Consider the following 288,358-nt stretch of genomic DNA (forward strand, 5'->3'; position numbering starts at 1 on the left):
ATGATGATGATGATGATATTCCATTTCCAGTGTAAGATAACCAATGTAAAGAATATCATAGAAACCAGTAGGATCCACTTGGATGACTAACTGGGGCTCATTTACATTACTTATAGCAGTTACCTATAGCAACCAATCAGTGATTATCTTATTAAAGCAAGATACAAGTTGAACAGTGAATGCAACAATTTGATTGGTTGCCATGGGTTAATGGTCATGGGCAAATTTGCCCAGTGTTGATAAATCACCCCACTGAGTCTTACAGTCTAATGGTGGTGCTTAGTCACTGTAGGGAATAAGTGACTTGTCTTGGATCACATGGAGGCAGAATAGAGGTTACACAGAGCTTCCCTGCCTCACTGAGTTAACCAGCTGCGTCAATCCCTCTGATTCAATGGGAAAAATCTAATCAAAAGAAACCAGATTAATATAACCCAATAACCCATACCCCATCATATATTCGACAATGTGCAATTTAACATTCTCACCTTCGAATTTTAATTTCATATAATCCCAAGCATCTATAAAATCCAATTTTTTCCACTATCCTCTTACAACAAAAAAAATATATATATTTTTTCGCTGAATGATTGATTTGCTGTGCTATGGTCTTTTTTTTCCCCAGCTGATCCTATTTGTTTCAACACAAATTTATATATCACACAGACAACTCAAACTGGGATTATTTTCTCCAGAGTCAACAGCATTCTATCAAAGGAGGAGACAATTACATTTCTAAAATCCACGCATTTGTATAAACTGCACCCAATCCCTCCTGTGGAAATGATTACAATAGATTGCTTCTGGCTTTTATAATCTTTCCAGATGTACAAAGAGTCCGTTTAGGCTTCTTAGATAAGCAACTCTGGACCTCCGTGGTATTAAATACTAAATGTACTGTATGTCTGATGTGTGTCTGTGTCTATATAGTGTGTGTGTGTGTGTAGTTATATAACACACATATATATATATATATATAATACACAAAAGCCATGAATATCCTGTAAATTATATCCTTATAAACGGTGAGTTCTGATGTCATCAGTTATAAACGGTGAGTTCTGATGTCATTTCTGTCACATGACTCACTAAAACTTGTGTATTATAATAAATAAAGTACCCCCAGTTGTAAAATATGAGGATATTAGAAGTTACCTCGGAGTTCCATGACCTGTATAAAAACACTCGGCCTTCGGCCTCGTGTTTTTATATGGTCATGAAACTCCTCGGTAACTTATAATATCCTTATATTTTACAAGAGGGGGTACTTTATTCACTATATAAACATATTAATATAAATGTATAAAAAATGTAAAAAAAATATCACTGGTACAAATGATGTTTCTGTCTTTGCTGAGACCCTTTATCTTTATACAGAGTTTGTTTATATTAAACAAGTTCTGTAATGTAATGTATACTCTTTTGTTATGTTTTGCATATTACTGTATATCCGAGCACCCAGGTTGTTTTCCATTTTGTAGTGCAAAACTGGATTATAAATTAAGAATATCCCTACAATGTAAGAGGGTTTTTAAAAGGATTTTGCATTGGAATCAATTAGGTAAATATATATATATATATATATATATATATATATATATATATATATATACTGGATTCCTGAGCAAAATCATTTAAAACCCCCATAACAGTAAGGGTAGATGATTTGTTTGGTACAGGTATGGGACCTGTTATCTTTCTGTAATTTGAATCTTCATATCTTAAGTCTACTAGAAAATCATGTAAACATTAATTAAAATCAATGAGCTGGTTTTGCTTCCAATAAGGATTGATTATATCTTAGTCGGGATCAAGTACAGGTATGGGATCTATTGAAACCCGTTATCCAGAAAAATTACGGAATGGCTGTCTCCCATAGACTCCATTATGATAAAATAATCCAAATATTTAAAAATGATTTCCCTTTTCTCTGTAATAATAAAACAGTCGCTTGTATTTGATCCCAACTAAGATATAATTAATCCTTATTGGAAGCAAAACCAGCCTATTGGGTTTATTTAATGTTTAAATGAATTTCTAGTAGATTTAAGACATGAAGACTCAAATTACAGAAAGATCCATTATCCGGAATACCCCAGGTCCCGAGCATTCTGGATAACAGGTCCCATACCTGTACAAGGAACTTTTTTATTACTACAGAGAAAAAGAAAATCTTCTTTAAAATTCGGATTATTTGGATAAAATGGAGTCTATGGGAGACGGCCATTCCATATTTTGGAGCTTTCTGGATAACGGGTTTCTGAATAAAGGATCACATAGCTGTGTGTATATATATTGGCAGAAGGGTAGGAAAAGAGAAAGGAAATCAGACTCATATATAAATATATCATACAGACATATTTATGCAGATTTAAACACGTCCCCATCTTTCCAGCTGAAAATTTCAGTTATTTCCAATTTATCTTCATCCTGCCTCTTGCTCTCAAATACACGGAGCCAAGAGGAGACGCTCTCTCAACAAAGCGGCCAATCACTGAGCAGCTGCTAAAGAATGAAGGGAACAAGCGCTATTCCCAGTTGTAACGCTAGGTGGCGCTGTAAGACAACACGGCATCACTGACACGTCGAGGCTGCCACACTGGGAAAAGGGACAAAAAGCGACTCACTAGGAGACTGAGTTCTGGGCTGGAGGAATGGAGAGAGTCTACAATAAGATGTTCCTTCAGCCTTAGCAATGGAAGTGACAGTTACGCTGGTGATACGGGGAAAAGCAACGTGAGAGTTAAATCGCACATTTCCCCAGACTCGCATCGCGCCCGGCCCCGTGTAACGTCACGTGACACAAGTTCCGGCGCCTCCCGCACTCAGCCTGATATTTGTAATCTAAAGTTAATTAAGTTGCGCGCATTAAGGCAAGTGAAGTAGAAACAGCGGCAGCGAGGTCTGAATACACAATGTCCCCGGGAGAGCCCAGCTTTGTGCTCCTCTCTGTCCCTTCCCCAGTGAGGAGAGGCAACAATCCAGCCTCAAATAATATATATCATAGATATCATCATACCTGCGCCTCAAACTGACTCTCACTCTTTCTTTAAACAAGATGAAGGGAAGGACAAAAGGGAGGGTGGCAGAGAAAGGCAAGGAAAGAACGAAAAACAGGAAGGGAGGGAGGGATGGAGCAAATAAAGCAGTGCCATCAATTCATACTATATATATATTATAGTGCAGGTATTTATATTTCTGGGATGGAGAGAATAGGAAGGAAGGAAAGGAAAATAAAAGAAAAAAGGGAGGGAGGGAGAGAGAGAGAGAGAAAGGCAAGGTAGGAAGAAAAAGAAAGGAAAAGAAAAGAAAAAAGGGAGGGAGAGAAAGAGACAAGGAAGGAATTAAAGGAAAAGTATAAGGGAGGAAGAGAATAGGAAGGAAGGAAAGGAAAATACAAGAAAAAGGAGGGAGGGAGAGAGAGAGAGAAAGGCAAGGAAGAAAGAAAGAAAGAAAGAAAGAGAAAGAAAGAAAGAAAGTAGAGGAGGGAGGGAGAGAGAAAATATGAAACACAGAAAAGAAAGAAAGATTTAGAGAGTTATATGAGAAACAGGCAGATCTATAATGTATTGTAGCACCTATTTGAGCTGACCAAAATTACTAAAAGTGTCCAGCTAACGGTAAAGCATGGGCCACACTGCGACTTACACACAGGGTCAAGGCCTTCGCTAAGTGGAAACGCTCCCTTTATGGTCTAGTAAATCTACAACCCACCAGGCTACTGTACACAAAAAGAGAAACTTGGGCGCCAGGAGGTTCTTATGGTGCAAACAAAGAAACTGTTTATTAGTCAGAGACAATGTCCCCAGGTTTACTCACATCACAGTGGTTAGAGGAAAAAGGCACAGGCACATCACTTGCAGCTTTACACAGGCTGGCACTCCCTTAGGACAGACTTGGCAGGAATCCCACTTCACCTCTGCGATATATTCCAGTAGTGGTCTCTGGATTAACCTCAGGGCAATCATTTTCTCCTGATCCCCTCTCCGCTGGGATCCCTATACTACAAGCAATATGGCCTGGGAGAGATACCTCCAATCTATCACTCCTATGTTGGAGCTCAGAGCTGCTCTTATCTAGCTCAACCCTGACTATCTTACACTCCTAGAGCGTACTAGTACTGGGAGCTCACCTGCCACTTTCTATTCCTCATTCACGGGGTTGCCTGGTCCCCGACTTGGACACATGCCTTTCTGGGCCTTGCTGTACCCAGGCTCCCCTGGGCACACCCAGCTGGATCAGCATCCAGAGGTCAAAGAGGAAGAGGCCACTCCTTACACACAGTAAAGTGCAGTGTGGCAGGAAGTTGTCATATCCCCTCTTGGCCAATAACACTGAGCTACACAGGATTTTGCCTGGTAACTGAGAAAAGGGTGTGCCTAAAAAGCCATAGGGGCAGATTAACCCCTATGGGCCCCTACAGTATAATAACTTTAAAAATAGCTGGTGGGTCTTAGAAAAGCAGCACGTCAAACTGAGCGTCACTCTTCCTTTAAACAAGAGTATCGCTTCCTATACAGTGCACTCTTGCCCTAATATTCTGCTTGATGGGGCTGAGCATTGATGTAAACGTGCCAGTATTTTTATCATATGGGAGTCCGGCTTCCAGGACCCACATCCAGTCCAAATGGCAAGTGAAACTATTTATTCTGCTCTTGTTCTCAGGGGGCACTTAGTATTTTATGGTACAGTAGATGTCAAATCTACAGATGAATAAAGTGCTTAGTTTATCAGTGCTGAACTGGTGGGACTCACGCACTCCCCCTAGTGGCTAATTGCGCTCGGTGCAGCTTGAGAGCCTCCCACGTTCCCTTTGTGCACAAAATGCCATAGGTACAATCATTCATATCCTGCAGCAGCTTCCAGCCACCTCTGTTATATCTCCCCTCTTCTACTGGAAGCCAATTGCCTCTCTATTTCGCTCTGCTTTCCTGTTGTGCCATTTCAGCAGTAAATTTGACATTTACTAATGACTTTTCTTTTCCTGTTTAGTGATGTGATTTTTACTGGAATTAAGGGGCTGTAGTTATAATTCAATATAAATAAGATCTCAAGGCATCTGTGTATGAGCAGATCTGTACTAGGGCTGATCACATCTCCTGCATGGTGGGGTGGGGGGGACATAACTCTATAACAAGACAGACATCATTCAGCCCCACTGCTTGTGGTGGAACATCAGAGTGATGAATAGAAACAGGAGCAAATAAAACATTGCCATGAATTTATATTATCCTACTGTCCAAGTTATAGTTGCGCTAAAATAAAAACACAAGGTCTGTGTGTATAACTGTTATGGGAATAGAGTATAACCTGACAATGGCAGGGATTACAGTGAGATATGACACAGGAGTGTGGAGTTTAGCTCAGAGCAGGGTCTCAGCAGAACACAGGCTGCCCATTGGATACACACGATCCCTTTCCCCATTAAGAAGAACACTAGTCTTATTGTCTTACACTTCCTGCCGCAATTAATGACTTCAATTAAAATTCCCACCACCAAGGACTGAGCACAGTGCATGTAAAATAAGAAACTGGCTACAACATATTGCAGGGGGGTTAGCAGAAAAACCACTGCAGATAAATACAAGCCTACTGTGGATATTAAAGGCCAAGTAACACCAATAAAATGCAGACAATCTTTATCTGACTTACACTTGCCCTAGTAAACCATTATATTTAATGTTTAATATATTTAATATTAATAATAATAATAATATAATAATATATAATATAATAATAATATAAATAATACATTTAATGTTAATATATTTTATATTTAGTTTATTTAAATATACATACATATCTAATGTTCCACTGAACACAATAGATGGGGGTTGTGATTTATCCAATGGACAACTAGATGCCTGACAGCAAACACAATGCAAGGGAATCTAGGGTTAGAGTTCAGCTCCAAAGAAGCAAATCACTCTACAGCTGCTGTTAGAACTACAACTCACACCATTCTCTGATAGATTCTAAAAGTCGCAATTCAGTAATATCTAAATGGCTTAAACGCTGGGTGTTCTCCATGAACAAACGCTAAAGTACTTGGGGTTTGTTTGTAATGTCCTGAATGAGAGGAGACTTGAAACAACCTGCCCAAGATGCACTTTGTTGATTCGTTGTAATAAAACTAACAGATATGGTTAAAGGCAGGACACTGTCTATGAGTCCCTGAAAGAGGCCTAGGCTGTGACTGAGGGGGGTGACAGAGCTGGGGGGGGGTTTTCGGATGAGCAAAGGCAAAGCCTTGTCTGACAGTATCAGCGGAGGAAAGGTCGAAAAGTCCTCTCCACATGTTGGCAGTTGGAAGTGGCAGTGCTCTTGGATGAAGCAGCCAGCTTTCCACTGAGTTCATCTGAGCTAGAGAGTTGCATTCTCTTTATGACTGACCCTCTCCATCAGGAAATCATCCATTAGCTCCACTAAGCTGGCACAGAGCCTCATTGCTCACTCCCACTGATGGCATTTAGCAGCACGGTGCAATCCCAGTAATCAAATTGCTCTGTGCCTGCGCTACCTAATTCAACATGCAAAGCCTTTTTTCTGAAAACGAATGTAAATGGAGAATTACCCCACTTGGTTTATTACATTTATGTTCCTTGCCGTGTGCAACAGCACCTCTAGTGGCAGGGTTAAGAATAACAAGCGCCTTTTTACTTTTCTTCTCTCTTGGTTCTTTTTTTGTATCAGTAATAAAAACCATTTCAAAAGCTGGGAGGGGGTGGGAAATAATCTGGTGGTCTCTCCAGACAATTCCTAGTCACACGCCTCCCTTTATCACAAATGGGAACAGAAGGCTTAAAGTGCAATTAAACGCTTGCAGCAAATGATGATCGATCATGGGAGATCCTGCAGCCAAAATACTTGCAACGAACAGTCCCTTCCAGCCTCATATGGATGAACTTTCTAATTGGAGAGAAGAGGCAGGCGAGTCTATTTTTTTTCAGAGAGTCAGCAAAGCAATAGCATTGGCAGTAACCTTTTCCAGTGTGTATTTGTTATAAGCCAGACCTGTCCTGGGAACTCGTTGGGCTCTTCGAGAAGGTCCCTGAAGGCTCTACAAGTTAACTGGGTGACATTTATTCCACCTCCTGGTGAAAGAGCTACTGGAGAGTGTAACAGATCTGTATACCTGAGCCTGCCTGTTACCAACTAAACCTGACAACTGGGACTCCTCGGGTGCAGTATGTGTGCAGCAATTGGGTGCATGGCCAGATGTAAATAGAGGCAAGTGACTTGGACTTTCTTTGACTGTGGTTAGTATTTCATTGAGCTGGGTGGGGATGAGGGGTGTGTTTGGGGGGGGAGGGGGTTACAATCTTTTCTGCATTTCACCCTGTACCCTTAATTCATTTTATAGTTTTGTTATATACAGAAAAACTGACCTTCAGCTAAAGTGAAGGTCAAGGCGTGTTAGTCCCGTGCCCTTGATGCCTGGCACCCTGTGCTTGGCTCTACCTCTGCTGCAGATTGTGCTTGGGCTCAGCTTCCTTGCAGGCTTTAGCCTCAGAGACAAGAGAACAGTTCGACAGAGCAAGGCAGTCAGTAAAAGCTGTGAGTTCCAGCAAGCAGGGGCTGCCTATTCATACTCAGCAACCTATTGCATTCTGCCTTCAACCCCCCCCACCCTCAAAACACGCACACTTGGATTGATCGCAAGTGATCTATCTGCAGAATAATCCTGCTGCCATCCAACCACTGTGCGATCGCTTCTCCGCTGGATTAACTTCCTCGCAAAGCTTTTTTTTTTTTATTAGTTCCCCTTCCTCCTGTAACCCTTTGCAGCTGCCTGCTCCTCTCTCTATCCTGTCTCAGAGTGTAACCTTGTCTTGTGGTCATGGAGTGTATAATTTCCTTTCTATCTAGGCTGGAGGGAGCTGTCCAGGTGCTGTAAAAGTGGATGTCAGGCTTGGATTTATGTTCTTGAAGGAATAGAACAGAGCAAGCAGGACCCGAGTAAGTTTGATCAGGGAGGATGCAGCCTGTGTATTGGCTCTCCGTGCTCCTGCTCCAAGCCACCCTCCAGCTGGTAAGTGCCATGCTTCTTTTTTCCTAATAAGTATAAAGTAGTTGTGCAGAAATCACAGTGTGCTGCTCGACCTGTGTTGCATCTGCTTTGAATAGAGCTCATCTGGCAGGTAGGGATACTGATCAGGGAGCTGAAGTGGAGCTGTGAGGGCACCAAAATCTAAATCGTTCTCCTTGTGAGATATGCGAGAGTGCAACTTTGTGCAACCTGTGGCCCTTCAACTGAGGAAGAAGAACACGCAGCAGGAGGGCTGCAGGTTACCTACCACTTGCTAGATTCACAGTGGGTGCAAAGAAAGAACACGCTAACATTTATGCTAAAGAAAGTTACAGGAAAGTTAGTGCAGCGCCTGCGACTGAATGCAGAGACAGAGCCAGGGTAGAACTTCTGTACTAAATCGATACAAGCTGTGACTTTAGGATCCCATTATACAAGCACTGACTGATGCAAGGGGCTCAGGCTATTGATTCCATTGATCCCTATTCAACGGGGTGAACGGCATCACAATTACTTCTGAAAACTTCTTTTCTGTTGTCCTGGTCCCCTGTGTGCACTGCTCTATGGGTGTCCAGCCATCGTTAATTTTAGCTGTGACAATATGGGTCGTGGCTTTGAGCTCCTTGGTTAACCCCTGCATCCCCCGGAGGGGGGCTTGCGAAGCAATTCCAAGTCAGCAAGGGGAACCCAACATATAAAAAGGAGGGGGTGATTCGATTTATTGTAAATGGCAATAACTTTAAGGAGCTTCCCATTGAGACAATCACTGAGTTAACCTTTTCTTTTGCTAAAAGGCTCCCCTGCTGTAGCTTGTGCTTGGGGGTCCTTGGCTCATCTTTGCCACACGAGGGCGCTGCATGTCACTTCCAATGGCACTTGCCACCTTCAGGCTGCCAGGTGAAGACTGAAGCGTCAGACACAGCTGCTTGCACTTCAAGTGCGACCACAGTTTTTGTTGATTAAGATTCATCAAGAGCAAATACTCCAGGAATCGCTTCATTGTGCAGTGATTCAATGAAATCCGGTGCCTGAGCAGCAAAGGCTCTTTTTTTCTCCCTTTTATCCATAAAGAGCTGAATGGACACAGGGAACAATCTTACATTATCAGCAGCACAAAGCTGATCCCCGACTTGCAGAACCTCTTTCCTCCCTGCGTTTCCCCCTAACTTCCATCTCCAACTTCCAGCACAATATGTTGCCATAACTCGCAAATAATTGACGAAAATTGGAATTAAATCAATATGCTACCTTCTATATGAAGTGTGTTTGTTGGCTCTAAAATGTTTTTTTTCTCTCATTATAACAACTGTGTTGGATTTATTCTAATGCAGCGCAGTCTGAACAACAAGCGCATTAATTCTACTTTAATTGTAAACTGGGAGCATTTGAAAACCATTCAGTGTGCAAATGATGCTGATTCAATTACCGTTTAGTTACAGACTTCATTACCTGAATGCATTTTCACAGGGGGTTGGCAATTGTGGAATAGGATACAATTTTCCAATTTCACTCAAGGCAACACATATCCCAAGCAATAAAGCAAGAAAAGCAAGATCCTTAAATTAAAAAAAAGAAAAAAAAAATATATATAAATAAACATTCTTATTTTCAGGGTTTCTGTAAACTGAAATAATTTCGGTTTTGCTGTGAAATAGCACACTGCCCTGTTCCATTCGAGAATGTTGGGAAATATAATGGGGCTGAAAAGTGTGTTTTTTATACATAGGGGAAGGGAAAGAGAGACACTTTCATAATCTACTTCCAGAGCTAAAAAAAATGTATCATAGTTATTGCAAGATATATATTAACAGGTATACCTTATAAATAAATCCTAGAATTCTGCTATATCTAGGAAACAACTACTTTTATAACTGATTCCTAGAATACTGACCTGTGTGCCAAGCAAATATACATTTGTGGATAGGACTTCAATTTTTATATCAACACTTTAGATTTCATCCCTTATATGATTTCACCCCCCAGGTCCAGACAAAGTTTAATAGGATCCGATGGAGCAAGACTTTGATCTATATTCTGTGCATCCCATGACATGACCTCTCCAAATTTCGTTGGGGGTAGTTAGAGTTTTGCTGGTCCCCAGATATCCCATGGAAAGCTCATGTTACAAATCAGCACAGGTTAGATAGATAGTATGGAGAGATGGGAGGAACACGCTGTTGGAGGAAGAACTGCAGACGGAAATCCCTGAATAACATACATTTGTTTCCTTTACATTGGGGCTCCATCTAGTCTCCCAAAATTCCAACAAAGCCTGCCCCTTCATGTCCTTGAGTCATGAGCTACTCCTCCTTTTCAGTCTCCCCCTTCCCAGCCCTGATTAAGTCCAGAGAATTTTAGGGAGGAATCATCTCACAGATCACTTTTGTCAGACATCAATGGTCCCTACACAATCGCCAGCTCATTATTTTGTGTTCATCAGAATTGTACCAGGACCGGTTTTCAAGCAAATGAAAAATAGAAATATAAAACAATAGGCCCAGAAAGTTGTGGACATGGGGTTTCATGACCCTGAATCATTTTCCTCTGTTGGCCATTCAGTAAGATGTATAAATAATATTTGATTCATGGGAGAATGGGAATTTGTACCCATGGGGTATGCCTTTCTAATCACTCACTCTTCCTACAATGACCCCCTAATATGTCTCTATTCTTAGGTCTGAATTAACCATTTATATTCCTCTTTTTTAAGACTCCCACCTTCTGCTCTTTGATATCGCAACAACTTTTTAACAATTTTAGGGTGACTTTGTAGCTTGGCTCTATCAAGGCAGCTCAAATGAGTAGTTTTTTTCTCTCTTCCTTTTTCAGTAATTCTGATAACACAAAAAACAGGCTAGGATTAACCAGACAAAAATATATATTTTAAAGATTTTTTATATTTTAAGTTTTTCCTTCGATTTTTAGTCTGTATTTAAAAAGCACCTGGAATGTAACAGCTACATGTAATTGTATTTCACCCAGTATTTCTACATATCTTACTATGTGCTGTTGCTTTGCACTTATTGCTAATGTGTAGAGAGAAAGATAGACTCTGATTGCCCTACTTCGTCCTTGTCTTTCGTTATACACTGTGAGATGTCAGTGCCAGACTAAAGGTATTATTTTAATTTGTTGATATTGTAGTATAATGAAAATAGAGTTTAAGAATTTTGGAGTCTTGTTTTCCCATCGGAATAACAGTGTTGTTATAATGATTTCTTCTACAGTCTATGAAGTTGAATTCAGGTGAACTGAACGAGGGATTTCGCTCAGGGCATGTTGGTGCTTATGTATAGTATATGGATACAATACATTCTATTCTGTATAACCTCATGCCTTTTTGCCTCTATATCTAGTAATGGATAGGGCTCAGAATTTGGCCATATCTAATACTCCGGAATCCTGGGGTCGTTCTATCAGTGCTGGGGGGGCCCTTGAATCCCATTCGAGCTGTATAATGGCAATCAGCCTTCCCTGTTTTGTTAGCTGATTCCTTAGGTCACAATAAGGTTTTCCCCTTACTGTCACTTAGGTCACACTGTAATAAAGAAATCACATTTAGTCCTTGCTTGGTGGCGGTAAATTACCTATTGGGCGAAGTAAATCGTTTGCTGTTTATGCTTTATAGCCCCATTCTGACAAGGGAAAACCCAATGCACATCAAGTAACCTTTTGGTGACAGCAATAGTTTAACCCTGTACTTCCCTCGCAACCCAATAGGCATTGTATTTCTGACAAGTCCCGGAATCATTTGACCAACTGATGATTTTTTTCCTTAATAAAAAATTGGAATCGACTGAGATTTAATATTAATCTGCCTATCGCCTCGCTTTAACCCTTTCTCTGTCAGGGGATAGTGGGTATTGTCGTACAGCATCGACTGCAGCGACGGAGATTAACCATCTCTTGAAAGGGGATTTATACTGGGATGTCTTGCTCCATCCCTTTTACTATCCCCCAGGTATGAGGCTGATCAAGACCAGTCTATATCCTACTGGCATTTATATTTTGTCGCCAATGTTGTCTACTGCGCTTGTATTGTATGCGATTCTGCGCCTTAGTGCAAATCATACAGAAAAGAGGGCTCTTTCGATTTGGCGAGACAGGGATGTGATTTATCATTCAGTTTAGCTCACAACTAACTCATCGTGTAAAGCCAGTTTCTACCCAGCCTCTTGGGTGATTGGGAGACAAGGCTTTAGCGATTGTAAGGAGCAGATTGACATGTTGACGACTCTGCTTGAAGGAATGCGACAATAAAAGGGGGAAATACCCAAGGCCTGGCAAGCACTTCATCAAGGATAAAAAGCCTCTGCAGTCAGCTTGTCACTCAATTTATTGTCAATGTCCAATGAATGAGGTTTAATGAAAGTGGCCCCCAGATGAATATTACCAGCAATTTCCTGAGTTGGCTCTGTCAGACTGATATGAGCAATGCCTGCCCCCAGCTAAACTGCTCCCGCTCCCAATTACTATGCAAAGCTTTATTGGAATCACACACATATATATAGATATATATATATAAAATTAATAAAAAATATATATATATATATCTATATATATATCTATATATATATATATATATATATATATATATATATATATATATATATATATATATATATACAGCACTTTCCCCTTGCTCTTTCTGCAGCTAATCCCAACCAGACCAAAGTCTTAATATATTTTTATCGGACAACATTTAACTGGCAATTATATAAATATAATATTGTTTTCTTTTTAAACGATTCGGGTTGGAAGACAAAGAAAAACAAGAGGAAATAATGAAAGGAAGTTAAAGAACAAACAATTAGTATATGAAAAAGGAAGAGAGTTAAAAAGAGGAAAGAAGGTAAAAATGAAAATGGCGAAATAATGAAAGAAAGAGAAAAAAGAGAAGATATATTCAACATACTCTATCTCTTTCTTGCTTACTCTCCTTACTTTCACCCCACTCACACACGCACATTTTCTCTCTCTCTCTCTCTCTCTCTCTCTCTCTCTCTCTCTCTCTCACACACACACACACACAAGAGTTAACAAAAGGAAAGTGACAAAGAAACGAGAAACAATATTAGAGACAGAGTCTGAAAAGAAAAAGGCGCGAAACAAAAAACCTAAAAAATGGATAGGCAGACAGCACAAGGTATAGACAAAGACACATACTTGAGAGACACAGAGAGAGAGAGAAATATAAGGCAAAAATTATATATATGTATATATATATATATATATATATATATATATATATATATATATATATATATATATATATATATATATATAGTAAAAAGAGAGAACTAGTAGGAGAAGAGTAGATATAGGGACATATTAAAGAGAGAGCGAGAGAGAAGGAGAGAGGGAGTGAAAAACAAGTTAATCCGCCAAAAGAATTGACCATGTTATGGGCTGTCTTGGTCTATTTATTTTACTCACAATAACATAAATTGCTCCTTTGGAAAAAAATGGTGTTTCCTTAGAAACCATCTGTGCTTTGGGGTTTGGAATCTGTGTAATTCCCCGCGCTAGTGAGGCAGGGAAAGGCTACCAGTGATGGGTAACAGATAAATGATCTGAAACCCACGGAATGAGAACAAAAATGACTAAATGGATTAGGGTCACTTGAATCTACATAAGTGAAATGAATGCCTTGCCATATGCTCAGCCGGAGTCCTTTATTTCCGAGGCTGCTCGCTTTCCACTTTGGGCGGGGGCCCACATTTTAGTGTCCTGAAATCTTCTGGAAATAACCCTTATGGTGAGGGGTTAAACTGATTCTTTTGTATTGTGCCAGCCGGATAAAGCTGCCTGTTAGTCGCTGTAACTGACATAGGAGGGAGAGTCCTACCTACAGCTTTATTACAAGCAATTTGCACAGCGCTATAGTTCATAGTGTTAAGATTACTTTTATCACCATTGTCCATAGATATACTAGCAAACTGACAGTTGCCTTATTATCCGGCCCCTTTGTCTGTCTGTCTATGTCATCCTTGTCACCAATCCCTATATTCTGTTTATTCTTGTATATCCGGCAGATTTAATACAGTCCTCTTAGCAATGGCCTTTAAGAGGAGAGTCTGTAATTTGCAAATATGACTTGTCTTGGTATCCAGAGCTGTTTAAACCTTACAATTTCAAAGGGCTATTTCTTTATAATAGTTCTTAAGCTAGAATTATTGAAGCTATTGTTCATCGATCCATTTTCTGGTGAGAAGGCCAAGGATTCACAAAGGCCATAATGGGGAAGAATATAATTGTCGCTTTTTCCAGACTGGAAATCAGACCCATGGTTACCTGTGTAACACACTGGGCTGTCAATCCGCTCTTGCTTTCCCAGTTCAGGACCATGGAGAGAGTGCACACACATGTTCAAATGTGATTGAAAGATCAGAGCACTCTCAGTTGCAGCGATTCACACGCAGGCAGTATTGATTTATTAGATACAATAAAGCTGAAAAGGTCCCCGCTGAGCTTTCTATGTATTAGAAAAAAAGGCCATATTCCTTGGGGGGCAGTAAACACTTTTCCCTTGAATGATAAAATGACTATAGTGGAAAGCGAAATACAATATTGCTCCAATGAAAATCCAGAGGTGGGTGTATAAATTTATTTATGTTACAATGGAACTGTTATCTAATTAGAGCCGGATGTGAAATTGTTTTTTTTTATTTTTATTAATACTTAAAAAATACTGTAAATGCCAGGGTTGTGAGTCAAAATATGTAGCACCATTTAGAGTCAGAAAATAGTCACAGTAGACCTAAACGTCAGCAAATGTGTGCACATTGTATGTGACAGAATGTACTTGTGTGTGTGTATATATATATATATATACAGGTATGGGACCCGTTATCCAGAAACCCATTATCCAGAAAGATCCGAATTATAAAAAGGCCATCTCCCATAGACTCCATTTTATCCAAATAATCCAGATTTTTAAAAAACGATTACCTTTTCTCTGTAATAATAAAACAGGACCTTGTACTTGATCCAAACTAATATACAATTAATCCTTATTGGAAGCAGAACCAGCCTACTGGGTTTATTTAATGTTTACATGATTTCCTAGTATACAGTACATAAAGCATGAAGATCCAAATTGCAGAAAGATCCGTTATCCAGAAAACCCCAAGTCCAGAGCATTCTAGATAATAGGTCCCATACCTGTATATATATATATATATATATATGTATATGTTTGGATATATATATAAATGCATATGTGTGTTTACACACACTTAAGCAGGGACACAAACACACAGTGGTTTTCAGGCTTCTGATTCCTACCTCTTAGTTTGTCCGTTACAATACTCAAGTCATAAGAATTGAACGAGGTCCATTTAATTTTGATAAATGTGCTCAGATGCTCGGTATTGATTGGCCGCTCAGACAAGGCTTGAAGAAAACCGCGGCTTAGAATAGTTTCCTAGTCATTAATACTGACACTTCACCCTCTTGTGACTGACTTCTAACAACCTTCTGTTATTTAGTGAAAGCATTTTATGGGCACAGCAAATTTGATTTAACAAGCAGCCAAAATCGTTTACTATCAAGCAAGAAGATATAAAGTTCTATGAAAGCTCGGAGACATTAAGTGGAGCAGATTTTTATTCAATAAAAAGGTTGTTAGACTTTTCATTCCCCAGCACTTTAAATAAGTGGTAATCATCTTCCATATCCTGTGATTACATAAATTCCTGCTATTATTGACAGAGCTGCTCCCTTGTGTTCTTGCAAAAGGCAACCGGGGCAGTGTCTAAACTAGTTAAGTATTAGTATGTTCTTAGGACAAATAGCTTTTGGATTGTTTAGTTGACTCTGTTTTAACTGAACTTTTCTCTAAGGGCTTGTTCGATCTGGAGATTTTCCCTGCAACTAATTATGCAAATTCCTCATGGTTGCATTAGTCTCTAAGGGAAGGTTCACCGCCAACAGCGTCTGCAGCTGCTGTTGCACAATACATCTGCTTGAAGTTTGAAGGGGTGGCTCACCTTTAAGTTACCTTTTACTATGTTATAGACTGACCAATTCTAAGCAACTTTTTAATTGGTCTTCATTATTTATTTTTTATAGTTTTTTTAATTATTTGCCTTCTTCTGACTCTTTCCAGCTTTCAAATGGCTGTGTGTGGGGGCTCACCATCTAAAAACAAACGCTCTGTAATGTATTGTTATTGTTCATTTGTATTACTCATCTTTCTATTCAGTCCCTCCCCTAGTCTATTATTTAAATCAGTGCATGGTTCAGGTTGCTAGGGTAATTTGTACCTAGAAACCAGATTGCTGAAATTGTAAACTGGAGAGCTGCTGAATAAAAAGCTAAATAACTAAAAAACCACAAATAATACAATAAGAAAGCCAGTTGCAAATTGTCTCAGAATATCACTCTCTATGTCATACTAAAAGTTTATTTAAAAGTGAACAACCCCTTTAAGCATTATATTCAGACCTCCATGTGCATAGTGGTCAAAGAATGCAAATTCTGTGTACACGTGAGAGCACTTTCATGCAATTTCCAACTGAAACAAGGTCTCAGTGAGGCCTTAATTCAGGGAAACTAGTTGCTGCAACATTACTATGAACTTTAAGCATGTTGAAATAGCACATTGCTAATTAGGCCCCATGCACCGTAGTTGATTCAAGAGGACAATTGAGGACCGTGCGTCAGCTTAGTTGAATTACCATATGCTGCTGCTTAGGTGTATAGCATGTGATAACAGTTTAAGTAAAGGTGGAGCTAAATACAATTGTTCCTTTAATCTAATCCCGCCAGCTAGATGAAAAAAAATAAGGTTCTTAAAGTGGACCCGTCACCCAGACATAAAAATCTGTATAATAAAAGTCCTTTTCAAATTAAATATGAAATCCAATTTCTTTTTTTTTATTAAAGCGTTCATAGCTGTTGTAAACTCATTTAAAAATATCAGCTGTCAATCAAATATTGCCTGCCCCTCCTCTATGCCTAGGCATAGAGGCGGGGCAAGCAATTACTTTCACTTTCCATTCAGCACTTCCTAGGTGTCACTGCTCTCCCTACATTCCCCCAGTTCTCTTAACCATTTAATTGTGTAACCAGGGCATGGGGATGGACATCAGGTCCCACATTCTGGTGCTCAAACAAGATTCTGAGATGATGCAAGGCTTGTCTTAATAACAGTGTCCACAAAATGGCTCCTGCCTGCTTGCTATAATTATGAGTCCCAGACTGATGGAAACAAGATTCAAATAATTTATACAGTGTAATTAAAGTTCATTTTGCTTGACTAACATGATAAAATAGGATTTGAAATAATTTTTTTGGGTGATGGGTCCCCTTTAATATTTGACTGTTATGTCTGCAGGCCTTAAATTTAGAAATAAATAGGATTGCACCCTGCGCTTTCAAAAGGGATCGGATACACAACAAAAAACAGGGTTCCAACCCCAAAAGACAAAAATGTTAAATGAGATCCTGTGCGCTTCCTACAATATAGTTTTACCAAAATGTTTTTGAGTCTCTCCCACTCCACCGGATTATGTGTCTCTTATCAGTTCAGATGTATCTTTTGTTTTGTAGTGTTTCCCAGTATTGGTCTCAAAACTCCACCGTCCACACCTCTCCAAAACAAAATCAAATAAAGAGACAATTGTGCAAAACCATGACCTGTATGGTTAGTACTTACAGTATCCTTCTGGTCACAGTCGCGAGTATATTATTTGCTGCCCGCCCAGTCCTACTCGTGGTTCTGCTGTTACTTCCTGGTTCACTTCCTTCATCTACGGATACCCAAAATGGGTCAAATTGGCGAAGTTCACACGCTGCAAGTGTAAGACTAAGAGATGCCTCAAAAGTTTTGTTTAGCTTTATTGCACATAGACAAAATATACACTTACATTAAAAATTGGGAATTCCGGCCTAACGCATTTCGTGATACACTCACTTCATCAGAGGCTCTAAAGCAACTTCATTGGTTGCTCTTAACTACATGTCATCATTAACTCGCTTGTCACTTCCTGCTTTACTTGCCAAAGTATACATTTTGTATGAAAAGTAATAACATGAGACAGAGGTTTCAGCTCCTGTATTGCCTACCAAAGTACAACACTGAAATTCCAATCCACATGTCTAGCACCATAAGCCAATGGATATACGACTTTGGATTTTACATCCTTACCATATTTGCAGCAAAGTAATATTTGCTTCTTTTGAACTAACATTTTATGCCCAGGATCGGGAAGGGAGGAGACTGGAGTATAGGGATTTTCCTAAAGCAATATAAAAGGTGGCAATATCACGTTCCACAGGCTGACCAAATAAATACTAAACAGCCAACACATAACAATTGTATTAATTTATTATGGCTACCACCATAGCCTATTGCATATTCACCTCTGATACTCCAAGAACCATTTGTAGATGGAACCTCTCTGTTTATTCTTTTTAACCCTATGATATAGAATACAAGTAGCATCAAACAAAATCTGACAGATACAATGTAGGCACGAAAAAAGGAATAAAAACGTACTGGAAGAAGATGAAAATCATGTTCAAAAGGAAAACTCTTTTAATGTTGCTCAGATTCATTTTTCAGTCCAAGAAACTTTGACTTGCTAAATTGCTTGTGAAAACAAAGCCTTGAATGTAATTTATTGGGTATTTTAAGATTCCCTTGGACATTCTCCAGAAATCAGACAGGACCGCTCATGACTGATTCTTCTTCTATTTCAAGACAATGAACCAAGTGAGCATGGAAAAAGGGGTCGAGAACCTTGGGATGAAATGAAATCTTTTTTTCTGTAGCTCCAGACCCAGGTATATTTCTGTGTATAAAGACTGGAGGCGCCCAAGGATCACAAGTACATCCACATTAACTAGAACCAGCAGCGAACACAAACAAAGATTCAAAGTCCTTTCTACCTTATTGTATACTGTTATTGTACACTGTTATTGTACACTGTTATTGTATACTGTTATTGTATACTGTTATTTTACACTGTTATTGTACACTGTTATTGTACACTGTTATTGTTCATTGCTGGGTTTCAATATCCCTTTTATAGTGTATATCATGTATATACTAGACTCTGAAAACATTATATTCAGGGACTAACATATGCTCAAATGCAACAAGTTAAAACTGTTATATTATTGTAGCAACCTTTATTTTGGACCATCTGCCTTTATTCCTGATTCTTCTTTACATGTCATTTAATAAGTAAATGACAGAAAGATAAAAGCTTTTCCAGGCTGTTGTGTCAAGATTTCTTTTTAACGTTGACTTTAATGAATACATGGAATGGCTGTGGGTTATATTGCTTTTCCGTGCACCAATTGTATTCGATTTCGGAACTTTAAAGCTGTGTTAAATCTGGATAACAAGCCATGGCTAAATATCTGAGATATGTATAAACAGTAAAGCCACAGAAAAACAGTTCTTTTACAGAAATCGTAAATCAGGTTCTCAGCTTTTCTTTAGAATAGACAAATACAGTTATGTTTCTGAGGCGCTTAATAAAATATCTTTCAGACCCATATGTGCCATGTTAAAAAGGCAGGGAAAAAAGTATAAAGAGGTTGTGGCTAGGCTTTATTTGAGCACTGTTATATGCAGGGCCAGATTTCTATTTGGGCCAGAGGGTCACCAGCCCGCTACTCTCCCCTCACAAGTATGCCCCCTCCCCTCGCGAACACGCACACGCATGTTCAGGCTACCTCTGGAGCACTGGGGATTAGGTGCACAGCAGCGTGTCCCCAGTGCTTCTGACAAAATTGTTATACGGCTGGGTGACGCATTCCCCAATGAAAATCTTCCTGCCCTAGGCCCAGGCTTTTGTTGCCTTGCCACAAAGAATGGTTGTATGTATTCTATACATACCATATAATGAAGAGGTTAGTATTAATGATAAAAAACATGTATTAGTTTGACTTTATGGATGTTTGTTTGCAGCAATAATTTTCTATGAAGCCCTTTCTTTGCTGTGTACCCCAGTGTGTTGGACACCATCTCCCCTTGTGCATAATGAAATCTGGTTTTGAATTTAAATAAAGAAAAAATGGGTTAAAATGCAGCAATCAAGTATTACAATAAATACATTTAAAGAAACAACACAGGCAACATCAACATGGAGGGACAATTACAGGGGTCCATAAAATGATATAAAAAAACAAACTTAAACATACTATGAAGCGAGGGAGTGCCAATGAGAGGGAGGAAACAGCAGTTGGCTGATCAATAGGGATGGAGAGTGGGAGACTACTGGCAGTATGGAGTGTGTATCAGAGCTGGCGTGTGAAAGGGAAGAAGCAAGAAAGCTGTAAAACAGGGAACAATGAAACATAATATGAGAGTAATGGGAACTGGATAGTGTGTTGTGTGCAAATGACAATTATAAAGATTTATCAAGGGTCGAAGTTCGAGGTGGTGGGAGTTTTTTTCACCAAATAACTCCAAGTAGGTTCTAGGAGGTCCCCCATAGGCTAAAACAGCAATTTGGCAGGTTTTAAATGGCAAATAGTTGAAGTCGAATTTTTAAAGAGACAGTAAATAATACATTTGATATTCTATATTTCAAATTCGAATCGAATTTGGACTATTCCCTAGTCGAATTACACTAAAATTACCTTCAACCCTTGATAAATCTGCCCCTAAATTATGGTGGCCCTTAAAAAAGGACATTCACCTTCAATGATGTGGGACAGGAACCTGGAATCGAGTTTTGTTTCTATTGGAATATGTACAGAGGGCTATGTCTGAAGCTGCAGGGGCAGATGCTTAAAGTTATTCTTAATTCCAGTTCTAGTTCAACTGCTGTCCTAAATGATGGCCCAGCGTAGAAATAACACCTACTGACACATATAGAATCAAATTTTGGAAATGTCCTTAGTAATTGCAGAATGAACAGTGGGTTCCTCCAATCAGTGATTTAAGGGATGGTTCACATTTAAGGTAACTTTTAGTATGTTATAGATGGCCAATTCTAAGCAATTTTTTAATTTGGTTTTCATTATTTTTTATTTTTATAGTTTTATAGTTATTTACCTTTTTCTTCTGACTTTTTGCAGCTTTCAAATGGGCATCGCTGACCCCTTCTAAAAAAACCAAATGCTCTGTAAGGGTACAAATGTATTGGTATTGATACTTTTTATTACTCATCTTTCTACTGAGGCCTCTCCTATTCATATTCCAGTCTCTTATTCAAATCAATGCATGGTTGCTAGGGTAATTTGAACCCTAGTTACCAGATTGCTTAAGATGTAAATTGAAGAGCTGCTGAATAAAAAGCAAAATAACTCAAAAAACACAAATAATAAAAAATGAAAACCAATTGCAAATTGTCAGAATATCATTCTCTACATCATACTAAAAGTTGAACAACCCCTTTAAGCTGAGTGAGTACCTGCCCAGTCCCTCTGATAGACATAAAGTTTTAAGTATGAAGCTTGATAATCCATGTGCAGACAGTGACATTTTATATTTCTACTGATGGTGCAATTCAAACTGGGGGGCAAAAATTGCTAAATACAGTATAGAGGCAGTAGGCACTCCATTAAGAATCAAGACCAGGCAGAGGCTCTGAGTAAGTAATAGACCTTGAAATCCATCAGGCTGTTTATAGGCAATAAAGTAATAGATATTGATCAAGGGTTTTTTTATGGAGCACCTATTTTATGCCATACCCCCAAGGCACATGAAGGTACCTGAGCTTTGTGTCACCTTGTGCATGACAAGCCTTTTTATAACTCATGCTTTGTCAGATGTCTAAATCAGATGGTTTGATGTATCACTCATTTCTCGCTGATGGCAATCGTAAAATAAAAAAAAACACAACAGATCTGTCTAGGACCTCCTTAGTAATTCCCTGTTCTATAGAAGGACTTTATTTTATCTACAGAAGTCTATAAATATCGTGAAATGCTGTGAACTGAAAACCATGCTATTGAGAAGGAAAAACATGATTGCAATAATTTATACAGGTATCAGACCTATTATTCAGAATACCCAGGACCCGGGACGAGGTTTTCCACATAATGGATCTTTCCATAATTTGAATCTTCATACCTTAAGTTGACTAGAAAATCATGTAAACATTAAATAAACCCAATAGGCTGGTTTTGCCTCCAATAAGGATTAATTATATCTTAGTTCAAGAACCAAGTACAAGGCACATTTTTATTATTACAGTGAAAAAGTAATTCATTTTTTTTAAAAAATTGGCTTGTTGGGATAAAATGGAGTCTATGGGAGATGGCCATCCCATAATTTGGAGCTTTCTGGGTAATGAGTTTCCGGATAACAGATCCCATACCTGTACATTTGTAGTCTTTATCCCATTTGATTCTTTAACTACCACCGTTTTGCACAATTTGCCATTTTTAACGCATATTTATTTTAAGCTCTCTTAAAAAAATCCAGTGCCCCTCTCTGATCAGTCAGCGATATTAGTTGGTATGTTGTGATTAATTATCATATGTTAGTCGTTGTCTCATCTGTTGGGTATTTTGATTTTTTTCAAATGGAAAAAAAAGCAAATTCTAATTTCTCCTGCCGGCTTTGCTGCTCTCATCGAAATCCGCTGTAGTTGTATTTTTGCCTTTGTTTGGGTGGCTGAACAGTAGAGTGATGCATCGGTGCTCTTTTATCATGATTCATCCTTATGAATCCTTAGTTCAAAGCTTTTGATGGATAAAAGCTCTAGAGAGAAGAGATTTGTTGCAATTATTTTGCGCACGGTACCAGTTCGCAGGTGGTCTCCGTTCATTTTATCCCCTGTTTTAAATACCAGCACAATTCTAAACACAGAATGCATGCAGCAGCTTATGTGTGTCCGTAATTATTATGATTATGCTATTTGCTCCTTGTGACCAACAATTCACTATTAATATACCTAGAAATTGGCCCAACTCACTTCAGAATTCTAGGTACAATTTAGAATAACAGTGGTTTCCTGTGGTTATTTCCCAAAGAAATTCATTCCTTTCTTTAGCCCTATTCAGCGAGGGATGTTGGTGAGCAGTTTGCGTTCATCGATTTCGTCATAAATGGGAGTATTGGATATAAGGAATGGTTTTTAAATAGCTCACCGGACTAAATAAGTATATAATTTTTTGGTATATAATTTCTAAGTATTCACATCATTTACATCAATTTATTTTCAGGTTATTTTTCGGTTTAAGCACCCTGTGTGCTCTATCATTTATTTGTCACCCCAAGCTTATAACATAGTGTTAACATGGTCACCTTGCTATAATTCATGGCATATTCAAACCAGCAAATATGCATTCAACCACCACTGGGACCTCAACTGTGAAGGCAGCCCCATAGTTTGGAAAAAAAGTGCTTTAAAGGGACAGTGCGTTACATTAACCTGTATTGGATTTTCTGAGCAATAAATGTCTTATGTGTTTTTTTATGAGCATGTTAATACATTCACAAACACAGTACTAGAACAAGCCTGGTGGCAGACTCAACTTGAACTGGAGGTGTCAAAACACTGTTTCCTGTCGGAAATATGCAGCTACTAGTAAACACATTTGAGAATGCTTATTTTCTGTTCTTGGGTCATCCCCACCTGAAAGTGCCAATATCTACCTTAGGCAGCACTTTAACCATTCAATTGGGAAGCAGCAGACGGGCAAGTCAAAGCAAAGTTTTCCATGAGTTTTAATGACACAAATATACAGAGAAATATGGTTCTCAGAAGAGAACAACCCTATATTTAAACCCTAATTTTATAAAGATTATAGCCTTTTATAGAAGGTATGAAATATAGTGTTTGTCAGCTTAGTGGTATAAGAAATAGTCATAGGGGCAGATTTACTAAAGGATAAAAAAGGTTTAAATTAGGCCCGCTTAAAAAAAGGAAAAGTCGCCAGCGTTTTTACAACTTTAATGCATTTTCGGCAGACAGAATATGATGTAAGTGACATAAGATTGAGGAAGATGTAGCTTCATTTTAGCAGGTTAATCTGGTCCGAGATGGCGAAGTCAACTCTGGCGAAAGAGGTAACGTTCAGTAAAATAGTGAATTTGCAGGGCAACGACCATTCGCCTGGCCGAAAAGTCACCTGGCGATAGAGTGTGAATGAATGCTTTCGCTAGCAAATTGTCGTCTGCGCCTGTTAGTGAATTGCCGATGTCCCTGCGGATTGGATTTCTGTCTAATTTTTGCTATCAACGGCCACTTTGCCCTTTAGTAAATCTGCCCCATAGTTCCTTCTTCCTATTTTTAATGTTAACAGAGTTTTTTGTGTGCCCTGTGAGTTCTTTTTATGATAAATTAGTAGAGAGCCATGCTTCTCTACTTCAAAGTCAGAGTCGGACTGGGCTGGCGTGACACTGGGAAAAAGCCTGGTGGGCCCCACTGGCCCAGACATGCTCCACGAGCAGCAACCTGACCGTCCCTCTTGATTGCCTTGTGTCTTGAAGGATAAATGGTACACGCAGGGCGGGGGCCATTGGAGGGGGGCTGTGACATGGCAACATGGTGGGCTCTGGACCCCTCAGTCTGACGCTGTTCAAAGTCCTTTTATTAAGAAGTTTGTGGCATATTCATATATTATGGTCATTGCTTTTGATCGATACAAGTTATGAGCAAACATAAGGACAATGGCACACAGGGTGATTCTGTGCATTTTTCTCACACTACAAGAGAACAATGGCAACAAATAAGAAAGGTTAGTGCCACATTGCAATGAGCAGTAGAGGGCTGGGTTGCCCAACATTTCAGTACAGTCTTGTTTTGGCAGAAGATAAAAGATAGAAGTTATGAAAAAAACCCCTGTCCTTGACTTTGTACAGTATTAAATTCTTGTGCTACATTCTGCCTGGTAATGCAGTTGGGCTCGACATTCTGCATCTTATTAATGTACCATATTCATGGATATGAGCTCTTTGCAATATACAGTGTCTTGTGAGTAAAGACTAAAATGCTAATAAGGATCTTTACCTGTGATAAAACTGTCAGCTTCCTACACTTAAAAATAGGTATCATAAACGATAATGATACAGAATCTAACCTCGGGGTCTTAGTCCAGTTAATAGACAAATGAAATATGGTACAAAATATAATGGCTATAAAAAAGGAATATCATCTGTATTGATGGTAATGATATTTAATGAGGTACATGAGTACTTGAAACACTAAGCAATGTTCCGGAGGAACGTGATGGATTAAAATTCATAGATAATGAGAATTAACAACTAACATGATTAGAACAAATAGGATCTGGCAAATGCTGAACTTGCTGAACCTGTGCCCTGCTATGTACCTCACAATTTATCTCGATTGGCAAGTGAAGATATACTGAATATTTGTCAATTAGCAATGTTACATATTTTGTCCTGCTGTGCAGCTATGCCTTTGGGAATTTTTAAGCCAAGCACTAGCACCCTATATTCAGCCTGCTCAGCTTTTGTGGTGAGTACAACATTCATTAATGCAGAGAGAATCAACATGCAGCAATCCAATTGTTGTCAAACCCGATTCAAAGCATGAATTGCTTTAATGAAAAGGAAACTTCTATCACAAATACATTTCAATTTCACACGTAGTCTGGGTTACCTTACAGATCTTGCAAACAGTTCAAGAACCGCTGAAGGGCAAATTCATATTTGTATTGTCTCCAACACCATTTACAACTTTGTGCATCTTACATTCTCTAACGATAATGACTTTTGTGGATCAAGGTGGCCTCCCCTTTAATGGCAATGGGAAGATACCCTGATTATAATAGCATGCGTCTAAAAGATAAAGGTAGGTGGAATGATTACTCATCTCACCCACCTTTATTCCACCCACCATTTACAATTACTATTGCTCATAGTAGGAATAAATGTTATTACTTACTGCAGTTGGTGGAATTCCAAAGGCAAAATGGGCCATGTCCTGGTCCGGACTGAGAATTAAAATAGGCCCCGGCATTTCAGGTACACAGAGGCCCAATCAGCCCACACAGATGCCCAATCAGCCCACACAGAGGCCCACCCAGCCCCCAGGAGCCCACTAAATACTGACTTTCTATGGCAGCCCCTCTGGCATTTGCCAGAACCCACAGATTGCCAGTCCAGGACTGGCCATGTCTGTAGAACAGTGGTTTTCAGAGTTTTTCAGATAAAACCCCCTTGGAGGTTCTGCCTTTGGTCATGACCACCTTAACTCATAGCTAAATTAAAGATATAGGAGTAGCAATGTATCAGCCATATTTGCACGAATAGGGAAGCAAACAGATTTTCACCCCAAATCTCACCCAAATTGACCTTAAATCTGATTCTCTGCATGTTCTATGGAGAATCAGACAATAGAAGAAAAAAATGTATATATTCCAGAACTTGCTGGAAAGCTGTTCATAGCTTATTCTTGTTGTGTTATTGTACATTGACTCTTGTGTACTGGAAAGTTGAACATTACAAAGTTGACCATATATTCATGATTTAAATAATGGATTTATGAATATTATACACTATGAAATTTGGTAGGAGTACTTTATAGCAGCCTGTGTCTAGATTATAGTCATGAAAACTATAAGATGATTTAGTTGATCTTATTTAACAGTAGAAATATCTGAAAAGTATATTTGAGCTCATGAAGGCAGAATCATTAGCTCACAAGTCATCTAATGATGGTGGTGTTTGTGGCCCTGTTCTAAACCCTCATATTTATACCTATTAATTGCCCTTCAAGTGTCCTGGTATCCATTATGTACGTAACAAACCCATCCTTCATTTTGCTTAGCTGCACTTTAAATTAGAGTTACATTCTCTGTTAAATCCATTATTATTATTATTATTATTATGACACTTTGCATTGGAATTTTCTGCAATTTTGTTGATAGGCCCATAGGCCAGCTAACTGGTTCAGTCCAATGTGACCATGCACGCCAGCATCCAGATCATGTGGGAAGCCTGAATATGTTCTGAATTTGCAGCTTGGCTACCTCCCCAAAGAGCATCCTTAAAGCATAGAATCCTACCATTTATATTCAATTTAAATAGTTTTTTAATTGACCTTGATTTCGCAGTCTTGCCTCGCTGAGCAGATATCTGAGATTGAGTTGATCGGCTGTTCTAAACAGATATTCAGTGCCACCAAGTAACACTGGCTGGTGGTAAATTTAGAGTCTTGAATTTCACATTAAGGACAGTTGGAAAGCTATTAAAGGGATACCAGCTAATAGTGCTGTTCCAGCAGAATTCTGCACTAAAATCCTTTTTTTAAAGGAGCCAACAGATTTTTTTAGATTTAATTTTGAAATTTGGCATAGGGCTAGACATATTGTTAGTTTCCCAGGAGCACCCAGGCCATGTGACTTGTGCTCTGATAAACTTCAGTCACTCTTCACTGCTACACTGCAAGTTGGAGTGATATCACCCCCTCTTTCCCCCCCCCCCAGCAGCCCATCAGCAGCCTATCAACAGAACAATGGGCAGCTAACCAGATAGCAACTATCTGACACCTAAGCTGAAGAATTTGTTTGCATTACTTAAATAGCTTACTAGCCCCACATAGTGGTAGACATGAGAATAGCACCACAGCAGATAACCCCTACTTTTTTCTTGCTTGGGTGCTATTCTCATCTTTACCACTAGGTGGAGGGAGCTATTTAAAGGACCAGTAACATAGATTTTTTTAAAAAATATTTGTTTCTTTTTAACGAAAAAAAACCCCACCAGCACAGTTTAAACTTTTAATTCGCAAAGCTTTTATTAAGAAATTACTTACCGATTCTCTGCATGTGCTCCTCTTCAGAAACGGCAACAGGGCAAGGATCCATAGAGCGGTGCTCGATTTCTCCTCCCTGCCTTCTATAGGAGATAGCCAGTGGGGAAAAATCAAGCGCTGCACGATGGATCGACGACCTGTTGCCGTTTCTGAAGAGGAGCGCATGCAGAAAATCGGTAAGTAATTTCTTAATAAAAGCTTTGCGAATTAAAAGTTTAAACTGTGTTGGTGGTTTTTTTTTCATTAAAAAGAAACAACATTTTTAAAACATTTTTTCATGTTAATGGTCTTTTAAGCAAGTCATGGTATACTACAATGGGAAGGGAAGAAACAATAGCTGTCTCAAAGCAGTTCCATCCTGTAGTGTTGGCTACTTCTCAAAACTCAGGATCAGGCACAATTCACTGAGATGGCTGCCGCCACACCAATATTACAGCTAAAAAAGAAAATACACTTGTTGGTTCAAAAATAAAATTTTAAATAGTAGAGTGAATTATTTGCAATGTAAATAGTCTAATTTATAAATAAAAAGCAATCCATAAAAATCATGACAGAACCCCTTTAACTTACTGAAAAGGCTCCCATCAAATGTATTAGTACAGATATGGAACCTGTTATCCACAATGCTTGGGACCTGGGGTTTTCCGAATAAATGGATCTTTGTGCTATCTGGATCATCATACCTTAAGTCTACTAGAAAATCATGTAAACATTAAATAAACCCAATAGGCTGGTTTTACTTCCAATAAGGATTAATAATATTTTAGTTGGGATCAAGTACACTGTACTGTTTTATTATTACAGAAAAAAAGGAATCATTTTAAAAATTTGGATTATTTGGAGTCTACGGGAGATGGGCCTTTCGTAATTTGGAGCTTTCTGGATAATGCATTCCATACCTGTACTGTGACATGTAACATAGTTTGCTGGTACGATATACACGGTCAAATGTGTGTGTTTATGCCTTTCTTTGTATTACTAATGCTGAAGAAAGTGGTTTTACATTTTTATATGACATCCTTTGCTTTTGTTTTTTATTCAGCAAAGACCCCTTTATTTTTTTACAATACACTGTACTGACTTTCACTGCTTCTTTCTCATATTACCTATGAAAAAAAACCAAAACATTTGTATAATGATCTTCTGAAATTAGAATTATACAGTAATATTATCTGGCAGTGATATTTTTTATAATCTCTTTATTTAACATTTCAAACATTGGCAGCGATATACAGTATTACTTGACATGTAGCTTTGTTATCTGCCTCTCAGAGTAATATATTTCAGTAGGTTATTGCCCCGGTGTGATTGCTGTTGAGGTATGTGTTTTTGGGGGGGTCAAGTGTGTGGTGGAGAACCAGTGAAACAAACAAATCATAACTGACACAGAGATTTGGAATTTGTAGTCAGTCAGGCATTAAATGATGGGTGTCAGACATATTGGTTGATAAATGTCTTATGTACAGCACACATGTCACATTTATGGCCTTTAAATTGCTGTAAACTATAACTCCCAGCATCCTTTCTAATGACCCTGTGAACTGGACGGCCAAAATTTAACCTCCCTGGTGCAAGGTCACAAATTTGACCAATAAATCAAATCACACATTTACACGCATCTGAATCAATGTCCCAGCCAAATGGCCCACTCACACTCCCCAAGGAATGGATTACCAGTCTACTTGTAATTGCATTTTTGTTTTATTTCTCTGGATTTTTTATTTTGTCTCAAAAACATTACACATTTTTTGAGTGATTGTTAGACTCTTTTTTTTTGTTACAACTTGTATAATTGTTATAATATTGCAACTTGATCAATGAAAACCTACACAAATGATCAAAATCAAGCAATAGTCAACACTCATGCTTGAGTCTTAAAATACATAATAAATTATACAATATAACATAGTTACATAGTTAAATTGGGTTGAAAAAAGACAAAGTCCATCAAGTTCAAACCCTCCAAATGAAAACCCAGCATCCATACACACACCCCTCCCTACTTTTAATTAAATTCTATATACCCATACCTATACTAACTATAGAGCTTAGTATCACAATAGCCTTTGATATTATGTCTGTCCAAAAAATCATCCAAGCCATTCTTAAAGGCATTAATTGAATCAGCATCACAACATCACCCGGCAGTGCATTCCACAACCTCACTGTCCTGATTGTGAAGAACCCCCTACGTTGATTCAAATGAAAGTTCTTTTCTTCTAGTCTAAAGGGGTGGCCTCTGGTACGGTGATCCACTTTATGGGTAAAAAGGCCCCCTGCTATTTGTCTATAATGTCCTCTAATGTACTTGTAAAGTGTAATCAGAGAAAACAACCTTGACAGTCTACCCTCATATTTAAGTCTTCCATCCCTCCAACCAATTTAGTTGCACATCTCTGCACTCTCTCCAGCTCATGTATATCCCTCTTAAGGACTGGAGTCCAAAACTGCACTGCATACTCCAGATGAGGCCTTACCAGGGACCTATAAAGAGGCAGAATTATGTTTTCATCCCTTGAGTTAATGCCCTTTTTATGCAAGACAGAACTTTATTTGCTTTAGTAGCCACAGAATGACACTGCCCAGAACTAGACAACTTGTTATCTACAAAAACCCCAAGATCCTTCTCATTTAAGGAAACTCCCAACACACTGCCATTTAGTGTATAACTTGCATTTATATTATTTTTGCCAAATATATCTATATAATTTAGTAGTATTTTTTATCACAGACACACTTTTAAAGCACATCAGTTTTATTATTTTTTTTGCTCTATTTCTCCAGTTTTCTATGAAGGTATACCTGATTCATGGCAAACATGTGATTTCAGCCATGCCTATAGCTATTTCTGGCAATGTAAATGACCCTTACTTTGAAGTGACCTATAATTTTGATATTTAATCACAAGGAGCTCCAAGCAGGCCATGGACAAAGATGGTGTCATTGGACCCTGGGCAGAATTTTTTGTAATAGCCTGAATGGAGAGATACTATAAATCAATTCCCCTGCAGGTAAATATGAGGATATAGTAGTTATAGCCTATACCAATAAATATTACTTGGGGTGTGAATCAAGTTGCCTTTGATTCATTGATAGCTATTATACGGGGCAAGCAGCTGAAGCCAGTAGGTGAAAACTATCTATAGTACTTATAATTCCATGAAACAAAAGTACACTTCAGTCTTGGGTTATTTACTAAACTCTGAATGCCAAAAACTCAAATTTTTCAGGATTTATTATGCCCCAAGGATGGAAAAAGTCTGAATCCGAAAATCCAGCATCTCAGACCTGCCGAGGTTGCATATAAGTCAATGGGAGAAGTCCCAAAGATTTTTTGATCTGCACTAGGTTTGTGCAAGATTTCTGGGTTTTTGGGCAAAAATTTGAAAAAATCGGAGTTTTCGGGGTGGACCAATTCAAATTTTTCACGATTTCTTCGGGTTTTTTCCAGCAAACAAAATTTTCGGGAGAGTATATTAATAAATAAGGCGGAAAAGATCAGAGTTTTTCAGAAAATATTGAGATCGATTCAGACTTTGTTAAATAACCAAGTGTTGGTGATGGTGAATAATTTCAAGATGGCTGTGCCATGACTTCTGCATCTGGCACACTGTCTGCATTTCCCACTAAAGTAAACAGTATGCTGTGTTAGTGTATGTGCCATATGCACAAATAATGGAGGTTCAATCTGTACATTTAGATTTATTCAAAGAACATTCTTTGCTATGGGCCAAATGCAAAGTCATCACATAAGAACAACTTCCTTGTTGCAATGGCATTACTTTCAGCACACAATGTTTTTAGTTTTCCATTTGCTTGACACAAGTCACCTGTAGCTATTGAATCAACCCACTAAAGGAGCGTTGCAAAAAAATATAGGCATTAGGTACACAAAGGATCCATAGATAGGCCAGCAGAATGTAAAACAAACATAAAAAAAATATTTTTGTTTTGGTGAAATTTCAATTTTGATTTGTGCTTTGGTGCAATTTTGTTGCATAGTAACCCACTAAAGGAATACAGGTATAGTATCTGTAATCCGGAAGTTCACCTCCCATAGACTCCATTATCATCAAGTTATTCAAATTTTTAAAAACAATTTCCTATTTAATTGTAATAATAAAACAGCACTTGATCCCAACTAAGATAAAATTGATCCTTATTGTAGGTAAACCGAGCCTATTGGGTTTATTTAATATTTAAATGATTTTTTAGTAGACAAGGTTTGGTTATCCAAATTACAGGAAAGATCCCTAATCCAGCAAATCCCCAGGTCCCGAGCTTTCTGGATAACAGGCCCATACTGGGATTACTACCAGGTTGGCTGTAGTTCCAGGGTTCTCTTGCATTAATGTGTGCCCTTTGCGTAATTCAGTAAAGCAAAGGGCACATTGGCTCCAATCCAAATTCTGCATTAATATTTGCACTTTCATTTGTGTTAGTAAATGAGTGGTAGGATCTCTTAGTGCACAGTATTTGACAGTATTTGGCATATTTAGGACAACATTGCATGTTGGGAAAATGGTCAATGCAAGAGATGGAGCAAATGAAGAATGTTGATGCACAAATCGTGTACCTGTTTTAAGCACAACAAATAGGAGCAACAGTTTTTTCCATTAAATGCATTTATTACATTTCCTGAAAAGTAGCTGTAAAAATAAAGTGGCTACCCTTAATGGTATCACAAGTCAGTTTTCTTTTATAGAAGCAGTTACAATCATTTTTATTTGGGGCAGTCAATTTCCTCTATTAAATCATGAACAATTCAAAGTTGAAAAAAGAAAAACAACGTTAAAGAAAATACAAGGACTAGTACTACAAGTTTATGTAAAAACACTTTGCTGGGACATTTACTGGGAATGTTCTAAACTCATGGGATGCATTATCTAAAACAATGACTTCTATGCCCTTTCCCATATGTGCTAAAAATGCAAAAGTATACAAAGTGCAGTGAACAGAGAAAAGGGAACAAAAGACTACATAAAGGAGAAAAAACAGAGAAATGCAGTGAAAAAAAAGAGAAGAAATGATCCAATTCAAAATTATTGCTTTGAATTCCATGACTAAGACTAACATTTTTCACCCTTGAGAATGTTTTACGAAATCTTCTTTGGATAATATGTATCCTAATAGCAAGAATAACTAGAGAGCCATATAAATATTGAAAAAATAAATAAAGGCTAGATTCTTGGAAAGAATGCAGTGTAAAGTCATTGTAAGGTTACAAAGCATCGCTGCTGGTAATTATGACTGATTATTCCTGTTTTGCTCAACAGTTGTACCTTTTAATCGCAGATGGAAGGGGGGTATTGAAGCGTGTTGCCTTTATTTATTATAATAAATGAGCGTAGTGGTTTGGAGCCTTGTTTTTGGTAATTTAATATACTCATACATACTGTACCTTTCATATTTGCCCTGTGTAATTAATGTATTGTTTTAGCACAGTGCCACGTGATCCAGCATCATGTTATATTTTAGTCTTGCATTGTGGCTATCTTCTATGCAATTCTTCTGGGTCCTTTTGGTTTTTTGGAACCTCTAACAACAGACACTTTCAAACTCAAAGAAGCAAATCATTGATGGTTCATTAGCTTCATGGGTAATTCTGCCAAATCAACTTCTGTTTCCCTGTGATGAAACTGGGAAAGAGTTTTCAAAAACGATTGACCTAGTCCTGATTACTCATTGTTTCAAGTAGGCTCATCATTTTTCTACCTTCTTACTAGTTGTGTTAGGCAATGTGTGAAACACTTGAGAGCAACATGCTAAATCTGAACAAACCATTATGGCTTGTGTTATCAGTCAATCTTCACTGAAAAGCTGTCTAGCGCTTTCAAGAACTCTTCATCACGCTGAATCAATTTCACTCCCTCTATACTGTACACATTTCATAACCTCACTCTGCACAATTCTGTGTTGTGGCTTTGCAACCAATGTCTTAAAACTTCAATGGATAGTATATATTGACCCGACCCCAAATTTAACCAAGCACAATTTTAGGTTAAACCTTGACTGCAATTCATATCCATGCTTGACTTTATTAGGCATTATTAGGATAATTTACGCCATATATTGATTGAAGCATATCATAAAAAAAACAAGTTGTTTGTGGTCTGTACTTGTGGATGTTATAAAACTTTTCAAAGTTTAATATATGTTACTTGCCTACTTTTACACTGTTACTTGCTCAACAAGTAAACTGGGTTGTTTGAATAGATAAATGTAACATATGTTGGAAACAAGAGTCACTGAGCAATCAAGTACTATGTAACTGGAAGTGGGAGTGTTGCCAGTTATTTACTTTATATTTATTATATAATGTATAGTTTACCCTAGAACAAGCTACAGACTTTGTGTAATTTCACAGTATCATTGAGACGTGGGTGGTTCCCCAGGCATCGACCCCCACAGACAATTTGGACCATGGTTCCCTCTCTTATACCAATTAGTTAGGGATGCACCAAATACATCATTTTGAGATTCAATCAAATCCTGAATCTTTTATGAAAGATTTGTTTGAATACCGAACATATATAAATTACTGCAAGGAAGGGACAAAGAGAACAGTAATTTTTTTTCATTGTTTGTTTGACGAAGTCAAGTGATTCTGTATATCTCTACAATTATCATGAACTACAATCATTCCATTGAAACTGGGCACTCATGCATGCACACACATTATAACACCAGTGCACACAGGAAATTGTTGAGTATACAGAAACTTTTGTATACACATGCATAGATTGCTGGGAAATTGGGGTTTATTTATTAAGCTGGGGTCTATTTATTAAGCTGGATACTGGACACCCTGTCCCACCAATCATACACAAGGCACACTGGTGGTCATTTATAAACCCTGGGCAAATTTGCACCTGAGCAGTAACCCATGGCAACCAATCAGATGATTGTTTTCAGTGCTCAACATCTGGCTGAAAAAAGATAATCACTGATTGGTTGCTATGGTTTACTGCTCAAGTGCAATTTTCTCCCAGTGTTTATAAATGACCCCCACTATCTCTTCATCTACCGGCATCTGGGAAAAATGTATTGGTTTGTGGACTCATCGTCGGACTGGGGCTGCTCCCTCAAACACAACCCCCCGAGCCCTCTACCCCAGCCACAAAGCCCTTCCAGCCCTGCTGAGACACAACCCCCCTCTGCCCCTCATGCCTACCTTCTTCCACTTGTAGACATGCCAGGGACCAGACACAGAGATCACAGCAAAAAGACGAAAAGACGGCCCAGTCCGATCTTTGGGGACTGGCAGCCATTGTAAAGTTGATTTATTCAGAACATGTATTTGGTACTGGCCACCCAAGGTATAATACAATTTAATATTAAGATTAAGGGGCAGATGCATCAAGGGTCGAATATCGAGGGTTAATTAACCCTCAATATTCGACTGGGAATGAAAATCCTTTGACTTCGAATATCGAAGTCGAAGGATTTTGCGCAAAAACTGTGATCGAACGATCAAAGGAATAATCCTTTGATCAAACGATTAAATCCTTCGAATCGAACGATTCTAGCAATTTTAATCCATCAATCAAAGGATTATTCTTCGACCAAAAAAACTTAGCCAAGCCTATGAGGACCTTCCCCATAGGCTATCATTGGGTTCGGTAGCTTTTAGGTGGCGAACTAGGGGGTCGAAGTTTTTTCTTAAAGAGACAGTACTTGGACTATCGAATGGTCGAATAGTCAAACGATTTTTAGTTCGAATCCTTCGATTCGAAGTCGAAGTCGTAGTCGAAGGTCGAAGTAGCCCATTCAATTGTCGAAGCAGCCCATTCGATGGTCGAAGTAGCCCAAAAAACACTTTGAAATTCAAAGTTTTTTTACTTTGAACCCTTTACTCAAAGTTAATGAATTGGCCCCCAAATGTAGACAGACATATTTCATTACAAGTAAAGGATCTGTTATCCAGAAACCTGTAATTCAGAAAGCTACAAATTATGGAAAAGCCAACTCCCATAGACTCCATTGTAAACAAATAATTAAAATATTTTAAAATGATTCCCTTTTTATCTGTAGTAATGAAACAGTACCTTATACTTAATGCCAACTAAGATATCATAAATCCAAATTCCCAATCCTATTAGGTTTAATTAATGTTTAAATGATTTTTCAGTAAACGTAAGGTATGGAGATCCAAGTTACGAAAAGATCTGTTTTCAGGAAAACCCCAGGTCCCAAACATTCTGGATAACAGGTCCCATGCCTGTATAATCAATTTGGGCTTGTAACCTACTAGACAAATACATCCTTTACCTAAGGATCCCTTCCACCCTTATGCACAAAATCCTACCAGTCTTCCAGGTTACACCATGAGCAACAATGACAATCTGCAACTCTGCCACTACACTTGTCACATGGTCTACTCTCACTTTTTTCCTATTGCATTGGCTGCTTCTGTAGTATAACTCTCTTTATGGACATTATTTATAGAGGCGTTTTAATTCCTATGGTCAAAATAATATCCAGTTCATATTGAACTGGTTTTTGAGCTCTGCATATTTCTACCTGCTATCTATGTTCTCCTTTGTTTTCAAAAGCAACACACATTTGATTGAGTGACTAGCATATGGGAATCTCAGTTACTGCTATTTAAAATGCATATACCTCTGCACAACGGCAAGGGAGAGAGCTTTGTATTTAATTGGGAATGACTTCTGCATGCGATCATTATTATGATTCTAGGTGCTGCCAAGCCTAGACAAAAAAAAGAATGATCAAAAATTCCTCTTATTTTAAGTGACAAAAACCAATGTTGCACACATTTAGTCTCAGTCTTTTCCATATGAAATAACTCAACAGCATTTCAATCCATCATAGATCATTAGGTTATTTTTAGATGTGTACTATAGTAATAATGAAGCACGAACAGCGCAAACATACTAAATTGGCTTTGTTCTGTTGACACTTGTATAATAACATTGCTGAACCATTGTCAACCTTTGGCTGCATTCTGAACTGCCTGTCAATTAAGAACCAATAGTGCTGCTGTCACTTGTTTATTTACACAAGCCTAGAAAGCCGACTAGATGGTATATTAGGCAAATAATAAGGCTTAAATGTTGTGAAGTGGTAATAAAAATTATAATGTGCAGCAATAGGTGTTTTACTGGACAGTAGTATATTTATTCCTCTTTTCTTTGTGATTTAGCTAATCAGTTTATATCCCGAGCAGATACAATTGCTCTGCAGGAGACAGAGCAATGATAATAATGCAGGGAAATATACTGCCATCCTTAAAAAAGAAACAGGTATTTTAATTTTAGTCATGTACTGTACATGACCTTGGAAGAATCTTGTTACAGCGATGTCATAAATACAAGTTCCATTTAGCTGCGGAGAAATATTTCACCCTTATGAGGACCTAAAATGTAAATAAAATTGCTTCCTGAAAATGTTATGTATGAAGGTCATCCTCTTCTATGGTATTCAAAATGTCATTTGACCTATCACTCCTTCAAAAGATAATGCCTTCAATAGGACTGCGGTAGGTTGCCTTTCAAGCATTTTATGGGCTCCTATTTTTGTTGATATGTGATATTAATCTTCAAGTGCTTCACGTTATTAATGATAGGATGTTCCATCATGGGTCTCAGTCTTCTAAGCTTCCAAAAACGGTGTATCGGCCTTGCACTCTTTGCTGATCAGACGCAATATTAAAGATTAGCCAAATAAGCAGAAAAAAAGGAAAGGCTTGTGAAAGATGTTTGTGCTATTCCCTGTACATAAATCATAGAAAGTGCTGGGAATGTTGGAATATATGCCTGCAGACACTGTAATGAAATACAGTTACCTACCCGGGCGGCTTTGTACAGCTTTCTTGAAGGACAACCTATTCTTTTGCAAACAAGCAAGGAAACATTCACACAGCACAAAATATAGATTCTCCCTAATGGGGGACAATTAATAGTGTGATCATTCCAGTGTTGGCAAGAACGGCAAAGCTTTCTAGGGACTGAAACAGTGTGGGGCTTTACGGCTGTAAAAATATAATGATTTCTTTTTCATTAATGATTTTTCACCAGAAACGGTTTTGCTCTTATCTCATCACTTTTATTGTAATTAAAGTACTTTTTGCACACCGTGATTTTTCCTATTCCAACCAATTTTAAATGACAGCAGTTTTTAACTGTTACGTGTTTTATTAGCAAAGTATTATAGGAAAGCATCGTTAAAGGCATTTATTTCTTTATTTCACGTCAAAGGGCGGCATTTTAATAATGGTGGTAAGTACTGATTTACATAAAGCAGTTATTTTGCAAATTAAACATGGAACCCAAATTCTTTTTTTCATTTTTTTCATTAAAACATCCATACCTGTTATAAAGGTGTTTAAATATCTGAGCTGTCAATCATATATTTCCTGTCCCACCTCTATGCCTAAGACATAGAGACAGGGCAGACAATTACTTTCACTTTCCATTCAGCACTTCCTAAGGGTAAGTCCACACTGGGCGTTTTGGGAAGATTTGTTCGCCTCGTTTTTGCGGGACCAATCTCCCCAAACGCCTTCCCTGACTCTGCACCGACTTAAAATGAAAAAGCGCCGGTGCTAATCACACGCGGCGGATCATTTTCCAAAGTCGCCCGAAGTTGCCTCACGGGGAAACTTCGGGCGACTTCAGAAAACGAATCGCCGCGTGTGATAAGCGCCGGTGTTTTTTAATTTTAGCCGGCGCAGAGTGAGGGAAGGCGTTTGGGGAGATTGGTCACTGCAAAAACGAGGCGATTAGTTGCCATGCGACCAAATCTCCCAAAAACACCCAGTGTGGCCTGACCCTGAATGTCACTGCTCTCCACACATCCCCCCTTTAAATAATAAATATAGTGTAACTAAAGTTTATTTTGCTCAACTAACATGATAGAAAAGGATTTGGAATTATTTCTTAGGTTGACAAGTCCCTTTTAAAATAGACAGAACAAATTAGAATACAACTTAATATAAAACAATATTAATGAAATAGGACTAAATAAAAGTTCATGCCAAATGATTGGCCTGGCCTTTAAGAGTGACAGCATTTCTTTATTAAGTAATATTGTATCTTCCCTGCTGCCTCTTTTGCCTCAGGGTCCATGGTAATATAATATTATAATTGTCAAATAGTTCAGTAGTGTGGACATCTGTTTTAGATTCTTCTAGTGAGTACAGGAGACAGTGCAACTGACTTGACGTGTGCTTCCATGACATAAAATGTGGCAGTTTTGGAAAGCCTCACCAGTAATGCAGCGCAAATATTGCAAGGCTCAAACACGCCTAATTTGACAAAGTGGAGGTCTCACCTTAGCCTGGGTTTGGTCCAATTAAAAATGCCGTGTCAGTGACAGGAAGCTGAGGGTGATTTATCAGTATAAAAGAAGGAGAGTGATCTCATGGCCTAATGGAAAGTGGCTGTAGGGTCAACAGCCCAGGGGTGCCTACTTATACAGTGAGCTAGAGTGTTAGATAAGAAAAGAAATCCTCTAAACTGCAAGAACCTAGTGTAAGTGATTGTAACCTATGTTCAATTCACATTGAAAAAACTTCGGGAGTTTAAGCGAGCTTCTATTTTTTTCTTGTTTAAATACTAGGGAAGGGGAGGGGATATATCCCACAGGAAAGCAGGGCTGTCTGTGAGATGTGTGCGATTGTCTTCTTCCATTTTATTTTGATCAACAATTTTTTGCATTGGAGAATGACTATGGTATAACAAACTGAAGCAATTTACCAAATGTGTTATTAATATTTAATATAGGGTTAAAAAAAATTTTTTACACGCAAGTTTCTCCAAGGATAAAGGGTACAGGGCTACAGGTCAAGTGCTTTTGAACAAGTCACAGATACCCAGGGTCAATTCTCTTATTCTTGTCCTTTACAGTTCAGAAAAGAATTTTCCTTATAATGCATATATTTCACACAAAAAATAATACATTGAGAACACATTTTAAAGGATTTGTAAAATCAATTTAATTAGGGAATAAGATGTCAAGAATTATATATAAAATATATAAATTATTTGGCAGTGTTGCTTGCCCAATCCAGCTCTCTTGACTGGTTTGCCATCTTACTGGCCAATGTATGGTGTTAAAATGACATGCTCACTGACAGATATTTATTTGGACTTTAGCAGGTTATCAATTGACCTGGAAAATCCTAATGACCTAACTTGATGCATGTTGAAGCTCATCTTCCAATCAGATGCTATGTGGGCCTATAGTTTTGTGTAGCAACTGGACAAAATGCAAACCAGTCATCCATCTGTAAGAAACAAACCTCATACTTTAGACATAGCATTCTAAGGGCAGAGACACAGGCGAAAATTCGGGGAGATTTAGTCGCCCGGCGACAAATCGCCTCTTCTTCGGATGGCACTTGGAGCACTTCGTTTTCGGAAGTCACCCGAAGCTGCCTCACAAGGAAACTTTGTAGTTTATCTCTTTTTATTGATCATTAACAACAGATTACATTACACTAAGTTATTTTTCAGTACCAATACAATAGAACAATTAAGCTATGTAGTTAAGTAAACAAGGTGATGTCATAATATGTGAGATGTGAGACAAACCATTGTCTAAATAAAAACAATCTTAATTACAACACAGTAAATGCAAATAAAATCAAGGTATACCAAACCTGAAATAAGATTAAAGTTTAAAGTTTGAATAGAATTAGAACTTATAAGGAAACTTTGGGCGACTTCGGAAGACGTATCGCTCCGAGTGCCATCCCGCCGGAGATTTAGATTCTAGCCGGCGGGAAGGCTTTTCGGGGAGTTTAGTCGCCAGGCGACCCCGAATCTTTGTGTGTGTGTCTCTGCCCTAATAATTCACTTCTAACCCTATAAGCTATTATGCATTCAGTGGGTTTATAAGTACAGCTAAGGCATTTCATACAGAAACCTCTGACTCCTACGCTAGACCATGTGCAATTCTCAACCCAATTAAATAAATGAAACAGTCCCTTTTCCTCCACTTCTATCCTTTTGTTAACCTCCTGATTTACCGAAAGATATACCTCTGGTGGTAAATAAACCTATTTCAGTTAATGATTTTATGAAATCATGCTAAAGTGAAGCTGTGTTATGACAATCAGTAGCTCTTAAATAGCAATTTAAAGACCCATTGTGTATTTGCAGGCAATTGCTATTCCATGCAGGTAGTATGGATGAATAATATAAACCTCTTGCCGACTTTATTGGTTCTTCTTAGGGAGTAATTTAACAGCATATTGTTTATAAATTTTAATGAGCAAACACAAACATAAAACAATACAAAAAGGGAAAAGATAGAAAACACTAATTACCAGCAAGGGTGTAGTCACTTCAACACAACTCTGTTTTTTCTCTTTAAAGTATCCGGGAACAGCTTACATGTAACCAAAGGTCATTCATATTTTTTAGTTTATATTTATATCTGTGACTTTGTTTGTGCTGCTTTAAAGTCTCTGTCTGCTAATAGGATAATGACACATGGCAGATTTTGGACACTTTGTAAGTTAGGTCTCTCAGCAGTTGCAATATTGCTCCCTGCCACCTGCCATTGATTTGCCTGAGGTGCTTTTCAGCCTGAAAACGCACAACAGTACTGCTGCATGTCATGTATTTCCAATTCAACTCAATGGGAGGCAGCAGGTGGATGATTTTGGTTGGACATGACTGGATTGGTGTGGTTTTTGTTTTTACAAGAAGATTACATTTTATTTTTGTCCCACATTCATTTATAATTACCATACAGGTATGGGATCCATTATCCAGAAAGCCGTTATCCAGAATGCTCTGAGTTACGGAAAGGCTCTCTCGCATAGACTCTATTTTATCCAAATAATTCTAATTTTTTTTTTAAATAATCCAAATTGAGCCAAAAGAATATAATTAATCCATATTGAAGCCAAAACCAGCTTATTGGGTTTATTTAATGTTTACATTATTTTCTAGTAGACTTAAAATATGAATTGAAATTAAAAAAAAATCAATTATTCGGAAAACCCCAGGTCCCAAGCATTCTGGACCACATGTCCCAAACCTGTGTACAATAAACACAGCTATAAAAAAATATATGATTATATGTGCTGATCATCTAAGACTTTTCATTTTAAATTGTATGTAAGAGTATTTAATTAAATACATTTTTTATTATATCATTCATGATTTTGACAGTATTTTACTCATGTGAGGTCTACTTTTAGTCACGTTGTCCCATTATTATTTACATCCATAAAAGCATTGCTAGTATTCTGTTCCATGGAAAATATTACTTAAATGTTGATTTATGAGAAAATGTATATTGCTATATTTAACAAACAACTATTTCTTATGTAAACTTAATAATAATAAATATCTGAATGAAAAGCATGAAACAAGAGGGTGATTTAGACAAGCTGTTCGTTGATAGTGTCTTGAGATCTTCTGCTCACCAGCTAAAGGTCTACTGGTAGATCGCGATCAAACTTTTGGGCACCCCTGCCATAAATAATTTCAAAAGATGCACAATGCCTCTGTGTGTAAGTAATTTGTATGGTTGCATTTATAATATATATGTTCTAAGGAAAAATTATATGAATTTTAGGGTTTTCCTAATCTTGACTTGCCAGTTAAAATATGTGGATTTGCCAGATCATCTGAAAATTTTCTTTTCAATGAAAAATGTACACCGTTTAAATGTCTTGCAATACTTGGGGACTGATTTAGCAACGTTTGTATCTTTTTTCCTCCGTGAATTAAACTTTTTTAATCTAAAAATTGTGCATTTAAATAATGATGTTAAAAACATGTAGATGTCAATGGGAAATGTTCTCAGCACATTGTAAGATGTTTGTTTTTAAATTGTAGTTTTAGAGTTTTTCATATTTTGTAGCACTCACACTCACAAACTCACAAAAAAGCTGAGTAAACTTCGAATTCAATGCATTTAAAGTTTGTTCACAATTTATGCACTAGTGTCGTTTATATTTTTAAATAAATAAGGAAACGTTCATGCTTTTTAAAATAGCATGATAGAAAAGACTTTAAAAAATACGACTTTTGATAACCACCTTAATGTATGAATAGGAGTAGTTATCATATTTATTTTTATTGAGCTGTCAAATTATATAGGGTTGGGTGGGATATATGTCTTGTGGGCTGGTAAAAGGAAGGGAAGAGGAGAGAAAGTAGGGGCATAAATAATCCTTCTTTGCCATGATACAAGAATGTGTGGCTGGGAAATATACTGGATAGGATAGTCTATCACTTACATTACTAGTTATAGGCCCCTATTGAGTGACTTTGTGTTCATTTTAATATTAGATTCTGACACATTCAGGGGCAAATTTACTTATGGTCGAATATCGAGGGTTAATTAACCCTCGATATTCGACTGCCGAATTGAAATCCTTCGACTTCGAATATCGAAGTCAAAGGATTTAGCGCTATTCCTACGATCGACCTTCCCCATAGGCTAACATTGGCCTCGGTTTAAGGTGGTAAACTAGGGGGTCGAAGTATTTTTTAAAGAGACAGTACTTCGACTATCGAATGGTCGAATAGTTGAACGATTTTTAGTTCGAATCGAAGGTCGAAGTCGAAGATATAAGTAGCCCATTCGGTGGTCGAAGTAGCCAAAAAACATTCGAAATTCGAAGTTTTTTTCCTCTATTCCTGAACTCGAGCTAAGTAAATGGGTCCCCTCAGTGTTAAAAGAGCAGTATAACCCCCTTGTTCAACATGAATTTCATTGATTAGGGCTTGTGTTGAACATGGGGTTTGTCTATTGCTTTAATCATGAAAAATATATGGTTTTTGTTATTTAAAAAAAAACAAAAAACCTGAATCTGGATCAAAAAATATTGATTACATTAAAGTTAAATGTGTTACATTTATTATTTGTCATTGTCATAAATACACTGATATGTGGTTAATTATCACTTTTTGTAAAAAAACATTGTTTTAGGTTTACAACATATAAAGAAAAACATCAAAAAAGGTGGCAGTACTGTAAATATAATATGCCTGTATCACACCAGCCTACATTTTATCCCGTGTTTCTTTCATTATGGGTAATAAATAAGTTTTAACTTTGAATTGGATTAAACTGAGCCACAATATAATATGAATATAGGCTGCAGTGTTTATGCTGCTGTATTAGCATGATAGCATTCTGTTTCAGATGGCTTGCTTGGGCCTCTGTGATTGTGTTTTCACATAATAACTTTTCTGTCTTTGATAGCTTGTCTAATCTTCAGACTTGATTCATTAGATGGTGTAATTAATCAGTGTCTCTAAATGTCATTTCCATGGTTACTGCTAATGAACTGTAATAGGCCTATCAATGATGGCAGAAACACATAGAAAGCGCCGTTGATCAAAGTAATATAATACAAAAAGGGTATTGTATTTACTGGAAAATAATTAACCATTCTGAAATACAAAAAACGTTGCCAACAGAAAATAAATGATTAACAGCCTCTTATATATGCCAGCCTAAATTCTTCATAACTTAAGTTGTTGAATAGCTACACCTTACATCTTTGAAATGAAACACAATCACACATTCATCAGTTACATTTTTTTTATATTTGCAGTATGATGGGCAGTTTAACTTGGAAATCTCCTTACTAGCTTATCTTATTCTCACTTTGTGTCTCCTCTGTGTAATATTACCCTGCATTTTGGCAGTGCATGCAAACCTTCCTGAACATTTTTTATACAACTCTCTCTAATTACCTTTTTATTTTTTTGTAATTGCAGAGAAGAATATTATAATACGTATTTTTAACACAGTTTCTCCTAGAATGTTCTGCTCCAGTCTCTGTTAAGTCATGATTATGTCTTGATTCTATAATTGTCCTAAGCTCTTCCCATAGCCACTCATCAGGCTTATATGCCTTTTACAAAAAACAGACATGGGTGATTGGCTGATCTGCACTGGGATTCAATAGCCAAATAGTCTCCCATATTCCCAATAAATAGTGACTGTCTATGGCATCTTACAGCAGCCCCTCTCCAGAATCCACACATTTCCTAGTGATTAGACTTGGGGGCATGTTTGCTAACATTGGAAATACATATCTGGAGAGATTTCTTGAGATGTTGCCAATGGCAACCAATAAGCAATTAGATTTAAACAGCCACCTATAAAGGTGGCCATACATGGGCCGATAAAAGCTGCCGACACGGTCTGTCCGTATATGGGGCCCCCCCGACGGGCTTCACCGATCGAGATCTGGCCGAAAGTCCCTGCGGCTGCAGGGGGGTCCAGGAGGTATAGGGGCTCCATAAAGGCTCTAATTAATGAGTAATTTTAATATATATTGGTAAAACAGGACAACCTCTAATTTGGGGGCCCTCAAATTATTTTGCTGTGGGGCCCAGTAACATCTAGTTATGCCACTGGGGGCAAGCAATATATGATTGGCAGTTGAGATTTTTAAATAAATATATCAGGTATGTATGTGTTAATAAAAAAATCCTTTGGGGTTTATGTTTAATTTGAAAAGGAATTTAATTATACAGCTTCTTATGTCTGGTTGACGGGTCCCCTTAAAGGCATGGAGATCCAAATTAAGGAAATATCCCTTATCGGGGAAAACCCCAGGTTCCATGCATTCTAATTCTATTTGATTATTAGAATAGAATTAGAATGCATGGAACCTGGGGTTTTCCCTAATAATTGTAGTTGCTCAATAATTTATGGAAAGAATAACAGGGAGAGAGAGAGATCTCCCAATCCATTTTAAGCAAATTAATATATTTTTTTCAAATTAATTTCTTTTTGTCTGTCATAATAAAACAGCAACTAAGCTGCATAAATCCATAATGGTGAAAAAACAATCCTGTTGGGTTTATTTAATGTTAAATTATTTAGTAGATCCAAAACGACGGAAAGATTCCTTATCTGGAAAACCCCAGGTCCGAAGCATTCTGAATAATAGATGCATTTTATATACTGGGGTACCAGTAACCCTAAATAATGCTAAATCATAGTATTGCTAAATACATGTATAGATGATTCAACAAAGCACTGTCTTTCTTAAGTACTTACACTGCTAATTGTTCAATATATATACAACGTGTTTTTTGTTCTGTTCTGTGTTTTGCTGCTTGGCTTCTCTCCAGTTATTAAAGACAGGTTATTAAATGAAATTAAGCATATATTTACATATGATTATTTTAAGTTTCAGGAATTGGTAAAGTGATTTATGAAGATTAAGATTAAGCAGTTTAATTGCAAATGTTAATTCAGAGATGCTTAAATACCATTGTTTGAGCAAATGTAACATCCTATGCAAATTTAATGCTTAGCATGAAAATAATTTTACATTAAATAGACCCCCTCTTTATTTCATATTTACCTACAAGTGAAAACTTCATTTTATATCCCTTGATTTGAAGTGTTCCCACAATTTACAGTGTTTTTTTCCTACCAATTTATAACACACAATTTTTTTCTGGTCCCCTGAAAAACATTAAACGGGGGCAGTCCCGTTTGTATTAAAAGAGCCCATAAGAAGTGTTCGATTCTATCACTTTATGCAAGATTACATTGTTGTGAGGCATAAAATGAAAAGGCACGTGGAATTAGGACTTACTTATGTTAATAAAACATTCCAAACTAGGATTTCCAGGTTGGATATAGAGATGGAATAATGGCCAAGGTCGGACGTCCCTGCATTTATCTTTAAATAAATATATTTTTTTCCAATTTATACTGGAATTCAGTCCTTTTCTTGATACAAACCAACCTTTTCATGAGGAAATAACTACTATACAAATCAATTTCTCACTGAATTAATAAGTACACATCAAACCAGCCCAGATTTAAGCCTGAATAACAATGTATAGCAGAATCACCTTCCTATTATAACTAGATCCAAAAAGCCTTTTGTTTTGCTGTGTGCAATGTGTTATCATATTACATTAGCCATGTCAACTGGAAATGCTGCTGGAAAACAACACCCCTTAATAATACCTGTTCCCATCCTGTCTGCTCTATCTTTCTGTTTTCTCTTCTCAGTTGCTATTATTTGTTTCCCTATTGCCATATAAATAAAGTGCACAAGGTGCCAGGTTGCCATGTTGAGCTAAAGATGGGGGTTAATTTAACTACAATTTAATATACAAATGTGCAGGGAGTACCATTTATTAATTAATCTCATCAATGGCGAGAACTAATACTTACTCCCACTAAGCAATCTATCTCAATATATACCATACATTAAGGGGCACATTTACTTAACTCGAGTGAAGAATTAGAATAAAAAATAATCGAATTTCAAAGTATTTTTTTGGCTACTTCGACCATCGAATTGGCTACTTCGATCTTCGACTACGACTTCGACTTCGAATCGAACGATTCAAACTAAAAATCATCAAGAGTACTGTCTCTTCAAAAAAACTTCGACCACCTACTTCGCCACCTAAAACCTACCAAGCACCAATGTTAGCCTAATGGGAAGGTCCCCATAGGCTTTCTAGGCAATTTGGGATTGAAGGAAAATCGTTTGATCGATGGAGTAAAATCCTTCGAATCGAAGGATTAAATCGTTCAATCAAACGATTATTCCTTCGATCGTTTGATCGAACGAATTGCTCTAAATCATTCGATTTCCATATTCGAAGTCGAAGGATTTAACTTCGAGGATTAATTAACCCTCGATATTCGACCAATAGTAAATGTGCCCCTTAGGGGCTGATTTACTAAAATCCAAATAAATCTAATTTTTTTATGAAAACAAAGTCGATCTAACTCCCTTCCACGAATTGAATGCATTTATCAATATTTTTTCTCGAAAAAAATCAGAGCTACCAAAGGTCACAACAATATCAAGCTTTAAATCATATTGAACGATTGATGCTCCAAAAACTCAGTTTTATCTGATTATTGGACAAATCACAGCACAGATTACAATGTCAAGAAACAACTTCAGGGACATCTGCCATTGACTTCTACATGACCTCGACAGATTTGAGATTGCATACTTCGGATTTGGAGTTTCTTTAGACTTATTGGTAATAGATATTGTATAACAAAAAAACATGGGGCTCATTAATTAACATTGGGCAAAGTTGCTCCTGGCCAGTAACCCGTGGCAATAAATTAAATGTTTGCTTTTATTGTTGTACATGCAGCTGCCTATAAAATGCTAATCACTGATTGGTTGCTATGAGTTGCTGCCCTAGTGTAAATTCCCAATGTTGATAAATGGCCTCCAATTTTGACTTTAAGGATTTGTTTTAAGTATTTTTTATAATTTATGGGTTTCTTTTATCTCGTAGCCATATTCTATTTGATATCCAAAATGTTTCTTGGTTTTTTAAAATTCCAAGACAAAGAGCTGTATAACAGCAACAAAAAAGTAATTAAAACCCACATAAAAATAAAAACTAAAGACTGGATATAGTTTGCAGAGTATTCCTGTATACATCATGATCAAAAAATAATTCTAAAGTGAACTACCTCTTAACACATTTAAACCCGAAATTGTTTCAAATTCAGATTGCAAATATTGCAAACATTTTTCAGTTGTGTCTGTTCTAGCAATTTAAGTACAAATTAGTGGTATTCGAACGATCGTACATCTTACGATTTTTCGGCCAACATCTGTCGGGAAATTGATCGGCCAGGTCAAAAAATCTTTGTGGGTCCCAGTGCAATCTATCTATGTTTGCAGGGCCAAGCAGGCAGCTCCTCCTTGTTTTCCTGGTAAATTGGTCTTTTTAGTTGATGGTAAATTCGTACAATCGTACGATCGTTCTGAGAAGATCGTGGTCTCACGATCAGGATCTGATCTTTTAAAAATCTCAACATCTATGGCCAGCTTAAAACTCGATTTCGAATCGAATTCGACTAAAGTCTATTTGAGTTTTTTCTCCGAAAAAATCAGAATGTCAGGAAGGCAACTAACATGTCCCAATTGGTCCCTGGACGTCTCCCATTGACTTATACATGACCTCAGCAGGTTATATGTGCCGATTAGTTGAAATTGGGGTCCAGAGTATGATAAATCTCAAAATTCTAATTAAAATCAAATCAAATTTGAGAGTTCTGACCATGAAAAAAAAAATGAAAATTCAAATTAGACTTTTCAATTAGACCCTTATCAAATCTGCCCCTTAAAATATGAAGATCGAAATTACAGAAAGACAACTTATCCAGAAAACTCCGTTCCCAAGCATTCTGGATAACAGGTCCCATACCTTACTTAAGCAATAATTACAAACAGGTCCTGGTATGTTATAGCACTTATACACCTAACTCTAAGGGGCCTATTTACCAACATTCAGATTTCCTTTTTTTTTTTTCACTAAGGGGCCAATTCATTAACTTCGAGTGAAGGTCCCCATAGGCTTGGCTAAGTTTTTTTGGTCGAAGGATAATCCTTCGATCGTTGGATTAAAATCCTTCGAATCGTTAGATTCGAAGGATTTGATTGTTCGATCGAACGATTGTTCCTTCGATCGAAGTATTTGCGCAAAATCCTTCGACCGATATTCGAAGTCGAAGGATTTTCATTCCCAGTCGAATATCGAGGGTTAATTAACCCTCAATATTCGACCCTTGATGCATCTGTCCCTTAATGTATTTTTACTCTAAAAATTCCTATTAATTTTTTTAAAAAAGCAGGCAGGCATGAAAAGTACTTTTGTCCACAAAACTATTTTTTTTTGCGTTTTAGAGATATTTGAGTTGCTCAGTGTTTTTTTTTCATTCATACTTTTTATATTTTGATCTTTTAATAACTTTCATGGTATTTGTGGTTTTAGAAAAATAGAGTTTAATCGTGATTTCAAAAAGCTATAATGCCACTAAAATTTGACTGTTAATACATGGAAAATTTTGAAAATTTTGCTGCTGGCTGTGGGCATGCTGATACTGGAATTATAGGAATATGGCAAAGTGCTCACATTATTTGCACTTTACATATAGCCCTTGTTAGTAAATTAGCCCCATAATATCATGTTCAGGCTTCCTTATTTGGATCAATCATTGCTATAATTAGTGAGCAAAACTGTCCACAATTTGTACCTTACAATTATCTTCTTTTATTGATAGGCAAAGGTGTGAACAGATCCATAGCACATGCTGCTATTCTAGGAATCAGGTACTGAGAATAAATACAGAAAAAAGAATATTATGTACCATTTGTTAAAATGTTTACTGTTATATAGCTCTATACTGTATTAAATCATTCTTATACATGAGTTAAGGCGGGCAGTAGTGATGGGCGAATTTATTTGTCAGGCGCAAATTAGAGGGGAATTTCTGCATTTCATTGCTGGCAAATAAATTTGCTAAACTGACGCAAAAATTAGGCGCCGCCATGTCGAAAAAATTTGGGCACATGTCAGAAGTTGCACGCATAAACATTGTCCCGCATCAAAATTATTCAGACGCCCGTTGACCTTAATGAATTTGGCCAAAATAGGCGTGCAAATAATAATTGTCGCGGGTGTCAAAATAATTTTGACGCCCATTGACTTCAATGCGTTTCACGTATTTTGCAGGAAATTTGAGAATTTCAGTAGAGCCCATCAGTAGAGCCCAGTTAACTTACGTCATTCTGTGTTCACAAAAACATTACAGTCCACTATCATCTATGAAGAAAGAAAAGGAAGCACAGGAAGAAACTGGTACCCTAAAATTTACGCATTTGGCATGAAAAAAAATTTCTGGGGATATTTTGGACAAAGAGAATGTTAAAGCCACATCTGAATTAAATATTTTTATTAAAATTCCAGTTCCAGAAATTCCAAGTGATGCTTTAAAAAATAGGTGCCTCTATTTTTATTTCAAGTGTGTTTGTAATCTCACTTTATTACATAAGAATAAATATTGTACCTTTGTCTAATCCTGCTCACAGAGAGTCTTATGAGAGCATTGTCATAACTGTTCTCTGTGGACTTTTTAATCATAGTGCTGGAATAATTTCTTTCTGTCTCAGTGTTGGCTTTCTTATTAATCATTTATTTCCATGGTACTAAAACTTCCAGAGAAGTTACCTCCTTAAACCCCATATAAATATATTACCGAAGTCATTGAAGTTGGCAGATCTGAGGGTTCAGTTAAGCAATAAAATATTTAATTGTAAAAATTCTATTTAAAAGAAGACAAATTGTTCAGACTATATTATTTCAAATTAATTGAAAAGAACATAATAGCTGCCCAGTCTAAAAATTGTTATTCCCTAAAATGGAAAGTACATGTATAACTTTACTTTTATGCAATACCTACATGCTGCTGGTTACTGTTGACAACCCCGCATTAGCCGCACAGCCTTTTTAGCAACATCAAAGTTATGAAATACCGAATTTTGACAGACTGTAGTCAGAATATAATGGAAGAGAAAAGAACACATTTTTAAGCTTATGTTTGCCGGATTCTTTGTAAATTGCATTAAAAGTGGCCATGGGGGTACCAAAGAGAAAGGCTTAGTTATGTCTAAGAAAAATTTGTTTTTGGGGAGGCAGCTACAAGCAGGAAAGTCATTTCTTCACCTTCACTAATAGCTCAATTTTATGAAATATTTTTTTATTTACTCAAAAACATTGTTCTGTGCAGAAGGCTAACTAAACATCACAAATCTGTTCAAACTTGTTCTTTGAATTCCTTTAAAGGAGAACTAAACTCCCTACCCTCCATAGTCCCCCCTCCCTGCTCCCCCCCCACACTGGAGTTAACACAAGTAAATACCCCTAAGCCAGTAATTTTCAGCACTTTTGGTGCATGCGCAGTTGTAGCGGACTGGGAAAATGCTTCAACTGCGCATGCACCGATATGGAGCTTCCTTACTGAGATTACCGAAGCGGCTAAAGATGGCCCCCTTGAGCTCTGCTGCTCTGACTCTGCAACAAGGGGTATTTACTTGTGTTAACTCCTGTGTGTGTGTGTGTGGGGGGGTGGTTCAGGGAGGACTATGGAGGGTAGGGGGTAGGGTTTTTTTTTATAAGAAATGGGGTTTAGTTCTCCTTTAAAGGGATATTACCAGAATGGTTTCTACTTGCCTTTTGCTTTACAGGTTTAGGATGTATTATCCAGAATGCTCAGGACCTGGGGTTTTCCAGATAAGGGATCTTTCAGTAATTTGGATCGCCAAACCTCAAGTCTGCTAAAAACTATTTAAATACGAAATAAACCCAATAGAATAGTTGTGCCACCGATATGGATTCATGCAGCTTAGTTAACATCAAGTACATGGTACTGTTTTATTATTTCAGAGACTCCATGGGTTTCCATATAAGGGATCCCATACCTGTATCTATTGCTCGTTTATTGATCTAAAGAATGGTTGACCAGATACCATCACGATAAATAATGAGGAGTACATTCTCCAAAATGTTTCTAAATATATTTCTAATATTTATTGTTGCATAATTTTGTCAATTTGTGATTTTTTTGCTTTCTCCCTTTGATGAACAATTTTTGGATTCATTTTTCTAATAGGGAGCATTTTTCCCACATAGGGGCATATTTGTTAAAGTCTGCCATGTTTCAGACTGAAAAGGATTATTTTTTTTTTTATTTAATTTCTTCCAAATGAAAAACCGAGGCAGCTAAACAAAGGGATAGTAAGTCGAAAATCTGTTTTTTGGTACCAGCAATCTATAAGGAAACCCCACATCATATTTTTCATGCTGAACTACTGCTGTAAATTGTTGTCCCTTTACCCAAACTGGCCTTTTATATGAAGAAAAACGTAGGAAGCATAGTTTCCTTAAGGGATGGGAAATCTTAGATTGGCCCTTACAGACAACAATACTGAGTGTAATGTTGATTGGTTGGGAGAGAAATATATATATAGACAATCCATGACCCGATACACTTCCTACACAATATTGTACACCACTACATCATACCTTTCAGTTTCAGTGTGACTGTGTTGTATCAATAAATATTCTATGCTATAGGAAAGCCTCATCAGTGTGTCCCACCCTTAAAGGAGAAGTAAACCTAGTCGGCGCAAAAACCCTCCCCCCCTCCCGTGTTTTGCCCACCCTCCCTCCTCCCCCCTGGCCTACCCGTCCCGCTGGGCAAATGCCCCCTAACTTGTTACTTACCCTTCTGCGCAGGTCCTTCTCCTTTAATGTAGACTACATGCTGCTGCATGTACTAGGAAAGTAAGATGATTCCTATTGCTCAGGAGTTTATCAAAATGGAAATCTACAGCTATGTTTTTCAGTAGCAGAAAAGAAGTTCTTAAATCTGACATAAAACTTAATTTCTTATGGGGGTACTACACTGGGGGGGGGAATCTGGGGTATTTGCTAAGGGACTCTGACCAATTGTCAGTTAAGGTAAGACTTTAGGAAAATACCAATTTGCCTCTCCTAGAAGTCCATCTTAAAGGTCAGTAGATGTTATATTTGAGGTGAATACTGATGATATGATATGGCTATAATAGATATTCTTATATAAATGGATAATATTCTATCTATATATCTGTAACAATTTTATCAGAAACCAACTTAATGGTGGAACACAAAGGGGAACAAGAACAAAAAAGAAGCTAAAAACACCCTGCTCTAAAGGTACACACTGTATCTTAAACTTAAATAGCATTCTGTGAGTTTTATCCTTACATATTGTCAATGCCATCTGTTAGAGTGTTTCGCAGAGGAGAAAGCATTGTCAAGACTGTATGCCTTTGACATAAATACAAAAATATTACAGCTAATTGTTTTAGAATTTATACTTATATTAGTTTCTTAACAGAAAATAATGTTCATCTCTATCTATCTATCTATCTATCTATCTATCTATCTATCTATCTATCTGTCTGTCTGTCTGTCTGTCTGTCTGTCTGTCTGTCTGTCTGTCTGTCTGTCTGTCTGTCTGTCTGTCTATCTATTATCTATCTATCTATCTATTATCTATCATCTATCTATCTAGTTGTGCACTAACATTACATATGTCACTGAATGCATGATTATCTTTTTAAGCCTTAATAATTTATTCCCCCCCTCTCAAAAAACGGATAATTTTTGCATTATTGGAAGTAAAAACGATAAAAACTATTTCATTTGAGGATGTGTCTCAGTGTGTCCTTATCAGGGACCGTCTTGGCAAGGAGAGCTAATCTATTCATTCAATGGCCAAAGCATCCTTAAAATATGGGATTGCCTTCATTGTACTTAATCAATAACTACGGTCAGGGCAGTTTGAATACTGTAGTAACTATTAGTACAGGTATGGATCTGTTATCCAGATTGCTGGGGACCTTGGCTTTTCCAGATAATGGATATTTTCATAATTTGGATCTCCATACATTAAGAGGCCCATTTACTAACAACTGAATTTCATTCAAATTTTTTTAAATACAAAACTTTGCCAGGTAAAAGTTATCGAGGTCCTATAGATGTCTGTGGGAGCTGTGCTGATCCCAATGGACCGCTCTAAATCAATTCAAAAGTTTAAAAAAAAAATTCACAAGGAATTGTCCGAAAACCGAAAAAGGTTTTAAACGTTTTCATAATGTTTTCCAGATCGTTCAGCGTTATTTTTGGTTTGTACTTTTTTTATTCATTTAATAAATGTCAGGACATTCGTGGTTTTAGAGAAAGAGAGTTTAGTCATGGTTTAACACACTACCCTCTTTCACCAGGATGGGCTTTCACTAAATGGAAAGACCATGTGTTGAACTACAACTCAATACTGCTAAATATGTAAAAGAATAGAGTTGGATGCCAGGGTCCATTGCAAAAAAGTAGAACAGGCTTTATTCAGGCATAAAGCACCACAGGGTTATTATACTCACACGTGAAGTAGTCAAAGTACATTCATCAAGTACATTCACAGGTGTAGCAGACACAGCATATAAAGACACCACATTGGGAATAGCCAGGGGAGTTGAGAGGATCACCTTCCACGGTTTCAGTACCTTATGTGGCCCGGATCCCCTACAGCAGACATGGAACAGGGATAGAACATAAGCTGATTCCTCAGTACTGTGGTCCCTTCACTACAGGCAAAGCAGAGTCTGGGGGAGAGCTACTCCCTTCTATCTTCCTAGTTGGAGCTTAAGATGCTCTTTCTTACTAAGCATCACTGTCTCACTCTCTCTATAGAGTGCTATTACAGGAGTTACACTACATACTTGCTTCACCTCGTTCATGGGGTCCCTGTATCCCGACATCACTAAAGTGGTTGTCCCTTTAGGGCCTAAAGGTGGCCATAGACGTAACAATTGCGATCTTTCTTGGAAAAGATCTTTCCAAGAAAGATCGTTCGTTTCAATACACACGTGTAGAGCTGAATCGTCAGATATACAGGTAGATATACGGGAAGAAACAATAGAATTCTACCTGTATCTGACGATTCAGCACTAACAATGGCCGATGTTTGGGTCCCTTCAAAGGCACCCGATCAAAATTTTCCGTCCAGCCCGATCGACGAGCCGACCGATATCCAAGTCTTCTGCCGATATCGGTCGACTCTTTTTCCACCATACACGCAACGAATATCGGACGAAAATTTGTTTCGTACGATATTATCTGTGCGTCTATGGCCACCTTAACACTTCTGGGGCCTTGTTCACTCCAGGCTCAATGTACACCTCCACCCAGATCAACTGCTGCAGGCCAAAGTGGATGGACCTCCGCCTGCAAAGCACTTTGTTACAGTGATGCAGGATATGGTCATCAACCTAGGGCCAATGAAATGGCTATGCAAATAAAGTACCAAAAGTTACATGGGTTTTAACCCAGCAACAGGGAACTAAGGCACTGTTAGGGAATTAAACCATGAGGGACATAGAACTCCAAGAGTTATAAATAAGAGTGCATATGATTACAACTACCCCTCTCTATCGCTTTCAGATATTTGATTAACCTCTATAGATCCTCCCCCTTTCAACATTTGTGCATCAGCCCCTCTTCCTTCACTATGACAACCTCTTTCAGCTCCTATAGTATGAATTGGATATTTTCTTTTGGGAAATATAATCATATATATATATATATATATATATATATATATATATATATATATATATATATATATTTATAGTAGTCATATTACCACAAATGTTTAATAAAACAGTTTTGCTCTTTTAATTTGATTTAAAAATAATCTAGATAAAGTTTTCCTCTTCAGTCCATTGTCTTTTAATTCTAAGAGAATATGGTATGTAGAATGACAAAAGTGATGCACAGACACAGGTTTGTCTTTTCGTAGATATTCTACCAGATCACTAGTGTTACTATATGAGTAGGTGAAATTGACACCAGACATTCCAAGCTGTTATTAGTGGGAAAGAAAAATGTCAGGTGCAATTAAATGAAAATATGTTTTAGATAGGAATCTGATGAGTGCCACTTGCTGCACTTGTTCTGTACCAATGACAGGAGGATAACAGAAATGACATATCTGAGGTCTGACTGAAAAGCAAAGAATGAAAAAATAGAAATATAACACTGAAATAGACCGTGCCATCCCTACAGGAGAGCTCCTTCCACTGTACCATATGATTGCAGCACACTCATGACTCTTTGATTCTCTAACAGTCGTTAGAGAACGACTGTTGCCATTATATTCAACTACATAGAATGTACCTGTTATTTCTACAAGATCAGAGCTCATGCAGTTTTCGACAAGCCTTTCTCAGTTTATTTAAATTTTAGCTGTCTTTAAACCCTTTCTGCAGTGAGCAGTGATAAGCCCCATATTGGCAGAAATAGCTTCAGGTTATGCCTAAACCAAGAAATAATATATTGCAAGAGAATGTCTATATATAAGTAGATTAAATCCTCATGGTGTGTTACAGTTATCCTGACTGAGCCTTGTAGCTTTTGGAAACAGCCAATATCAGTTTATTATAAATTCTGCTGGCATATACTGATGCCAAATACATTCTAATTCTAGGGTAGACAAACCAGTAATGAATACAATATTGTCATGCATCACTTAATAATAACTGATCTGCTTCAAAGAGAAGTACACCAAAGTATTATTTTGTTCTGCATTTGCAACAGTATGGCACTGGGGTTTTCAAACTGAACAGTGCAACCTCGCCTTCTGCTGAAGTTGAAGTCTCAACTATCTCTAGGACTACAGTCTGTTTCAGGGGTCCCCAACCTTTTTCCTGTGAGCCACATTATATAAAACTAATAACAATATAAAAAGAGTTAGGGAGCAATACAAGCATGAAAAAAGTCCTTGGGGTGCCAAGTAAGTACCATGATTGGCTATTTGAAGGCCCCTATGTGGACTGGCAGTCTACAGGAGGTTTTGTTTGGCAGGACAACTAGCTTTTATGCAACCAAAACTTGCCTCCAAACAAGGAATTAATAAATAAGTGCCTGCTTGAGACCACTGGGAGAAACATCCAATGGGTTGGTGAGCAACATGTTGCTCTTGAGCCACTGGTTGGGGATCGCTGGTCTATTTTCTTGTAATATACAGGATCATGTGAATTTGGTTTCACTCTAGGAGAAGCCTCTAATTTTGTAAGTGTGAATTATACGTCAGGGCAGGAGCCAAACCAGCAATAAAGTGTGGGACACGGAGTTGTCTTGAACTTGTCATACACATAAAAAATGTAGTTTTTGTTATGTGTATAGTGGCCCAACAATCTCAATGATCCTGACCAATATATAATGAACTGTGGGTTTCATTCAATTTGTTGTTAAGGCAGGTTTAATAATATCATCTGTTGGTGAACCATGCCAGCCAGTCCATGGTGTATTGGTAGATGTGGAAATGAAAAGGAGTCGAATGAACAGAACAATAGAAAGTTAGCCATACTTTGGGGCAAATTCACTAAGGGCCGAAGCGCCGAACGCTAGCGTTAATTCGCTAGCGTTTGGCATTTCGTTACTGCGCAAATTCACTAACGAACGCTGGCGTAGTTTCGCTAGTGTTACTTCGCACCCTTACGCCTGGCGAATTTTCGCTAGCGACGTAACTACGCAAATTCACTAACTTGCGCAGTGTACTGAACGCTACCTTTTACGCTAGACTTCCTTCGCCACCTCAGACCTGGCGAAGCGCAATAGAGTAGATAGGGATTGTTTAAAAAAAAGTCAAAATTTTTTACAAGTCCCAAAAAACGCTGGCGTGTTTTCTACATTATGGGTGATAGGCTGAAAAAGATCGAAAATTTTTTTGGGGCTCCGCTCCTTCCCCCCTACATTTCCTGACTCATGGCAACTTACCTAGACAGTGGGCACATGTGTAGGGCAAAATAAAATTTATATTTGATGATTTGAAGGTTTTCTAGGCATTTGTAGTGCTGATACGTATTCCTCCATTGAAATTTGAATTTCGTGCCATATGCAAATTAGCCTTCGCTAGCGTAACTTCGCTTTACATAGCGAATCAACGCTAGTGCAACTTCGCAACCTTACGCTACCCCTGTGCGCAACTTCGGATTTTAGTGAATTTGCGGAGCGCTGGCGAAACTACGCCTGGCGAAGTGCAGCGAAGTTGCGCCTGGCGCAACTTCGCATCTTAGTGAATTTGCCCCTTTGTATGATACCTTCAATGGTATCCATCAGTTTGGCTCATAGGCCAGTCTATCAGATATGGAATGGGATGGGTCTGTGTATGGTCACCTTTAAGCTGGATAAACCAAAGAGAAACATGTCTAGAAATATGGATAGGAAATGACATATAAAAAAGTCATAATTTTAAGGGAAAATACCACCAAATTTTACCCATTGTTCTGTGGCACCAAGCATCCCCATGCTCCATATCAACACCATATGGTAGTACAAGTACATAAAGGTGTTTTGTGTTATATTAGTGCCCGAAGGAGGTTTGTCTGGCTGTGCAGTGATGGTCCTGCATCTTCAGCTGCTCTTCCTCTACCCTGTTCTGTCTGAGGTTGGGTGTAGTATATCCTGCTGAAGAGCATACAGCAGTTTTTTTTAGTTAAAGGGATGCTGTCATGATTTGTATGATGTTGTTTTCTAACTAAATTACACACAATTTCATTCCTAAACCAGCAAGTGTATTTATTTTTAGTTGTAATATTGGTGTATTTCATTGTTGTATTTCATATAAAGCAAGAGAAAACTGGGTTATAACGCTATAGGAAATGAAAATAACAGCATGGAAAAATTCTTCTGCGATTGTATGAAAAAATTGTTTCTCTTTTATCCCACAATGGTTTATCGGCATGTACAATATAGGTATTAATCATTGCAGCTGTATGCATAGGGTAATAGTCAAATAATGCTCTGTTATCATAAAACAACTTCATTTGTTGACTTTAATGAGCTGAAAAATACAATTAAATTTTGTTTTCAGATTGAATGCAATTTATTCCGTTTAAAGAGGTCCCCTTGTAATATTTGTTATAGCAAACTGGGACAGTTCATTTACTAGCATATGCTCTGAAACGACATTATATTTACTGGCAGAATTCCTTATTGAGATATCACAGTTTGCATTGATTAATACATATTAATTATCTTGTTTTGATACAACGCAATGGCGACGCGCCCACAATCAATAGTTTATGGTATTTTGCTGAGATAAATGCTCATTAGTTAATTTCCAGTCTTTTTTGCTTTGTGATTGATTTAATATAAATTCTAAACAATTCAATATTATTCTACTGCTCTTCCTTTATAAAGATGACTTGTGTTCAATTACTTGTGTTCTTAAAATGGCATGTGGAAGTGATACATGTAATTCATGTGTTAGACAAAATGCTTAGATTTATGGCAGTTTATTACAGAGATTAATGGGAATATTTATAAATACAGGTATGGGACCTGTTATCCAGAATGCTCAGGACCTAGGGTTTTCCAGATAACAGATCTTTCTGTAATTTGAATCGTCATACCTTGTCTACTAGAAAATCATTTAAACATTAAATAACCCCAATAGGCTGGTTTTGCTTCCAATAAGAATTAATTATATCTTAGTTGGGATCAAGTACACGCTACTGTTTTATTATTACGGAGAAAAAGGAAATCATTTTTAAAAATGTGGATTATTTGGATAAAATGCAGTCTATGGGAGATGACTTTTCCGTAATTTGGAGCTTTCTTGATAATGGGTTTCCAGATAATAACCCTACCCCCCCTACCCTACATAGACCACCCTTCCTCCTCTCCCCCAGCAAATGCCCCTAACTCTTTACCCCTCAGTGCAGATTTTGTCCAGCGGAGTTCACAGTAGCCACCTTATTCTCATTGGTAATCTTCAGAATGAGACCGGCGCTTCAGCAATTTTCATCAGTTTCGGCACATGCACAGTTGTCGCGAAACAGAAAATTGCTCAAACTGTTATGCCGTTATGCAGGTCTCATTTCGAAGATTACTGAAGAGAAGAAGACGGTGCTCGTGACCGCCGCTGGACAGAATCTGCATGCTCCCCTCCCCTGCAGGGGGAGGGGAGCAGCTAGGCTGGGGGGAAGCAGGCGGTCTATGTAGGGTTAGGTAGGGGAGTAGGGTTTTTTTTTTATTAAGGGTTTGTTTCTCCTTCAAAATGCATTTAAGCCTTGAATCACCAATGTGCTCATTAAGACACTATGGGGCACATTTACTAAGCTTGAGTGAAGAATTCGAATATAAAAAAATTCCAATTTCGACGTTTTTTTTTGGGTACTTCGACCATCGAATAGGCTACTTCGACCTTCGACTACGACTTAGATTTGAACAGATTCGAAGTAAAAATCGTTCGACCATTCGATAGTTGAAGTACTGTCTCTTTAAAAAAAACTTCTACTACATACTTCGCCACTTTAAACCTACCAAGCTACAATGTTAGACTATGGGGAACTTCCCCATAAGTTTTCTAAGCTATTATGATCGAATAAAAATCGTTCGATCGATGGATTAAAATCTTTCGAAACATTCGATTAGAAGGATTTAATCTTTTTTACTTCGATCGATCGATCAAAGTATTTGCGGTAAATCCTTCGACATTATGTTTGAAAACTATAACAAATGACCAATTGCAAAGTTGCTAGGAATAGGGCATTCTATAACATACTAAAAGTTCACTTAAAGGTGAACCACCCCTATAAGGAAGATTTTTACCCAAAGTTACCCCAAGAATGATGAGGGACAGGAGAAAAGCCCTCTGTGCCGTATTATAACTAGCTGTGATAATAGGAATGAGCAAACATTTTCGGCTGGCAAAGGTTTCCCCCCCAAACCCACAATTTTTATATGTTGGAAAAAACATGGGAAAAAATGCTGTCATTATAATAATTTCTCTATGAAGAAAAAAAAAACATTTTTTTTGCACCGTATAAACATTCAGAAAAATGCCTGTGGAATTATCAGAATTTGTCCATGTGTTTTGTTTTGCATAAGAAAACATTGTCCCATTGACTCCCATTTAGTGATGGGCGAATTCGCAAAACGGCGCCGGCGTCTCGTTTTTTTGACGCCGGCGCCCCCGTTTTTGACGCCGGCCCATCACTACTCCCATTCCTTTCTCATTGACAATGCATTGGAATTTGTACCCATTTTTCAGGGAAGTGAAACAGACAAGTTACTAATTAAAGTGTGTAGAAACAAAATTGGAATATTTAAAAATGACAAGTTTGGGGATGATCAGTAGCTAAAAATACCACAGGTATGGGACCTGTTATCCAGAATGCTCGGGACCTGGGGTATCAAGGGTCAAATTTCGAAGTGTAAAATACTTCGAAATTCGACCATCGAATTGAAATACTTCGACTTCGAATATCGAAGGCGAAGTATTTTTCACCGAATTTGGCCATCAAATGATCAAGTAAAATCGTTCAATCAAACGATTAAAAAGTTCGAATCGAACGATTTTAGCGTATGATCGAACTATTTTACTTCGATGTGTAAAGACTTAGAAAATGGTTGTAGAAGGTCCCCGTAGGCTAACATAGCACCTCGGCAGGTTTAATTTGAGGAAGTATTGAAGTCGAAGTTTTTTTAAAGAGACAGTACTTCGATTATCAAATGGTCGAATATTCTAACTATTTTTACTTCGAATCGAAGTCGAAGTAAATTCGAAGTCATTAGTATCCTATTCGATGGTCGAAGTATCCAAAAAATTACTTTGAATTTTGAATTTTTTTACTTCGAAAACTCCCTCAAATTCACATCGACACTTGATAAATCTGCCCCTTTGTCTACAAAATCATATAAACACTAAATAAACTCAACAGGCTGGTTTTGCCTCCAATAAGGATTAATTATATCTTAGCTGGGATCAAGTACAATGAACTGTTATTATTACAGAGAAAAAGGAAATTATTTTTAAAAATCTTGATTATTAGGAGAAAATGGAGTCTATGGCAGACGACTTTTCCGATTCCTGAATAATGGATCCCATATCTGTACTGTATTTAAGAAACAAACCCAAAACATCTGTATGCCATGCAGGTGATACCTACAAGCAGTGATCAGAGGTCAGAGTCCTGTCTGAGACCAGACCAGAATGTCTCAATGGAGACCAAATCATTGACCACAACATAAATCTCCTGCAGTAACTTTTAGAGAGGCTTGATCTATTGATTGCTCATTAAACATGAATAGATTGATTTTGCATTAAGTGTGATAAACTGTGTGTATCGATTAATTAATCCTCAGCACACTTCATGCTGAATTTCTTAAATATTAGTGGCAGTTAATTGTACAATTCTCAGTTTAACCACAAATAATGAGTCACTACTTCGGACAGAATCAAATTAACTGATGGATTTTATCATGGACGAAGGACGAACAAGCAAATGCATAACATTGCTAAAGTGTCACCACGCTGGAGTCACCAGCTGTTTCACATACAAAGAAGCACAGCTCTGGGTCCATATGGTCTCATAAAACAAAGTCTCTAGTACTCTTATCTGTGTGTGATGGTGATTGGGACCCTAGATTGTAAGCTCCAGTGGGATGATGTGAATCATTTCTAATTGTAATAAAGTGCTGTGTAATATTTCAGTGCTATTTAAATAAAGGACAATAATGATAAGGGAATATATTTTACAAAACAACAAGGGGTCGGAATATTCTGGGTGTAATTTACTCAACCTCGGTTTTTTTCTGAATGAGTTTTTTTGGGCAAAAACTAAATTTTTTAGAGGAATAAAAACCTTGGATTTTTAGAGATATATCATACCCTGAAGCTGCTAAAAGTTCAAATCTGAAAATCCTCTGTTGCACAGTGTAGCAGATGGAGTGGATGTGAACCTTAGACACTGCATTTAAACATATTATTCCTCTAAACCCCTTCAAGGAAGAATGCATTGGTTGTTCTTTTTCATTGTGCACATTTGCCTTATAGGAAGCAAAGCAGCACATAGCATAATATAGTTATGGGACTTGTTATCCACAATGCTCTGGACCTGTGGTTTTTCAGATAAGGGGTTTTCCTGTAATTTGAATGACAATACCATTAACCATAAACATTAAAAGGATTCTGTCATGATTTTTATGGTTTAATTTTTATTACTAAATTAGACTGTGTACATTGCACGTAATTCATTCAACCATTTAAAATGTTATTGTTGAACCAAAAAATTTAATTTTTTTGTTATATTGTTAATATTGGTGTGTAGGCAGCCATCTCATTGTGCCTGACCCTGTGCTTTCAGAAAGAGCCAGTACTTCACAATGGGACTGCTTTCAGATAAGCAATTTTTTTCCTACTCAGGAGACTTGTAAAGAGAGACTGAAGTTTATCAGAGCATATGTCACATGAAAAATAATTTAAAAAAATCTGTTTGCTCTTAGTGATGGGCGAATAAATTTGGCAGACGTGAATTCGCGTGAATTTCCGCGTTTTGCTGCCGGTTAATAAATTAGCAAAACTGCCATGAAATTTTTCGCAGTCAAAAAATCCGCTGCATCGTAAAATTTTGGGCATGCGTCAGAATAGTCATGCGCATAAACATTGTTGCACGTCAAAATTGTTCGGACGCCCACTGACTTTAATGCATTTGGCTGAAATAGGCACACGTATAGCAATTTTTGTGGGCGTCCATTGTTGACGCCCATTGACTTCAATGTGTTTCACAAATCTTGCACCGTTTCATGAATTTCGCAAATATTTCGGGAAAGCGAATCGGGACAAATTCGGCCATTACTATTTGCTCTTTTAAAAAAAAAAAAAGATTTCAATGAAGGATTCTGCTGGATGAGTGATACTAACTTATGCATTTTGCAAATAAAAACATGTTATCCCATGACAGAATCCCTAAATAAACTAAATGGGATTGTTTTGCCTCCAATAAGTATTAATTATATCTCAGGATCAAATACAAGGTACTGGTTTATTACTACAGAGAAAAAGGAAATACGTTTAAAATGTTTCAATTATTTGTTTAAAATCGAGTCTATGGGGGATGGACTTCCCATAATGCTGAACTTTCTGGATAATTGGCTTCTGGATAACAGATCCCATACCTGTATAATAGCTAATTAAAAGCAAAATACTTTTTGATATATGACATAATTTATTTTCTGTGTTACTGGTTGCTGGGTTTACCCATGTTTCGGATCAGCTCCTGCACAACATTTTTGGGGTCGCGGGTTGGTCTGGGTTGAGTTCTTCTCCTGCTCGCCCTACCCGCGGCCTAGCACTGCCAGCACTAAAATTTATAGACTAGCAACCAGTCCATTTTATGGTGTCACTGTGGGCGGGCGCGGATCGATAAATAGAGGGGAAACGGCGGGCCATGCCAGATTCAGATTGGGAATGGGCAGGTTAGGGTCACTAATACATATGCCTGATTGTCTAGCAAGTAGACTGGCATGGGATAAACCCATTAACTTTCTCTCTGCTCTTTGGGTATACCTACCTTGTCTTTAAATAGAGACTTCACAGCTAGTGATGGGCGAATCTATTCGCCAGGCGCGAATTCGCAGTGAATTCCCGCAATTCGCAAAACCGACGTATAAATTCGTAAAACCAGCTCAAATCTGCGAATGTGCGTCGGCACAATAAAAAAAAACGGACGCCGGCGTAGAAAACGAGACACCGGTGCCGTTTCATGAATTTCGCTGGAAATTCGCGAATTATTCGCCGAATTAAAATGCCACCGATTCGCCCATCACTATTCACAGCTATAACAATACAGCAAGAATTCCTTACCGGTCGCTCCATAAGCATTACTCATGTTTCATTAATGATATAAGATTACAAAAAAAAAATCATGCCTTATGATCTTTAAACACAGTGCCCTAAACCATCGCTGCTGAATGATTAGTTATGGCTGAGTCAGCGGCACAAGACTGGTTTATTATCTCCATGCACTTAGTAACAAAAGCCATTTTTCATTTTCACAGGTCACATAGGATCTGTCACTGTGTTTTTCACATTTTTTTCTCAGGGGTAAAGTGATTTGCAATGACAAAACACATCAATGTAAAATGTTATGGGGAAAGTGTGACAACGGTTTCTAGACGTTTTTTTTTTTTACGTGGATGTGCAAGCTTTGCTTTGACATTACATAAATATGTTGGCATAACTCCCATGTTGACTGTCAAATACATCTACACTTCAAGACTAACTAAGCAGATAAAGGCTTTCCTTTGCTGTACAAAGCCAACATATGGATTGTTTGCTGGATGACACATCTCTCCTTTTTTTCAGCTTCCATCTCAATTCTTTTGAAGATTGTCTTTGAAATGACTGAAGATAAGTAGAAATATGGATGTTGGGTCAATTCCTTACTTCGCTTAGCAGGAGAGGAATGGCACAACTCAATTATTTCCTTTTGTGTGCAGTTCTCTATAAAATGGTGTTTATTTAGTGGGGAATGTGGAGGACTTGTGTAAATTACGGTATAGATCATCTTTGCTTATTATACCAGCATCTAGACTCCTAAATCAAGGCATTTATATCCATTTAGCAAAAGTTTGTTTGCTTAACTTCCATTATTTTGGTCAAAATGGCACAAATTTTTTTTGGATCAGTTAAACTATAAAATTAAGAGTATTAACAATAACATTAGATTCACATGCAATAACCCATCCCTGAGTTTCCCTTCAAATGATTTTGACATATGGATCCATTATCCAGAGACTCATTATCTAGAAAGCTCAGAATTTCACGAAATCCCATAGACTCCGTTTTCATTAAAAATGTTCTTATTGTTAGAGATAAAGATAATACAATTAGCAATTAAATATCTTTGGTATGTTGATGTCACTGAGATTATCCGGATAAAATAGCATTCAACACAGAATGCTAGTTCTTCTCTTAGGGGCATATTTATCAAGGGTCGAATTTGAAATTCGAATTCAAAAAGAACAACCGAAATGAAGTCGAAGTTTTTTTTTGGCCGAATGGGTCGGTTTTCGATCGAATAGGTCAGTTTTCAACCAATTTCAAATTGTACGAAGGAATAACACATTCGATCGAATTCAATTCGAAGTTTTTCCCCAAAATAACTTAGATTTTTCAGAGTCCACCAATTTACTCCAAATAGGTTCTAGGAGGTCCCCCATAGGCTAAAACAGCAATTCGGCAGGTTTTAGATGGAGAATGGTCGAAGTCAAATTATTAAAGAGACAGTACATGATAAATTTCGATATTCGAATTTTCAATTATTTTTCAAATTCTAATAGAATTTGGACTATTCCCTAATCGAGGTACACAAAAATAGCTTGAAATTCAAATTTTTTTAATTCGAAAATTCACCTGACCTTTGACAAATCTGCCCCTTAGGGGCAGATGCAAAAAGGGTCGAATTGAAAATTTGAATTCGAATTTTCAAAAAAAAATTTGTGGTCAAAACTGTCAAATTCGACTAGGGAATTATCCAAACTCGATTTGATTTTTTTAAAAAAATTCAAATTAGATTTTCGAGATTTATCATACCGTGGCCCTTTAAGAATTAAAATTTGACTATTCACCACCTAAAACCTGCCGAATTGCTGTATAAGTCAATGGGAGAGGTCCAGTGACCATTTGGAGATGTTTGTAGCCTTCCTGACATTCAAGTTTTTTCGTCGAGTTTGATCGAATTCAAATCAAATTTGATTAGAGTTTTTGGGCCGTTTAAATTCATCCGTGTTTTTAAAATTCAATTTTAGTAATACATTTCCCCCAGTCGTATTTCAAATTCAATCGAATTTAAGGGAGTTCAAAATTTGACCCTTGATAAATGTGCCTCCCTGTGTCTGACAGCTCAGTCATTGCTCACCAGTTGTGTCGAGAGACAGTTTGGTTTGCCCTGTGTCAATTATACCATGTTAAAATAGAAAGAAAATTGATTGGGATTTGTAAGAAAAGGGGTGGTAAGGGTGAGAAAGGGACAGAGGGGAAAAGGAATAGGAAACATTGATGGATTAGTCAGGTAACATTGTACCTATTAGTAGAAATTCAGTACATGTCATATTCTGTGTCAGATATCTCAGGTCACATAATAAGTTCCAGCTCGCATGCTCTCCTGTTATTGGGCCCATGGATATCACTCCAGCTCCCCTTATATCTTCTGTATAGAAGTTTATCTGAGCGAGTGGCTAGTCTGCACATAGTCTGCTAGTCAACATAGTGGCTAATCTGTGCATTTTAATCAAATAATTCAGATTTTTAAAAACTACTTTTTTCTATGTGATAAAAAAAACAGTATATTGTACTTGATCCCAACTACGAGGCTAAACAATTATATTTTTAATTAATGTTTAAATTATTTTTAGTAACCTTAAGGTACGAAGATCCAGCTAACAGAAAGATCCCTTAACTGGAAAACCTCAGATCCGAAGCATTCTGGATACCTGTACTGGAATTGCTGTAAAATTGACAACTTTTATTTTTTTACTGTATATTATCAAAACAACTAAACTTCCCACTACAAACTGGCGCATTTACGTAACAACAATTTTTTTCTTCTCAAATAGATAATTTAAGCAGAACATTCCATTAGACTTTTTATTTTTAAGGAAAAGTTGTGCCTGGAATAGATTTATTAATGTTTTAATTCCTCCGTAATGAACTGAGAAAAAATAAATGGTTGAAATATTAATGCACCGAAAAATAGTTTGAAATGACATATTTTCAGCAAAATAAGGTATTATTAATAAATAGTCAGTGTAGTTTTGTTGATCAGGATGAGTGATTTTTTTGGTTTTGCAAGTGGGGAAAGTTTTTGCAAATATGCATTAGAATTTTGCAAAGTGTTACGTTTCACTGGGAAAAAAACTTGCTTTTTAACATGGAAAAAAACACCAAAAAATGTCCATTGACTTCAGTGCGTTTAGGGCGTAAAAAAAAAACATTGACTCTAATGCATTTGGTGCAAGAAAAAAACACAAAAAACTCCAACAAATTGATACTGCAAGTGATGTGCAATTAAATTTAGCAGAATAAAGTGAACAATTAAACTATGAGGTTGGGGTTGTTTTCTCTGGAGGAAAGGTTTCTGTGAGGGGGCATTATTACTCTTTACAAGTACAACAGAGTACATTATAAACACTAGTGGGGAATCTTTTTTTCTCATAGAAAATAACAAAGAGCAAGAGACCACCCCTTAAGACTTGAGGAATTAAACTTTTACTTGATGCAGTGAAAATAGTTTTGCATGGTGAGAGCAGCGAGGTTGTGAAATGCCCTGCCGGGTGTTTTTGTGATGGCTGATTCTGTTAATGTCTTTAGAATAGCTTGGATGATTTCTTGGACAAGCATAATATATAATGCTATTGTGATACAAAAGTCTATAGTTAGTTTAGTGTAGGAACGTGTATACAAATTTTTATATAATTAAGGGCAGATTTATCAAGGGTCGAAGTGAAAATTAGAATTTTGAAATAGAATTTTTGAGTTTATTTTAGTGAAATTCGACTAGGGAATAGTTCAAATAGTAACTGTTCCTTTAAGAATTCAAATTCGACTATTCGCCAACTTAAACCTGGCGAATTGCTGTTTTAGCCTATGGGGGACATCCTGGGATCAATTTGGGGCTGTTTTCAGCCTTCCTGAAAATCAAGATTTTTTCGAGTCCATGGGAGTTTATGGGAGTTTTTACAAACTTCCATGGACTCTAAATTCGAAGATTGATAAATTTGCCCCTAAGTGTATTGATACTAGGGGTCATTTGGAAGGGTTAAACTTGATGGACATCTTTTTTCAACCTAAATGAACTAACTGAATTGAAATTGAAAATGAATGTAACTGTTGCAAACTTTGCACTGTATATTACATAACTCCCTAGCACTGCTTTATATTTAACAAGCGAATTGGTCGAGCATTCTAAACAACCGTAGCAACTATAGTTTTGCTATAGACAAAAAATACTGAATCAAATGAAAAAAAAAGCTAAAAGATATTTCTGAATCATAATGTTAATAAAAAAAGTAAAAACCAAAGCAAAACTAGCTTAACTGACTTCTTTATTCTTGTGCACTCCATTAAATGTTTCCTACTGTATGTCCCTTCTACAATTGGTTCAAGACATTCTGAATTACACTGCCGGTTTGTCACCGGACCTCAATCATGCTGGGAGAACGCGTACTTTATCTTCCTGTGTCACACAGTAATTTCAGTGTATCATCCTCGACTTAGAATGTAGGACACTTAATCAAAATGTCACTGGGTTGATTTTCTTGTTCTGTATTGTGTTATCTATGTATAACTTGCACATATATTGGTAGAGCAGCTTGTGCTATTCAGTTCTGTACTGGTATAATTCATCATAGACTTTTTCTCCCCTTTCTGTGTAGCTGGCCAAATGATAAAACTGAAAGGCATCATTCTATATTTTCTCTGGCATGCTGCGCAGAGCAGAAAATTGCTGGAGTTTTTTGTTTTGTGTGCAGTTTCTGTTGGCTTTTCCAAACACTAAATAGATTTAAGTGAATAGCAAAGCTTTGCACATTGATGAAACTAACTATTACATTTTATGGGTGGACAATAAAAAAACGAAAATTACTCTCTTTAAATTTTTCCACTTGAATTCCTTAATAGGACATTGCTGAGTCTCACTTGGGTTCCGCAGGACTGAATAATCACAATTAAAGGTTGTTCTTCTTAAAAGTAGAAGGCCAGCTGTGTGCATGCATCTTACATTGTTAAAACACCCGCTTAAAATATTTATTTGGAATTCAATTTCAAGGGAATATACTGAAATCATAATAAATAGACTGCACATGTATGTTATCAGGAAAAACGTTATCCAGAAAGCTCCGAATTACGCAAATGCGGTCCATAGACTCCTTTTTATCCAAATAATCCAAAGGTTTAAAAATGATTTTCTTTTTTTCTATAATAATAAAACAGTACCTCGTACTTGATCCAAACTAAGGTATAATTAATCCTTATTGGAAGCAACCCCATCACATTGGGTATATTTAATGTTTACATGATTTTCTAGTTGACGTGAGGTATGAAGATCCCAGTTATGGAAAGATCCGTTATTTGGAAAACCCCAGGTCCCAAGCATTTCTATGTGTTTTACTTTTTTTTTACTTTGCATTTATCTATCCATTGGATCCTGGTTCAAGAATTGTGTCCCTTTTTTATTGCGTTCTGGAGTCTTTGTCCCTGCTCTTGAGTCTTGCTCCCTTTGCTATGGGTCTAGGGCAGGAGTGCCCGTACTTTATTAATGTGAGATCTACTTTTAGTGATGTTGTCCCATTATGATCTACATCCATAAAATCATTGCTAGCCTTGTTCCATGGAAAATATAACTTAAATATTCATTTATGAGAAAATGTATATTGTTATATTTAACAAACAACTATTTTTTATGTAACCATAAGATAATAAATATCTCAATGAAATCATTTCAACAGGAGGGTGATTTAGACAAGCTGTTGTTGTTTGTTGACAACAAATATCTTGAGATCTACTGATCACCAGCTGAAGGTCTACTGGTACATCCCAATCTACCTTTTCGGCACCCCTGGTCTAGGGAGACTACTATACAAATGTAGAAAGTATGTCTATGATGATTATGATCTAGAGTTGGGATGAGCTTATGAGCATGTTTATTTTTTTGGGATTAAAGAATGGAATACTAGGCGGCCATCAGCTCTCTTTTTCACTCCTTCCCATCTGTAACTCATTGCCCAAAACAGACAAACTAAGAAATGGATGAGAATCAGGGCCGGGCCAAGGTATTTTGGCACCCTAGGCAAGGGCTTAAATCAGTGCCCCCCCCACCCGGCCCTACATTATCATTTTCCACCTTCTGCCAGCAGCCATTATGTTGCCCCATGTACCTGTGCCAGGGCCTATCATATTACCCCCATTTGTACCTGTGCCAATGGCAGTCAATCACTCAGATTACCCCCAAGCCCCCAATCTGTACCTGTGCCAGCATAAGACAAAACATCCATCATGGTGTTACCCCCAGTCTGTAATTATGCCAGCAGCAACCAAAAAAAATCCATCATATTGCCCCTAATTTGTGCCTGTGCCAGCAGAAGCCAAAAATCCATCATAATGCCCCAAACATCTGTGTACCTGTGCCAGCAGCTATAATATTACCCCCATTTGTACGTGTGCCATCAGCAGCCAATCCCTCATATTGTGCCAGCAGCAGCCAGAAATTCCACAATATTTCTCCCAAATATGTACTTGTGCCAGCAGGAGCCAAAAATCCACCATATTGCCCACAAAAATGTAGCTGTGCCAGCAGCAGCCAAGAGGGAGGTGGGGAGTGCCCACAGTACAAATCATGGGAAAGAGGGGCTTGGACTAGGTGAATTAAAAAACTATTAAATGCCAATCAAACCAGGGTTTAAAAAAAAGAAAACAAAATCCCCCTAAAAGTGCGCCCCCATCGTGATTGCGCCCTAGGCGGCCGCCTACTCTGCCTACCCCTAGTTCCGACCCTGATGAGAATAGCCAGGATCAGCATTCCTAGGACCTCAACATGTGTTGCCTAGTTACCCAATAAGTCACCACCTTCTGATCAGTGATCATTAGTGTATGAAATGGATGATTTTGCTAAAGAAAATAGACTGATAGATAGCTATTGTTCTCCCCTAAGTGCTGAGAATTCTTAATGGTGTTTTAATGGGATATTTATCCACCGTGAAGATTTTTTGTAAAGGGCAGACAGTAATGTTCTTTATATGCTTTGCAGTGCTTTCCATTTTCCACAGCAAAATGATCCAGTGCACACAATTAAACTGATGATTGTCGAACAGATCCCTTTACAGTGCAGCTGTCATAATCTAAATAAAATACCTAGTTAATGCTTATACAACCCCCATATAGTTAATTAGGTCATGTCCTTTAATGTATGTAGATACCCTTTAGTAAACTATTTGGATTTGGGAAAGACAGACGAGTGTCTGTCTTCTAGAATGCATCAATGCATAGACAAATATGAATCGGATGTTCATAGCTGTAAAGTTTAGGGGGTTATTTATCAAGCTACGAATATCTGAACCTCGAATAATTCTGAGTTTTCGGAGCAAGAAAAAAAAACTATGAATTTTTCAAGATGTATTAAAGTCTGATGTTCTAAAAACTCAGAATCTGAAACCCCAGCATCTAAAAGCTCTCAAGGTCCTGTATAAGTCAATGGGGAAGGTCCCAGTGTCTGCGCTGATGTCCGTACCGATATCCAATGATTTCGGGGTTTCGGCACAAAAAACTCAGAAACCCCCCGAAAAAATCATTATAGAAAGCTCCGAAGTTTGCAGACCCAATTTTTTTGGGATGGCTCTTTACAGGCTTTACAGGCTCCCATTTTAAACTTTATTATACATACCTTATATATGTGAGAGATGCTTTTCTGGCAATGGAGAAATGAAGACATTTAAATTAAACGATGTAATTTTAATTCCTAAAACAATTCTCTACATCAGTGGCAAATGATTGGATGTCTGAACGAAGCGAGCAGAGAGACACTTTTCATCAGACACCTTAATGTTCACCTTTGAATTAACTTTTAGTATGATATACTTAAATTATATTCTGAGACAATTTGCAGTTGGTTTTCATTTTTTATTGTTTGTGGTTTTTGAGTTATTTAGCTTTTTATTGAGCAGTTCTCCAGTTTGCACTTTCAGCAATCTGATTACTACCTTAGCAACCATGCATTAATTTAAATAAAGATTGCAATATGAATAGGAGAGGGCCTGGATAGAAAGACTAGTAATAAAAAGTAGCAATAACAATATTTTTGTTTTTAAATGGTTTTTACAAAGTGACTCCCATTTGAAAGCTGGAAAGTGTCAGAAAAATAAAATGCTATCTTATTTTTCAGTAATACAGCTTAGAAAGAACATTAAAGGACAACATTATCAGTGAAATTACTTGTATGGAAAACAAAAAAGAATGTGGTGTTACTTGCCAAATATAATTTTCAAGAATTGACAGGAGTTCTGTAATTTGTCATACTTTGGCAGCTAATTGTTATGTTTTGGGTAGCCGAGGATGAGTAGAGTATAACAGTGCTTTATTAGCAGAGCCATGCAGGCATTACACAACAGTAACTTTCACTTTTAAGCTGTCAGGAAGTACACATAGTATAAGTCTGGGCACAGTGACATCTACAGGCCATTTGTATTAACACCACATATTCCCCCTATAGTAGGAAAACATTTGGGCAAATGTAATAGACAGCAACAATGCATCTTAAAGCAATAATATACTGTACATTATTCACATCACATAGTCCTGTGTCCAGGCAGATAGTTTTCTGATTCTCTCTTCAGGCCTATTGCAGTTGGCATCAAGAGTAGGAAAATGTCCTTCATCAAATGGAGCTTCTCCAAAGTCATATGTATACCAATATCTGGTTGGTTCCTGACTCCTCTGTAATCTTTAAAATGAAATTATCATGCATCAAATTTATAAACTTGCCTTTATACTGTGCTGGCAGTATTATTGTTGATTTCTGGGTAATTAATATTCTACGTTATTAAGACTTTCCTTAAAATTGCAATTTGAACATCACATTTAGGGGGTTATTTACTAAACTCTGAATGCAAAAATCATGAAAAATTCATGATTTTTTTTATAAAATCAGACTTTTAAAAAATCACACATTTTTCAGAATTTATTAAACCCTGAGGATGGAAAAGTCCAATTCAGAAACTTCGGCATCTCAGTCCCAGTGATTTTTTGATGTGTGCTGGGTTTCGTGCAATACCCCCAAAGTTTTTGGAGGTTTCGGGCAAAAATCATGAAAATTTAATTTTTTTCCCGCAAAGCTAATTTTTGGAAAATTTAATAATAAATAAGTGTAAAAAACCCAAGCGGATTTGATCGGAGTTTGCAGCAGAAAGTGTTGAGATAAAATCGGACTTTGATAAATAATCCCCTAAGAGATCATTTTATGGAAAGAGAAATAGTGCATTCCAGATGTGAGAAATGAATTCTAGGTGGTTTATTGTCAAAGCTGAGCATGTTGAGAATGCAAATAATGTTGTAATTAACTAATTTTGAATTTTAATGAAGCCGTAGTGACAGGGCCTTGTTTGTCAAATGCTAGAAGTGAAAAACAGAGGAATAATAAACTGAAGCTGTTGGTTTTGTTATAGAATTGTAGAAATTCTTCAGAGACTCACGCAACACATATTAGATAAGATACATAAAATTTGTTAATTGTTTCAAATTTAATTCAAATCCACTAAATCCACTCCTTGCACACGGAATAGGCTAAAAAAAATACACATTTCTGTATGCAAGAACTATAAATGACAGTTAAAATTCTGAATTGTAGTTTGCTAAATTCTCTAATGAATGTAGCAAACTTGTACATATTGAAAAATTCAGTTTCTCCCTGTAGTTTAATGAACTGTGAGATGGGAACTGACATAACAGATCCAACAAATTTTTATCACCCAATTTATGTGAGCAGGACTGATAGCTTTCATTAAGGCAGAAAAGTACTCCAAAGCTGCACTGAAATGAAAAGAGTTCTGTCCGCTATCTAAAACACTGAATGAGCTCTGAAAAGGTCAACAAGCTGAACAAAAAATATTTCATTAATATTGTAGCATCACGCATGAGGTTTAACCAAAGAAGGGATTTGTTTAAAACAAGTGCCCATATATGCAACATTTTTGCTGCTATTACCCTGGAAAAATGGTGCCTCTAATTGTGATTGTTTCATTCAATTTTAACCTGCACTGTCACTGTCCTAACAAATTTAATCCAATTATTGGGTTTGTTATGTCCCATTTCAGAAGTGGCATTTTGATTAATAAATATATGTTTGCAAATAGAGTAAATTAGTTGTTTGTTGATTTTCTTCCAATTTATACTTCAAGAGGCATAAGTAGAGGAAGTGCCAACATCTTCCCAGTGTTTGTTGGATGAGTCTCATTTAGAACAAAAGCACAGAAACTTTTTGATGATGATTATCTGTGGAGATTATGGCCCTCTGGAATAATTTTACATGCCAGGTATCTGACTCTGATTGGACCAGTTTAATTTGTATTTCATCTGTAGCCAAATTATGATCCAGTGAACAAGTATTTTTATTTACAGTAATTAGCCTGTGAAAATGTGTAATGATCTACTTGTCATCACTCATATGTTCTCTGGCACTCACTTACCAAAGCATTTTCACTACCTTTGGAGGCCTATTTGTTAAAGACCAAATTTGAAATCACTATTAAACTCTATTTTTCTAAAATCACAAATGTCATGAAATTTATTAAAAGATCTGAATATAAAAAGTACGAAAGGAAAAACGTGCTGAAAAATCTGAAAAAAATATGAATATCTCGAAAAAAAAATCTAAAAACCTCTAAAAGTCTGAATGACTAAAAAAAGCATCAGCGCAGCTTCCATTGACTTCTATAGGACCTTGACTGCTTTTACTTGCCAAAGGTTTGTATTAGAGTTGTTCATGGTTTTTAGGGGCAGATTTATCAAGGGTCGAATTTCGAAGTTGAAAATACTTTGAAATTCGACCATTGAATTAAATTACTTTGGATATATCGAAGTCAAAGCTTTTTTTCATTGAATTTGGCCATTTGCGGTCGAAGTAAAATCGTTTGATCGAACGATTCAAAGGATTTCAGCGATCGATCGAACGATTTTTCTTTGACTTCAAAAAACTGCAAAAAAATGCTCTAGAAGGTCCCCATAGGCTAATATAGCACTTCGGCAGGTTTAATTTGGCGAAGTATTGAAGTCGAAGTTTTTTTAAAGAGAAAGTAATTTGATTATCAAATGGTCGAATATTCAAACTATTTTACTTTGAATCAAATTCGAAGTCAAAGTTGTAGTATACTATTCGATGGTCGAAGTATCCAAAAAATTACTTCGAATATTGAATTTTTTTTTACGTCAAATTCACTTCGACCCTTGATAAATCTGCCCCCTAATCAATCTGAACTTGAGCATTTTAGAGAAATAAAAAAACGAATTTTTTGAGAAAAAATACTTTTTGTGAATAAAATAGAAATACAAATTTTAGTAAATTGGCCCTTAATATTTATTTAGAAATTTGCATATATTGCATACATGCTATTGGCCAGAGTATGGCCCAAAAGATCCCTAACATCATTGCATATACTGTAACTAGCAAAACTGTTATATCCATGTATGGCCAGTGTAAGACTTGATATGTACATACCCGTATACAAGAAGCCACATGTATAATATTTCCTTAGCCCTCTGTGAAAAATAGTATGCTTTTGTGAAAAAGAAGGACAATGATCCCAAGTGCAAGGCAAAAATAACAATGGGTGGATCAGGAACAAAAAGGTGAAATTACATCATTCCCACAATGCACAGTTATGGGGTTTTGTCTGAACTCAACTGAGAAATTGAGAAAAACCAATGTAAACCACAATATCTTCAAATTGGGATAGGGACATCTCCCATTGACCGCAAAATGTCTTAGATGGCGGATTTTGGATTTTTGCAGCATTGGGGTATAATAAATCTTGAAAAATTCAAGTTTTTTTCCCACTAACAATTTGAGTTTTTGCCCCAAAAAGCCCAACCAAATAAATTTGAGTTTAGTAAATTACCCCCTAAATTTCAATATTTTGAATATTTTATGTTAAATATGAAATAATACTTTGTGAAATGAATACCAGAGTATTTTTTATTGTTTAAACATTTATTTTTAATTTAAAGCAAAGAAATTTGAAATAAATCTGGATATAACCATGAGTGAGCACAAAAATTATGAACAAATGATCTGTACACTATATTTATGAGCACAATCAATGTATTGGTCATAGTCTAGTTATAGCATTTTAGAATATCCAAAATTCATGATTATCTTACAGTTTAACCTTTTATTTAAATATTAGTGATACATGCTGGAAATGAATCTAGCAACAGGCTAACATTAATGGTAAAAAGAACATTTTGGAAAATAAATGTGGTGTAACAATATAATTGCATCTTTATCTAAGTGTTGTCTAAAGACAATGCATTTGATTACTAACCATTCCTTCTGAAATACCCCCCTGCATATTTCTGAGAAGATCAGACTATGCAGATTTCCAATGGAATTTTTCTATCAATTTAATATTGTGATTTTTTTTTTATCATTTTCTGAAATGAATTAAAAGCACAATTTGTCCTAGACTTTATATATCATGAAAGGAAGACTGACAGATACTATATAAGTGCCTTGCTTTAAAAGAAGAACATTAAGTAGCATCTACGCCATTGAACAAGGATTGGATTTTGGGATTGACTTCAACCTTTCTGCCATGACTGCAAAGCACAATAAATAATGGCTTTCTCTCTCTCTCTCACTCTCACACACACACACACTGTAATATCTTTGAAAAGGGAAAAACTATCTTTTGTTTAATTCTTTGTGTGTTTCCTAGCAGGTCTCTTTGAGCAGTTGTTTTATTATTAAAAGCTGGTTATCCACAGGCGTTTGCAAATGAGCTTTACTGTCAGTTTATCTAACATGAACAGTTCACTCATTTTTATGCGACAGTACAAAGGGTTTGCACTGTGGGAATCCATGAGCACAGCTGTCAGAAATGCCATCTCCAGATATTGCTGTCCAGAGCTAATGCCTGTCCTAGCAGTAAAGAAGTAGGTAGCAAGAAAGAAAATCCCCAGGGATTTGTACTGCACATTACTATTACTTAACATGAATAAAAACAAATCCAGAAACACTGTTCTCTTATCAGTTCATCACAATAAGCTTTCCTTTTATGAACATCTTTCAAAGAACTATAGAATTATCAGTCGCTGCATAGACACACACCTTCCCCATAAACACACAAAAAATGGATGATAAAATATAGCAGTAATAATAACAAAACAATTCCAACACCGACAAGTGAAAGCCTATACAAACAAGCCAGCAAAACAAGCTCTACAGGAAGGTAAATCCATAATATGACCATTATTGGCTCATCTACACCAGCATAATTATGTATATTTTTTTAGATATTCAGGTATAGGATCCATTATCAAGAAAGCTCAGAATTACAGGAAGGCCATATCTCATATACTCCACTATAAGCAAATAATTCTAATTTTTTAAAAACGATTTCCTTTTTATTTGTAAAGAATAAAACAGTCCCTTGTACTTGATCCAAACTAAGCTGCATGAATCCATATAGGTGGCAAAGCAATACTTTTGGGTTTATTTAGGAGGTCAAATGAATTTGAGTGAACTCATAACTCAAATTGTTTCTATTTTAAGAATAAACTTGAATGGTAAAAACTTGATTCAGCGAGTTCTGGGTGAACAACCTGAAAACATGAATTAAGTAGCCTATTTTGATAAATTACTTGCCATTTGTGGTAGTTTTTTTTTTAAAACCACTAAAATCAGTATGTTTTGCAAAATCAGCCTCTAAATTTGTGATAACATTAATTTACTAAGAATTGTGACAAAAAGATTACATTATGAAGCTTAGGGACAGATTTATTAAAGGTTGAGTTGTTTTTTCCACAAAAAAATTCATTTTTGAGGGTATTCTTGAGTCAAAAATCAATTTTCAAGTAAAAAAAGCAAATTTTTCTATTTTTTTAAAAAGAAATCTAATTTTTCAAGATTTATTATACTGCAACCCTGGAAATAGCTCAAATCCAAAAATACACCATCTAAAACCCTTCAAAGTCATGTAGAAGTCAATGGCAGAGGTCCCTTGAACCATTTGAAGATGTCTATAGCCTTCATGATGTTCGAGTTTTTTAGGGGATTTCGCTTGAAAACTCAATCAATTCAAAAGATTCAAGTTTTTTCCTGCTGAAAACTTGATCAATTTAAGTTTTCAGTTTGTAAACCCTGAATTCACTGATCCGAGTTTTTTACATTCAAGTTTTTTCTTAAATTTGAAACCATTCGAGTTGTGAGTTCATTTGAGTTGTGCGTTATATTCAAGATCTAAAAAATTTGATCTTTGGTAAATAACCCCCTTAAAGCAAGCCAATGATTCCCGAATACATAGCCTACTTTTTATCATACCAATGATTGGCAAAATCACTTAGGATGGATTGCACACAATGATGATGATTCAGTAGGGTAAGTAATGATTACATGAAATACTGTTTCATGTATGTAAAGAAAGTAAAATAAACAACAACAAGCCCCTTTCTGTATGGTTGAAAAGTAGACTTTTCTGATGTTTGCAGTATTCATCTTTGAAATAATTCTACTCGTTACCACTTACTAAGTAATATTAAGTAATCATTGCTATGCAAAGTGAACTGCACTTTGAAACATCAAAATATCGTTGGTAGAAGCCTGCACTAGGATATTATTCCATGTTCTATTGAAAAAAAGAAATGACATAGCAAGGTACATGTGTACAGTGTCTACCATTGGGACTTGTGGCCTTGTTGACTATGTTCTGCCATAGTTACTGTTTTCAGTGGTTTTACCTTTACCTTTAAGTAGTTGGTACTAACATTGTTATGAACTGTAGTTAATGGGCAGCCATACTACCACAATGGAAAGTTAAAGGAAAACTATACCCCCCAAACAATGTAGGTCTCTATAAAAAGATATTGCATAAAACAGTTCATATGTAAAATCCTGCTTCATGTAAATAAACCATTTTCATAATAATATACTTTTCTAGTAGTATGTACCATTGGGTAATCATGAATAGAAAATTGTCATTTTAAAAACTAAGGGCCGCCCCCTGGGATCGTAGGATTCACTGTACTCACAAACATACCAACAAACCATACATGTTAGGTCACATGAGCCAATTAACAGACAGAGTTCTGTCTTTTGCTTCCACACTTCTTCCTGTTACAGTTAGAGTTGAAGTATTTCTGGTCAGGTGATCTCTGAGGCAGCACACAGACCATCACAAAATGGTGGCTCAAGGCAAGGGATGTAAAAGGGCAACATTTACTTAAATATATATTCCAGTTTAGTGAGATTCTTTAATATGCCACTTAATATGATATGAACTATCTGTAGCTTAAGTGTTCATTTTTCGGGTATAGTTTTCCTTTAATATCTAGCATGTGTCTACTTTTCTAATACCTATACAGTATTGCATGCAAAATTGCATTTTAATGTGTGTCCAAGAATTGATTAGTTATTTAATTTTACATTAAGAAAAGGCTAGATCTGCTATGTACTCTGATATCATCTGATATGACCAGCATTGATACGACTTTTCCCGCTCGTAAGAAAAAATTGGGTTGGGAAAAACTTCATATAATCTAACGAAAACCCGAATCGTACACGTTTTTTGAGATTTGACTCTTGAATCAATTGATTTTTCTGAATATTGGATGAAACCCAGCTCAGACCACAATATTTTCAAAATGTAAAAGGGACATCTACCATCGACTTCTACATGACCTTGGCAGGTTTGAGATGGTGGATTTTCGGATTCAGACCGTTTTTGCAGCTCAAAATATGTGAGCTTTTTTTTTGTCCATGAAAAATTTTAATTTTTGGCTAAATAACCCAGACTAAAAAAACATCATGGTTTAATAAATAACCCACTTGTTATGGTTTCAGAAACCTCAACTCTAAAATGAGACTATTGATAAATAGGCCTCTAAGTCATATGATTAAAACAGGGTTTTCTTATATGAATGAAACCAAATATTGGATTTTGGAGGCAATAATTATTTGATCAATGGCTAAAACAAGATGTCAGAATCTGAAAGCACAGTTAGTAACTTGTATACAGAATCTTAGGGAATTCCCCAGTAGGATTTTATTTGGTCAAGATGTTTCTGTATCAAAAGAGATTTAAGAAAACATTGTGGCGTTTTCTCTGTTGATCTTTTTTCAAAAAAAATGGTAAAGGGGGTTATCAGCCTGAAAACTGTAATGCTTGATTTTTTGATGGTTTCCATTAAACTTTACCATATTGCATTAGCCTAAACCATTCCGTTTCAGTCTTTTTAAACAAGTAAGGATTCAAAGGTTACATATATATATATGATGTATATATTTATTTAATGACACTCTATGTGAATGATGATAACTTCTCACTCCCCATAAAGTTCTAAACTGCAATTGAGAATAAGAGCTGCATTGCGCCAGATTTGTCCTCCCCGGTTTACACCACTCTACTATTGGTTTGGGCAACTGAAAATACTGCCTTTCTCCCATACTACTAGAATGTGTAAAGCTAAAAATGAGCTTGCATAACTGAAAATATTTATTGCATGGTTATCAGATCATCTTCAGATGTTATATTCTGAACTTTATCTTACTATATTAAAACAAGTTACAGAGAATTCCTTTATTGTTGACATTCCCAATAAACATGTCACTTTTTATTTTCTGTATATTCACTAGAGTGCTTTCAAGTTGTTCTTTATTCACAGTTCAATAGCACTCGTGAATATTTGGGAAATTACAAGTCATATATTCATTGGTGAGTTGCTAACAAAGCAGCTTGTGGCAGAAAAGGCTGCAGAGGACTAAGCATGATAAAGAATACTTGTATATCATATACATAGCATTATAGATTTATATGCTAATTCTTCAATGGCTGTGACAGACTATATCATGTAATGAATGGGACTTCTTCTGTCTGCTGATGTTAATTACATATATTTATTAAAGTGACCAGAGATCTTGATACACTGCGTCTAAAATAACTGCAATGCCATCTTGATGAATCAACCTCATAAAATACCATAAAACAGGCACTTTTTAAATTCAAGTTAGGTTAATAAGAACATTTCTTGGATGTACCCTGTCTTTCATGTGTATTATAGTCATTTGTATTGTGTTTCCAGGAACAAAGTATATGCAGAGATAAGGTTGGATGCACTTTTTCTTTTTCCATCATTTTTTTTTGTTTAGCAGGTCTGAAAATGCAGAGTTTAAATTAATAAAACCGTAAACAACAATAAGAGTGTCATTTACTAAACTCCAAATGCAAAAATCGCCAAAAATTCGTAATTTTTTTTATATAAAATCAGACTTTTAAAAAATCACAAATTTTTCGGAATTTATTAAACCCTGAGGATGGAAAAGTCCGAATCTGAAAATCCGGCATCTCAGACCTGTCGAGGTTGCATATAAGAGATATGCATATAAGTCCCCATGATTTTTTGATGAGCTGGGTTTCATGCAATACCTCGAAGTTTTTGGAGTTTTCAGATGAAAATTCAGAAAAAATCGCGTAATTCATTAAAATCGGATGAAAAAGATCCAAAAATCTATAATCATTTACTAATGTTCCATATAGGCTGTGTAGGACTGGTGCATTTTTCAACAAAGAGGAGCCCAGACCCAGGGTTGGTCCTTTAATCTGTTTTCTATTTGGTTATTTATCAAAATCAGATTTTTTTGGATTATTTGTAAATAAAAAATCATGATTCAAACGGATCAAGGGCAAACCTGATCAAATTGAGCGAAAACCCAAATTGTACAATTTTTTAGGAGTTTTTTCCGAATCGTATGCTTTTTACAGGGCTCTAATTTTTCTGATTTTTTTCCTTAAAAAGTCCATAATAGCCAGATTTTTAGGTAAATTCCAGCGCAGACCACAGAAACTTCCAAATAGGATAGGGACCACTCCTATTGACTTATATACAACCTCGACAGGTCTGAAATGCTGGATTTTCGGATTCAGACTTTTTCCATCCTATAAAAAATCTAGAAACATTTTAGTTTTTTTCTACTAAAAATTTGGACTTTATAGTAAAAAAAAAAAATAGAATTGTTTGAGTTTTTGGCATTTGGACTGTTATAAAATGTTACATTTCATGCTAGAGTAAGGCAAGATAGACAGAAAACACCAATACCAATTTAATACTGTCTTAGTCTGAATATTACTGTCTACATCATTGAAATGTGAAGGTGAAGCGACTAGTGATGGGCGAATCTGACCTGTTTCGGCTCACCAAAAATTTGCAAAATTTCCAAAACGTATTGAAGTCTGTGGACGACAGCATTTTTTTGATGCACGAGGTGGCTCAACAAATTTTAATTGATGCGAAACAATTTTTTCACCCATTGCAGTCTATGGGCATCATTTTCACAGCGAAAATTTTGCTCATCACTAGAAGCAACTCTTTAAGCAAAGCAATGTGAGTACAACCCTGTGAAAGGATTCACATTTTTATTAACATTATATTGTAGATTTTTAATAAAAAAAAACAATTCAATAACATTCAAATGACTAATTTAGGTATGAGACAAATAACCAAGGTTTTTCTTTGAAAGTTACTGTAAAAAATAGGACATTGACCCATTGATGGGACATATGTGTTACAATGACATGTGATGCAGGTTGAAACTGTTTGAAAATGTTTATGATGTCACCAGAATAGTAGTGAACAATGTAACACCCACATTTATTTCAAATTATTCCTTAATATTAATTAATATTTTTGCTTTTTTTTTTAAAAAAAAAAAAAAAAAGTAAAATAATGTAATTTTTGGTTGAAATTTTGTTACATTCAATAAGCTTGAAAGAGGGTAGGCTCAGTTATGTCAATTTATTCCCCTGGAATGTGGGTGATTCTTTACATATTTAAGTAGATAAAAATGATGTATTGTTATATTTCTGCTTTTTTTTTCAGAGCTAGCCCTTTAATATGCCCAAGGCAAAGTATGCTTCATATGCTTTCTATTCGACTCATTAAATTGTTGAGGGCTCAGGTGGGCCATGAATAGAAAATTGGCCTCAAACTGAGCAATTGGATCAGAAATCTGTTTTCTTTTATAGAATGATCTAAAGATGTAAATGAAGGTATTTTTTTGTAAGCTATTTATAGCCTGACATATGCAAAACAAACCATGTGATGCTACGGAACAATGACAAAGTTAATTGATTTCTGTTGTACAGTGCATCAAAGTAGACCCATCATGTGCAGTTTTCAGCAGTGTGAGGTGGCCTTGTGTGAGCTGAATGTGAGCTGAATACCATGCAAATATATTGCCTTTCAGTTTCCTGAAGCAAGTTGCAAAAGTCAAACCAATTAAAGAACACAACACTGTAGAAAAATGACAATCCCCACCTTCAAGAGTTAACTGTCTAGTGAAAGGACATGAATGAAGAACCTCTTATTTGTATTTCCTCAACATATTTTTGCTCCCTTAAAATGTGAAAGATCTTTTCAACCTGAAAAAAGGCAATTTAAAGATAAAGGAAGATACCCAAGATGTGATCATTTGTCCCATAATACCAAACACAAAACATTATGAACACTGGCTCACATGATATCCAGTAAGTAGTAAAATGTGGCTCATATGCTGGTCGTCTTTTTAGGCATAAAACCAGCCACAGTGACACTGTTGTTAGTGATATCTAAGGGATTGTTTTCCGAACAACTCAAAATAACATGGCCCCACGCATTGCAAAATAACATGGCCCCACCCAGTACATTGACATACTGTAGAACAAGTAGAAGTGAAGAACATTGTTACCCAATGGAACATTAGCCTTACTGCTGGTTATTTCATAAGTGGGAGTAACATTAAAAGCTCCACTTTTTAAAAAGTACTACATAATGCAATTAGAGACTCAAAGACTTTTAAGAAATAAATGAAAATGTAGAGAAGGTTTGATTAAATGTATGTGTCCCCAAAGGAGTATGCTGTTCTGGTGAAGTAGTCCTCTAGAAATAAGCAGAGGTTTTGAGAAAGAAGCAAAAGAATTATATCTAAAATATATCTAATTATATGTAAATGTTGTGTTGTGCCCAGAACCTCCCCCATTTGCAAATATATTGCTGAGACTACCATATCCAATTGCAAAATAAACAATATAGCAGGTCCCTCTTCTTTATCCAATAGTAAAGATCATCAATAGATTCGCTTTTTCAACAGGGCAGGTTGGGGGGAGATTGTTGAAGAGGAGGAAGAGTTACAAAGGCTGGAGAGAGAGTAAATCAGAGGGACAGAGGTCAGGGCTTCTTGAAAGGAGAGTAAGGGATATGGGTCTTTTGGGGTCACTCAAGACACCACTGGGAACCATCAGGTCTCAGGAGGCTCTTAGAGGCTAAAAGAGGATTCTGGGAAGAAAAGAAGTGCAAGTTGGAGGGAGCTTGTGCAGTTTTGGGCAAGGAGGAGAGTGACTTTCTGGAATAGGGTGAAGGATCCACAGGAATAACAGGGGTTTAGTGAGAAAGATGAGTAGAAGTGGGAACAATTTTCATTCATGCTTAACTAAATTTCTTGCTGCAGATGTTTCTATTTAACCAAGGAAAGTCAAATAATTGCAAAGGGATTGCTGCAGAATGTGCCTTTGTTTTAACATTTTCCGAATGCCAGCTCTAGTGATAAGAACCCTCATTCTGATTGTCCCTTTGTGTCTTGTACTGACATTTCTTAATTGCATTAATTGCAATTGTTTAAATCCCTGGTATTCACTTACCTCTCTGGACAGCATTGTAAAAGATGTTGATGCTTTATATTAATAAATAATAAAATATAAATACTTAGGTTGCATTCATAAATTATCAAGTACATGTATTGCCTTGAATACAAAGAAAACAGCAACGGTCTCATCTACTTCCATGTCTGCTTCTTGTTAAACTGCCTCCTTTCAGTGAATCTAGTTCTACCAGACAACAGATCAGATAAACTGTGTTTAGTCTCCTTTCTAAATTCCTGTGGGGCCACAAGAGTCTATAATGCCTAACCTTAGTCTTCTCAAGTCCCAGGTGAGCGAGACAACTAAACCTGATCTTTCCTGTTCTTTTCTTAGCAGAATTGATCTCTGCAGCATTTCAGTTTAAAGACGCTTAACAGTTTAAGCAATAGCAATTTAATGAATATATTTTGAAGAAATTTCCCTAATGAAAACAGTTTGTAGGCATTGGGACTTGTTCGACAATGTATTTCTTTAGTTCTCTTTAAAACCGCAGCAGGGATATTCTAGATCATTGGATTATTATTGGTTGGTTAATCAAAATCTAAGGAAAGAATTCTTTTGTATTGTGCCTCAGGTCAATGCAATAGTGATCAATTTAAATGAAAGCTTTATCTGATTAATTGAAGCTGTCATGTAATACCAATGAGGAACAATAGCAGGAGACATTTTAAATTATTTTAAATGCAAAGCAGCGTAATTGGGATGATACAGGCTAATGCTGAACTAAATTAACCTATTATTGGAAAGTAGAATTTATTTCTTTAATTTACTCATGCAGATACTACAGTATATCTAAAGAGTTCATGGAATGGAAAGTGTTTTTAATTAATTTGAATATGAATACAGGAATGGAACCTGTTATCCAGAATGCTTGGGACCTAGGGTTTCCTGGATAAGTGTTTTTTTCCATAATCTGGATCTCCATACCATAAATCTCCTAAAAATCATTGAATTTAAATTAATTAAGCCCAAATAGAATTGTTTTGCCTCCAAGAAGGATTGGTTATATTTTAGCTGGGATAAAGTCCACGTTACTGTTTTATCATTACAGAGAAAAAGGGAATCATGTTTTTTTTTCATTTGAATGATTTGATTAAAAAGGAGTCTATGGGAGAAGCTAATCTTGTAATTCGGAGCATTCTGGATAACGGGTTTCCTGATAACAGATCCTATACCTGTATACCTATGCTATACGAATTTGGATCTGTATGCTGAAGATACTAAACTTATTTCTGATATGGATGCAAGTTTTATTGTAAAGTGGTCCATCAAGTTTAATCAAGCAACACATTACAGTTGTTCCTATGCATTTAGAAGTGCAGAGTTAGACTTTCATATTATAAATAAGCACAGGCCACAGGTTGGCTGCAATTTGTTAAGAGAAAAAAATAGCTATTGCTTCACTATTTATCAGTTATTTGCAGTCTCCTGTTTCTGGCAAGACCTTATTCAGGGATGGCTCAAAGGTGTATCAAGACGGGGTCACCTCGTTATAAAGAATCCAGTCATCACTTATTCAAAATGCCTGAATTCAGCTTAATGCTGTTGCATTCCCAGTGATACCATGGAAAAGCCAGCAAAGAGTCATCCCTACATACAAAGTGTGCTACACTCTCAACTTATTGATGCGTCTGTGCCCTTTAATATTCAGGTTTCTATGAGAGCCACTAATGACATTTAACTAAAATTGTTAAGGTTGATCATAATAAAAGTGGATATGGTTATTTTTGTGCCTTCTTTGCCTTATTAATAGTTATTCTCCTACAAGGGCAACAATTTTCCCTGATAATATAATCCAACCATTTACTGTATGTTTTGACTACACCAGACCATTGCAAGTTAAATATGGGTTTGTAATCTGAATGAATGCTACATAAACTTCCCAATATTAAAACATGTTACCAAAAGCAGGTGATAAAACTGTGGAAAAAGCCTAAACAATGTTGTATGCGTGCCTTCTGAATAGTGCATTTATATATTGGACTCTACCCTTGCTTATCTCTTTTTATATTTTCAGATGTTTTGCCAGACTCTTTAACAATTGCTCTAGCTCTGGCCAGACTTGCATGGGATGCAACCACTAGGGTTATTGTGCAGCACCAACAAAAGAAGGTTAAGGGGATAATTAAGGTTAAATTACATTGGGAAAAAAAATCCGAATTAGTCCCTTTGCAATAGCTGTTAGGTTTGAAGCCATTGTGTCATTGGCCAGCTGGTCACATGGTGAAATTTTATAATCCCATTGGACGAATCCAGGTGGAAGAATGGCTTGGCAAGCAAGGGTTGAGCACTGACAGATACCACAAGTGCAGCACAAGTATTCAGAAGATGTTGTTTGCACACAAGTAGTCTTTCTTTGGTGGCACCAATACTATGGTGATGATTGATATCCCCTCACATGGAACTTTTTCTCTTTTTAAAGAGCTTCAAGACTGAAATGGATTATTCATCTTGGTATAGTGACACTTTATTATTTCCTAGCATACTGATTAATTCCATCTACTTGAATTAAATAGCATAACGAATAGGGTACCTAGTCATATACTTTTTATTTGGGCACTGCATGGCACTGTTGTTTTGTTCTATAGAACTTCAGCTTCTTGCTAACAGCATTTCCCAGCTACATTCATTACCACTGAGCTATTATTCAAAGCACAAGCTCTTATTAATACAAAGATTTACGAACATGATAAGTTTCGTAGGAGCCTAATTTTAGCAAGATTTATTCAAACGTCGTAGATAGATATAACATGCTGCTTATACTGTTTATTGACTTTATTTTCTTAGCAACAAAGTCTTTTGGGAATACACATATAATGTCATTGCCATCTGTCAGAGTCAATGAATGCATGTGGTTGTAGAATACCAAGAGCTAAATGAAAAAACACCCCTTTGCAAACATCAAAAGAAAAAAAAAATCTTATGCTGGGTAATGGACATAAAAATAAAATAAGTCATTCCTGCTGCTTCAAAGGATTTTATACTGAGATAGAAATAAAGATGATAGAGAGTTTTATGAGAGGAAACATCCACGCCAAGACTGCACTTACGCTAGGTGAAGATTCTAATTGTTTTAAATACCAGTGTGTTTATGCAATAATGGCATTTTAAAAGACCAGAAAAAAACAAGTAGCCTTGGCATTAGAGATTTGAATGGGAATAAACTTGGTTCTAGAATGATCCAAGACTTACATGGTTCAACTTGGCAGATGTCTCTGCTGCTTAAATGTATGAAAATATACTATATAAACAATGCTGCTGTATGGTTCCAGAATGATATAAGAAGAACATGGGCCACCTTGGCAGTTATCACCACTGCTTAAGTATAAAAACATATTCTATATAAACAGGGCTGCCATTTGAACATGGTACATCATGTCAGATCCCCCTGTTGCTTGAATATAAGAACATATACTAGAAGAATGATCTAAGAACCACATGGAACACTTTGGCAGATATCTCCCCTGCTTAAAGATGTCAACCTATACTATAAAAACAGAGCTGCCGTTAGAGATGTAATGGCCCCAAGAAGGGTGGGTGCCAGTCTAACAGGAAAAAGTAATTCAATTGTCAAACATGAAACCCTTTAGCTGCTGATAACTATTCCCAGCATCCCCCTTTTAGGCTTTAGCTGCAGGTTGGATATGCCTGATATATAAATTAAAAATACCCAACAAATGTTACATAGCACAATATGCCCTTTTATACTCTTAGCAACATTGTTCCCCTAAGAGCTCCCTGGTACAGCTCAGCCTAAATTCAGTATGGTATACACAAAGATTCTAGACATTATCCTAACCAATATTAACAATATAATATATTACATATATATTAGGAATTATGTCTTAAAAGGAAGTAATTCTCCTTATATTTAACATAGCTACAAACAAGACAATCAAGCTGCTAAGATGGCCATACACGATTAGATCCACTCATTTTGCAAGGTCGCTAAATGAGCAGATCTTGTCCCGATATACCCACCAAAGGCAGGGCGATATTGAGTTAATGCGATTGTTTGGCCCTACAATGAAGGAAATGGGCTTTGGCAGAACGAGGACATTATCAAGTAGCTGATGCGGCCGTCGATCCCAGAAAAAAAAACAAACCTGCCCAATTGATATCTGGCCAATTTTTGGCTGCCCTAACTGGGTGATTCTGATGAGGAAGAACACTAATAAACTATACGGGTCATTCATGTCAAGAAAAGGGAGTGTATAAAGTGCAATCATTTTTTTTGCACATTGTACAATATGTTCCTTATTATTTGAATGAATACAGTGCTTCCTATGTTTAACATCACTCTATTCAAGAAGGGAGGTGGAAAAGTAGATGTCTCCCCTGCTGCCCCAGACACACAAGTTAGATGGGGAAGGACATGGGCCTGAACAAGGTAAGAACAGGCCTGGCCTTTGCACACTGATGCTGAACTCTGCACCTTGAGTCTTTATCTTTACTTATATCCGGCACTAAGTGCAGTGTGTAACCAGACTGGAGCAGAACTAGGTGCTTCTTCAACAAGCATTAAGGGTTGCCCTCTTATGTCCTTTAGTGCACTTGTACTACTGCCCCATGTTCTGTGAAAATGATCCCTAATATCTCAAAAATATGTAATAAATAAAGTTTTACTTTAAAGGGATACTGTCATGGGAACATTTTTTTTTTTCAAAATGAATCAGTTAATAGTGCTGCTCCAGCAGAATTCTGCACTGAAATCAATTTCCCAGCTGCCCCAAGTCATGTGACTTGTGCTCTGATAAACTTCAATCACTCTTTACTGCTGTACTGCAAGTTGGAGTGATATCACCCCCCTCCCTTTCCCCCCTGCAGCCAAACAAAAGAACAATGGGAAGGTAACCAGATAGCAGCTCCCTAACACAAGATAACAGCTCCCTGGTAGATCTAAGAACAACACTCAATAGTAAAAACCCATGTCTCAATGAGACACATTCCATTGAGAAGGAAAAACAGCAGCCTGCCAGAAAGCATTTCTCTCCTAAAGTGCAGGCACAAGTCACATGACCAGGGGCAGCTGGGAAATTGACAAAATGTCTAGCCCCATGTCAGATTTCAAAATTGAATTAAAAAAAATCTGTTTGCTCTTTTGAGAAATGGATTTCAGTGCAGAATTCTGCTGGAGTAGCACTATTAACTGATGCGTTTTGAAAATAACATGTTTTCCGATGACAGGATCCCTTTAAGGACTTGGTTTTGAAGTTGAAATAAGTTTACTCTGCTTTTATGCCCTTAATGTATGGTAAGAAGTTGCATTTTCAAGCAACTTTGTTTTTTCCCCTTTATGTTTCATGGTCAGATTCCTTTATCTTCCAGACACTTCAATTACTGACAAAACCTACACATAAGCGCATTCAGTAGCACAGTTCCATTTATAATGCAGTATCCAGCTATGAGCAGAACACACGTACTGTGACCAATTCTTAATGAGACCTGGTAGGCTGGGCAATCGACATTGATGGAGATTTTGGAATTTTCGGTGATCGTGCTGCAGTTTTTCTCTTCAGTCAATGTCTAAGCCACAGGCATATCAGGCACCACAACTAAAAGTGCATGAAGAAAAGAAAAGGTCAAGTTACTGTTGCTTGCCAGAAATTAATTAATCAAAAAACTGTGCTGAGATGTGCCCAACATTAAATCCCCTTTCACTGCCAGGCAGATATGTGGTGCTCATACTGAAACGATACACTGCCTTTGCTCATTTTATGCAGAGAGGACTTGACTGAGCACATATCCACATGGTGAAATGAATTTTCTCTGGTTTATGCTACAGGCAAAAAAAACAGTGATGCATATCGGGCATGAAGTTTGCCTACACGAGATCCGCACAATAAGTATGATGTATCAAGATTTGATAACAATCTTTTAATCCTGAAGGATTCATTTTTTTTTTTTGTAACAGGACTCAATATTATATTTCCGAAATAAAGTAGCTCTTTGCTTAGCTGTATCTTCCATATTGTTTGGGTTGATAGCGATAACATATTTAGGATTAGGGTTAATCTTAATTTTTTTCCCCTTCATTAAATGGTCATGTCTCTAAACATGCCTTATTATCATAAAGAGCCTTTCTACAATTTATAACAGATGGAGCAGTAGTTAATATGATATCCTAGGTAACGATCTCTGCAGTCATTTGTTAGGCTGCATTATAGATATAATTAGAGTTTGATGACTCTACAATGAAGTCGTTTTGGGATAACTCTGGGCCTCTGGCTGTATCTGTAAAAATAGCTTGGTATCTCTAAGGTTTGCTCCATACACAAGAACAGAAAAACATAATTTAAGACCACTGGATGATGCTGTTCTACTAGAAATGTATGGAAACTGCACCAAGTAGGCAAGCATTGGGAACGTCACACTTATGTTCTTAAATGTATTGCTTTACTAACCATTTGTAATGTTTTAACTACTGCAGAATCCTTTGCTCCACCTTCAATTGCTCAACCTGACTTCCAAAGCTGACCCATTCCACAGCAAACTACAATGAACCTTATTATTCAGAGATCATGAAAGTGATTTTTGCTTTTAACATCTGCAGCTGTCCATTCTTTTCCTTAATAAAACAGCAGTTTGTTCCACCCCCCATTCTTTAGGCATGCTGGCTATAGCAGTAGGAGAATTCTGTAGCAACTAACTGTCAGTTTGCTTACAGTTCGGTATTACAGTTCGGTATCATGTTGATCCTACAAGAGTTTAATCGGCCAGTAGAATTGGAAACCTCTCTAGGTTTCAAATAAGGGCAAAATTAAAGATGTTGAATCTTTAAAAATTGAACTGGCCCACTTTATGGTTTCACTTATTACCTGCGGATCATGCTGAAGCGGCCACAAATCAGTAACTGCATTGATCTAAATGTAAATTGTATTGATTCATATATGAGGTGCATTGATTTGTTCCATGATATATGCTACTTCAGATACATTGCAACATAAAAAATAATTTTTGCATATTACAAATTGCCTGGATACAGTATATATCAGTCATGTCTCTAACAATATAATTCTGCACCTCTAAATATAAGACCCTGTAATGTCGTAGAATTTCACTGCCACAGTATCTGCGTCTTGGCTTTTACAGTACTTATTGCTGTGTGCAGGATATTACTTCTTTGCCAAGATAGATTTTAAAATATCTATTACACCGAAAACTGAAATCAATCAGGTCTAAATCATACTTATAGGAGGTTGCACACAGCTTTCAGAAAATTGAACAGCCCTTTGTGCTCCTGTAGATATTAAAAGAGCCTTTGTTCTAAATTGTAAATCAGTATAGTTGAAATGTCAGAAAATCACTGTCTCTGGAAGCACTGTATTTATTGACTTCTTCTCTGAGGCAGTTTGAACATCTTTTGTAAAACCCTTCATTCACTATGATTCATCAATACTTTTACAACAGCAATAAATGTTCAAGGGTGTGGAGAGCTCTGTGGAATTAGAAATAGTTGCTTGTCCTTGCAGCTGATATCCCCAGCTTTTTGCTTTCAGCACGGAATCATTGTGGAACATTTATGGAAAGTACAGCAATTTCTCTTCTCTTGGAAACTTCAAGAGACAATACTTAAGCCGGTTAGAAATATAAATGACTTTTACAAATTATTATTATTATTATAATTCTTATTATTATTAACAGGTATTTATAAAGGTTATACAGATACATCAAGCATAACTGATATCCCATACAAGAGATAAAAACGGCCCTGGTTACACTATAAAATAATTGTATTATACAAATTGCAAATCAGATGAAGATTGGGACTAATCATATTTGGGTCCAATCCTTGGCTTATGAATGCCTTATATTTAGTATTATTAGCTTAAGGAATGCACAATTAAACAATGCTTCTCTGATTTTTTCATTAATGCAAAATATTGTCAAACAAATTATTTTTGAAGAGTTTTCATCTTTCTTGTACAGGTATGGATCCCATATACCCATTAAGGGGCCCATTTACTTAGCTCGAGTGAAGGAATAGAATAAAAAAAACTTTGAATTTTGAATGTTTTTTTGGCTACTTCGACCATTGAATTGGCTACTTCGACCTTCGACTTCGACTTTGAATCGAACGATTTGAACTAAAAATTGTTCGAATATTCGACCATACGATAATCGAAGTACTGTCTCTTTAAAAAAAACTTCGACCCCCTACTTCGCCACCTAAAACCTACCGAGGTGCAATGTTAGCCTATGGGGAAGGTCCCCATAGGCTTCCTAGCAATTTTTTGGTCGAAGAAAAATCGTTCGATCGATGGATTAAAATCCTTTGAATCGAATGATTCGAAGGATTTAATCGTTCGATCAAACTATTTGCGGTAAATCCTTTGACTTTGATATTTGAAGTTGAAGGATTTACATTCGGCAGTCGAATATCGAGTGTTAATTAACCCTCAATATTAGACCCTATGTAAATCTGCCCCTAAATGTAGCAAACAGCACCATCCAAAGATATAATTAAAAAGCCTTTATTAGTTACTTTTTGGCTTCATAATCTGGACAGATGCAACGTTTCAAGCCAAACAATGGCCCTTTACCCATATAGCTCTGAATTATGGGAAGGCCATCTCCCAGAAGCAAATAAATCTAAAATTATTTTCTTTTGCTTTGTAATAATAAACCAATACCTTATGCTGCATGAATCCATATTGGTGGCAAAACACTCCTTTTCAGTTTATTTCATGTTTAAAGGATTTTTAGCAGGAGATCCAATTTAAGAAAAAACCCTTAATGCGGAAAGCACCAGGTACCAGGCATTCTGGATAATAGATCTTATACCTGTACTGTATTTCTAGATATATTTATATTGTTATTCAATATATCTATATAGATAAACAAATGAGAATGTGTTATAGAACATATATGAAATTGGCCTGGTACAGGCCTACTGTAAGCAGTCATGAAATATGTAACTGAGTCTTAATTAACCTTTCAAAATGGGTTTGTTTCTGCAGAGAATGACTCGTCCAAATCATAAATCCCTGCATTTGGTTGGGATAGGTGATGCAGCACTGATACTGAGCAGCACTTAGTACTGACACCCATTAAAATTAATGTGTTCAACTACTCAAAGCAGTTGAATACATTCAGACGAACTGGCACCGATATCAGCTGTGATAAATTGTTTGAACTCATTAATATTTTTTGACTGCCAGGAATTTTTAAATTGCATCACAAAACAGAATGAACTGCTGGGAATCCTTCTGGCTTCCCCAGTTTGATCCATAATAAATATGTGGTCAAATTCAAATATTTATGTTTTTATGAGATTTACACATGCTGAATTTCCACCACTTGTATTTACATCTATTTTCAGCAGAAATAATTGTGTATAATATGGTATTTCATACAACATCTCAGATATAAAGAATATTATGGGTTCATGCTGCAGGTAACATCAATATAAATAGAAAATATCTTTAAAAAAATTTAAATTCAGCTCTCAAATTAGTGAGTGGGCAAAATTGTAAGACCATGTTATGTTTGAAACAGATAATTCAAACCATTGGCCAATATATTATATATGTTTGATATCTGTAATCTTTTAAGTATTTAATAGTTTAAAAAAAAAAACAAACAATGAAAGACATACAGCCTAGAAATGTGTATAGACGCCGTAATAAAATATATGTAATTTTTGTGAATATATATTCCTTATGTAGAGTAGTCTACTGACTTTTCTTTAATCTGTGCCAGTTGCATGGGTAACCATTGTGAAGTTTGAAGGGTGGAATTATGGTCTCCTAGGAAGTGGACTTGGGACTGCATTTACATATTTGGAGAGTGTGACTAGGTACGAGTACTTATGGATAAACTTCAGTTGATATGCTATTTATTTGGAGTATTCCCTTTTGTGAGGGTAATGGGATTTCATGCCCCAATTATATTCTCATGCAGAGAGGATAACACTGGTGCCATATATGAGGATAGTGTCTCTATTCCCATTAAAGTAAGTTTTATCCAGAAAGTTTAAGAGGGTTATTTATCAAAAGGGAGAATGTCAAAGTTTTTTATATTGAAATGAAAATTTAATATAAGCTTTAGCACACTGAAATAACTTTGTAAATAAAATCAATTAAATATTCTGCATCATTTCTGAAAAAATCAAGTTTAAGTTCAATATCCCTCTCTCAGCATCTGTTCCTCTTTATTCTGTCTTGCAGCAGTTGGGTGTCAAATTGTCACAGTTAGATCCAATATATCTTATAGGGGGTCTTCTTTTCCTAGCAGATGTATTAGAGCTCACTCAAATAACTGATTCCAGTACAAACAAAATGTAACAAAATAACTGCCTTTTGCACAAGTTTTGCATGTAGACAGGATTTCTGGTGATTTTAATAGAGTGAGCTCTAATACATCTTCTAGGCAAAAGGAACCCCCTATAAGATATATTGGATCTAACTGTCAGTGGTTATCTGATACCCGACTCCTGCATGAAGACAAAATGAAGAGATACAGATGCTGAGAGAGGAATAGTGAACATAAACTTTAAAGGGATACTGTCATGGGAAAAAAATTTTTTTTTCAAAATGAATCAGTTAATAGTGCTGCTCCAGCAGAATTCTGCACTGAAATCCATTTCTCAAAAGAGCAAACTGTTTTTTTTATATTCAATTTTGAAATCTGACATGGGGCTAGACATATTGTCAATTTCCCAGCTGCCCCAAGTCATGTGAGGTTTTTGAAACTACGACTAAACTCACTTTCTCTAAAACCATGAATGTCATGAAATTTAAAAATAAATAAAAAAAATATAACTGAAAAAAAAACAGCTGAAAGATCCAAAAAATCTGAATACCTCTAAAACCTGTAAAACCTCTAAAAATTACTAGTGAATAAACCCCCCAAAAAGTCTGAATTCATTTAAAACAGTCAGCCCAGCCCCTATTGACTTCTATAGGACCTCAACAACTTTTACCTTGCAAAGTTTTGTATAAGAGGTTTTCGTGGTTTTTACACTTAATAAATTTCGAAATTTTGGAGCTTTTAAAGAAAAAAAATAGGAAAACCACACATTTTTAGAGATTCATAATTCAATTTAAATTTGATTGTTAGTAAATTGGCTCCATAAATTCCATTTAAAGCAAATCATTTTTTTTTTAATAATTATTTCCTCTTTCTCTTTTTCATGTTTAAATGTTTGTTTAGCAGACTTAAGGTATGGAGATCCAAATTACAGAAAGATCCCAAGCATTCCATATAATAGATCCTGCACCTTTATTATCATATAATTCAACTTTAATTGGCCGAGCAATTTGCATCATGTTTTTACTTGGGCTGTTAAGGAGGTTTAAAAAAAAATCTAAATTACATGAAAGACAAATACTTATAAACAATGTTTACAGTTATACCCTAGACTACAAACTGTATCAACACAAAAACAGCAAACAATACAATATTGGTTAATTGATTATTGTTATTCATGGCATTGTGTTGAGAAAATTGATAGCCGGAGCTATGTGTTTACAATGTTTAGCAAATTTGGGGAGTAGGCAGCTGTATGAGACAGATTGTTTCAAGCTTGAAGTAATGCCAAGTAGTCTGGCAATTATTCAGTGAGCTTTGCTACATAGGAACATATGCTTGAAGATACAGTAGTATGCTTTCTTTTTATTAATTAGGCTTTGAACATATGATACACAGTGTATTGCATAGCATACTTAGTTCAGACTAAGGTGAATAAATATTTTGATGAGTCCCTCTAGACTTGTATAGTGTTTTCCCGTAGGCCATTTTAGCCAATCAAAAAGCTTCTTAGTCATGCCACTGTTCATTTGATTTTTCTTGGCTGGTGTGGCAATCTTAACCTTTTATGGAGGGATATTAAGGATGGCTGCATACAAGGTACATGGTTGATTTTGTTGCCTGTAAATCAATGGCCAGTCAATTTAGGATTTACATGTACTCCTGGGCAAGTTCATTTATTTCAGCTATTTTTAGTCAACAGTCTTTTTTAGAGACAAACACAAACAGTAACATTCTCTTGAGTTGCATTGTGAAACATAGATGGTAATTATATTCTTTTCCATAATTACAAAAAAATCCATGTTTATTAGTGCCCCTAGGTGTGCATTGATGTGTTATAGTTTAAAAAGAAGAATACAGGGTTTTAATGTATTTTCTAAATAGGCAAGTGGTTGGAGATTATAGGGCTTGTTTACTAATATTATTGGCACAAAAGTTGTAGCACAGTTTTGGGCAGAGTTGGACACAGTTTTGCAAGCCTTGGGGATCATACAGGGAGTGCTTGTATCTGTAGCATTGGCACAGCTTACACTTACACAAAATGGTACTGTGAATGGCACACACACACACACACTATTGATGTTCTAGGGAATGTCAATGTGCTGCCCACCAGCCCTGTATATAGAGGGAGTTGCCAATATGTGCACTGCATTCTAGGAGCAAATTCTGTATCTCAGTGAGCCTTGCCCCATTTTTTTAAATCAATGAACCCTCGTGTCCCTTTTGTGCAATAAGTGTACAAGTATTGCCAGCAGTGCTTTAAAATTTGAAGATAATAAAAATGGTCCAAATATCCTATTCAGTTAGCAGGGCTCACTCAGGGGTACCAGGTGTAAGGTGAGCTAATTACTGCCCCCCCCATTTAGAAGACCATAGTATCTAAGTAAAATGGTGCCCATGAATGCAGATGGTGCCCCTGGTTTCTTATAAGAGGCATTCAACACAGAGGGCATATGGAAGCCATTATTGTTTGAAGATGACAAATCTCTGGCCCTGCCCATTGCTGTAGTCTTCTTCATGTTTATGCTTCCTCTTCCTAGAAGATCATCTTTTTCCAACTAGCTGATGGCACTGATGAAAATGTGTGTAGTGAGTTTTTGATTCATTAAATAGTGGCATATGACAGTCTTACTTTTAGCAGCCTTGGTAGTGATTATTTAAATTATCAGTTATTTATTTTTATATTCATTTGAAGGTTATTTTTCCCAAATCACTTTCATTTATATGCATATGGACAACTGGCAAATTGGAGATGCCAATATAATGGTTCAATAAATTAGTTGAAGCAGAATCTATAGAAAGCATATTTTCTTGCTAGAGATCTCTCCATAATTGATCACCATTCCGTTAACGAGTTGAGACAACTAGCTATATATATATATATATATATATATATATATATATATTTTTTTTTTTTTCTAACTTAATTGCATACAGTACACATATATATTTACCAGATAATACAAAGCTAGACATTGTTAGTATGCTCCATTAGGACTGCAGAAATGTGAGTTTGATTGTAAAGATATAATTAACACAAGGGTCTTGTGTGGATAAATACTCAACTGAATGTTTGATTTGTAATTAAAAAATCAGCAAATGTTAGAATATTGTTTCGTTCCAAATGAGCTTTTATAGTCACATTTCATGTGCTGGTCACTTCAATCCAAGCATAATTTATCCAGCGCGTTGGCTGTGAAACAGTATGAATCTTCCTAATTGAGTCCCTGACAGATGGTTTAAGCTTTTTTCAGCCCTACATTTCCAATCATTTGCCCATATTGCAGGACTGGCCTTGAAAAGGGTAAAGTGTTGTCTTGCTATACTAATATCCCTTCTGAATTGCTGGTTGTGAAGAGTATGAAAAAAAAACTGAATTTAAATGTGCAATAGTCTAAAAATAAGCTTGGTAAAGTTACAGTTTTCTAGGGTGCATAATAAGATCTCGAAGAACCCATTGCTCTAAATATAAATTCGAGAATCAAAAGATATTAAAAGAGCTGTAATTTAGGAAGTCTTAAATCCGAATGAAGGGTACTACCACAGTGACTATTTTATGGCACTCTTAAAAACTTGCTGGCGGTCCATAATGAAAGCACTCAAATCCTTTATTCATTTTCCAAGAAATATGAATTGATCACATGCAGCATGCCACATTTTCATTATACCTTCAGCTCCAGTTGACTGACTTCTTCATAAAAAGTGCCATTTCTTTCTTCTTGTAGCCTTTTAGTTTACGATCAAAATCAATGAAGAATGAAGCTTTCCACGGCCATCTATAAAATGCAATTACAGTATACAACACACTGTAAAGCTCCCTTGGTGTATATGTTGAGAAATTATTTATGCCACTTTCCTCCAGAGAAGTATTGATCTTCATTACTGAGTTCTTTACAAAAAGCCTAAAGTCTACATGCTCAACAATATATATAGTTATTGAGTCTAATTTATAACATGAACAATAATGACCTCTGCTTTACCTTTTCTACAGATGGGCCTGCCGGCCAAACAATAAAGGCTCTTTTTATTCATAAAGAAATAACTCAGAGATAAAGACCACTTGACCCATAGAATCCGAACAGCTCATTATTTTAACCCCAAGGCCACCAAAGATGTTTCCATCGCAGCACTAGAAACCTTTGTGAAATCCTGTTACCAAAGTATTTCTTTTTTATTATTGTTATTATTTATAGAATTTTTTTTATTCCTTTCATTCAGCAATGAGAAAACAAGTATGGTTAAGTTCAAGACATCTAGTATAATGTAAATAAATCAGGGATCACTAGTTTAGTCACTATCGTGCCCTTGTGACCTTGTACAAGGCAGATTATTTTCTTATACGTCAGGCATAAAGAATCTATATTGTAAATTCTATATGGCTTGGTGTAATAGATTGTATATTGCATTTTGGACTACATTCTACATTACCCCCATGTTTATAGAATTTGTCTTCAAAGGATGAGGTTGTGTGTGTATCAGCCATATCAGACATGTTTGCTTATATTGGTACTGAACTGATCAGTGAGCAATGCCATCATAGTACAGAAAATGTGCCGTTATGCCTGAATATTCTGCAAATAGCACATTGTAAAACAAGTGGAGTTACATAAGAACAAATAGAGTTATGAAACATTAGTCCTTTATGGGAGCAATTTTTCAAACTATTCTAGGAATGTTATAGCTTTAGCTACATAATATTATACTTATCTATTATGCATTACAAATGTTGTACATTTCAGTCATGATTCAGGATTCCAAACTTGATTTTTTTTTCTGAGATTAGGAGGAAAGTGTAAAACAGGGCTATGTAGCTTTTTGTGGAGTTGTTAGCAATGCATTTAAGATTAATTATTGAAATGTCAGGTATATGACATTTTTTTTCTTTTAAAGAAAACTTATCAATGTGGTACTGATAAAATATTCATTATTGTTAAGAGATTTTTAGTATTTCATAATACTAAAAGAACTCTAACCATTAATTAAACCTAGATTTTTTTCTGGTCAAGGGTTTTTCAGGGGAAAACTTAAAATTTTCATGGAGAAATAAAAACTCAAATTTTCAGAGATTTATCATACTCCAAAGCTGCTAAAAATCCGAATCTGAAAAAACTCAATCTCAAACCTGTCAAGGTCATGTAGAAGTGAATGGCAGATGCACCCAAAGTTGTTTCTTGACATCATTATCTGTGCTGAACAATCCGAAAAGTCCTTTTTTTTTCTGACAATCTGCGTTTTTGCAGAAAAAAATTTGATAAAATAGTGTTCTCGGAGCGCCAACCGTACATTGCGAATTTACGCTTTATTTTGTTGCGTTTTCCAGAAAAATTATTGATAAATGAGTTCAGTTTGTGAAAGGGAGTTAGGTCGACTTTGTTTTCATAAAAAAAACTAAGATTAATTCAAGTTTTAGTTAATCAGCCCCTTAATGTTACAACAAAGAGTGTTGTATATTGTCTACAATGCCCAGGCACGTACCTCCTCTGTCGCCTACCCGCAGTCCGGTCCCCTCTGCGACTCTCTGTAGTTTTTACTTCTTTTTGCGCTCCTTTTTGCGCTCCTGTGCATGCGCGCACGTTAAGTTGTGCTTTCAAAAACCTGACCTAAAATTTGACCTTTGATAAATCGGCCTCCATATTATGGCTAACATGCCAAAAAAAGCTCTGAGTTACATGAAGGCCATCTCCGTGTGTAGGTCACTTGAAGTCCATTTTAAGTTAATAATTGTAATTTTTTAAAATAATTTTTCCTTCTTCTCTGTAATAATAATAATAATAAATGCAGTAGCTTGTGCTTAATGGTAACTAGGCTGCATGAATCTATAATGGTTGTAAAGCAATCTATGCATTTCAAGCTTAAATGCTTTTAGCAGCCATAAATGATGGTGATAAAAATTGCAAAAATATCCCTTATCTGCAAAATCCCAGGTCCCAGGTCTCAAGCATTCCAGATTATTGATCTCAAATCTGTATCTTTCTTTTACCTTACTGTTCACCTTGGCTGAGACAATGTGCAATTTCAACAGACAGTAACTAACCATAAAAGCTCTTCATGTATATGATTCGAGGGCATTTTAGGACATTTTTTTTATATATCTTAGATGAGGCAAGGAAATATATAAAACTATATTTGAATTTTGCACACACTTAAAACATATGCAATAGATCTTTGTCCATTTATTTCTGTTCTTTTGTGTAAGTGCGGCATTTATTAATGATATCCCCCCATAGCTTATCTTGGGGGGGATAGATAAGCTATGGGCGGATATCTTCTGAACTTAAAGAGCACTCAGGACTCCGAATCTAAAGCATTATAGTGTGGTTATTTTATATATGTACGTGGTGGAAGGGAATTATTTCTTATAAGTAATTAGCATAAATAACTGCTGCTCTCATATAAATTCTTGCTTGCCAGTAGCACCTAGATTGCCTGATTCAGATAGATGTTGAATAGTTTTTAGTATAGAGGATTGGCCTGTGTTAAAAGTGTAGTCACCTGCGGCTTGTAACATATTGACACCACCCCAAATGAATTAGGGTTTCCTAGTCTTTAAGAAAAGTATACATCTATATATGCATAATTCTATTTCATTGTACAAGTTTCTTCTAAACATTTAACGGGTAATAAGTAATCATCTTGTGATGCTCATCGGTATACTTGCAATATGTGGAGCACCAGGCCCTTAAAGGTTTATCTGTAAACTTGTAGCATAAAACTTACAAGATGGGGAAATTTCCCTGTGATAGAGGAAGAATGCAGACACAACTGCAAAGTACATTCCATTTAGCTGGGTAATGTGGTTGTACAGAATTACAGCTTCTAATATGATGCAAATACAGGTATGGGATCTGTTATCCAGAATGCTCGATGACTTGGGTCTTTCTGTAATTTGGATCTTCATATCTTAAGTCTATTAGAAAATCATTTAAACATTAATTAAACCCAATAGGCTGGTTTTGCTTCCAATAAGGATTAATTATATCTTAGTTGGGATCAAGTACAAGGTACTTTTTTATTATTAAAAATATTCTATTCTTAAAAATATTGATAAAATGGAGTCTATGGGAGACAAGCTTCCCGTAATTCTGAGCTTTCTGGATAAAAATTTTCTGTATAACGAATCCTTACCTGTATTTTACAACGTCCTTTAATGTTGCATCTCTCCAAATGTCTCAGCATTTGTAGCCTTTTGTTCTTGTGTGAGCATCTATTACAATCAGTTGCTCCTAGTACCATGTGTAACCAACTTTTACATGAGCTGCATTGGTATACACCTGTAGTAACTCTATCCTTTTGGACTATTAGGGTAGGAGTACAGAAACGATTCCGGCGCGATCCAACGCCCTGCGACAAAAAGCCGCAGTCGTGTCGCGTTGGATCAACGCTGCGTCACCATGCGACAATTCTATCTCTTACCTTATTTTTGTCACATGCGACTTGTCGCAGGCGTTTTGTCGCAGCGCGTCGAATTGCGCAGGAATCGTTTGTGTAGTCCGACCCTTAGAATGTGAACATGTGGCTATCCAATCCTAACATTAGAAGCAGAGACAAGTGTAATAGTATGAAAGCGTAATTGAGACAACAAAATATATGTGAAATATGCCTCATTATGAAATGTAAGGTGTACACCGAGTTTAGTGAATATAGACAACAAATATTTAACTTAACACACAATTATTCAGACTAAGGTTCTAAACTTCTAGAATGAATGAAATGAGTACACAATGCAACTCAAATTCCTATATTATGTTCCATTCCAACTCTGACAGTATGACCATACCAAGTATAATAACATGTCGTCACTTTTTTATTTTTGGCCTTCAGAATGTCAATAATAACCCATGGGGTTTCTGCGCTGCTTTGTAAAATTGCAGAAATAACGAACTTCGAGATTGCCCATCTCTGTCTCTAATTTTACTTTTTTCATTTTATTTTTCACCTTTCACTTATGTAACTGGAAAAAGATCTGCACTCTCAATGTACAGATAAACCTATTTTCTTTTTTGTACAGCCCTTGAACATCTGATTAGTTACTAAACATCCTTCTGTCTAACCTGATATATTTATCTGTCTCTTTTATTCAACAACAACCTTTATTATAGACAGACAAGCTTCTCTTATCCTGCTTTAAAAACTCTATCACTCTAGCCAATCAAGACTACTTTTCTTACCCAATAAAAACTCAAACTTGTAACTCATGCAGTCTTTTCATGATCAGTGGCCTCTTAGCCCATACAATGAAAATTGCTCTTCTTTCTCAAACACTCAAAGGTAAGACATTTTTGTAATGTGAAAACCATTCCTAGAGATGTCAACTATTCTGAAGTCATTAGACCATGCCAGAGACCATGATCCACTCTATGAATTCTTGAGACCTTATTGCATAGTTGTTGCCTGCCTTTTAGTGTGAAGAGAAATCAGATTTTAAATTATCCAGCACTGTATTACTTTCACCTTAATGACTTGAGGTGTAAGCTGACATCTCAGCATGCCCTTGTAGTACTGGTATTCCATTGCAACTGTACTTCAGTCCTTGTTATAGGAAAGGGCTTGAATTATAAATCTCCCACCATGCTCTCTTTAAATTCAGAGCATTCGCCTATATTTTTCCCATCTTTCATCAAACTATATATCTAAGCCAAGAAAACCCCCACAAAAAGCTCTATTAACATGCTTTAATTCTTGGATGAATACTTTTTGGGGCAAATTTACTAAAGTGTGAATTGGCTAATGCTGGCGAAAATTTTTTGCACTTCGCAAATTTACTAACACTGACCCTGGAGAAAATTCGCCAGTGATGTAGATAGCCTAGCGCAACTTCGCACCCTAACGCTGGCGAAGTTGCACTCTGGCGAAGGGGGCGAAAATACGCAAATTTACTAAGATTGTTTTTTTTCTGAACGCTACTTCCTTTGCCAGAGTTTACTTCACCAGGTCAGAGCAGGCGAAGTTCAATAGAGTAGATAGGAGTTTGAAAAAAAAAAAGTTGAAAAATTTTCCCAAAAACGCTAGTGTTTTTTGGGTGATAGGCCGAAAAAGAGTGAAATTTTTTATTAGGGTGCCCACCTTCCCCCATACATTTTATAACATTTGGCACCTTAAACTATCCTGTGGGGACATGTGTAGGGCATTAGAACACCCCTGTATACTTTTAGTCCCTTTCCCTGGGCTTGTGTAGTGTTAGGTATGCACTGCAGCATACGCGTCCATTCATTTTTAAATTTGGTGCCGTATGCAAATTAGCCTTCGCTAGCGTAACTTTGGACCGCTGATCGTAGCATCACTAGTGCAACTTCGCAAGCGAACGGTATCTTGTGCGGAACTTCGGATCTTCGTGAATTTGTGATGTCCTGACGAATCTACGCCTGCCGAAGTGCGGTGAAGTGCGGTGAAGTGCGGCGAAGACAGCGCTAGCAGATTTTCGGAGGTAAGTAAATTTCCCCCATTGTCCCTTGACCGTATTTATTTTAACGTTAGCCCCACTGAAATTTAATGGAACAAGGTAGTTTTCATCAGTGATCCTTTTGTCCCTTAAATAGTTAGAAATCGAGAATAATGAAAACAAAATAGTGAAAATTGCTAGTTTTCCCCCGTTTTTTTCTTGACCAAATCTTTAATTGATAAACTTGATAAACTCACAAAATGGAAATCTGCAGTACAGGATTATTTTAGGTCCCCTGTATGAGTTTCCTAATATACGCTGAAAAACCTTGGCAATTTTCTCTTTTTTTCACAACATTTTTATTTGTTACAAAAGTCAATGTGTGGGAAATAACCAAAATTGTGGAGGTTTCTTGGGCCAGAACCCAGCATTAGTTAGGATTAGTGATGGGTGAATCTGTGCCCTTTTGGTTCGCGAAAAAATTAGTGAATTCACAGCAAAGTTCGCGAAACGGTGCAAAAGTAAATTTTGACACAAGTAACAATTTTTATACGCTCGACTATTTGGTCCAAATGCATTAAAGTCAATGGGCGTCCGAATAATTTTGACGCATGTCAATTTTGTTTTGACGCAATGTATTTTTTCCTTGCAAATTCATGAATTAATTCTCTTGCAGCGAAACGCAGAAATTGGCTGCAAATTCGTGTCTGGCAAATTATTTGCCCCTCACTAGTTAGGATATTCACCCAGGGTTTCCTTTAACATTGCTTGAGCCAAAAGCCTTGAGCAATCATAAATAAGCCCCTTAATATTTCAACAGTTAGGATGCCATAGGCCTTTAGTGGAAGCTGCACACAAACATGTTAGAAAATAAATACAATTATAAATACTGTAGCATATAAATGTGCAAAGGGTTAGAGTACAAATATATATTTATTACATTTACTCTATTAATTTATTGAATTATTTATGTTTGGGCATGACTTAAGCAAGAAGATTACAAAAAAAAACAACCCATACCATTCATTCTTCATGAATGAAGAAAATATTTTAGCACCTAGGCAACTGGTCTTTGTTTTTTTAAATTGTTCTTCATTGTGTACTTTCTATTCAATTTTGGGTGCAGAAACCCAACTCTAGTTTAAATACCAACCTAGAGGGCTGCAAAATAAATATAAAAGTTGAATAGTACAGAAACCAATCGAAAATTGCCTACGAATGCTTCTATCTATATCATACTATATGTTAAGTCCATTTTAAGCCAATTGGAGTTGTGTGAAAAAAGTTTCATCAGGAAGAGAAATGACTTTTCAACATGTGCACTTATTAATAACATACAACTTGGTGTTAATTCAAGCAATTTAATGCATGTCTCTGTTGATGATTTAAATACCACGTAGATGTTCCTTTTTTAGGCCAACGGAAAAAACACAAGTTTAATTGTTGAGATAATGAATCCACTCATTACTTCCAGTAGATGGACAATGGATTCACCAAAGTGGTCTGGAATTGTTGAATCAAATGTAAGATTTCTTCACAGAAAATGAATGTGTAGTATATATTTAGATGTTGTCAGATCCCATATAAAGAGCTTAGGTTAAGAATGTGAAGCCATTACAAAATGTTGACGAACTGACTCAAATATTTTTACATTTTCATACAGTAGTTTTACTTCAAAAGGCGCAGCACTAAAATCTTCAGCCATTTGATGAGTTCAAATTAATTCTTATGACAAAACCTATTTTGTTTGCTGGGTAGCAGAAAGTTCAATTCACTCACTTGCAGGCATGGAGAGAACCCTTAATTGTTTTTTATGTTAGCCAAAAAGGTTCTATTAAAATACTGCTCTCCGGGTCTCTGCAATTATGTTAATAATGTCATGTATTGTGTTAAGCATACCATATTTCAGCAGCAAGGGAATACCAGCAACAGAGGATATTTTGTTCTGTTTATGGACCTGCAAGCAGTATATATTTATCTATTGTACTTTTACAATGCACCTTAACCTCAGCTTAGAGACAGTAAATTCCACAGATGAAAGTGTATTGTTTAGTAACAAATACTGCTTCACTCATAAAATGAAACTGCATATACTTCAAATATGGATATTTCTTTCGTTGAGGGCATAAAAGGCACTGTAGATCATGTTACAAATCTAAAGGCCATCAAGAGCATTTGTTGTTTTCTGTTTATTGTTTATTGGCTTACAGAATCACCGGTGTTCTAGAAAATACATGAACTTTATCGATTTGAATATCAGGTTTTTTTTTATAGACAGGTCTTACAGATAACAAACACAGAAAACGACAGTACCAATACCTTCTTATTCTGTTAATTTGAGTTATATTATTCAAAATAATATTCAGGTACCATTGCTTCACCAAATTTAAGGCACTCTTTACTTTAAAATATAATTTCTAAGCAATTTTTCTCTAAATTGATTATAATGGCATTGTGCTAATATTACGAGGCAGATTTATCAAGGGTTGAATTGAAAATTTGCATTTTTTTATGGTCAAAACTTTCAAATTCTGAGTTATTCAAATTCGATTCAAGTTTTTTAAAAACAATTAATTTGGTTTTTAAGATTTATCATACTCTGGCCCTTTAAGAACTCAAATTCAACAATTCGCCACCTAAAACCTGACGAATTGCTGTTTAAGTCAATGGGAGAGGTCCAGGGATCAATTTTGAGTTGTTTGCAGACTTCCTGACATTCTAGTTTCTTTTGAAGTAAAAACTCACATCGAGTTTTTAAAATTCGAATCGAATTTGATACGTCTTTGATTCAAGTTTTTGGGCCGATTCCATTCATCCAAGTTTAAGAAATTCAATTTTTTAAATAAATTTTGATTGGTTGAATTTAGAATTTATGGGAGTTTTTAAAAAATCACAAGAATTCTATATTAGACCTTTGATAAATGTGCCTCTAGGTGTATTAGAATCAATGAAATGTTACACTACAGATATGGCATCTATTATCTATACTTAATTACAGAAAAAAAAAACACAAGGTACGAAAAACAAAAAGAAAGAGAAGTGGATTATTAGGTGCTTTACAGTTGTGAGGATGTAATATATAAAGGGGGAAAGCAATTGCCCTATAAACTCCATAGTCTAAAGGTGCATCTTTAAGGGGGATGTTTAGTAAACCTTGATTTTTTATGGTTGAGGTTTTTTGGCCAATAACTCAAATTATTAGAGGGGAAAAAAAAATATTTTTGAGATTGATTGCTAAAAGTCCAAATCCGAAAAGCCACCATTTCAAACCAACCAATGTCATGTAAAAGTCAATGGCAGGTGTCCCTTTTACAATTTGAAGATAACGTGATCTGCACTGAAAAATTCAGGGTTTTTGGGCGATAACCTAAAAAAATTGAGCAATTCTGGTGTCAAATCAGAAAAATTTGTATGATTCAATTTTTCGCTTAATTTTATTCTTTTCCCGACCCCACTTTTTCAAGTTATTTTAATGATAAATAGGATAAAATTGTGGAGTTTGGTTGAGCTTGGTTTAATAAAAAGATTAGGTAAATTTGAGTTTCAGTAATAGCCCCCTTAATATTATTATAATCCACAAAATAGTTGTAGCTGTAACCTATAGCAACGAATACGTTTTTTTTAAACAGGTGACCAATCCTGATTATTGGTTGCTATGAGTTACTGCTCCTTGGCAGATTTCAGTGTAATTGGTGCTTTAAAATGGAAGCAATGTAAATTGGGAGCAAGTTACATCTAGCACTTTCGGGGGGGTGCACGTTTGGTGCTCTTATTGACCCAACCCGCTGTGGGTTTATGGTTGCCACCTTTTCAGAATAAACATACTGGCCAGCAGAGGGTGGTGACCAAAGCTGCCCACCATCTTTATTTTATATGCATTTTTTCTAGTTTCGTAACACAATAACTAATCAATCTTATATTTATATAAATATTTATATATTTATTTAGATACACTAGATATTATATATTAGATATTTATATTCTATATATTTATATAAATACTGTATATTGTGAGTCTGCCCTAAACTCAGTAACTGAAAGCAGCAAAGAGCATGTGCAATGAATCAGCAGAAAAACATTGGGAGCTACTGGGGCATCCTTGAATTTACAGATCTTACCTGCTAAAGAGCTGTGCCTCTCTTGGAGATATTATATTATCTATCTCCTCTCTTGCCGTACTTTTTTGTTAAGATTTAGTTTACCTTTAAGTTATCCATACATTACACACAAAAAATGTATCAAGGCAAAGATTATTTTTGGTTGTACAAGGGAAAGATGGATTTAGACTCAGTACAGAGCCCAGGGGTTGTCTGCAGCATTTTAAAGACTATTTAATTGATTATTGTCTTTATTTATTATAGCTTGTTATTTGAGGATGCCTTTTTCACTTCTCTGTAAGGAATGGACCTTGTTATCACAGCAGTGTGCCTTTACTTTTAATCTATATCCCTTGTGGTGAGTCTGATAAGCAACTGCGATCACTTAATGAAGTCTTTTCAGTTTATTACTCTTTAAAGGTTGACTTTTCTATAATATTTGCTGCAAAGTCTTCTCCCTGTGGTACTTATAGAATGCCTCCATATAGGGATGTAAAAGTGAGGTTGTTTCCTAGAAATATAAAGCTATTAAAATGGAAAAAAAACTCAATTAACAAGACAAACAAGGCCTGTAAATTCGTTAGCGATAGCAGCAAAATCTGACCATACAATATAACTAAATCATTTGTGAGATGAGCTTAGCGACTATGTGCAAATGAAAATTCGGCATTCACTGCAATAAAACATATACTGTAAATTATAACTACTATACATATCAAAGGAAAACATTTAATATGCATGTGATCTGTACAAGCACAGATTAAGTTTTTTTTCCCACTGTTCTGTGACCTTGGAAAAAAATCTATTAGATGAGTCAAATATTTCTTTTAAATTACCTAATATTTATAATTGCCACATGAATCGCAAATTAACACATTTTTCGTATAGTTACGATTTTCTCGTAATTTATCAAGTTTCAAAACCATAAAATCTGTAAATACAAACGTATGGCAAGTAAAAGCTGTCAAGGTCATGTAGAAGTCATTAGAAGTTCCCTTTTTTTTCTTGCAAAGATCAGCCTCTTGTTCATGGTTTTAGAGGTTTTTGGAGATCAAACCATTCATTGTCATATACATTTTTTATTTGTTCATGAAATATTCAGGATTTTCAATTTTTTTCTACAGCTTTTTCCATTTGTACCTATTTTATTCAGATCTTTTAATAATTTTCATGGCATTGATTGTAGAGAAATAGAGTTTCATCGAGGTTTCAAAAAAACTCTAATACCACTAAAATTTGAACTTTAGTAAATGGGCCTCCTAGAATACATTAGCACTATAGTGAGTTACTAAATGTTTCAACTTCCAGGCGCAAGACATAATAGTTTTAAGTGTTTTGTAACTAAAGGCTGCTGAAAGTTGGTCAAAAGTGCATGGCAAGCACAATCGCAAGTGTTATCTAGGGGATTAGGGGACTATGTAGAACAAAGTGGGAGCAAGGTCCCAGGCTAGGCATAAATTGTTATATTGTCCTACACATGAGCCCAGTGTTTAGCTTATGTGCCGTATGTTAGGAAATGTAGGGGGGAATGTACGCTATTTTTCAGCCTATCACCCTGATAAAGGAAAAGACGCAAGCATTTTTTGGGACTTAGAAAAATTTTCAACTATTTTTTGAGGAACTCCTATCTACTCTATTGCACTTCAACTGGTCTGAGATGGCGAAAGCCAGAGTGCAAATTCGCCAGGCGTTAGGGAGCGAAGTACCACTAGAGTCTATCTCCTTCACCAGCGTTAGTCACTTCCCACAGAACATATATAGCACAACTGGGCCATGGCTTCATTGTTAAAAATAAGTAACCTAACGTACAACAATATTCCAACATGGCAACATGGGTGCACGTGGCAACTGCCACAAAATGTCTCCAATCGACATGAGTCCCAAGATTAAAGGTGTGGTCTGCTGACCCTTCCTCAGTTATGCTTCCATCTTCTTTAGGCTATGTGCGAGAACACCCATAATTAAATAAAGTTGTGACAACAATGGGATTGTGTAAGAGCAAAAACATTAATACAACTATAACACCATCGTAACATAAGGGAAATGTATATCTCTGTAACAAAGAAAGGAAACTTCTGCTGTAATAAGGGTATTATAACACTACCGGCGGAATTACTAAACCACAACTTTTTTGGGTCGGCATTTGGCCACCAAAAACAAAAAAAAAGTAGTAAAAAACAAAAGGCGTTACTTTTATGGGATTTAATGAAAATACTTCAGCTAAAACCATTTACAACTGGAAAATCTTTCTTTGCTTTGTGGTTTTTGAGGTTTTCGGGGGTTTTTGATGTTGGCTTTTGTGAGACAATGCCAAAGTCATAGTTATTCTTCAACAAGTACAGTGCTACGCAATATGTTGGCGCTATATAAATACATGTTAATAACAAGTCGAAAAAGTCACAATTTTCTGTAACATTTCCAGTTCGGATCTTTTGATAAATGACGACAACTGTGGAAATGTGTTTATTCGTGGTTTTTCAAAAGGTCAAATACAGGTATGGGACCTGTTATCCAGAATGCTGGAGACCTGGGGTTTTCCGGATAATGGATCTTTCCGTAATTTGGATCTTCATACCTTAAGTCTAGTAGAAAATCATGTAGACATTAAATAAACCCAATAAACTGGTTTTGCATCCAATAAGGATTAATGATATCTTAGTTTGGATCAAGTACAAGGTATTGTTTTATTATTACAGAGAAAAAGGAAATTTATTTAATCATTATTTTTTTTTAAATTATGGATTATTTTATTATAATGGAATCTATGGGAGATGGCCTTTCTGTAATTCAAAGCATTCTGGATAATGGTTTTCCGGGTAATGGATGCCATACCTGTACCACTAAAATTAGACTTTTAATAACTGGGCCTCCACAAACTCCGCCCAAGCATAACTAGCACTGCTCCCAATTTGTGGATTGCTTGGTCAGGACCCAGTATCTAAGTCAAGCAGCCATGTCTCCACCAGGTCAGGATCTGGTCTCCTGTTGGAATTTGCTGCAAATGAACATCTGTTTTTTGCATTAATAATGACATGCAAGAGGAGTCATGTAACACATTTAATTTAACTCAGGGACTCCCACCTTCCACCATATGGCACAAACAACATTCTTGCCTAGCAGCACTGGGGTTACATTTCATCTATGGCCACTATCTTCAAGGAGTTCTTCCCATGTTTGATGGGTTTCGTACAGGGAAGTTAATTGGCTCTTATGAAAATAATGTGTGTTTCTGTATGTTAGTCCCTGTGGGAAAGGATGGGTAGGTGTCTCTATAGAATGTAACATAGAAAATGATTGTAAGTGTGGAAGCAACCAGCCAGCAATTAGCTTTCATCACTTATGCACTTTTATTATTATTAACATGTATTTATATAGCGCCAACATATTGCGTAGCACTGTAAAGTAAATGTGATTATACAACTACATCACATGAATTACATACATAGAATATATGGAGTAACAAACATCACAATCAATACAGGTACAAAAAGGTGAGGAAGGCCCTATGCATAGGCATACAGTCTAAAGGGAAGGGAGTAATACACAAGGTGTGGGAGTGGGCAAGATCGAATTAAGTGGGTGAGAAATGTGGTATTGCGTTTGGTAGTTAAGCAGAGTGAGGGTAGGCTTCTCGAAAGAAGTGCTTAAAATAATGAAAGCTAATGTCTGATTGGTAGCAATGCATTACTGCTCTAGCACCATTATTGTTTAGGCAAAGGTCATAGTTCATGCACTCCATATTTTGCCATGAAAGGTAACATTTATTATGCGTCAGAACATTTTGGTTTCAGCAGCACACAGTTCTAACTCAGTTCCATTGAAATATTACAAGGATGCTAAATTAGGATTATAAAGCACCTTTTTTTTACACGAGACATTCATTATCTTAAAGCACAACAGAAAATGCTTACTGCATGCAAAATTTTAATTTTATAGCTGCTTCCAGGAAACTGGCAAATTGTAATTTTTATATCTTAATAAGGATGTGCTCGAAAAATGAATTTCTATGCTCTGCTGTCAGTAGCTATAAATTAACCTGAAATGGAATAGAAAAAGGAAGGCTGCCTTACATCTGCAGGTAAATGTAAAGCAGCGCAATCCTTTTCAGAGTAGCTATACCTCTTCTCTGGTTATTAATAATACAATTATAGGGACAGAACACTTACAGTACATTCAAAGTGCAATCCAGACTTTTAGACTTTAAACAAGGTATAAACATGTATGTAAAATGTATTCACAGTCAATGAAACACATAATAGTACAATTTAGTATCCCTTTAGAAATCCAAGTATACAGTGTATCATCTATAAATATATACACTTACATACATACTGTACATATATAAGTCTAACTGTAGATCTTGAATTCATGACAGCCCTGGATATTATATTTGTCTAAGAAGGCACCCACTCACTCTTAATGGAAATAATAGATTCTGCCATTACAATATCACCGATAGGGCATTCTGCAACCTAACTGCCATTGCCATGAAGAACCACTGCTTCAAATGAAAGTTCTTTCCCTTTGGATTCAAATTCATGTATGCACTGTGGGAACCCTGGACTGACCGGTAGTGATGGGCCAATTTGCGCCGTTTCGCTGTAAAATTCGTGCGAAATTCGCCAAAAAAAATTTTGACACCGGCGAATTTTTGCTGCGAATTTTCACGAGTGTTTCACGAATTTATTCGAATTCGCCCATCACTACTGACTCTTGACAGGAGGCAAGATGGATCAGTGGTGCCAAGAACAATATGGAAGTGCAATATGAATGTACCTCTATTGAATAGTGTAAATTTATGCAATGACTGCATCCATTTTGGTGTGACAACACCTGTGTTTGCAGTTGTAAATAAGCCATATAGTCCTGAATATATTGAAGAACAGCCTTGATGTATTAAAAGGCAAATACACCTGTTTTAGCTTATAGATCAGTAGAGTTTAATTACCTTGCACGATCCAGGAAGTAGTGATGAGCTAATCTGACCCACTTGCAAATGCAAAATGCATTGAAGTCTATAGGCAATAACAAATTGCAATTTTTTTTCACCCATTAGAGTCTATGGGCGTCATTTTCGCTGCTAAACTTGCAGAAAAAGTTTGCTCATCACTACCAGGAAGTTGTAATCATGGAGTTGCTTCAATTTCTCCTCTTACCCTGCTTATCTCAGGAACTAACAAAAAAATTAGATTTTTCTTATTAAAACAACAGATAATAGATATGTGCAAAACAAGTCCAATTCACTTATTCACTTGTGTTAAAAAAAGATGTATACTGGCCATGATCTGTTGGGCCCTGCAGTAATCTGATCTGCGTAAATGATTCTGAATGATATATTGCATTGAATAAAAGAAATAAAATTAAAGTGAACATACATATATACTTAACTGAAAAGTAAAGTTTTGTGAAAAATAAACAAGCATAAATAAGCTGAGCAAGTTAGGAAGGACAATCAAGCGTTATAGGGTTCCTATAAAACTATTGGTTGAGCTACTGAAAATACATTCTTCCTTCTTAATGTTACACACTGATGCAGGGACAGGCAAATGCTCTCAGGGGCTCAAAAACAGATTCCCTGCAGTTGAGGAATATTAAAAAATATAAGGTAGGAACCTGCAGATTGTAGGGAAAGATGAGAATTGATTAGTAGGGGGAATAAATCAGTGAGCCTTTGCAGGAGAAATATATTAAAAAAATAAAGAATTCAGCAGTCAGGGTGGAAAAAACTTTTTACTGCATGCACATGCTACATACACATAGAGGCACATTTATCAAGGGTCGAATTTCGAGGGTTAATAAACCCTCGAATTCGACGCTCGAAGTTAAATCCTTCGAATTTTAAAATCGAATTTGTCTTTGGATAAGACAAAAACAGATCAAGGTATAGTCATGATTGCTTAATTCATAATTTTGTTTGTGAAGTTAATCAGTAAATGAAACAATGCTCCTTTAGAAATACATTGTCAGAAAACATAATGAATTAGCAATATTTGCTCAAAATAATTCCCCTAGGGGCAGCCTTTAAGCCGTCAAATATCTCTATGACCTTCGGCTAATAGAGGAAAGAAAATTAATCCAAGAATGTATATATTCAGCAGGAGTGAGATATGATCCTTTAATCAGCTCTTACTATAACAAAACTGTTTAACTTTAAGATTTACATAACGCCTCAATAATCTTTATTAAATATATCTAGAACTTTGACATGGTCATTTCGTATCTGTGCAGAATTCACAGCTTCCTACTTTTTACTGTTAAAAGTAATTTTAAATTAAATATTCTTCTATCATCTGCATAAGCTGCTTTACAAAATAATGTCATGAAATAGAAACCTACTTTCCCATTCTCCTGAAGAATGCCTGATCATTTTGGCGGATGGCTGGATGAGAAGTTCGGTGATATTATAATTAATTATATTCACATGTGAAAATTATGCTTTGCCTATTTCAGAAATGTAAATGCTTGATAGAAAATCTGTTTTGTTGAAACTCCTGCACAGACTGAATTTGGCAAAAATGTGTGATAAATTAATGTTTGATGTTTTTTACTATTTTTAAATAGTAATAATTAATAAGCATTTCAGACTTTGTTTTGTTAAAGAAATAACATTTGCTTTGTTGAAAAACCAATCTAAAGTATGAATTCCTGTTGCACTGTTTTCCTGTCTGAACTGTATGATTTACCGTTTGCACTGGGGCTAAATGATTTATAGGGGTGTTAGAAATACTGTTCTGACTGAGTGACCTTTAGGGTAAGACTACACAGACGTTTTCGGCACGATCTGACAAAACGATGGTGTCAAATCTCATGCGACGCAAATAAGGTAAGTGAATGCATTATCGGATGAAGTCGCATCTGCGACTGGACTGCGTCTGCATCTGACAGTCATGTGGCGTTGGATCACCGCTTCAACTTCATCCGACGTTTCTATCTCTTACCTTATTTCCGTTGCATGCGATTTGACACCAGCGTTTTGTCCCAGCACATCGGATCCTATCTATCTGATAGGTCAGCTTATTACTAAGCACTGTTTAACCCTTCAGGACTTCTGCAAAGGGCACGAAATAGGGGAAGGCACCTGCCTAGGGGGCACCTGTGGGGGCGCTGGGCAGGCGCTGTTCAAGATTCTTCCACTGGCCAGGGCCAGTATTACCAATTTACTGGCAATATATTTGGCAGTAAGTTTATAATTCCTAGTTGATCCACCGGCCCACCTCATATTCACCCCAAAACCCTCTCCCTGTGCTCTTAAGCCATTTCTACTCACCTAAATCAAACTGAAGTAGTTCTTTCTTGGCCAAGCCAGCCCCCGGAACATCAAAGGGCAGATTAATCAAGGGTCGAATTTCAAGCAAATCGAAATAAGAAAAAAAGACCAATCGAAATATATTAAAAAAAAATCTATTTTTTAAAAAACGGATGAATAGAATCAAGCTGCAAATTCCAATATTATTTGATCTAATTCGATTAGAGTTTTCTCACCAAAATTTTTTTTTAATTTATCCCCCAAAAGTTCACCAAACGACTCCAAATTGATTGTAGGAGGTCCCCCATAGGCTGAACACCAATTCACCAGGTTTTAGAAGGTGAATAGTCAAATTCGAATTCTTGAAGGGACAATACATGATAAATTTCAAAATTCTAATTTGGAATTTTTTTAAAATTCAAATTGAGTTTGGACTATTCCCTAGTTGAATTACACTGGGGGACCTATTTACTTAGCTCGAGTGAAGGAATAGAATAAAAAAAACTTCGAATTTCAAATGTTTTTTTTGGCTACTTCGACCTTCGAATTGGGTACTTCGACCTCCGACTATGACTTCGACTTCTAATCGAACGATTCAAACTAAAAATCGTTCGACTACTTCGCCACCTAAAACCTACCGAAGTGCAATGTTAGCCTATGGGGAAGGTCCCCATAGGCTTTCTAATGTTTTTTAGGTCGAAGAAAAATCATTTGATCGATGGATTAAAATCCTTTGAATCGAACGATTTGAAGGATTCAATTGTTTGATCGAACGATTTTTCGTTCGATTGTTCGATCAAACTATTTGCGGCAAATCCTTCGACTTCGATATTCGAAGTCGAAGGATTTACATTCGGCAATCGAATATCGAGGGTTAACTAACCATCTATATTTGACCCTATGTAAATCTGCCCCTAAAAGAAACTCAAAACTCACTTGGTATGCCAGAGTTTTTTATGCACAAAATTAATTTGGTGTACAAATCGAGGCTGTTTTAAAGATCACCCATACTCTGCATGACACCCATACTGACACAGTGTTCAGACTATTTTAAAAAGGCTGGGGAGGCCTATTTATTAAAGGTTGGATTTAAGTTGTTTTCGAGGTTTCTGACACCAAGATTATACTCTATTTCTCTAAAACCACAAATGCTATGAAAGGTATTTAAAGATCCAAATGTAAAGTACGAACAAAAATAGCCTCCGAAAAAATCCAAAAACCACAAATTTTGTATGACAATGAACATTTTAATCTCCAAAAACCACTAAAACCATGAATGAAAGACTGATCTTTGCAAGAAAAGAAAGGGAACTTCCATTGACTGTAAAAAAAATCATGGAAAATTGCATTTTTCACTCTTTCTCATCATAGTAATTGAGCCTTATAATATTTTTTTTAAAAATACTTTAAGTTTTGTATGGTATTGTATTTGTACAGGTAGAAATCAATAAGCAACGTGACACTACTATACTACTGCAGCTGAAAGTCATGGTGAATATTAGGGGTGCATTGCCGTTTGTAGTAAATGAACCTTGTTTCCAATAAAAACCAAGTCACCGAGGTGCATTATTTCCTTATATTATGCGTTTAGCGTAATGGAATTGCCACAGAATGCTGAGAATAGTCTCTGAGGAACAACTAGTTCTCCTTTGGGCTTCGTGTTTATGTGCACCTGCCCCAGATTGCAGGGAATTTAAGATGATTGTAATCAGTGTGCAATGCTATTTAGTAAAATGTGAAAGGCTCTAGAGGAGACTCATTTCATGTCTGCTTTCGAGCTGCAGCATTGCTTTGCAAATTCCTGGAAGTGACATTCTGTTTTATTCAGTATGAAAGGATAAGGAAAGACCTTGTTTTAAATCAACATGTAAACATTCACATTTATAAGAATATAAAGATACGATTTCATGCATAGTTTAACTCATTCCTGACCATGCATCACATATATATTTCTCTGATTGACTCAACAAATGCTGAAAATTGCCCAGTAGTATGTACCCCATATTAAAAGCTGTATTAAAGCTAAGGTACGCTCACCTATAATTCTAGAGAGTTCCCAGTTTTAGTATAGGGTATGGGATCTGTTATCCAGAATGCTTGGAATCTGGGTTTTCTGGATAAGGGACCTTTCTGAAATTTGGGATCTACTAGAAAATCATGTAAATATTAAATAAACCCAATAGGCTGGTTTTGCTTCCAATAAGGATTAATTATATCTTAGTTTGGATCAAGTACAAGCTACTGTTTTATTATTACAGTGAAAAAATGAATTATTATTTTTTTTTAAAAAAAATTCAGATTATTTGGATAAAATGGATTCTATGGGAAACAGCCTTTCTGTAATTCGGAGCTTTCTGGATAATGGGTTTCTGTATAACGAATTCAGGGGCGATCCTGCCCAATTTGCCGCCCAAGGCGGCCTTTGTTTTTGCCGCCCCCCGCCTCCCCCACGGCACTCACCTGGACGGGGGTCGGGAGGTCCACGTCGCTAGTGCAGAGAGCTTAATTGCGCTCTCTGCACTAGAAGAGCCGAATTTCCAGGTCAAATACCGGAAATTGAGCTCTTAGTTACCAGGAGCAGAATTTTTGCCACCCCTGGCAACCAGGGGAACACTACAGCCTGAGTGCCTCAACTCGCCTCATTGGCGGAGCGCCCGTGAACGAATTCCATACCTGTGGAACATGTACTGACCAATCAGACTGATGCATGTGCTCATGTGGTTGTTATGATTACATACACCTGGATTGGTTCTTTCATAATACTGAATATGAGCCATGTATTAAGGCTGGACACCACAAGCTTTTTCGTCAGTTTGGTGCCGGTGGCCGGAGTTGCAGGCGTCAAGATATAATTGGACTGAACGAAAAGTCACAGATAAAAACTACATTACATCTGACGCGACACGATTGTCGTATGTGAACGCAGAAAGCAGCGTCTTTATCCGACAGGCTGACCGTGCCGTTTTTACCTGCGACTTTTCGTTCAGTCCAATTATATCTTGACGCCTTGTCGCCTGCGTTTTGTCGCCGGGCGCCGATCTGACGAAAAACACTCGTGGAGTCCAGCCCTTACATGTTCAGTATAATGAATTTACCCAGTGACTCCACAGCATTATTTAGCTGGTCAATAACACATTATACGTACGATTAAACAGGTAATAGATTTAATTAAATGCAGATATAAAAGTTTACAGTAGATGCTTATCTTTTATTTGGTCTTAAATGATTCCACTGATAATGAAAAACAGAATAAATGAGGTTTGTGGTTAAAAGTTTAGATCACTCCAGTTTCTCCCAAGAGGAAGTCTAATGGAGTATGCAGAAAAGAGAAGGAAACGAATAAGAAGCATATGTATGTAATCTTCTCACTGCACTTAAGCACGTTCAGTCAGCGCTGCATTACCTATAAACATTTTGTGTTCAAAGAGAAGTACCTGCATTTTTCAATCACTTTTCACTTAGAAGGCAAAGCTGGCTGCTTAGGAAAACTGCTGTGCACCAGTTTGACCCTTTTGGGAGTGCGACTTTAGAGATATCAGAAATGACAGATAATGCATGACTCTGTATATGCTAATAGAAAAGCATACTCATCATAACATGCTGGCTGCTATCAGGAACTCTGCTTAATGTAACTATAACTAATTTAACATACAACTGCTGTGTATGGAGACATTGGGCAAGCCAGAATATACCTATACAATATACTTTAGAATAGGATTCATCATTCCCTGTCTCTCTCTGACCTTATGATAAGTGATTGGCGAATACATTTGGCAGGCGTGAATTAGAGACTTATTTCCACATTTGCCACCGGTGAATAAAATCGCGAAACTGACGAAAAAATTTGCTGAAACTTTTGGACGTGCATCGGAAAAGCCACTCGCGCCAAAACCAGCGTGCGTCAACATTATTTGGATGCCCATTGACTTTAACGCCAATGTCAAAATTAACGCAAGGCGTTTCGTAAATTTTTCGCCGTTTCGTGAATTTCATGGGAAATTCACAAATTTTTGGGCAAAACGGGACAAACTCGCCCATCACTACTTATGATGGATCCATTATCCGGAAACGATTATCCAGAATGCGACAATTTACTGGGATGACCATCTCCCATAGACTGCTATCCAAATAATTAGGGATGAACCGAATCCACTATTTGGGATTCGGCCGAATCCCCAAATCCTTGGTGAAAGATTCAGCCGAATACTGAATCTGAATCCTAATTTGCATATGCAAATTGGGGTTAGGAAAGGAAAAAGTGGGAAAAAATCTTCCTTTGTGACAAAAAGTTCAGTGATTTCCCTACCCAAAACTAATTGACGTATGCAAATTAGGATTCGGATTCGGTTTGGCCAGGCGCAAGGATTCAGCCGAATCCGAATCTTGCTGAAAACAGGCAGAATCCTGGCCAAATCCCGAACCGAATCCTGGATTTGGTGCATCCCTACAAATAATTAAAATTTTTATTAATTATTTCCTTTTTTCTCTGTTATAGTAGAACAGTAATTTGTACTTGATCCCAGCTAAGATATAATTAATCGGTTTTTAAGGGTTTTCAAGGGTATTTTTCAGTCAAAACTCCAATTTTTGGGTTAAAAAAAATATATAACTTTATTATACCCCAAAAGCTGGAAATTCCTGTTGAAGTCATATAGAAGGCAATGGCAGACGTCCCTTGAACCATTTGAAGATGTTTGTAGCCTTCTGACGTTTTCCAGCTTACATCATGTATTGTTATTGCTACATTTATTACTCATATTTCTATTCTATTCAGGCCCTCTCTTATTCATATCCCAGCCTCTCATTCAAATCAATGCATGGTTGCTATGGTAATTTGGACACTAGCAACCAGATTGCTGAAATTGCAAACTCAAAAATGACAGGAAAAAAAAATGAAAACCAAATCGCAAATTGTCTCCGAATATCACTCTCTACATCATACTAAAAGTTAATTGAAAAGGGAACAACCCCTTTAAAACTTGCAGTGAAATATGAAATTCAAAATTTGCAGTAAAATTTGCAGAATTTTTTTAATGAAATTTACAGCAAATTTTTATTCTTATGTATGCATTTATTTTAGTTTATGGCTTTTATTAAATTTAGTACCTAAAAGTGAGCAAGGTTGGGTTCTGTTCATTGCTTTCGTACTGTCCATAGGAAACTTTTAGGAGCAGTTCAGTTTAGCAGTTTTTAATCGCATTAAATCAAGACACCTTTGCAAAAGTCTTTACACTGCAGGCTAGAAATAAACACACTGTTAAAATGTATTTCTTACCGTTAGCACTCCAAATGATATTTGCCTGTCAAACCTAGCAATGTGTTCATGTTGTAAATGTGATCAGTTACTAGTGTAGCGCACACTATTACGCCTGCTGGAACATGCCATGTCATGAAATGGGGAATGTCAGACTTAAACAGGAAAAATATCATTGCCACGTCTTTAAATGGCAAGTTAATAAACTGAACAATGAGCTCATACCATATGGTGCTACAAATATATCTATTGTATGGTTCTACATTTGCGTTTCCATTTTGGAAGATTGGGAACTAATCACCTAAAATAGCCCAATTATTCTTTTTCTGTTTGGCATTTTAGTTCTTCTTCTAAAAGGAATTCTGTCATGATTTTTATGGTATAATTCTTATTCCTAAATTACACTGTGTACACTGCACATAATTCATTGAACCAAAAAAAAAGTATTTTTTTGTTGTTGTTGTAATATCTGTGTGTAGGCAGCCATCGCAGGCCATTTTGGCTGGTCATGTGCTTTCAGAAAGAGCCAGCACTTCACAATGGAACTACTTTCACATAAGCTATTGTTTCTTCTACTCAATGTAACCAGGTGGGATGCATGGTAGCATTTATTAATAATACAGGTGTCAGGGAGTTGTTATCTGTTTACTATTCCATTGTTCTGATGATGGTTTACTGGGGGAGAAAGGGAGAGTGTGTTAATAATCCAACTTGCAGTGCGGCAGTAAAGATTAAGGGGCACATTCACTAAGGTGAATGAATAGAGGGAAAAAAGGGAGTTTTTTGTGCTCCTTGACTATCGAATTGGCGTAAATTCGCCTGAGTAGAATGATTCGAATAGATTGAGCGAAAAAAGATGTGACTATTCGCCCAGTCGATAGTCGAAGTACTGTTTCTTTTAAAAATCATTCGACTGCCTACTTCGCCAGATTAAACCTACCGAATTGCTTTAAAAGCCTATGGGAAAGTCCCTAATTCTAAGTTTTTGATCGAATAAAAAGGCATTCGATCGATCATTTGATCGAATGAAAATCCTTTGATCGAATATTCGATCGCTCGACTATTTGCCGGGGGCGAATATTCGCCCATTCGACTATTCGCCAGCGCGCAAATTTGCCCGAATTCCCTATTCGATTCTATTCTCCAGTCGAATTTCGAGGGATTTAACCCCTCAAAATTCGACCCTTGATACATCTGCCCCTAACTGTTTCTCATAGCTGGAGGCACCTGGAAAACTGTCAACAAATCTATCCCCATGTCAGATTTAATAATTAAATATAAAAACATCTGTTTGCTCTTTTGGATTACAATGTAGGATCCTGCTGGAGGACCGCTATTAACTGATGCATTTTCTAAAAAAAAAATTGACAGAATTGTTTAAAATAAGTTCTACTTTTTTCTTAATTATTGTAATTTATTATATTGCTTTTTTATTAGCTTACCTTGTGACTGCATAGGCTCTTCTAAATCTCGTTACATATTTTATAGTTTTTTTTTTTTTTAAAAAAAAAAACAACCCTGGTTTGTATTCCTATTTAAAGTCAAAATTTGCCTAGGTGCCTTCTGAGGTACCCTAATGCTGTTCTATGTCTACTGTGGCCAACAACTGTGAATACTCTTAGAAGCCAACAAATCTCCAGCTTGCCGAATGGGGGGAACTTTACCAGTGGCTAAGCTATACACAGTATGAACACCTTTCTATTATTTTGAAAATATCAAGAAGGAGAGAGGAGCTGTGTTTCAGCTTCACTTATTCATCATTCATCCAATGTGCATGATATGAAGATTGCAATTGCTAGTCATTCATTGGACACTGAGTGCAGAGTTGCATTGCTAACATAAGGCAAAACTGATGTTAGAAACATCACTTCAATTTCTAGGGGTTAAGTCTAATTTCCATTTACATTATCAGTGAACCTACTATATTTTATTAAAATTCCACCTTCTTTGGACATGTTGCCAGATTAGCTGTTGTGTAAGTTGGGTTGGAAGCAGGAAAAACATTATAGTATTTTTAACCCAATGAGTACATTGTTACTCTCTTCAAGTCTCTTTGGATGGGAATGTAATTAAAGTCGCAAAGAGAAAAACAATTCGCACCAATAAGATTAAAATCCACATCTCGCAATGTAATATTGTTCCTTAAACTGTTATTGAATTGCGAATGTTAATTGCTCACACTTAAGAAGTGCTTGAAGGTGTCGTAATCTTTTGGGGCAAATTCACTAAGATCCGCAGTTGCGCCAGCGACTATTCCTCTGCACTTCGCCAGCTGTAGTTTCGCCAGCAATACGCAAATTCAGTAAAATGCGAAGATACGATCAGGGAGGCAAACAGTAGTGAAGTTGTGCTACCGTTACTTTGTCAGGTAAAGCGAAGTTACGCTAGCAATGCCTTATTTGCATACGGCGCAAAGTTAAAATATAATGGGCGTATATGCTGCAGCAACTACATTATGCCCAGGAAACCTTTAAAAAATAAAACAAAGGTGTCCTATTGCCCTACACATGTGCCCACTGTATCGTTGAGGTGCCATATGTTAGGAAATATAGGGGGGAAGGAGGGTACCCCCAAAAAAATTAACGCTATTTTTCAGCCTATCACCCTTAAAAAAAAGTTAAAGATGCCAGCGTTTTTTGGGACTTAGAAAAAATGTAAACTATTTTTGGACAAACTCCTATGTATTGTATTGAACTTCATCTGGTCTGACCTGGCGAAGTAAAGTCTGGTGCAGGAGGTAACGTTCAGTAAAATGCGCACATTAGTGAATTAGCGTAGTTACGTCCCTTCAACAGACCACAACTTCGCCTGGCATAAGGGTGCGAAGTAGCGATAGAGTAGGTCCACTCCGCTAGCGAATTTACACCAGCACCCGCTAGTAAATTGGCAAAGTAACGAAATGACATTACGCTGGCAAATTTGTGCTAGCGTTATCCACTTCGCCCTTTAGTAAATTTGCCCCATTGACTTTTTCAGTAAGAAGTTTTATTACATTTAATGCGCATTGGCGCAAACTATAAAATTCGCAGTCTTTCACGGTCGAAGTGGTTGCTAAACAGTTTCCAGGTTCGCAAAAGCTATATTAAGTTCGTGCAAAGCAAAATTTGTTTGCACAAATGCATAACTTTTTGCATTGAGAATAGTTTTTCCATTACCGACTTTTATTACATTCCCCCGTTTGACTTCTTCTCTAATATAATGACCCATCCCTTACCTTGCTTTCATATCTCAGCTGTCTCTGGTTGCATGGAATGTTCCCACACATACACTTAGGGGCCAATTTACTAACAATTGGATTTCTATTTTTATCACAAATTGTATTTTTCCTCTAGAAATTCGTGTTTTTTTTAAAATGTCTCTAAAACTCTATTTATGTGTAAAAACCACAAATACAAAAATTCAGCAAGTATAAGCATTTGAGGTCCTAAATAAGTCAATGGGAGTTGTTTTGATCCGATAAAACTTTTTTTTTTTTTTAAAAAAAGGGCAAACATTTAGTGGCAGATTTAAAAGATCTTTTCAAAGATAAAGATTTATCAAAGGTTGAAGTGAAAATTTTAATAAAAAAAATTTAATTTTGAGCTAATTTTTGTGTACTTCGACTAGGGAATAGTCCAAATTTGATTTGAATTTGGAAAAAACTCGAAAATTCGAATATCGAAATTGTACTGTCTCATTAAAAATTCGACTTCGACCATTCGCCATCTAAACCTGCCAAATTGCTGTTTTAGCCCATGATGGACCTCCTAGAACCTATTTGGAGTCAAATGGTTGACTTTGAAAAATATAAGTTCTTTTTTGGGAAAAACTCTAAATTTGAATTCGATGCACTATTACTTTGATTCGTACAATTCGAATTCGGCCGAATACAGACCTATTCGGCCAAAAAAAAACTTCGACTTCATTTCGGTTGGTCTTTTTGAATTCGAAGTTCGAAGTTTTTCAAATTCGAAATTCAACCCTTGATAAATATGCCCGTTAGATGTTTTTGGATTTTTTTTCCTAGTAATTTTTTTTAATATTTTTGAGAGCATCATTCAGCACATTTCTTCTGTTCATACTTTTTATATTCAGATCTTTTAATAACTTTCTTGACATTCATTATTACTAAAATTCAACCTTCAGTAAATGGGTCTCCCTATTCATTCAATCAGGCTACAATTCCTTAAAGTCACTCTATGAATTCACTCGAAAGTCAAGCTATTTTCATTCTCAGCTGTTAGTGGGTAAGTTCTGTAGGCAGCCAACTTCTCCTCTGATGGTGTTTGCTATTAGTGATGTGCGAATTTATTTGCCAGGCGCGAATTCGCGCGATTTGCCGCCGGCGAATAAATTAGCAAAACGGCCGTGAAAATTCAGTAACGAAAGTCAAAAAAAACTTGTCGCCGGCATCCAAAAAAAACGGACGCCGGCGTTAAAAACGGGCGTTGGTGTCAAAAAACGGACGTTGGCGTCAAAAAAACGGACGCCGGTGTCAAAAACGAGATGCCGGCGCAGTTTCAAAAATTTTTCGCTGTTTCGTGAATCTCGCTGGAAATTCGCAAATGTATCGGCAAATTCGCCCATCACTATTTGCTATTTTAGTCACATGATTCACTAACTGAGCCTAGACCCTGTTAGTTTCCTGTAGCTCTTCCATATATGTGAAGTGTACAGAGAATCCTATTTACATCACTTTATTTGTGACTCAATCACATTATGGCTGCAGGCAAAGAGGAAGAGGACATGAACACCACTGTAAAACCAGAACATACAACCTACCCTGTCATAGACAGAATAAATAGTTTTCAAGTTTGCATGCCTTTAATCATAATTTTCACTTGAAAGATCGGTTTAATATAGTTGGTTTAAAAATACTATTTTAATGCTTAATGAATTAGCAAAGTCTGGAAAGAATATGGATGTCAAAAATACACTCAGTACCACATTTGCTTATTGTTCCAGAAATTAAGCAGGCTAGGTATCTGACATCAAATCAAATTTTTCCATTCATGCTCAAATAGATTGGATTTGAGCTGTCTTCGAATCATCCAAAGAAGCAGAAACAGTATTGTGGCTTCGTCTTTTCTTGGTAGAGGAAAAATGAAGTGTTAAAAATGCAGTTTAAGAATATGAGCTTCAGCTAGAATAAATAATGTGATAGAAAATTTAATTCAACAAATGTAGTCTGAAATAAAACAAACCTAGAAAACGGACCCAGTACTGTTTATGTACAGTAACTGCAGAAAGCTAGAAGTCACACATAATCACGAAGGTGCCAAAAAATATACATAGCATGTATTAGTCCAGTTGTACTTCTTTCAAACTATCTCACATTGTGCCCAGTTGCATCCTGATTCCCCAATCGAATCTTACTGTGGCTTTCATCTTCGTGGTCTGCTAAAAGCCCGTTTTTCATCTGAAGTTTGAGGAAATCAAGTTGCTTTGTGTTCTGGAGAATTTAATCCATCAGGCATTTTACATGTCCTTTAAAGAAGAATCATTTTCATATAGGAGGGTAAAAGGATGTTACATGAAAGAATTTCTTTTGTATGTAGGCCACATCAATGATATCTATTCTTTTCATGTTTTTACCTCAAACAAAATACTCACAAGTTCAAGAGATAAAAAACATCCTGATGTTAATAGTCATAATGTAACATAAAAGCATTCAATCCATGCAACCCAAGCAAAACCTGCTAAAAAGTTTTTTAGTTTACTGAGTAAATGCTACTGTTGGCTTATTGGAATACATTATTGTGAATCAGCAGACAGCTTCAATACTTATTTAGTGATGTGTGGGCTGACCTGAAACCTGCGGGTTGGGTGGGTCACAGGCAGGTTCAGATTGAGCTCCTATTTATAGGTGCAGACCTGCCCCACCCAACCCTTTTATGATCTCAGACAAGGGCTTAGAAATATAAAGTGCCAGGCGGGTTTGGATTGGATGCGATTGGGAGCAGGCAGTTTAGGGTCTGGTGCGAGTAATTTTTTTGTCACATCACTAATGCTAATAATCTTAAATCAACAAAATGTTGATGCACCTCCAGTGATTGATGAAATGATTGTGAGAGCACCTTTTCTGGATTTACTATTTACTTGGCACAAAGCAGTGTGCAAAATAAGAAAAAGGTCCCAGTTGATCAGTTTTTGCACATTGTACACTGTCTTTCCTCATAGCCGCAGATATCCCCATCTTCTTACATGTGCCTCATTCAGATGTGCAAGTTATGGAGCAGGGGACTCAGGCTGCACCAAGACCCTATGTAAGGATAGTGCTGGCCCATGCTTCCTGATGTTCTGTATCTAGCATTGGATTTTCAATCTGGATTGATTTACAAAATACAGAATTTCCAGGATGAAAGTATTGTTAAGTGAGCAATAATGAGCTAATTTGCAATTGGTTTTCCCTTTTTATTATTTGTGATTTCTGAGTTATTTAGCTTTTTATTCAGCCGCTCTCCAGTGTGCAATTTCAGCAATCTAAATGACCCTAGAAACCAGGCCCTGATTTGAATAATAGACTGGAATATGAATAGGAGAGGCCTGAATAGAAAGATGAGTGATAAAAAGTAGCAATAACAATAAATATGGAGCCTTACAGAGCATTTGTTTTTTAGATGGTGTCAGTGAGCCCCATTTGAAAGCTCAAAGGGGTCAGGCAAATAATTAAAAAAATAAATAAAATAAACAGTGACCAAATGAAAAGTTGCTTATAATTGGTTATTCTATAACATTCTAAACGTTAACTTAAAGGTGACCCACCCCTTTAAAACAGCTGTTAGGATTGATACAATAGTTGCTAATATTCCACAGATGCTGCTGAAAAATGTATCAACTAAATGTATCAACAATGTAGCAAATTGTAACAGTTCAGAATCTGCACCTGGATTACTGAGCGGCCTGATTGATACACCAGAGACAGGAACATTACACTATAAACTTCAGAATTCCATTTTTAATGGTAAAAAAAATGGAGAGCAATTGAAAAAAAGTATTTATTTCTGGTGAACAATCTGAAAACAATTGAACTGAAAGTGCGTGGCAGGTAAACAACCTCTTTCAAACCATAAGCCATTCTGGTTGTCAAAAAAACCCCAATTATCCTGGTACCCGGTTTTAAATTTGTAGTCCTTACACTGCCCTTGAGTGTCCAACATCATGAAAATATAGACTCAAAAAACAACTTTTCAGTTTTAGAGAGCTTTACTTATATCGTCTTCTGAAATGTCAGGCAAGCAGTTTGTTATTGGTCAATTGTAACCATGAAGTGCACACAGTAATCTTCCAGTAATCATATAGTGGCAAGTGACAATATCTAGCTGAAGGGTACAACTGAGTAATGGAAATTGAAATTGCTCTGTGAACGCTCAGTCTTTACATTTGAACATGTGTTCAATTAAATGCAAAGTCAGACACTACTCATAACTTGGTTATACTGAATTTTGAACAGTAAAGCGATATATAGTATACTGTAATAATACAGAATACCAGGTAAACTTGCTTTTTTTTGCCATAAACCGCTGTGTATGTTAATAAGATGTATCTATCTATCTATCTATCTATCTATCTATCTATCTATCTAATCTATTATTATCTATCTATCTATCTGTCATCTATATTCCATCTGTCTACTCTAAGATATCTATCTATCTATCTGTCTGTCTGTCTGTCTGTCTGTCATCGATATTCCATCTGTCTACTCTAAGATATCTATCTATCTATCTATCTATCTATCATCTGTCTGTCTGTCTATCATCTATATTTCATCTGTCTACTCTAAGCTATCTATCGATCTGTCTGTCTGTCTGTCTGTCTATCATCTATATTCCACCTGTCTACTCTAAGATATCTATCTATCTATCTATCTATCTATCTATCTATCTGTCTGTCTGTCTGTCTGTCTGTCTGTCTGTCTGTCTGTCTGTCTGTCATCTATATTCCATCTGTCTACTCTAAGATATCTATCTATCTATCTATCTATCTATCTATCTATCTATCTATCTATCTATCTATCTATCTATCTATCTATCTATCTATCATCTGTCTGTCTGTCTGTCTATCATCTATATTTCATCTGTCTACTCTAAGATATCTATCTATCTGTCTGTCTGCCTGTCTGTCTATCTGTCTATCATCTATATTCCATCTGTCTACTCTAAGATATCTATCTATCTATCTATCTATCTATCTATCTATCTAATTTGCTTCTGTAGCAGTAAGTGAATGTATTAATTCTGAATATATAAAAGATATTTATGCTTGTGGGAATCCTATACCCTGGTAATGATGTCATATCATCTTCATGCTGCCTGTAGCAAAATCATCCATGTTGTGCTTTATACTCCTTGTTATAAGTTATACTGCAAATATATTTTAACAGATCATCAATCATAATCGCATCATGGCAAGATTATCTTTCCTTCATAAGAAAGAAATACTGACAGGTAATTTAACGCAGAACAAATACATTCGCGTTTCTTTAAATAGGGATTTCAAGCGAATAATATACTATTTAGGCCTTTAAAAAAGTTAAATGGATAATACTCCTCTTAAACTGAGCAGAATGTTTCCTGGCACTTCAGATAAATGTTGGCGCTGTGGCCTGTTACAGGGGTCACTACTTCATATATATTGGGAATGTATAGAAATACAAAAGTTTTGGACAATAATACTAGATATTTGTAGCAAGGAGCTACAACTTCAGATCTTCAGAGACCCTGCAGTGATCCTTCTCCATCATAATGAGCACTCAGTAGCCTCCTATAAGAGATCACTGACCCGATATGCTCTAAATGCAGCGAAACTTCTGATTCCTCGTAAATGGAAATCTCCACAGATACCTACGTTAACAGAATGGATTATGGAGATGGAGGATATACGTAAATATGAAGACCTACATGCTGACTCTTATAAAGCTAAACGGAACCACTGGGCAACTTGGCGATTGTGGATTCAGTACATGGAGGTTGCACAGAGGGGTAATTAATCTAAAATACTACATTGGGGAACTCTGCCAGACCATGACATGGCTATGAAGACTTGATATCTGTTTACTCTACTTTTCTGTTTACATTATTGCGACATTGCCCATGATGCGGACTGTGTGTCTTGATGGAAAGATGTAAAAAATTAGCTTGTCTCTAGAACAGACTGAACTGCTAGTTCTCGTGTTTGATTGGATTGGACATGGCCTTGCTGAATCTGGAATTCCACTTCCCCTATTTGTTTATTTTTTATTTTTTCCTTTTTTATTTTTTTTTAATTGTTTTTTGCTCTATCTTTTCCCTTTCTCCCTTTATCAATCCAAGTTGATCTGCAGAACTTATTTTTCTACTTGTATCAATGACAGCGGATGAGGCAGTCTATATTCAATGTGAGAGTACATACATTTTATTATTGCAGATAAGTCTGGTTCGATCTCTTAGATGCATATATTGTATTACTTGGACTGTTTCTGTAATCTATCTACTCCTGTGCATTAATGCATTACTGTACTGTATTACGCATACGACTTGGATTTTACTTTCAAAAATCAATAAAAATTTAAAAATTTAAAAAAGTTAAATGGAGACAAAAAAAAAATTAGTTACCCTGTTGATTTCTTTCAAGGAGATACAGAATTTGATTTCAGTTGTCCCTATGGGGTAGGTGAATTGGAATGATAACATCCCACAACTCTCCCAGGGATGACAATTGGAGTCAGAGTCCTCATCCCACGTTTAGTTTTAATGCCATACTTAATGGGGATGGATGAAGTCTACTGTAATTCTTTTGCAGGCATAAAAACTTACAGATATGTAATATTAGATTATCTGATCTGATTATTACATTTCAGAAAATTATGTTCTTAAATATGCTCAGCGCACTACCAAAGTCATGCAGAGGAAAAGTTCTGGACATCCCTATGTATGAAAGCATAGTTACAGAATAGCTGAGTTTGTAAAAGACATGTGCATGACATTCAGCCCTGTGCTCAAAACATGTAGATTTTGCTTTATCCTTTGAAAGGGGTGTGTTATTGAGTGGTTGGACCAATATTGTAACATTGGTATTAATATGGGTACTATTGTGTTTTCTAACCTTAATAGGCACCCAACTATTTCTTAAACATATTTATTGTATGTACCAATGTCTATTTAGGGAGAGATTTCAACAAATTCCCTGTTCTTGCTAAAAGTATTTGGTGTATTATCCAAAATGCTTTGGACCTGGGGTTTTCAGCATAAAAGATCTTTCTGTAATTTGGATCACTATACATTAAAGGGGTTGTTCACCTTCAAATAAACTTTTGGTATGATGTAGAGAGTAATATTCTGAGACAATTTGCATTTGGTTTTCATTTTTTATTATTTATGAGTTTTTGAGTTATTTAGCTTTTTTATTCAGCAGCTCTCTGCTTTGCTATTACAGCAATCTGGTTGCTAGGGTCAAAATAACCCTAACAACCATGCATTGATTGAAACATTAGACTGAAATATGAATAGGAGAGGGTCTCCTCTGTTTGAAAGCTGGAAAGTATTAGAAGAAGTAGAAGCAAATGAAAACCAATTGAAAAGTTGCTTAGAATGGGCCATACTATAACATATTAAAAATTAACTTAAAGGTGAACCACCCCTTTATGTCAGCTAAAAAACTATACTCAGATATAAAATAAAACCATTAGGATTGTTTTGCCACCAATATGAATGCATGCAGCTTCATTTTTTTTCCCTTTATTTTTCATATGGTATAAGCCAACAGTTTGTTGTGGCATTTGTCCTCATGCACAGAACACCTAATAACGCACATAACAATTTCTATTTTTTTTTTCAGTAATCAAATTTTTTCCCTATGGAGCCGATTTATCAAAAGTCTAGTTTTAGGGGGTTATTTATCAAGGTCCAAATTTATCTCAATATTGGGTTTTTAACGCGTTTTTATTACTACGTTTTTCCGAAAATTACCTTTGCAGGAAAATCTCAGATTTTCACGATTTTTTTCATGAATTTTCGGCCAAGAACTCTGAATTCTTCTGAGTTTTCACCTGAAAGCTCCGAAAACATTGTGAAATTGCCCGAAACCCCCGACACAACCAAAAATCAATGGGACTGTCCCTATTGACTTTTATGCAACCTCGACAGGTTTGAGATGCCGTGTTTTTATATACAGGCTTTTTAGCCCTCGGGGTTTAATAAATTCCGAAAATAGGTGATTTTTTTTTCAAGCCTATTATAACACAAAAAATCACAGATTTTTCGGATTTCGGGGAATTTCGGGTATTCGGAACTTAGGAAATAACCCCCTTCATTGTTTTCATGATTCGAGAAACCACAGAGAAAAAACGAGAGCACAAATATACTCGCAAATATTTGAATGGTAGGGATTTGTTAAAAAATAAAACTGAGAAAAGTCGCGTGAGCAAGTAAAAGCTGACGAGGTTCAATAGTCAAAGGGAATAGTCTCTAACAGCTTTTATTTTATATTTATTTCCCCAGTTCATTAAAACATTTGAGTTTCTAAAATGAACGGAACAATGTGATTCTGGCTGGTGTGTGACTTTTTTTTGTGTGTGGGAATATTCTGTCATGGTGTTCAAGAAAAAAAAGCTAGTGTTCGACAAAAAAAGTCCAACAAGATTCGTCTCTGTTTTTTCTTAGTGTTCATGTTTTTTTTTCTCAACCTCGAAAATTAGTAAATAGGCCTTTAAAGTGGACCTGTCACACAGACATAAAAAACCTGTTTAATAAAAGTCTTTTTCAAATTAAACATGAAATAATTTTTTTTTATTAAAGCATTCATAGCTGTTGTAAACTCATTTAAAAATTGCAGCTGTCAATCAAATATTGCCTGCCCCTCCTCTATGCCTAGGCATAGAGACAGGCAAGCAATTACTTTCACTTTCCATTCAGCTTTTACTAGATGTTACTGCTCTCCCCACATTCCCCCTCTCTCTTTACCATGTAATTGTGTAGCCAGGGCATGGGAATGGACATCAGGTCCCCCATTCTGGTGCGCAAAAAGATTCTGAGATGATGCAAGGCTTGTCTTAATAATAGTGTGCACAAAATGGCTCCTGCCTGCTTGCTATAATTATGAATTCCCAGACTTATGGAAACAAGTTCAAAAAATGTGTGTAAGTAAAGTTAATTTTGCTTGACTTACATGATAAAATAGGATTTGTAATAATTTTTTTGGGTGACAGTCCCCTTTAAGAATTTGTGAAATTTTGTCTAGAACTTGCGATTGATGAATTGTAAAAACTGTAAAAAAAAACTCTAATATGATACTTTGGAAAGTAAAAGCAGTTGAGTTCCTATAGAAGGCAATAGGAGTTGAGCTAAGCCTATTGGACCATTTTGTACCCATTTTTTCTAGTAATTGTGCAAAAAAACTAAAGTTTTTAGAGGTTTTCATATTTAGCACATTGTTCAGATTTTATTTTGTTCATGCTTTTTATAATTAAATATTTTAATAAATGACACAGGATACAGGGTTTTAGACAAAATGAGTGTATTTGTGGTTTCAAAAAACCTCTAAAACCACTAAAATGAGACTGTGGACAATTGGGCCTCCTAGAAAAAGAGCTCCATTTATTCATTTGAAACCAATCCTTATTTTTATGCTAAAAAAGTATAACCAGGAATTGAAAAAATATATAAAGCCAAAATGGATTTTTTATATGTTCATGTGCCCTGACAAAGAGTAGCAAGATGGTAGTTATTGTCTCTACTTGACATTTGTGAAAAGGTTACAAGGAAACCTATAATGTACAGTGTTGCTTTTAAAATTTTGTTTCACTCACTGTTATTTGTAGGACTGCTTTTAGTGGGTATGGTATATAAATATACTCTCAGTCCGTTTCTTTATGTATAAATATGTCATATATCTTCCGCAGAACACTTTGGAAAAACAAAAGAAAAAAAAGGAACAAAGTTAAGTAAAACATAGTGCGTGCTCCACTTCCAAGGCCATTGCTACTTTATTTGATCATTACCGATTCAAGAATAACAACTGACATTTAGTGGAGTCAATAAAGCTTGTTGTTAGATTTGTGGGCATGTTCCATTAGCAGCAAAAGTCAAATCATGTTGCCTTTTGATCTGATATGGAAATTCATTAGAAAATATAAAATGAAATTGGTTTAATAAGAAAACAGGCCACAACAAAAGAAACATAAAATGATTTATTTTTTATTTTCTGCTGCTTGACGGAATAACTTAATGGTATTTTGCAGGCACAAAGACATTCTCCCCTGTTGTAATTTGTAATACAATTTCCAATACATCCATCTTTTGTAGATGCCTTTGCCTGCCAAATTTCTAAAGTCAGAGAGTGTACTGAAATCTGAATAGCTCTGTGGGTAAAAATTATATATTTTACAATTTGGCACACAAGGCCAAATACCACACAATAGATGATGTATGACTGCTCTCTTTTCCATTCTAAAACTGACATATGTGGGATGCACGTTAGGTCCCTTCTCTACTTCATTTCTAATCTGTGCAGGAGTCTGATGTATTATGCAAACAGTCAAATGTCGTTTTTTTGTTTTTTAAACAAAAGCAAGACGTGAACGTGTTTAATTTATTTCAGAATTTTGTGTGTGTTTGTTCATAATTCAAATTATCTTTCAATAGATTGTATTATTAATTAGTGTGAATATAGAGAGTGGGAATATGAGCCAAAAGCTTATCCAGAAAACAATGCATGTATGTACAAATGCATTATATAGCACTGTAAATATGATATATTACAAAAGAAATAATCATAACAGTATAAACCGAAATCAAGTCCGGAAAAAAAAACAATACTAATTTTGATTTTGACTTTCTGTAGTTTAATTGCCACAGTTTAGTTGCCTATCTCTGTAGTGTCCGACTGGCCCACCGGGATACCAGTAAAACTCCCGGTGGGCCCAGGTGTCAATGGTCCCTCATGCTGTTAAACATTTCATGGCCATTCCTTATTTCTATGAGAACAAAGAGGCCAAATAGATGGAATAATCGATTATACTATTATAGTATGTAAAGAAAAGAGACTAGGAGAATAGAGGTTGAGTGAGGAGAGGAAGAATAATAGTACTGAGGGTGAGCCCCTGGTCTAAGGTTTTTGGTTGGGCCCCTGGTGTCCCAGTCCGACACTGTATCTCTGCACTCTAGGCCCCAAATAGTTGGAATATTAGCTTAAAAAGCTCCTCCATTCAAAAAAAAAAAATTTTGTATAGTAAAAAAAAAAATATTTTCCCATGTTTTTCAAGTAATTGTAATGGCTATTGAAAGCAGTGTTTGGCTGACTCTGTACTCCTTGCTCTGACTCCTGAAACAATGTTGTAAACCAGCTAATTTACAGATCTGGAGCAGACCTGACTCATACACAGAGCAAAGAACAGCTTCGTCTTCAATAATATGAATTTATTCAGGAACTCAAGCTTGGTTTCAGTAACCGATTGCTCAAGCCCAGGGGCTCAAGCATTCATAAATATTTCCGCCCTATTGTAGATATTTAAAGAGATAGAAAAGGCTTAATCAAAGGGTTATAAGGCGTATGTTAGCTAGTCTTTGTTTGTAATCGTAAAGCATTTTATTACATTACATATTAAATACAACTAATGCATTGATAGAATGTCTCTTCACTGTAGAGCTATGAAAATTGACTCTCCTGCACTGCTGAGAAGGTTTGGACTGGAGCCTTGGGGGTCCACCGGGGCTGCAAATGAAGGGCCCTCCTGGCAGTCCCCGGTGACCCATCCCGACCTCCAATTCCCTGGCCCACTGCCTATATACGTTGTGCTGTATGCATGTGCTAACAAGTTGCACCACGCACATGCAGAAGCGCAGCAGCGCAGTTCATTTCTTTATGGGGCAGCCAGCCAAGTCTGACACTGCAGCTGTCTTTCTAGTATTTGCAAGTTCCATCTCTGCCTTTATGTCCCAATATGGAGGCATATTTATAAAATAGTGAAAATAGAGCTTGCCACAGTCCCCCAGAGAGTATATATAATGTACATGTACAGTATATACCTTAAGTCTACTAGAAAATCATGTAAACATTAAATAAACGAATAAGCTGGTTTTGCTTCCAATAAGGATTAATTATATCTTACTTTGGATCAAGTACAAAATACTGTTTTATTATTAGGGAAAAACAAAATCATTTTTAAAAATTTGGATTAAATGTAGTCTATTGAAGAAGGCCTTCTTTATAAAGAAGGAAGCAAATAATTTGTAGGGAAACCAAATAACATAAATATGCAATAACAATAGAGAAAAACTACCTTACAAAAAAAAAAGTCCAAATCCAATTATCCACAAGGAAATATAATTTTCTTAGGAGAAATAAGTGTGAAGTCATGTTGCTATCCGGGGGCAGGAATTAATTAAGGCAATCCATATGCTTATTTTATCACTGATAAAGTAATCATTTTCAGTAATCTAGCATATAGTACTTTATTAATTACATTCTTTGTGGACATTTCCTAGTTGGCTACAATTGTTCCTATAGGGAAAGATGGCGTTACATATTTTCTTGATTTCCAATTTACATGTACCACATGCCTTAAGCACTTGTCAAACTTTCCTATATGTTGTTGTTAATACAAGTTAAATATCAATATACAGGGGTTTGTATCAGACAATTCAGTTCTAATATTTGATTTGGGAATGAAGAAGTAATTCTTGTACTGGACTGTTCTGAGAATTTGCTATTGTATTCAAACAGTTGCATTCAGTCATTTGTGTTTTCTCAAGAATTCTAAATTAAAATGTTTCTACTGCACTCTTCAAGAGTAGTATGAGAGAATAGAGATGTCGCGAACTGTTCGCCGGCGAACTTGTTCGCGCGAACATCGGGTGTTCGCGCTCGCCGGAAGTTCGCGAACGTCGCGCGACGTTCGCCATTTTGGGTTCGCCATTGTTGGCGCTTTTTTTTGCCCTCTCACCCCAGACCAGCAGGTACATGGCAGCCAATCAGGAAGCTCTCCCCTGGACCACTCCCCTTCCCTATAAAAACCGAAGCCCTGCAGCGTTTTTTCACTCTGCCTGTGTGTGCTGAAGAGATAGTGTAGGGAGAGAGCTGCTGCCTGTTAGTGATTTCAGGGACAGTTGAAAGTTTGCTGGCTAGTAATCGTTTTGATACTGCTCTGTTATTGGAGGGACAGAAGTCTGCAGGGGTTTGAGGGACATTTAAGCTTAGGTAGCTTTGCTGGCTAGTAATCTACCTTCTACTGCAGTGCTCTGTATGTAGCTGCAGTGGGCAGCTGTCCTGCTTCTGATCTCATCTGCTGACTGCTGCAATAACAGTAGTCCTTGTAAGGACTGCTTTTATTTTTTTTTTGTTGTTTTACTACTACTACTACTACTACTACTATAAGAGCCCAGTGCTATTAGTCTAGCAGTGTTGGGGAGTGGGACTGGTGTGCTAATCTGCTGCTCCTAGTAGTTCAGCAGCACCAACTTTAATTTTTTTTTTTAATATTCATTTTTTTTTTATTTTACTTTTTTTTATTTTACTACCGCTGTAGTAGTGTATAAGTTGACCTTTTAGGCATTATTTGCCCTGTAGGCATTATTTGCACACTGTTTTCTTCAACCCGCCATCGAGCTGTGTGACCTTGTTCACATTCTGTCTAAATATCCATAATATTACCGTCTCCAGAAAAAACACCGGAGTCACTTTTTTCAAGCAGCCATAATATATTTTACGTAATCCGTATCCACCGCTGTAGTAGTGTATACGTTGGCCTTGTAGGCATTATTTGCACACTGTTTTCTTCAACCCGCCATCGAGCTGTGTGACCTTGTTCACATTCTGTCTAAATATCCATAATATTACCGTCTCCAGAAAAAACACCGGAGTCACTTTTTTCAAGCAGCCATAATATATTTTACGTAATCCGTATCCACCGCTGTAGTAGTGTATACGTTGGCCTTGTAGGCATTATTTGCACACTGTTTTCTTCAACCCGCCATCGAGCTGTGTGACCTTGTTCCCATTCTGTCTAAATATCCATAATATTACCGTCTCCAGAAAAAACACCGGAGTCACTTTTTTCAAGCAGCATTCATATATTTTACGTAATCCGTATCCACCGCTGTAGTAGTGTATACGTTGGCCTTGTAGGCATTATTTGCACACTGTTTTCTTCAACCCGCCATCGAGCTGTGTGACCTTGTTCACATTCTGTCTAAATATCCATAATATTACCGTCTCCAGAAAAAACACCGGAGTCACTTTTTTCAAGCAGCCATAATATATTTTACGTAATCCGTATCCACCGCTGTAGTAGTGTATACGTTGGCCTTGTAGGCATTATTTGCACACTGTTTTCTTCAACCCGCCATCGAGCTGTGTGACCTTGTTCCCATTCTGTCTAAATATCCATAATATTACCGTCTCCAGAAAAAACACCGGAGTCACTTTTTTCAAGCAGCATTCATATATTTTACGTAATCCGTATCCACCGCTGTAGTAGTGTATACGTTGGCCTTGTAGGCATTATTTGCACACTGTTTTCTTCAACCCGCCATCGAGCTGTGTGACCTTGTTCCCATTCTGTCTAAATATCCATAATATTACCGTCTCCAGAAAAAACACCGGAGTCACTTTTTTCAAGCAGCATTCATATATTTTACGTAATCCGTATCCACCGCTGTAGTAGTGTATACGTTGGCCTTGTAGGCATTATTTGCACACTGTTTTCTTCAACCCGCCATCGAGCTGTGTGACCTTGTTCACATTCTGTCTAAATATCCATAATATTACCGTCTCCAGAAAAAACACCGGAGTCACTTTTTTCAAGCAGCATTCATATATTTTACGTAATCCGTATCCACCGCTGTAGTAGTGTATACGTTGGCCTTGTAGGCATTATTTGCACACTGTTTTCTTCAACCCGCCATCGAGCTGTGTGACCTTGTTCACATTCTGTCTAAATATCCATAATATTACCGTCTCCAGAAAAAACACCGGAGTCACTTTTTTCAAGCAGCCATAATATATTTTACGTAATCCGTATCCACCGCTGTAGTAGTGTATACGTTGACCTTGTAGGCATTATTTGCACACTGTTTTCTTCAACCCGCCATCGAGCTGTGTGACCTTGTTCACATTTTGTCTAAATATTGATAATATTATCGTCTCTAGAAAAACCACTTGAGTTACTTTTTTTCAAGCAGCATTCATATATTTTACGTAATCCGTATCCACCGCTGTAGTAGTGTATACGTTGACCTTGTAGGCATTATTTGCACAGTGTTTTCTTCAACCCGCCATCGAGCTGTGTGAGCTTGTTCACATTTTGTCTAAATATTGATAATATTATCGTCTCTAGAAAAACCACTTGAGTTACTTTTTTTCAAGCAGCATTCATATATTTTACGTAATCCGTATCCACCGCTGTAGTAGTGTATACGTTGACCTTGTAGGCATTATTTGCACAGTGTTTTCTTCAACCCGCCATCGAGCTGTGTGAGCTTGTTCACATTTTGTCTAAATATTGATAATATTATCGTCTCTAGAAAAACCACTTGAGTTACTTTTTTTCAAGCAGCATTCATATATTTTACGTAATCCGTATCCACCGCTGTAGTAGTGTATACGTTGACCTTGTAGGCATTATTTGCACACTGTTTTCTTCAACCCGCCATCGAGCTGTGTGACCTTGTTCACATTTTGTCTAAATATTGATAATATTATCGTCTCTAGAAAAACCACTTGAGTTACTTTTTTTCAAGCAGCATTCATATATTTTACGTAATCCGTATCCACCGCTGTAGTAGTGTATACGTTGACTTTGTAGGCATTATTTGCACAGTGTTTTCTTCAACCCGCCATCTAGCTGTGTGTATTATCGTTTCCAGAAAAACCAACTGAGTTTTGTTGTTGTTGTTGTTTTTTTAAAAATAATGCCAGGCAAAGGCAGGCCGCCACGCAGAGGCCGTGCTAGGGGCCGTGCTGCTATGCAATCCTGTGGCCCTAGCAAATTGCCCAGTTTTAAAAAGCCAATGACCCTGAACTCCCAAAATGCTGAAGAGGTAGTTGACTGGCTTACACAGCACACCCCATCCTCTACCGTTTCTAACTTTACCACAACATCCTCCTCATCCTCCACTGCTATGGCCACCCCACGTAACACTTCCTCCACCACCGGTGCCCCTTCTTCACTGGGGTCAGAGGAGTTATTTTCCCATGAGTTTCTTGAACTGAGTAATGCGCAACCATTATTGCCAGAAGAAGATGAAGGAGATGAGGACCTTACACCAGATTTAATTCTGGCAGAGAACACGATAGAGATGGACATAATGAGTGATGAGGAGGAGGTCCCCGCTGCTGCTTCCTTCTGTGATGTGTCAGAAGAAATTGATGCATCTGAGGAGAATGATGATGAGGAGATTGATGTTTTGTGGGTGCCTAGTAGAAGAGAGCAAGAGGAGGGTAGTTCAGATGGAGAGACGGAGAGTCAGAGAGGCAGTAGGAGAATAAGACTTAGAAGAAGCAGGGAGGACAGCCCGCAGGGATCAGTAGGGCAACAACATGTATCGGCACCTGTGTTCAGCCGGCCAACGCACCCGCCATTGCCGCCAATACCGCCAACTCCGCCAACTTCTACTGTTACCGCCAGATCGCACACTTCCAAAAAGTCAGCAGTGTGGGATTTTTTTAATGTGTGTGCCTCTGACAAAAGCATTGTAATTTGCAATGAGTGCAGTCAGAAACTGAGCCTTGGTAAGCCCAACAGCCACATAGGTACAACTTCTATGCGAAGGCACATGAGCGGCAAGCACAAAGCACTTTGGGAGCAACACCTCAAAGGCAACAGGCAAACTAAAAGCCACACTCCTTCTGGTCCAGCATCTTACTGCTCTACCTCTGCTCTCCTTGACCCGTCTGAACCACCCTCCACTCCGCCTTCCACCTTGACCACCTGTTCCCATTCCCAGTCATCTGCCACCAGCCAAGTTTCTGTGAAGGCCATGTTTGAGCGTAAGAAGCCAATGTCTGACTGTCACCCCCTTGCCCGGCGTCTGACAGCTGGCTTGTCTGCACTCTTAGCCCGCCAGCTTTTACCATACCAGCTGGTGGACTCTGAGGCCTTCCGCAAATTTGTAGCAATTGGGACACCGCAGTGGAAGGTACCCAGCCGCAATTTTTTTTCTAAAAAGGGAATACCACACCTGTACCAACATGTGCAGAGCCAAGTTACCGCATCTCTGTCACTTAGTGTTGGGCCAAAGGTCCATATGACTACTGACGCATGGTCCTCCAAGCATGGTCAGGGCAGGTATGTCACCTACACTGCCACTGGGTGAACTTGGTAATGGCTGGGAAGCAGGGAATGGGTAGCTCAACAACAACAGTGGAGTTGGTGTCACCGCCACGGATTGCACGCGGTTCTGCCACCACCTCTACTCCTCCATCGCTCTCTACCTCGTCTTCTTCTTCTTCTTACTCTGCTGCTGGGTCCTCCTTCTCCTCCTCCACACCTGTGCACCCCCAGCTCCCCCTAGGCTATTCGACGTGCCAGGTACGCCGTTGTCACGCTGTCTTGGGGATGACGTGCCTGGAAAGCAAAAACCATACCGGATCTGTACTCCTGTCATCTCTGCAGTCACAGGCCGATCGGTGGCTGACCCCACACCAACTGCAGATCGGAAAAGTGGTGTGTGACAATGGAAGCAATCTGTTGGCAGCGTTGAGACTAGGCAATTTAACACATGTGCCCTGCATGGCACATGTGTTAAATTTAATAGTCCAACGTTTTGTCTCCAAGTACCCAGGATTCCAGGACGTTCTCACCCAGTCCAGAAAGGTGTCGGCCCATTTCAGACGTTCCTACACAGCCATGGCAGCGCCTTGCTGACATTCAGCAGCGCTACAACATGCCAGTCAGGCGTTTGATTTCTGACAGCCAGACTCGCTGGAATTCAACGCTCCTTATGTTGGAACGTCTGCTGCAACAACAAAGGGCCGTCAACGAGTACCTTTTTGAACTGGGTGGTAGGACTGGATCTGCACAGCTGGGGATTTTTTTCCCCCGTTACTGGGTGCTTATGCGCGATGCCTGCAGGCTCATGCGACCTTTTGAAGAGGTGACAAATATGGTCAGTCGCACCGAAGGCACCATCAGCGACCTAATACCCTTCGCTTTATTCCTGGAGCGTGCCGTGCGACGAGTGACAGATGAGGCTGTAGACCAGCGTGACGAGGAGCTGGAAGCGCACGATTTCTGGTCGGAATCACCAGAACGAACCCAGGCACATGCTGCAACGCAGGGAGAGGTGCCAGAAGTGGAGTCAGAGGAGGAAGGTGGCTTTGTGGAGGAGGAGGAGGAGGACCAACAGGAGCAGGCTTCCCAGGGGGCTAGTGGTGACCTTTTGGGGACCCCTGGTCTTGTACGTGGCTGGGGGAGGAGACCGTGGATGATGCAGTCCTTGATAATGAGGAAGCGGAGATGGATAGCTCTGCATCCAACCTTGTGAGAATGGGGTCTTTCATGCTGTCATGCCTGTTGAAGGACCCCCGTATCAAGAGGCTTAAGGAGAAGGACCTGTACTGGGTCGCAACGCTACTAGACCCTCGGTACAAGCATAAAGTGTCAGAAATGTTACCAAACATACCACAAGTCCGAAAAGATGCGGCATTTACAAACCAGCCTGCAAAACATGTTGTACAATGCTTTTAAGGGTGATGTCACTTCAGGAACTCATCAACATTCCAGGGGCAGAGGTGCCAGTAATCCTGCCACGAGCACACCTGCAAGGACAAAGCCCTTTGGCCAGTCTGTAACGTCAGACATGCAAATGTTTTTCTGTCCAAGGCAGCGCCACAACCCTTCTGGATCCACCCTCAAAGAACGCCTCGACCGGCAGGTAGCGGACTACCTGGCATTAACTGCAGATATCGACACTCTGAGGAGCGATGAACCCCTGGACTACTGGGTGCGCAGGCTTGATCTGTGGCCAGAGCTGTCACAATTTGCCATGAACCTCTTGTCTTGCCCAGCCTCAAGTGTGCTCTCAGAAAGGACCTTCAGTGCAGCAGGAGGGATTGTAACTGAGAAGAGAACTCGCCTAGGTCACAAAAGTGTCGATTACCTGACCTTTATTAAAATGAATGAGGGGTGGATCTCGGAGGGTTACTGCACGCCGGAAGACTTGTTCTGACTTCTATGCAGCTGTCCTTCTCTTCAAGCCTCATGACTCCACACACAGCTGTCCTTTAGCGTCCTCCTCCTCCCTCCGCCACCGTTACAAACTAGGGTGCAAACCCTACTGGTTTAATTTTTTCTGGCCTCTGTGCTTCAGTGGCTGCGACCAAAAAAATGCCTATTTTCTGCATTTATATGACATAATTTTTTCTGGCCTCTGTGCTTCAGTGGCTGCAACCAAAAAAATTTATATTTTCAGCATTTATATGGCATAATTTTTCTGTCAACTGTGCTTCAGTGGCTGCGACCAAAAAAATGCATATTTTCTGCATTTATATGGCATAATTTTTCTGGCCTCTGTGCTTCAGTGGCTGCAACCAAAAAAATTACTATTTTCAGCATTTATATGGCATAATTTTTCTGGCAACTGTGCTTCAGTGGCTGCGACCAAAAAAATGCATATTTTCTGCATTTATATGGCATAATTTTTCTGGCCTCTGTGCTTCAGTGGCTGCAACCAAAAAAATTTATATTTTCAGCATTTATATGGCATAATTTTTCTGTCAACTGTGCTTCAGTGGCTGCGACCAAAAAAATGCATATTTTCTGCATTTATATGGCATAATTTTTCTGGCCTCTGTGCTTCAGTGGCTGCAACCAAAAAAATTTATATTTTCAGCATTTATATGGCATAATTTTTCTGGCAACTGTGCTTCAGTGGCTGCGACCAAAAAAATGACTATTTTCAGCATTTATATGGCATATTTTTCTGGCCTCTGTGCTTCAGTGGCTGTGGCCAAAAAAACTGGGCAAACAATGCCTACAAGGTCAACGACGTTGACCTTGTAGGCATTGTTTGCCCAGTTTTTTTGGCCACAGCCACTGAAGCACAGAGGCCAGAAAAAATATGCCATATAAATGCTGAAAATAGTCATTTTTTGCCATACGTTGACTCAACGTATATGGCAAAAAATGACTATTTTCAGCATTTATGTGGCATATTTTTTTCTGGCAACTGTGCTTCAGTGGCTGCAACCAAAAAAACTGGGCAAACAATGTCTACAAGGTCAACGTATGGCGAAAAATTACTATTTTCAGCATTTATATGGCATATTTTTTCTGGCAACTGTGCTTCAGTGGCTGCGTCCAAAAAAAACTGGGCAAACAATGTCTACAAGGTCAACGTATGGCGAAAAATGACTATTTTCAGCATTTATATGGCATATTTTTTATGGCAACTGTGCTTCAGTGGCTGCGTCCAAAAAAACTGGGCAAACAATGCCTACAAGGTCAACGTATGGCAGTTGTTTAAAGAGAACAGTAGATTACTAGCCAGCAAAGCTACCTAAGCTAAAATGTCCCTCAAATCCCTGCAGACTTCTGTCCCTCCAATACAGAGCAGTATCAAGCAGATTACTAGCCAGCAAACTTACTATCATCTGTCCCTGAAATCACTAACAGCTCTCCCCCTACACTATCTCTTCCAAGCACACACAGGCAGATTTTTCAGATACATTTTTGCCCTTGATCCCCCTCTGGCATGCCACTGTCCAGGTCGTTGCACCCTTTAAACAACTTTAAAATCATTTTTCTGGCCAGAAATGTCTTTTCTAGATGTTAAAGTTCGCCTTCCCATTGAAGTCTATGGGGTTCGCGAACCGTTCGCGAACCGCTCGCGTTTTTGCGCAAGTTCGCGAATATGTTCGCGAACTTTTTTTCCGACGTTCGCTACATCCCTATGAGAGAAGTATGATATACTATTATAGTATGAGAGAAGTATGATTACTATTCTTTTATTCTATATGTTTTTACCACAAAAAGGTGTTAAATAATGAGTCAGAGTTGTGCAAAACAAAGCAGGCAAAGGAACAATGAATGTTGACGCCGTGGACAGTTCATATGTTAAATTATGTTGAAAATTAAACAGTAGACCAACTTGATATGATTGAGCTGATGTTGAAGTGGGAGGCGTTTTACCATTATAGTAGGTGGTTAAAATCCATGACCATATGCTTCTACCTCGGTCGGCAAATTGATCAAAATTTGTGTAATATTAGAGGTTTTTCCTACTTCGAATAAACTGCTTATTCATATTAAAAATACGAATATAAAACACCTGATTGAATAAAATTGTGAAAAATAACTTGAATACCTCAAATTATTGATCATTTGTATAAAATTTGTATTAAAAAATACTTAATAAATTTCACATATCCGAGTTTTTAAAAGCATACTTTGAATTCAGGAATTTTTGTGCAAAAAAAATCAAATTGTGGGAAAAATTCTAATTTGACTGTTGATAAATCGCCCCCATAGATTTTTTTAAATGAATAGACACTTAGAAGCCCATTTATTAAACCTCTTTTTTTCTGGTCAAGGTTTTAAGGGAAAACTCAAATTTTTCGTGGAAAAAAGATTTTTCATACCCCAGCGCTACTGAATTCGAAAGTCCGTTCGTTCAAAAAAATCAAGTGATTCGAATTTTCACTTGGCTTTTCCCGACCTGGCTTTTATCAGCTGATTATTTGATAAATGAGTTAAAATTGTGAAAGGGAGTTTGGTCAGATTTGTTTTAAGAAATAAATTAGTTTAATTCAAGTTTTAGTAAATCAGCTCCTTAAAGAATCATCTCTGGACTGATTTAGCCACAAATGCAGATTTTTGGACTGTTAGGGGCAGATTCATCAAAATGTGAGTTTAGAGCTTATAGGGGTTGTGATCATAATCACCTTTTAAAGCAGCTCTGGGGGGTTGCCGACTTTGTAAACTGTTCTAAGTTGATACATAAGTTGATACATTTCTTCTGTTTGTCCCTGCTGAGCAGAATCCTTTAATTGTATTAATGGCAGCTGTTAGAATTGATACACTAGTTGCTAATACTCCAGAGATGTTGCTGAAAAATGTATCAACTAAATGTTGAAAAATTAGAATATTTCAGAATCTGCACCTGAATTACTGAGCTGCCATACTGAAACAGGGACATTAAAGGAGAACTAAACCCTACATAGACCCCCTCCCTGCTCCCCCAGCCAAGGTGTTTCCACTGCTAAATGCCCCTAACTCTTTACTTACCCCTCGGTGCAGATTCAGGGCATCGGAGTTCACAGGCGCCATCTTCTTCTCTTCGGTAACCTTTGGGTCTTCTTCCAGTGCTTTGGCAATTACCATGGATTTCGGCTTATGTGCAGTTGTTCGGCACCGGCAGATTGCGGCAACTGCGCATGAGCCGATACGTCACTTACTTCCCGAAGATTACCAAAGAGAAGAAGATGGCACAAATGATCTCTGATGCCCTGAATCTTCACCAAGGGGTAAGTAAAGAGTTAGGGGCACTTACCAGGGGTAACAGTTAGGCTGGGGGCAGCAGGGGGGAGGTCTATGTGGGGTGGGGGGTAGGATTTTTTTAATTAAGGGTTTAGTTCTCCTTTAAACTTAGATTTTGGAAAAATGGTAAAAAATAAAAAATGGAAAATAATTGCAAACATTCCAGTGAACATTCTGAAAAGAAATTAACTGAAAAAAGTGAAGGTGAACAACCCCGTTAATAAATAAAAACTGATGTACTCAAGGAAAGTTCTTTTTTTCTTGTTAGCTGTCTGTCATCACTATACTGACCCAATTAAGTTCTTCAAGTTCTTCTACTTAACAGCAAACAGTTGGCCTTTTCTGCTGTTGTTGTATGCAGCTTTCTTTGATAGCTAAGTATGCAGAGCACACAAACAAATGTATAATCTCTGAAATGAGTGAGAATAAATCGTAATATTGCTACTGAAGTCTTAAAATGGCATTTATAAAAGGTTTTCAATAGCGAATGTCCCAACAATGCTTACGGTATATTGTTCCAGCAAAACAAACTTAAAAGTACCAAGATCAAAATGTGTATGATCATGGTGATTCCAAGGTTTTACGAGAGATAATAAATCTGCTAATATATTAAAATATAATCCTTGCTTATAATAATTGGGGTTTAGAAATGACTGCGCCAAATATTCATTTCATATTCATTTTCTTAAACACAAATGCAGAATTCAATTAATCTGCAAGGCTTCTCGTTTGGCAAGAGTTGAAATCCAAGTTAGAAGTGATGAAAAGAAAGAAAGAAGCATTAATCATCATATATATCCTTCTAAGATTAATTGGTACATTTTTATTGTTAGCATTCTGTGTATTTCATTAGTCTTGCTGTACTTTATAAAGCAATTATTAATAGAAACGGATTCAGATTGTAATTATACTTTTGTACTGGATAAAATGCATTTTTATTGTGCTTGCTAAGTTAAAAATTAAACCAACTGTATCGTGCATCTCCTGCATTTTATAATTCACCAAGGGCACTCTCTTTAACCAGGCTTTTATAAATAATAGTATTACCGTACTAAACTGTACTAATGCAATCCTGCATTTACTCATCTGATTTTAAATAGACGCTATAAGTAACTGAGGAAGTTAAGTGAATGACAGGAGACATGGATAGATATGGGGCATTTCTTCTCTGGTTGTAATACACTGGGGAGGAGCATTGCTTGTGTTATAGGCATTTGGTTTCTCCAGAATCATTAACAGTTATTCCAGATACACAAATGCATTATATTACAGGTTGAACCCACTGAAATGTCCAACAAAGTCAATTCCAAGTTGAAATTGCGCAGTGACATGCAATCTGACTCAGATTGTGGCAACCAAGATGCATTGCGCAAGGTAAAGCTCCTGCAAATCTGACTTTGTAGTCAAGAGTCAACAGTCAATAGGCTTGAGTATAATTCTACATCTTGCTGACAATGAAGACAACTGGTTGGCATACAAACTAAGAACAAATCCTCAGGATTAGTGATAGGTGAATAAATTTGGCAGACACTAATTCGCTGTGAATTTATTTGCAAAACTGCGGCGACAATATTGCCAGCAAAAAATCTGACACGTCCAAAAAAAAATTGTCGCATGTCAAAATTATTCGGACGCCCATTGACTTTAATGCATTTAGACCAAATAGTCGTGCGTATGAAATTGTCGTACGCATCAGAATTGATGCACGTCAAAATTATTTTGACGCCCATTGACTTCAATGTGTTTCGCAAATTTTTCACTGTTTCACAGTAAATCCACTCATTTTTCGGTGAAGCAAAATTTCACAGATTCGCCCTTCACTAATCTGTTTTGCATTAGAAGCTAATTACCCAATACTATTCCTTGGAGACTGTACAGCAGGAGTCCCCAACCTTTTTTTTTACCCGTGAGCCACATTCAAATGTAAAGAGAGTTGGGGAGCAACACTAGAATGCAAAAAGTTCCTGGAAGTGCCAAGTTAGAGCTGTTATTGACTATTGGTAGCTCCTACTTGGACTTGCAGCATACAAAAAACTCTGTTTGGAAGTACAAATGTTTTTTATGCAAATAAAACTTGCCTCCAAGCCTAGATTTAAAAAACAAGCACCTGTGTCGAGGTCAGTGGGAGCAACATCCAAGGGGGTCGGAGAGCAACATATTGCTCATGAGCCACTGGTTGGGGATCACTGCTGTACAGGCTGTTATTTCCCTGCATTATATATTTACTTTCAGTCTACCATAATCTACATTTATGCCAATGGGAAATATTAAAGAAATATTTCCCTTTATTAAAGAAATAGTAACTGAGTTTAAAAACAAAGGTAAGGTCCCAAGAACTGCAGGAAGTATGGGGCCTCAATCTATAGGAATTTTTATTTATTATTTTTCAGCATTTACATCTTTTGAACCTTAATCGAATTTTTAGATTTAAAATAAAATATGGCTGTTTTTAGCAAGGGGCAAATGTGTTTCTTATGGCCTAGCATTATGCCCTTCCCTGAAACCAGCTCTGTATAACTGTGATGCCTGACTGCTAATATCTCCAGAATATTGCTTTTCAGTAGCATCTAGCTATAATTAACACTAACAGGAATAATAGACAGGGAATAATAGGTATTAAATTGATTCAGCCTTTAACATAGGCTAGTCAATTACCACATGTCTATCGATCTGAATCGCATAAGTCATTCTTTCCTATTATAAACTGCAGACCTGTAGACTGTCAGATAAAGCATATCCTGAAGGGGAAGGAAGCTAATAAGAATGTACTGTATCACTGTACTAGTGAATGCCTGTTAAGCTCTTAATTATGATTTACTTGTTCATGGCTAAAATGAAACTTGGACAAAAAAAAAAAAGATTTTGCCATATCTACTTTAAAAAAAAACTAGATTCGATTTGAGTTTGTTGTAAATGCAGTTGTCTTATCTAAATATAGCTTATGCTAAGGGCAATCAACACTTTATTTCGCCTTTGGTAGGACTATTCAGTCATCCTTGACATGTAACAATTATGGCATTTCTTTCTACCCTGCTCACTTGAAAGCATGCCTAATGTAGCCGTGTTTTATATAATCACAGTTCAATGAAGCATACGTTGTTAAATTGCATTTTCTATGGGCTTATCATTTACAAAAACATATTCTATCTGATATCTGAAAAGAGATATGATTAACGTAATAATAACAACCATAAAAATAATGTTGTTCAGCGGAAACCATACAAGGCGGATTGCAAGAGTGGATTTAGAACAGGAAATTAAACTATTATGTTATTCTGCAAATAACACCAACCACCATTTTTAGGTGGACTTAAATAAATTGCAAAAAAATTTAATTTTTCTTCTTTATGCAACCTTCATGATTTACAGGGCCACTTTCACTAGACAGGCCTAAATGTTCAATTTGAGACCAGTGACAAGTAGTTTTCTCTGACTATCCTTACTGTAGTTGGCTAGTTAGAACGAATTGCTGATGAGTAATTGCTCAAAGCCAAAATACATGGAGAAGAAAAATATTAAATACATAAAACAGTGTACTATTATCAGTAACAACCCAGTAACAATGATAAGCCTACATTAGCCAGAGAGATCCTTAAAGGAGAACTAAACCTTAAAACAAATATAGGTAGAAATACTGTATTTTATACTGAATAGTGATGGGCGAATTTATTCGCCAGGCGCGAATTTGCGGCGAATTTGCACGATTCGTCACCAGCGAATAAATTCGCGAAACACCAGCAAAAATTCGCGGCAAAAGTTTGCCGGCGTCAAAAATAGTTTTTTCGAAAAAACGGACGCGAATTTTTCGCCGTTTCGCAAATTTTTCAGTGAAGCAAATTCGCCCATCACTAATACTGAACGTACTGCACCAGCCTATAGTTACAGAATCTTTATAACAGTTATGATTCAGGCATTCATATTTGTCACAGGAGCTCAGCATCTTGGATTTTGTTAGGAGTGTCAGTGACACTGCACATGCTCACTGTGCTCTCGGCAGAGGTTCTGAAGCAAAGCTTAGGGGGAGTTGCAGATCATCAATCAGAAAATGAGGTTTATCTGTCATAGAAGCTGATGCTACAAGTCTGATTGTTAAGCTTAGTTCTCTTTTAAAGCATATATTAACAGCACTAGCTCATGATAAACTTGAAACTTTAGAGCACACAGTAAGCAATCTCCTTTATAAATATAGATAAATATCCAAAAACCTTTCTTAATGTAAACATTGCAATACCTTTCAAGTGTCCATATATGAAATATTTAAATATATTCATGTCACTGGGACCCCATTCCAAAACTGTGCTCTTGTTCTATTCACACACTTGAAAAATCAAATTGCTTCTGTAATATTTCCCCTGTTCTGTTATTTACTAACAATTGGATTTTGTTTTTTTTCCACGAATGTCTAAAAATTTGTAGCTTTCGTGGTTTTATGAAGTGTAAAAACCATGTAAACCATTAATACAAAATGTTGCCAGCTACTCTGTTCTTTTTGGACTTTTAAACATTGTTCAATTCAGACTTTTAAAGGTCGAGGTGAATTTTCGAATGAAAATCTTTGAATTTTTCGAGCTATTTTTTGTGTACTTTGATGAAATGTATCATGTACTGTCTCTTTAAAAATTCAACTTCGACCATTCGCCATCTAAAACCTGCCGAATTGCTTTTTTAGCCTATTTGGGGAACCTATTTGGAGTCAATTGGTGGACTTTGAAAAATTAAAAAAATTTTTGGAGGGGGAAACTTTGAATCAAATTCGATCAAATGCGCTATTCGTTCGATTCGAACGAATCGAATTCGGCCGAATATGGACCTATTCAACCAAAAATAACCTTCGACTTAATTTCAGTTGGTCTTTTTGAATTCGAATTTCAAAGTTTTTTCAATTCGAGATTCGACCCTTGATAAATATGCCCCTTAGCATTTTTCTTTCACTAGGAATTTTCCCAAAAAACTCACATTTTTAGAGGTTTCGAGGTATTCAGATTTTTAGGGCAGAGTTTATCGTAATTTTCTGTTCCTTTTTTTTTTATTTAGATTTTATAATGAATCTCTAAACATTCGTTTGTGAGTTTAGTAGTGGTTTCAAAAACCACTAAAACCACAAAAACAAGACTGTTGATATATAGGCCCCAAAATGTTGAATGGGTTAATCCACAGCTTCGACAGAACTGAGCAAATAACTCCAATCTCAAAACAAGCACCGAAACCTCTGCTTATTGTGCACAAGCTTAAAGAATTTATTTTCATTACCTCTTCAAATCCACTTTAATCCTTATTATCCCCGTCACTTAGGATTTTTATGGGCCAGTAAAACTTACGTGCACTACCGTATAAAATACAAAAATAACAGTTTTAAGTACAGCGACCTATAACAAGGTGCAAGCAATAGAAATTCCCAGAGGTCCGTGTTGTTTGTTTTTCCTTTTGGACTTACTGGCTATTTGAGAGACACTATTTTATTTTGTTTCTATTCTTTTATGCCCTTTTCATTATTTTTCTCTTCACTATTTAGAGTTACTTTTATTGGCAAACACAGCCTATAACTTGGATTTTTTTCTTGCACAAGATGTATTGAAGTCATTCAGTGTTTTTTCTCAGCTTTTTTCCTCAAGGCAAATGTATTGGCGCTATTAAAAGTTATTTTGCATATTTTTTTCCTCACTCAAAAATTTTTTTCAGAGGAGACACAATGCATGGTGAAATTTTTGCCATTGGAGAAAAAAATCTAAATCAGGCAAAAAATTTGCACATCCATAGTAACTATAAAAGGGGACGTGAAGGGTGGGGGAGAAATATAGTACCTTACAAAAATACTGATACCACTATTGAATGTGAGACCTTCAATACATATGGTGAAAGACAACAAAAAACATTAAAAATATCTTAAATAATAATAGCAACCACTTATATGTCTGGAATTAACATGAGTATCTGGGTAATTAAATAATGGTTTATGATTGTAAACAATAAATATATGGGTCCCATATGACAAATAATAAAAGGTGTCCATGCATCTACCACCTGTATTAGTGTATTGGTGTGCGATAATGAAGTCTGTGGGGCAGATTTACTAAAGGGCAAAGTGACTAACGTTAGCAAAGATAGATATAGAGTGATATAATTTCATTACTTCGTCGAACGGGTGCAGGTGTAACTTTGTGAAGGAGATAGACTCTAGCGGTAATTCACTCCTTTATCCTGACGAAGTTACGCTCTGGCGAATGGACTTAACTACGCAAATTCACTAAGATACGGATTTTTCTGAACGTTACCTCTTGCACCAGACTTCCCTTCGCCACCTCAGATCAGGAGAAGTGCAATAGAGAAGATAGAACTTCCTCAAAAAATAGTTGAAAATTTTACCAAGTCCCAAAAAACATGATAGGCTGCAAAAGATCTTTAATTTTTTCTGGGGTACCCGGCCTCCCCCCTACATTTCCTAACATATGGAACATAAACTATACACTGGGCTCATGTGTAGGACAATATAACAACTTTATTTCATTTTATTAAGGTTTCCCGGGCTTGTGTAGTGTAATGTATTGGCTGCAACAATTACTGTACGTCCATTTAACTTTAACTTCCCGCCATATGCAAATTAGGCAACGCTAGCGCAATTTCGCTTTGCTTGACGCAGTAATGCTAGCGCTACTTCGCCAGCGTTCGGTGCCATGGACGAAACGTTGGATTTTACTGAATTAACGGTGTCCTGGCGAATCTACTGCTGGCGAACTGTGAAGCCGTCGCTGTCGAATTTTCGGAGGTTAGTGAATTTACCCCCGTGTTCTTTGTATGGTACTTTATTAACATTGATCAGCAAATTCCATATTCTTTCACTTGGTGGAGAATGCAGGGAGGACCAACAGCAGAAAAAAATTTCAGCAACAGTTCTGCAGAATGACTTTGCTGCAAAGGCTCCAGGGAGGAGTAAATGAAGCTCTCAGTGGCATATCTACCTATACAGCAGGTCCCACAGTCACAGGGGGCCTGGATTGCTGGGTCTGCTGTATCATAGTCCCCCACCCCAACCCCTCTTGTACCTTTAAAATAGCATTGTGTTCTGGGCTCAGGGGGTTGGGTGAGAGCAGGTCAGAAGGGGGGCTGGGGGAGGAGGGACTGTTTGTGTTGGGCCCCATTAGTAGATTTTTTGGTAGGGGGCATAATGCTCCCAAGTTACACCACTGCAAGCTCTATTAGCATTATTATTTCACTTCTCTTTACGTAAACTATGAAACTTTCAAGTAAACTACCTCCACAAACTCTTAAGGTCTGAATCAGGGCTAAATGAGTTAGTGGTAGGAATCTACAGATACAAACTCTCTCCAAAAAACAAAAAGCTACTGCTCAGACAAAATCAACCCTCAAGCAAGAAAACTAGTTTTTAATTACAAAAAGGGGTATGAGCTGCAAAAATGTAAAACATATTCAATAATTTCTTTTCCCCACTTACTTTTTAGTACCGTCTTTCAAAATATTACTGCATTTCAAGTTATCTGGAGATACTGTCTTCATCAGTGACTTCTGCCAGATAAAGAAATTGCAAGATAATCTCAATGTTCCCTTGATAGAGATCAGTGTATCTCAGTCGGGACCATCAGCCTACAGTATCTACTTTCAATTTTGAGAAATACAACCGCCTTTCCTCTGTAGTAAATAGAATTGTGTGTGCAGTACCTAAGTGAACCGTTTTTTGTTTTCGTCACAGGTAACTTCACTGCACATTTCACTGTAAAAGCTGAGCAGAGAAAATTATTTAGGAAATTTGCAATATCTTTGTCTCCTTCAGCATTTCTGCTTTTCACTTTATGATCTTTCTATTCTTTGTTTTTTGTTGTTGAATTTCTGTCTTCTTTGTGCAGAGGCAATAGAATAATACTTAAAAGAATTCTGTCATGATTTTTATGGTGTATTTTTTATTCCCAAATTATACTGCACTTACACTGCAAATAAATCACTCTACGGTATAAAATTTAATTCCTGAACGAGCAAGTGTATTTTTTTTCATTTATAATAATGGTGTGTAGGCAGCTATCTCAAATCATTTTGCCTAGTCATGTGATTTCAGAAAGAGCCAGCACTTTAGGATGGAACTGCTTTCTTGCAGGCTGTTGTTTCCCCTGCTCAGTGTAACTGAATGTGTCGCAGTGGGACCTGGATTGTACTATTGAGTGCTGTTCTTATATCTAACAGGGAGCTGCAATCTGGTTACCTTCCCATTGTTCTGTTGTTGATTTTTGGATGTTAGTCTTGGAGACTCTCATGGGGAGGCTCCCATGGATTAGCACCTCATAATTAACTTTAAGGTTGTGCATCTTCTTACTTTATATTTTCAGCAGTAAAGAGTGACTGACGTTTATCAGGGCACAAGTCACATGACTGGGCAGCTGGGGAACTGACAATATGTCTAGCCCCATGTCAGATTTCAAAATTAAATTAAAAAAAATCTGTTTGCTCTTTTAAGAAACACATTTCAGTGCAGAATTCTGCTGGAGCAGCACTATTAACGGATGCGTTTAGAAAAAAACATGTTTTCCCATGACAGTATCCTTTTAAATATAGTTTTTCTTTTAAGGTACATTGTGCATGTTTTATGCCCCATGTACTCTGTTTTTGCTATGATCCACTGACACTTTTGTTTAGAAGTGCCTGTTTATAGCATCTGAGCAATATACAGCTTACTTTCAGATGTGCAAGCTATGTTTGACCCAAGGATAATTGATGCGCTTCCCATCTGTGAATCTGGTAATGTGACTGGCATGTCTGATATTACAAAAGATGGCTGCAGTTGTGTGCGCACAGCTGTGCTCGGGCTCTGCTGCTGCTTTGTGCCTCATTCCTATAAATCTCTAGTACATAAATGCAGTCTATGCTGGCTGCTAACAGGCTGGGATTTAAGGATATCCCACTCCAAGCACAGGTGGGATAATCAAAATCTGTAAGCTACTAGCTATCCCTCTGGTGCTTAAGGAAGGATATCTTTAAATCAATTTCTGGCAGTGACCAACAAGTGATGGATTTGAGCGTTAGGTCGACGAGGTACAAGAAATGTTTCCTGATTTAACCTGTTCTATAAAAAAAATGTATGGGTTGATATTCTAGGAAGTAAAAGGGATGTACATTTTAAAATGGATCCTTTTAAATGATTCTATCTGTCCAGTGGTCTTTATTCATGTACAAATGTGCTGACAGACTAAGAATGAATCTGAAGAAATTGCAAGCCCAGCAAATGTAACCTTTATGCTAGTCCTCGCGCATTCAGTCTAGGGCTTAACCACTTTCTTGCAATTAACTTGATTGACACATCCCTTCATACCGAACATCCATTTGCCAGAGAAACATATGAGCACGTGTGCAATCCTTGTAAACAATGACTATTAAACGCTTCAAGAGGAATTTTCTTCAAGACTCAACAATGTACAGTAGACAGATAAGACTGTGTTAACAGTGACCGTTTGCTAGTTTGCCGTGTAGCCTGCAAATAAAGGTTTCTCACCGCTGTATTTTACAAATTAACCTTTTTTTTTTTTTTTTAATCCTTTCCTAGCACTGTTTTCAGTCTGCATTGTAGCAGCAGATTGGTATCAGTATAAGAGGGGAAGATACATGAAAACAGAAGTTCTGTCCCCCCAGCCACTGTGTTCATTTTTCATTTCATAGCTATGAAAGTGTCTCTATAGATTCATTTGCATGGGTAAATATAATTAAAACAGCAGTCTCCTGTCCTTTTCTTTTGCCATGATAGTGTAAAAATGATTGACTTCAAATGCCTCCACACCTCCGTCACAAATCTGTATCAAACATTTTAAGGGGAGGACAGTCTGTAATTATATTGCTTACATAGTTAATTTGGGTTGAAAAAAGGCCAAAGTCCATCAAGTTCAACCCCTCCAAATGATTCACCGCGCACATACTCTACCTACACACACCAACTGAAACTATATATACCAATATATATTATATATTAATTGTAGATTTTAGTACCACTATAGCCTTTGATATTATGTCTGTCCAAGAAATCATCCAAGCCATTCTTAAAGGCATTAACAGAATCAGCATCACAACATCACCCGGTAGTGCATTCCACAACCTCACTGTAAAGAACCACCTACGTTTCTTCAAATAAAGTCACTAGTAATGAGCGAATTTGTCCTGTTTCGCTTTGCTGAAAAATTCATGGATTTCCTGCGAAAACACGAATTTTGATGCCGGCGGGAATTTGCGGGCGTCAAAATCAGCACCAGTGACAATTCCAACGCCGATGACAATTCTTATGGTAAATTTATTCGGTTAGTGTTACCATTTCACCAAACATTTAGTTTTATAACTAGTAATGGGCGAATTTATTCCCACGATTCACCGCCGGCGCATAAATTCGTGAAACCGCTGCGAAAATTCGCCGGCATAAATTTTTTTTTACGGGCATCAAAATCGGCACCAGTGACAATTCCAACGCCGGTGACAATTCTTATGGCAAATTTGCAAATTTATTCGGTTAGTGTTACCATTTCATCAATCATTTGGTTTTTTAACTAGTAATGGGCGAATGTATTCCCGCGATTTACCGCCGGCGAATAAATTTGTGAAACCGCCGTGAAAATTCGTCGGCATAAAAAAAATGGATGCCAGCGTCAAAAAACGAGACGCCGGCATCAAAAACAAGACACCGGCGCCGTTTCGTGAATTTTTTGCCGTTTTGCGAATTTCCCAAGAAATTCTTGAATTTTCCGGCGAAGCAAAACGCCACAAATTCGCCCATCACTATTTCTAACACACATGTATAAATAAATATAAAGTTTGGTTAAAAATAATGCAATTCCATGACGCAATGGTGAATTAGCGATCAATTTTCTGTTATGACCCATCTTTTTTTCAGGCATTTTTTTTAGCTCAGGGGTGCCCTGACTAGTGATATGGGATCTACATTTTGTAGGTATTTTAGTTAGGGTCTACTAACCTTCATTTCCATGAAATTGGTAGATTCATGTCATCATCAGAGAGAAAATATTTTTAGGACAGTGCTGGACTGTTGTCATCTACTGATAGCTAACATTCTACCTTTTGGCCACCCTTGTTTTATCCTATTCCTATGAATGAAGTTAAGTTTCCTATAGAATGCATAAAGATATATATAATGTACAGCTATTGAAATATTACTGTATACTTCACAGACCGCCGGCCAATTTATTTGTTTCCTCTAAGATTCTAACATTGCTGATTTTCATATATAATGGGATCTCTGCTGCTCATACTGCATTTGTTGGCATCCACACTGATTACAGTGGGTAATCAGATTACAATATAGGCTTACTGAATAGATTTATAATGTAGAAGTAATCCTTGTGTGGAAAGTCAGGAAATTAACTAACAGATGGGGAATTACAAAGAGCATGCAGATGAGGACTTAGCAAAAGAATATGAAAACAAAGAGCATGGAGAAAGATATTATTATAAAGAATGGAAAAGATAAGGATGTTTTTGAGGCACATAAATATGAAAACTGTATAATTATATCATGAATTTAAATTTAATCTCTGGAAGCTGCTACTGATGTGCCCCTTGACTTTTCCTTATCGTGTTTATAAATGTTATGATTAAACTTGTTGATGAGCAATCTTATCTGAAAGTTACAAACGCAGATATATTTGGTCAGTTGCATAGTTTTACAGAGAAAGATAATTTTTTAGACAAAAGACTGTTGGTTATGCTATTTTATTAGCTATTTCTTTATTTGATGCAAATAGGGTGCAAGTTGCATATTCAGCAGTTTCAGCGTGGGTGTTGCATTTATTCCAGAGCACCTGTTCGAAATCGCTTTTGCATCAAATTTACTGGGTGCAAGTCTAGGTAGGAATTCCGTTCTGACTTCAAAACCATTACCTGGTTGGTATTATATACTGTAGATATATATATATATATATATATATATATATATATATATATATATATATATATATATATATATATATATATATATATAATTCTTATAGAAGGACCCGCACTCCAAATTCCAGTGATATAAAGTGGAGTGCAGGTCCTTATATAAGAATTATGCATTTATATTTGACCCAGGACCCACAAACAGACGTTGGAGTTTGAGTGCAGGTACCATATATGTATGTTTAATTTAGCAAGGCACACTATGGGGCAGATTTATTAAGCTCGAGTGAATAGTTCGAAATTCGAATATTTTTGCATTCAAAGTATTTTTTTGGATACTTCGACCATCGAATTGGTCAAATTCGATCGAATTCGATTGAATCAATGATTCGAACGATTCGAAGAAAAAAAATCGTTAGACTATTCGACCATTCGATAATCGAAGTACTGTCTCTTTAAAAAAAACTCTTGACTTCATACTTCGCCAGATTAAAGCTAAGTGCAATGTTAGCATATGGGGACCTTCCAGAGCACTTTTCTAAGTTTTTTTTGATCGAATAAAAATAATTTGATCAATAGCTTAAAATCGTTCGAATCGAATTCGAACGATTTTTATTCGATCGTTCAATCGAAGCTTTTGCACTAAAATCCTTCGAATTCGATTTAGAAGGATTTTACTTTGAGGGTTGAATTTGAGGGTTTTTTAACCCTCGAAATTCGACCCTTGATAAATCTGCCCCTATGTGGTGATAACCTTTAAAAATATACTCCTTTGTCCTGAAAATATCCCACTGATGGTGGCTGAAATGTTGATCGATAAATATACCTAAATTTAAAATGCCTTGCCTTTATGTTGCTTTGGATATTATATATGATGTGAGATCAGCCCTCCTTTTCAATTCATGGCATTGTAGTAATAGGGGTTGAATTTAAAAAATATGAAGAAGTGGACAAATAGAAGAAATAGAAGAAATTAGCCATTAATTAAATTAAAGCCTTTCATAAAATTGCATGGTAGACGAGACGTAAGAAAATGGAAATCAGTCAAATAGTGGGAAACATGGAGAAAAGGTAAGTAGTTCCTTGAAAATATGAAAAGACCATAAAGATAGCTGTAGTATTAATTGTAGCATTATAAACTGTAGAATTATTAACTTATTTCCAAGTTTGGATTTTCAATGCATGTTGTTAAAATGGCTACAGATCCAGGAATTATGGATTGATTTCTGTGCCTTCTCGGCTGGGTGGTGTCTGTTTCTGTTTGGTGCAAGATTAGATTTTGAATTACTGGAATTTAATTGCTTGAAAAATATCAGTGTGATATTATAAGGACATAAATATTACAGATAGAGATGCAGAGGAGTAGAGAGAGAGGAAAATAAATAGCTGGGCGATTGTCAAAATGTGTGAGAGGGCAGTAGTGAAGGAAACATTTGAACACTAGTTCTTTTCTGCAATATATATATACCAAGCTCATTGCCCCAAACAATGGTTCCTAGTTAGTAAATCTTTCTATATAATACAGTTCCCTAAGACAGATAGCACATTATTTGCTGAACAAACCCACAAGCAAATGTGACATTATTTTTTATGGCTTGCAGTTTTAACTTGCGTCTGCACCGTGGGGGGTTTGCAATCAAATTGTTAAAGAACTATTAAAGCTTTGCCATTTTTAATTCCTGAATTAAACCTGCAAATGGATTAAAACTTATTTGCAATGAAGTGAAACCATTTGATAGAAAAAAACAAATAGGAATAACCATTTAAGATGTGCAATTTCTAAGTGATACCATTAAAAAGAACATTAGAAGCAGTCTGTGAAAGCTGTAGTGGAGGCACTCGGCAGTAGGCTATTACCACTGAAAAAGTGACAGGGAGCAGCATGTAACAAATGTGCTGATCCCGTAACGCTGTTTCTCTTATCGTGAAAAGAATAGAAAAAGACTTTACCCAAAGAAGTTGTAAGGAAGAATTTGACTGCATCCAACAAAGCACAATTAATAAAAAATAATAGTAGCAATGCAAAACAGTGCAAATACAACAAGGCAGAACTGTATTATTTCCAAATAATATCCCTGCATTCCACAGACAGGTTTGCACTTAGTTTTCATATGGGAGTGATTTTATATATGTATATATGTTTAAAAACTTAAAATTGTTCTATTAATTGTGTGAAAGAAATAGGGATACAGATGGGAATATGTCAGGTATGGGAGCCGTTATCCAGAATGCTCTGGAGTTGGCTTTTTCATGATAACGGATCTTTCCATAACTTGGATCTCCAGTCTACTAAGTCTACTTAAAAAAATAAATTAAACATTAAATAAACCCAATAGGTGTTTTGCCTCCAGTAAGGATAAATTGTTACTTAGTTGATAGTATTGCTTTTCTACAGAAAAAAGGGAAATATGTTTACATTTTTTAAATTATTTGATTAAAATGGAGTCTATGGTAAATTACCTTCCTGTAATTCGGACATTTTTGGATAACAGGTTTCCAGATAACAGATCCCTTACCTGTATATTTTTGTAGCTTTATAGCTAAGAGATGCCACATTAGAGTTTATTGGTAACAATCAGATTTCGAGAAAGATATGGCAGTTTTAAATTGAATGGGATTGTTTCCAATTAATTTGTACTGTAGGTGGGTTATTTATCAAGCTCCCAATATCTGAACCTTGAATAATTTGTAGTAAAAAAAAAAAAAACACAAATTTTCCGAGATTTATTAAAGTCTGATGGTCTAAAAACTCAGAATCCAAAACCACAGCATCTAAAAGCTCTCGAGGTCCTTTATAAGTCAATGAGTAAGGTTCCAGTGTCTGCGATGATGTCTTTACCGATATCCGATGATTTGGGGCTTTCGGCGGAAAACTCGGAAAAATCTTTGTTTTTGCGAAAAACTCCTAACAATTCAGAGTTTTCGGGGAAAGCTCAGAAGTTTGCCCGACCCTATTTTTCAGGCTGTTTCCTTCATTATGTCCATTCGGGAATTCAGAGTTGCTTAAAGTTTGATATAAGAAATACTGAGATAAATTTGGACCTTGATAAATAACCCCCCTTAGAGTATTTAAACACTACTTTGTCATGTTTAAGTGCTATTTAGTTCTCAAGCCCCAATGACACTTTTTCATGTCCACTTTGGGATTCAGTAGGACAGCAGATATGTCTCAGGAGATTTTCAAGATCGTAGTTTAAATTGAATAATATCCTGCAAGGCATAGCTAGAGAATATATCTGGATGCACTGAAATTATCCTTGGGTACTCTTTTACCGTTTAAAATTGTATTGTTTTAATCATACAAAAAAAAACAAAATACTACCAAATATGCATTACATGGAGACAAGCATGAAATATAAGTTGACACTGGGGGGCACATTTACTTAGCTCGAGTAAAGGATTAGAATGAAAAATACTTTGAATTTCGAAGTATTTTTTTGGCTACTTCGACCTTCGACTACGACTTTGAATCGAATGATTCGAACTAAAAATCGTTTGACTATTCGACCATTCGATAGTCGAAGTACTGTCTCTTTAAAAAAAACTTTGACCACATACTTCGCCACCTATAACCTACCGAGCACCAATGTTAGCCTATGGGGAAGGTCCCCATAGGCTTTCCTAGCAATTTCTGATGGAAGGAAAATCGTTTGATCGATGGATTAAAATCCTTTGAATTGAATTGCAGTAAATCTTCCGACTTCGATATTCGAAGTTGAAGGCTTTAACTTCGATGGCCGAATATCAAGGGTTAATTAACCCTCGATATTCGACCCATAGTAAATATGCCCCACAGAGTAGTGTAACACTATGAGCCAGGGGTCCCCAACCTTTTTTTACCTGTGAGCCACATTCAAATATAAAAAGAGTTGGGGAGCAACGCAAGCATAAAAAAGTCCCGTGGGGTGCAAAACAAGGGCTGTGATTGGCTATTTGGTAGCCCCTATGTGGACTGGTAGCCTACAGGAGGCTCTACTTGGCACTATACTTAGTTTTTATGCAACCAAAACTTGCTTTCAAGCTTGGAATTCAAAAATAATCATGTGCTTTGAGGACCCTGAGAGCAACATCCAAGGGGTTGGAGAGCAACATGTTGCTCGCGAGCTACTGGTTGGGGACCACTGCTATAAGCCATGGGGGGGGGTTAATTGGACACACCAGGAAGTGGTTTTCATACTTTAAAATCACTGTTTAAAGTCACTGTTTGCTCCAGACTGGATTAGGAAATAGCATATTTGAATTATGTAGGGTTGTACATCGGCCACCGTACTTCAGGCCTCGTCAAAGAATGCTGAGATTGGATCAGTTTCAAACCATGATCCCCAGACCTTTTCAAATTTGGTGGGTGAACCTCTAATTTCCTATGTGAGTTTGAAAAGCAGGACAGCATTGTCAACCAACTGCTTCCATGCTCTGTGGGAAGTTGGAAAGTTACCCATCCAGTGAATTGCCACTGTTTACTTTGCATAACATAATAGGATACGTGACATTAACCTAGTGTGTTTGGCAGGGACTACAGCCTCTACAACCCCCAGGAAACAACTGTAGTTTTAATGAATGAGTGCACCATAGGTTCTTTCTAACAAATAAAAAATAACAAATAGAAAGTAACATTGTTGAGCGACTTTACTAATGATAATACATCAGCATCGATGGCTATGAACCCCACTTACTTTGTATGTCTATAATTCAATGTATAGCTTTATTTTTTGTGGATTTAAGTGTATATAACAGTATTATAACAAAGGTTTCCATTTTATTCTAAATGCTGCTGGCTTAGTTGTTTGTAGCACTTATTGGCGAAAAAAATATTTAGCCCAATTATACCACCCAGTTAATAATAAAATCCTAGTTACCTAATTTGCCTGAGACACAGCAGGGCAGAAGGAGATGGAACAAGTCTTCTTTCATTAATTAATAAATAAATTTACTAATTCAAGGCTAGTCAAGGCTAGGCAGGAGAGCGTAGGAATTAAAAATCAATCCCTTTTTTATCTTAATGAACAAAAAGGGGCTGATCTATCAACAATCAAATTTGGATTCTTACCACAATTTAATTTTTTTTTAACTTTTAGCTATTTATTAAGTGCCAAATACTCAAGAAATGAATTTAAAAATTTAAAAATTCTGCATCTAAAAGCTGCCGAGTTAATGTAGAAGTCAGTGGGAGTTGTCCTAGGCAAAATTAAAGCAATTTTTTCAATTCAAGTTGGTAGAGTTGGGAGTTGGTAGACCCATTGAAAATAGTGAGTAGAATATGACGGGTTCACCTCTTTATGGTTTTACTTATAGATTTAAATTTTTGAACAAGTAAGGAAACATTTGAGTTTGATAAAATGTTGCTATTATTCAAATGAAAAAACTGTAAAATTCACAAATTAGAATTTTGATAAAAAGGTCTCCCATAGTATATTTTATCATTTAATGGCATGATACCTTTTTAATACAAATCCTGTTTGGCCTGTGTTGACTAGAGTAATAGTACTTTGAAAAAATATATAATAATTAGCACCAGCATAAAATTTTATTTGAACATGAACAACTATGCTATAGAGTTGTTTACATTTTTATTTTTAATCATTTTTCTGTTTCTATTATTTGTAGTTTCAAGACTTTGTAAGGAAAATTCTTAGATGTTCCATAAGCATAGAACGATGACAGGCCTATGAAGGGATTTCTGCTGTAATTCATGATTATAAACCTTATTTCGGGCAGCATAATTATTTATATACTTATCTTATTCCACAGGTTTCCTTAAGTGAATCCCTTAATGTGAACTGAATGCCTAGAGACTCAATACAAATTTCATTATATTGTTCCCTCAATGCACCAGATATGTTTGAAATATGAAATACTGATAATCATAACAAAACATCTTAGCATCAGGCCTTTGTTTCTAATTCAATTTTCATTTCATTTTGCATAAAGAGATAAAGAAGCAAAAAAAGTTGATATTTATATTAAGATCTAAAAAAGTGATTGCATTTATAAAACGTGCAACCTCTGTGTTCTAGAAGTTTCAGATGTTATGGACAGTTACTGTGATTAGATGATAATTTGCCATATCTGATTATTCTTGATTTAAGATACTTGAATTCAAACACTAAAATGGATTGTCATTTGTTTTCAAACATAAATGAGATGTTAAGTGGCTTAAAGGATGCTAAGATATTCAATACCCTTGATTTATCCACTAGTTGCCATCAAGTTTGCTGACAGAAGCCTAGAGAAAATGCATATCATTTAAATAAGAGGAGGAATATTTTGCTCAAAATAAGTCTAATTTTGTACTGGATATGTTGTAGGAATGGGCAATGAAGGAGTTCTTGACTGATTTAACAGGACACCTTCTTAAATAAAGGCAATGAAAGTTTTAAGATCTTATACATGTTCTCATTGTTGCACGAAAAACTATAAAATTTTACTTACACTATACTATTTATGTAGAAGGTTAAAAACTTCAGCCCCAAAGGCTAAGGCATAGTTCTAGTGTATCATTTTAAAAGATGTTCTTAAAATGCAGGTTTGACCAGTATTGATATTGATTGAATTCACTTTGAAAAGGATCTTAGTTGGGACAAGAACAAGGTTCTGTTTTATTACAGAATTACAGAGAAAAGGAAGAATTGACTCTATGGGAGATGGCCTTCCTGTAATTTGGAGCTTTCTCACTAATGGCTTCTGTATAACAGATCCCATACCTGTCTCCCTGATGAAAATTCCAATAAGGAACTGAAATGTTGGTTTCAATCAACCTTTACAATTTCTGAGCAATCAATTTCCTTGGAGTGCTGTCATTTTGACTGGTTCATGTGTACTTTTCGCACTGGCTCCCAGGCTATATGCTAAACTTATGGATGTGTGCTCCAATATTGTGGTTTTGTATATATTTTTATATATGGAGTGTATTAAAAGGTCTGGATTGTTGGACTTGTTTTAACCCAAAATAAATACTTAGGTATGTAAGCAAGAACTCCAAGTAGCAAGAAAGATACCCTTAAACTAACTAAGCTTTTATCAACAGTATTGTATAAAACTGTACGATCAGTCATATTGACCTAAACATGACCTAAACATGAATTATATAATAGTTATGACATTTAATAAAAGGTATTGCATTAGAAAAACAAAAAAATATAAAAAAAACATTATAAACTGAAAGAGTAGAGTCATTACTCTTGCGACTCTTGGCAATTTTTGGTGAATTAAGCCTTCATAGCTAGAGGGCATTGTTTTATGAAAATAGTTTGTCCCTTTGGCCTTCCCTTCTTCACTGTAAATGAGAGTCAATTGCTTGAAAACAGTTTATTGAGTGCCCTATTCAATGAAGTGCTCGGCAACTGGTTGATCTTCTGACCCTTTGCAGATTGCTGACAAAGCATATTCAAAGATCCATGCTCTGACTGATCTGATTGTATTTCCTATGTACACTAAGGGGCACATTTACCTAAGGTCGAATATCGAGGGTTAATTAACCCTCGATATTCGACTGCCGAATTGAAATCCTTCGACTTCGAATATCGAAGTCGAAGGATTTAGCGCAATTCGTTCGATCGAACGATTGAAGGAATAATCATTCGATCGAACGATTAAATCCTTCGAATCGAACGATTAGAAGGATTTTAATCCATCGATCGAACGATTATCCTTCGATGAGAAAAACCTTGGAAAGCCTATGGGGACCTTCCCCATAGGCTAACATTGGCCTCGGTAGGTTTTAGGTGGCGAACTAGGGGGTTGAAGTTTTTTTTTTAAAGAGACAGTACTTTGATTATCAAATGGTCTAATATTCAAACGATTTTTAGTTCGAATCGTTCGATTCGAAGTCGAAGGTCGTAGTCGAAGGTCGAAGTAGCCAATTCGATGGTCAAAGTAGCCAAAAAAAACATTCAAAAATAGACGTTTTTTCCCCTATTTTCCTCTATTCCTTCACTCGAGCTTAGTGAAAGGGCCCTTAAGATTTTAAAATGAAGACTATAAGCCTAATCAGTTCTTGAGATCGAATTGATTCTTTTTTCTAACTCATGTCAGATTGGGGTTTTATATTTTTCGTTTTTTATTTTCTTCCTGTAACCACCACATGGTGTTAATATTCTGTTTTTAATTAATAATATGTTGTACTCTCCTATGGGAGATATTTATCAATGGTCATAGTTTTTTTGTTAAAAATAATGAATTTGAAATATTGCTTAAAACACTTAGATATTTACTAAACCTCAAATTTATCTGGTCGGGCTTTTTGGGGTAAAACTTGAATTTATTTTTTGAGATTTCTAATACACCAAATGCTGCAGAAAGTCTGAATCTAAGACCTGTCATGGTCCTGTATAAGTTAATGGGTGAGGCACCTATCCCAATTTGGTTTGCGCTGGGTTTAGCTCCATAAATAAAAAAGAATCTGGTTTATGCTAGATTTTATCGTGTTTTTTCATTGACCCAATTAATTCGAGTTTTTTTTTATTAATAAATAAGGTCAAATTGGGCATGGGAGTTTGGTTCTGGTTTTGTCAATAAAATAATGAGATAAATTCAGAGTTTAGTAAATAACCCCGTATAATTTCTTTATTTATTAAATGAAATAAACACGTAAATATGTGAAACTGCAAGAACACAAAAACCCTCTAAAATTACACAAAATCTGAATTTTGATAAATAGGCCAATGTGTGTGACAGAATCTTGACAAGAACATGGCATCATTTGGTTCCATAATTTAATAATTGTATTTCAGTTTTAGAAATAGGAATGATGTATTGTGCTTTTTCTGCTTTGCCGTGAGACACAGACATTGCTGATTAAAATCTAAGTCCATAAGGGTGGTATTTATTAATTCTTGAATCTCCCTGTTATGCAGCTACATTGTCTGATCACTTCTGGTTTATGTGATATGTAATTTCTTTGTGCCACTGTTCAGTACCATGTCATCTTATGTTCATAGTTATGTCCCCTACCAATCTTAGTAATCACTTGTGGCAGTTGTGTGATACCTGTTATCTGTGCAGTGCAGTTAATGTCAGTAAACTAATTGCTTTCAATGTGGAAATTATTTCTCCGTTTTGTTTCATTAAATTGGAGGATTTGGTAGCACTGGTATCTAATAAAGCTTTAAATGTCCAAAAGGACATCTTCTTATCAGTTTATTCTGTATGGCCAGTATTATTCCCTTATTTCATAACATATTTATTTTTATTTACATAGCTCAGTGTTGCTACTTTACCATTTTCTCTCAGTGTTTATAAGTTACATTTTCAAGTAAACTTCAGGCAAATTGTATAATTTGGGCCATAGTAAAACTTTAATTAATCTTCCATCCCTGGTAAAATATCCATCTAGTTTGACTTTCTAGATGTTCCCAACTTCCCACCAGACTGAATTGTATTCACTGCAAAAAGTTTAGGGGGTTATTTACTAAGCTCCGAATACCCGAAATTCTCCGAAATATAAAAATCTGTGATTTTTTTTTATAAAATCACAATTATAAAAAATCACAATTTTTTTCGGCATTTATTAAACCCAGAGGGCTAAAAAGCCCGAATATAAAAACATGGCATCTCAAACCTGTCGAGGTTGCATAAAACAGTCCCATTGATTTTTGGTTGTGTCATGGGTTTCGGGCAATTTCACAATGTTTTTGGAGCTTTCAGATGAAAACTCTGAAACATTTGGAGATTTCGGGGAAAATTCACGAAAAAATCGTGATAATCTGAGCTTTTCCCACAAAGCAAATTTTCAGGAAAATGTAATAATAAATAAGCGTTAAAAACCCGAGCGGGTTAGATCGGAGTTTGTAGCAGCCGATATTGAGATAAATTCAGACCTTGATAAATAACCCCCTTAATGTGCTGCGTTATGACTGAACAATGTATTTCTATACATTCAATCACTGTTTTTCATTTTTCATACTAACATTGTTTCCAGTCATACAATAAATGCTACAGTTCCACACAATTTTTTGGATGTATATTTGGTTACATAAAATGTGTCATAGCTGCAACAAATCATAGTATCATACTCTGATTCTTTAATATGCATTCTGTACAATGCTGTTTCAAGAATCTACAGTACTAGTTATGCAACCATGAACGTTTGGATAATGGGGTTCAATGTCTATTGGACAGCTTGAATAATGGTGTTCTAATGGGGTTTTATGTCTATTGTCTGCATTTTAGAAATGCTTGCTTTTGTGTATGGCTGGTGATGGAAAATAAGACAATTACCTGACTTTTGGCTAGTAGTGATGTGCGAATAAATTCGGCAGGCATGGATTTGTGGCGAATTTCCTCCAGCAAATAAATTGTGATTGTGTAGTGGGTTACCACACCATTCTTCAATAAGAAGAAGGATGGGAGGGGGGTAAATCTAACCTGCACTACATTTCCAACTCCATAATAATAATGTTAGATAATAATGTTTAGATCTGGTGATTGGAGGCCATGGAATGCACTTGAATTCCTTCTGTTGTTTATCTGCGTATAAGGGGATTGAACTGAGTCAAGGAGGTACCGATTCAAGTCTGTGATAAAGTCCAGAATATTGTGGCTTGAAATACTATCCTGTTAAATGTATTCCCTGCCAATGAGCATTGACCATTGTTATTCTTACAGTTTGTATGTTTTGGCACACTGTCTTCGTTTTAAGTGACTGTTCCCCTCGGCACATAAAATAATAATGCAGTTTTTATAACCAACAGAAATGCAAATTCCACACACCGCCATCAGTACAGTCACCTCCTGAAATTTTGATTTATTTATTCAAGCTTGATATCGACAATATTGTCAGCCATCTGTATATTGTGTGTTTATATTTCCAGTTTAATATAATCCTTTAGTTCCTAAAAATGTGTTTGACCTATTTGTTTTTATTAAGACATCAGTTCCGGGGCCTGATATCACCACTGAACAAAAAGTCTTGTATTGATTTCTCATATGCTGTATAAAATATTCAATGTAAGTAAGTTATTGCTTCTTGCTTTATTGATAGAAGATCTGATTGTGTGTTACCATGGTTATACAGTTGCAGTGGTCAGGTTTATTTTACCTTATACTCACATATAAAATATAAAATATCACTAAAAAGCCTAGTTTGTAGAAAAATGCAACTATACTGATACTGATTTTAAATCTTTCAGGGGAATTAGTGTGGGCTACAAAAAAAAATGAATTCAAATGTGCGGAGAATTACAATGTTTCATGAAAAGTAACATAACAATTACTTTCAGCTAAACAAATTGGTAACCCAAATCAGAGTCATATGGTCTACTTCCTCAGGGGCAGCCCCCAATAGAATTGATTTGTCTCCAAAAAAGGAGTTAGGTAGGACCAAGTACAAGGTACTGTTTTATTATAACAGAGAAAATGAAAATCATTTTTATAAATGTACTTTATTTGATTAAAATATTTTTTTTTAATTGGACCAGTGTTGTTAGTGAAGAACTGCAGGGCTTTTTTGGCTTTTTTTTAACTCAATTATTATTGTTGATTTCTTGAACAGGAACAATTCTCATGATTATTATGATTTTAACATCTACAGATTTATTGTATATATATATATATATATATATATATATATATATATATATATATATATATATATATACAAGTGTGTTTGTGTGTATATATAGCAACCAGGTGAGTATCCACACTCCACGGCTCAACAATATGTCTCAGTTTTAACATGTATGCACAAAATATCTTCCAAAAAATGTTGTCTTTTTATTGCATAGTATCAGAGGCTGATGTTTCGGTCCCCCCCAAAAAAAAGACAAATTGTTTTACAAAGGGTGTGCTGGTTGGAAGATATTTGATATAATGTGTATATATATATATATATATATATATATATATATATATATATATATATATATATATATATAAAAGAGTCCAAACTGGTGCACTCCACAATAAATAGTTGAAAGCCTTGGTGCTGGTAGAACTTACGTGTATTCAATGAAACAAAAAAGACCGCACTCACAGGACTTATCATGAAAAAAAAGCCACAAGGGCTGTGCTTTTATTCCTCAATGTTTCGGCTATCCAACTCTAGCCGTCCTCAGGAGGTGAAAACATAACACAAAGTGAGGTCTTTTTAAACATGTAACTTATGGCGCCAAAATTAGTGTGTATGACGTCATCAGAGTGCGTCCACATGTATATAAATAGTGAAGAAATCTAAAGCGTGTATTAAAGGGTTAATCAAGTGCCCCCTTAAGTTAATCAAGGGTCAATATCCCTGTGTAATCCACCAACATTACATCAAAGGTGCCCAGTGTCTTGTTGAGAGTATCGTGCAGTGACTGAAGTGAAACTTGCAGCTCCCTGTCTGTTTCGTGTCATAAGTGACAGACAGGCATGCTTCCTACTTAGCATGCCTGTCTGTCACTTATGACACGAAACAGACAGTCAAAGGATTTTTTGGGAAAATCGTACGATCGTACGATAAAATCGTTCGAATTGATCAATTCGAAGTACGATCGGAGTACGATCGTATGATTGTACTACAATCAGAAAACGATAGCACGATGTATAAAATCCTCTGAATTCGAATGTCGGAGAATTCTATTCGATCGTCGAATGTTGAAGTTTTTTCTACTTCGAAATTCGACCCTTGATAAATCTGCCCCTAAGTGTCCAAAAAAACGAAAGCACTCAGGTTTGTAAGGCAGACAAGTTGGAGTGTGGGAGAATACCCCAATGTTTTGGACACCAAGTAAAGTGGATTGAAGGGGCAAATTCACTAAAGGACGAAGCGCCCAACGCTAGCATTAATTTGCATTTTCATTAATTCGCAGATTCACTAACGGACACTGGCGTAAATTCGCTAGTGTTACTTCGCACCCTTACCGCACCAAATTTGCGCAACGGACGTAACTATGCAAATTCACTGACGCGCGCATTTTTCTGAACGCTACCTTTTACGCCAGACTTCCTTCGCCACCTCAGACCAGGCGAAGTGCAATAGAGTAGATAGGGATTGCTTCAAAAAAAGTTAACAATTTTTCTAAGTCCCAAAAAACGCTGGGGTTTTTTCTTCTTTATGGGTGATAGGCTGAAAAAAAATCGAAATTTTTTTTGGGGCTACCCTCCTTCCCCCCTATATTTCCTAACTCATGGCACCTTAACTATACAGTGGGCACATGTGTAGGGCAAAATAAAAATTTTATTTGCTGTTTTGAAGGTTTCCCGGGCTTGTGTAGTGATGCTACACATACCTCCATTGTAACTTCAATTTGGCGCCGTATGCAAATTAAGCAACGCTAGTGCAACTTCGCAACCTTATGCTACCCCTGAGCGCAACTTCGGATTTTAGTGAATTTGCGTAGCGCTGGCGAAAATACGCCTGGCGAAGTGCGGCGAAGCGGACGCTGGCGCAACTACGAATCTAAGTGAATTTGCCCCGAAGTGTCTAAAGCCCAAAAGCACTCTTTATAGCAGTAGATTGATTCGCCATGAATAACAGGTGAACAGGGAGGCAATGCATAACAAGAAGTGACGTCACTTCCGCCTCTCGCAGCAGTTGGGAGGGGCAGTACTATACCCAAACCAAACATGGCTTCCCTAATTGCAGTTTTCTGCAACTAGATATTTGCTACACAAATTGACACACAAGTTAATTTATCTGAGCTTTTTGTCAACAGTAAAATCAGTAAATTGTTCTTGTGGTTTTATTATCAATGGGCCAAATCCCAATCTCAGTAAGGCGATAATACCTGCCCTTTGGCGGCACACATTGTGTTAGTAAATTTTAGAACAGCAATTGTTCTAAAACAATTCAGTCCCTTGTTCTAAAACATTTCAGTCCCTTCCTAACAATTTTAGTATTTTGTGTAAGTGTCTGGATTCAGTATTATGGAACTAATTATGATTGAATTATGTGATTCTTGTCAGCTCTGGTAATTTTGGATTCTTTTTACAGAGACAGCTCCGCACACCAGACATTTCAAAATGTCATGCAAATTGGAATTCACCTCTCATGCTGGGAGATTTTAGAAATCTATTGTACACGATGGCTATATGAACTATGCAGGAGGTCATTTTAATTATGGTTCCGAACACAGTATTAACCGCTGTAGAAATCACACAATTTCCGTCTTCATAGGGCTGCTTATACTGAAGTATAAGGAGCTTTTATTTCCAGGAAAAAAATAGTAAAAGCATGAACAGTAATATACGTTAGCTTAATAAATCCTATAGAAAATGCAATACTAATATAACCTTTTTATATGGAAATGTATATTTATATTTGTGAGTAGGAAAGCAGTGCTGTCCACACTAGTGGACACAATTCAGATATTACGTTAGTTGCAGCTTATAGCATAATCCATTATATAATTCTATACTGATAGTATTAAATGTGTTTCATGTGAAATACATCATTGAGTTTTATTGGAAATGGTAAAAAAATGTAGAGATCATAATTGCTGAGGGTGTTACAGATGCAGCCACTTTGGTTTGTCTGTTTGACACAGAATAACTAAACACAGATATCCCATTTATCTCATTTAACACAGAAAACTGTGTCACAACATCCCATCTAATTAAAGCATTCACCATTGTGAACAATGGTGCTTTGGTATGCTAATGAAAAGGTTAAATGCATTAAATGAGATAAGATAACTTTAGATAACACAGTTTCTTCAATTAACTCTGAGTCATGACGCATTTAACTCACAAATCCAAGTGGCTTCATCTGTATATATCCGGGGTAACAATTCCCTGAGATATTACAGCAGGTGTGAAGGGCCATTGGATGCATAATTCTGAGATTGTTTCCCCAGAAATAAGGACTTTTTTCAATTACTTTCCATTAATTCATTTTTACCATTTTTCCTAAATCTAAGTTTAAAGTTGAATATACAGTACCTGTCTCTGGTGTTTCAGTCTGGCACCTCAGTAATTCAGGTGCAATTTACAATTTTGCAACATTTAGTTGATACATTTCTCAGCAGAATCTCTGGAGTATTAGCAACTATTGTATCAATTCTAACAGCTGCCTTTAATGAAAACCAGAGATTCTGCTCAGCAGGGACACAGATAAGAAATGTATCAACTTAATGTATCAATTTAGAACAGTTTACAGGGTCGACGAGCCCCCTCCCCAGAGCTGCTTTAGAAGGTGAAAAATTAGACTTTACACTTGAATATTAGAAAAACGGTGACATAGAAAATAGAAAGTATTTGGAAAAAGTTATTTCTGGTGAACGATCTGAAAACAACTAGTTGTTTGAAGGTGAACAACCCCTTTAAGAGCAAACTGTTGCATGTTGATTACCAATGATATTTTGGACTTGGTTTAGAACACTGAACTATAAACAAGGAATATTTGATAGAAGTGATCATAACTAGATAAAAATATATAATATACATGTGCATTTGAAACACACAGTAAATATTACACCCAGGCACTATGATAATCAATTATTTCCTTGTTATGCTGAATGTATAGAAGCGAGAGAAACTGGAAGACACATCAGTATTGATCAAACAAATCACTGACTGTCAGTCCTCCCTCTCTGCATCTAGTTTAGCTTGCCTGCTGGCATTATTGCAGTACCTCACTGACCATCTTCAAATACATACTAGTTGTCTTCCAATTCTTCCAGCTAATTGACAAAAGGTCTCTCCATTTTTTATAGAAAGGTAAGACTTTACATTGGGAAGTACATTGTGCTGGAATTTTTTTTAGCTTGATGGATATACCAATTTACTTTTCTCAATAACTTCAGTTTTGGGGGCTATTGGTATGATATATAGGAGTTTATTTATCATAGTCTGAATTTATCTTAACATGTTCTACAAGAAAAAATCCAAATTTCACAATTATTTTGGAAATTTCCACCCGAACACTCAGATTTTGCTTTTTTCTCAAAAACTTTGAAATATTTAGGGTATTGCATGAAACACATTGCACATAAAAAAATCATTGGAACTTCTCCCATTGACTTATATGCAACCTCGACAGGTCTGAGATGCTGGATTTTCTGATTCAGACTTTTTCCATCCTCGGGGTATAACAAATTCCAAAAAATTCATAATTTTTTTAAAAGTCCGATTTTATACTAAAAAAATCACAATTTTTTGGGGATTTTCACATTCAGAGTTTAGTAAATAACTCCCATAGTGCAGAAGACCAAAGTACCCTAACTTAAATGTCTTACCCTAGATTATACCCTAGGTCATAAATAATCAGATTGAGTAAGACATTGTTTGGAGGGGGCATTTTCAAGTACCCCTAGAGTAAAACAGAAAAGCATAAAACATTTCAAATGTTGGTGAGGTTACCAGTGATCAGACTCCAAAAGGACCCACTCTGGTACTATGGAAGGACATACTTTTACTTCTCCTCTATATTGACTGATGCCCACCATAAAAACTGTGAGGCTGTTTGTAGATTATGCAAACTGCATCTGAGGGTCTGGCTTTGCATTTGAGCACAAGTTCAATGCCTAGCAAATGCAGCACCAGTATACCTTGTTGTGACCAGAGCCAGCTACTGTGTGAAAGCTGTCTCCAGCATCAAGTAAATTAAACAAGATGTATCTATATGTGTCTGAAATGCTTTCCAGCTTTGATAATACTGTGCCATAATGCAAATGTTCATTCAGATGCACCACTGCACAAATTTACTGTCATCCTCTCATATGTAACAACCTTAATAGCATAAAGGGAGATAGGCCAGTATATCTTACTACCGATGTTTTGCCACTGATGTAACTACAAGACATTTATGACAAACCCAAAAATCTCTTTTATGTTACATAAAGACTAAAATATCATTCTATCATTTAGTTGCCAAACAATCCCTTTAACTAGTGAAAGGTGAGAATAATGATGTATTCAGATTTGTGGTCAATAATTGTCAGTTATTAAAGGAATATTTGAAAAACAATCTTTTTTATGATAAAAATATGGTACTATACATATATTTAAATTAATGAGTTAACCCCATCTTGTTATGCCCCAAAATTAGAATTTCCTTTAAAGTGCACCTATTGGGATGAAACTGTTTCCCCTACGGTACAGGCTAATGGGGCCCACACTCCAGGTTGGAGAAACAATACTATTTTTGCAAAAATTAGTGGTAGTGAGCTTATGCTGCCCGTACTTGGGAGCTTACGATACAGATGGCCATGTTGAGACACAAACATGTGAATGAATATAGTGTCCCAACCTGCTCATTGAGCAAATGCTCTTGATGTCAAATACATGAATATAATGAGAGAGCTGGGAAACTGGCTTATTAAGCGCATGTCTATGACAAGACATAGCTACCCACACTGGGAGCATAGCGCTCGCCAGGGCCATATTTACTCAAAGGTGCTTTTAGGTCTGATGCCACCCAAGGCCTAAACACAGCACTGGTGCTTGCTGCCACCATTAGTAGCATGCAAAAAGTAGTATTGTATCTCTCAGCTGGTGTGTGGGCTCTATTAGCCTGCACCTCCAAAGGGAAAAAAGTGCCTTTTAACTTTTACATTCTTTCATATGTAGCAAATAAAATACATTTGGTAGTTATTTTTTTTTTTTTAAATAAAAAAGTGTGACCAAACCAGAATCCACAATGTGACCTTATTTATTGGGATTGGGGACCAGTGTCGTAACTACCAGGGGTGCGAGGGGTGTAATTGCACCTGGGTCCGCACCCCTGTGGGACCTACCAGAGACAGCTGGGCAGGGAGAGATATTACAGTGTGCACACCACCTGCACTCTGGTGCGTGATTCACAGGGGGAGGGCCCGATAGTGGGCCCGGGTGTCCATGTTGTACCAGGTGAATAGTTACACTACTGTCAGGGACAAACTTGATAAAATATACAGTAGCTAAAACCTGAATCGTACGATTTTTGCGAAGTTTTCTTTCTGAATCGTATGATGTTTTCAGGCTTTTTCCAAAAAAGCACACATTTTTTGGATTTTTGCTCAAAGTTCAGAAAAAAAAAATTTGGGCTAATTTGAGTTGGTGGATTTTAGGATTCGGACTTTTGGCAGCATCAGACTTTAAAAAATACCGAAAACTTTTAGGGTTTTTTTCCACTAAAAATTAAGATTTTATAGTAAAAAAAAACTTAAATTTTTTGAGTTTTTACCATTTGGACTTTAATAAATAACCCCCCTGATCTACATTAGACATGATGAAGTAGTGAGTGAAGTAGTAAAGTCTGAAGCAGAGAGAAAACATTATATCACAATAAATTATTTTAGTTGGTTTAGAAGAAAGCTACTAGATGTTAATGAGCAAAGATACAAAAAAATGTGTCTTATGTTAATAAACCATAAAATGCAATGTTCAGGGCACAACAATAGAAAGTCCACAGCACAAGACAATGGGTGTTGTGGCATCTGCATGCTGCAGGAAATATATTTCTCTTAGGCAGTTATACATCTTTTTTTAGCTAACATGAGGTAATTTTGTTCCTCCATTGTATCACTCAGCATGAATTACTGTAAGTGATGGACTGTCAGTGAATAGGACAATTGTATCCTGCTTAAAGCAGCACAAAGGGCTGCCACTGAGAAGAACATATAGATTTTTTCATGTATTGGGATTTTTAGTTGGGGATTTAAGATGTATTTTCCCTGCTGTGGATCCTTTAGACGAAAGATTTACAAGAGCTAAGCTTTTCATTGCCATTGTTTGCATGAATAGGCTCAGTGGAGACTTGCTCGTTATGAAATAACACTGGAATACATATTTTAGTATGAATATCACACTCTGGGAGCAAGGAACAGGCAGGTGTCTGGTGTTTTACAAAAACACTAATATTGCTTTTTAAAGGGAAAGTGTCTCCAATATAAATGTTTTGACTTACCATTTTTTCCCAAGCATTGTTTTGCATATTAGCAATATGCCTTGTTCCAGCATTAGAAACATATACAGTATATATATGCTTTTGTTGGGTGGCACAACGTTGATGCTTGAAATTTTTTACACAGTTGTGTAGTAAATATGTATAACCTTCACAAAAAGACCAGCAAAATGAGGAAATTAGTACTTATTCAAAAATCATGAAAAACATCATATAAATAAATACAAAAAGGGATAAAAAATACTGTAAATAATAAACGTTCACAAATGTCTGTGTATCCGGTACAAACATGCTAAGTGCAAATATCAAGTATAAAATCTAGCAACAAAATGTTATTTACATGAATGTTTCAGTTGGCCTCTTTAATTTAAATGCTTTGTTAGAAGGCTTAACTGTGTAGTAAAGGTTGAGGTTCCAAATTGTAGAGTATGTGTATAACATAGACACCCATTTACTAAAGTGCGATAGACAAAATACCCAAGAAATAATCTAAAAAAGAGCAGAACTGCTTTTACCAAAATGCACTTGCTTTTGTGACTGTGAAGTTTTTGGCTCAAATATATATTCACGTATTGTCATATACACGCTCTGTATACTGGTTAGTGGCAGAAATATCACTAGTCATATACTGGAATTTGTCAAATGTTGCACACAGCAAGATCCAAGTTTCCCACATACAACTGGTTCATAAGGAAGGGATGTTACACCCCAGAACACAGAAATGGTCTAATCACCATAAGGAAATAAAAATGAAATGTTCTTTGACAATTATCATGTTTTACATTCTATAACACCTGATGGTATGCTTATTCTCATACCTGCTCACGACATTTGCACGCCAATTTGAATGACTATATCAAATTAGAAATGTACACACATTTTGTTAAAAAAAAGTTTGGCTGGTAATATTCAATTTACAGAATTTTTATGTCATTGACAATTTCTTTCATTCATTAATATTTTAAAACACCATAGCCACTGCAGCACACTGGAAACTGGCAATTTGTGCAAAAAGGTGATATATTGGCTCAAAGTACACATATAAAGCAGGTTTTATATGTCAACTTTGAGCCAATAGATCACCTTTTTTGCACAAATTGACAGTTTCCAGTGTGCTGCAGTATGTTGTTTGGATTTAAAGGAAAACTATATCCCCAAAATGAACACTTAAGCAACAGATCATAGTTCATATATTAAGTGGCATGTTAAAGAATCTTACCAAACTGGAATATATATTTAAGTAAATATTGCCCTTTTACATCTCTTGCCTTGAGCCACCATTGTGTGATGGTCTGTGTGCTGCCTCAGAGATCACCTGACCAGAAATACAACAACTCTAACTGTAACAGGAAGAAGTGTGGAAGCAAAAGACACAACTCTGTCTGTTAATTGGCTCATGTGACCTAACATGTATGGTTTGTTGTTATGTTTGTGAGCACAGTGAATCCTACGATCCCAGGGGGCGGCCCTTATTTTTTAAAATGGCAATTTTCTATTTATGATTACCCAATGGCACATACTACTAGAAAAGTATATTATTATGAAAATGGTTTATTTACATGAAGCAGGGTTTTACATATGAGCTGTTTTATGCAATATCTTTTTATAGAGACCTACATTGTTTGAGGGGCATAGTTTTCCTTTAACTTTGACCCTAGGCAGGCTTGGGTCTTTATACTGAATTTGCACCTGGAACCTAACAGTTATTATAGTAGGTAGAGCACTCTAATTTTGAGTGAATCGTGAATATTTTTAAACCTAACAAGCACCAATAATGTTAGCTATGTCACCAATCCTGTTGGATATTTTTTCCATAGCTTCCTTTATGCACTTAAAAGGAATTGCGTTCAAATATATTGTCTAATTTTACCATTAATAAAGACATGGCGCTGAGGAAAACTATTTTTATGTGGTAAAGGATTTAATAAGCATATGCAAACCTTTATCCCCTTTACATAAAACATTATAATTCAGTCCGTCAATCATGTGAATAGTCAGGCTGCTGGAACGATAATAATTTGAAGATTAAGGTTATTAAGGCTAAAAATATTTTGATCCATAAAGGAAGTATATATATATCGACAGAGCCCCCTTCTAAGGTTTGTCCAGGAAATTCTTTATAAAATTTCATTCAGATCAAAAATCAAGTGTAATGTATAGGTTGAAAATCAAAGCAAATAACTCAGGTTCAAAGAAAATAAGATTTGAATTGAGCATAAATATTTGGTCATGAAGTAAACAGACGCGATTCAAAAATCTAATTTTGAATTTTTGTTTCTTTTTTCCATAAAAAAACCTCATAAACTCACCAAACTCTAATGTTAGCTTATTTATTAAAAAAAATTAAACTGAAAAACTTGATTGTGAAAAAACTTCAACACAGCCTTTTTAATCAGTCCACATCTCAAAAACTCGAAACAATTCAAAAATCAAATTTTTTTTCCCTTAAAGGAGAAGGAAAGGCTAAAATTAAGTAAGCTTTATCAGAAAGGTCTATATAAATACACCAGAAAACCCTCAAAGTAATGCTGCTTTGAGTCCTCTGTCAAAAGAAACACAGCATTTCTTTCCTTCTATTGTGTACTCATGGGCTTCTGTATCAGACTTCCTGTTTTCAGCTTAAACCTCCAGGGCATGGCCTTGAGCATGCTCAGTTTGCTCCTCTCCCCCTCCCTCCTCCCATCCCTGCTGTAATCTGAGCTAAGAGCTGTTAGTGAGCAGGGAGAGACTCGGGCAGGAAGTGATGTCACGCCAAGCTTATATGGCAGCTTCTATCCTTAACAAACAGAGACAGTGTCTAGAGCTGTTTACTCAGGTATGGTAAAGCATTCTGCAGAATAAATATAGCATTCTAGCTTGCACTTTTATTGCTAATCTGTTTAATGGCAATAAACTGTCTTGGAGCTTTCCTTCTCCTTTAAAAAAACTCATAAACTCACCAAACCTAAATGTAAGCTTATTTATTAAAAACATTGAAACTGAAAAAACTTCAACACAGCATTTTCAATCAGTCCAAATCTCAAAAACTCGATTTGCAAAATAGCTTGAATTTTGCTACTTCAAAATCCTTTTGACTTCTACATGAAGCTAGCTTTTAGATGGTTAATTTTTATATTAACGTTTTTCTAGTTTTCTTACGCTCAATAACTTTTGAAGTTTTAAGTTTTGGAACCTCAATTTGAATTCAAAATGTGGAAGAATTTGAATGTTAAGAAATCTACCCCTAAGCTTTAGGTATATGGGGGACCAGTAGTCACAGGAGGCTTCAGCAGTGTCTGGGATTTCTCCAAAGATCTACAGCTGTCTATTGGATATTCATCATCAGTGCTTTTGCAGAGTGAGCACCATGGCAACTTTGAATAGGGGCTTGCAATTTGCATAGTTACATGTTTGAAAGCACCTCAAGGAATAGAAATGCTCGATTGAACTTTTTATACACCTGCTCCAGTATTTTACACTCTCTGGGGGTTATTTATCAAAGTCCGAATTTATCTCATTATCTTCTGCTACAAACTCCAATCAAATCCACTCTGGTTTTTACACTTATTTATTATTACATTTTCGCGAACATTTTCTTTGCAGGAAAAAAATCAAATTTTCGCGATTTTATTTGGATTTTTTCATCCGATTTTCACGAATTTCACAATTTTTTTTGGAATTTCCACCCGAAAACTCCGAAAGCTTTGGGGTATTGCACGAAACTCAGCACATATAAAAACACCATTGGGACGTCTCCCATTGACTTATATGCAACTTGACAGGTCTGAGATGCCGGATTTTCAGATTCTGAGGTTTCCATCCTCGGGGTTTAATAAATTCCGAAAAATTTGTGATTTTTTAAAAGTCCGATTTTATTAAAAAAAAAATCACAAATTTTTCGTGATTTTTGCATTTGGAGTTTAGTAAATAACCACCTCCTGTTTTGTAATTCTATACATTTTAACTCTTAAGGCTAGTAAATTAATAGTACTTGTAAAACCAGGAGCAAAGACTGACTTTCTTATTGTATTTAAAAATATATCGTCACCCGAATTTATCAGAAATATGTTTTCTGAAAACAATGTTTAACAATTTGTAATTATTTTCAAATGCATTTTTTTACTCCAGAAAAAGTTATTAGTACTGTTACATTTGTGTCACTGGCATATAACAAGTTTCTGGTGTAAAATACTGGTTATAAGCTAGAACAGGAGATTGGTTAGACAAGGCATAGATTACACCTTCAGGGTATTGCCTACCAGAATATCACTTGACCATCCCCAGGAAAATTAAAATTGCAGTACAATAACTTATGCTTCCAGCATGGTTAAAATATCTCTTAAAACAAAAATGCACAAATGTATAGTGTGTTTTACACATGGGATAAGCTATGTAATGCTCCTGTGAAACAGCTTCACTATAACATGGATTTCTCTTTAAATATACAATGGCGACATTTGGTAGTATTTAAGAAAACAATCAATCTAACAGATATTGCAAAGAAATAACGATGAGTCTATCATGGCTCAGTAAAATTCCAGTTGGTGAATGGCATAGGCTAATTCTAAACAGATGGCAAAGTCCTAAAACCCATAATAGCTGCTGTTGTTTATTTTTTGCTATCATCTGATAGCCCATAGTACATTGTGAGAAATCTTAAACTAAGTAATTACAATGAATTTACACAAAGGGAAAAGAAGTTGTACCTTAGACAATCGAGATGTTGATATATGATTTGGTATGCCATTTGCACTCTGTGTTCTCACTGTATGAACTGTGTTTAACAGAATGTCTTTGTTTAAATCTGGAGGCTGAAGAAAGCAAAATCATTTTAGTAATTCAAACTATTGTGAACTGATTTCCAGTTTCATTACAAGAAAACTAATTAACCCATTCATTTATATGTGCAACTAATTTTCAGCATTTCAAGAAATAATAATGACAAAGTATCCTTAAATGTCTAAGGGGCTGATTTATCAAAGGTCAAATGATAGAGTTTTTTTTACTTTAAATGAACTCGCATGACCTCATAAACTTGAATGGTATCTTATTTAAGAAACAAACGTCTAAAATTCGAACGAATGTTACCCACACGAAAGCTTGAATCAAATACAAATAAAATTTGAACGATATTCGAATCAAGTTTTTCTCTCTGACATTGACTTCTACATGAACTCAGCAGGTTTTAGGTGGCGACCTATCGAATTTTAGTTACTTCCAGGGTAGGGGGATGATACGTTTCAGATTAAAATTCAAATTTCGAATATAAATTCAAATTTATCCATTTGAAACTTAGAAAATCTGGCCATTAATATACTATAATATCTTATATTATATCTTAAAACCCCCCTAATGTTGTGTATATCTCTTCTGTAAAAAAAAAAAATAATTTCCCATTTTCCTTTACTATGTCATAACTTTTAAAATAACAATATAATTGGGAACAGAGGTTCTTTAGACCTATTAACCTATTTATAAATAAATATAAAACCACAATTTTGTAGAAAATATTTTTTAAATTACTTTAATTCACTGAATTTTTATGGCATATCTTTAAACAAAAAATAAAATAAATTACAATTAAGTTATAAACTCTGACAAACAGCTAGACATTTGGATAATTCAAATAAAACGTGTAATAATTTTGTGTTTGATCAAACTTTTATTTTGTATTTTAAGGCAAATGCTGTTAATTTTAGAGATGGATTTTAATACATATGCAGACTTATCCCCCTTAACTAAAAAATGTATATATTTCAGTTTCTCTGTCAGTCATATGAGAAGTCAGGCTAGAGGAAAGATAATGACTAAGGTTATTAATCTAAAAATATTTTAATTCATAAGTAAATATAAATACTAATAGAGCCCTCCTGGAGAGTATGATTTTTCTGCTGGTCCACTTCAATGAATTTCTTATGAAATTGTATTCAGGCCACAGGCAAGTGCAGTTTCTAAATTTAAAGGAAATAATAATACAGTTTTCAAGAGATCAAGATCAAAAGTTAGTTCCTTCTTTCCTTCCTTTCTCCCTCCCTTTCTGCTACTCTTCCTTGTCATCATAAAAAAACAATACAATAAAAAGGACAATCAGTTTATCTAGTAAGTGAAGGATCTAACAACATGAGAATGGATCAAGTGATTTTTTAAAAAACATTTTTAAAATTGTTTATTTTGTCTGAATAGCTGTGTTGCTTGACATAAAAAAACAGTTTATATTTTGTGAGTAGGGTTCCAATTAGGGATGTAGCGAACTGTTCGCCTGCGAACTTGTTCGCGCGAACATCGACCGTTCGCGTCCGCCTAATGTTCGCGAACGTTTGGGAACGTTCGCAATTTGAGTTCGCGACCATTCGACCGCTAAAATCGAACGATTTCCATTCGTTCGACCGATTTCCATTCGTTCGAACGATTAAAATCCCTCGAACGTTCGATTCGAATGAAAATCCTTCGATCGAACGATGAAAATCCTTCAAACGTTCGAATCGAACGGAAAATCCTTTGAACGTTCGAATCGAACGATTTTGCGGGTGTTCGAAGTTCGCGAACTGTTCGCGAACCGTTCGCATTTTTTGCCGGTGTTCGCGAACGGCGTTCGCGAACACCAAAACGGCAGTTCGCTACATCCCTAGTTCCAATGAGTGGGAGTGTATCTTATAAAATAATACAGTGTGACCTCTAACTACCTGCTTAGGTGAGAACCACTAATTGTTTCTGGTTGAGGTTTTTTGGGCAAAAACTTTTTTTAGAGGTAAAAAACCTTCACATTTTTAGATTTATTATACCCTGAAGCTGCAAAAAGTCAGACTCCGAATATACGCCATCTCAAACCTCTCGAGGTCATGTAGAAGTTAATGGCAGATGTCCCTTATGTTGTGATCTGCGATGGGTTTCCTCCGATAATTTGGGGTTTTGCGTGATAACCCCAAAAAATCTGGCGTCCAATCCAAATAATTTTACGATTTTATGATTTTTTCAAGTTTTTTTCCTGACCTGACTTTTTGGAGTTAATTTTATTGATAAATAAGATCAAATCGTGAATGGGAGTTTGGTCGAGCTTGGTTTTATAAAAAAATGACTTCAATTTGAGTTTTGGTAAATAACCCTCTTAATGTGCATGTAATCTAATGCTGTCTATTTGCTTAAAGTGAATTGCTAACTCATCAATGCAGCATTAAGATAAAAGAAGGGATGACTTTATATATTTATTTGCTCTCCGGTTGGTCAGGTACTATAGGTCCCTGGAGTGGTGTGAATATTTGAATGGTACAGGTTTACAACAAAATGTGTGAGGTGCATTTAATTTCACTGGGAAAAAATGTGCTTTTGTACACAGGAACTGCAATGCATTTGGCAAGAAAAAAATGCCTCTTGACTCCAGTGCATTTCGTGCGAGAAAAAATGGGCATTGACTCCAATGCATTTTGGCTAAAATGCCTGTAAATATTTTGCTCTGTTTTGATTTAGAATAAAAATTGTTCAGTTTGTACCAACAAAACAAATTTACACTACAATAAAACATAGAAATTGATTTTTTAATGCATATGCTTCTGGCAAAAAAGGCACATTTCCAACTACAACAGTAATTTGTACATGTATTTTAAAAAATTGTTAATTACATAGCTCAGTAAATCAGTATAACCAACCTTTGTAGACAGCAAGACTTCTAAAGTATACATTCAAAACAAGTGTGAAAGCTCCCAGAAATTCAACATTTTCTGTATTAAAGGGGAAACATCGCAAAAATGAACATTTCACACTGAGGAACTTTCTAGATACAATCAATTAAAAATTCTGTAGAGTTTCTGGAATAATCAATTTACTTTTTACTGTCCCCCTCTCGGTACTTCATTTTCTCTTTATGCAGTCTGATTTTGATTGACAGTGATTTAGACTAGAGTTCTATTTATCATGCTGTATAAAAAAAGTGTGAAGCATTACTGGTGATGTTGCCCAGAGCAATAATCAGCAATTAGATTATATCAGTTAGAAAAACAATTATCCAACACAATAACTGACTGTGACACATATCCTGAATGTAGAGAGACAGGATTTCTGGTGATTTAAAAGAGTAAGGAGGTAAAATAAAGAATTTTCTTTGTAATATATGGTTAAGGCAATGTGCCAGTTTAGCTAGCAGGTGGCGCCACATCCATCTGTGGAGCCTATATAAGGCAGTCCTTGCTGACACACTTCCTCTTTTTGCCTAGGAAAAGATAGAGACAGCATCCAGACCGCAGTGGCCAAATCTACGGGGAGGTTAGTACCATCAGAGCTAGGTAGAGAATAGAAGTGGCAAGTGAGTTCACTAGTGAGCACAGATAGCCTGTTGTCCTGATAAAGAATTACTGGGTGCAGGGATAGAGCCACTGAGGGCTTGGGCACTGTACGTGTGGTCATGGCAAAGAGAGGGGGGAAGGAGGACCCCCGGGAACAGCTAAAATTATCCGTGCACAGGGGTTCTGGAGGCTTTATGAGACACAGTCTAGCTGTGTGAGAGAAGCAGAGAGAGAGAGAGTGACTAGAAGTAGAAGTAATAAGTATTGTATAATTTTCATCATTTCTTGACAAACATAACCCTGGTCTTAAGTCTGCCACTCTGCAAGGAGCTGTTCACCAATAAAGTGTATTTGAGTTCATTGCACTTGTGTGAAGATGCCTAATTGTTTCAGCAAAGGCCCTGTATGTGTATTTGATAACAGTAGGGGCAGATTTATTAACGTTCGAGGGGGGGGGGAAACTCCAATTTTTTGAAAAAATTTAAATATTTGAGATTTATTATACAGTACCTGAACCCTGGAAATAGCTTGAATCCAAAAATACACCACCTAAAACCTGTCGATGTACTGTAGAAGTCAATGGCAGAGGTACCTTGTACCATTTGAAGATGTTAATAGCTTTCAAGATGTTCGAGTTAGTAGTCAAGCCAAGTTTTGCAGCGAAAATTATGCCCCATAGACTCCAATGGGAGAAAAAAATATTTGACACGCAAAAGTCAAGATTTTTCTAATTCGAATTGCGTTCACTTCGAACTTGAGTTTTCAGGTCGGTAATAGTCGTTCAAGTTTTAGACGTTCAAGTTTTTTCTTAAATAAGATACCATTTGAGTTTCAAGGTCATTAGAGTTAATTCGAGGTAAAAAAACTCTTATCACTCAACTTTTGATAAATAGCCCCCAGGTGTCTGCCAGTCACAGGTAGCCACTCTACAAACTCTGATAAATCTTCTAGGCAAAAGAAGTACAACCCCAAAAGCTATATTAGACCTGTCAGTCAAAATAAGAATCCTGACTCCGGCATGGAGAGACATTGAAGAGAGATGCTGATAGAAAAACTTGATTATTTCAGAAATGGGGTTTTCATTAACGATATTTAGAAAATATATCATTTCAGCATGAAAATAACTAACGCTTATATTCATTTTTAATTTTCGCGGTAGTTCCCCTTTAACATACAGACGGAGCAAGGCAGGATGAGTTGTAAGTTGTCCCATATGCAATAAAGGCACTAGGTTTGCCCAGTAGCAGTAACTCATGGCAACCAGTAAGATGTAAGACAGTTGACTTGCTGATTGATAGGTATGGGTTACTGCACCTAGACAAACTTAGTGCCTTATATAATATATAAGATCCAATGTGAACATGTATGGTCTATGTACAATTTTTTAAGCAAGAAAGGTAGATAAGGTGCAGATCATTCCAGTATTAAATGTAAATTGAACCATCACATCAAATTTCTTATATAAACATATTTTTCTTCCAGCTGATTTATTTTTATGTGCTCTTCTCTATATCTGTGCTGACCTGAGAATTTCTTAAATATGGTTTATAAAGTTCAAGAGGAAATAAAAAGCAGAATAAAGGAATTGAGCCGTCAGATTAATACTTTTAACAATTTATCATGATACAAGTCTTTCTTTGTTCTATTTGAGACATAAATACATTTTTCTTGATGGAATGTAACAAATATTTCCAAGAAGGACTTAATGCTATCTAAGAAAAACATTGTCCAGAGTCTCCTATGATTTTTCAAACTCATACACTATCAATGACTCTTCCCTGGCTTCTTCAATTAGGGGCAGATTTACTAAGGACTGAAACAATATATAGTGATGGGGTTTGTGGCAATGCCAAAAAGGTCTTGCTCTTATGTCCTAATAAATTTTTTAATTTTTTAACTGATTGATTTATTATTGTTGGAGGTACTCACATCTCTCTTTTGAAATGTTGTCTCAGATTTACTAAGGGTCAAAGTAAATTCGAGGGAATTTTCAAAAATTTAAATTCAAAGTAATTTTTTGGATACTTCGACCATCGAATAGGATACTACGACTTCAAATTTACTTTGATTCGAAGTAAAAATTGTTTGAATATTCGACCATTCGATAATCGAAGTACTGTCTCTTTAAAAAAAACTTTAACTTTAATACTTCGCCAAATTAAACCTGCCGAAGTGCTATGTTAGCCAATGGGGACCTTCTATAACATTTTTCTAAGTCTTTACACATCGAATAAAAATCCTTCTATCGATCGCTAAAGTAGTTCGAATCGTTCGATCAACGGTTTTTTATTCGACTGCAGGATTGCCAAATTTGTTGAAAAAACTTCGAATTCGATATTCGAATTTGAAGTTTTCTAATTCGATGGTTGAATTTCGAACTTTTTTGTACTTCAAAATTTGTCCCTTGATAAATCTAACCCTAAGGGGCCGATTCATCAAGAGTCGAATATCGAGGGTTAATTAACCCTCGATATTCGACTAGGAACTAAAATCCTTCGACTTCGAATATCGAAGTCGAAGGATTTAGCGCAGAAAATTCGATCGAACGATTAAATCCTTCTAATCGAACGATTCGAAGGATTTAAATCCAACGATCGAAGGAATATCCTTCGATCAAAAAAACTTAGGAAAGCCTATGGGGACCTTCCCCATAGGCTAACATTGACTTCGGTAGCTTTTAGCTGCCGAACTAGGGGGTCGAAGTTTTTTTTAAAGAGACAGTACTTCGACTATCGAATGGTCGAATAGTCGAACGATTTTTAGTTCGAATCCTTCGATTCGAAGTCGTAGTCGTAGTCGAAGGTCGAAGTAGCCCATTCGATGGTCGAAGTAGCCCAAAAAATACTTCAAAATTCGTAGTTTTTTACCTTCGAATCCTTCACTTGAAGTTAATGAATCGGCCCCTAAGTGTTATGAACAATCTGAGTTGTCAGAGATTCATTGTCAGCATTAATTATGAGTAAACATTTTTGCATGGCATGAATCTGCAGTGAAATTCCACCATCAGCATTTTTTTTGGCAAACTGCAGCAAAATTTTGCTACAAGATTTTTGCCACAAAAAGAACTTCCAAGAAAAATGCAGTGCAAAGAAACACCACTAAATACACCCTTTGACTTCAATACATTTTGAATGAAAAAAATAGCTGCAAATATGCCCATCGACTTCAATGCATTTTGCTAATTTTTGCAATGCCACCAATTTCCCCACAATTTTGCAAATTTTTGTTGTTGAGTGAAATGGGGCAGGTTTGCTTATCACTAATAACTTTTTAATATAATGTCTGTATTTGACCATGTGTAGTACCCAGGAGAAATACTGTACTATTGGAAATGTACAATAACATATTTAAAGGAAGATGGTTAGTAGTGATGGGCGAATTTATTCGCCAGGTGCAAATTCACGGCGAATTTGCGCGATTCGCCGCCAGCGAATAAATTTGCGAAACGCCCACGAAAATTCGCCCGAAAAAATTCACCGGCGTCGAAAAAAACGGACGCCGGCACCATTTCGCGAAGGCGCCCATCACTAATGGTTCGCCTAAAATCCTTTTCCAAAGGGTGGGATGTATTTGGTAGGTCATCTATCTATTTTCCTTTCCTGCAGATTTATTATTACAGGGGAACCGAGCATCCTCCCTGAAACTTTGGTCATCATTTTTTGCAATAAAGACTGAACATGACTGTACAATTAGCTTTTTTTTTTTTTTGTGGTGCTGGTCCTCCGTTGACGCGGCTAGGTCCCTTATCAAAAGCGATTTTTGTACACGGATTTTTGTTCAAATGCATTGAAGACAATGTCCGTTTTTTCTTATGGCGACTTTTGTTTTTGGCGGCTTTTCTGCAGTTTCGCCAAAAATATTTGCAGATGACGAAATGTGGAATTTGGCCTCAAATCCATTAAGCTTCCAAGAGTTTGGTCAGCTTAACATGACTTTCCACCACACTTCTACATACAAACAAATGAATCCAGGATTCGGTTCGGGATTCGGCCAGGATTCAGCCTTTTTCAGCAGGATTCAGATTCGGCCCAATCTTTCTGCTGGCCGAACCGAATCCGAATCCTCATTTGCATATGCAAATTAGGGGCGGGAGGAAAATCGCGTGACTTTTTGTCACAAAACAAGGAAGTAAAAAATGCTTTTGCCTTCCAACCCCTAATTTGCATATGCACATTAGGATTCGAATTTGGTTTGGTATTTCGGTATTCGGTATTTCGCGAAGGATTCGTGGGTTCAGCCGAATCCAAAATACTGGATTCGGTGCATCCCTAAAACAAATGCTTACTTAACATAGGTTTAAACTATAACATAGAAGTCAAAATACAGACTTTCAGTGAACAAATGTGAAATGTTTACTGAATCATAAAGAAACATTCGCATTTCCTTTATATAGTGTGATGCATATTTATCAGATTTATCAGAAGTAAAAAAAAAACAGTGTCAGCAATATGTTTCATTACATTGCATTATGTGTACAGGTTGTTGCATCTCATATGCAATTTATAAATCGCCCTGTGCTTTCTTGTTTTCCCAGCAATCTGACATATAGGATAAAGACTATCATTTTCACAACATTTTGACAAGCGTGGGATGTCACATATGCTCCTTGTACAGTTATCTTGTCATCCTTATTTACTGTAGTTGCCAGGCCAGTGAGATTGATTTGTTAGAATACAAGCTTGCAGCCACTAGTACTATGAAGCTTGCTGACAGCTTTGACAACACTTTCAGCTTTCTTGCTTAGTTCGAATGTATAAGACAAGTACCAATTTTGTGTGTTTTATTCCACTTAAATTGAATTTTTCATATTTGCCGTTCTTGGCCCAATATGTCATGGCAGCTTCTGTCTTTGCTCAGAAAGGTTCAGAGTCTGTGTTCTCATTTATTAAAATCTCAAGGAGAAAATTATGGTAATCCAGTGCTAAGGACCAAAGAGACGTGGCTCACTCTAGAAAAAATTAATTAGATCATGTTTGAATACTTATATTTCTCCTTTGTATTTAGCTATGCAAAAATAGTTCTCCTTGATTGCCTTGGGGTTTAGGGATGACCTGCTTTTGACCCAATTAAAAAAACACGCACAACAAAGCAACTCATTTTCTAAGTTATTTATTACTGAATTTCACACAATTCTACCTACAAATGTATTAAAAGTCATCTTTCAAACAGAAACTGTGATGGGCGAATTTGCGCAGTTTCGCCGAAAAACGACGTAAAGTTTGTGAAACGGCGCTGGCGTCTTGTTTTTTTACAGCGGCGTCCATTTTTGACGGCGGAGTCCGTTTTTTTTTTTATGCCAGCATCTGTTTTTTTTGCCGAAAATGAACCAAAAAAGCAGGCGCAAATTTGCGCCTGGCGAATAAATTCGCCTATCACTTAACAGAAACTCTATTCTGGGGTTCCAGTGAGATCAGGATGTGTCATACACCTAGATTTAGTATGAACAGCAAGGATCACACATGTCCTCACTATATAAATGAACCACCACTCCCCATACCTCCCAACATTTTGGAAATAGAAAGAGGGACAAAAAGAATTGCTGCACATAGCACAGTGATATGTTTGACCAAGCCCATTTCTGTGGCCACATCCACTAATTACCATGTTCATTTTACAAAATTATCTTAAATTATTACAATAGTAATTATTACAATAGTATATTACAATAGTAATTATTACAATAGTATCTAAGTGCACCTGCCATGTATTCTGTGTTCTCTGCCAAAAGCCAATTAAGTTTTAGAAAAGTTTTCTGTCTGTTCAGTGCAGGAAAAAAGAGAACGTTTGGACATTTCAGTAACAACCCGGGACTGCGGGCTGAGCTGTCAAAATCGGGACTGTCCTGCAAAAAACAGGACAGTTGGGAGGTATGACTCCCTTTTCTGTTGATGAGAAAAACATGGGGATATTTCTCTACACATTATTTTAATTGATAAATGAAATATGTTTTAGAGTATATTTTATAAATGTAAACATTTTCAGGCTTATGCCAACTAAATCTCTTTTGAAGAATCCAAAGCACAATAAATATATAAAAATAAAACAGCTATGAAATATCTTCAAGATCTTCAAAGACCCTTTTTACATCAGAGCGTGTTTCCTGTTTTTCTAGGGTGTTTTTTAGCAGCTTGTTGAGAAAACCGAGCCAAATCTTGAATCAAATCTTCAATCAAATGTACATGACAATACTATAAACAAAGTATTATACATTTTTCAGACTGAAACACATAACAATTAGCAATTATTTTTATTTGGTTCAATAATTAACTGTAATGGCCACAAAACGTCAGCCACTGTCATTTTACTCTGTATGATGGTCCAAGGTGAAGAGAAGAAACAAACAGCTTTTGCTCAATTGTTGTGCATTGGTACACTGTATAAAATTATCCAGTTTTTTTGGGTGAAGTTAGTATTTTACACGATGGATCTGGATTTTTGACTTAGAAGACATAACTGGTACCCGTATACCTGCAAATGTTTCAGTAACAAAGCCTGTATTCTCAGAATATGAGCAGTTTACAGTTTAGTTTACTATACTGGCATGTGATCTCTTATCTGGAAACCCAATCTACAGAAAGCTCCAAATTTTGGGAAGGCCATCTCCCATAGACCCCAATGATTTTCTTTTTCTCTATAACAATAAAACAGTACCTTGTACTTGATGGTACCTAAGCTGCATGAATCCTTATTGGTGAGATTGGGTTTATTTAATGTTTAATTAAAGGAAAACTATACCCCCAAAATGAATACTTAAGCAACAGATAGTTTATATCAAATTGAATGACATATTAAAGAATCTTACCAAACTGGAATATATATTTACATAAATATTGCCCTTTTACATCTCTTGCCTTGAGCCACCATTTCGTGACTCTATCTGTGCTGCCTCAGAGATCACCTGACCAGAAATACTACAACACTTACTGTAACAGGAAGAAGTGAGGAAGCAAAAGGCAGAACTCTGTCTGTTAATTGGCTCATGTGACCTAACATGTGGTTTGTATGTGTGCACAGTGAATCCTACGATCCCAGGGGGTGGCCCTTATTTTTTAAAATGGCAATTTTCTATTTATGATTACCCAATGGTTCATTTACATGAAGCAGGGTTTTACACATGAGCTGTTTTACTCAGTATCTTTTAATAGAGACCTACATTGTTTGGGGGATATAGTTTTCCTTTAATTTTTTCTGTAATACAAATTATGTAACAATGCCATATCTGCCTTATCTGGAAAGCCCCAGGTCCCAAGCATCCTGGATAATAGGTCCCATACCTGTACTATATAAATGTATATCCACTGCCTTCAAGTTCAAAATAAAAGTATCTTTTAAGGTGGTTGCCGCACAAGAGATAAAATGAATCCCCTGGTGTAATTTATTTGTTCAATTATTGTATCTGAATCTCAACCTTATACATGTTTTCCATTACTTCAGCTATTGCAAAGTATTCTGTTGTATTTTTTTTGTATATTTTTCAAGCTATGGAATCTTTTATCCAAAATTGCTAAGTCTTTGAAAAAGTCACAGCTGACACATGTAAAAAGTGTATGCTGCATAGCTAATAAGCAATTACTACATGCCTGAACAGAATCCTGACTCTGCAGCTTGCATATAAATGAACTGCTAATTAGCCACATATATTAACAGTTTTAAAGGGATGAGTTGGCAGCTCAATTAAGAATATTTTTAATAAAGTATTTACTGCCAGAAGAAGAATAAGGAGATCTGCACACTGCAACAAGTTGTGGGCTTGGTCAGTTGTACAATGGGATGTCTGTGGACATTGCTTTACATAAGTTTTATGCAGTAAATAGTGATGGGCGAATTTATTCACCAGGCGCGAATTAGTGGCGAATTTGCGCGATTCGCAAAACGGCGTGAAAATTCACTAGTGAAAAACGGACGCCGGCGTCAAAAATGAGACGCCGCTTCGCGAATATTTCGCAGTTCACGAATTTAGTGCGAAATTCGTGAATTTTTTCTGCGAAACGAAACGGCGCAAATTCGCCCATTATTAGAAAATTACTAAATACAATTTATAAAACATACTATTCCATATGTAATTATTCAAACAGAACAGATCCACTGCTCTATATTGCCCTAGTACTATACTTGGCAGTTTTTGTCCTGTGATAGGACTACAAATATAACAATGTCTGCAGTGTTTCATAAAACATATATAATTGCTTACTTTGAAACTGTCAGTGTCATGTAGACACCATCATGTATCCCCTACTAGTAGGCTTTGATGATGACAACTAAGTAAGATGATGTGTGTAGGTTGGAAGGATATAAGTTGATGGGAGAGAGCAATAGGTACACATTGAGATACATGGAAAAATAGGGCAATAAGGGGAAGGTAGTTTTTTTTGGGGGATGGAGAGACACTAAGGGGGGTTGCATTCCAAAATTGGGGGACACTTGTGTTGTGTAGCTTCCTGGAATACTTCTGAGGGTGGAGCCTACTGCTGAGTATCATTGGTTAGGTATCTAATACCTACTGGATATATCATGATCAATACTTTTGGAACTTACATTACCAGGCAAAGCTCAGGTCAACTCAACACTGGCTGTGAAAAATTTCAAACTGGCCCAATATCTGCCTGTTTGGGATCCACATAGTCTCACAACAGTCATACACGATAGCACTCAAATGCCTTTATTAAGGGGCAGATTTATCAAGGGTCAAATTTTGAGTTTATTGGAGTTATTTTAAACTCCCATGAACTCGAATATGGACCAACTGCAATTTATTAAAAAAAAAAAATTTTGGTACTCGGGTGAATAGGATCGACCCGCAAACTGAAACAATCTGAATTTTTTTTGGAAAAAAACTAGAATGTCAAGAAGGCTGCAAACAACTCCAAATTATTCCCAGGACATCCTCCATAGGTTAAAACAGCAATTCAGCAGATTTAAGATGGCGATTAGTCAAATTCTTAAAAAAACATTCGAGCTGTGAGTTCATTTAATTTCATTCGAGGTATAAAAAAACTTTAAAATTCGACCTTTGATAAATAACCCCCTAAATATTAAACTAAAAAAAAAATTCCTTTTCTAAGGTAACATTTTCTCCTTATATATGTGAGTAGTAGAGCTGCAGTAGGCCCCTTAAACTGTGACATAGTTTACACCATTTATCTCTAACCATGCAGCGGCTAACGTAATGTGGTTTGTGTAAAGTGCCCACAATATGAACACTGTGGATTCACAGTAAGAGGTTTTTAAAGCTGAATCGTGTTAGTATGACCCTGTTCTATCAACAAAGATGAAAGTATGACTAAAAGCTGCTCTTCTGAGGTCGCCTATCAAGTCTGATCATTTGTCAGCTGGAGTTAAGTTGCTTATACTGGGCCTGTAGCTCTTAAAATCCATACAACAGAAGAGAAAATAAAAATGGGACCATAATACAAGTATAGAGAATCTAAAAATAATAATGGCATAGTGAGGAAGGTACATGATGTTTATAAACAAGATATTAATTAATATTATTTAAATTACCCACCATCACTGGTCATAATATTAACAAAAACATAATTGTTCATAATAAACAAAAGTATAAATAGGAAGGCTGTACAGTATATTATTTGCTTAGAAGGATAATGAATTCTCAGCTTTAATTAAACTGAAGATGCCCTTGTTCTACTAGATATGACAATGGGTACAAACTGCAACACAAACAGAATCTGTGAGCTGACAGATTGTTAGCTTTCATTACAACAGAAATAAACATGTGGCAGTTGCTGAGAACAGTGTGGACTTCATGATGACAGTTCATTATAAGTTTAAGTTTTATATACTTTTTGCATATTCACATTTTAAAATATATTATTTGGAAGCTTTGTTTATTTTCATTTTAAAGGAGCAGTAAGATTATAGCTGATTCTGAGCACAAAGCATTCTGTTTGGGTGTGAATCCCCAGGGTTTTTTCTCAGTCTTCTAGGATCAACACAAGGAAATAGTAAGCAACCCTTTGCCTAAACAACCAAATTCATAGTGTAAGGATTTTAAATGGGGCTTGTCCATTTAAATATAAGATTCTGTTTTTCCCACAGTTCTAGGAAATAGAGACAAAAATAGCAATTTTTAGGGGCAGATTTACTAAGGGTCGAAGTGAATTAGAGGGAATTTTTGAAGTAAAAAAATTCGAAATTCAAAGTAATGTTTTGCATACTTTGACCATCGAATAGGATAATACGGGGCAGATTTATCAAAGGACGAGTTGTGTTTTCAATCAAAAACTCAAATTTTCAGGTTAAAAAACTCACATTTTTCGAGGGTTTCTAAAAAAAATAAATTTATTTGGGTTTTTGTGAAAAAACCTGAAGCTGAAAATAGCTGGAATTCAAAAATACACCAGATAAAAACTGTCAAAGTCATGTAGAAGTTAATGGCAGAGGTCCCTTGGACCATTTGAAGATGTTAATAGCCTTCATGATGTTCGGATTTTTTTCGGTGGGTTTCTCTCAAAATTAATGAATTAATTAATCAAGCAATTTGAGTTTTTTCCTGCTAAAAACTCGATTAATTTGAGTTTTTGGGTTTTTCACCCTGAATTCACTAATTCGGTATAAAAACCTCACAAACCTCTAAAAATCAACATTTGATAAATAACCCCCTACGCTTTTCTCCACTGATTAATGAGAGTATTTTTCTTTAAGTTTTATCATGGAAATCTCCTCCTAGCTGATGAAAATGTAGTAAAACAAGATATTTTCCTTAGAGTCTGTTTAGTAAGAGATGATTATGTTTTATTCTTACATTTTTCTTGACCACTTCTACATTTGTACCAACACTAGTGATTTGTGCTGTTTCACTTCACTGAAAAATATGCGAATATATAGCAAAATTTGAGAAAATGGCAAAAAATTGGTGAAAAGCATTAAAGTCAAGGGGCGTCAAAATAATTTTGACGCGCTCAATTTTGAGGTGAGCGACCATTTTTATACACGCTACTATTTGGTCCAAATGCATTAAAGTCAATGGGCATTCCAATAATTTTGAGGGGCGGCAATTTTTATGCGCATGACTATTCTGAGGCATGACAAATTTTTATTGACGCAGCAGATTTTTCCCCGCCGAATTGTCAGCGCAGTTTCGCCAATTCGTGTCTGCTGAATTTATTCCCCCATCAGTAACCAACACCAAAAATAAATGAATACATTTTACTTGGATCAAAGTGTGCTGTTGTTATTGCAGTGTTACACTACAGTATGCTAGAATGAGTTTGTTTTGCTGGCAAAAAAATTGAGAGAAAAACATGCAAGAAAACAAAATGCAATTGAGTCAACTGCATTTGGTGCAATAAAAAAATGCCCATTGACTTTAATGCATTTGGCTGAGGTTTTGCAAATTTTTCTGCAAAGCAAAACTGGACAATTTCGCTCATCACTAGTCTTTTAATGGACAGTGATATAGATTGAAATGCCCCATACACATTTGTGAACATAGTATCAATAGCTGGAAATTATTATATAACCTACTTTTGCTTTTGCATAACCCAATAATTTTTACACTTCATTTAAATCTAAATGTGTAAAGAAAGATATTCACCATCCAAATATATATTCTTTTATAAAAATGTTGATAAAATCGACCACATTTTTAAATTAAAACAATAGCAGCCTAAAAGGGAATAAAATATTATGTATTTTCTAATGAGGATTTAAGCACAATCTCCATGTAACCAAGTGTCTTTGCAGATTGACAAACTTCACGGAGAGATCCTTAATTAATAGTTAATCTTGTTGTTATTACTATCTAAGCAGCAGAAGCTTAGTGATGAGGTTGGAGAGATTTTAATTTTGATTAGATAGTCTTACCAGGCATTTCTGGAATGCATTTTAATACAAAAGTTTAATCTTATTGTTTCCAGAGAAGCTCTTTGTTTCTAATAAAGATGCATCTTGCAAGTCTATGTATATGCATATTTCTAATAAATATTATGTTTATGTGCCTATTAACTAGTTTACACCAAATAGTTGATATATATATATATATATATATATACACACACATACAGTTAATTTTGGTTCTTTCCACAAAAAAATCATTATTTTGCAATGTGGAGATTTGTACAAATATCCTGCACAAATACTAAAAACTATTTCCGAATACAATGGTTAAATTCCAAGCAGCGATCAAAGATATTATCTGATGAGATAAAAGTTAGTCCTTTGTGTGTAGGCCATCAATAGTCAGCTATGTTACATAAAGACAATGCACTCTGGGAGTCTTTGGGGCAAATTCACTAACCTCCGAAAATTCGCCAGCGACGGCTTCGCTAACAGCGCAACACTTTGCCATGCGTAGATTTGCAAGGACAAAGCCAATTCACTAAAATCTGAAGTTGCTTCCAGGGCGCTGAACGCTGGCGAAGTTGTGCTAGCGTTGCCTAATTTGCATACGGCAGGAAGTTAAAGTACAGTGGACATATATGTTGCAGCAAGTACATTACACTACACAAGCCTGGGAAACCTTAATAAAATAAAATAAAGTTGTTATATTGCCCTATACATGAGCCCAGTGTGTAGTTTATGTGGCATATGTTAGGAAATGTAGGGGGGAAGCCGGTTTCCCCCAAAAGAAATTTACGCTCTTTTTCAGCCTATCACCCTGAAAAAAGGAAAAGACGTTTTTTGGGACTTAGAAAATTTTTTTAGGAACTCCTATTTACTCTATTGCACTTCGCCTGGTCTGAGGTGGCGAAGGAAAGTCTGGCGCAAGAGGTAACATTCAGTAAAATCCGCATAAAAATTTGAGTAGTTACGTCCATTCGCCAGAGTGAAATTCGCCAGGCATTAGGGAGGGGAAGTACCGCTAGAGTCTATCTGCTTCGCTAGCAAAGTTACAAATTTTTGCCCGAGTTAGTCACTTCGCCCTTTAGTGAATTTGCCCCAAATTGCATTTATCGACTAAGCAAAGACTAAAACTGTTATCCATGTAAGGCTTTTGATATTGCTCAGTTACAGTTTTGAATTGTCTATTAGCACTGGAACAAAAAGTCTTCTATACACTCAATAACACTGTCGTTGTTCATAAAATAATATATCTTCAATTAATAACGTTTTGCCATGGCTATCTAGGTTGTCACATACTGCAGTTGGTATATCTCAATGTAATATCATATCAGTCTAGGTTATCCTGACTGTTATTTAGAAAGCAGAAGAGCCAACCATTTATGAATATTTGTAATTCAGAAAGTCCTCATTTTACTTTTGTTCCCTCTATCACACTCACTACTCTGTTTGGGACAATACTGTACATTTATTTTTCAGCACATGAATTTCTATTGACTTCAAGCCTACTTTATAGTCTCCGACAGCGACTCCTCTATGTTATCTTCAGAACATCTGTTCATTGCTTTAATAAGAGTCTTTCTTCTTTGGAAAGCATTAGCAGATCCAAAAAAAAAAGCTCTTAAGGATGCTTTTCTCTCTGTTGAACAAATGCATACAAATTTTAAACCATATTTAGTTTCTTCCAGAAACTGCCTTTGCAGGTAGTTTCATTTGTGAAAATTAAATACATTGTTCTTCTTATTGTGTGTGCTGTAAACGAAAGAATACAACCTGGCAATACTTTTTCATTTGGATCCAGCACCTTAGGTTCTTCTGTACAATGCCTGCTGTGTGTTTCAGAAACAGCTAGAACAGAGGCCAAATAATGTGGTCTGATGAAAATAGCACATAAAACAAATACCTAAGGTCATGTTTGCAAAAGGAAGAGTAAAACAGCGTCAATTATAAAAAAAAAAATGTAATGTTGGGATTGTGTGCAGCCTTAACACAAATCAGTATGTGATGATTATATCAAAATAAAATCACTGTAACATGCCCAACTTGCTAATTTTTACACACTGTCAAAGTTGCTATATTTTCATATAAATCCCTTGATTTATTGAGACAGGTATGTTGACTTAGAATAGTAATCACAGGCACAGCAGGAGACCCAAGGCAGATGATACTCATGACCAACTTACATATTGAAATGTAGCCATTATTTTGTGTGAGAAACAAATATATAACAACAATGTTGTAGGTAAAAATTAAATGTATAATTAAATGTATAATTTAAACTCTAAGGGCTGATTTATCAAAGTGTGAAATTAGAACTTGCCACAGTGATATTACACTACTCTCTTTTCATTCCTATGGCATTTTTATAGGGATATTTATCAAAGGGTAAAATATAGAATTCACCATTTAATAAATACAACTCTAAAAAAGCCCATTGGAATAAATAGAGAGTGGTGACATTTTACAGTGGTGAGCTCTAATTTCACACTTTGATAAATATGCCCATAATTATTACACATACAACATCTTGTAACCCATGTGGGAAAAGGATCTTTAACAAAAGTAAAGTGAGTTTTTTCCATTTAGTGCAATAGCTAACTAATGTGCTATAAAGTGATAAATTGCTAAGTTACTGTAAATTGAAAAAAACCCCATCAAGTTTAACTCCTCCACTTGAACCTCAGTACACAAATATACACATACCTATCTACCTATAACAATAAATGCTGATACCTATACTAAACTAAGGGGGTTATTTATCAAGCTCCGAATATCTGAACCTCGAATAATGTGTTTTCGGAGCAAAAAAAAACTACAAATTTATTAAAGTCCGATGGTCTAAAAACTCTGAATTCGAAACCCCGGCATCTAAAAGCTCTCGAGGTCCTGTATAAGTCAATAGGGAAGGTCCCAGTGACTGGGCTGATGTCCATACCGATATACGATAATTTTGGGGCTTCGCCGCAAAAAACTCTGACCAATTCAGTTTTTGGGGAAAGCTCCAAAGTTTGCCCTAACCTATTTTTTCGGGCTTTTTTATTCATAAATACGGTCCATTCGGGAATTCGGAGTTGCTCGGAGTTGGATATTAGAAGTAAAGAGATAAAAGGGGTTGTTCACCTTTAAATTAACTTTTAGCATAATGAAATTCAAATTAACTTTTAGCATAATGAAATTGATATTCTGAGACAATTAGGGGCCGATTCATCAAGGGTCGAATATCGAGGGTTAATTAACCCTCGATATTCGACTAGGAATTGAAATCCTTCGACTTCAAATATTGAAGTCGAAGGATTTAGCGCAAATTCTGCGATCATACGATCGAAGGATTATTCCTTCGATCGAACGATTAAATCCTTCGAATCGAACGATTCGAATGATTTAAATCCAACGATCGAAGGAATATCCTTCGATCAAAAAAACTTAGGAAAGCCTATGGGGACCTTCCCCATAGGCTAACATTGACTTAGGTAGCTTTTAGCTGTCGAACTAGGGGGTCGACAGTACTTCGACTATCGAATGGTCGAATAGTCGAACGATTTTTACTTCGAATCCTTCGATAGTCGTAGTCGAAGGTCAAAGTAGCCCATTCGATGGTCGAAGTAGCCCAAAAAAACTTCGAAATTCGAAGCTTTTTACCTTCGAATCCTTCACTCGAAGTTAATGAATCGGCCCCTTAGCATTTGTTTTTCATTTTGTATTATTTGTGCTTTTATGGGTTATTTAGCTTTTTATTTGTTTGAAATTTCAGCAACCTGGTTGCTAGGGTCCAAATTACACTAGCAACCATGCACTGATATGAATAAGAGACTAGAATATAAATACAGTAGGATAGGCCTGAATAGAAAGATGAGTAATAAGTAGCAATTCTAATACATATGTAGCCTTACAGAGTTCTTGTTTTAGATGGGGACAGTGACCCCCATTTGAAATTGGAAACATTCACAAGAAGGCTATAAAATGATAAATAAAACTATAAAAAAAATGAAGGCCAGTTGAAAAGTTGTTTAGAATTAGCATCAGAGTTCACTGCAGCCATCTTCTTTTTCTTCTGTAAACTTTGGGTCTTCTTCTGGCGATTGATTTTCGGCGCATGCGTAGTTGTTTGGGACCGGCAGACTGCTCCAACTGTGCATGCACAAATACGGCACTTACTTTCTCAAGATTACAGAAGAGAAGTAGATGGCACCCGGGAACTCCACTGGACAGAATCTGCACCGAGGGTAGCAGCTAGGCTGAAGGGAAGGAGGAGGGAGGGGGGTCTATGTAGGGTAGGGGGTAAGGTTTTTTAATAAGGGGTTAAAGAAGATCTCAATATCCTCGGATATTATGCTTTAGCAATTTGCCAACTTCTTGGGACAATAACAGAACTCATAGAATCCTGGAATATATACAGGCACATGGTTAAACTTGAAATACGCCAATAGTCCATCAGTGTCACCCTTCCAATGTATTGGGACGCAGGGTGCAATGTATTCCTAGAAGCTCATTGCCCTCATTATAGAAGAATCTTTGTGTTGCTTTAAGTGCAAATCCTGTTGTTTAAATCTAAAGGGGTGGCCTTGTGTTCATCATTCTTTTCTATGGAAAGAAAAATTCCCAACTAATATCCTTTAATCTGCCCTCATTAAACCTTTACTACAGGGAAATCAAATCCAATTTTCTAGTCTTTTTTCATAGTATGTTTTAGTTTTGTTGCAGATCTATGTACTCGTTCTGGTTCATGAATAACCTCCTGGACTCGGGGTTCAACTCTGCATTCCATACTCAAAATAAGGCATTATTAGGGATCGATACATTGACAAAATTATATTTTCATCCCTCGTCAATGGCTTTTGATGTAAGATGAACACTGACTGCCTAGAGTTGCCCAGCCTGATGTATACAAAACCCACAAATATTTTTTTTCATCAGCTTGCATTTATCAACATAAAAGCTTGTTTGCCCATGTGGTGCCAATTCTCCAATTTAGTTGGCCAATGGAACATTCTGCATGAAATTTAGCCCATGGACTGCATTTGACCACGAGGGGTCCATACATTGCATGCTAACACAAAACATAGATGGTAATGTAATAAAAGGTGCAAAGTTTGTCTCTAGACCAGTAACCAATTAGGGATGCACCAAATCCACTATTTTGGATTCTGCTGAACCTCCGAATCCTTTGTGTAAAATTTGTAAAATATCAATTTAGGGGTGGGAAGGAGGAAACATTTTTTGCTTCCTTGTTTTGTGACAAAAAGTCATGCGATTTCCCTCTCCATCCCTAATTTGCATATGCAAATTCTGATTTGGTTCTGCCGGCAGAAGGATTCGGCCGAATCCAAATCCGGCTGACAAAGGCCTGAATCCTGGCCGAATGCCGAACCGAATCCTGGAAACGTTACATCCCTATAACCAAAAGCAATCAATCAACAAGTAGCTGAATACTAGACCTTGGGAAAGATTAACTAAATAGCGAAGTGGCTGTCACAAGTGAAAATTCACCAGAAATACTATCAGAAGGGACATTGCCAATTTACTAACAGGAGTAGAGGACAATTTGCTATCAAAATACACTGTTACTAGCACAGTTTTGCACCCTATCACCAGACAACTTTTCGCTGAGGCAAATGATTGCCACTCCGCAAATTCACAAAAGGGTGAATTTTACAGAAACGTACCTCTTTCGCCAGAGTTTCCTTTACCACCTTAGACCTGGCGAACTCATAAGAGGAAGCTACATCCGCCTCAATCTTATGTCAGTGACATCATATCCTGTATGCTGGAAGTCATAAAGGTTCTAAAAAACGCTGGAGTTTTTTTCACATTTTAAAGTGGAATTGTTTTTAAAAGTCCTAACTAAGAAAGATTTGTGTTAACATTTTTTTCCAACCATTTGAGGGACATGCCACATTTGTTTTAGGGTGGGCTCATGTCTAGGGCATTAGAGAATCTCTTTTGTCTTTGTTTTGCTTCCTTAGAGATTTGTAATAATAAGTGACCACTTCAAGCATTTGCACCAACATCTCTAATAAAGACGTCTATACGACCTATTCTAAATGACCTAAGAGTAGAAGTACTAATGAAGTTTGGCTAAGCAGAAACGAATGTTCGTGAAAGTTCGCTATGAAATGCTCAGGCTGACGAAGTGTGAAGTGGAACAAACTGTGGCAGATCATTTGCTGGCAAAAGTTCACCCTTTAGTGAATTTGCCCCCTTGGCTAATTTATTTGCCTTTTTTTTACATCACCCTGCTTGATTGTAAATAAAACAAACTGGTTTAAGCTGTGTATGACAGTATTTTGCTTCTGTGGTATCATAACAGTAATGATAACAATAAAATAATGCATGTATACTATTGTGCAACTTTTGAGAAGAAGTCTATTACAAAACAGTATTCCCCTATCCGGAACAGCAATAAATCTTACTCTGGTTTAAATTTAAAAGGCAGAGGCATTTGCAGCCAATCCAGACACCCAGGATTTATGGGGTTTTTTTCTATGAAGTCGAGATTCTCTATGAAGATATGTAACAGCTGTGTTGAGATTTTCTAGTATACGTTTTCCAGTCCATCAGGCAGCTATGAGGCAAAGCAAGAAAACATTTGGGAATGTATAAGGCCTATTACCCATCACTAACAAAACATCTGGTAGAGACCTCGTGTTTTCCAAAGTAATCATTTTTCATACTAATAATGAAGTGAACAATTTTATTTAAAAAAAATGAAATAAAAAATGACAACATTTTTAGCTTGTGATTTAATGCTGCTAAAAAGGAGACACACGTAAATCCTATTTCCTTTAGTAACAAACGTAAATATTTGTGTTACAATCAAATACTGATTTCAGTTTGTAGTTACACAGAACTTCTGGTTGGCTTATCATTTATCATTCGTTCACTTGAGATAAATGCTAGGCACCTGGTGTAAACACTGTTTATGTACTTTATATTTTATATCATCATACAGTACATATCAAAAAACACTTTTGCCAAACATTTGCTTTAACTTTGTGGTTAAACAGATGTTATCTTTTATAATATTATACACACACTTGTGGATATTTAGTGGTGAGGATTAAATTAAGGGCTACATCTTATTTGCAGAGGCAGAGCCAATATTCTGAGCTTCCACCAGAAATATTAAGGCCCCATGCAAGCTCAAACTAGGACCAACAAACACAAATCACATGGTGATGCCCCTTAAAAGAAAAGCATGCTTTCCTTTTAATGGGATACTACATTTTCAAAATATAGCATCATCTCTGTAGAAACATAAATGCACATTTTGGTATGATACATATGCATTCACACATATGTTCAGTGTATAAATATATTTTATATAGTTTTTTTCTCGTCAACACATTTTGTATGTTATTCACATTGCCATATAATCACTGGAACCTTTGAACACAGCAAATTGCTAGTAGTTGGAAATTCCATTATAAAAAAAAAAGCATAATGTACATAATATCTCAAATCTAGTATAACAAACATTATCCATAAATGCAGCATTAGTGCTTAGTTTATTTGACACTAATCAGTAGCATGGACAGGTATGGGACCCCTTATCCAGAATGCTCGGGACTTTGGGTTTTCATACTTTTTCCATATTTTGGATCTTGATACCTTTAGGGGCAGAATTATCAAGGGTCGAATTTCGAGTATACGGGAGCTTCTAAAAACTCCCATAAACTTCCATAAATTAAAAAAAAATGACCAATCGAAATGTATTTTAAACAAAAATCTAATTTTTTAAATTCAAAAATTAAAATTTTCAATTCGGCCCTTGAAAAATCTACCCCTTAGTCTACTAAAAATTACTTATAAATTAAATAAACCCAATAGGATTGTTTTTCCTCCAAAAAAATATTAATTATATCTAGTGATGGGTGAATTTTCGGGTTTCTCCGCTGGCGAATAAATTAGCCAGGGAAAATTCTCTGGCGTCCAAATATTTTTGATGCCGGCGACAATTCTGACGCCGGTGACAATTCTAGGTGCCCATTGACTTTAATGGGCGTCAGAATTGTTGCCAGCGTCGGAATTGTTGCCAGCGTCAGAATTGTCGCCGGTGTCAAAAATATTTGGACACCGGCATCAAAATTTGCGTTCCGCGAAATTTCTGCCGTTTCACAAATTTTTCGCCGTTTTGCGAATTTCGCGGGAAATATGCAAATTCTTCGGCAAACCGAAACGGGAGAAATACGCCCATCACTAATTATATCTTAGTTTGGATCAAATACAAAGTACTGTTTTATTATTACAGAGAAAAAAATATATATTTTAACATTTTGAATAAGTTGATTAAAATGGAGGTGAAATTGCCTTCCCATAATTTGGAACTTTCTGGATAATGGGTTATCAGATAATGGCTCATATACCTGTATTACTAATAAAAGCCTGTTATTACCACCGCATCTAAGCTGGGGGTAAATCCAAGGTTTCCATAAAGCAATTATTTTTGCTTTGAAGAACCCTACAAGTACTTGCATGTGCAAGGAGTGTGTTTGGGAGTAAATACCTTTTATGAATATCATTAATGTGTCTATTTTATCATGGACTACACTTGAACAGACTCTCTCGCACACAATGGCATGCACAGACTGTCTCTCTTATACACAGACTGTAAATGTGTTTGCAGCAATGCCAACTCATGTCAAACTCCAACATTGCAATGCTAACTTAATGCTAACATTAATACATGAAAAATATGCTTATCGTAGGATTATTTTGCTGCATAGTGCTAGTTATGCTGAGCATATTTTTCTTTTGCATTTTGGCATCAAATGAGACACGCCAAGTCACAAGTGTTTAACAAGATTCAGTGGGCATAGTCACTTCCCTAAATAAATAAAAATGTACAGTTTGGGAGCATTTTGGCATATCAGTTGCCCTCTGTCATTTACATGCTATGGATTTTTTATACAGAATGTATAGAAGTGGGATGGATAGTCTGCTTTTTTTCTTTTTGGTACCATATGACATCTGGTTAAATATTATATTGGATTGTTTATAATATTATACAACAGTATATAAGGCTCGATATTTATCAGTGCTGCCAGCAGGATAATGCACAAAAAAATACTGTTTCTATTCAACCACTCTTAACTTCTGATGTGCTTTGCACTACAGTGAAGTTTTCACTTGGGTTTCAGGGTCAGAATGGGGTGTGCGAGGCCCACGATGGCTGCTACCTCCCTTTGGGGTCCCTGCTGCCCAACTGCTCACCAACCACCCTCCTGCTTTCCTACCTCCAGCCCCTTCCTTTCCATGTGAACCTTATTATATTTACTTTTGCCGCAATCAGGGAAGGGAGGACAGTGCGGAGGATGACAGGGGAGGAACGGGTCTGGCTTGGCAGGACCCACTGGGAATAGGGCCCACTGGAATTTTTCCAGGGGTCCCGCAGCCCCAGTTTGACCCTGATGGGTTCATGCCTTTGTGGAGTATTGATATGGCCGATAAAGTTGCCTGTAGTGACTTGAGTCTAATTTATTATTGCCATCAACATGTGATCAGGTCCACTCAGTACTCGCAGAAGAATTCTGGAGCCTTTTACTCATGTATTAAAAGCTTCACAACTTAACTTTTGTTTCTTACATAGTCTCACAACACAGAGCCTCTCACGCTGCTGGTACTCTTCTTCAACAGGGCCCTATGGATGTACAGCTCAGTTACCACCACAAAGTGTTTTCACTGACAATGGATTATAAGGACTTCATTTGTCCTGACCCTGTCACATTTAAAATGCAGTGGGCAGACTTTGTACATGTCATTATTTTACCCATTTTACTTTTTCTCTCTTTTTTAAAAAAAACCCATTAAGCTATTTACAACAATATTGTTGCTAATCTAATATTTAAATTGCTTCTAAGACCGTTGATGCCTCAAGAAGTTTAACAACTCGAATGAGCTTTGGCACATGGTATCTTACAAGATCATTAATTCCATCTAGTAATCCTTCAGATTCATGCACCATAAAATTTAATTTAACTAGGTTAAATATGAATATGTCAATTTATAAAATTTGCATCTGTTGCGAAATATTGTTCTGTAATATGAGTCATAAAGTCATAATGTGTATTGATAGTGGCATCTGCAGATTAAAAAATGTATGTTATTCGTCAGCCCACTGGTACACCCCTTTATGTGAAAAACTCTGTAAAACTTTCCAAAAATATTTTGAAATATACTTTCAGATAATATAGCAAATTCAAAATGATAGAATGAATACTTTTATTTGAAATTGCTCTGTAAGGCCAACACTGAGGTCAAGGCCTCTACATCTATTTTTATGTCCCTTCTATCAATTTGTAACTAATAGTGATGGGCGAATCTGTGGCGTTTCGATTCGCCAAATAATTTGAGAATTTCCAACGAAATAGCGAAAAATTTGCGAAACAATGCTGGTGTCCATTTTGTTTGGACGCAGGTGAATCTTTGCACCGATTTTTGTGAATTCGTGGGAATTCGCAGCGAATTTGCGCCTGGCGAATAAATTCGCCCATCACTAGTAACTAATGAAAATGGTTGATACTATAAACCGAATACCATTATCATTTGCATTCTCGAGTAAACTACAGTTATTATTTATGCCCGACTGAATATTATTGAAATATGCAGTTAATGTTTAATCTTTTAAAACTTACACAAGGTATTACTGTATAAAGCAGTGTGCCAAGAGGAGCATTCTACAAAACAAGTGCCTGGGTGCTTGTAAAATTGTCCATAGAAGGACAAAAATATAACATTCAACAGGTCCAAATAAACAAATAATTTAATAATTATTAGCCAAACTTTTGTATGCTATTGTATACTATTATTCTCAAAAAGTCTTTTGGAGTCAAAAGCAAAAGATTTATTAGTTATAATAAAAACTTGTAAGGTCTAAATGGGTGTAGTCTTTGTAATAAATATAATATATTTAGGATAAAAAAAAAGTTAGGTCATATACAGTATAGTTAGGGTTTAAAACTACACAAGTTAACAAAAGCTTTTCAGAACACACCTACTACACTATATATATCCTTCATGCGAGAGATGTTTTATGGTTTATATTGAAAGGTTCATTGAACTAAACACCTTGCTTGCCACGATTCAATACCCTTTTCTTTTTACAAAGAGGTACAATTCTTTACTGCTATTATAGCCCTGGCTCAGTGTTCAGGATTAAATGGTGTTTTCATATTCCCTGTGATTTAGATGTAAAGGTCTACAACAGTGAAGTAGCCTACATTCCATGCTTGTTAAATCAAATAATGTGCACTATCATTTGTTAGCTTTCATCTGAAAAAACATGAAACATTCAGCCCATTCTGTTATTATGCTACGTACTTGGAAATTTTATAGAACAACAATTAATCTCATGTACAAGCAAGGTAATTGTGTCTTTCTCTGCACACATGAGTGCTTTGACAGTATAACTCATGTAATAATGGTGCATATAAATGGTAACATCCAACAATGTGTTCATCTCTAATTATGAGTTATGAATCCTTCAGTCTTCCTCCTACCTTCTTGAGCTTAAATTTGTGACATATTTTCCAACAATGAATTGAAGGTATTGAGCAGAAACTGTAGTCTCAAGATAAAACATGTCATTTTTTTCTCTTTTAAAAATGGGATAAAAACAGTTTGGCTGGTATGTTATTAGTCCACCCAAACTGCTTCACATTAATAAAATACATAATATTGCATGCATTTCATGGAATTGGGAGAAGAGCTGACTCTGAATAAATACTGTGATATTGACTGTTCTGGAAAGATAAAAGAAAGAAGTAAAAAATATAAATTATTACATTAAATAGTATATGTTTAATTTTCCGTTTTTACGTTATGAAATTCATGGGGCTGCAGTTGTTTTGTGATTCTTGTCATGAAACTATGTTATAGTCATTGTATGTATCTGTTTATCCTAAACCAGTTATGATTGTGTCCCAGTGTGGGACTGGGACACCAGGGGCCCCACCCAAAAACCTTAGACCAGGGGCCCACTCTCAGTAATATTATTCTTTCTCTCCCCAATTAACCTCTATAGTCACTTTTCTTTACATACTATAATCTATTATTCAATCTATTTATCCTCTTTGTTCTCATAGAAATAGGGAAATGTTTAGCAGCATGAGGGCCCACTGACACCTGGGTTTTCCTGGTATCCTGGTGGGCCAGTCCGACACTGTTGGGTCCTGTTTTGGGTCCAACAGATGAAGGTACCGACTAATTCCTTCAGGTTGGATTTGTCTGATTTCTATCTGCTCTCTTCTTGGACTCTTCTTACACCTGTCTGATTTCTCTCTGCTTTCTCTTCTTTCTCTCTGTCTAACTCCAGTCTGGCTGACTCCTGAGTCAACTTCCTGTGATTATCGTTGTTTTATGTTTCTGTACATATGCCCCACATATCAACATATTGTTACTACTATAATGTTGATTAATTTTCATTAGGCTTGATGTTTGTGTATTGCACTGGAAGACTGGCTGCACTGGCTTAGCATAACAATTACGTCTCAAAAAGACGTGTACATGTTAAAAATAATCCCTGCTATATTTCTGTTGTCAAGAGGGAAAGTTGAAAAAATGCTTTTACCCCTCTCCCTAGATTCTGGATAACTGCTTGACTAAGACTTAAAGGGGTGGTTCACCTTACAGTTAACTTTTACTATGTTATAGAATGGCCGATTCTAACCAACTTTTTTCAATTGGTCTTAATTATTTATTTATTTTTTAAATTATTTGCCGTCTGACACTGTACAGCTTTTAAATAGGGGTCGCTGACCCCATGTAAAAACAAATTCTCTGTAAGGCTACACATTTATTATTATTGCTACTTTTTATTACTCATATTTCAATTAAGGCCCTCTCATGCTCATATACCAGTCTGTTGGTCAAAATAATGCATGGATGCTAGGGTAATTTGAACTCTGAATAAAAAGCTAAATAAAAAAAATAACTAAAAAATAACTAAAAATAACTAAATAAAAAATGAAAACCAACTGCAATTTTACTCAGAATATCACTCTCTACATAATAATAAAACTTAACTCAAAGATGAGCAACTCCTTCAAATATCCTTCTCATCAAGACGCCTCCATGCCAGGCTAGGTACAAAAAATAATAAAAAGTCTAGGAGATGCTGTTTAGGTCCTTTAGGTATTTGCGCTACTACCAGTAGTCCAGCATGGAAACTGTTTAGGGCAATGGCACATAGCATGAACTTCACAAATTTTGTCCACAGTGTTTTTAGTTGTGGTACCAAACACAAAATATTACTTACCGTCAACTCACTTTGTGTTCAGTGGGAAACAAATGAAACTGCCAGCACTTGTGCTTTTTCATGTCTAAATAATTGGAAAAGTGTTAATTTTTTTTTTCTTTTGATATAGCTTAATTTTATTTTAGTTTGTGGCTTAGCATAAACAAGATATTATTTATGAAAAGAACAAATAAATAAAACTATTTAATATGTACCAAAAATGTTACTGAATTAACATGCTGAATTACAAATTGAATACAAATTCAGCACATCCTTTACTTATTGTTAATTTAGAATGCAAACAGTGAAACCCCATTAAGTCCTCAGTTTTTAATACCCTTTTCTGCAAGGCCTGTAATGTGAATGAGACTCTAAAGTTAAAATAAGATAATGCTTAAAGGTATGCATATTGGTTTGCTGTTCAACATTTTGATTATATAAAGTTATAAACTAGGCTAGTTCATCAAAATAATGCAGTTTTCAACAAAGAAGAAATAAGAGTTCCATGTGATAAGCTGAAGTGGTGTAAAATATCTGACAGTGATGAAAGCATGCTCTTCCTTTGTTTGGTATAATGGATTTTCTGACAGTGATGAAGTTTTGTATTTTACTGTGACAAGCCTGTAGGCTGTAAAATAGATTAAATGACCTACTACTTTAACAAAAATAAATAAATAAAAAGTCCATAGCATTTATTTTGTAATTGATAAACTGTTTTAAATTTCCCTGAACATCAAAGACAATTTTAGTCACGGTAACTTAAAAGCAATGCCAAACACCTAAAGATTTCCTGTTTTTCTCCCCCTAACACCTTTTGACACAGCTAATTAACTGGATAATTTTATAGTAGGGAAAGAGTACAACACGTTTTCCAATAGAAATGCCTCGATTATAAAGTTCTAACGTACTTAAAGAGATATAAACAGGCCATGTGCTTGGATGGATTGTACACCATTAACAACTCAACATAGAAAAATGGCACTGGGTTAAAGAGAGGTTCAGATCATGGAGAGTCCCATTTATCAACATTCTTTTTAGTGGTTTTAGCGGTATTGTAAACCATGAAAATAATTAATTTTCTCTAAAACCACAGTAATTCATTATTAAAATATATTATTAAAATATAAAATAGCATGAACGAATAAAAATGCAGAACTAATACGAAAACCTTGGGGAATCCATAACAATATCTCCTAAGGATATAATGTTTATTGAATGAATTAGCTATCATGTACAGTATATAATATATAAAATATTTTATATAGATAAAGGTCTGTTTCCTAATTTGGTATACATTTCCCTGCTTGAATTGTCTTGATAAGATGTAGGGTTGTTTTCTTCCACAAAACATTTTGTTAATTGTTTCCAACACAGAAAATAGAAAAAAATAGAGCATACGACTTACTCATATATTAAAATATTGAGATAATTTACCTGTTAAAGCGAATAAACCTATACCTGCCATAGTAATGCACATCTGTCAATCTTCTTGACTGTTTACCTTCGTTTAACTTCTCCCATCATGCAGTTTGATAAAGGTTACTAACACTTCCAGCAGTTTAAATTTTATAAAAGTTATTCCTGACATGATGAAGTGGCTTTTTTTTTTACTATTTGCCCATACTGGCTTTTAGGTCAAACAGTGTTGGGTTAAACCATTCAAATTCCATGTTTTTTAACAGCAGGATTCATTTTGCTGCACACAATTCTATTAGGAAATTGACTGATAAGGGCTTGGAAAAAGAATGAGCATTGCATTACCGTACCACATTGAAAGTTTACCAGCAACTCTACAAATAGAAATACTTCTACTTCATTATTTCATATTGATAAATAATTTTGGAAATAATTCTTAAATATGAGACTGATTGATTATTACTCAAAAAAAACTCAATTGTAAATGTCCAAAAACATTTAAATAGTTGGGGGAATCTGTGTGCCAGTCTGTATAATAAAGTCCCGGGATATTGCCCCAGTTCCCAATGCACATACTGTATTACTTACAGTTGTATGTAAAACGTTTTAACATGTTAATTAAATAATTATGGATCTTTTGGACTTTGAGTCATGGGATATATTTTTTGCTAGCAATTCAGTAAATTTGTCCCATAATATTGTTTTTATTTCCATTAGTAACCTTCATTGCTACATGAAAAAAATTACATTCCTTTGTAAATCTTCCCCATAGTGTTTTCTAAAAATGGTACCAATTATATTTCTTTAAAATGGCCATGGCCATTCCAGTACAAAAATGTATGCATTGTAATTATTTTTATGGCATAAATATAGCTATAATGTAAGCCGGCTAAAGGTTCCATGGATGTGTTAGATTTGAATTTTTATAAAACATATTATTATTGTCTGAGTAGAGACCATATTTAAGTAGTGTGCTCCACAATAAAAAGATACAATATAACTATGTGGAATTTGAGAACATTTTTTCTAAGTCATAAGGCATGCCTGGTTGATGTGACATCTAGATATTCTGTATTCCATCTAAATGTGGAGTGATGTCATTATACCATTTTAAAGCTCCAAGCTGACCAGATTTAATGAAAGTTTAGAATTTTAAAAAACACCTTGCTAATTTCTTTATATGTAAATAAAATGATTGTTACTGAGCTTCTAGCTTAGAATACCTTTGGAGTATTTTTTTACGTTTGTGAAATGTTGTTTGATTTGCTAGACTAGACATAGACAAATTACAAATTAATTATATTTAATTCAATTATTTTATCGAATTAATCTGGTTCCAGTTTCCGAATAGACCTGTTGAAATGCTTCATGTATTTTTTTTAGCACTGTGTCCCTATTAGTAGGAATTATAACCAAGTTCCTATTAAATATATATGTAGCTGTGTAACTGTTACACTGGGAATAATATTTAAACATATTACCAAGAATATATCTCTATACATAAATATATGTCAGAGGCAACGCTATTAAGGGACTTGCTTGTATTTTAGAACCATGTTTTAAATAAAGCTTGGTGACAGCCGGTAAAGAGCATGCAGTAAATATCACAGAGCTTTAAATCTTAATTCCAGTGATTTTCTGTGTCATGGTTTTAAATCTGAAAGTTTACTGCTGCCAGCAAAACCCTAAGGTATTTTTCCAGCTGTACCACATCAATCAAGTTATCAATTATTCCCCTGATTCCTTGTAAATCCTTTTCCATAAGTTCAAACAGATACCAATGAATATCTGCTCTCAGAATTAAATTGAGTTTTATTGCTGTGGGACTTTGCACTGTAAGTGGTTACATTTTTCTTTTACAATTGTTCAGCTACCATCTTCATTGTGCTCACTCGGCTGACAGCAGGGCTGTGCGATGAAGTGGCAAATACGTGAAAGTCACACCGACAAAGGTTAATGAGCAGATTTGAAAACAGAGAAATGATTTCAGTCACTGGCACTTGGGAAATTTTGCAAGACTTTGACATTAATGATGGAATGAAGGCAGGATTTTATTTATGTATTTATTTATTTCTTTAATTAAATACAAATGTTCCATTTCTTTATAGAATTATTTAAGTCCAGACCTCCTTCACCACCCACTGTGCATTTAGTTAGATAGAGATTAATTATAATTATTGGGCAGATCATGGTACCACATACCATGATCTGTAGATCCGGTTAATGCAAACTGATCTATTGCAGAATGCAAGGCTACAAGCAAAAATAATTAGCAAGACCTTATAGTGTTAAACAAGTGGCACTAGTAATGCCCTGTTTTGCACCTAACATTTTTTGTTTGAATCTTGACTAATTGGGGTGAAGAGCACCCTAGCCATTTATGATAATATAGTCAGCTTTTTAATGTGTACGGGCATATTGCATTTAAGGCAGTCCAAGTCCTTCACAAGTTTCCCTGATATGAACAGCTAAAATGTGAAGCTACCATTTGCCAGCGAGTCAGACACCTTAATTGGGTTTTGCTAAACATAACATATAGAACCCAACCTATTTCTGGAGTTCGTTGTTGGACCTTTGTGTGGTCTGTTTAAAATGGCCGTCATAAAATTTAAAACTGATTATAAATATGTAAAGAAACTAGGGATTCGGTTCAGGATTCGCCCAGGATTCGGGCTTTTTCAGTAGGATTTGGATTTGGCCGAATCCTTCTGCCTGGCCAAACTGAATCTGATTCCTAATTTGCATATGCAAATTAGCGGTGGGGAGGGAAATTGCATGACTTTTTTGGAATACAAGGGAAAATGCAGGAACAGGGTGACAATGGTGTAGTCTGTCAGAGTGGAACAGGTGTAGAGCAGAACAGGATGGATAGGGCGAAGATGAGGACTGGATAGGAAGAAGAGGGTGACGAGTTGGGACAGGAGCAGACTGGGCAGGAATGGGATGGAACAGGTGTAGAACAGGAACAGACTGGATAGGACAGGACTGGAGCAGGAGAGGACTGGATAGCAGGAGAGGACTGGATAGCAGGAAATGAAAGATAAGTATCAGGCTAGAAAGATGAGATTCAAGCAGGAGAAGGAAAGATAGGAGCAAGGTAAAGTAAAGGCAATGTCAGGTTTGGAGCAAGGAGCAGAGCAAGATTTAGAAGAAGAAAATGAGGCAGGGCAAGGTAAAATCAAGGTCCGGCAAGGCAAGGATTAAAGCAGGACTGGAGTATAACTGGGAGCTGAAGGCAAGGCAGGTCAAGGTCAAGGCAAGGGAAACAATGCAAGGCAAGACAGGAAAGGAGGCTAGAGCAGTAAGCTTTAGCTAGGGATGATGCCACACTGCTAGTATAGGAACCAATGCTCAGGCAAGGAGTGTTTGGAGGGCTGGCCTTAAATAGGGCAGAGTCAGCCCTGATTGGCTGACTGCAAACCAATCAGGCTTCTGCTGGGCTAGGACTGCAAAGGCCAGGTAACACATAGTGAGCCGGAAACCTGAAGGTTTCAGGCTCGAATCCCAGCAGAGCCTGAATTATCAGAGCCTGAATTATCTAAAATAATATAGTTAATGTATTTATTTTTTTGATCTTCTTTTTGCATAATATAACAATATGGCAGAACATGTTCAGCAACTACTACTTGATATTATAAAGATGCATATAAAAGACATATAGAACGAATGAAAAAAGAAGTAAAAAAAACACAAGTTAAAAAAAGATACAAAATACAGCTGAGTTGTTTCCCTATTATTAAATAAACTGTGTAATGATAAGATTGTATGATACACCGGTTTTCCTTTGACTAACAATCTTGCTGCTTCCTAAGGCTAATGTCTGCTAATGACAGCCTGTACTATACAAAGCCATACTTAAACGTGTCAACATTAATTTCAGATAGCTGACTTTGAATCACTCTGTTCCTTTCCAAACAATACCTACAGTTAATTGACTAAAGTGTTTTTTTTTTTTTTTGCTGGGCACAGAAATCTTGCAGAGTTGTGTATCAAAACTCTTAAAATAAGGTCAAAAGGAAAAACATATATTAAAATATAAAGAACATAAAGAAGGTTTGACAGAAAATAGTAAAAAATTTAATATTTTTCTCTTTAACTTAAATGTAAAGTAAATGTTAACAGTTTTGTTAGCATCACAATATTTATATTGATATTTGGAAGCTCATCATTGATTTTCTTCGATAACTGCAACTAACAACTGTCTTATCCACTTTAATTTTTTTAATTGTCAATATCAATATTACTACACAATTTTTGGTATCTCTTTAATAGTCCCCACCACTATTTTACTCACCACATCAACATTTTTTAGTTATTCATATTTTAATGAACCTTTCTATTAAAGCTTTTAAATTGCGATTGTCGCCACCACTCATTTTAACAATTATTTAATTGGAGAACACAGAAAGTAGAAGTCATGGCCCCTAAAGAACACTCTTTTACAGAGATCCAAATTAGCTGGAACAAAATGGAACAAGATCTCACAAGGTCTAAAAAGACATTTAGGGGCCCATTTACTAAGGGTCGAAGTGAATTTTCAAATTCAAAAACTTCGAATTTCAAAGTAATTTTTGGGTACTTCGACCAGCAAATAGGCCAAATTTCGATTCAAATTGAAAAAACTTTAGAAATTCGAACATTCGAAAATCGAAAGTACTGTCTCTTTAAAAAACTTCGACTTCAACACTTCGCCACTTTAAACCTGCCGAATTGCTGTTTAGCCTATGGGGGACCTCCTAGAACCTCTCTGAGTCTATGGCTAAGTTTTTCGAAGTGAAAGTTGTTTTTTTTTACGATCCTTCGAATCGTTCGATTAGAAGGATTAAATCGTTCGATTGAACGATTTTTACTTTGCTCGAAAATGGCCGTTTTCAATCGGAAAGATACTTCAACTATCGGAGTATCAAATTCTATGGTTGAAACTTTGAAGTTTTTTAACTTTGAAATTCGACCCTTAGTAAATGTGCCCCTTACTGTGGAGAGAGAGTTTAGAACACAGCCGATTGGGTTGTTACCTAACTTTTTTCTTTTGAATTTTTGAAAAAGAGGACTTTTCTGAGAATAGTAAAAAACATTCCAGATGCTGTACAATAACAAGTCTGTATTTTACATTGTACCCCTTTTAGCTTTTTTAAAGCCCTATTTTAGACTGTAGCAGTGAAACCAGCTGAAACACGCTTTGCTTGATTATGCTTTTGGGACAATAATGACATCAAACTGGGTATTTTTTTTTTTACCATGATCTTAGTTTAAAAAAATTCAGAATGGTTTTGTTCCTTCTGTTTTAGCCATCCTTTACTACTGCTTGCAGTTTTGCCAGAGGTTTTAAAAAAATTCGTCCTGCCTAGGAATCATATTTTTTTCAAGTGTTAGCTGAATGAACAGAAATAGTGTTTTTTTTCTGCAATGAATTATGACTACAATGTCAAATATGAAATACAAATAGACATTCACAGTCCTTTTAGCAGTGATATTTGGAAGAGAACAAATACATTTAGCAGGTCAGATAGAATTTAATTGATGTGTCATAATCCAATTTACCTTCCAATACTATTAATATTTAATAGTAGATGTACTGTATATTGGAAATGATTTCCAGTGTTACTGAACTGAAGCTTAGCAGCAATTATCACTTCCAACTTTTGCTCAGAACATTTTTGTACAGTACGTCAGTATGGAAATTAATAACATCAAAAAAGCTGTTACTTTGCTATTTTGCTATTATTTTATAAATGACATTTTATATTGATATGTTTAATTGTGAAGAACATGGGCATTGTGGTTCAATTAAAGCTGTTAAAATCATCCACAGCTTGTCTGTTTTAATTTTGCTGAGACACAATTTTCATTTAAATTATAATAGCTCAATGTTAAGTGAGAGTTACACAACAGCTTGTGAAAAATAAAATGAAAGACATGGTTTGGGTTGCTCTGCCTGCAGGTTAGTGTAATTTTGTAAACCTGTATTAGTTATTGAGATATTATAACTTTCATCATGCATTTATGGGATGTATAAATCCACTTTTCTACTTGTATTGGTTCAGCACTGTTTTATAATGAAACTTTGGAAAAAATCATTGCGTCACAAATAAAACAGGAAGATAACAGGATAAAATATTTACTACTATAAACTAAAAATATAATATATATTCTGGCGGATAAATTCGCGGATAAATTCGCCCATCACTACTTGCATGTATTTGATTGCATGTTTCCATTCATTTCCCAAAGGTAGAAATTGTGCCTATGGGCAGAGCTAATGAAACATTGCTTTCTTTGGTGTAACAGCATTAACCATGCAAATGTCACCATTTATTAAATTCCTTTATAATGAAGTTTATTTTAACTATATTTATCCCTTTATCAATTTACCTGTTAACTGAACTAATTTCACTTAATGCAAACTGTGATTATTATTATTATTAACATGTATTTATATAGCGCCAACATATTGCGTAGCACTGTAAAGTAACTGTGATTATACAACTACATCACATGAATTACATACATAGAATATATGGAGTAACAAACATCACAATCAATACAGGTACAAAGAGGTGAGGAAGGCCCTATGCATAGGCATACAGTCTAAAGGGAAGGGAGTAATACACAAGGTGTGGGAGTGGGCAAGATCGAAGTAAGTGGGTGAGAAATGTGGTGTTGTATGTGGTGTTGCGTTTGGTAGTTAAGCAGAGTGAGGGTAGGCTTCTCGAAAGAAGTGCGTTTTCAGAGATTTTTTGAAAGCAGAAAGGTTGGGAGAAAGTCGGACAGATCGTGGGAGAGCGTTCCAGAGGAGGGGTGCAGCCCTTCCAAAGTCTTGAATGCGAGCATGTGAGGAGGTAATGAGAGAAGAGTTGAGTAGCAGGTCAGTAGAGGAGCGAAGTAAGCGAGTGGGTGAGTATATAGAGATGAGTTCAGAGATGTAGGGTGGAGCAGAGTTGTGAAGTGCTTTGAAAGTCAGTGTCATTAATTTGAATTTGATTCTGAAAGGTAACGGAAGCCAGTGCAGGGATTGACAGAATGGCGAGGCAGAGGATGAGCGGTTGCTGAGGTCTATGAGCCTCGCAGCAGTGTTCATTATGGACTGGAGAGGTGACAGTCTCTGGAGGGGGAGGCCGATTAAAAGAGAGTTACAGTAGTCTAGACGCGATATGATGAGAGAGTGAATAAGAATTTTGGCAGCGTCTTGGGTGATAAATGATCGTATTTTGGATATGTTCCTTAGGTGGAAGTGACATGATTTAATAAGTGACTGAATATGAGGAGTGAATGACAGGGCAGAATCTAGGATAACCCCAAGGCACCGGGCCTGGGGAGAGGGGGTGATAGTGGAATTGTTAACTATGATGGATACTTCGGGGATGCTACTGGTGTTTCTTGGAGGAAAGAGAACCATTTCAGTTTTAGAGAGGTTTAATTTAAGGTAGCGTTGCGACATCCAGGTAGAGATAGCGGACAGGCAGGAGGAGACGCGAGTTAGGAGTTCTGGGTTGAGATCAGGAGATGAGAGATAGATTTGAGTATCGTCAGCATAGAGGTGGTAGTGGAAACCATACGAATTTATTAATTTGCCAAGGGAGGAAGTATAGAGGGAGAATAGTAATGGTCCCAGGACAGAGCCTTGAGGAACTCCAACAGAAAGAGGTAGGGGAGAAGATGATACTCCATTGTAGGAGACACTGAAGGAACGATTGGTGATGTAAGAAGAGAACCAGGACAGGGCTGTGTCACGAAGGCCAAGCGACTGGAGGGACTGGAGGAGGAGAGGGTGATCTACAGTGTCAAATGCGGCTGAGAGGTCAAGCAGTATTAGTAGTGAGAAATGATTGTTGGCTTTAGCGGTTAAAAGGTCATTAGTTAGTCGAGTCAGGGCAGTTTCTGTGGAGTGTTGTGGCTTAAAACCAGATTGTAGGGGGTCCAGCAGGTTATTGTCAGAGAGGAATGAGGTAAGTCGGTTGTAGACTAGGCGCTCAAGTAGTTTAGAGATGAAAGGTAGCAGAGAGATAGGTCGGAGGTTGTCAAGATTGGAGGGATCAAGAGAGGGTTTTTTCAGAATGGGGGTGACAAGAGCATGTTTTAGTTGAGAAGGAAACAGTCCAGTTGAGAGCGAAAGATTAAATAGGTGAGTTAAGGCTTTGATTAGACAAGGATTGGTATTGCGGAGAAGTTTCGAGGGAATTGGATCAAGCGGGCAGGTGGTAAGGTGAGAAGAGGCCAGAAGCTTTGAGACTTCCTCATCAGTGACAGGGGTGAAGGAGCACAGGAGAGACTGGGCAGTGTGCAGGGAGGGTGGTGGAAGTCTAGGGGGGTTGAGTAGTGTAATGTCCCTTCTGATAGTGTCAATTTTGTTTTTGAAGTGCTCAGCAATATCTTGAGCAGAGACAGATGTGCATGGAGGGGGTGGAGAAGGGGAAAGGAGAGTGTTAAAGGTGGAGAAAAGTTGTGCTGGTTTTTTAGAAAGGGAGTTAATGAGTGAAGTAAAGTATGTTTGTTTGGCTTGGAAGAGGCTGGTGTTAAAGGAGCGCAGGGCGGATTTGTAGCTCCAAAAGTCTGATTCTGAACGGGATTTGCGCCAGCGACGCTCAAGTGCACGTGAGTGTCTTTGGAGCGCTTTTGTATGAGCAGTATGCCAAGGTTGAAGTGGTTTGGGTCGAGAACGTTTAGTTTTTATAGGAGCAAGCTCATTTAGGGCAGTGGTGAGAGTACTATAGTAGACAGAGGTAGCCTCATTAGGACATGAGATGGCTGAGATATTAGAGTGGAGAGAGTCAAAGGAAGAAGAGAGATGCGACACGTCTACAGCTTGCAAGTCACGGTAAGTACGTGTTTGGGGAATAGCAGGGGGTGAGGAGGGAGTTAGTGAGAGTTGAAATGTGAGCATATTGTGATCAGAGAGGGGAAATGGGGAGTTAGTAAAATTGGAGGTTGAACAGAGTCTGGTAAATATGAGATCCAGAGCATTACCATTGGAGTGAGAGGGGGAGTCTGAGCACAAAGATAAGCCTAGGGAGGAGGTTAGTGAAAGAAGTTTAGAGACAGAAGAGTTGTTAATGTTGTTAACGGGTATATTAAAGTCACCTAATATGATGGATGGGATGTTAGATGAAAGAAAGTAAGGAAGCCAGGCTGCAAAGTTGTCCAGAAATTGTGCAGTTGGTCCTGGTGGTCGATATATAACAGCAATGCAGAGTGAAACAGGAGAAAAGAGCCTAATGCAGTGAGCCTCAAATGAGGAGAATGATAAAGAGGGAACAGGTGGAAGAACTTTAAAAGTACAGCGGGGAGAGAGAAGCAAACCTACCCCACCTCCAGGTCTGTTACCAGGTCTAGGAGTATGAGTAAGGTGTAGGCCCCCATAGGACAGGGCAGCAGGTGAGGCAGTGTCAGTAGGAGAGAGCCAGGTTTCAGTAAGCGCAAGTAGGTTAAAGGAATTTGCAATGAAATGGTCGTGTATAGCGGTAAGTTTGTTGCAAACAGATCTGGCATTCCAGAGAGCACATGAAAGATTAACTGGGTTTTTGGGTATAGGAGTAAGTGTTCTGTACTGATTGAATTTGCTCCGGAGAGAAGGAGCTCGTGGTCGTGATATAACTGGGATGGGGTAAGGGCCAGGGTTTGGGGAAATGTCCCCAGCTGCCAGCAATAGAAAGGAAAGATAGACTAAGTGAGAGTGGGATTTATAAGTCCTTGGTTTGTATGAAAAGGAGGAGTTTTGTGGAATAACTAAACAGAGTACTTTATAAACTTCATGTGTGGAGAGGGAAGGAGAGGAGAGTAGAGAGGCTGAGATTTGTATAGAACTGGGATTTGATGGAGGAGGTAGTGAAAAGTGTTTTATGAAGCATGAGAGTGAAAGGAGGAGAAATGCAGGATAAAGCATGTTTGGAGTAAGAAGTAACAAACTAGCAGGTACAAGCAAATCTGTTTTCTTCTTATCCCAGATGGTTCGCTGTTGATTGCAGGGGAATCCGGTTCCTTTTGCCTTGTCAATGCCTTGTCCAACTGTCTTGTTTAACTGTCATTTCTAAGCACTTGTGAAACGTTAGCACTTAGGAAAGGTTAGCACTCGTGCCATGCCCCAGACACGAGTGCCATCCCCAATACTGGGTCTGAATTTATATGTAGCTGATTGGGAAAACCAGAGCCTAATTAATCAATTAATCAATTAAATAGCTAGCAAAGGGCAGAGTTTTACAGACACCAGAACCAGGTTTGGGGCTATAAAAATATCTCTTGTTCACGGAGGAGGGGACACAGATGTGTGCTTTAGATATTTATCAAAGAACTAAAGTAGAATAGGCCTGACAGACAAAAGTTATTGGGGTTAACAAATACAAGTAGGGATATAGCAGAATTACCAGAATAAACAGTTGCAGTATATGGATATGGCAGTGTATGGATATAGCAGAATTACCTGTAGGAATGAGAAGAGATAGGAGTTAGTTCCATGGAACTGTCTTGTTTAACTGTCATTTCTAAGCACTTGTGAAACGTTAGCACTTAGGAAAGGTTAGCACTCGTGCCATGCCCCAGACACGAGTGCCATCCCCAATACTGGGTCTGAATTTATATGTAGCTGATTGGGAAAACCAGAGCCTAATTAATCAATTAATCAATTAAATAGCTAGCAAAGGGCAGAGTTTTACAGACACCAGAACCAGGTTTGGGGCTATAAAAATATCTCTTGTTCACGGAGGAGGGGACACAGATGTGTGCTTTAGATATTTATCAAAGAACTAAAGTAGAATAGGCCTGACAGACAAAAGTTATTGGGGTTAACAAATACAAGTAGGGATATAGCAGAATTACCAGAATAAACAGTTGCAGTATATGGATATGGCAGTGTATGGATATAGCAGAATTACCAGAATAAACAGTTGCAGTATATGGATATGGCAGTGTATGGATATAGCAGAATTACCAGAATAAACAGTTGCAGTATATGGATATGGCAGTGTATGGATATAGCAGAATTACCAGAATAAACAGTTGCAGTATATGGATATGGCAGTGTATGGATATAGCAGAATTACCAGAATAAACAGTTGCAGTATATGGATATGGCAGTGTATGGATATAGCAGAATTACCTGTAGGAATGAGAAGAGATAGGAGTTAGTTCCATGGAACTGTCTTGTTTAACTGTCATTTCTAAGCACTTGTGAAACGTTAGCACTTAGGAAAGGTTAGCACTCGTGCCATGCCCCAGACACGAGTGATAAATATCTTCCTTTTTTTTTAAAAAATGAATACAATTATAAGTTACAAAAAATCAATAATTATTTTAAGAAGATCTTTTTACCTATAGTAATTTATCAGTGGATGGCTTGTTAGCTCATTTTAGCAACCTCACCATCATATTACAGATAAGATGCAATGGCAAAAGTAAAAACTGTAAACATGAAAGCCTGAGTTCTCCCCCACTGTTTCCCAAAACAGATTCAGGCAGTAAAACGTTCGAATTCTCCAGTTGGACCTGCTTAAACCAGATGCATCCATAACACATGCAAATGTAATCAGAACTGTTGTGGTGTTCAGCTGATCTAAATGTTACATTAGCTGTTCACCAATGAATACACAAATGAGATGTGCACTAAAGAGGATTTCTTTTGGCATGGCTGCAGTGAAGCATGCTAAGTACTGTTTAAGAACCTAGAAACAATGCAACTTATTTTCAGCTTCTTAAAAGGCCTATTAAGTAGAATAAAATCCTTAATAAAGTATTGTAAACTCTTGTTTAATTGTCTGATGAGAGAAAGCAACTCTTTGAATTGGTGTTTGAAATCTTAGACTTGGTTTCTTTGTTAGAAAACTCGGCAGCTCCGATTTCATATAATTTAGGGGATGAGCGCAGTCTCCTATTCTTTTATTATGACTCTTGACATCTCTGTTGCTGAGGTTGTTTACATGTGTATCCTGCCAGCTGTTTCGTTTAATTTAAATTCCTTTTATTTAAGTGATGTTTTGAACACTGAGAATTTATCCGGGCTATCGGTGGTCATTTATATATAATTTATATATTATATAAATGATATATTTATATATATAAATTAACAGTTATTTAAAGACGTATGATGCTGAGGACAATTATAGTCCCTAAAACATGACAGTAATTGCAGAGGGTTCATCATTATGATAACTAACATGTAAAGCCCTAAGCTTAAACTTTTCTTCTGGGCAAGCCAAACATCTAAATGCAGTATTACTTTACAGCTAGTGGAATGCTTTGTTTAGATATGTTGGTGATGAATTGGATACAAATAAACAGACTGAAGTTGACAATAATGTGCTTGGCATTCATTACTTATAACATGATACCAGCAATCCTTCCACTACTTCGTCAGGATTTTTAAATAATGGCATGTAAAATAATGACCATATATTCTTACAGTGCTCTCTATCCTTGACACTAGCAATAAGTCTAGGAACAAGTTGGGGAGGTGTTGACATTAAGCCATGCCTCCTCTTGAAGGGTATTTCCATTTTTTTCAAGTGATGGGGCTAGTGGAAGCAAAGTATTCTATTTTTGTTTCTCTTGGACCTGCAAATGCGGAGGTAATATAATAAAAGCCATATTATGGAATAGGTCTTGTAACTTATAACAACCAACCAGCTGTTTGCTGTTAACCAGTAACTGCTGACTCGTTGCTTTGGTTTACTGGCTATGGTGCAGTCTTATGTGACCTATATTACATTACCCCATAATCTTTAATTCTGCTAATTATTCCTACTCTGCAAATAAAAAAAACACCAATAAAAAAACCACAGCTGCCATCGGCACACACAAATCAAAGCCAACATAAATATTTAAGAACACAATGATGTCTTTAAAATATTGTATTTATATGATTTATATTATATTTAATATATATTGATTTAATTTATCTAACTGTCATAATCATTTAGTCAAACGCAAATTAACACATGTAGGGGGTTACTTACTAAACCCCCGAAAATCCGAAAAATTTGTGTTTTTTTTGTATAAAATCAGAATTTCAAAAAAACATGAATTTTTTGGAAAAAAGTCAGAATCCAAAAATCCGTCATCTCAGACCTGCCAAGGTTGCATATAAGTCATTGGAAGATGTCCCAAAGATTTTTTGATTGGCATTGGGTTCTGTGCAATAATCCGAAATGTATTAAATTGTGCAATATATATTTGTAATGACACCCTGTGCATGTGTGTGTCTCAATTTCCAAGACACAAATGATTTTAAAGTGATAACATCAAAATAGGAATGGAATCAAATGCATCCAACATAAAAAGTGATATTTCAACACTTAGGGGCCCATTTACTTAGCTCGAGTGAAGGAATAGAATAAAAAAAGCTTTGAATTTCGAATGATTTTTTTGGCTACTTCGACCATCCAATTGGCTAATTCTACCTTCGACTACGACTTCGACTCAAACTAAAAATCGTTCGACTATTCGACCATTCGATAGTCGAAGTACTGTCTCTTTGACCCCTACTTCGCCACCTAAAACCTACCAAGGTGCAATGTTAGCCTATGGGGAAGGTCAAAGAGATAACTTCATATGAAGGATCAATACTAAGAAACTAAGAAAAGTTTGAGAACCACTATACTTGACTTGACATTATAGTATGTTATTTTTTTAACTAATGTACAATGACAATACTAGTCATCCACCCTGTATGGGCTTCACGTGGGGACCACATGTCTACTGTCGACCTATAGGGTAGTCTCACAATTTTGGAACCTAAATTTTACACTGGCATATGTTGTACACTAACATGATTCTTGTGAGTGATTTTAACCTGACTTTTTTATTCAATGCTCCATACAGTTCTGTATTAATTTTTTTGCAGCGGAAACAAATACAGAACAGAAATAAAAATGAAAAATGTATGAAGAATAACCATCTGACAAATATCTTATGCTTTGCATTGTCCATGTTTATGTTTATTACACTGTTGCCAAAATATTCACCACAAATGTTCACATATCTTCTCTGTTTATAATAGTAATAATATATATATTTCTTTCCTTTCAGATGATATGCACAAATTCAATGGGTGCTGGAAAGACTGGAAATAAAAAATCAGGAAATTCAATATCAACCCTTAAACACATATGGACAGAAAGTAATAAAGAATTGTCAATCAGCCGACTCATTTCACAGACTTTTCGAGGAAAAGAGAACCAGACAGCCTTGAATATGAGATATGACACACCTGAACCTTATACAGAACAGGAACTCTGGGAATGGCTGAGGAACTCCACCGATCTGCAAGAGCCTCGCCCCAGAGCAAAAAGGCGGCCTATTGTCAAGACAGGAAAATTTAAGAAAATGTTTGGATGGGGTGATTTCCATTCCAACATCAAAACTGTGAAGCTAAATTTATTGATAACAGGAAAAATTGTAGATCATGGCAATGGAACCTTCAGTGTTTACTTTAGGCACAATTCAACTGGGCAAGGAAATGTATCTGTAAGCTTAGTCCCCCCAACTAAAATTGTGGAATTTGACTTGACACAACAAACAGTAATTGATGCTAAAGATTCTAAGTCTTTTAATTGCCGCATTGAATATGAAAAAGTTGACAAAGCTACAAAGAACACACTTTGCAACTATGATCCTTCAAAAACATGCTACCAGGAACAGACCCAGAGTCACGTGTCCTGGTTGTGCTCCAAACCCTTCAAAGTGATCTGTATTTACATATCATTTTATAGTACAGATTATAAACTAGTTCAAAAAGTGTGTCCTGATTACAACTATCACAGTGACACACCTTATTTCCCCTCTGGTTGACATTTACAAGTATGCAAGACTTTACCTCTAAGAACAAGTTGTGTCTGGGCTGGAACCTTGATGAAGAAAGTCACATCGGTTTCCTGGAATGTGTCTACCCTGCCAATGATTTCACTTGCAAATAAAACTAATATTGGAAATTATCCAGATGCAATTTAGTTTCCCTGGGTCACCCCATGTATCATTTGATAGATGTAGGCCATTGTGGTTATAAAGCAAATAGCAAATACACATTGTAAGTGGTTGTTTGTTAAGATCTTTCATTCAATTTCATTGTCTTATTATACACAATGTTTTATGCCAGTTTTACAAGGAAGCAAAAGGACCAGCCATGCTAAATGGTTAACAATGAAGAAAAGTAGGGATATATAATTTGCTGTCCTGATTACACTCTTTTAGGTGTTTGCCTAGAGAAAAATTTGGAGGAACTGTAAAAGTAAATAAAATATCAAAGAAAAAAAACAAACAAACCTGAGATGATTTCCTACAGTGTGTGGTTTTGGAACAATGTTTTTTTAGAGTCAATAGCTACAAATAAAAAAAGTAGGCACATTTAAGGTTGTATAGTGTGACATATATTCATTAAAGGAAGCCCGTCACAAATAAAGTTGAACATTCATTTAAAATTTACATGATAGCACACATCAAAAAAGGTTGCTTACATTTTTGGATTTGGAAATATTAAATATAACCCAGGTTTCTTGAGACTTCCAAAACATTCAGGGGCTGATTTATCAAAGGTTGAATGTTAGAGTTTTTTTTTACCTCAAATGAACTCAAATGACCCTGAAATTAAATAGTATCTCATTTAAGAAAAAACTCGAATATCTAAAACTCGAATGAATATTACCGTCCCAAAAACTGGAATCGAATTTGACTAAACTCGAATTGAGTTTTTTCAATTCAGGAAGGCTATTAACATCTTCAAATGCGTCACTGGACATCTGCCATTGACTTCTACATGAACTCGGCAGGTTTTAGGTGGCGAATAGTCAAATTAGAGTTGTTCCCATTGTCCAGGTATGATAAATCTCGAAGTCAAATTCGAGTTTGGGTTATTCCCAACTCGAATTTGTGAGTTTTGACCAGAAATCCAGATTGAAAATTTGAATTTACATATTGAACCTTAATAAATCTTCCCCTCGGTATAAACTAAAGAGAAAAAGCTGATATCATGTAAGTTATAAGTGGATGGCATCTTTATTGCAGTATATTGTAACTACTTCAATATCCTTAGTAAACATTTGTATGAATGGTTTGTATTGTACATAGTTTAACCAGTGTTACTTGAGCAGCATATTAATATAACTAGTAATTGTCTCTGCTTGTTATTGGTTAAAATACAAACAAGGAAATGAGGAACCCATTTTATCAACATAGCTGTAAACTTCATTAAAAAGGGGACATAAATATGTACAAAACATTTATTATGCTAAAGTATTGTCAAAAGCTAAACATATACAACATTGAATTCTGTATGCATTTAAATATTTTATTTCTGGAAAAAACTAAATGAAATGTACATAAAATAAAATACATAAAGTTGAGTTAAATATTTACAAGTTGTTGTTTTAGTGGTATTAAGTCACGATTAAGCAAGAGACTGGGAACACAGTTAAATTGCTATGGAAATATTGTTTAAAAAGTGTAATTTACACCAAATACTTTAGTGTTTGAGCTCATGAAATTAGCCTCTTTTTAAAACACATTTTCTAAATACATTTCTCTTCGGAACCTACAGTAAATGATTTGGTAAGTTTTTAAAATTTCAGATGTTAAATTGTTTTTATTTACTAACATACTGTAAGCATCGGTATCTGACATTTACAGATTAGAATTTTACCTTAATTATTTTTAAATGTATGGCTTTGAAGATCTATAGAAGGATTACGTACAGTATAAAGGCATATTTATTGAAAGTTAAAAAGACAATTAAAAAAACACCAAAAGCCAAAAGGGAATCTAGAGAAATTTATTTTTTTACCTAATATTTTTATTGAATGTCTTGATAGGGTATACACTGAAGTACTGTAGATAAGCAATGTTGTCTAACACTAAGCAAATAGGAAGAGTTGTCAAAATGCATTGGTAATCCAGGTTCCACTTATCTATGAAATCTATGGAGGAACTAAAGTGGTCTCCCATCTTCGAACTGAAAAGCACCAATAATCAATTACGTGATTGGTAGCAGTTCCCACCAAGTCTTCAAAAACTGTGCAATTGTGTTTGTAGTGTATGCAATCATAGTCTCATAAGTTATGGTTCACCAGCCTATCTATGTATTCATAGTAGGGATTTCAAAGATTTCCATTTGGGGGCAATAGCTTTGTAGGTCGAACTCTTCAGCTTTGGCATGGGTTTACCCAGGAGTAGAGTGAGGATATCCTTCTGCACTGGACAGTGTAGTAGACTGCTGAGTAGGATCATAGTTTCATCCCAAAAGGGGTTGAATAAATGGGAAGGACCAAACAATATGAGCCAAGAGACCCCTCTCTAGTAGTCTGGGGATGGTTGGGTAAAAGTCCATGTAATTGCTCTGGGCTAAAGTAACAATGCAAAAGAATCAGATACATGGTTTCTTTTGTCTGGTGCAGGGCACCACTTTCTTCACATTATATCCCAGATTTCATTGAATTTCTGATGGGTAACTGGGTGGCCTTCCACCACTTGCCCTCTGGACATATATTTGTGGAATGGGGGAATCCTACCAGGGTGGGTCACGAGGAGTCCATGAAGGGGCAGATTTATCAAGGGTCGAATTTCGAGGGTTAAAAAAAACCTCGAAAAATAACAATGCAAAAGAATCAGATACATGGTTTCTTTTGTCTGGTGCAGGGAACCACTTTCTTCACATTATATCCCAGATGGCATTGAATTTCTGATGGGTAACTGGGTGGCCTTCCACCACTTGCCCTTTGGACATATATTTGTGGAATGGGGGAATCCTACCAGGGTGGGTCACGAGGAGTCCATGAAGGGGCAGATTTATCAAGGGTCGAATTTCGAGGGTTAAAAAAAACCTCGAATTCGACCCTCGAATTAAAATCCTTCAAATTCGAATTCAAAGGATTTTAGCGCAAAAGCTCGAATCGAATAAAAATCATTTGAATGATTTTAATCGATCGATCGAAGGATTTTTATTTGCCCAAAAAAAATGCTAACATTGGATTTCGGTAGGTTTAAAGTGGCGAAGTATGAAGTTTTTTTTAAAGAGACAGTACTTCAATTATCGAATGGTTGAATGGTCGAACTATTTTTACTTCGAATCGTTCGAATCATTCTATTTGATCGAATTCGATCGAATTTGACCAATTCGATGGTCGAAGTACCCAAAAAATTACTTCAAAATTAGAATATTTTTTCATTCGAATTATTCACAATTAAATTTACTGGTTAGAACTTCTAGAGGAAGACTGTCAGAAGGCCTAATACAATGCCCAATAAGCTGTTGACTTACCTCAAAGAGCGCCAGTTTGTAGTACTGTATTTGTGTCCTACCTCTATCCGCATTATATAGGAGTTCTAATTACTGCGGCAAGGAGTTCAATGCATAAGGAAAATTCTTTTTATTATTTTCATTGTCTTAGAAATGGCTCCCAGTTTTAGAAAATTTACAATGTCATAGCAGCAAAATGTTGACTTTGAATCTAACAACTACAAAAAACTTAAGCTACTATTTTCATATTTGAATTTTAGTTTTAACTTATGAGTTATGTATTTTTAGCACATATACAGGGTATTTAAGTATTTTTTTAATTTAAATTATTGCTTTTCAATGACTCATCCATTTACTACAGTTATTCAACATAAGTAGTCCATCAGCACAATTTTAGGCAATAGATAGTAAGACTTACATGTTTCCAGCTTGGGTATTTAGCGTACATGTATCCAAATCAGGTTAAATGTCATTCATAAACCTTAGCTGCTGTGTAGCAAAACATTTCAATAAACAGCATTTCAGCCTATCTAACAACTAAAGGCCAAAGGAAATTCAAGAGTATAGTTCATTAACACAAATCAGTGCCTGTTGTTTACAGTAATTAAAAAAACAGTCCCAGAACAACAAGGCATTACCTGATGATTAATGCAAAATGTGCAGCTTGCAGCCTTTAACTCTGCTGGGGCATTAATCACTAGTAATAAGCAGTCCTTTGGGGAATATTATTGTTCATTAGATTTTATTTATGTTTTAACATACATAAAATGTGTGATTTTAGCCAGTTGCTATGCATACCATTGCTTTGTTGAATCAGGAGATACAAAACGCAAAACAGGTTTTAATTGTAGTTTGCTCCTTTGAAAGACATATTGCTTTTATCCTGTTCTATGTTGAAGGGAAGGAAAGTCTTCTTTTGCTTGGGGGAGCTAGGCAACCCCAAATGATTGTATTTACCCCCCAGTCTGGTGCTTCTATCAGCAGAAAACTGCAACGACCCGGGGTTATTCCAGCGAGCACCATAGAGCGATCCTCTTCCTGCTTCTTCTTTTGGCTGAGCATGCGAAGTAGAGTGAAAAGCTGAACTTTAACAAAAAAGCCAGCTACTTTGTTCAGAATTAGTAGAACAAAGAAGCAGAAAGAGGATCGCTCGGTGGTGCTCGCTGGCAGAACCCCATGTTGGTGCAGTTTTTGTTTGTCCGTGATCTAATCATGATGAGACAATGAAGGCTTTTTAACCTTTAATAAGGTGCTGTCCATCGATAAAGTCTGTTTGCTAGAAATACCCACTTTTAAAAACTGCAATTCATCTTCAATGGGAGGAAATAGTAAACAGATGATATGTATAAGATTTTTGTGTATTCATGTTAATGTGGCAGATGCATTCTACAGTGAGTAAAGCCTTTATCCCTCCTAAAGCATTATATGATCTTCAAAGATTACTGTGTTTCATCTGTATCTTGTTAACCTTCCTGATTGCAGTTTAAATATGTCCAAATAAGATGTACAGTGCATGCTATTTGGAAACAAGGGGCAAAATATGTAAAAGTAAAATGTAAACTAAAAGTAAAAATTTAAACTATTTCAGTATTTATACTTAAAAAACTATCACTGTGTAATATCATGAAGCTATTTCACTGTCAGATCTTTGAGTTTCACACTAGGTACTGCATATATGCAGAATACAGTTGGAAACCATGTTTTAATGATGGAAATGCAAGCTGTCACATTATTTTAGCTTTTTGTGCACTGTGACCACTATAGTAAGCTTGACTATGAAGATTTTCGTTCATCCAGGTCATGGTATATCTAGTATAGGTAAATCTAAAAACAACTGGACTTGCTGAGTAATCAAGACGTTTCACTAGTCATCCGAGCAGCTTCTTCAGTTCAACTAACTGGTGTGGGAAGTTCTCGGCATATAAACTCTTCCACTAATTAAATCACAATGGCACATTGCAACTCTTCAAAGAGGTGACATCTGAAGAAATTCAAAGAAGTGTAGACTCTGTATAGTTACTGTGATAGGATTATCCAATGTGTCATGCAACTCCTAGAAAGAGGTGTTAAGCTGGCCATAGACGCAAAGATCTGACGAATCATCGTACGATCGGACTTTCCCATCTCCCGACCCGCCACTAACCATTCAGATCAAAGTCTTACCAGTCAGATTAGTTAAAGAACAGATCAGCAATGTTCTGCCCCTGACAGCAATTGTACGATATCTATGTCCAACCAAAGCTAGTGACAGTCTCCCACTGAAAATCGTACGATCGGCAATACACGCAGAGATATTATCGGCAGCCGACAGAAATTTTCTAACCTGTCCGATCGACCAAACGACCTATCTCCGCCGGACGAAAAATGTTGGGACTCTCCACTCTCCACACACGTTCCGAAAATCGTACGAATCCTCGATTTGTACGATCAGATCTTTACGTCTATGGCCAGCTTTACTTGTGAGAGTTGCATGAATGGACGTGTGAAGTTTTCTGAAACCGCAAGTAAGAGCTTGTAACTCCCATGAACTCCAAATTCGACCAATCAAAATTTATGAATACTTTAAACTTGGATGAATAGGATCGACCCATATACTCAAATTGAATATGATTAAAATTCATTAGAGTTTTAAAAACTCAGTTTGAGTTTTTCCTCCGAAAAAAACCCTTGAATTTCAGGAAGGCTGCAAACAACTCCAATTTGGCAGGTTTTAGTTGACGAATAGTCGAATTTGAGTTCTTAAAGGGCCAATGTATTATAAATCTAGAAAATCGAGTTAGAATTTTTTTAAAAACCTCAAATCGAACATTAACAATTCCCTAGTTGAATTTGACAGTTTTGGCCATAACAAAACTCAAAAATTCAAAAAATCTAATTCTAAATTTGAATTTTCACTTTGACCCTTGATAAATCTGCCGCTTATTGTTGCCCATCCAGCTTTCATATGAAAACATTTCTTCAGTAGATACTCTACAAAGAAATCACTGTGTAATGTTACACTCAGGGTCCTGCCTATGACAAGTATGGCACAGACACAGTATGAAAAATGTGTGGGCATTTCTGGCTAAAATTAAATTATGACAGAGCAACATATAACATCTAAATAATGAGCTTGGCGAGTTTAAAACTATGGAAAACTTCCAATCTTATTTTTAAATCTTGACAAATGCTGAACATTTTTTCCATGGAATAATTTATTAATATATGTGAAAATGTAAGTGTTCTGAAAATATAATTTACAAACAAACAAAAAATAATTGCTTGAAGCTGCATCTGGTGTGAGGAAAACAGGGAATATCCTGTAAAAATTTAACGCAGTATCTAGTTCTACAGAAAAAAGTCCATTATATTATTATTTTAATTTTTAAAATGTCCCCATTTTTCTCTGTAATAATAAAAACAGTACCTTGTACTTGATGTTAAGTAAGCTGCCTGATTCCACATTGGTAGCAAAACAATCCTATTGGGTATATTTAATGTTCAAATGATTTTTAGCAGACTTAAGGTAAGAAGATCCAAATTATGGAAAGACCCCTTACCAGGAAACCACAAGGACCAGAGCATTCTGGATAATCTATCCTATACCTGTATCAATAATATTTATACTAATACATATAGGAGTCTGCTATATACATTATAACTACAGTAAGGGGCAGATATATCAATGGTAACATCTTTTCAAAATTGTCATGAAACACAAAAAACTGTAATATTTTAAATAGTGTTGGCATCTGTTCATATTGGGACAACCTGGTGGCAGAGATATAAGAAGGGGACAGACCATTACCTAATGTCAATGAGTAAAAATGGATAATAGCAAATACAAAGTGGGGTTGTGGGAGCACCCGCATTGCTAAGTAAAAATATATAGAAGTATAAGGGAAGTGCTACTGGCATATCCAAATGGGTCAGTGCACATTCCCAGGGCCCCTGTCTAAGTAATTCAGTAGATATGCAAATGCATGTGTTAACAAAGACAGGGGTTTTTAGTTACAAAGTTATGATCATAAAGTTGACAAGCCACCATACCACGTCAAGGTAAACCCCATATGGCGGTCCCTAACTTGTTTACCTGCCAGTCATAGTATTGAGGATCCTGTGTCTCTCTGCATAATAGCATTAGTATAGTAAAAAGTAAAAGTCTGCTGAACCTATGGCCCTATGCTTTTAACTGCACCATATTTATAAATTTGTTTGGGTTTGGGCAATCATTCTCTCTTAAAAGCTGCAATTCAGCAGCGGGGGAGGATTTAGCCCTCAGACAGAAACCAAGGTTCAGCAGACTTTTACTTTTTATTATACTAATGCTATTATGCAGAGAGACACAGGATCCTCAATACTATGACTGGTAGGTAAACAAGTTAGGGACCGCCATATGGGGTTTACCTTGACGTGGTATGGTGGCTTTTCAACTTTATGATCATAACTTTGTAACTAAAAACCCCTGTCTTTGTTAACACATGCATTTGCATATCTACTGAATTACTTAGACAGGGGCCCAGGGAATGTGCACTGACCCATTTGGATATGTCAGTAGCACTTCCCTTATACTTCTATATATTTTTACTGAGCAATGCGGGTGCTCCCACAACCCCCCTTTTGTATTTTTTAAAAATGGGTAATCCCAACAAACAATTGATTAACTATGGCTTAAATATGGCATAACTGAAAATTTCAAACATTTATGTGCATTCAATCCTTTCTTTTTTGTGGAGTGATGTCACAACTTTGGTGGTAGAAAAAAATATACATTAAGCAGTTAACATAAACTTCAAATTTATGTTCGGCTAAATTACCATCAACACATTACACAGCAAACAATTCACTCATTTTGTTTCTGAATTGACAAGTGTATTTTTTTGTTGCTGTAATATTGATGTGTAGGCAGCCATCTCAGGTCATTTTTCCTGCTGGTCATGTGCTTTTAGAAAGAGCCAGCACTTCATGATAGAACTTCTTTTAGATAAACTATTGTTTCACCAACTCAATGTAGCTTAAATTGCAGTTGAACTTGCATTTTACTATTGTGTGCTAATCTCATTGCTCTGGTGATAGGCTGCTCGGGGAAAGTGGGTGATATATCTCCAACTTGCAGTCTCACTTCTGCCTATAACTGCCGCCTTTCACCTCGGGAGGAGCCCTCGGCTAATTGGATGCTGCCAGGTCTTATTTGAGAGAGTAGCAAAGCTAATGGTTCTGGACAAGCAAAGGGGCACTATCGTCTCACCAGGATGGAGGAACGCCACTTGGAACAGGCAGGCTGGGCCAGCACAAGCAGAGATTAGTCAGACAAGCTGGAATCAGGGTTGGAGAGAGTAGAATAGTCAGTGGACAGGTAAATGGTCAGGATTGGTGAGTTCAGAGTTAACAAGCAGGCAAGGGTCAGGATTGGAGAGATCAGAGAAGTCACAGGCAGGCAAGGGTCAATACACAGAAGAACAATCAGTATTCAATAGAATAAGCACCTAGGAAACAAACTGAATTGAACCTAACAACAGGCAGTGATTTTCCATGAAAGGCCCCTTTAAATAGTTTGGATTTCGCACCGTTACACGATGATGTCATCACGCAAGCGCTTTAACCTGGAAGCTTGCGGGCGGGCACGCCATAACAGAACCGGCATTGAAGGGGGTGTCCCCACCAGAGACCCAGTGGGGGAACCCGCCGTCCACCAGACCACCATGGAGAGTCACTGGACCACCAGGGTAACTTAATATCGTTACACCTTATAAATATTTAGATGCAACATCCTTTTCTGACGAGAATGGGTACCCTCATGTCAGCTGGAAAGACCTACTGGTAAATAAAGCATTAAAGAGATTATTATATGGTCCCCTTTATATTTATACATAGTTATCATATGCTTTCTCAAGTGCCTCTTCTACAGCATATACAACCCCAAATTGGGAAGTCATAACGGAGACTTTCCATAACTTTCCGGCACTTTTCATGTAAATGAATTCCCTAGTGTCTTGCATTACATTAACCCATTAAAGTCTTCAATGGTAGGTATGTTCCAGATATGCATACTGTTCAGGATTGATTCTGGACCTTTATTCATAGCAGGTTTGCTCTACATTCTTCAGGTCATTGTGTGACATTCTTCAATCTAACATTTTGAATAGTGCCTCAAGCTTGTTTAGATTTCTAAAAGATACATTTTTGTCAAACCTTTAGACTGGTCTTTAGCAGTATTTCACTGTATTTTGCACCCTCTATTCTTCTTACTGTTTTATATGCCCAGTCCATATTTCAAACACTAGTTTAATCAATCAAGATGAAATCTTTAACTAAATTGTATGCATCACTCTCCTAAGTTAATCACAAAGCTATCATACAGTTTATTACTTCAGCTCTATCATGAGACAGTAATGGATTAAGAAATTGGTCTGATGACAGTTTGCAGTAAATTCTGCTATAACTCTACTGCTTACAAATCCTAATGGTAAAGCTGATATATATTGGCACAGGAAGTTTTAACATTTCGTAATAGTGGAAACAACAGCAAGGTATGAAAAAGTTAAACTTTCAGAATTATATTAATGTATTTCTGAGTACAATTTCAGCTAGAAGCAACATTGTTTATCTCATGCAGTTTGTTGGCCTTTTCAAAAAGCACTCTGCAAAGTATGTGATTTCATGCAAAGTAGCTTAATTAATCACTGTCAGAATTTACCAGTGTAATATGTACATGTTGATTTGTGGAAAATTAAAATACATATACTTTAAAATAACGCATACCCAGGGAGGTTTGTGAATTATCTTAAGTGCCTTTACAAAGTATCTTTATTAACTGGCAGATGTACAGTACTAGTCCCTCCCTACGAAACGGACTACAATTTTGGGTTTTGCCCAGAATGCATAAATAAGACTTCTCTCTGAAGGACACATTTGCAACATTTACATTTGCCACATGCACCATCTGTAGTGCACCTACATACAACAATCCTCAATGAAACCCTAGGTACTAGGTATAGTGAAGTGGTAGAAGTGCTTAAATTAAAGTAAATCAGATACATGCAGGTATGGGACTTAGTTTTGTGCAAGTTAATTTGGCTAATTTATCAAGTTGGGGCACAAGGTTTTCTTGCTGCATTGGTTTAGTAATACTTTGTAAAAAAAACAAATCTATTTGCATTCAAATTACATTGTGCTACTTAGTTGTGGCTATGAACATGAGGGTTATTATAGGGTTCCATTTGCCTCCTTGTGTGAAATTACATTTCATTAACTGGAGTAGCATGAATGGGTATATTGGCACTGACCAGAAGTTGCTAAGGAGAATGTATGGGCACAAGTATTTTTTGGAACAGCATCAATAACTACATTTTTTGTCCTTTTTAGTCTTTTGCATTTACCCCTCATATAGGGGCATATTTATCAAGTGTCAAATTTCGGGGCAGATTTACAAAGCTCAAGTGAATGGTTTGAATTTCAAAAAGTTCGAATTTTGAAGTACATTTTTGGGTACTTGGCCATCGAATAGGCTATATACGACCATTCGACTTTTATTCTAAGTAAAAATCGTTCGACCATTCGATAATCAAAGTACTGTCTCTTTAAAATTTGACTTCATACTTAGCCAAATTAAAGCTACTGAAGTGCAATGTTAGCCTATGGGGACCTTCCAGATTTTTTTGGTCGAATAGAAATCCTTCGATCGATCGCTAAAAATCGTTTGAATCGTTCGATTCGAACGATTTAATCGTTCGATCAATGATTTTTATTCGACCACAGGATTGCCAAATTTGTTGAAAAAACTTCAAATTCGATATTCGAATTCGAAGTTTTTTAATTCGATGGTCGAATTTCAAAGTTTTTTGCACTTCTAAATTCGACCCTTGATAAATCTGCCTCTAAGTGTTTATGGGAGTTTATAAAAAGTCTAATAAACTTCCATAAACTCGAAATTCTAAAAAAAAAAGTGACCAATCGAAATGTATTAAAAAATTTGATTGTTTTAAATTTGGGTGAATAGGATTGACCTGCAAACTCGAATTGAATCAAAATTAAATCAAATTCGAGTTTGAATTTTTTACCAAAATATTTTTTTTTTCATAAGTCCACCAAACGACTCCAAATTGTAGGAGGTCCCCCATAGGCAGGTTTTAGATGGTAAATAGTTAAATTTGAATTCTTAAAGGGACAGTACATGATAAATTTCAAAATTCAAATTTAGAATTGTTTTTAAACTCAAATCTAATGTGGACTATTCCCTAGTCGAATTACACTAAAACAAACTCAAAATTTGAATTTAAAAATTTGAATTTTTAATTCGACCCTTGATAAATCTGCCCCATAGGGGTTGGTGATGAGGAGGAAAGAATGGCACACGGGAATATAAAAAAATAAAGAAAGTTTGACACATTGGTGGGTCAGCTAAAAGTGCACATGGTAGGGGAACAAAAAGAAGAAATTATACAAGGGAGGGGGCTGAAAACGGGATAAAAGATAAAGAGAATGGTACATGATGGAAGAGAAAAATGATGAGAGAAAGGCATATGGGTTGACACACAAATTGGTAAAGTATGAGAACATTTCACATGAAAGCAGAGAAAAGAATACATCATAACAGAATGACATGAGGACATTTTAAAAAATTAGGATAGCAATTATGTTTTCAAGGTGTACAACAGGGGCAACTACTTTTGGCCCTTCATTTACTTGACCCTGTTGTCATGGCCATAAACCCATAAAGGAAGACATTCCTTATGGGTAAGCAACAACATTTAGCAGTCCTAAAGGTTGAAATGTGGTATACGATTGAATAATGAATTAAATAAATAATAAAAGAAAAAGAAGATATCTCCATGGTTGCCATGGGTTACTATACATGTGAAAATGGAACTGATTAAAATGCACTCTTCTTACACAAAGAAGCAAATTAAAAGATACAACCAATAACTTAAAATTAGTTATTTATATTTATAAAGTTTCAGGCAAGTGTCATCACTTAGAATAACCTACAGAATATGAACCTATGTTCAGCATTAGCTAAATGAAGTGGGTTTGTACTGAAAATGTGTACTTTTTCTTAACATATTTTCTTTTCCAAATGAATTAATAACTGTTTTAAATCTTACTTTAGTTTATGGCAAAATAATACATTTTATTAAAATGAGTCTTAGATAGGGTCAAGAGTTCATGATAGAAAAATCTTCTGCCACTGCTCTGAAAAATCAAGGAGGCTGGTCTAAGTGAAAAATGTACAGTATTTTCAGTTTCCCTGCACTATACAGTTTGTTATATTTATTTTTTAATTGCATACAATGAATGAGAATGGTCAGAATGCATTATAACCTAAGACATCTGTCAGCCTAAAAAATAACTGCCAAGATTACTTGCCCAATTAATTGCCCAATTTACTCCCTACATGACATATACATCTATCAGCAAGAGTTCAGGCCGATTATAATGCTCAGTGCCTCTACCAAGCTTGAAATTATCACCCGCTAGAGCAAGTATTGACACAGGTATCAACTGCGATAAATGTCTCATTCATTAGAAACTTTCCTGGCAGTCAAGAAAGTTTGAAAAATAATTCCAATAATAAATACAAATAAGTACAAATACAATATAAATAAATACAAAATACAGTTACATTACATATTAAGAGCTTAATGTCAAGGAGACAAGAGGATGGAGGTCCCTGCCCTGTAGAGCTCACAATTTAAATGACAGGGGAATTTACAGACACATACTAAGTGCTGTAGTTTACAGTGGGTGCCAGTTCCAAGTTTAGGTGTTACATGTGGGTGTTCTAAGAGGTAGTCTTTGGGGCAGATTGACTAAAGGGCGAAGTGGCTAACGCTAGTGTCAAATTGCTAGAGTTTCTGACCACAGGGACATTCCCAATTTACGGGCGCAGTCGACAAATCGAAAGAGACAGGCACTAGCGGTCATTCACACTATAATGCCAGGTGACAATTCGCTCTGGCGAATGGACATTACTCCACAAAATTCACCAAAATGCAGATTTTACTGAATGTTAACTCTTTCGCCAGACTTGACTTCACTAGCTCAGACCAGGTGAAGTACAATGGAGTGCATAGATCTTCCTCAATCCTCTGTTACTTACATCATATTCTGTGAGTGGAAAATGCATCAAAGTTCAAAAAATGCTGTCGTCTTTACCTTTTTTCAGAGTGATAGCCTGCAAAAGCCATTAAACTTTTATTTTTGGTAACCGGATTTCTCCCATACATTTACTAACATATGGAACATTAACTTTAGAGTGGGCTCATGTTTAGGGCATTATAACATTATTGTCATTTATTACAACTAGATTGTCTTTATTAAGGTTCCCTGGACATGTGTTTTAAAAAGTCTAATTTGTAAGTATATGTACCAACATTTGGGGGCCGATTCACTAAGGGTCGAATATCGAGGGTTAATTAACCCTCGATATTTGACTAGGAATTGAAATCCTTCGACTTCGAATATCGAAGTCGAAGGATTTAGCGCAGATAGTTTGATCGAACGATCAAAGGATTATGCCTTCGATCGAACGATTAAATCCTTCAAATCGAACGATTCGAAGGATTTAAATCCAACGATCGAAGGAATATCCTTCGATCAGAAAAAGTTAGCCAAGCCTTCCTTCCCCATAGGCTAACATTGAGTTCGGTAGATGGCGAACTAGGGGGTCGAAGTTTTTTTTAAAGAGACAGTACTTCGACTATCGAATGGTCGAATAGTCAAACGATTTTTACTTCGAATCCTTCGATTCAAAGTCGTAGTCGAAGGTCGAAGTAGCCCATTCGATGGTCGAAGTAGCCCAAAAAAACCGTCGACATTCGAAGTTTTTTAACTTCCAATCCTTCACTCGAAGTTAGTGAATCGGCCCCTTAACATAAAGAAGTCCATACAACTTTAAATTTTCTGCCCTATGCAAATTGACCTGAGTGCAAGACGCCTAGTGAAGTTTTTCTAGGCAGAAATGAACGATAGCGCAACTTCACTATCAAATGTTTGCATTGCTGAAGTACATGGAAGTGATAAGGACTTCAGCAGCGGAGGGGTCTGTACTCTCTTGGATGCATCCAATTCTTTTAAGTAGTAATTGTGGGAAAAGGATGAGAGGTGCAAATGAAAAAAGGTGACAGGACTGTAAAGGGGATAAAATGGAAATGAACAAATGTAGTACAGCTAAGACACCACTTCACAGAGAAAACAATGACAATGTGAAATGCTAATTTATATAATATATCATGTATTTTGTAAAAAGTGGTAAATAGATATATGTATATATCAAAGTCCTACATAAAAACATTACCATGAAATGCAGAGGGGTTTTCTGTAGATTTCTTCATACTTGTGACTTTTTTGATACATTCCTTTAGTTACTAGGATTTATTCATATAAAGGTATGGGATCTGTTATCCAGAATGATGGGGACCTGGGGATAATGGGTATTTCCGTAATTTGGATCTTCATGCATCAAGTCTACTAGAAAACCATTAAAATTTTATATAACCCCAATAGGCTGGGTTTGTCTCCAATAACGATTAATTATATCTTAGTTGGGATCAAGTACAAGGTACTGTTTTATCATTAAAGAGAAAAATTAAATAATTTAAAAAAATTAGAATTATTTGATTAAATGGAGTCTATAGGAAATAGGCTTCCTGTAATTCGTAGTTTTCGTAGCTTTCTGGATAATGGATTGCATACCTGTATGCATATATTCATATTCTCCATATTTTTCTTGTCCATCCCTTGGCCACAGTGTCGGACTGGGGGTCCTGGGACCACTGGGACTCTCATCTCGGGGCCCCCACACAGTGTCAGACTTGGACACCAGGGGCCCACCCAAAGACCTTAGACCAGGGGCCCACTCTCAATACTATTATTCTTCCTCTTCCTCATATTATAATCTATTAATCCATCTATTTATCCTCTTTGTTCTCATAGAAATTGGTAATGACCATGAAATAGGCCAAATGTTTAAGAGCAGTAGGGCCCACTGACACCTTGGAACACCGGGAGTTTTCCTGGTATCCCGGTGGGCCAGTCTGACATTGATTGGCCACATCTGTAAAGAGCAGTTTGATTTATAATAGCTCAGTAAACTGTTAAATAAATAAGTTGTTAGAGAATATTCCCATAGACTTCACATCAGCTTTTACTTGCTGAGTAGCGATGACCAACACATTTCTCCATGTACATTTTCACCACAAATGTTCACATTTCTGGGAAACTGCATAAAAAATGTGCAAGTTCCGCTTTGTGCAAAAATGATATGCGACAAAAAAAAAAGATATGCTCTACAAACGCATACATCATTTAATCCTTCAACATCAACTGAAGGGATCTGAGCCATCCCACTGTCTATAAAAGCACATTCATATAAGTATATATTTTATTCATTTTAATGTGGGATATAAAGCAGTCAGATATTATCTGTTGGTGGCCAGTTTTATTATTAGTTGTGCTTGTAGGCAACATAGTGTAGTAGTAGATACCATTACTATAACAGCTAGTTAATTAGGAATCCCAGGGACACTGCTGGCATGAGTACCCTTCGGTGTGCAAGGTCACCCCTGACAATCCAGGTCTGTGGCTGGATCAGCAGCGAACCCAATTTTTTGCAAAATCTGCCCTGAAATGTGACACCTGCTTTTGTTTCAAATTGAAACAAAGGCATTGTTAATCGCTGACCATGTTACAGTATTTGATTGTTTATACCAGTGCATAAGAGACAAGTAAAAAAAACATTTATTGGGAAAATCAAACAAAGAGCATGATAACCATTACCAATAAAAGTTGCGCAATATGTTAGCACTCTATAAATAAATGTCAATAATAATAATCAGGGAGTTCTAACCAGAGGGACCAGATATTTTTGAATTTAGCTACACATCGGGGTCCATTTACTTAGCTCGTGTGAAGGAATAGAGGAAAAATAGTTCGAATTTCAGATGTTTTTTTTGGCTACTTTGACCATCGAATGGGCTACTTCGACCTTCGACTACGACCTTTGAATCGAACAATTTGAACTAAAATCGTTCGACTATTCGACTATTCGATAGTCGAAGTACTTCCTCTTTAAAAAATTCTTTGACCCCCTAGTTCGCCACCTAAAACCTACCGAGGCCAATGTTAGCCTATGGGGAAGGTCCCCATTAGCGATGGGCGAATTTATTCACCAGCCGTGAATTTGCTGCAAATTTGCGTGATTTGCCGCCGGCGAATAAATTCGTGAAACACCAGCGAAAATTTGCTGGTGTCAAAAAAAATGGACCATTTTTTGGATGCCGACGCATTTTTGGCAAATTTCGCAAATTTTTAGAGGCTGAAACGTTAGCCTTCCATGTGAATAAAAACCTTTTATTTTATCTAAGTCCTGAGAGTGCGGACCTTACTTGTGTGATATATATATATATATATATATATATATATATATATATATATATATATATATAATTTTTGTTTTAAATCTCAAAAAATCGACTAATGTGACTTGATATTTGCTCAGATAGCCTGTCATGCACCACCATGTTACCCATGGCACCCTGCTGAATGTCACAACAAACTTTGCTCCATCTATATTTTACTGGAGGTGCAACCAACTTCAATAAAAGTCAATGGATATGAAAGTCACTAATCCAATCCAGATACTCAGATCAGATTTTCATTACAGATACCAAATCTGGCATCAATCAGATTAGTCTGTACTGTAAATGACCCTTAATTTTGGTTTATAGTAAATGTTCCTGTTACATTTCAATTTTATTAACTATGAATCAAGGAAAAAAGTGTTCATCTCTATGGTTAAGTTTGCTACTTTGTAAATATCTGAATTTCAATTTTCTAAAAGTAGAATATTTACTTACCCATGGGTAAAATGAAATATCTAAGCTGCTTATTATTTCATTTCCCAATTAGCAAGGTTGTTTTTATTGCAACTGATACAAGTGTATTACTCATTCTGTAACAGCATTTCTCGTTAAGATGCTCTAAACAAAATATGTTCCACTACTCCCCTCGATTAAAATTTTAATTATTGATATTTAGCAACTGTTAAATGCAGGTTTAAAGGCAGCATATTAGGGATGTCTCATTGCAGAACTAAAACAGTCAGCCATATAGTTTTACAGTTTATAATCTCCCAGTTATCCAATGGAAACAGTTATTATAATAACATTATTATTCTTGAATCATTTTGTAAAGCTAGCCTATGGTTCTGCATTAGACATAATGATGACACTCCTAGAAAGGGTAGGTTTTCTTAATATTGTAAAGAAAATCTCTCTTTCTATGGTACGATTGATCAGGTGACTCAGTTATGGAAAAAGAAACCAAATGATACTCTTTTTCAGTGGAAGCTCCAGCCGCTAAAACCCTTGCTAAGAACTAATCAGTCGTAATAAAAAGAAATAAGCTGTGGAACTTCCTTTTGCAAGATAAAAGTATTTATTAAGGTCAAAAGCTAGTCATGCAGCTGATGGTCCCCTTAATTTAAAATATGGTGACACACTTTAAGGAACTGCTTTCCATTTGGGCAACAACTTTTCTACATAACCAGATGATTATCTCATTATGCTTGGTACATTGGATAGATCTGCCTGCTTATTTAGACAGCTGAATGACCAGTTTACTGGCCAATTTGCTGCATACACTGGAACCCAAACTGGACAATATAGGCTGTGAACTGATCATTTAGCAATTGGACATGTGTTTTCCAAGGTGGTTAGAACAAAGTCAAGTTCAGAGGTTAATGCCATTTCATGGCTAGTGTGCTGGGGAAATGGCCTCTTTGTCACAGTTATTCTGATGGATAATTGCATTTCCCATTGGTTTATTGACCAAAAACTTATCCCAAAATAAAAATGGCCAACTGGTAGTTCAGGTCAGTAGTTTATATTTGCTTCAAAGAAACCTTATCTTGTTGTTCAAGAAATTAAACACAACGGGATTAATCCTTTTGACAGCAATTCTGTCAATCCATTTTTCCCTTTCTTTCATTCTGTGGTTGGAATCTTTACATACTGTAGCTTTGTTCTGGATTTTTACGTACACTGTGTGTCTAGATAGTGTAGGAATAGTGGTGTGAATAATGAGTTTATGGATTAAAATTCTTTGTTTGAGTCTTCAATTAAATGGTGATAAAATCTTGTTTTTTTTATTTTGAATCTCTTATCTGCTAATTTTCATACTTGTATACACTAATAATAATTTTTACTGAAGGCTAAATATTTAATATGAATAAATGCTGCCATACCAAGTGTTTATTTTTATAACTGTATAGGAATAAAAAAACAAATCAGGTTTATATATTAAGACTGTGATTCCAGTTACATTGCTGTGCTAGAATATACTGATACATTGTCTAGATACAGAAAATTGCCTGATGATCACTGTTAAAACTAAAGCCAGTTATAGGATCCATAATCCAAAAAAGCCATTACACAGAAAGCCGATTAAAAGAAATGCCATCTACCATCGACTCAATTTTAAGCAAATAATTTTGATTTCTCAAAATGATTTCCTGTTTCTTTGTTTCTTTGTAATAATATAACATTACCTTGTATTTGAGGGTAACTAATAAATAGTGTACTCCCTATGCTCAGTCTTGTGCTTTTAAATGGCCATGTAACTCATTGGTGACTAATAATATCCTTATATTTTACAATAGTGTGTATATATATATATATATATATATATATATATATATATATATATATATATATATATATATATATATATATATATATATATATATATATATATACATACACAAAATGCAAGAGGTCCTCTGCACTCAACCCATTATCAATATATTTAAGACAGAGACATTTTGTGCATACAGCTACTAGAAAATACCTTACCCTTTAAACAAAACAGGGATTGCTTGTCCATATATTGCAATATATTTAAGTTGTTCAACTAAGTCATCCCATATCTGGCCAGTCCTACACTCAACTTTCATCTGATTCATTAGGGGGCAAATTTACTTATGGTCGAATATCGAGGGCTAATTAACCCTCGGTATTCGACTACTGAATGGCCGAATATCGAAGTCGAAGGATTTACCGAAATTCATTTGATCGAACGATCGTTCGATTGAAAGATTAAATCCTTTGAATCGTTTGATTCTCAGGATTTTAATCCATTGATCGAACGATTTTTCTTCGACCAAAAAAAGATTGCTAACATTGACATCGGTAGGTTTTAGCTGGCGAACTAGGGGGTCGAAGTTTTTTTTAAAGAGACTGTACTTCGACTATCGAATGGTCGAATAGTCGAACCATTTTTAGTTTGAATCATTCGATTCAAAGTCGAAGTCGTAGTCGATGGTCGAAGTAGCCAAAAAAAACATTCGAAATTCAAGTTTTTTTTTTCTGTTCCTTCACTCGAACTAAGTAAATGGGCCCCTAAGAATTCTATTGCTTCATTATACATTTTACACAGTTTTACCTGCTACTTACTTGCAAGGTTAAAACTCCCAAACATGGTTGCACTTTTATTGGCAACCACTGGGATCACCTGACTATAGCTGGAAAGGAGTGGGAGCTACAACATTATATTTATATAATGTAATATCCCCTTGTCTGTATTCATTGGTTAAATAGATGAGTTTTAGAAAATAATCATTAAAGTTGTTAAATTCCTTAAAGCTTGCTAAACTGCAAGAAAAAATACAAATATTTATCTACTGTATTTTAGAAAGCCTTTTCACGCCATAGAATTGTAGAAATGTTGCTAGTTCTAATTAACAGCTCTCCACAAAATAGCTATTTTGTACAGCATGAGACATTACAGTAGTACAGATGTAGCCAGTCTTTATGTTAAATGGTGAAATGGGAAGGGAACATTCCCTTGAAGGTTGGAACCAATGATGAACACAGCAGGATAAGTGATAACAGAGAACCACTCTCTTGCTCTGTGTCATGGAATGCCGATTTTATTGTTTTGTCTTATCTAAAATCTGGCAACTTTAAACTGGCTACATCTGTTAGTGTGGGCTAAGTGCAAGGGAAAATGTTTGATTCAATGGGTATTGTGTAGGAAATTTTAATTGGAACTCCAAACACTTTAAATATGAGGTTGTATGAAAATTTCTTATATTTTCATATGCTCATGTTTCATGCCTATTATCTCCATGGACTTTTTAAATAATTATTTGTAAATACTATACAAGACAAGGTTTTAATCTACTGCATTTTAGAAGATACTGTATATTAATCAATTAACCAATTAATCTAAGATAAAAAATATATATACAAACTACCCACCAGAATTAGAATAAACTGTACTTAAAGGAAAATTGTTATCAATATTAAGTATAAAATAAATTACAAATGGAAAAGTGTAAAATAAGTCACAAATGGAAAAAATTGCAATATATTATGGATATACTGTATGATTGCTGTGCATTGTCATATGTTTCACAGGGTGCCATTTAGCAAAAACCCTGATTCTCTCTTTGACATGAAAACTGTGTAGTTAGATTACAAGTTAGTGCTGCCATGGCATCCCTTTAATCAGATCAATTTGAAACGGACATGCTGCATGTGTGGTCATTTTCTGAACACTTTGTAAATGATGTCTGTAACCCATTTTTGGCCACCCCCCTGGTGCCAAAGTGGTACATCACAATATTTACTGACTTACAGGTCCTGAGTCCCCTTTGCTAGGTGAAAGTGTACTGGGAATTCTTCTCTCTGGCAGTGCCTCCACCTAATGGGATCTGGGAATGCACCTGCGGATGGCCCCATTAGGAATAACATGAAACACACACTTTATTATATAAAAACAACAACTTTATATAAGGAAAGTGTAATTTAAAGGGGAAGTAAAAACACATAGTACAAATATGCATTAACATAACATGACCCTCTACCCTATGCAAGTCCAGTCCTGACACCTCCCTGCCTCCTTTTCCCAAAAGAACACATTTGTCCCCAGGTAGCGCTACCTGCCCCAAATAACTTTCCCACTGGACAAGATATTGGCTCCCACGTGGCAGGCACACAAACAGCCTATTTCACAAACAGGAGATACGATGGATCCTTATTCTCTTCTACCCTTCCTAAGGCACAACTCACCCTAGGGCTCACACACAGAGCTGACAGGCTCACCTAGAGATGGAACAGGCATCCACAGTGATGAATCCCTTTATCCAAGGACAAGCATCTTGCTTTATCTTCAGGGTATTGCTCCCAGCAGTGTCTATAGCGTGAGCATGATAACCCACTCAAATATCTTCCTCTGCAGAACTACAGCTCCCAGCACTACCCATAGCGCGAGTACAAAAGATGTCCAGCAAACTCCAAACCAAAGCTTTCCAGGCTTTTGGAGTATCCTGCATCAGCCCACAGGGCTATCATACTCCCTTTTAGCCCCTTACATCTTTTGCACGAGTTCTGTCCACCTTCTCCATGAAAGTGAAAGTAGGAATCCTCCAGCAGTAATGGCTACAAGCACATGGCAATCTCCTTTTATATAGCACAGCAGCGACACCCTATATACACCATGAGGCTCCAAATAAAAAGGGGAATTTATGCTTAAGGGTCCCTACATGTCTTTATAAGCAGCACATTATAATGTCTATACAAATCATTCATAAATTGATTGAGGAAACAACTTTAAATAAATGCTGCTGTTAGAGAAGTAAGGTTTAAAGGTGTCAGAAGCCAGTTTGTCCCTATGCAGCATCCCTGGCCATTGGTGTCACTTTGGTTTCAGAATGAGGGAGGCAACACACCTCCTGACATTAAGTTCTTTCATTTTGCGTGCTGTCAGGTTAATGCTCTTTGTGTGTGGGTGACGTCCTATGTATAAAATACTTAGACACAAATATAACATGACATCCTGCTCAATAAAGGATCCATAGCACTGCTAGATCTAGAAGGCATCTAGATCTGCTAGAAGGCATCTAGATCTGCTAGATGCTAGAAGGCATCACAAAAAAAGAGCCCGGACAATAGAGCCTTCCTTGTCTTGCATGTGCTCTTTGTTTGGCATTGCAAATTCTGGTGGTGTTTCTCAATGCCACTAGTCAACTGCATATTGATGCAAATTGTAATAGCACTGTAACAACATTAAGGTTGAGGATCATGGAAATCTATACTCTGAAAAATGTTAGCCTGAGTTCTGTGGTAGGTTCTAATAACTTTTATTGTCTGCTCCGATTGTGGCAAATGAGGTATGTGTATTGTAAACAGAAGAGGATATATAGGGGCATATGATTCCATTAGTGTATTAGTATGTTAACATTCTTATTTGTTGGATTGATCCCTAGACATGATTTGTATTTTATGTAGGGTTCTTCTAGAATTAAAACCTGGGATAATCATTTTGAAACACTAGACAAAGAAACCATAGATGAAGCTGGTATCAAAACTGCCCCTGAACTCAATACTATTACCAACTACTGATATTTTGTTCTTTTCTTTTATACAAGCATATTAACAGAAATATCTTCCTTTCATTAAAAATGTATCACAATGTAGCTAGTACAATTTTATGGTCAAATTAAACTTTTTTCCTTCCTATTGCAGTTTGCTGCATTACTTTTATTTTTTTTCACAAGGCACATTGCACTACTTTGATACACTGAAACAACTTTTTATATATAATATGGGGTGATTTACACATTTGAAAGACAAAAATATCAAAATGAAATGTAAACAGACTTTTAGAAACAAAAGTGCTAATTTCAGGGTGTATGTATGCTAGTGCATTTAATTCATGGAGCCATACTGAATTTATACAGCTCAGATCCATTATTGTTTTGCTTTAGTTTTCATTTCAAATTCTGGTGGTTTGAATATTTATACATACTTTTTGTATGTTTAGTAAAATGGAATTAAACCTTAAACTGCTTGAATGAGCAGATATAAACTGCTATTCTCCGGACTAGAGATGTCGCGAACTGTTCGCCGGCGAACTTGTTTGCGCGAACATCGGGTGTTCGCGCGAACATCGGGTGTTCGCGCTCGCCGGAAGTTCGCGAACGTCGCGCGACGTTCGCCATTTTGGGTTCGCCATTGTTGGCCGCTTTTTTTTGCCCTCTCACCCCAGACCAGCAGGTACATGGCAGCCAATCAGGAAGCTCTCCCCTGGACCACTCCCCTTCCCTATAAAAAACCGAAGCCCTGCAGCGTTTTTCACTCTGCCTGTGTGTGCTGAAGAGATAGTGTAGGGAGAGAGCTGCTGCCTGTTAGTGATTTCAGGGACAGTTGAAAGTTTGCTGGCTAGTAATCGTTTTGATACTGCTCTGTTATTGGAGGGACAGAAGTCTGCAGGGGTTTGAGGGACATTTAAGCTTAGGTAGCTTTGCTGGCTAGTAATCTACCTTCTACTGCAGTGCTCTGTATGTAGCTGCAGTGGGCAGCTGTCCTGCTTCTGATCTCATCTGCTGACTGCTGCAATAACAGTAGAGATGTCGCGAACTGTTCGCCGGCGAACTTGTTCGCGCGAACATCGGGTGTTCGCGCTCGCCGGAAGTTCGCGAACGTCGCGCGACGTTCGCCATTTTGGGTTCGCCATTGTTGGCGCTTTTTTTTGCCCTCTCACCCCAGACCAGCAGGTACATGGCAGCCAATCAGGAAGCTCTCCCCTGGACCACTCCCCTTCCCTATAAAAACCGAAGCCCTGCAGCGTTTTTTCACTCTGCCTGTGTGTGCTGAAGAGATAGTGTAGGGAGAGAGCTGCTGCCTGTTAGTGATTTCAGGGACAGTTGAAAGTTTGCTGGCTAGTAATCGTTTTGATACTGCTCTGTTATTGGAGGGACAGAAGTCTGCAGGGGTTTGAGGGACATTTAAGCTTAGGTAGCTTTGCTGGCTAGTAATCTACCTTCTACTGCAGTGCTCTGTATGTAGCTGCAGTGGGCAGCTGTCCTGCTTCTGATCTCATCTGCTGACTGCTGCAATAACAGTAGTCCTTGTAAGGACTGCTTTTATTTATTTTTTGTTGTTTTACTACTACTACTACTACTACTACTACTATAAGAGCCCAGTGCTATTAGTCTAGCAGTGTTGGGGAGTGGGACTGGTGTGCTAATCTGCTGCTCCTAGTAGTTCAGCAGCCAAATGGCGAAAAATGACTATTTTCAGCATTTATATGGCATATTTTTTCTGGCAACTGTGCTTCAGTGGCTGCGTCCAAAAAAACTGGGCAAACAATGCCTACAAGGTCAACGTATGGCAGTTGTTTAAAGAGAACAGTAGATTACTAGCCAGCAAAGCTACCTAAGCTAAAATGTCCCTCAAATCCCTGCAGACTTCTGTCCCTCCAATACAGAGCAGTATCAAGCAGATTACTAGCCAGCAAACTTACTATCATCTGTCCCTGAAATCACTAACAGCTCTCCCCCTACACTATCTCTTCCAAGCACACACAGGCAGATTTTTCAGATACATTTTTGCCCTTGATCCCCCTCTGGCATGCCACTGTCCAGGTCGTTGCACCCTTTAAACAACTTTAAAATCATTTTTCTGGCCAGAAATTTTTTTTTAGATGTTAAAGTTCGCCTTCCCATTGAAGTCTATGGGGTTCGCGAACCGTTCGCGAACCGCTCGCGTTTTTGCGCAAGTTCGCGAATATGTTCGCGAACTTTTTTTCCGACGTTCGCTACATCCCTAAATAACAGTAGTCCTTGTAAGGACTGCTTTTATTTATTTTTTTGTTGTTTTATTACTACTACTACCACTACTATAAGAGCCCAGTGCTATTAGTCTAGCAGTGTTGGGGAGTGGGACTGGTGTGCTAATCTGCTGCTCCTAGTAGTTCAGCAGCACCAACTTTAATTTTTTTTTTTAATATTCATTTTTTTTTTATTTTACTTTTTTTATTTTACTACCGCTGTAGTAGTGTATAAGTTGACCTTTTAGGCATTATTTGCCCTGTAGGCATTATTTGCACACTGTTTTCTTCAACCCGCCATCTAGCTGTGTGACCTTGTTCACATTCTGTCTAAATATCCATAATATTACCGTCTCCAGAAAAAACACCGGAGTGACTTTTTTCAAGCAGCATTCATATATTTTACGTAATCCGTATCCACCGCTGTAGTAGTGTATACGTTGACCTTGTAGGCATTATTTGCACACTGTTTTCTTCAACCCGCCATCTAGCTGTGTGACCTTGTTCACATTCTGTCTAAATATCCATAATATTACCGTCTCCAGAAAAAACACCGGAGTGACTTTTTTCAAGCAGCATTCATATATTTTACGTAATCCGTATCCACCGCTGTAGTAGTGTATACGTTGACCTTGTAGGCATTATTTGCACACTGTTTTCTTCAACCCGCCATCTAGCTGTGTGAGCTTGTTCACATTTTGTCTAAATATCGATAATATTATCGTCTCTAGAAAAACCACTTGAGTTACTTTTTTCAAGCAGCATTCATATATTTTACGTAATCCGTATCCACCGCTGTAGTAGTGTATACGTTGACCTTGTAGGCATTATTTGCACACTGTTTTCTTCAACCCGCCATCTAGCTGTGTGAGCTTGTTCACATTTTGTCTAAATATTGATAATATTATCGTCTCTAGAAAAACCACTTGAGTTACTTTTTTTCAAGCAGCATTCATATATTTTACGTAATCCGTATCCACCGCTGTAGTAGTGTATACGTTGACCTTGTAGGCATTATTTGCACACTGTTTTCTTCAACCCGCCATCTAGCTGTGTGAGCTTGTTCACATTTTGTCTAAATATTGATAATATTATCGTCTCTAGAAAAACCACTTGAGTTACTTTTTTTCAAGCAGCATTCATATATTTTACGTAATCCGTATCCACCGCTGTAGTAGTGTATACGTTGACCTTGTAGGCATTATTTGCACACTGTTTTCTTCAACCCGCCATCTAGCTGTGTGAGCTTGTTCACATTTTGTCTAAATATTGATAATATTATCGTCTCTAGAAAAACCACTTGAGTTACTTTTTTTCAAGCAGCATTCATATATTTTACGTAATCCGTATCCACCGCTGTAGTAGTGTATACGTTGACCTTGTAGGCATTATTTGCACACTGTTTTCTTCAACCCGCCATCTAGCTGTGTGAGCTTGTTCACATTTTGTCTAAATATTGATAATATTATCGTCTCTAGAAAAACCACTTGAGTTACTTTTTTTCAAGCAGCATTCATATATTTTACGTAATCCGTATCCACCGCTGTAGTAGTGTATACGTTGACCTTGTAGGCATTATTTGCACACTGTTTTCTTCAACCCGCCATCTAGCTGTGTGAGCTTGTTCACATTTTGTCTAAATATTGATAATATTATCGTCTCTAGAAAAACCACTTGAGTTACTTTTTTTCAAGCAGCATTCATATATTTACGTAATCCGTATCCACCGCTGTAGTAGTGTATACGTTGACCTTGTAGGCATTATTTGCACACTGTTTTCTTCAACCCGCCATCTAGCTGTGTGAGCTTGTTCACATTTTGTCTAAATATTGATAATATTATCGTCTCTAGAAAACCACTTGAGTTACTTTTTTTCAAGCAGCATTCATATATTTTACGTAATCCGTATCCACCGCTGTAGTAGTGTATACGTTGACCTTGTAGGCATTATTTGCACACTGTTTTCTTCAACCCGCCATCTAGCTGTGTGACCTTGTTCACATTCTGTCTAAATATCCATAATATTACCGTCTCCAGAAAAAACACCGGAGTGACTTTTTTCAAGCAGCATTCATATATTTTACGTAATCCGTATCCACCGCTGTAGTAGTGTATACGTTGACCTTGTAGGCATTATTTGCACACTGTTTTCTTCAACCCGCCATCTAGCTGTGTGAGCTTGTTCACATTTTGTCTAAATATCGATAATATTATCGTCTCTAGAAAAACCACTTGAGTTACTTTTTTTCAAGCAGCATTCATATATTTTACGTAATCCGTATCCACCGCTGTAGTAGTGTATACGTTGACCTTGTAGGCATTATTTGCACACTGTTTTCTTCAACCCGCCATCTAGCTGTGTGAGCTTGTTCACATTTTGTCTAAATATTGATAATATTATCGTCTCTAGAAAAACCACTTGAGTTACTTTTTTTCAAGCAGCATTCATATATTTTACGTAATCCGTATCCACCGCTGTAGTAGTGTATACGTTGACCTTGTAGGCATTATTTGCACACTGTTTTCTTCAACCCGCCATCTAGCTGTGTGAGCTTGTTCACATTTTGTCTAAATATTGATAATATTATCGTCTCTAGAAAAACCACTTGAGTTACTTTTTTTCAAGCAGCATTCATATATTTTACGTAATCCGTATCCACCGCTGTAGTAGTGTATACGTTGACCTTGTAGGCATTATTTGCACACTGTTTTCTTCAACCCGCCATCTAGCTGTGTGAGCTTGTTCACATTTTGTCTAAATATTGATAATATTATCGTCTCTAGAAAAACCACTTGAGTTACTTTTTTTCAAGCAGCATTCATATATTTTACGTAATCCGTATCCACCGCTGTAGTAGTGTATACGTTGACCTTGTAGGCATTATTTGCACACTGTTTTCTTCAACCCGCCATCTAGCTGTGTGAGCTTGTTCACATTTTGTCTAAATATTGATAATATTATCGTCTCTAGAAAAACCACTTGAGTTACTTTTTTTCAAGCAGCATTCATATATTTTACGTAATCCGTATCCACCGCTGTAGTAGTGTATACGTTGACCTTGTAGGCATTATTTGCACACTGTTTTCTTCAACCCGCCATCTAGCTGTGTGAGCTTGTTCACATTTTGTCTAAATATTGATAATATTATCGTCTCTAGAAAAACCACTTGAGTTACTTTTTTTCAAGCAGCATTCATATATTTTACGTAATCCGTATCCACCGCTGTAGTAGTGTATACGTTGACCTTGTAGGCATTATTTGCACACTGTTTTCTTCAACCCGCCATCTAGCTGTGTGTATTATCGTTTCCAGAAAAACCAACTGAGTTTTTGTTGTTGTTGTTGTTTTTTTAAAAATAATGCCAGGCAAAGGCAGGCCGCCACGCAGAGGCCGTGCTAGGGGCCGTGCTGCTATGCAATCCTGTGGCCCTAGCAAATTGCCCAGTTTTAAAAAGCCAATGACCCTGAACTCCCAAAATGCTGAAGAGGTAGTTGACTGGCTTACACAGCACACCCCATCCTCTACCGTTTCTAACTTTACCACAACATCCTCCTCATCCTCCACTGCTATGGCCACCCCACGTAACACTTCCTCCACCACCGGTGCCCCTTCTTCACTGGGGTCAGAGGAGTTATTTTCCCATGAGTTTCTTGAACTGAGTAATGCGCAACCATTATTGCCAGAAGAAGATGAAGGAGATGAGGACCTTACACCAGATTTAATTCTGGCAGAGAACACGATAGAGATGGACATAATGAGTGATGAGGAGGAGGTCCCCGCTGCTGCTTCCTTCTGTGATGTGTCAGAAGAAATTGATGCATCTGAGGAGAATGATGATGAGGAGATTGATGTTTTGTGGGTGCCTAGTAGAAGAGAGCAAGAGGAGGGTAGTTCAGATGGAGAGACGGAGAGTCAGAGAGGCAGTAGGAGAATAAGACTTAGAAGAAGCAGGGAGGACAGCCTGCAGGGATCAGTAGGGCAACAACATGTATCGGCACCTGTGTTCAGCCGGCCAACGCACCCGCCATTGCCGCCAATGCCGCCAACTTCTACTGTTACCGCCAGATCGCACACTTCCAAAAGTCAGCAGTGTGGGATTTTTTTAATGTGTGTGCCTCTGACAAAAGCATTGTAATTTGCAATGAGTGCAGTCAGAAACTGAGCCTTGGTAAGCCCAACAGCCACATAGGTACAACTTCTATGCGAAGGCACATGAGCGGCAAGCACAAAGCACTTTGGGAGCAACACCTCAAAGGCAACAGGCAAACTAAAAGCCACACTCCTTCTGGTCCAGCATCTTACTGCTCTACCTCTGCTCTCCTTGACCCGTCTGAACCACCCTCCACTCCGCCTTCCACCTTGACCACCTGTTCCCATTCCCAGTCATCTGCCACCAGCCAAGTTTCTGTGAAGGCCATGTTTGAGCGTAAGAAGCCAATGTCTGACTGTCACCCCCTTGCCCGGCGTCTGACAGCTGGCTTGTCTGCACTCTTAGCCCGCCAGCTTTTACCATACCAGCTGGTGGACTCTGAGGCCTTCCGCAAATTTGTAGCAATTGGGACACCGCAGTGGAAGGTACCCAGCCGCAATTTTTTTTCTAAAAAGGGAATACCACACCTGTACCAACATGTGCAGAGCCAAGTTACCGCATCTCTGTCACTTAGTGTTGGGCCAAAGGTCCATATGACTACTGACGCATGGTCCTCCAAGCATGGTCAGGGCAGGTATGTCACCTACACTGCCCACTGGGTGAACTTGGTAATGGCTGGGAAGCAGGGGAATGGGTAGCTCAACAACAACAGTGGAGTTGGTGTCACCGCCACGGATTGCACGCGGTTCTGCCACCACCTCTACTCCTCCATCGCTCTCTACCTCGTCTTCTTCTTCTTCTTACTCTGCTGCTGGGTCCTCCTTCTCCTCCTCCACACCTGTGCACCCCCAGCTCCCCCTAGGCTATTCGACGTGCCAGGTACGCCGTTGTCACGCTGTCTTGGGGATGACGTGCCTGGAAAGCAAAAACCATACCGGATCTGTACTCCTGTCATCTCTGCAGTCACAGGCCGATCGGTGGCTGACCCCACACCAACTGCAGATCGGAAAAGTGGTGTGTGACAATGGAAGCAATCTGTTGGCAGCGTTGAGACTAGGCAATTTAACACATGTGCCCTGCATGGCACATGTGTTAAATTTAATAGTCCAACGTTTTGTCTCCAAGTACCCAGGATTCCAGGACGTTCTCACCCAGTCCAGAAAGGTGTCGGCCCATTTCAGACGTTCCTACACAGCAATGGCACGACTTGCTGACATTCAGCAGCGCTACAACATGCCAGTCAGGCGTTTGATTTCTGACAGCCAGACTCGCTGGAATTCAACGCTCCTTATGTTGGAACGTCTGCTGCAACAACAAAGGGCCGTCAACGAGTACCTTTTTGAACTGGGTGGTAGGACTGGATCTGCACAGCTGGGGATTTTTTTCCCCCGTTACTGGGTGCTTATGCGCGATGCCTGCAGGCTCATGCGACCTTTTGAAGAGGTGACAAATATGGTCAGTCGCACCGAAGGCACCATCAGCGACCTAATACCCTTCGCTTTCTTCCTGGAGCGTGCCGTGCGACAGATGAGGCTGTAGACCAGCGTGACGAGGAGCTGGAAGCGCACGATTTCTGGTCGGAATCACCAGAACGAACCCAGGCACCTGCTGCAACGCAGGGAGAGGTGCCAGAAGTGGAGTCAGAGGAGGAAGGTGGCTTTGTGGAGGAGGAGGAGGAGGACCAACAGGAGCAGGCTTCCCAGGGGGCTAGTGGTGACCTTTTGGGGACCCCTGGTCTTGTACGTGGCTGGGGGGAGGAGACCGTGGATGATGCAGTCCTTGATAATGAGGAAGCGGAGATGGATAGCTCTGCATCCAACCTTGTGAGAATGGGGTCTTTCATGCTGTCATGCCTGTTGAAGGACCCCCGTATCAAGAGGCTTAAGGAGAAGGACCTGTACTGGGTCGCAACGCTACTAGACCCTCGGTACAAGCATAAAGTGTCAGAAATGTTACCAACATACCACAAGTCCGAAAAGATGCGGCATTTACAAACCAGCCTGCAAAACATGTTGTACAATGCTTTTAAGGGTGATGTCACTTCAGGAACTCATCAACATTCCAGGGGCAGAGGTGCCAGTAATCCTGCCACGAGCACACCTGCAAGGACAAAGCCCTTTGGCCAGTCTGTAACGTCAGACATGCAAATGTTTTTCTGTCCAAGGCAGCGCCACAACCCTTCTGGATCCACCCTCAAAGAACGCCTCGACCGGCAGGTAGCGGACTACCTGGCATTAACTGCAGATATCGACACTCTGAGGAGCGATGAACCCCTGGACTACTGGGTGCGCAGGCTTGATCTGTGGCCAGAGCTGTCACAATTTGCCATGAACCTCTTGTCTTGCCCAGCCTCAAGTGTGCTCTCAGAAAGGACCTTCAGTGCAGCAGGAGGGATTGTAACTGAGAAGAGAACTCGCCTAGGTCACAAAAGTGTCGATTACCTGACCTTTATTAAAATGAATGAGGGGTGGATCTCGGAGGGTTACTGCACGCCGGAAGACTTGTTCTGACTTCTATGCAGCTGTCCTTCTCTTCAAGCCTCATGACTCCACACACACAGCTGTCCTTTAGCGTCCTCCTCCTCCCTCCGCCACCGTTACAAACTAGGGTGCAAACCCTACTGGTTTAATTTTTTCTGGCCTCTGTGCTTCAGTGGCTGCAACCAAAAAAACTGGGCAAACAATGTCTACAAGGTCAACGTATGGCAAAAAATGACTATTTTCAGCATTTATATGGCATATTTTTTCTGGCAACTGTGCTTCAGTGGCTGCGTCCAAAAAAATGCATATTTTCTGCATTTATATGGCATAATTTTTCTGGCCTCTGTGCTTCAGTGGCTGCAACCAAAAAAATGCATATTTTCAGCATTTATATGGCATAATTTTTCTGGCAACTGTGCTTCAGTGGCTGCGACCAAAAAATTCATATTTTCAGCATTTATATGGCATAATTTTTCTGGCCTCTGTGCTTCAGTGGCTGCAACCAAAAAAATTTATATTTTCAGCATTTATATGGCATAATTTTTCTGGCCTCTGTGCTTCAGTGACTGCAACCAAAAAAATGCATATTTTCAGCATTTATATGGCATAATTTTTCTGGCAACTGTGCTTCAGTGGCTGCGACCAAAAAATGACTATTTTCAGCATTTATATGGCATATTTTTTCTGGCCTCTGTGCTTCAGTGGCTGCGGCCAAAAAAAACTGGGCAAACAATGCCTACAAGGTCAACGTATGGCAAAAATGACTATTTTCAGCATTTATATGGCATATTTTTTCTGGCAACTGTGCTTCAGTGGCTGCAACCAAAAAAACTGGGCAAACAATGTCTACAAGGTCAACGTATGGCGAAAAATTACTATTTTCAGCATTTATATGGCATATTTTTTATGGCAACTGTGCTTCAGTGGCTGCGTCCAAAAAAACTGGGCAAACAATGCCTACAAGGTCAACGTATGGCAGTTGTTTAAAGAGAACAGTAGATTACTAGCCAGCAAAGCTACCTAAGCTAAAATGTCCCTCAAATCCCTGCAGACTTCTGTCCCTCCAATACAGAGCAGTATCAAGCAGATTACTAGCCAGCAAACTTACTATCATCTGTCCCTGAAATCACTAACAGCTCTCCCCCTACACCAGGGATCCCCAACCTTTGGAACCAGTGAGCAACATTCAGAAGTAAAAAGAGTTGGGGAGCAACACTAGCATGAAAAATGTTCTTGAGGTGCCAAATAAGTGTTGTGATTGGCCATTTAGTAGCCTCTATAAGGATTGTCAACCTACATTGAGACTCTGTTTGGTAGTGCACCTTGTTTTTATAGAACTAAAACTTGTCTCCAAGCCTGGAATTCAAAAATAAGCACCTGCTTTGAGGACACTGGGAGCATCATCCAAGGGTTTGGAGAGCAACATGTTGCTCACGAGCTACTGGTTGGGGATCACTGCCCTACACTATCTCTTCCAAGCACACACAGGCAGATTTTTCAGATACATTTTTGCCCTTGATCCCCCTCTGGCATGCCACTGTCCAGGTCGTTGCACCCTTTAAACAACTTTAAAATCATTTTTCTGGCCAGAAATGTCTTTTCTAGATGTTAAAGTTCGCCTTCCCATTGAAGTCTATGGGGTTCGCGAACCGTTCGCGAACCGCTCGCATTTTTGCGCAAGTTCGCGAATATGTTCGCGAACTTTTTTTCCGACGTTCGCTACATCCCTGCTCCAGACACACAAATATAAAAACAAAGACCTATGTTCAACTATACCTGTATTTAGCTCAATACATAAATGTGGTCTTCTATAGCCAATACCACATTCGTGGGAACCTTCTACAACCATCTAGTTTCATATAATTTTATGGGTGCTAAAATATTTATCAAATGGTGAACTATGCCTCCAAAAATGCCATAGAAATTTATAAAGAGCAATGCATTTTTGCTGTGAGCAGCTCTAATTCCATACTTTAATAAATCTGCCCCTTAACGTAATAGTTTATCTTAAATGCATACCAAAGCAAAACATGACCAGATAAAAGAAAGTTAAGCGAAACCCAACACAAGCAAAACTTTATGCAGACTTATACAACTCTTCTTTGTTTTTTAATGTACTAAGTACTTGAAATATTATATACAGAAAGATTATTTTACTATGCACACGAATACACTTGTAACTATGTGCTTTAAAATGTAATTCTGCAATCAAGCCGCAAGATAAGAAAAGGAAGAGTTGTAACGTCAGAACACACGAGAAGTGAAACAAAAGGGATGAGAAGGTCAAGTGGCTCAATCAACCTGAATATTTTTCAGTAAGTTAAGTGGCTATCCAGTCTTAAATAACAGAAGATCATCTCTTTCTAATCATACTTTGTGTGGCTCTCTGAAAACCTTTCTGGAGGCTCGGATTTTAAACAATACTGCTTAAAGTGCACCAGAGAGAAACAAATAAAATGCAGAGAAACTTAGGAAAAATCAAGGCCCTGAATGTGACCAAATTTCAAATGTAGCACATGCTGCTTTTATCAAATGGGGTGCCAAAGATGCAGATGGAGCAGTGGTTATCCCAAATTATTTTTTGATACCCAAAAACGTAGAAATATGCTCTGGCAGATCCCCATAGGCTAACATAGCACTTGGGCAGGTTTAAGTTGGCAAGTATTGAAATCGAAGTTTTTTTTAAACTTCTTTTTATTGAGTTTAACAACAGTGTATCCACAAGAAGAGATACTTATCACAAGAGAAGAGAGAAAAGGAAAGGAAAGGTAGAAGAAAAGAAAGTGAGGCGGAGGGGAGCGGAGGGAGGGGTCGAACGTACAGAGTGATCATACACAATAATGCAATGCATATATTCTAGACCTTAAAAAACATGTGGGCTGTTAGTTTCAGGGTTGAGCACCCAGATCATCCAAATTGCGATGAATTGTCCATACAGCCTCTAGCAAAGTAGGCCTTATAGCAGGGTAGTGCCTTGTTAACTAGTTCTTTCCAGGTTGCAAGTGTTGGTGGATCAGGCCTGTTCCATTTCAAGACTATCTGTTTGCGTGCATAGTACAGTAGCAATTGTAGCAATGTTCTGTCGGACCCATTATCAACAATACCCTTTGTCAGGCCCAACAGCGCCAATGCTGGGTCCAGGGGTATCTCGAGGACCATTATTTTAGATATAAAGGCAATTAGCTGTGTCCAGTAGGTCACTAGTTTGGGGCAAGACCATATCATATGTATCCAGGTACCCGGGTGGCCGCAGCCTCGAGTACAACTGTCTTCTCTGGTTGGAGTGATGTGGTGGAGGCGCTCAGGAGTTAGATAGGATCGGTGGAGGAATTTCACCTGAATCAGCTTGTCTCTGCTGGCTATCATGGGTTGAGTCAGTAATCTGAGAATTTCTGACCATTTATCAGGGTCTAAATCCACTATGTCCTGGAGCCATTTGCCATAAGTGCAGAGCTCCTGTCTCTCTTGCCGTGATTGGAGGGTTTGGTAAATGGTGGAGAGAGGTTTGGGTACATCCTGGAATTGCAGCTTAGTTTCCAGTTCAGAAGCTTGGATCAGCGTCTGAGGACAAACAAATTGCTTTTTCGCTGCATGATGGAGTAAGCAGCTCCGGAAATATGCCGCTTGATTAACTGGAAAAGAGGTTTGTATTTGGTCTCGGTTGAGTAATTGGCCCTGGGGGAACAAATCTTTCACAAATCTTAAGCCGGCTGTAGCCCAGATATGATAGTCAGGGATGTCTAGCATATGAGGGAGGTTCATATTGCGCCACAGTGGGGCATGAGGGGAGTACACAGACAATCCCTTGGGGGTGAAAATAGATTGTGCCATCTTCCAGGCTGTGATAGTGGTGGTCATGGACCTGGTTACCATTGGGTGTGCCTCCCGTCCCCTGTATACCAAGAGCCGCAGGGCCTCCCTTGACCCCAAGATGGCAGCTTCTAGTGTTACTGCCGAATTTGAGCAGTCTGACTCAAACCACCATCTACTTGTCACCAGAATTGCCGCCAAGTAATAGTGGTATAGATTGGGCAATGCCAGACCGCCTGCCTGGGACGATCGTTGCAAGGTGGTGAGACTTATCCTCGGTTTTTGTTGCCCCATATGAAAGAGCGGAACTGTGAATTCACCTGGGAGAAAAAATATTTAGGCAGGCAAATCGGTGTATTTCTGAAAGCATATAAGAATTTAGGGAGAAATTTCATTTTGACCAGGTTGAGTCTGCCATACAGCGAGAGAGGAAGCGAAGCCCAACTTGAGAATTTAGTTTTCATGTCAGTGAGAATAGGGTCAATGTTGAGTTTCCTATATTGGGTAACATCTCGTGTAACCTGGACCCCAAGATATGTGAATTTGTCCACCCATTGGAGCGGGGAATCGGGGGGTAGGTGATTTTTTGCCTCAACATCTATCGCAAATAGGATGGACTTTCCCCAGTTGACTTTTAAGCCCGAGAACTTACCGTTCTCATTAATAACACTGAGTAGGTTGGACAATGAGTGGTTGGGACTGTCTAAGAAGAGAAGGAGGTCGTCTGCGTAAAGCGCAAGTTTTTCTACTAGGTTGCCCCTAATCAGGCCGCCAATGTCCGACTTAGTTCTTATAATTTCGGCCAAAGGCTCCACCGCTAGGCAAAACAGGAAGGGTGAAAGCGGGCAGCCTTGCCTGGTGCCCCTGTTCAGTGCAAAGGTGGGGGATAGCATATTGTTCGCTCTAATTTGTGCTGTGGGGGAATTATACAGCGCCTGGAGCCAGCAGAGGTACCGTGGACCGAAGCCAAAGCATTTAAAGGTCTGCCAAAGGAATGGCCATTCGACCGAGTCGAAGGCCTTCTCCGCATCCAGAGCTGCTATTGCCTGAGTTCCTGCGTTATCATGCTGCAATTGGAGGTGTGTGAAGAGCCTCCTGATGTTCACGTCAGTAGCTCTAGTGGGTATGAACCCCGTCTGATCAGAGTGTACTAGATCTTTCATATACGGCTTGAGCCTGTTTGCCAATATCTTAGCTAACAATTTAGCGTCATAGTTTATAAGGGAAATCGGGCGATAAGCGGAGCACTGAAGCGCGTCTTTCCCTTTTTTGGGTATTAAGGATATGAAGGCCTGCGACATTGACATAGGTGTGGTACCCCTGCTGGCTATTTCGTTCAGTAGGACAGTTAGGTGGGGTCCCAGCAGTTGTATGTGATGTTTGTAAAACTCGGCTGGAAGCCCGTCTGGGCCAGGAGCCTTGCCTGTGGGGGAAGTTTTTACAGCCTCCTCCACCTCCTCAAGAGTAATGGGCGCTTCCAAGAGTCCCTGGCTGTTGTCAGAGAGGTATGGCAGCTGAGCGGCTCCCAAGTATGCGAGAATGTCCTCTTCAGTTTGCACTGATTTGGATGAATATAAGTCTTGGTAAAACTGTTTAAAAGCATCTAAGACACCGCGGGGGTGCGTAATCAAGGTGCCATTGGCATCTTTGATAATGGGAATCGTGGCTGTGGGTCTGTCTTCCCTGGCCAGCATTGCTAGGAGTTTCCCCGCCTTGTCCCCGGTCTCGAAAATCGTGTATTGTTGTCTGAGTATGTGTGCCTGAGCGCGTTCTATGGAGGCCAATGACAGGAGACGGGCTGCCTGGAGCCACCCATTTCTTGTCCCTTCAGTGGGGTCCCCTAGGTAAGCCTTTTCTTTTTCGGCAGTCTCCGCTTCCAGGGAGTCTATCTTTTGGGCAAGGGATTTTTTGGCCTTGCTAATCCCCGAAATATAGGCTCCCCGAGCTGTGGCCTTAAAGGCATCCCATACCGTAAAGAGATCCGCTGTATCGGGGTTTACTTGCCAGTATTGAGAAACTGCAGGGTGTACTATAGCTTCCACAGTTGTGTGTCCCACCCAGTGAGGGGGAAGCCTCCATATCCTATCTGGCGGATCTGGGTGTAATCTAAGTGTTAAAGTAAGCGGGGCATGGTCAGATATGCCTCTCGGCAGGTATTCTACCTCTTGTATGAGCGGCAGGGAATCAGGGAGGGCAAATACCAAATCAATGCGGGAGTGGGTTTTGTGAGAGGCCGAGTAGCAGGAAAATTCTTTTTTAAAAGGGTGTTTCCACCTCCAAAGCTCCGTGAGGCTGTTAGTGCTGGCCCAGGTGTCTAGGCGAAGCTTGCTATAGTGTGCTCCTGATAGTGTGTCGGTTGCCGGTTGCAGTACCGCATTAAAGTCCCCAAAGAGCAGAGTTGGAGCAGGGGTGAATCCCGTTAGGGAAGTAGTGATTTGTGTCAGAAGTTGGTTGTCGGATGCAGGGGGGAGATAGATGGAGGCTAACGTAAGAAGGAGCCCATTTATCTGAGCTTGCACTATGACATACCGTCCGTTGGGGTCCTGTTTGACCTGCATTACCTGAAAGTTTAGTTTTTTGTGGACCAGGATAGCCACCCCCCTGGAGTAAGTCGAGTATGTGGATTGAAAGGTTCTGCCTACCAAAGCCGTTTTAGTGCCAACATTTTCTGCCCAGTTAAATGGGTCTCCTGCAAAAGGAGTATATCTGGTTTATACCGCTTGACGAAATCAAAGACAAGGGTGCGTTTCAGTTTGTCACCTAGCCCTCTAACATTCCAGCTAATGATCTTTAGGTTCGTCATGTGTGTGGTGGATATATGGTCGGAGCCGCTCAGTCCCATTCCCCTGCCTGGAGTTCGGCCCTCCCCTCAAGAGTGCATAGAAAGAAAAGAGTCGAAAAAGAAGGAAAAAAGAGTAGAAAGAGAAACATGTATTGAAAGACATTTCAAAGAACGTAAAATATAACAGGGACACGTATCAAAACAGTAGAGATTATCCCGTGTCCTGTGAGTCCCAATCCTCTTGGCTTCTTCCAAGAATCCCCCCACCCTGACCCTTCTGGAACACGAAGAGTCCTGATACCCTAGCTACTAGCTGCCTAAGCGGGAGGCACCCCGTAACTATCTAGAAAGTTAGTTTGTCACTTAGCAACAGTGAACGGCTAGAGCCAGATAATCAACTTTACCCTTCTGGAAGTAGTATTCCTTGGCACTTGGGTTGCCCTGCGATGGCCACCAAGGCCGATGTCAGCATCCTGGGAAAATACCGTGCCACGCCATGGTGACGGTCTTAGCGCTTGTCGAGCCACTGCCCCACCTCCTCAGGGTCTGTGAAGAACCGGACCTGCTGGCCATCAACGACTCGGAGCCTGCTAGGGTACATCATACTGTACTTGATGCCTTTGTCGCGGAGCCTCTTCTTCACGTCCTGGAACGTGCGGCGTTGCCGTTGGACTTCCGCAGAGAAGTCGGGGTAGAATCGAAGAGTGGCGTTGAGGTATTTGACTTCCCCTTTCTTCCGCGCAGCCAGCAGGATGGCGTCTCTGTCGTGGTAGTTCAAGAGGCGTAGTATGAAAGGTCTGGGCGTGGCCCCTGGAACCTGCCTCGTGGGAATTCTATGGGCCCGTTCCACCGTGTAGGCCGTAGACAGGGCAATTGGTGCCAGGAGCTCTTTAAGCAGCTGTTCAGTGAAGTCGGCCGGGCTTTGGCCTTCAGCACCTTCCGGCAGACCTATAATGCGGACATTGTTGCGACGCGTTCTATTTTCAGCGTCTTCTGCCCTCTGCGACAGCAGCTTGACCTGGCGCTGTAGCTCCACGATGACCGGCTGTTGCTGGTGCAGGGTGTCCTCTGCCTCACTGATGCGGTGCTCAGTCTCTGTAACCCGGCTGCGAATTTTAGCCATGTCGGCCCGGAACAGAGCGATCTCCGTTTGGATCTCGACACGCAGGTCGTCCATCTTGGCCGATATCGCCGTCTGGGATTCTTTAATGGCCCCCAGCAGCATGCTGGATTCAGGGGAGATATCGGCTGGCCGGTCTGTGTCTGCGCCGGATGGTTCCGACATACCTGCGTGTGCGTCCGTATAGGTGCAGGCCGCGCGTCTCGTCAAAATGTCGTCGCCCTCACCCCTGTGATGTTGCTTAGGGGCAGTATGGAGGGATTTTGAGCGGCGGTTGCGGCTGCGGGCACTCATAAGACTTCTTGTCAGTCTTGGCAATAGTTCCCAGGGTCCGGAGGGTGAGATGCGGGTCTAGGATGTGACAGGGTAGTCAGTCAGGATGAATTCCACACGGAGCTCTAGCCGAACACGTCTTCCCGCTCGCCCTACATAGCCACGCCCCATTCTAACAATTTTTACTTCAAATCTAAGTCGAAGTAAATTTGAAGTCGTAGTATCCTATTCGATGGTTGAAGTATCCAAAAAATTACTTTGAAATTCTAACTTTTTGTACTTCGAAAATTCACTCGAACTTAGTAAATCTGCCCCAAACTGTAGATACATGTCGATATATTTTCCAGATAAAGGATCAATAAAGGTAAATGGATTTTTGGGTCTATTTTGTGATAGTTTCTTACCACACATTGCAAAAATATCATATTTTCATAAATGTCAGTTCTCAGAAATACATATTTTTGCTTGTGTTATTTTTTCAAAAAAGTATGTGCAGATTGAAAGAAAAAATGTAGTTGTGCACCAGCAGATAATTATTAGGCTTGTCTTGAAAAGTCTTGCCCTGTGTTATATGTATAATGTAGGGTCCATTTGTATGAGTTTTTCTATTTCTCTTAGCAAATTGTCAACTTTTTTGGCAACTCTTTTTTAATCTTGCACTTTAGGAAGCATGAGAGTACAAAGCAGGAATTGAGATTCAATGCATATTAACTACCTATGGGGATATAATGTGGATTTTAAAATGTTAGAGTAAACTCCTAACAATTTTGGTGTGTAGCAATGGCTGAAATTGAAAAAAGGCTATATGGCACAGGTTAAATAGTGGATAACAGATAACACCATTATGTTTTACACAGCGTATCGGCTATCTGCTGTGTAACCTGAGCCTTTTCCCCTTTGAATGGAGCTACACAGCTGCTTATTTATATAAACAACAGTAGTGTTTCTGAAGCAAACACACCAGTTTTACCAGTGCAGGGCAACGCTGTATTATATTTATATTACTTTAAAACACTAATTTTTTGATGTTACTGTTCCTTTAAGTCTCTTATATTAACAATAGCTGGATCATCTATAAATCAAGCATTTTCGAAATGGCATGCTGATCTAAAGATAACCACTTAGGGTTTGGTATAGATTTTAGGTGGCATCTGAGTTGATAATAAGACAATTTATCCCCTTCTGGGAGATCATATTTAAGTTTAAGAGACTGCCAAGATGACAAATCCAAATTTTTAACATCCACATGTTTTTTGAATGTGATGCCCTTTTGTTTTCCAAGATACCAGAAAGAGGCATTAGGAAGAAGCATTACATTTGGAATTATTCTGTAAAAGAAGAAAAGTTGTATATTTATAATTAATATTATATCGCTTATGTAATAATTTCCAAATTCCCTATATAAAGGATTCTGCTTAATCTCTGGATTTTGGACACTCCAAGGTTTATGAAGATATTCTAAAACATTGGCTTTTTATTCAGATCTAGTTCAATTACGGAATTCGTAAATGTATCTGCTCCAGAAAACCTAATCTATAAAATATAGGCATAAAAAGTTAAAAACTGGAGTCATGTTGAAGTTATAGTTGATGTCATCAAAATGTCATTAATGTAGTAAAATGAGGGACGACGGGCTCAGCTGTTATCACCAGACTCCTTGGTTCCTGAGATTATCTGTAAGGAGTTTCTATTTTCTCCACAATGCAATTACAGCATATAGTAGAATTAAGTCTAAAGCAACTGGACTTTTCTGAGTGTTATTCTAAATGTTTCATCACTCATTTGAGTAGCTTCTTCAGTTCAACTAAATGGTAGGACATTCCCAAGCATTTTAACCCTTGAGGGTAGTAAAGTCACAGACAGTGGTTCCATTGAACTTATTCAATTGTTTGCTGAAAGTCACAGATGTCAAAATGTGATCTAGTCACAATGGTAATTTGATCCTCATTGAGGCAGTTGTTAATTTACAAGGTCTAGTGCCTCTTGTAAGGTTAGGGTCGGGACCAAGAAGGAACCACTGTGCAGAATAGCAGATACAATAAGATAAAAGTCCAGATTGTGGTACACAAGAGGCTAAGCAAGGTGGATATCCAAGCAAGAAGTCAAGGGCAGGCAGCAATTATCATAGGAATCAAAGCAAGAAGGCCAGGATCCAAGTATCAATAAAGAAAGAATTATAGCGCACCCAGGAACACAACTTATGTTCGGGCATTGAATCCGGGTCTGTGGCATCTATTTATTTAAAATTTTCGCACCAAACCACAACGTGCTGACGTCACCCCACTGTGTGTTTTGATGTCGTTTGGATGGGTGCCAGCATCTTGGATTCTTCAGAGGAGAGCACTGAAGTGCTCCTGACACAATGGCCATGATTGGATGTGTGAATTGTAGTGAAACTGACATTGTATGTTGATAACAAACTGTGTCACAGGCCCCCTCCTCTGTTCAGGCAAACTGTATATAATGACTTTGTTGAATGAAAGTCTTCATTGATTTCCCAAATGCAATCCATCCATTTAAGAATGTAAGTGTTTAAGAATTATCAAAGGATCCTATATCTTTAAACTATAGTTCCTAAGCACTCTGGATATTAGATCCCATACCTGCACTTGTAATTCATACAATTACAGATCAAAATATAAGCTCAAATTACCTTTTCTGCAAAAGTCATGTGACTTCTGTTATAATGACAATGTAATATATATATATATATATATATATATATATATATATATATATATATAGTCAAATACAAGAGTCCTCTGCACTCAACCCATTATCAATATATTTAAGACAGCGACATTTTGTGCATACTGCTACTACAAAATGCCTTACCCTTTAAACAAAACAGGGATTGTTTGTCCATATATTGCAATATATTTAAGCTGGCCAACTACGTCAAAGTCATCACATATCTGGCCAGTCCTATGCTCAATTTTATCTGATTCATTAAGAATTCTATTGCTTCATTATACATTTTACGAAGGGACTTGGTTTTACCTGCAACTTAACTTGCTGCTTTCAAAGTAAACCTCCATACTTGGCTGCCCTTTTGTTAGACACCAGTGGGATCACCTGACTATAGCTGGGAAGGGTGGGAGCTACAACATGGAGCTGGTCACTGCTCCTGTATAAACTATAACAAACAAGGGAAAGTTGTGCTCACCACTATTTTTTAAAAACCATTAGGCGGGGGTGCAATGAGGGTGTGACCACAAAATACATATAGTCAAATACAAGAGTCCTCTGCACTCAACCCATTATCAATATATTTAAGACAGCGACATTTTGTGCATACTGCTACTAAAAAATGACTTACCCTTTAAACAAAACAGGGATTGTTTGTCCATATATTGCAATATATTTAAGCTGGCCAACTACGTCAAAGTCATCCCATATCTGGCCAGTCCTATGCTCAATTTTATCTGATTCATTAAGAATTCTATTGCTTCATTATACATTTTACAAAGGGACTTGGTTTTACCTGCAACTTAACTTGCTGCTTTCAAAGTAAACCTCCATACTTGGCTGCCCTTTTATTAGACACCAGTGGGATCACCTGACTATAGCTGGGAAGGGTGGGAGCTACAACATGGAGCTGGTCACTGCTCCTGTATAAACTATAACAAACAAGGGAAAGTTGTGCTCACCACTATTTTTTACAACCATTAGGCGGGGGTGCAATGAGGGTGTGACCACAAAATACATATAGTCAAATACAAGAGTCCTCTGCACTCAACCCATTATCAATATATTTAAGACAGCGACATTTTGTGCATACTGCTACTAAAAAATTCCTTACCCTTTAAACAAAACAGGGATTGTTTGTCCATATATTGCAATATATTTAAGCTGGCCAACTCTTGTATTTGACTATATGTATTTTGTGGTCACACCCTCATTGCACCCCCGCCTAATGGTTTTTAAAAAATAGTTGTGAGCACAACTTTCCCTTGTTTGTTATAGTTTATACAGGAGCAGTGACCAGCTCCATGTTGTAGCTCCCACCCTTCCCAGCTATAGTCAGGTGATCTTGCGCCGTTTCGCGAATTTTTCGGCGAAGCGAAACGGCGCAAATTCACCCATTAATCATCAGGAACTCTGAACAATGAACTCGGAAAAATGAACTCAGAACAGTACTCAGGAACAGTACTCAAGAATTAAGCAAAGGTCAGGGCTGGGCTTATAAAGGGTGATAATGACAAGATGGGTAACACATTTTACAAATGAGATGGGTGGAGACAATGGAGGAGACAGACAGAATACAGGCAGAATCAGGGAACACATAGGTGAACAGATCAGGGCCAGACCTAAGAACCTCCAGTAGTTCATAAGGTATATGTAGAAGTTGTGAAACCCCACATACAAGAGTTTGAATCCTGGCTTGTCCTGACACAGGGGTGTTATTTGATGTGTTATTGTATTTGACTCAGCATTTTATCAGTTACACAAAGATTATCTGTTTTACTGCAACAATGTGGTTATTTATTGTTTCTTAGTGGGGCCACCCATGTGTGTATCCCCAGATCCCACTAGGTGGAAGCACTGCCATTTAGAGAAATTCACAGTACCCTATCATATAGCAAAGGGCATTCTGAAACTGTGTATGGTAACATATTGATGATGTAAATCCTATAAGTAAAGTAAGGTCTTTATTATTTTAAGGCAATTTGCAAGTATGCAAGGCAGTATTTTATTCCTTTAGTCCTTTAGTTATGATGATTTAACATTTACATCCTAATCGAGGTAATTTTTGCTGTCCCTTTAAAAAAGTACATAGAAAAATACTGATACATAATAACAAAATAGCTAAATATTTTCGCTCATTATGTCAATCGCAGTTTTATACATTGTCCTAGATGTCAACAAACTTGATAAACTTGATATGTTACCAAATATTTCTTATTTATTAAACAATTCTAAAAAACTTGAATGCATCAAATTCCTAGTGTAGTCATATTCTTATTTGAATTTGTGATTTTTAACTAAAAAAAACTCAAATTGTGGTACAAATTTGAATTTGAACATTGATAAATCAGCCCTTAGTTGCCTGTTGTAGAGTCAACAGTCCTTGGTCCTAAATTCCACTCTGTGAAGCCCTGACAGTAAGTTTTTGTAACATACATTAAAGACAATATTAGAATAGACTCATTCAGTCATATTTCTGGAATGCCAATTACATCATATTGCTCATCCAGTACCAAAGCTACCACATTTTACTGTACTTACTGCATCAGTGAACATGCATTTAATCCAGCTACATATTTGTGTATAAACTGTATGCCTCCTTATAATGTGGCCTAAATCATCCAATTCCCACCCTATTTCCCTGTATTATGCCAAGGGCCTTCTCTAACCTATCTTCCACAACATTTTTCATTGCTAAACCCATGTCTAGTTTAAAATCTCTTTAAAGTTCTAGTCATATCCTCCCTCTCCTTCCCTATCATTGAGCTGATGTCCAACCCCATGCCCTGGCTACACAATTAGATGGTTAAGAGAATGGGGGAATGTGGAGACAGCAGAGACATCTAGTAAGTGCTGAATGGAAAGTGAAAGTAATTGTCTGCCCCACCTCTATGCCGTAGACATAGACAGCTGAGATTTTTAAATGAGTTTACAACAGCTATGAATGCTTTAATAAAAAAAAAAGAACTTGGATTTCATGTTTAATTTGAAAAGGACTTCTATTATACATTTATGTCTGGGTGACAGGTCCACTTTAAGTGGGTGGGGTCAAGGTAGTTGGTTAAACAGTAAGCATACAAATATAGGCCACACACCAAACTTTAATAGGTGATACTGGATTTCAATTTGAAAATGTTCTTCTCTAGATGACACATGAAAATAATTCTTGCCCATTGCAACCTATTTCTATAGGTTTAAATATACAGAGCAGGCAAATACTCCCACACTCACTTTGTATTTTCAGGAACCTGTTGACAGATGCTTATCTGTTTGACTACATTCTCTTTTTCATGTGTGCATTAATTATTCAAGCCACCTTTGGTTTTGGGTCAATTCCTCCTCTTAGTGGTCCTCCCTTAAAGCAAGCATAACAGCCTGTGCCAGCCAGAAATATGAGAAGGTTGAAAGACTTGTTTGTCTATTCTGTCTTCATTTCACAGTCCTTAGCATATTTTTCACATAAAATGACACAATTCACCTGTCACCAAGGTGATATTCCAAGAAAAGGTAAACGTTGTAACTGCTTCTTGAGCAGGCCAATGTATGGTACTGTGTATTTATCACTACTTGTTACTTCTAAAATATATTTTAGCAGGCCAAAATGAATGTTGTATGTCATACATACTACAGCCTTACCTCTACTATATTTTCACATATTGTTATCAATTGTAGTGAAATGCTTGGAAGGGTAGGTGTTGCAGAACCTCTGACACTTATTATGCTGTAAAGACTGCTGGTGGGGAACCTGAGAGTTAGATTTCCATAACAGCAGGAGGGGCAGATCTTAATGTTCAATGTTTAATTCATTAACATGACATGTTTTTAGGAGAATATCCCTTAAAAATGACTTTAGGTACTACAGTATCTTGCACTAATAAACTAATACAATTTCCTTGTGTTTTTTTCAATTTTCTGTAACTTATCTGCTTTTTCCTCTTCTTTTTTGTCATTCTTTTTCTTGCTTTCCTGTCACTGTATTAATTTTTTTCACAATATCTGAGGCTGTTGACAGTGATTTATTGTCCCACTACGCTATATCCCCAGCTGCACTAGTAGGAATGCTCTTCACAGTATGGCAGGTCCAAATCTGTGCTGATCCTTATGCGTCCTTCATTGACTTCAGATGTGCATGTGATACAACATAGCAAATTAGAATTATATTAGATATCTGAGACTTCATTTTGGCTTCAGCTTTGAAAGCTGACACTTTGGTTTTCTGCGGAACTGTACAAATTTTATTTACTGTCGATGGGTTTATCTGGAAATGTAATGTAGCCATTTGCTAAAGCAATGATTTGTGCAAAGGCGCTTTTGCCTCTTTACTGGAATTACCCCCACCCTCAACCCCGATATTGGATTAAATATTTTCTAAGTGAAAAGAAGACAGTCTAAAGATTTTTCATTATCAGCCTTTATTAATATTTATGAATGAATAAAATGTAGACTGGCACCTATCCATTGATTTGAAGTAGTCATACCTTCAGATTACAGTGATACAACATACAGTAGTTTGTCATGGTTTGCAGGCATATCCTGTCTGTGGCCCTTCCCTTTGGCCTTTACATTTTTCCTATAACTTTCACAAAACTACTGAGAGCCGAACTAAGAAAGAAAGGTTTCGCTAGCTGCTACTATGTAGATGGTATTTCTCTTTTCCCATTTTTCCAGCACAGAAAATAGTTTTTTCCTATGTACCAAAATGCATGCCGAAGTTCTAGCACTGCTGAAAAATGAAAACCACAATACTGTATCTGAAAAAAAAATGCTCATCCATAATAGAGAGTATACCTTTTCTAACAATTTTGATTTGGACAAATACATTTAGGACCCAACTTGGTAGAAGGGACTTTCAACACAATGTTCTTAAAAGACAACCAGACTCTATCCCCAACCTGATACTCAGGAGACACCTTGCAATCAGCAGCTTTCCTTTGGGCAGCTACAGAGTAAGGCAAAGACTGCTGCACCTTCTGCCAAATTTTAGACAAATGATAACCCAACAAGTCAACAGCAGGAATATCAGAAGAACATTCAGAGAATGAAAAAGCTTAGGGTGATCCCCAAAAACAGTGAAAAATGGAGACTAACCAGTGGACACATGAGAAGCATTATTGTATGCAAACTCAGCCCATGGCAGAAAGTCAGCCCACAATAACTGATTGGAAATGTAACATCTAAGATACTGCTCCAAAGACTGATTTGTTCTTTCAGTTGGGCCATTAGTCTGCAGATGGTAAGCCAAGGAGAATCACAAATCAGTACCCATCAGAACAAAAGGACCGACAGAACTTTGACACAAACTGAACCCCTTCATCTGAAACAATATTCAGTGGGGCCCCATGGAACTTAAATATATTAGATATAAGCTCAGCAAGGGACTTAGCAGAGGGGAGGGGAATAAAGTGAGACATTTTACTAAACCGATCCACCACCACCCAAATAACAGTAAATCTTTTAGAGGGAGCATATTGTATAATAAAATCCATGGAGATATGTGTCACGTTCGGCACCCTAAATCCAGAACCAGTGCTTGGTTCCCTGGTCTCAGCTCTTGCTTCTGCCTTTAACAGCCGCCTTCCAAATCGGGAGGAGCCCTCGGCTAATTGGATGCCGCCAGGTTTTACTAAGAGAGGAGCAAAGCTAAAGGTTCTGGATGAGCAAAGGGTTAGAGAACATTACAACGGGCAATGTGCTAAACACTGAAATACCCTTAAATAGTTAAAATTTTACACCATTGTGCAGTGTTAGGTTCTATTTGTAGTTCCGAGGTGTTTTATTCTACGTGATTCCTGTTTGATCCTTCTGGTTTTGACCCTTACCTGACTGTTTATTCTGAACTCTCCAAGTTGACCCTTGCCTGTCTGACTATTATACGCTCTCCAATCATGATTCTGGCCTGTATGATTATTCTTAAATCTGCTTGTGTGTGGCCGCACGTGCCATAGGGGAACTGCTGCAGACATCCCCGCTGGAGGCGCGGTGGACATCCCCATCGGCCACTAGACCAGGGAGAGCCACTGGACAACCAGGGTAAGGTATTGTCATTACAATATGGGTCCATGGTCTTTTGGGAATATGAAGCGACTGCAGCAGCCCCTGAGGTAAGGATCTGGAAGGTTTAGAATGTTGTAAAACTGGACAAGAGTCAATATAATTACAAACATCCTGTCTCAATATCGGCCACCAGAAAGTACGGGACAGTAGAAAGCAGGTTTTACTACAACCAAGATGCCCAGCTACCTTAGAGTTGTGAGACTCGAGCAATACTGCCTCACTGAGGTTTTCAGGAACAAAACGTTTGCCTTGAGACAAATTAACCTGGGCTTCAGACAAGGCAGCATACAGATCTGGGGTCAGAGCTGCCACAATCACTTTATTATTATTATTATTATTATTAACATTTATGTATATAGCGCCAGCATATTTCACTTCCTTGGGAACTATAAATGCAGGTTCAGATTCTTCCCTAGGGCTGGAAACAAAGCTTCTAGAGAGAGTGTCCACTTTAGAATTCTTTTCCCCAGTCCTGTACGTTATAATAAAGTTAAAGTGGGTAAAGAAAAAAGCCCACCTGGCATGTCGGAGATTTAAGCACTTAGCGGATTCTATCTATAAATGGTTCTTATGATCTGTGAACACAGAAACTACATGTTTAGCACCCTCTAAAAGATGCCTCCACTCTTCAAATGCCCACTCCTCAAAAAAAACACCAAGGAAACTTCCTGACGTGTCCAGTCTATCTGAATAGCCAGGTGCATGAGCAAATCTATGGAGGACGGGGCAGGAAAATTCACAAGGCTTTCCTTAATAACTGCTGCCAACCACACCCTGAACTGGCTATGAAGCGCAGCATCATTCCAACCCGTCTCTTCTGCCCAGCGGCAGAATTCTGCACAGTAATCCTCGACCCATCTTTAATTTTGCCTGAGGCTACAAACGGCGTGAGAGGATCAAGGAGAGTATTTTGGGCAGGCAAGGGAATTACTAAATATTTTTGATTTGAATATACTTGACTGTGTTGTAAAGGATGTTGGACTCTTATTATATTGCTTTTGGTTTCAGGGAGGCAGTCTGACCCAGGTATTGAGGTGGAGCAAATAGTATTGCTGGAAAGTGACCAGGAAAAGAAACTTAAGCAATATTTTCTTACATGTATGTTTTATAAAAAAATTTAAATATTGACATTTGCTCCTTATATTAATTAGTATTTATTTACAATAATGTAGTAACACTGTCAGTGTTGGAAAACTAGTGCAGTAACTCTTTGATAAAAAAAATTATATTTATTTTGATCTACAATTTTAATGTTCTTCCTTTTATCCTTTACTCAGTGCTGAAATTGTCAGAACATGAAGTATCCTTTATCTGCCCTACAGTCTAATTGCTATCCTTTGCATCTTCTGGGAGTCTTGGCTTCTGCTTTCTGAATATCCTTATTTATTTGAATGCTTCTTCCCACAGTGAAAATAGTTATTTGTTTGAAACAGGGTTCCACTACAAATACACTCATTCAATTCTTTTGAGCATATCTCAACTTCCCAAAGACACTACACAGTAGTGTAGTAAAGTACTTTACAGTTTTTTAGCAGCTAATCTTCTTGTGGAGGAAGGAAATGGGTTGAGACCTGGTGAAGTGGCATTATTTTGGACTTTTCTTTTGAAGAAAGTAATACTAGTTGTTAAAATACAGGAATAACTCAGAAATTACAAGACCCTTCAATCTACTAATATAATAATCTACATACCATACTAAAATCATATTTTATAAATAACTGTTGCTTTCCATTCCATGCAGCACCATTACAAGCTTTGATAAACGGTTGCATTTACTAGTGTGTCCTCTGTAAGGCAAAGGGGAAGCTGCAATATCTCTTTGTTATTCTGAAGGGTGTATTACAGAAAGAATTGTTCATCTTAGATTAGCTTCAATATAATGTAGTTATTCTTATTATAAGACAATTACAAAATAGTCTTTATTTTGTAGATTTTGTAAACATCTACATTTTATTTTGTTATATTATGATGCTTAGAATGTCCACTGGTATTCTACGAACCACACAGAAGTCTGAAAGTCTGAATTTGAAACTGAAAGTTGAAATCAACTGTAACATTTGCATTTGGTTTTGGTTGCAGGTGTTAGTTACATCCAACCTTCAGACAGAATTTTAGGTAAGACGGAAAAAGGCAGAATAGGTACACAATTAAATATTGAAATGTTAATAATAAAAAAAGTTACATAGAAGATGTAAATTTCAAAAATACTGAAAGTTAATATACAGTATGGATTCAGCAGAGATTGTCATGACGATCTAGGACCAAGGTATCTGAAACAGCATATGTAATGGAGATATGTGAATATGCTGGTGGAACAGTAGGTGGATGTATTGGTTGCTGATGTGGTGTAGTGGGGAAAATAATATGTTTCTGTACTACAGCTGAATTAAACCTTTTTTAGCACTTTCCAGCATCAAAGGGAGACTCTAAGGCAGAATTATTAAGTGCAAAATTAGTGCTCAATGCAGAAAAACTCACCCACATTCTATTCATCTCTATGGGATTTTTATAAGTATATTTATCAGTGGGTGAAAGTGGGTTTCACTAGGTTTTTCTGTGGTGAGCTCTAAATCTGCCTCTAAGGGGCAAATTCATCAAGGGACGAATATTGAGGGTTAATTAACCCTCGATATTCGACTGGGAATGAAAATCCTTCGACTTTGAATATCGAAGTCGAAGGATTTTGCGCAAATACTTCGATCGTTCGATCGAAGGATTAATCGTTCGATCGATTCAAAGGATTTTAATCCAACAATCGAAGGATTATCCTTCGACCAAAAAAACTTAGTCAAGCCTATGGGGACCTTCCCCATAGGCTAACATTGGGTTTGGTAGCTTTTAGGTGGCGAACTAGGGGGTCGAAGTTTTTTCTTAAAGAGACAGTACTGTCAGGTCAACTGCAATTATTTTATTTGCACGACATGTCGAATGGTCGAATAGTCGAATGATTTTTAGTTCGAATCCTTCGATTCGAAGTCGAAGTCGTAGTCGAAGGTCGAAGTAGCCCATTCAATGGTCGAAGTAGCCAAAAAAACACTTCGAAATTCGAAGTATTTTTTCTTCTATTCATTCACTCGAAGTCACAATGAATTTGCCCCTAAGTGTGGAGCCGCAGCAGTTTGGTTAGCTAGCTTTCTCCTAGCTCTTATTAAATAAGTTGAGCTCCACGGAAGCTCCCGTAACACAAACTGGCCTACTTAAAAAATGTTGTATTATCATATGGACTATTAGTTTGTGGTGTCATAAGTTCTTCCCTTCCACCAGTCAACAAGACCTCAGACCTGTAATCTTTTTATAGGCTTCTCCCCAGGGCAATAATCATCCCTCCTGCTAGAACCATATAGAGGGGATTCCCAAGCTAACATTGCAATCTAGTAACTGTAACCTATTACAATACCTAATCAAAATATACTTTTTAAATTATAGCAAAGACGGACAACAATAATGCAATGAGTATTCTCATTATGTCAACATGGAGGAATAATTTTGATCAGTGTAAGCAATATTATAATATGCACAGTATTATAACAAAAGTATAAATCTAAAATTCATTGTTCATTGGCTGTATAATTAATTCTGTAATTAAAATAATGTGCATCTGTTATAGCTGACCCTGTGTTGCTTTGTACATGAATCAAACAGCATATCCAACTTTAACATGCACATATATAGCATTATTTATTTGGCATATCTGTTCATTTTCAACTAGGTTCACACCTCCCCCATATACATTCCATTAAAATTCCTGAACAATTTGTGTGAAGAAAATGAATTAGTTTCTTGTTTGGGGCTATATCTACATCTGTTTTTTATTAAGACAAATGTTCGTCTGTGATTATCAAATAATCCATGACTATATTATATTCCTAGTTACTCTTGTGACTAATTTAGAGAAAAGATGTACATTCTATGAAAAATTAGAGGCTTTATTTTGTTTCCCTTAATTTTCATTGGGGTGACATTTTGGTATAGCATTTTATTTATATAGCATTTTGATTTTACTTTTTGCTACATAGTATTCTACGTTTAATCAAAAGTCAATTTGGAAAGGCCATTCTGCCTAAGGGATATTTTTCCATTAAGTATTTTGACATATCGGTGGCCTTAAGGGATTATTGGTTTTTGAAGAAATATTAACAGCTGAAAATTTGCATTTTAATACAGTTCTCCTCAACCACTCATGCAATTTTATTTTTAAGACCTGTGACAGGCTTCAAAGCTTTGGTTCTAAAGCAATCTCAAAAAAAAGTAGCTAACATAATTTTATTACAAATGACTAAGTTTTCTAATATTTTTTAATCCAGCTTGAGGTGTCTGTGAAATCAACACCAAAACTTTCTAATCTGTTCAAACAAGGCTCGAGAACTGTTATACAAGAAGGAGAGGCAGGAAAACAACTTTGAATATTATAACAGTAACTTCTAAAAGCAACACATGCATTTTATTTGCTGTGTTCTTGAAAACGAATGTCAACAATTGTGAACTTGTAAATGGAATATGGCAAAATATTATTGCTGTTGCTAATTCTTTTATGTTAAGTACTGTATGTACATGTCCTTTTGAGAGTAATTTCCATTTTCGTTTGAAAGGAAATAGAGCAATCTTGGATAGAGGCTTCTGGGATGCTTAGGGGCAGATTTACTAAGCTCGAGTGAATAGTTCAAATTCAAAAATATTCTAATTTCTAAGTAATTTTTTGGGTACTTCGACCATCGAATTGGTAAAATTCGATCGAATTAGATCAAATCGAATGATTCGAACGATTCAAATTTAAAATCATTCTTGATTGATTCCCTTTGCATTAATTGCCCAGGGAATCTATCAACTTGACTTAACCACTTTCATACAAACTGTCCAAGAAATAATTTCAGCCACTGAATAATCAACACATTTACTGCATTTTTGCTGGGTAAAACACAAAAAATATGTTAACCCCCAAAATCATATCTTTTTGGAAATTACACATTCAGCCGAATCCAAAATAGGTAACGTCACGTCTACTCCAAACTACAAGTCAAAATGCTTTCCTGCAATATAAGCACCTGTAAGGAGAACCTATAAAACCATATATTTTCCAAAAGTACACTTTCTGACAAATCCAAAATGGATAAATATATCTTTCTACTGTAAATTATGAAACTGCAAAGCCATGTTAGACGTAGTGTTTTTTATGAAATTTCCAAAAATCCTCACAAAGTTTGGTTTGTACCCTATATATGCTCCACATTTCATAATATACCAGCATAAAACACCTTCAATATGAATGCCAGGGGTCTACTGAACAGTTTGATGCACAATAATTACTAGCATAGTGTAATCAGCCATCAGAATCACTGTGAATATTTTAGCTTGGCCAAATACATTGAGCGGACAGAAACTAGAGAAAAATGCCTATGCAGAACTGAAAATGCAATAAAATGGCTAAAAATGCAATAAAACTGCTAATATAATCTAGAATATAAAAATCTGATATAATCACCAAAATATCATACAAAATGTATTGCACAGTTCGGTTAGCGAATACACGATTCTCAATGGCAATAAAACAGTTTTTATAGGCAAAAAAACCCAGGATGTAGTTAAAAAAACAAAAACCCATAAGTGTGTAAAAGTGTGCGCACACTTGGCCAAATAAGTGTTGTATATATGTTTGTGTGTGTCCAAGTATGTGTGAGTGGTGTGAAAACCCCCAACCCCCCAAGAATATACTCATATATATATATGGGCATTATTTACAAAACTCCAAATGCAAAAATCACGAAAAATTCATACTTTTAAAAAATCATGATTTTTCTGGAATTTATGAAACCCTGAGGATGGAAAAGTCAGAATCTGAAAATCCGGCATCTTAGATCTGTTGAGGTAGCATATAAGTCAATGAGAGAAGTCCCAATGATTTTCGATGTGTGCTAGGTTTCGAGCAATACCCCAAAGTTTTCGGGTGAAAACTCCGGAAAAAACTTGAAAATCGTGAAAATTGGATGAAAAACATCTGAAAAAATCGTGAAAATCTGATTTTTACCACAAATCAAATTTTCGGGAAAATATAATAATAAATATGCGTAAAAAACCTGAGCAGATTTGATCAGAGTTTGCAGCAGAAAATATTGTGATAAATTCGGACTTTGATAAATAACCCCATAAGTGTGTATTCGCGTAAAAGTGTGTGATAATGTATTTTGTGTGTGTTACACGAACCTGGTGGGGTGCAGACAGCAGATCCATCTTCAGAGCTGTTGGACTTTACTGGAGGAAGATGTCACTGCAGAGATCCGGGTCCCCCTCCACTGGGGGGGAGGAGGGAGTACGAGCGGCAGCAAACTCTCCCCCCTCCCTACAGAAGTGACACAGAGCATAAAATCTACGTTTTGTAGCAATTAGGTACTTTTATACGCAGAACCTAGATCACAAGTTCTGTGGCACTTAAAGGGTTAACAAGTCATTGTGTGCTTAATCAAAACACATTTCGTTTAATAACTTCTATGAATATCTTATATCCCATATAATTTACTGAACTATTTCATTCCAGTTGCAGTAAAAGTAATATTTCAAATATACCTATTGTTTTGATCACAGAAAATCTCCTTGTGAAGTACCATTATACATGCATGGCAAGAAACACAATGATCCCTGAATATAAATTTTATCAGGGCATAGAAACTAACACCATTTATTATCGTTTGCTAATGTTAGGAGTTCCAGTTTCTCTACGTACATTAAAAACCTATTATGATATTATGAAACACCAACATTAACTTACTATAATGTTAAAGTTATTTTTTTATTATTGTTGCATTTTATATCAAGGTCCATTATAAGAGTTGATGTGTTTTACGGATGATTTGCATCTTTAAATGTATAAGTCTGGCATAGAATATTTCAGATAATAAGATATTTTCTTGTAAAGCTACTTTTTGTCACTTTGCATAGAACAAAAGTGTCTGTTTTATGGATTTTATTTGGTTTTTTAAACAAACAGAATTCATTACGAACCTCTTTGAAAGGGTTAAACATAAATCTTCGCAGCATTAATGGATATCTATTTTTAAGGGTCTTCTCTATGACAATACCAGGCTTCACCTGTAGAAACGGCCTGAAATGTAAAAAATGTATAAGAATTACGGTGTCTGTTTTAGGTAAGTTTTTACCAGATGCATCATCCACATGTTCAGGTTTTAAAGGAGAATTTAACCTGTAATAAAAAAACCATCCCCACTACCCTGGGTAGACCCCCCTCCCTCCTCCCCCCCAGCCTACCTGCCCCCCCTCAGGCAAATGCCCCTAATTTTTTACTCACCCCTCCGTGCAGATTCTGGCCTCGGAGTTCACCGGTTCTTCTCCGGTAATATTCATGTCTTGACGGCATTTTCAGCGCATGCTCAGTTGGAGTAAATTTCTGGTCCCGAACCATTGTGCAAGCGCTGAAAGTCAAAAAGTCAAAAAAAAATTCTGAAATTTTTGTGAATTTTGGTGCATGCGCAGTGGTTCGCGACCAGAAATTTACTCCAACTGCGAATGCACCGAAAATGCCAAAAAAGACAGAAGAAAGAAGATGGCTGCCATGAACTCCAAGGCCAAAATCTGCATTTATATAATAAATAGGGGCATTTGCCTGTGGGGGCAGGTAGGCTGGGGGAGAAGGGAGGGGGGTCTACCCAGGGTAGGGGGGAGTGGTTTTCGTTATTACAGGTTGAATTCTCCTTTATATGTTATAGAATGTTAATTGTTAGCAACTTTCTTTGTCTTCAATTTTTTTTTATAGTTTATTAATTATTTGCCTTTTTCTTTTCGATTCTTTCCAGCTTTTAAATGGGGTCACTGGCCCTAGGAGAAACTATTGCTCTGTGATGATACTGTTTTATTGTTATTCTTACTTTGTATTACTTATCTTTCTATTCAGGCCTTCTCCTATGTATATGTAAGTCTCTTATTGGAACCAATATTTGTCCCTTACAAAACAAAACTGATACACCTGATACAAATGTAATATATGAGCAATGGGCAACAAATAACCCCCCCCCCTCAAGGAAAGGCAAAAAGCAATGCACATATAGAGGAAATGTAAAACAAATACCATCTATCCAGCCAACGGAGCCAAACCACTCAATAGACCCAACTGACTGATTGATTAAACACCTGCAAAGGAGAGAGGACATCTTTACTAATACTTTCCATCTCCCAAACATTCCTTTCCCCCATACTCCTCCTTACTCTCTACCTTATTCACTGTTTCCCTTCCCATTTTACCACCTCAGTGATCATAGCTACTTACCTGATGTTTGTTCTTCCCTTTATGTTAAATTCATTCAATTGGGCTTATGTTAAAAAAAAGTGCATAAAAAGTGTCTAATCTTCCAGAGATTTATTCCAGAAATAAATGCTAATACAGGTATAGGATCCGTTATCCTGAAACCTATTATCCAGAAAGCTCTGAATTATGGAAATCCATCTCCCATAGACTCCATTTTATCCAAATAATCCAAATTTTTAAAACGATTTCCCTTTTCTCTATAATAGTAAAAAAATACCTTGTACTTGATCCAAACTAAGATATAATTAATCCTTATTGGAAGCAAAATCAGTCTATTGGTTTATTTAATTGTGAATTGAGTATACAAAGTATCAAGATCCAAATTATGGAAAGATCAGTTATCTGGAAAGCCCCAGATTCTGAAAATTCTGAATAACAGGTCCTTTACCTGTATATGTTTTTTTAAACACAAACACATGTAATTCCATTTATATTTGCTCCAAAAGACAACACCTTCAAACACTTCTTAAAATGCACAATGCACAATTAAAATTTGCAGTGAAAAAGTCTAATGAAGAATATTACATTGTGCATTTATTTTCTATTTGCAACTTTTATTAAATTTTCCCCTTAGTGCGAAATTCATTGAGGTCTGAAATTGGTGAAAACGGGTGCAAACAAAGAATAACTTGGTCACTAATGTTCGCAGTGGTCTTTGCTAAATTTTTTGCACTAATTACCGCTTTCCGTCAACTCCTCTTTCACTGCAATGGTGGTGCTGGAAACAAACAAAATTCTATATTTCTGCCTGTATGTCTCTGTTCCACTGGGGTTATGTCATAATTTAACTTTCTAATTAGAAAAAAACCTAATTATTATGTATACCCTTAGGTCAAACATTTTACTGGCTTTATGTGAACATTATGATCCTGTTTAGATTATGATGAGCTGCGGTCTGCTTTTCAAAGGCATTTTGAACATTTCAACCGGCACAGGCATGCAATAAAGTAATATGTTTTAAGATACACCAGCACGTATGAAAGCGTTCCTCTTTAAAAAAAACAAAAATAAACAACAGTAAATGTGGTCTGTAGAAAAGAAACAAAATTCTACTGGGAGAAACAAAATTCTACTGGGTCTGTAGAAAAGATGGCATTTTCACCCTTTAATTTAATGTATGACTGGGCCTGCACTGTATGTATGTGTATACATATAGGGAATAAATTACCCCTCTTGTAAATTATAAGGATATTATAATTAACCGAAGAGTTTCATGACCATATAAAAACACGAGGCCCAAGGTTGAGTGTTTTTATACAGGTCATGGAACTCTAAGGTAACTTCTAAGATCCTCATATTTTGCAACAGGGGTACTTTATTTATTATAATACACAACTTTCAGTTGTGACAGAAATGACATTATTACTCGCATATAACTGATGACATCACAAGTCGCCGTTTATAAGGATACATTCATTTACAAGATATTCATGGCTTTTGTGTGTATATATATACAGACACACACACAAGTATGGGAATCGTTATCTGTCAACCCATTATCCAGAAATCTCTGAATTACGGAAGGCTGTCTTCCACAGACACCACTTTATCCAAATAATCTAAATATTTAATACTGATTTCCTTTTTCTCAGCTGGCATTCATGACACTGCTCTTTCATGGTTTACATCTTATCTGTCTGACAGTTCCTTTAAAGTTGCCGTCTCTAACTCTACTTCTACTACGTTCCATCTCTCTGTCGGAGTTCCTTGAGGCTCTGTTCTAGGCCCTCTGCTGTTCTTGCTCTATACTACTTCACTGGGAAAATTCAGTCGTTTGGACTTCAGTATCACCTTTATGCTGATGACACCCAACTCTTCTTGTCTACTCCTGATCTTTCTAATTTTGTAGCACAATTGCAACAGTTTAAATGATTTTTCTAGTAGGTAGAAAGATCCAAAAGTCTGTTACCCCAGATCCTGAGCATTCTGGATAACAGGTCCTGTACCTGTAGTTGTTTTTATGACCAATGGCACACATTTGCCCATCTTACTACATATCATTTATCATATGAACAACCATATACCATAATTATCTTTTAAAAGTATCCAGACAAACTGACTTGGTTTAATGTTTCATGTTATATTTTTGGGCTAGTAACATTTTCCAAGCCCATTGGTTGAATCTTCCACACTGTCTATAACATTTTGGTTATTTTAATACACTACACATGATAAATGGTGTAGGTTTTTTGAAACGCAATTTCTTCAAGTGATGTACATTTGAATTTTTTTTAAAATTTCCCTTAACATAGGTTTTGCATGGAAGACCCTTAATTAATCAAATATGGAGCATTTTGGAATATGATCTAATTTTTAAGTTACTTAAAATTTAGAAGTTTACAAGGTGAAAGAAAATGCTATTAGAGCTTTAAAAAAAGAACAACATTCATGCCTTAAAGAAGACACCCTGGAGAGAATTTTCTATTACATATTCTGGAGAGATACCAGATTACAATTCTTTCAATGGGCGAAATAACAGCTTTCCAGAACATTTCCAATTTCACAGTCTAGCACTCTTTTATTGAAAATACCAGAATACCCAAACTTTAATTCTAGTAAGTATTTGATGAGCCAGGGTTTGTGTTTTATTAGATTTCCTTACGCATTCAGTTGTAAAACATTTACGCAGGAACATACCTCATGTCCAAACAGATTTTTTTTAAAGTATATAAATGCGAAATAATATTACACATACATTACCTGCCCAACACCTAAGGTAATATCTAGTACAATGGTGTGTAGCTACATTAAAACAGGATCACTGTTTATTTCAGCTGGGACTAACTAATTTGTGATGTAAAGGTTTGCTTTCTTAACCTATTTAAGAAGTAAATTATTTAACCATGCTGTATGTCAGTAGTATATAATAAATAACTGACTCATGCTGGAATCAGCCACCTATATCAATAACAACAAGTTGTGATTCACAGCAACGTGTGTTGTTTGCAACTACAAAAAATGTTAGGTTGAAGAATTCACAAAACAATTTGTAAACATTGAAGCAACTGCTACTCTCTTTATTTGGCATGACGTCTTCCAAAGAAACCATTCAGCTTAAAAAAAAAAAAAAAAAAAAAAAAGAAGCTCATAAAGCTGAATGGTTTCTTTGGAAGAGGTCATGCCAAATAAAGAGAGTAGCAGGTATGGTCTTTCTCCCCCAAAAGAAAATACTAATTTCACTTAGTTAGGACTGATGCATGGACACTGCCTTGGTGGGGAGCATCAGCTTATGCATACTTTTACAAACCATGTAACTAAAAGTGGGTTTTTTTACTAAATACAGACATTTTCCCTTCAATCTGATGTTTCCCTTAAGACTATAGAAGGGGAGTGCTGGGGTATTTTGTTTTGTTTCAATATGTGATATAAGACACACACCCATGCACCCAACTGGTTTTAATTGCAACATGGGGATGAGCTGCACTTTTTAAAAATATATATATATGGGGATGAGCTGCACTTTTTAAAATATATATATATATATATATATATATATATATATATATATATATATATATATATATATATATATATATATATATATATATATACACCTTGATAAAGGTCAATGGGGGCCGAAACGTCAGTTTTACATGTAATAACAATATATCACTTTTTTTCAAATCAAGACCCTTGGTGCTGTTTTTTTGTTCTATTTTGTATACATTGGATTTCCGTGAACAGTGGCAGCTACAAGGTAGCTGGATGGAATGTGGTGCTGTCCAAAAACACCTACAATTTTGAATGTTTTTTTTGGATAAACACATAAGAATGTGAGACAAACAAGAATCTTGGAATTTATTTGTAAAGCATTTTTATAGAATAATGGAACAGAAACCTTACAATTACAATTAAGAATCTATTGAGCTTAGTTTATGCACTTCTTATAGAGACCTACATTGTTTGGGGGTATAGTTTTCAAGTTCAACATATGCAAAGTGCATAAAGTCTTAACCAGGGGCCAGGAGAGAGCCCTTGCATACATTATACAGTAGATTCATAGATGATGATGGTTATTAAACTTTTTGTGAGAACTGAGTATTGAGAACCATTGATTTTAATGAGACAGCCTAACCTCTAGTTGATCCAGAGGAAGACAACAAAAAGCCTGCCTCTTCAATTGCCTTAAAGAAAGAAAAAATCCTTCCTGGCCATTAAAGGGATACTAGATCTGTAGGGAGTACTGCTTTAGCAAGAGCTGATATCAGTTTCCAGGATAATGGAACATTTATATTCATAAATTAACGCATCACCGAATAGTCTGCATGCACACAGGTTACTTTTCTCTAAATTATAATATCATGAATGCTAAATAGAAACTGTCAATGCATATATATTTATATTCATAAATTAACACATCACTTGTTCTTTTTCTTTAAAAGTTCTTGTTGTGTTGCTAACTTCAAATATGCATTTAGTATAACTGTAGGTATGTTCATTTTAATTAAAACTTGAAGACATCTTGATGCAGGAATTTGATCTGCTTAGCCTTCAGTTGGAAAGAAATTTCAGATCGTTTAATATTGCATTTAAATTGGAAATTACTTCAAAGGGAGTACTTCTGAATCACCAGTAGCTGAACTTAAGAGAGTCTCTTTATGCTTTATTAGCAAAAAAGCTTTAACATGAAG

General features: G+C 36.9%; 1 protein-coding gene across 1 annotated transcript; it reads left to right on the plus strand.

Moving 5' to 3' along the window:
• Nucleotides 1-7,468: 7,468 nt before the first annotated feature.
• On the plus strand, nucleotides 7,469-227,886 carry nxph1.L (neurexophilin 1 L homeolog). Its single transcript, XM_041565911.1, has 3 exons — nucleotides 7,469-7,557; nucleotides 7,870-8,032; nucleotides 226,330-227,886. The coding sequence occupies exons 2-3, from the start codon at nucleotides 7,979-7,981 to the stop codon at nucleotides 227,089-227,091; spliced, it is 816 nt and encodes a 271-aa protein (XP_041421845.1). The 5' UTR covers nucleotides 7,469-7,557; nucleotides 7,870-7,978; the 3' UTR covers nucleotides 227,092-227,886.
• The last annotated feature ends 60,472 nt before the right edge of the window (nucleotides 227,887-288,358 follow it).

The sequence above is a fragment of the Xenopus laevis genome, chromosome 6L, assembly GCF_017654675.1.
Source record: "Xenopus laevis strain J_2021 chromosome 6L, Xenopus_laevis_v10.1, whole genome shotgun sequence".
NCBI lineage: Eukaryota > Metazoa > Chordata > Amphibia > Anura > Pipidae > Xenopus > Xenopus laevis.

Bases quoted from the DNA above. Each gene is read 5' to 3' on its own strand.
- nxph1.L (XM_041565911.1), top strand. From the start codon at position 7,979: ATGCAGCCTGTGTATTGGCTCTCCGTGCTCCTGCTCCAAGCCACCCTC. The intron at 8,033-226,329 runs GTAAGTGCCATG...CTTTCCTTTCAG, and splicing joins TCCAAGCCACCCTCCAGCTG to ATGATATGCACAAATTCAAT.